The sequence below is a fragment of the Trichoplax adhaerens genome, genomic scaffold (genome assembly GCF_000150275.1).
Source record: "Trichoplax adhaerens TRIADscaffold_4 genomic scaffold, whole genome shotgun sequence".
NCBI classification, from domain to species: domain Eukaryota; kingdom Metazoa; phylum Placozoa; class Uniplacotomia; order Trichoplacea; family Trichoplacidae; genus Trichoplax; species Trichoplax adhaerens.
In genome coordinates, this window is record NW_002060946.1 from 6615855 (window position 1) to 6888752 (window position 272898).

The 272898-nt window shown below is 34.5% G+C and overlaps 28 protein-coding genes across 28 annotated transcripts in view; 15 read left to right on the forward strand and 13 right to left on the reverse strand.

Annotated features, from left to right (window-relative positions):
* Nucleotides 1-3562: 3562 nt before the first annotated feature.
* Nucleotides 3563-4459, forward strand: TRIADDRAFT_55949 (uncharacterized protein; the record flags this gene model as incomplete). Its single annotated transcript, XM_002111641.1, has 2 exons — nt 3563-3784; nt 4256-4459. The coding sequence occupies 2 exons, from the start codon at nt 3563-3565 to the stop codon at nt 4457-4459; spliced, it is 426 nt and encodes a 141-aa protein (XP_002111677.1).
* A 4240-nt stretch (nt 4460-8699) lies between these two features.
* On the forward strand, nt 8700-9211 carry TRIADDRAFT_63910 (uncharacterized protein; the record flags this gene model as incomplete). The annotated part of the gene is made up of 2 exons (XM_002111642.1): nt 8700-8921; nt 9038-9211. 2 exons carry the CDS (start codon nt 8700-8702, stop codon nt 9209-9211), a joined length of 396 nt encoding a protein of 131 aa, XP_002111678.1.
* A 6597-nt stretch (nt 9212-15808) lies between these two features.
* TRIADDRAFT_55951 (uncharacterized protein) lies at nt 15809-22308 on the reverse strand (the record flags this gene model as incomplete). The annotated part of the gene is made up of 8 exons (XM_002112139.1): nt 15809-15826; nt 16879-17050; nt 17519-17589; nt 17732-17786; nt 18420-18539; nt 19221-19367; nt 19502-19971; nt 22096-22308. 8 exons carry the CDS (start codon nt 22306-22308, stop codon nt 15809-15811), a joined length of 1266 nt encoding a protein of 421 aa, XP_002112175.1.
* An 18883-nt stretch (nt 22309-41191) lies between these two features.
* Nucleotides 41192-52214, forward strand: TRIADDRAFT_24043 (uncharacterized protein; the record flags this gene model as incomplete). The annotated part of the gene is made up of 6 exons (XM_002111643.1): nt 41192-41265; nt 48187-48284; nt 48464-49683; nt 50027-50173; nt 50530-50684; nt 51791-52214. Coding segments are annotated over 6 exons (2118 nt in total), but the record flags the coding sequence as incomplete, so codon positions are not given.
* A 1666-nt stretch (nt 52215-53880) lies between these two features.
* TRIADDRAFT_37648 (expressed hypothetical protein) lies at nt 53881-56858 on the reverse strand. The gene is made up of 3 exons (XM_002112140.1): nt 56703-56858; nt 55228-55500; nt 53881-54232 (listed from the first exon to the last, which is right to left on the reverse strand). Exons 1-3 carry the CDS (start codon nt 56802-56804, stop codon nt 54089-54091), a joined length of 519 nt encoding a protein of 172 aa, XP_002112176.1. The 5' UTR covers nt 56805-56858; the 3' UTR covers nt 53881-54088.
* A 1902-nt stretch (nt 56859-58760) lies between these two features.
* On the reverse strand, nt 58761-59665 carry TRIADDRAFT_63912 (uncharacterized protein; the record flags this gene model as incomplete). Its single annotated transcript, XM_002112141.1, has 2 exons — nt 58761-59250; nt 59593-59665. The coding sequence occupies 2 exons, from the start codon at nt 59663-59665 to the stop codon at nt 58922-58924; spliced, it is 402 nt and encodes a 133-aa protein (XP_002112177.1). The 3' UTR covers nt 58761-58921.
* Nucleotides 59666-60555: 890 nt separating this feature from the next.
* Nucleotides 60556-65066, forward strand: TRIADDRAFT_55955 (uncharacterized protein; the record flags this gene model as incomplete). The annotated part of the gene is made up of 10 exons (XM_002111644.1): nt 60556-60712; nt 62012-62185; nt 63133-63354; nt 63514-63620; nt 63720-63793; nt 63887-63936; nt 64073-64212; nt 64298-64489; nt 64704-64784; nt 64923-65066. 10 exons carry the CDS (start codon nt 60556-60558, stop codon nt 65064-65066), a joined length of 1341 nt encoding a protein of 446 aa, XP_002111680.1.
* A 606-nt stretch (nt 65067-65672) lies between these two features.
* On the reverse strand, nt 65673-66704 carry TRIADDRAFT_55956 (uncharacterized protein; the record flags this gene model as incomplete). The annotated part of the gene is made up of 1 exon (XM_002112142.1): nt 65673-66704. The coding sequence occupies one exon, from the start codon at nt 66702-66704 to the stop codon at nt 65673-65675; it is 1032 nt and encodes a 343-aa protein (XP_002112178.1).
* A 3450-nt stretch (nt 66705-70154) lies between these two features.
* Nucleotides 70155-72466, forward strand: TRIADDRAFT_55957 (uncharacterized protein; the record flags this gene model as incomplete). The annotated part of the gene is made up of 10 exons (XM_002111645.1): nt 70155-70242; nt 70329-70435; nt 70690-70836; nt 70934-71024; nt 71198-71251; nt 71432-71496; nt 71611-71815; nt 71896-72024; nt 72120-72202; nt 72308-72466. 10 exons carry the CDS (start codon nt 70155-70157, stop codon nt 72464-72466), a joined length of 1128 nt encoding a protein of 375 aa, XP_002111681.1.
* A 5499-nt stretch (nt 72467-77965) lies between these two features.
* TRIADDRAFT_24582 (uncharacterized protein) lies at nt 77966-83990 on the reverse strand (the record flags this gene model as incomplete). The annotated part of the gene is made up of 23 exons (XM_002112143.1): nt 77966-78061; nt 78162-78260; nt 78370-78423; nt 78512-78610; nt 78713-78786; nt 78871-78976; nt 79067-79288; nt 79410-79495; nt 79590-79700; nt 79768-79834; nt 79939-79976; nt 80069-80123; nt 80205-80342; nt 80427-80538; nt 80661-80735; nt 80825-80907; nt 81050-81139; nt 81206-81269; nt 81352-81450; nt 81542-81615; nt 81894-81963; nt 82242-82461; nt 83933-83990. The coding sequence occupies 23 exons, from the start codon at nt 83988-83990 to the stop codon at nt 77966-77968; spliced, it is 2190 nt and encodes a 729-aa protein (XP_002112179.1).
* A 7674-nt stretch (nt 83991-91664) lies between these two features.
* On the forward strand, nt 91665-94372 carry TRIADDRAFT_55959 (uncharacterized protein; the record flags this gene model as incomplete). Its single annotated transcript, XM_002111646.1, has 5 exons — nt 91665-91736; nt 92025-92150; nt 92548-92695; nt 92914-93170; nt 93437-94372. The coding sequence occupies 5 exons, from the start codon at nt 91665-91667 to the stop codon at nt 94370-94372; spliced, it is 1539 nt and encodes a 512-aa protein (XP_002111682.1).
* Nucleotides 94373-95472: 1100 nt separating this feature from the next.
* On the reverse strand, nt 95473-100370 carry TRIADDRAFT_24576 (uncharacterized protein; the record flags this gene model as incomplete). The annotated part of the gene is made up of 12 exons (XM_002112144.1): nt 95473-95629; nt 95735-95857; nt 95959-96056; nt 96197-96421; nt 96513-96647; nt 96743-96998; nt 97242-97315; nt 97435-97544; nt 97736-97825; nt 98265-98301; nt 98816-98989; nt 100146-100370. The coding sequence occupies 12 exons, from the start codon at nt 100368-100370 to the stop codon at nt 95473-95475; spliced, it is 1704 nt and encodes a 567-aa protein (XP_002112180.1).
* Nucleotides 100371-106674: 6304 nt separating this feature from the next.
* Nucleotides 106675-111154, forward strand: TRIADDRAFT_24350 (uncharacterized protein; the record flags this gene model as incomplete). Its single annotated transcript, XM_002111647.1, has 11 exons — nt 106675-106932; nt 107039-107104; nt 107256-107402; nt 107865-108143; nt 108887-108950; nt 109063-109152; nt 109400-109547; nt 109900-110026; nt 110212-110319; nt 110456-110552; nt 110757-111154. Coding segments are annotated over 11 exons (1782 nt in total), but the record flags the coding sequence as incomplete, so codon positions are not given.
* Nucleotides 111155-113450: 2296 nt separating this feature from the next.
* Nucleotides 113451-117392, reverse strand: TRIADDRAFT_23659 (uncharacterized protein; the record flags this gene model as incomplete). The annotated part of the gene is made up of 4 exons (XM_002112145.1): nt 113451-113655; nt 113732-113802; nt 115941-116224; nt 117152-117392. 4 exons carry the CDS (start codon nt 117390-117392, stop codon nt 113451-113453), a joined length of 801 nt encoding a protein of 266 aa, XP_002112181.1.
* Nucleotides 117393-121142: 3750 nt separating this feature from the next.
* TRIADDRAFT_23482 (uncharacterized protein) lies at nt 121143-122344 on the reverse strand (the record flags this gene model as incomplete). Its single annotated transcript, XM_002112146.1, has 5 exons — nt 121143-121209; nt 121371-121424; nt 121571-121791; nt 122045-122122; nt 122267-122344. Coding segments are annotated over 5 exons (498 nt in total), but the record flags the coding sequence as incomplete, so codon positions are not given.
* A 1807-nt stretch (nt 122345-124151) lies between these two features.
* Nucleotides 124152-130731, forward strand: TRIADDRAFT_55965 (uncharacterized protein; the record flags this gene model as incomplete). The annotated part of the gene is made up of 30 exons (XM_002111648.1): nt 124152-124205; nt 124344-124440; nt 124737-124831; nt 124978-125070; nt 125308-125380; nt 125711-125809; nt 125888-125938; nt 126147-126246; nt 126395-126449; nt 126552-126647; nt 126760-126865; nt 126959-127097; nt 127196-127343; nt 127457-127522; nt 127661-127750; nt 127881-127937; nt 128187-128277; nt 128333-128383; nt 128478-128557; nt 128624-128705; nt 128968-129050; nt 129140-129184; nt 129281-129352; nt 129439-129545; nt 129654-129750; nt 129984-130034; nt 130174-130232; nt 130310-130374; nt 130471-130508; nt 130672-130731. 30 exons carry the CDS (start codon nt 124152-124154, stop codon nt 130729-130731), a joined length of 2400 nt encoding a protein of 799 aa, XP_002111684.1.
* Nucleotides 130732-144451: 13720 nt separating this feature from the next.
* TRIADDRAFT_24667 (uncharacterized protein) lies at nt 144452-145111 on the forward strand (the record flags this gene model as incomplete). The annotated part of the gene is made up of 2 exons (XM_002111649.1): nt 144452-144694; nt 144959-145111. Coding segments are annotated over 2 exons (396 nt in total), but the record flags the coding sequence as incomplete, so codon positions are not given.
* A 3267-nt stretch (nt 145112-148378) lies between these two features.
* On the forward strand, nt 148379-150570 carry TRIADDRAFT_55967 (uncharacterized protein; the record flags this gene model as incomplete). Its single annotated transcript, XM_002111650.1, has 6 exons — nt 148379-148414; nt 148535-148629; nt 148898-148976; nt 149377-149448; nt 150223-150291; nt 150487-150570. 6 exons carry the CDS (start codon nt 148379-148381, stop codon nt 150568-150570), a joined length of 435 nt encoding a protein of 144 aa, XP_002111686.1.
* A 6710-nt stretch (nt 150571-157280) lies between these two features.
* Nucleotides 157281-180931, forward strand: TRIADDRAFT_55968 (uncharacterized protein; the record flags this gene model as incomplete). The annotated part of the gene is made up of 4 exons (XM_002111651.1): nt 157281-161490; nt 161722-180060; nt 180143-180399; nt 180605-180931. 4 exons carry the CDS (start codon nt 157281-157283, stop codon nt 180929-180931), a joined length of 23133 nt encoding a protein of 7710 aa, XP_002111687.1.
* A 19748-nt stretch (nt 180932-200679) lies between these two features.
* Nucleotides 200680-201377, reverse strand: TRIADDRAFT_55969 (uncharacterized protein; the record flags this gene model as incomplete). The annotated part of the gene is made up of 2 exons (XM_002112147.1): nt 200680-200954; nt 201251-201377. 2 exons carry the CDS (start codon nt 201375-201377, stop codon nt 200680-200682), a joined length of 402 nt encoding a protein of 133 aa, XP_002112183.1.
* Nucleotides 201378-206964: 5587 nt separating this feature from the next.
* TRIADDRAFT_55970 (uncharacterized protein) lies at nt 206965-208196 on the forward strand (the record flags this gene model as incomplete). Its single annotated transcript, XM_002111652.1, has 4 exons — nt 206965-207266; nt 207634-207731; nt 207847-207948; nt 208108-208196. 4 exons carry the CDS (start codon nt 206965-206967, stop codon nt 208194-208196), a joined length of 591 nt encoding a protein of 196 aa, XP_002111688.1.
* A 2653-nt stretch (nt 208197-210849) lies between these two features.
* On the reverse strand, nt 210850-224187 carry TRIADDRAFT_55971 (uncharacterized protein; the record flags this gene model as incomplete). Its single annotated transcript, XM_002112148.1, has 31 exons — nt 210850-211881; nt 212052-212169; nt 212353-212489; nt 212601-212768; nt 212879-213068; nt 213181-213394; nt 213525-214463; nt 214596-214922; nt 215075-215240; nt 215322-215420; nt 215644-215832; nt 215921-216204; nt 216299-216597; nt 216686-216884; nt 216985-217142; nt 217227-217451; nt 217594-217692; nt 217769-218013; nt 218191-218427; nt 218540-218752; nt 218903-219852; nt 219934-220085; nt 220182-220383; nt 220523-220736; nt 220820-220914; nt 221114-221291; nt 221471-221683; nt 221922-222094; nt 223600-223783; nt 224016-224020; nt 224148-224187. 31 exons carry the CDS (start codon nt 224185-224187, stop codon nt 210850-210852), a joined length of 7944 nt encoding a protein of 2647 aa, XP_002112184.1.
* Nucleotides 224188-231122: 6935 nt separating this feature from the next.
* TRIADDRAFT_35934 (uncharacterized protein) lies at nt 231123-233690 on the reverse strand (the record flags this gene model as incomplete). Its single annotated transcript, XM_002112149.1, has 6 exons — nt 231123-231215; nt 231300-231390; nt 231646-231722; nt 231967-232030; nt 232318-232385; nt 233568-233690. 6 exons carry the CDS (start codon nt 233688-233690, stop codon nt 231132-231134), a joined length of 507 nt encoding a protein of 168 aa, XP_002112185.1. The 3' UTR covers nt 231123-231131.
* A 790-nt stretch (nt 233691-234480) lies between these two features.
* On the forward strand, nt 234481-236657 carry TRIADDRAFT_24469 (uncharacterized protein; the record flags this gene model as incomplete). The annotated part of the gene is made up of 3 exons (XM_002111653.1): nt 234481-234728; nt 235337-235606; nt 235811-236657. The coding sequence occupies 3 exons, from the start codon at nt 234481-234483 to the stop codon at nt 236655-236657; spliced, it is 1365 nt and encodes a 454-aa protein (XP_002111689.1).
* Nucleotides 236658-237613: 956 nt separating this feature from the next.
* TRIADDRAFT_23402 (uncharacterized protein) lies at nt 237614-243835 on the reverse strand (the record flags this gene model as incomplete). The annotated part of the gene is made up of 18 exons (XM_002112150.1): nt 237614-237682; nt 237767-237839; nt 237924-237982; nt 238130-238195; nt 238323-238412; nt 238513-238538; nt 238640-238669; nt 238797-238836; nt 238914-239006; nt 239115-239203; nt 239300-239381; nt 239605-239701; nt 239826-239946; nt 240161-240268; nt 240557-240663; nt 240891-240994; nt 241333-241392; nt 243794-243835. 18 exons carry the CDS (start codon nt 243833-243835, stop codon nt 237614-237616), a joined length of 1356 nt encoding a protein of 451 aa, XP_002112186.1.
* A 1654-nt stretch (nt 243836-245489) lies between these two features.
* TRIADDRAFT_55975 (uncharacterized protein) lies at nt 245490-246530 on the forward strand (the record flags this gene model as incomplete). Its single annotated transcript, XM_002111654.1, has 1 exon — nt 245490-246530. The coding sequence occupies one exon, from the start codon at nt 245490-245492 to the stop codon at nt 246528-246530; it is 1041 nt and encodes a 346-aa protein (XP_002111690.1).
* A 9444-nt stretch (nt 246531-255974) lies between these two features.
* On the forward strand, nt 255975-261311 carry TRIADDRAFT_24219 (uncharacterized protein; the record flags this gene model as incomplete). Its single annotated transcript, XM_002111655.1, has 15 exons — nt 255975-256049; nt 257046-257120; nt 257319-257445; nt 257588-257613; nt 257752-257833; nt 259278-259325; nt 259581-259679; nt 259814-259894; nt 260164-260242; nt 260344-260437; nt 260516-260590; nt 260693-260790; nt 260908-260967; nt 261065-261125; nt 261237-261311. Coding segments are annotated over 15 exons (1155 nt in total), but the record flags the coding sequence as incomplete, so codon positions are not given.
* A 3026-nt stretch (nt 261312-264337) lies between these two features.
* The window catches only part of TRIADDRAFT_55977 (uncharacterized protein), a gene marked incomplete at both ends in the record, with an annotated part of 8724 nt that continues 163 nt past the window's right edge, over nt 264338-272898 (reverse strand). The window contains 25 exons of the mRNA XM_002112151.1: nt 264338-264438; nt 264951-265139; nt 265666-265861; nt 265949-266075; nt 266184-266263; nt 266359-266425; nt 266499-266889; nt 267018-267258; nt 267595-267665; nt 267800-267974; nt 268072-268207; nt 268282-268377; nt 268520-268647; nt 268756-268889; nt 268969-269057; nt 269176-269258; nt 269337-269390; nt 269571-269663; nt 269847-269951; nt 270264-270426; nt 270608-270681; nt 270794-270936; nt 271444-271462; nt 271645-271701; nt 272177-272305. Coding sequence (XP_002112187.1) covers nt 264338-264438; nt 264951-265139; nt 265666-265861; nt 265949-266075; nt 266184-266263; nt 266359-266425; nt 266499-266889; nt 267018-267258; nt 267595-267665; nt 267800-267974; nt 268072-268207; nt 268282-268377; nt 268520-268647; nt 268756-268889; nt 268969-269057; nt 269176-269258; nt 269337-269390; nt 269571-269663; nt 269847-269951; nt 270264-270426; nt 270608-270681; nt 270794-270936; nt 271444-271462; nt 271645-271701; nt 272177-272305 — 3141 coding nt within the window. The remainder of the gene's footprint in view (nt 264439-264950; nt 265140-265665; nt 265862-265948; nt 266076-266183; nt 266264-266358; nt 266426-266498; nt 266890-267017; nt 267259-267594; nt 267666-267799; nt 267975-268071; nt 268208-268281; nt 268378-268519; nt 268648-268755; nt 268890-268968; nt 269058-269175; nt 269259-269336; nt 269391-269570; nt 269664-269846; nt 269952-270263; nt 270427-270607; nt 270682-270793; nt 270937-271443; nt 271463-271644; nt 271702-272176; nt 272306-272898) is intronic.

Below are 272898 nucleotides of genomic sequence, written 5' to 3' on the forward strand. Positions count from 1 at the left end.
CATCCATTAATAAATTTAAACTTTAATATCCAATACGAACTTAACGCATAAACTATAACAGAATAAAACTGATATGTGTAAAAGAAATAAGCTCCAATCCATTGTCATCGGTACAATATGTTAATTAATATCTACCTGTGAATTCGATCTATTTAAAACGAAAATGAGTCCCATGTTATAGCGGTTTCATTATAATAGACTACAATTAGTCAGTAATAATTTTGAGCATTTTCTGATAGACACTTATCTTTATGCTGGAAAGATCTACATTTCAAAGTGCTATTTTTGCACTAAGATATATTGAGCATTAGTTTAAACTTAGTTAGTCATGAATTCTTCTCAGTTACAGTAATCTTCTAGTCAATATTACTATATTAAGGAGTGATAATTATACCTATAGGTAATATTATGATATGAGAACCATACTAAAACATAAAAATTACATCCAGATAATTAATATCTAAGAAGGTGCTCAAATATCGTTTAATATTTGCCTAAATGCAAAAGTATATTTTAAAAATCGTATCCAAACTACGTGGAACAATATCGTACAATGCAAGGTGACCCATAAATCATTCTTATAAATGGTAACGGCATACAAGCTCTCACTTAAATCAGACTTTATGATCAAATTGAATAATTACCTTTACATTTATTTATTTTATTCATTCTTTCCTACAATATTAGTTTTCTATTATTAACTTTACTCTTGGTGATAGTCTGTAGTCAGAGTAATACAACAATTTGCACATTCAAGATATCTGGCAGCGTAATTCTATCAGATAATATCTATAAGATAGTACTCGTGCAGCTATAGCCTTTGTAAAGAAATTTTAATTTGGAAATCATTACCAGTAGCTATGTTGAGAAATTCTCAATCTATAGCTAAAGCCTAAGGATTCTTTGGACAAGATTCACCAGCTAGATGCAAAGATGTTACGTAGTAAACCATGGGCACCAGAGTAACGTAAATGCTACTCTAGAGAAAGATCAAATACCGTAAGTTATATCACTTTTGCGCCCGCAATCCTCTAAATTTCAAATACATTATGACAGCATCTGGGATACATAGCAGTGTTGTAAATTTAATAATCTCGTTACAGCATAAAATTGCCACAATTTAAACTCTGTGACAAGGAAAAGTAAAGTAAAAGTCTATAAGTAACTACTGATTTAAATGTTCTTATACTAAACGTTAAATACACAGAGTTAAGTACCGTACAGATAAAAGTTCTGTTAGCATAGACACATCTACCACTTTCACAACTTAACTCCACTCAAAATTTCCCGTTTATATAGGAACCGTCAAATTTTTAAACAACAATATTATTTTTTTATTATACCTTACCATAAAAGACATCTCGAACTGAGATATTTATTACATAGCTTTTCTATCAGTTAGCCTCTTTAGCCTATTAATCATACCTAATCTAAGTATGTATGTTGTCTAGTTCAACTATCAGTAGATAGAACTTGAATTATCTTACTACTATTTATAAGCATAATAACAATCAATATAAAATATGTAATAAACTGTCATAAACATTATTCACGTTAAGGCATTACTTATCTTATCTAGCACTACAAGTATGGATATTTTCCATATTAGCTACAACTGTACTATTAAAATATCTTGACGGTAATGTAATACCATAACAAGAATGTAGGTTCTGCGTAAAGTACATATCAAGTTTAGTACGAGTACATTACGAATACTGGCACTTAAATAGTAGGATGTTCAATATTAAAAGTTAGTTATTTCTTAGTGCCCTCAGTCGAGCAGTTACAGATGTTAAGTTTATTCACCCTTCGAAGATTGCAAGTCCCGAGTCATCAGATAATAATTTAGGATCTACGTGTTCTCCGATGGTCATAGTTTTGATAACGTTCAGTGATATAAGGTAGTAAATAAAGTAAATTAGTATGAATTAATAGAGCAATTATCTCAGCTAATCTGATAGTCGGAGTACCTCATGAACTATCCCAGCTCCATCATTGTCAATATACACTGAACGGTAATAGTTAGAATTAATCTAACCATAACCGATCTAAAATTTAGATCGATAACAGTGTAATCAAGAGAGCATTAATGAAATGTTAATAGAACGGTAATGATACAACAGAAAGGATGGGATAGAAATTCTTCTGGATATGGTGCTCACCATTTCGATGTAATCCCATCAATTAATTCGAAGGATTTCATATCGCAAATGTATCTAAAGAAACGATGAAGGAGTTTCTTATTAATAAATAGAAGCTCTTCAGAGCATATAACTCATCGTTTTGATTCAATCTCGTCCTTTAATTTTGAAATTATTCTACCCTAATAAATGATGTAGGAATTTCTAGAAGATCACAATATCATGTCACTTCCAAAAGAACTTAAATGTCATAATTTAATAATGAAAACATTATAACATAACAAGTTTCCATATGGGCGTTAATTATATTATATTGTTATCGTATTTGTTAAGGGTCATGCAAATACCATAGAATAGAAGACTGGTATTGTTAATAGAATAAAGCTAATATATTAACAACGACTAGTCTTAAAATTACTGTAGTAAGTAAATATAATTGTCATATCTATTCATTGATGCTGGTCTGCATTCCATTCCACCTATTTTATGCTAGATATAACATGATTAATAATTATTATGATACACTAATGCAATTCGCCATATATCATATAGATAAAAGTACGCTAACAAAGTCTACGTACTGTATTATATCCGGATTTGCTAACAATAGCAAATAGATAACAGAGCAACAAGTTCTTTATTCCTGTATATAACATTAATTAGCCCAGAGATTCAAATGAAGATAAAATCAGTAAATTTATTAAACAGAAGAATGAGACGACAACTTAATAGTGTATATCTATTAGATCCGCTACAATCTCACAACACAATTCGTGCAATCTACGTAAATACTACATCATTCTTGCCTAACATCTACAGATATGCATTCAGAATGATGTTCTTAACAAAATTGAATCTACGATGCTGTCTATTGTCGTTTTTTAACTTTAATCATATAGTTTTATTCATAACAATCATTTAAAACCAATCTGTTTAATACTCCACAAGGGAATATCAGCATATTCATTATTTATCAAAATTATCCTAGACTCTTGGTTCTTTAAACAATCTACGGTTAGCAACTAAATAATTACTATTGATATCTTATTAATTCGAGGCCGTTTCAATTATTATAAACACCAAAGAGACCAAAGGATTCTGATTTAATGGATTAAATTTCTATTCAACGCTATTCTGTCGATGCTTTCAACTCAAGACCCGCCTCTTTTAAAAATGATTGTCTTCTCTAGTGCATACGAGTATATAAAACGTTCAAAAAGATCTTGAATCTCATTGCATTTGCACGCTGTATGGACACACATTGCAAGTGTACCTGAAACGGTGAGAAATGACTATTTCGGATTAATATCCTATTTTTCCCTTTCCATACTATATCTGATTAATGAATATGGATCAAATTTATCCAATTTTAACCTATTAACTTGTTTTAATTTAATTTTTAGAAACTGACAAGTGACGACATGAAGTTCACATTGATCTTACTCGCCTCATTCTTTCTTTTGGCGGTCTCTGTTCGTGCCGAAGAAGAACCTACAACTCTTGAAGAAATTGATGATGAAGTCAAAGATGAAGTTCCAACCGAAGAAGATGTCGATAAAGAAATCGCTAGCTTAGAGAAGGATGAATTTCCCCTACGTGAACTCGAAGACGATGATGAAATGTCTGAAGAAGACAAAGCTAGCGTAAGTTATTGAAACGCTATCCATACCATCTTTGACACTATACGATAACTTTAACTACATTTATGCTGTTTATCAAAGTATTGCCGATAGTCCTAACGCTGACTATGAATAATGTAAACTCAATCTTTAGCAATCATACAATACAGTATATTGCAACTAGGAATGCACCGTACGGTACCTTATACTTGATACCATTACTGTCAGTCCTGACTCTGATCATAAATAGTTCATTCTCAGTCTTTAGCCATCATTAATTACTTGCTGTGATAAATCCCACCAAGTTAAGGATTTTAATTTCCAGTTTTTTCCATTTTACGCTATACTCGTATAACACCTTCATATGATATTTTTAATGTCAATCCTTACTCTGATCATAAATAATATATTGTCAGTCTTTAGCCACATAAATTACTTGCAACTAGATATCCCTAAGTTTAGGATCTCCTTTTCTAATTTTCACCATTTTAATAGTGGGGAGGAAGTAGTCGTCGTCGTCGTCGTCGTTGGGCAGGCCGCCGTCGTCGTCGCTGGTCAAGACGCCGTCGTCGCCTTTCTATTATCCGTCGTAGTACGTTACGACAACTTCGTCGTCGATACGTCGTCCGCACCTCCATCGGTAGTGGAGTAGCTAGACGCCGTCGTCGCCGCTGGTGGGGAAAGAAAAACCAACATTAGGAACCTCTTTCTAAAGCTCAAAGAATAAGACAATTTGTCAGCGTGAATAGCTTTATGGTAGACACGATAGCAATTAGTCGATAAAGATAAAAGATGATACTATAAGCAATTAGACTGTATTTAGGATAGATAATTAATTTGTATTTACGATTCGAGCAAAGTAGGTGCTATTCTTTGTGCACAGAATTCTTCGAAGCTCAATAATAAAACTGTAACTGGCAATATTCACCTATTAGTAGCAACTTTATTGCGCTCAACATCTTAAGAGATGAAATAAGCTAAAAGCGTTTGTCTTGAAATTATCTTTCAATTAAATGCTACATGACTTTGTTTAGTAGTGTAGGAGCGTTTGCATAAATATTCATCTGGCGGCAACGTCCTTCGAGTATACCTAACAGCTATGCCGATAAATTGGACTAAAAATATCCGTCATGAGACCACTTTCAGCTTAGCATGATTCTACTCTTTAGTGCTATAAAATTTATATAACAGCAGCTACTCGATGCTCCTTGCAATCATAATTATATAATAGTAAATTGTGTGATAAACAGACTAGTTTACACTGGATATCATCTACTAATGTACATAGTGAGCATTGTTACTGCAAGTTACTATCCATCATAAACGTATATGGCCATTATCATTCGAATGAAAGCACAGCATCAATGACAGTAGGCTCTAAATAAAAGCCACAATAAACTAATCGTCAAATAGAATATCATTATCCACAAAGTATATGTTAATCAACAGCTAGATAATCATCTCATGGTTGCAAAACTTGAAATGCAAGAAGGTTTACTAATTTAGGAGTCAAAAACTGGTATTTAGTCCTAAAGACTATGCCCTTGCAATGAACAAGTTGATAATAACCTCTTCGTAAAATAATACTATATTAGTGATAGCAGTAACTTAAGAAAAAATTTATTTACATTTCTGATATCAAAATAGTTCGGCATAAAACGTCTCGATGTATACTAAATGTTAGGATGATTCTGAAGGTCGATATTAGAAAATTGATAGACTTTACGACCTAAACGGTAGTATGCTTGGGGATATAATCCATCATTTCATAACATGGCTTTAATGCTATGTTACAACAGGAGATTCGAAAGTAACTATGGTAACGAACAAATTTCCATTATGAAATGCACCGATAGCTCCATTGTTAAGATTAACTTTAAATTTAATCGAATGAAAAAATTTACAGCTTACGCCATATATCAGGGTAGAAAGTCTTCAGAATATACTGTACAATGTAATAGAAAATGTAGTCCTTAAAAACCTTAATTTGATTTTTTTCTACCTTTTCGAAGATCGATCTAAATTGTTATCCTATATTTTAAGTAGAGCTTACCTATTTTTACACATGTGTGAATGTATATGATAATTATTAGTGATCATTGAGCTTACATCTAATCATAAAACTTCTTCCTTTACTAGATTTTATTTCCTAGCGGTTAAGGATTTGTCGTGTTTTTGAGCTTTCGAATTCAGGCAAACCTTGCCACTTACAAATCTTTTTTTATACAAGATTTTATTGTTTGCAGTTTAAGTACGGTACTTGTCACCCTTTGAACCCTTCGAATCAAGTCTAACCTTACCACTCAGAGAGCTTCTTTCTAGACAAGATTTTATTGTTAGCGATTAAGGATTTATCATTCTTTTGAACTACAAATTATGTCAAACTCTACCACTTACAAACCTTCTTTCTACGTAATACTCTTACTGTTTGAGGTTAAGAATCTGTCATTTTTTTTTAACTTTCGAATTAAGTCAAACCTTTCCCCGACCTAGCGTTTTATTATTGCTGATTAAGTTTATTACGGTTTAATATGAGTTTCAAAGTACTTAGATGGGTAGTATAATTTTATTTTAGTAAACCTGACTGTTTTGTATCATTACGTTGTAATTTTTAGTGCTGTGCAACATGTCACCGATATCCTTTACTAGTGTCCTCTACAGAGAGCAGTAACCGTTAAGATTTACTATTCAGTCATTATATTTTAATTAGTGTACTACGACATATTTAGCTGATTCCAGCGATTACAAATCATTTATTAATAAATTCCAATTACTTATAATTCATAGATTAGAGTATATGGCATTGGAACATAATACGACGAAATGGCAATATCTTGTAGGTTGTATAATCGCTGAAAATATTTTTCTGATGCTACTGTCTATTCAATTCGAATATTGCTCATGAAATCAAGAGTGACAGCCAGGCAGTTTTATTCGATAATAGCAACGGCATGTCAATTCGATAGTAGCATATAATTCCACAAATCAAATTGTAAGTTCAGAGAAATTCATGCTCTGTAACATTTAAAGTTTTTCTATTCGCGAATGTTACTCTGCAACGTAACAATCCAAAATAGACGCGGGTCTTGGCAATAATCTAACTATTGCTACATAAAAATGCGTACGTAAACGACCCGCAACGAAAATTCCCTTTTATTTTACAATCCAACCGCATTGATACTCATCGAACTGACAACCTATAGTATTGGTATTGCCGTTTGTAATGACACGCCATATGACTATCTCATTAAAACACAGAACTTATATATACGAACGTAACAGTGAATAAAGCTTGAAACAAATTGACTAGATTAATTCAACTATTGAGTAAATACTAACTTATTACAGGTTTATAATATCACTACACCCATATTAAAACAAAGTTTCAAAATTATAATGCCTATGTTATCCTATGCGATAGGCTTATGGTTGACTTAATTAGCAGCTGTAATTTGTAAATGTTGAACAGCTCAAATATAATCATACGATTATTGCACCACACATTTTTTGGCTGAAGATAAAATCTTTAACCAAATAAAAATTTGAACTGATGATTCAATGAAAGTAAATAAGATTAAACATACAGTAACATTCAAGAGGGATAATAAGAGAATATTATAAAGTTAGCGAGAACATTTGATATTGCTATTTCTGTTGCAAGAAGCTCGAGAATTCACATGACATTAGCCAGTCGTCATTTCAGTGAAAGGATATCCTTATGTAGTTATTTTATTTTATTGCTTTAAGTACTGTGCCGAGAGATTGATAGTAATATGAAACAAGCTAGCTGACACTGTGACGAAAAATAGGCCGTTATACTGAATAAAATTTAGGATAACGAATTATAATAAGCCATAAAGAACTATAGTATTATGTGATAGCTTACATTCGATGGAGCAATTTTTAGATAATTTTATAAGAATTATTCGAAAATACAAGGTTTTAATATAATGATTGGTATTTATTATGGGTTTGATTCACAGTTTTTACCATTCAGACGCATCGAATGAAAGAGATCGCATTATACATACAGTACATGGTAAGGTTTTACACCTCTTTGCTAATTGCATAATTTTTAGCTTAAATCAATATTGGTTGGTGGAGGTTGAAAGTAAAAGCATAAACCCGCTCACAGCCCATATCCACGTCGGTGGTCTCATGAGATTACCTTACATTATAAACTAGCATGACTAAAGTTAACATAACAACAAGTTCTTTATTCTTTTACGTTTATAATTCCTGAGAAATTGTATAATTATCGAAAAGTAAGTAAATATATGTATTATGTTTATCCTTTTATTCCATTACGCTGAATACCAGACTGCACATCGAAAGTAAGCTACTTTCTACGTCAATCTACTATTCCTATACCTATATAAATACAAATAGATTAAATGCGAGTAAAAGTGATAATACTAGTACATGAATTGTATATATCAGGAGAAGACTTTCAAGCTGACTATTTTAAATTGACGTACGGGATATTAACATTTTAAAATTTATCAACACACTCTATCGATCATTTATTAAATTAATATTTCATTCATGGCTAAGCACCAGATAACATGATAATTAATAACAGCAATTCTATTCTTTACCATATCAACGATCCTACAATAACCTATTGTATCAAGTTATTGCTGTACAACTAATTGAAATCAATTCAAGTTTCCCAGTTAATGTACTTAACTCAAGACCCTCCTTCTTCAGCATTTATTATCTGCGCGAGTGCATATATATAGCCATAACGTTCCTGCATTACCATAGAACTCATTAAACGTGCTAGGTGTTTAAAGAAGCCATCTTGATACGGTACGGAAAATCATTGCAGTTAAAAATCGGATTTTTTGTTATCATAACTTAATCAGCCAGCACCCAAACATATTACAACAATTTTAACAAATTAATCCGTATTCGTTTAGTAATTAGAACTAACAACATGAAGTTCACGTTGATCTTACTTGCATCACTTCTCTTCTTGGCCATCGCTGGACATGCCGAGAAAGAAGAACCTACAATTATTGAAGAATTGAAAGATGAAGCTCCAGTAGAAGATGAGGAGGGCGAAGTAGCCGAAAAAGAAGATGAGATCGAATCTCTCGAGAACGAATTTCAAGTAAAAGAAGAGGACGAACAGCCTGAAGAAGCTAAAGCGGCTAATGTAAGTTATTGATAAATTCTTCATTTTGTCTTTAATCTTGTATCTTATAAAGACTATTCTGTTAACATCAAACGATAAATAATGCTAGTGATAAACTTTACTAAAATTAATTTAAGATTTCTTTCAATTTTTTACTTCAAATTCATCATTTTAACAGTCGAGACGCCGTCATCCCTGGCAAGATAACCGCTACTGGTTCGATTATCGCTCCCAGAACAGTTGGACCAGACGCCGTCGCCGCTTTCGCTATAACAGGCGTCGTTTCTCTGGAAAAAAAGCTAAAATTTTAAATAGCTTCTTCAAATAAAAGGATAAAACAACTTGTAGACTTTAATGGCTGAAGATAGACACAGTAGTGATTCATAGAAATTATAATATAAGTTTAGCAGCATGGAGAATAGCAGATCTTTTAAATCTTGAAGTAAATTGTTAGTATTCTTGATTATCTACTATTTTCACAATATAAGCAATAAAACTGAAATTTAAAACATCTGCTTGCATAAAAAATCAATGTAATCTATTTTTATTGCAAGTGATTGACTAAATAGTAATCATCAGACGGCCGTGCACTATAGAATTCTTTCATGAAATTAATATAAAATAGTTCGCATGTAAAACGGTTAGATATGCTTTACTCTTCAAAATCATAATCTATAAAAATATAAAATGCAATTAATCTACTTTATGAATAGAACTGATTACCTTTAAATTCGATTTTAACGCCAATAGAGCAATTCCCTTATGTGATACAACAATAAATAATACCGAAAATAGTTTTAAAGCATAACGTACAGTAGGTACATTGACACGTCCGTCCGCTAAAGATCTTAACTTTATCTTTACTCATGAAATTGTCCAAAACAACTGCGAAATGAGATAACGATACTTACCCATGTCAATTTTAGAGTTAGAGTGTGATACTGAACTAATTTTGCTACTCAAGTATTGTAGTAGTTCCAGCTAATTACAGTAGTAATTGAAGTGCGATAGCATCAAGAAGTAGAATAGTCTACTTTACTTATAAGGTAATTTCACGATTACTGATGATGAAACGGTGTACTTATACTATTCCAACTATGTGTGTATGAGGCTGCAGTAGTCGGCATATAAGGTGATGTTTTTGTGTAATTTCTTAATATATCTGTTAGATAATGTGAATTGTTATCGTGGAGACGAAGTCGATTATTCGGTTTATCTTCGCCACTTTCGATTGTTATTATGAGAGAGGAAAGTAGATTCTTCTCTGTCCATTAATAAACGGATACTTTTATGATTAAATACGGTGTTTGCCTGATCTTGTGTCACGTTAGAGATTTGCTCAATTTTAATAATTCAGATTTTGAGTTGGACGATTGCGAACCCAAAGGGTTGTAAAACCCAAGCACTACAAGTACCGTCTTTATAAGTGGGAAACGATAGCAGTAAAGTTTTACATAAGGTCAATAACGTATTTATACATTTAAAAAGTGAAAGTAAGCGATCACAAATTAAATATTATTACTGCGTAATAATTTACGTGTTGAGCAACTACTATGGTATTTTGTAACCATATTTTCATCATACAACAGAGATACATTGCAGATTATCATAATGTAAACCATGGCTATTCTGAAAGGTTGCAAGCTTCATGAAAAGAAACATCTGCATGCAATATCGAAAAAAGTTGTTACAGTTCGGTATATCGTGATGAGATAGAGCTACGGTTACCTCACGAGGTACTCCAACTATCAGATAGCTGATATGCTCGACCTACCGACTCACAACAACTTGGTAGTCTTCGGTCCAGTTACAGTAAGTAATACTCTCATTCTCTATTAACTAAACTGCCCATAACCGCGAGCTAAAAGTAATTCAATGCACATGAATCCTAGGTTATTGCATGGCGATGCAGGACTTATAATAATCTCCGAGAAGAAATTTAACTTACTAATCGTACATGCTCGACTACGAACTCTGAGGAAACAGCTGACTCCCGAATGTTTGACTACTATACTATTTAAATAAAAGTATTAACACGTAGTAGATTAACATAATGCAAACCATGGCTATTCTAAAAACTTTAAACTTCATGCAAATAAGTATCAGTATGCAATATCGAAAGAAGTAAATAATCATAATAAATAGCATTCTGATATTATAAGTCAGTAGATGAATAATAAAGTTACATGATATAATAAAATGTACATGAAAGTCTTAACTCGATTTTCCCAATCTGTCTAAAGACAGATCTAAATTTTTATCCTATATTAGAAGTAGAAATTACTGATTTCTATATACGCGTATACATACTTGATTTTCAGTTATTAGCTACGTTTAAGTTTGTGTATTTAGACAGAAACATTCCTTCTATACAAGATTTTATTGTTAGCATTGCAATATTCGTAATTTCTTCCGTTTTCGCATTAAATCAAAACGTTACCACTACCTAACGTTTTATTGCTGATAAGTCTTTATAGCATTGAACTGTAAAATATTTAGGTGGATAATATAATTTACTGTTTATTGGTCTTGATTACCATGTGAAATCATTAAGTTTCAATTTTCAATTTTTTCGTTTTGGGTAGGGTGCTATGCAGGTTGTTTTCCCGTACTAGTATACCCTACAGAAAGCAATAGCCGCTATGGTTTACCATCTAATCTTTATATTTTAATTATAAAAATTACGTAATAGGAGTAAGTAAGATTAAACATACATTAACAGCTAAGAGGGGCAAATATGAGAATATTACCAATTAGGGAATGCGTTTGCTATTGCTTTTGCCAGGAACTCGAGAATTCACATAACATTAACCAACTGTCATTTCAACGAACGAATATCGTTATGTAATCATTTCAGCTCTTTGCTGTAAGCACTGGGTGTAGAGAGATTAACAGTAATATGAAACAAGCTAGCCAACACTGTATCACAAAAAAAATAGTCTGTTATACTCGGTAAAGTTAGAACAACGAATTATAATAAGCCGTAGAGAACTATAGTATTATGTGATCCTTAACATTCGATATAGCAATTTTGGGATCGATTTTGTAAAAATTGCTCGAAAATACATGATTTTGATATAATATTTAGTATTTAGCACGCGTTTAATTCATATTTTTTACTACTCAGACATATCGAATAAAAGAGATCGTATTGTACACGCAGCACATTGTGAAGTTTTCACACATCATTGCTGATTGCATGATTTCTAGCTTAAATTAATAATGGTTCGTGGTGTTGAAAGTAAAATATAAACCCGCTCGTACCGTAAGAATCCCTAACCTTTACCACTATATCACTAATAAGGTTAAATATTTATTTCCATTTTAATAATGTAAAGATGAAACTCATTATAAACTGCAATATATATTTACCGAAAAATTAAAACAACGTTACCGTAACTGATATATGTACCCCACATCCACGTCGATGGTCTCATAGATCATCTTGCACGGTGGACTAATTTGACTAAACTTAACATAACAACAAGTTGTTTATTCTTTTACGCTACTGATTCCTGGGAAAACTGTATAATTAACAAATAGAAAGTAAACGTTAGTATTGTGTCTATCCGTTTATTCTATTTCGCTGAATATAGAATTCCGTATCGAAAGTAATTTAATATTTATATCGTTCTGACATTCCTGTACCTATAGAATAAAAACAGATTAAGTACAAGTAACAGCGATAAAACTACTACATAAACTGTATATATCATGATAAGATTTTCGAACTGACTATCTTTAATTGTCATACCGGAATACTAACATTTGAAAATTTGTTAACATCCTCTATCCAATAGTTTTTTATAATTGATATTTCACTCATGGCTGGCCATCGGATAATATAATAATTAAGTAACAGTGATTTAATTCTTTGCCACCTTCATTATTCTACAGTAATCTATTATATCAAGCTATTACTCTATAACTTATTCGAATTAATTTAAAGAAGAAGCTATCTTGATACGGTTAGGAAATCTTTTTCAGTTAAATATCGTATTTTTATTATCATAACTTTATCAGCTACAACAGAAAAATTACAAAAATTCTAACAAGTTAAACTGTTTTCGTTTAATAATTAGAAATCGACAATATGAAGCTTACGTTGGTCTTACTAGCCGCACTTCTCTTCTTGGCCGTCGCTATACGTGCCGAGGAAGAAGAAATCACAGCTATTGAACAAGCTAAAGATAAAGCCCAGTAGAACATGAAGAGGGCGAAGTAGCTGAAAAAGAAGAAGACGAGATCGAATCTCCCGAGAACGAATTACAAGAAAAAGATGCAGAAGAAGAAGAAGAAGAAGTACCTGAAGAAGCTAAAGCAGCCTTCGTAAGTTATCGATGAACTCTCTATTTTTTCTTCAATACTGTAAATTATAAAGAGTATTCTATTAACTCTAAATGACAAATAATTTTAATAATAAACTCTGGTAAAATTAGAACGAAGTAACTTTAAATTTCTATCTCAAAATTTCCTCGTTTTAATAGTGGAGACGCCGTCGTCGTTGCCGTTGCTACCGTCGCCGCTTCTACCGTTGTCGACGATTCGTTAAGAGTGCCGAAAACTAAGCAACTTCTTCTACAGAAAGGATAAGATAACTTGTAAACTTTAATAGCTGAAGATAGACACAATAGAGATTCCTAGAAATTATAATATAAAATTTAGCGTATAGAGAATAGAATTACTTTGAAACTTGAAGAAAATTGCCGTTATCTTTCATTGTCAGCTATGTTTACAATAACAGTAATAAAACTCCATCAAATCAATCTAAAATAGTCTACATGTAAATCCGCTAGATACGCTTTTCTCTTCTCAATCATAATCTATGGAAATGTAAATACAATCATTTATATGCAAATAGAATACTGTACAATATAACTGATTACCTTAGCTATGACCTCTTTTCAAGATTTCCTGTAATGAATAACCAAAGTCTCATACTATTACTACAAGTTTACAATCGAATAACCTAAAATCTGATTCAACGCGAGTAGCACAGCTCACATAAGGCATATGATGCAACAATAATAAAATCGAAAGTACCTTTAATGAATGCCAGTTTATATATGCATCCATCCCTCAAGGAATATTTCAGCTTTTTCCTTTGCACATAAAAGCTATCGAAACAACTTAGAGAAATAGGATAATGGTACACAGCCTTGTAATTTGGGGAAAATCTATTCATGCTCATACAAGCCTACAATATTCCTATACATTAGAGTAGATATATTACTTCAGTATCTTGAAAGATTGATTTTCTATCTGTCTGGGTCAATACAGATATCACATTCAATCTCATACCTTTCACATTTAGTATCCATACTTTCACCTTAAACCTTAGCTAGGGTTTATGCAAGGCAAAGTACAATATGCACAGTAACTGTCGAGGAGTTGAATTACTTACTTGTATTTGTTTTAAAAGCAATTCAGCTGAGTTGGTATACACTTTAACTACTCATCAGATGTATAAAAGAACATTCTGCGTGATCTAGAATTAAACTGCGTATTATTGATATACTACCAAAGTACATAACTTCTAACAATTAGGTAAAATGATTGTATTTGCTTCACCACAACAATTATAGAGGAGTTCAGTAGAGCTTGAATCTGATGCCGAACTAACTTTATTAATGATACTAAATTGCTATCCTTGGAAGAGGGAAACGTTATCAGTCTAGTTTTATATCGATATTTCACAATTAACATCGTGCAGAGTATCAATCGAGTGGTACTAATAATAGCATTAAAGTCAAAGATGAATATTGAGGAGAAATTTTATGATTTCTATGTAATTTATGCACTAAGGTTTTTACTCTTTTTATACATATAAAATGAAAGTAGGCGATAGAAAATTAAATATTAATATACTCCTACATAGCAGTATACTTGTTCGGATAACCGCTATAGCATTTTGTAATGATATTTCTATTATGCAATAGCGGCATATAGTGGATTGTCATAATGTCAGCCATGGCTATTCCGAAAGATTGTAAACTTCACCCAAATAATTATCAGTAAGCAATAGCAAAAGAAGTAAATAGTTACAATAGTAAATAGCAGTTCGATATTAAAAATCAACACATGAATAATAAAGTTATATGATTAAATATATAATATAGTTAAAACGCTTAACTTAAATTTTTTAACAGATTTTTTTGTTATTCGATAGGAATTTGTAATTTCTTCAGCTTTCGCATTAAACCAAAACCTTACCACCACTAAACATTTTTCGTTGATTAAACTTTACATGGCATCAAACTTTAAAATATTCTAGGCGGATAGTATAATTTACTTTTGATAATCCTAATTACTTTCTAAAAATTATCATATTTCAATTTTTAAGGGGCTATGCAGTTTGTTTTCCATACTAATGTAAGCTAAAGAGAGCAATAATTGAAATGATAATATATTGTTTTACGCATAATCACTGAGAATATTTTCTTGAATCGATGTCTATAAAATTAAATGTTACTTACTAATGAGATCAGTAGTGATAGCTTGACAGTTTTATTAGATAATTGCAACAGTATGTCAATTCGACAGTACCGTATAGTTCTATAAATCAAATAGTAGGTTACAGGGAAATTCTCATTTGTTAAATTTTTTGATCTTTTTAATCATAGATAAAAACTTGAAACAAGTTTATTAATTTAACTATTAATTAAATACTTACTTATTACTGGTTAATAATTAATTTGCACCATGCCCTAGTTACAACACAACTTCAAGCTTGTAAATGCTTATATTATCCTATATGATAGGTTTTACAGTTGCCTTAATTAGCAGCAGTAATTTATAAATGATAACAATTCAAATATATTATTATTACACCACCAATTTATTGAACTCATGATAAATTGCCTAACGTGATAAACTTGAATTGTTAAATTAAATAAAAGTAAATAAGATTAAACCTCCATTAATGTCTAAAAGGAAAAAATAAGAGAATATTATAAAGTTAGCGAATACGTTTGCTAATGCTATAACTAGGAGTTGGAGATTTCCTAAAGCATTATCCAAGCATAATTTCAGCGAAAGGAGATGTTTAATAGCAGTAACTCATTTAAATATTTACGTGATACCAATTAATTGTATTGTCTAAACTAGCTAGGCTAGCGCAAGAAATCTGGCAAAAGTATAGCAAGATAATTCGAACTACAAATAGTTCTACAGTCTACATGGTAATCAATTACTTCACACATCTGTTGGATAATTTTCAGTCAAACTTTTTTGTAATTTTTCTTTACGCTCCATTGATTCGTTGTGGCCTAAACATAAAGTAACAGCAGGATGTAAGTTTCTTAACATAGTATAGCGTTATCTACAAATGCCATACATTTAAAATTTTCTGAGCAAATTTCAGTTTAGGCAATAGAACATTACATCTTGTTATCAGATAAATTTCAACCATAATAAGGCAGCAGCATACATTATAATTACTATACAGCAACATAAAGTTATTCTGTCATTCCTAATAGTATATGATCGGGCTATTTCTTTTAGCTTCAATACATACAAAGTATAATAAAATGGTTTTTACAAGTGATGATAGCAATATATATATAAACGTACTAACCAATTTATTTGGGACTTTTTAAGTGAAGATAGTACAGTAGATAGAAATTATTCGCGAAATTTACAAATTTGCTAAGCAAATCGTATTCTTTTTATTTTTTAATTTATTGCATTATTGTCTTATATCAAAATTAATCACATCAATCTACCTTTCTCCGAGTAAGATTTTGAGCTTCTACGGCCATCCTTGGAATTGATACCATTATTTATATTTTCAAAAAAGAATAAGCCAATAAGGTAAAGTAGTAGTAAATAGTAATAAAATATTCCTAGCCATCGCTTTTAAACTGAGATTAGACTATTACAAGCAAGCATTACTCTTCTACAATATACGCAGATATACAACAACTCTAGTAATTCCTTGCAGAAATAACGAAAAAGATCTATAAAATTGTTGTCATACCTTTTGCTTGCATTTAAATTGTGGAATAACTTTGTGAAAGACCGTTACTGTAGATAGAGGATCACAAACTTTACGAAGCTGATTTCGAACTGTTCGAATTTGAAATCGCTTGGCCATCAGCGGAAAAAATTTCGAGCGCACTTCATTTAGTTTATCTAATAACAGAAATTCTCTAGAAAGTAAAGAAAGCCAATCCAATGTTAATCCAAATTCTAATCTTACTTTTTAGAATGTTCATTCATCGCTTAAATATAAAATATTAAAGACATTTAGCCATGATATCTTGTCTCTAAATTATAGTCAATAAAGATAAGTAGCATTTTATTATACTTATAGGATTGAATATGAAGAATATATGTATTTTGATCATTATTCCTTAACTCAATCGGAACTTGAGATGTTCAAAACCATTTACTAATACTTGGGCATATTTGTGAATCATCAGAAAATTTATGATATGAGATTTCTTTTGTCATTGTATAAATGTACTTATTATTTTATACTAAGTATGAAAAAATTGCTATTTATGTATTGTGTTTTTGTTAAGTAATATCAAAACTATTCATTTCTATTGCTGTGTGAACTGAGTAGGCTACGCGACTATGGTAAGAACAAATATAAAAATCTATTCTTTACTCACTCCTTTCCATCAGCAGTCTTAACTTCATAAGGTAAATAATTCTGCTCCTTATATTCTTTCAATTTTGCTTCCTGACAATTTTAGTAAAAGTTAAAGGAAATCCACAGAACGCGAGAATATTAAAACTTACAATATTAATTATTCAAGCTAGACTTATATTTAGTAGCATAGCATTACTCTATATGGATTAATGTATGAAAAAACTAAGCTAACCATTTCCACATAATCTATATCGCACTTGTTATATCTTTCTTCGTATTGTTGTTGCCTAAACAGATATTAATTTAATGCGATTAAAACAATAATCAATTTTTTGCATTTATTCTCAACATGATTATAATAGAATAATATAACCATGAAATTTTTTATCATCATCCAAACAGATCTCGTTTAAAATAATAATAACGCTCTGGAATTCAAACTTATCATGCAAAATATTACAGTATTCAATAGATTTTTGTCAAGTTTACAGTACAAACACAATGCTGAAATATACCAAGCATGTGATATAAATTTGGTACAAGCTTTTCCATAAAATGTACATGTAAATGCAGCATATCTTACTGACATAAAGAGCATTTCTTATACTCATAAGCAAGATTGCTTTATAATCTAATATGTATGATTTAAATTACGGTTACTTTTACTAGTATGAAGTTAGTGAAACAGATAATTTAAGTAACTAACAGAGCCCAGTTTACACTGATTAAGGACTATGAAAGCTATGTGGTTATATGTATGAAATGTCAAAGTACAATATGTTTAACTAATAAACTTTATATTAAGGTCTACCGTCAACACTACTCTTATTATGTTCTGTTCACCATCGAACAATCTGCACTGTTTATAAATTTAATATACAAAACGTTCATGCAAAAGCGAGAAAACATTGGAGACCTACCACCCATGAACGACCTGGAAATTAATATCTCTAAGCACTACGTTATTCAAATGGGGATGTTCGACCAATATCGCATCCATCGAAGTCTTCCATTCTTTTTTTAAGCTGTTACTGACAGATCTATTAACAGATAAGAGAAATAACATCATAATTCAAAACAGCAAATCAGCTCAGTTTTTTTCAATTTAATCTTATTAAGTTCTACTAGATAGGAAAATTGAGAGCAACAATAAATGCGATGATAGTAAGAAACTGAAACTAGTACCTTTAATCTTTCGCATAATATATAGAAAGTTAATTACAGTAGACAGCTCTAAATTTTCGTGAGTATATTTCAATCAGCCCGAATTTAATGAATATGTATGTTAGTAGAAATCTAAAATCTTATCCTATACCCTAAATCAGGATTTAAATTGATTTTGATCCTCTATCTGCTAAATTTCTATTGTATCTTTAACATCACATTTAAGAAACTTGCATTAACATATATCTCCTGCTAGATTATAAAATTTTCAAATCTAGAATTCACGTTACACTTGAAGGTGCGTAGCGTAGCGTAAGGAAAAAGTACACAACTAATTATTTTATTGCTTAAGCAATCAAATCAACCATATTGAATGCTTATTATAAGCAATAGCCTCATTTTATGCTTTAGCTATAACAAATATAAAGTTTCTAAATAAATTAATTTGCACTAATAGTTTCTAGCTACGGGATCACTTTCTTACGAAAAAACAGTTTAAAATACCATTTCGACACAGCTAATTTAGCTACAGTTATGACGTTAGCTGTTATACGTACGTAAATTGATCAGTAAATGCTTTATATTCATCTTGAACCAAGCTACTAGCCTTTTCAAGACTTTCCATATAACCTTTGTTGTGCTCCATGCTAAGAATAGAATCACTAGCGTAAATGTGGACCATCAATTGGCGGAATAATTCCTTTCTAAAAAATTAAATATTTCTTAGCATCATAATCTAAAAGAACTTTCCTACCATTAAGTAATCCAAATGCAAGAAGCGATCTAATTACATAGTGTGCATGATCAACGTAGGCAATTAACTTTGTATAGTCCATACCTACGATGTAAAATTCGCTCTAAATCATCTTCCAATTCTTTTAATAAACTTGGAATAACATCCTCTAAATAAGATTGACAGTGGAATTTAACCTTTTGATATTCTACGTAGCACTCATTATAAATCAATGCATAACGTAGAAATATCTTTTGATGCTTTTCAACTCTTGCATTATATTTTTTTTCCTTGGAATATCCTATTTCTGCATGTTGCTCGAATTCGCTTAAATCTTTCTGATATTCTTTTGCTAGCCTATCATATTCTTTCAGTTTTTCTCTTAAATTTTTTAACGGATTCTTAAAGCCACAATCAATTCTATCCATTTCTTCAGCATAAAAACTTCTCTGTACCACATTGATTTGATCAAGCCGATCAATAGCATTTAAAATTTCAGTATCCCGAATATTTTCCGCCTGAATGATATTATATTCGGACTTTTCTCGCGATACAAGAAGATGATTAAGCCAATTCTATCGAAGAAAATAAAATATTTTAGATATTAATCAAGCACATTCAAATATTGCTTGTTTCTGTGGTTGAAATTAGAGCAAATAAACCTTTTAATTCATATACCATTGAATCTGCTTCATACTGATTTTAACCAAATTAAACCCAGCGCAGTAGCATCGCAACTGGCAAATGTTATGTTGTCTTAATTGCTGTACTCCTATTTACTATCCTATCATAAAATCACTCGACAAAAATCGATCGTGATCTATTAGGGCCTTTTTATAGTATACAAGAACAGTGTATCGAGTGTAGCGGTATACATTATAGCAGTATTATCTTGCTGATAGGTATAAAATTGGCGTTGCAAATGTATGCAATCTTCTGAAACTACACCAGTTACGTTATGCTAAGGGTATAATAATACAACTCTTAAGCGAAGTATGATAGTTTATGAGTGCCAAAACTTTTATTATCCACGCTTATACTGCTCAAGTACACCATGTAGAAAAGTTTTCACCCGTCAGTAATCATACGTCAACAAATAAAACTAAATAGAACTCAGAAAGCTTGCAAAATTTATCAAAATAAATGGCACATCATCGACGTAAAAAGAGCTTTGGAAGACCTATTAAGTATAAATAACTCCGATTTCCATTCCAATTAGTAATAATGTTTATCGAAGGCAATAACCGCCCTATTCGGAAATTTTAAATCATGATATGCTACCTTGTAGGTTCCGTATTAGAAGAATGCCACATTCTGTGATGAAATATCGTCTAAATTATTTACTAATTTGAAAGTTTTACTAAACTAGTCAATTCTTCCACCATTTTTAGGAGTATCAATAATTCTTTTCGATTAAAATAAAGTATCTTAAAGTGTCATGTTAACCTTGCAAACAAGCTTTCAAGAATGATCAATATTAACTCCGATACTTCTGACAACATATCATCAATGTACGAATATTAGATATGCGATACTTCAATCTCTGAATACTTAAAACTTTTTCCTTTAGCACTACGTATGTATATTCCTACTAATGCTATACCGAGCTTAACTGAGCAATCATGTGCACCGTTATAATATAGCCATTTAGATGGTTGTAAAATGCCTCATGATATTTACTAGCACCATCAATGTAGCAGATACTAAGTCAAACTTTTGCTCTGGTTTGCCATCTTATCCTTTTACAGTAGGCGGCAAGTTATAGATTTAACCTATAACTTTTAAAATAGTTTAAAACCCTTCCGTAGCAATTTTAAGCACCGATTAATGGACTTATTCTTGACGATTTCGAGAAGAAAAAGAGTAGCGGATTGTCTTAACATATCAACTCGGAGAAGATTCCATAGCCACTATGTACAGTAGTAGACTATGCACGATAGAAAGGGATAATGCATAATATATCATAACTGATCGTTCGAATCCTACTCTAAAATAGAGTAAAGTAGAGCAAATAGAGTCCCGAAGTTTATGCTAATACTAAAATAATTTTGAACATCATTACTCCACTGATGGGTAGAGTAATATCGATATACTAATATAGTCATAACTTTCAACATCATGACTCCACTGATAAGTAGAATAACGCCGATAGCTTGTCAGCAATTCTATCCTATTTCTAGTAGGTTAGGAGCTGCCGTAATAAAGTTAAGTCTTTTACATTTATATCAATTTTAAAGCAAGGAAAATGTCTCTAAAAAATCCTTTTCCATTTCAATGCGTTTCAACAAAATGAACGAGTCAATATTAGACATGTAGGAGACATAACAGAGAAGGTATTAATTAGGAGAACGCGATAATGAAATTAGAGGAAACGGAATGACTTGTGAATACTACTCTCAACTATAAAGCAATTCGACGTAAGGAAGCTAAAGTTAGACATTTTTTCCACTTAGATCTCTAACCAGATGTTAAGGAGTTATGGGATACTATGAATGAAAGCAACGGAAGAAAGGGGAAAACAAAATGGCGTTCAACATATCTCAATATCAGACATAATCAGCCAAACCATTGCTATGGCCAATAAAAAATAGGATTGAAAATTGAATTTATAGCGGAATTAAGTAAATTGGAACTAATTCAAACCCATTTAATTACTCCGTTTATGACAGTCTTATAGAAAAATAATGATCCATGTTTACCTCAGAAAACTTGGTACGAACTTTAGTTTTAACTCTTTTCTCTTCGCTTTCAAGAAATTCTGCGTAGAACTTCATTAGTTTCTTTTCATTCTCAATCTTGATCTTTGCTTTTTCCAGGTAGAATTCTCTCATACTTTTATCTCGTGAAATATCTTGTTTAAAAAGTGCCCAGACTATCTGGTTCAAAGAGAGCGTGGTGGATTGTGTAGCCATGATAATACTCGCTACCAACTATATTTACAACGTCAAGAAATGCAACAGCACAAAAGCACAAAATTGATTTCTATTTGTAATAATACTAAATAGAATGAAGAAAAGCAATAGATTTTAATTTAATAATTTGAAAAAATGATTGATCAATTTTGTTAATTCTCTGCCGTTATATTTAGGACGAGTGATGACCAGCTCAAGCTAACGGCAAAAATAATCACCACGATAGAAAGGATGAAAGAAATTAACTTTTTAAACTCATTAATCCGCCCTACGGGTAAATGGGTCAAGCCCAGTTTAAAGAAGGATTGAACACAATAGCTATTCCCAAATCACATCATCAATAACAGTAACATGAGACGAAATGATCTGTTTAGGCAGTCCAGAGTGCAGCATATGACTGATGACGGTAAATAAAACTTCCATATGAAGAAATATGCCAATGTCAAGCAATCTACTAAAGTACAATAGCTATTGCAGTACTGTTATTCACTTAATCTAGCCATAGAATATTGCCTTAATATTATATTGACTTGATTCTTTTCATGGCCGACTATTGATTTTAAACAGCATGATATAGAACTATTAGCTACCCTCCATATACAGAGATGCTAATCACCCATCACCATTACGGACTTGTTTAAACAGCATGATATAGAACTGTTAGCTACCCTCTATATACAGAGATGCTAATCATCCATCATCATTACGGACTTATTGCGGTAGTAAGCTTGTGATCATTAAAATATCACGTAATGAAAATTGTCAATAGAACAGCATGGTGCAATCTAAATTAGTCTTGGCTAGAATCACGTGATGGAAATTAATATTTCCAAGTTCCGTCCTACATGATTTACTTTTTCCATATCCAGCTCATATAGATGTCGTCTAGCAATATGCTGCCGATGCAAAATGGGCTGCAGATTTTCAGTATCAATCTTGCTTTACAAATTAGACGACGGTCATCTAAGAAGGATAGCTGAGTGGGAACGATGATTGAGAAAAAATAAATTTCATCCACATGTGGATATTAATGAATTGTAAAGCAAGCTTTCATCAGCCTAAAAACTGAGTTAGCAGACAGAGGTACCATATATATTGCATCGTCCAATTACTCTAACCTAAGTGTTATTTTATTTCCTGCTGATATCTTCATGCTAGAAAGATATGAGTTATACTACAATGTCTTTCATACAGTATGATGGAAACTAATATTTTCAAAATTTCATCCTGCGCGAATTACTTTCTCGATATCCAACTCGTCTTGATGTAGTAGCAGTGTGCTACCGAAGTAAAAGGGATTCTAAATTTTGAATATCAATTTTGCTTTAGAAATTATGGCCGGCCATCTAAGAATAGCTCAGTCGAAAGGATAGTTAAGAAAAAATTCATCCACATGATGTAGATATTGATGAATTGTAAAATAAATTTTCATCAACTTAACAACGACAGAGTTAGCAGATCTTATACATTTACTCTTAAACTAATGGCGCTAACCTAACTGCTATTTGTTCTTTTTCCTGCTGACATCTGTAAGCTGGAAACATATGAGTCATACAGTATATTGTCTTTCATACAGTAGTATCTACCTTCTAGACAAATTATCAACTAAAAATAGCAATCAACGCCATTATCTGTATGATTAGAATCCTTGACGTAATTTGAAAGATTTAGCAACCAATATTTTCAAAGTTTCATCCTACATGAATTATTTTCTCGATGTCAAACTCTTGTTGCATTGCCATTACAGCAAAAGGAGTTTCAAATTTTTAGTATTTGAAAAATTCCATTCTGAATGATTTACTTTCTCGATATTTAAGTCATATTGATGTCGTAGCAATACACTACCGAAGTAAAACGAGTTCTAAATTTTCGGCATTAATCTTAGTTTAGAAATTAGAGACCGGCCATCTAAGGATAGCTTAGTCGTCGCGACGGTTTAGAAAAAATTTCATTCGCATATAGTGGATGTTGATGAATTGTAAAGCAAGCTTTCATCGGTCTAAAGACAGAATTAGCAGATATTGTATATTCATCGTCAAATTACTCTAAAACCTAAGTGCTGTTTTGTGCTATTTCCTCCCAATATCTACAAGCTAGAAAGATACGAGTCATACAGTATGATGGAAATACGTATGAAATATTTTCTCGATATGCAACTTATGTTAATGTCGTAGCAATATGCTACCGAAACTAAAGCGGCTTAAAATTTCAGTATCGACCTTACTTTAAAATTAGAGACCGAGCATCTCAGAAGGATAGCTTAGTCGTCGCGATAGTTGAAGAAAAAATTTTATCCGCATGATAAGAGTGTTGATGAATCGTAAAACATGCTTTCATCTGCCTAAAGACTTAGTAGCAGATATTGTATATTCATCCCCAAATTACATAAACATAAGCGCTGACTATTATACGCAGATTTCCTGCTGGCATCTAGTAGCTGGGAAGATACGTGTATGAGTCAATAGAATCCTTTATAGTTGAATGTCTACCCTCAAATCCGAGACTGGCTTAGTATAAGCATAATCTAATCCCAGACTTTAACTAACTATCTTGGTAGAATTGATAAATAAACTGAAATTGTTGATGATATCCAGCCAAACTAATGGAATCCTTTATGGTTGAATGTCTATCCTTAAATCCGAAACTGGCTTAGTATAAGCATAATTTAATCCCAGATTTTAACTAACTGTCTTGGTAGAATTAATTAATAAACTGAAAGTGTTGATGACATGCTGCCAGTCGAGAGGCGAAAGGTATCACGATCGATAACTGCAATCCCTATTTATAGCAATTACACGTTAATGACTTTATTATGGTAGCTATGAGTCATGACTTCCATTAATAAATTAGATACTCTATCATGCAATTAACTCCACCTACATCGCTAACATTAATGTACCCATCTTTCCTCTGGATTGGATTCTAGTCCATTAAAATAAAGTCATGAAGTGTTTAAACCACATAGGCCACAGATAGGGTGATTCACTGATTTCTATATTATCAATTATATTTCAATTTTGCACTAGAGCAGATTATCTACAATTATATACGCTAGTCAATTTGCTAACTTAACATCGCACTGATAATAGATAAAGTTTTTAGTAAAACGATGTACGAGGGAAGACAAGCAAGTTACCGTGGACTTTTTCATTACCAAAACTGAATTTCAGATGAAATATAGATAACATAAGAGATCTACAGCGATATTTTACAATTAGCAAAGGTAGAAAAGGATCGTAGCCATTTGGAGATGTAACTAACTCTATTAGAGTAATAAGTTCGCTCTTGGCTGATTTGGAATATCACATACTATAGCTACTTTTATAACTCAACTTCAATACTAAATTAATAACAATTGATGAAAAACTTTAATTATGTTTAAAGCAATTGTAGTTACTTATTGGTATAATAGCCTAGAGAACCACTCTACCCTTACATTTATACTGCAATTATAACTCTACTCTAGTACTAAATTAACAATTGATGACAAAATTTTATTCTACCGAAAGCAAAATGGAGCTATTTATCGGTGTTATAGCCAAGAGAACCACCCCACCCTTACATCGCATAGTACTTTTTATAGAGCAATTAGAGCTCTACTCCAACACTAATTAACATTTGATGAAAAACTTTAACTCTACCGAAGGTAAATTGTAGTAATTTATTGGTGTAATAGCCCTAAGAACCATTCTTACGTTCATGCTACAATTATTACTCAGCTCCAGTACTAAATTAACAATTGATGAAAAATTTTTATTCTACCTAAAGTAAATTGGAGTTATTTGATTGAAATGGATTTAGTCCATCAGCCTCCAGTTTATCGTAACGACATCATTTCTGCAACCATAATAATTCAAGTATGTTTGCAATTACTTTTATTCTTCAACTGGCCAACTGCTTCACAGTCAGTATGACTCATGATTTCGTCATTGTACCCTACTCTCCCCTAAGGCATATTTATAGCCTCAGAACTTGCATGAGACTAAATTATTGTACATGCGCGGCTAATTATGGATATGCGGTAAATCTTACAGTCTACACACCAAACTCAGAACGCTTAGCCATGATATTTTCTGTATTAAGCGAGATAATTATTATAAGCTAGATTACAGGCAACAGCCTCATTCGTTTACTAATTTAATACATCCAGCTCCTTCACTATAGTTTATCAAATGCTGTAGCAGGCTAAAATTTACCTACTAGGAGAAGCAAGCATATTACGTCATCTTATTTGCATTGATAACTTATTCTACATTCAATACCCGCCCAGTGGAATAAGCTCGCTGGCTAACATTACAATGCTTGCAAATTATTTACACAATTTATCGCTTACGAAAATTTTTTAAATATGTATGAAGATAACATGAGAAAGCTGATTTGACTACAGGATGAATTCAATATCGTCTGGCGTCAGCTGCAGTCGTGCATCGCACTAGCGCATAACCCAAAGACTCCAGAGCGACTTTGGGTATAACCACTATTTACCGCTAATAATATTGTACCGCTTCAGTTATTAGGACATATATTAGTATTTACCTATAATTATACAAGTCAATTTCTTATGAAGTATTTATATGTACATGTGGCACATGTGTGTATGTGATATGTTTAAACGTATCCTATTCTGCTATTCCTTAAGGGCTATAAAACTTTTGAATATTGCAATTTACTTTTTACTGCTAATGCTATTGTAGTGCTCCTATAAATAATAAATATATAAACAATTACCTATAACAATTTAATTAATAATAGAACATCAAACTCACTGAAAAAGACTATCTATCTCTGTTCTATAGGATGCTGCCGCAAAACTGTAGCAGAGTTAAACAAGAAAAGGTTACTTTTTTATTAAAGTTATCCCCTTACGACATTCATACGAAAATCGATAGATCGAGCAATATGATTTATCCAATAAGCTGGAAAATTAAGCTATATATAAATCTAGAGTAATATAAATTTTACGCCAAGTTCATAATGTCTTATTTGCTTGTTCGTATTGTCTCTATTAACAGGTGCAAACTAGAACAGTTTTACTTCCTTATGGCATTAATAGTCTCAATTTTTCAACATTATCAAACCTGTAGCTGCAAAGTAATTAAAAGCTATCAGTATAGAAATTACTTATCCCCAAACTAAGGGACTTACTCCTACAGTATTTTTAACTTACAGAAAAAAAATACAGTATACATCAGGGGTATAATTTTAATTTAGGTCTACTTTTATGCGTATTCCTTTACATTTAAGATTGCTAAACTTTCCAACTTCTTAGTATCAGTAGAGAATTAAGCTGGAGGCTTCAAATAGAAATAAATATTGATGTCGTGCGAGATCGTACATGTAAATATTGAATATTCAAAATTGTAGCTGAAAGATATCGAATGGACATCTTTACTCTTTTATTCCTTAATCATTATGTCAGCAGTTATGGCAATGTAACTTTCCCAAACCTAGATAATAGCAATCTATTTTACGACTATATCTCAGTCCAACATAGAATTACACTAGTTAAGTGTGCTAATGGTATTAGCCAACTTTGTATAATTTACGTTTATTGATTGCCTAAGCTTTACAACATATCTTTGTTATACGTCTTTGAACATTACGCGATTTTTAACGCTTTTCTAGTGGTACGTATATACGCGTATACGCAATCTAAGTTATAACGGCAATATCATATAAGACTTCATTAAGGTCCATCGTCATTTGAAAAAGCTTTTGGATCTGAACATAAACGACAAATATATTACTATTGGTAATTATTTTTACGCCAAGATAATGCTACAAATGGCGAATTAATATCTGGGTAATAATTATTAATACTATCATGGCGAACATATGGGCCGGATATGGCATCATTTATTCTTCAATAGTCTATTGCTTCCTGACTTGAAGTCTATTTTCATTTTCAATTACTTCTATAACTATTATAATGCGGTAAGAAACATAAAATAATATTTATAATCTTTAGCAGGCTATCATATTTTAGGACATACGGTACCTAATGTAACTGAAATCCGTGTTCTAGTCCACAAACAAATAGGCTTTAGGTCGGTATTAAATCTATCTCGCTCCATAAAAGGATTCAAATCAGCTTTTTTGATGGAGAAAAAACAGCAGTACTTACTAAACGGTAAGATCTACTACTGATATGGAAGCACATATACCTTTGACTTCAATCATACCTCTAAAAATTGTAGTTCTATGGAGGTAATTGATATAAACTCTTTTCTCAAGATATCATGATTTCAAATCTACTCTAAAATATTTGATTTCTACCCCATAAAAACATGAATTAAAGATAATATTACTTCAATCATAATTATTGATTGATGCTAATATAGGTACTTTACATCCGGGTTCAAGAAATGCTCTATCTTAATTAGAAAATGTTGTTAAAAGTAGTAGATGCACCTGATATTTGACTAACATCATTAATAGCACTATACCTGGTGACTATCTAATCTAATTCTATCCCAGTTCAGATGATATGTTGCACTTCCTACACACATGTAGGTCTTCAATTTAAGATTTGAAATCACCTAGTAAATGGCTGATTAAACCAAAAATTTAAATATTCTAATTCGAACGATACCGGTCAGTAATGATGAGACATGCTGGGACACCTCTTCATTCCATAAAAAGATAATGGCCAGCAACAATTAACTGTTACAGGAGTCTCCTATTCAAATAAAATTAAACTCTAGCATTTTGTCCTTCTATAACAGAATGATTTCGATGGCATGATAGTATGTAAATATTTATTGGTAACGCATATGCATAACATAAAAAATGAGTCTCATCGTCTTCTATTATTTATTCGTGAAAGTCCATCATCATTTTAATATACTCCCAACAAACAAACTAAATAAATACCAAGCACCTATTTGTATTCTAGAGTATAGCAATTAATTAGTAAATAGGTGATATAGGAAGCTCTTCTACCAAAATAAAGTAACATTGCACTGAGAGATCAATAGAATAAAAGTAAGGAAACTAACAAGAATACAAAGTGTCAAAAATGCAGTTAAAAGAAGTTCGTCATTCCCCTCATTGAATAAGATAGATGACAATGTGCAGTACTCGAGCCATTTGATAAATTTAGGTGCAATACTGTGTTGATATAAGGATTAAGATATTTAGAGATCATCCTACATCATGAGAATAACTACACTAGTAGAAATAAAAATCAACTGTAATAAAATAAGCATAATATATAGGCATCTCTAGCTGTAACAAACAGATGTTAGTCACCTTCAACAATGGCGGATACGGTTCAGTGGAGAATAAATATTATGTTCGTAATATGAGAAATACAAATAGAATAAGACAAATTATACGAGAAGAGCCACTATGCGTACAGTATATAAATAATTAATCAATCGATTGATTGACGGATTGATTAATAAAGGCAGCAAATTTTTCATTCCATAATTATTAAATTTATTGATTAATTCATTTAAGTTTAACAAAATCATGAATGAAATAGAAGAAAGCTCCAACATTCACTAGTTAATTTTATTATCTCTCACAGCTAGTTCAATAAGAGCTGAATTTGCCAGTAGTCAAAAATTTACGCTTTCATGATAATTGGAAGAGCTTACTATACCAAAATAATGTTTGTATTTCAATGTGATCAATACTGACGTTTTTTAAGATGCAATATATATTCCCCAAAACAGATTAAAACTTTTCGTAGGGCATGCTATCATGGAGAGATAACTCTAATATATTAGCAGCTAGAGGCTATTTGGTTACAACTAATTGCGGAAGATTGAATTGTGATATCAATCTTATTAAGTGCTTATCTATAAATAATAGTCTGTTTATATATTAAAACAATTTAATACACCATTAGATTTGAATAGTGTACTATATGTTCAATAAAATTAAAATATTATGGCTCCTGCAACATAATTTTACAGATATTTTTGTCCAATTATATTGCGTTGATATAAATGGCGATCAATCAAATTAAATCATCCACTCGAATATTAATTACAGAAACTAAGTGAGAATTATTTTAATTAAAGGATTCAGCTATTTTTGTAATCTATCAAGCTTGGATCGAACATTTCCGTACGATATTAAATATTAACTTCTACAGTTAAAATTTTACTGAAAAATAGTTTAGAACCAGCGATTCTCATATTAATGTCGGATGTAATTTATTAATTTTAGACCCTTATTCAAATTGATTTTATAAAGGTGTTTAACGCTCTTTACCTTATTCTTGCTCTTAGATAGTAACAATTCAATTCTTATTAATGAAAGGAATAATATAATAAACTCAGCACCTTATCAATTTTGGGAAATTTTTAATGTAAAAATTCATAAATATTCGAAAATATTCTTTAAATATCGCTACAGATGATTAGCTATAATATTTAAGATAACATTAGCAGACCATCCTAGCCTATTGATTAATGAAAGACTGCTATTGTCCGCTAATAGTCTAAACTTTGAAAGTTAAACTATTTCTTCCCACTAACCATCAAGTCTAAATAGTCATATGAGGAGCATTTGAAGTTATTAATTAATCTAAATAAAAAAATTATTACTTAAAATAATTGGCATCCAAACAGTTGTATGAAAAGTAATTAAAGTTATTAATTAATTTCAATAAAATAACCATTTTATTTCATCGTCTAGCTAGCATATTTAAGCTATGTTTCTTTCTTAGAACAGCACTAACTTATGTATACCTATTTATTATTAATTATTTCACTGGGGTAGGATATCACGTTGTCTATCACTATTCAATGCTATAATTTAGCAAGCAGTAGTTATGGTTTAAGGTATTTGTAACCTTGAAGCTCTGCAGAAATAATTTTCATACTTTAACATCACCTTTAGTACCTCTAGTCCCGGAAAATTCGCATATGGATATCGGATTTTTTCTACAGTAATAGCCATAATGTCAAATAAATGTTTACGAAAGTTGCTCTTTCTAGCTGTTTTGCTCATTAATACCGTCATAATTCTCGGGAGTTTTATTCATGCTTATCTAATACCATTAAATATGCATTAACATAGCCATTATAGCACATGTTTTAGCAAGCTGATATTTTTTAAGTCCTATAATCTATTACTGAAATTAATACATAGTTCTTGTAACTAAGAGAAGTTCTTCTCTATATTTTTATACCTACAACCAATCTAATAGCTGATTATTTAATCAGGCCTATTTTCTACCAATAAGACAAATTTTAAGCCTGCAAAACAGTGACTACGCGAAACCATTAACGTAAAAGAATTTATAATTTAATAACCTATTGACTATAATGCCGCACAAAATGATTCGGTTCGGAAATAATACAATATATTATTCCGGTTTAAAATATTAAACACCAAGATGGAGCTTATGTTTCATACAGCAAATGATCTAGTTTCAGTAAATTAATTATGATAACCTTACTGTACTTGTAAATGTACTCGTGATGAAGCAGAAGCTAGGTGTATTCTATAACATTAACAATTACTAAACAGTAAACCATGAAATTTTCAAAATCATCCTGAAGTCCCGTATCAATTTTCTGTATATTAACTATCTTTAGCTCTATTTTAATCTAGCCATTTGATAAACCGACCCAAAATGAAAATATATAGGTTTAACGACAATAAAATATACGATACAAACTATCTAGCAATAAATCAAAATCGCAAGCCTGACTGATTGCATTACAAGAATTCCCTTATTACTAAAGTCTACGCAAGCTCTATGTCTCTAGAAGATTGTATATGCTTAACGCTAGTAAGCTATAATAAGATTTTTAGCAAGAAATAAATTGAAATTTCGGTTTTTATTATTATAGCCCGAAAGTAAATATCATACGAAAGTACGTAAAAATATCGGTATCATAAACCTATTTTTGATATTTCTTAAGAAGCAGAATCAATTCAAGTATTTCATATCATTCTAATTTCATGGCTATAATCGATAGTACATTCCTAATGTAGTACTTTCGAAGAAATAACATCAATTTAAATATTTGTATGAATTCTAATTTTATGATCATAATTGATAGCACAATATTAAGTTCTATAGAACGTCTTCACAAACAATTTCATTAACTGTGATGTATACATTCAGTAATAATGGAATTTTAACTATAATGACAGCTACTATTAAATAAACAATATTTAAAGAACTCCAACCTAAATTTTCCAATAGTAGTTTTAGATTCATCATTAATTCGCCATTCGTAGATTTATCTACAGAAACCAGGAATAGATTGCCTTACTTAAAATTTATTAATGCTTCTACCTTTAAGTTTCTTTTATTTCAAAGATGATATGCTATTATTAATTAATCATTATTCTTATATACTTCGATGAGCTGACCGAAAAGTAGAATGAATGCAATATTCATAAGTATATCCATGTTTCAAAAAACATAAATCAACATACTTTCGCCATTTCTAAGAATTTAATTCCGATTTATAAAGAAATTAAAAATTCTGAATAAACGATTCAACAATAAATAGCCTTTAGATATGGTAAAACAAAGTAATTTTAACTCAAATTCGCATACAGTACTACTTAATAGAATCGAGATAGTAGATGATCATATCAATTTATTAATTAAACTATGCTGTGTCTATAGTTGAACTATTTACCCAAGAACTAACATAAAATGAAACTTTATAAGTAAATTGACTTCATTATTGCACAAACAAAGCTCAGTCTGGTCATTGCTAATAGGAATAAATGAATTGACTGAATTTATTTAACCTGGTCATCACTATTAGTAATATTGTATCTCAAAGTGTTGCATACCACCAGAACTATTAAGCATAAATATATTTGGTGAGAAAATTTCGTATCTATTATTAATTTGATAAACTATCTTAATCAATTCAATAGAGAAGTAAGCAATTGTTATGAAAGTAACCAACGGTGAATAGCTTGCTATCAAGTAAAACAATTATTGAAAATTTAGTAATTAAAATAGATGAAGCAATGCTTTCACATATCATTAAATCTGTTATACGTGAGTAATGACATTTTATTCAATGGACATATTGATCTAGGCCTTTTTTTCCTGTTCAAGCTTACTTATCTCCAATAGATTAACGTTGTTCAGTTATTTATCAAAGCCTGTTATTCCTCATTATCACCTATTGTATATTTTATTAATATAATAAATAGAAGAATAGAAGTTTACGATTTATTAAATACATTATCTTCTTCCATTGAATCGCCAACTATTCTATAGCATTGTTTTCTAAGCAACCGATTAAAGTAATGATTTAAAGTACGCAATAGACATGCTAAAATCATAAAAACGTTTCTCATTATTAATGGTGCAAAATAAACCAATAGTAAATAACATCACAACAACTCTGCACTGGATATAGTATCATAATCATACTATCTTCGGAAGAACTGTCACGTTTACTGTACAACTCTATATCAAGAATGCAAGGTGCCACCGACCATCAATAGAATGTCATTTTAAGCTATCTTGAATCTTGCTGATTACGATAAAATTAAATCCTGTATTGAAAATTGATTGATATTCTTCTGTGCAAACGAAAAGGGGTAATATAGTGCCATAACTACACTTGCGACACAAGAAAACCGACACAGTACTTATGATAAACTTAACTTTAATCCGTAGAACTATTTCCCTGGCCTACGGTATCGTAACTGAATTCCTTGCGAAGTATTAACTCGCTCAACACAATATACGATATAGAACTATCACACAACTTAGCCTTAACCTGAATCACTTTTTATTGATCACAGTGCTTCTGATATACTCTTTCAGTAGTTATAAACATATTTACTATACTATTAACATATTTCATTAACAAACATGTTATTACGATTGAATTATCAGATACGGACATTCAAGGTAATAAAACAATTTCATAAGTAAATCTACTTCGAGTATAAGCCCTGTCAAGCTCCTATGTTCTCGATACTTACTTGTAACATATTACTATATCATCATAATATCGTAATAAATTAGGTTGTTACTAACAATAACAATTCCTAAAGTAGTAATTCATACTTCTTAAAAGTTCAAAACAAAATGTTATCCTAAACTGCACATCCATATCTAAGTTATTTTGATGACTATGGCATGTAGCGTTACTAAAGATCGCGTAATAGTAAATTAAAATTGATAATGGATTGTAATGCAATGTCAAACTTTCCATATTACATTAAGAACTTACTAATAAGACACAGTGTGGAAAGTAAATAGGAAATTTTATTCTATACTAGTGCAAACTCCCGTCGCTTTGCTGACGGTTTACGATAATGTGCTCATTTAACAGATAGTATTACCATTTGTCGTAGACCTGTCAGATGGAAATATGCAGCACGCGATAATAACTTCTATAACCCAAGTAGCGCTCAAGATAGGGGGAAACTGAAGATTTTTTTGCTCTCTAAGACCGCTCAACTGGATAATAAGAGCCAATTCGGTAGATGATACATCTATCTTTCGATCATCTACAAGATTGCTCCGAATTTGCATTAAATTGGCTACAAAACGGAATGAAATAAGAGTTGTTAAAAGCGAGGGAATACTATGACATTACTGTTGCTATGGCCGATACGATGTCATTAATCATTGATCAATATTAGCAACGTCGTTTAAACTAATAGAGCTGATGAAGTCAGAAGCTATTTTCCAAATGTTACGGATACCCCTAGTAAAATACATGTAAGATATTTATTTACTATCATGATCAGTGACCATTTCTCAGCGATTATGTTTTATAGAACAGATCAACAGGATTTATATTATCCGCTTGACGTCATTCTAGCAGAATGGTTAAAGTAGAAAAAAGAAATAATTAGTCGTCATTGTATCAATTATCCACTGCCTTGAAGTTGCCGTGATCCTAACTAAGTCATGCCAATTTACAGTATTAAAGTACCCTATTATGATATCCATGATCGATATCAATACTAATATATACTATCATGCCATAATTGAACAAGACAAAGATGGCATTGCTTAATAAACATATTCCATATGCATCGTCAATAAAGTCTGGCTTAAATGTATTCATTGTCTTAACGACGAAATAAGAATGATGCGTTTAAAAATTTAGCGCTTAATTATAATTATATACTTTGATAGAAAACTAATTTCGTCGTGATTTAAGCTTTGTTAAGAGCAAAATAAGACTCTATTGACTGCGCTAAATACTACAAAAAATAAGCAAAACAGAACGGTTAATTTATATGGATGATCATAATAGCAGCAGAAGCAGGGGATTAAGCCAAAAAAAATAGAAAAGATGAAGAAACATCTTCGTCACTCCAGACTATCTGAATAGTAAGAAGGATTCCCACATTAAATAGCAGGATAATAAAATGCTTTTTAACTAATATTTATTATTAACTTTGCTTTGTTCTCACAGCATGAATATCATGCTTTATTTCTTATCTTATTGATTATTTACGGATAATCTAAGTGGGAGATGATGATACTAATTAAAGTGGATTGTAGTTACCTACTCGCTAATGTCAAAAACTCTTGTTCTATCGTTTCCACCAATTTGAGCGTAAGATGCATAGTAACAGCAATAATTTATTGAAAACTTATCACTCATCCGTTACATGGATGTTTTTATTTTAGTAACAACGAATAAGATAATAGATAGTATAGAGTAGCTGTATGTATTCTTTTCTGGCTCTTTATCCTCATTTTCTTTCATTTGACTTATTTTTATTGATCAGTTATCAATCACACTTTGTTATTATCATGACATCCTGCTTTATTTTATCGATTCAACGCTTGAATATAATTTAGGTGTAACTTATACTATTGTAATTAATTATAGATGCAATAAACAATAATAATTAGATTCAACAATGGGCAAGACTGCAAGTACACATTCCGTTTGCAAGATAAAATAATTAAGATAATCATGAAAGCCTAGCCCGATATTGGCCTATTATCGTTACTAGAAATCATGTCTACTATCTTCAATGAACAATAGAAGCAATAAACTAAATACATGTTTATGAATTAGATCCATCAACTATTATTCACCATGATGAATACCAGTGAACGTTTTTTGGGGTTATCAATAAAAATAACTGCATCAAAGTAAATAATAGCAATCGACATAGGCTTACATACATTTTTAAGCTTTAGCTCTTGCGTGAATATTAACGTTAATCATTACAGTTTATTATCAGCCAAGCCTGAAGAGATAAAGGGGAGGAGAAAAATAGAACTATCAATAATTTAACAGGTACAAACAATAAAACTGTTTTAAGTTGAAGAAGGATAGAAAGTTGTTCATCATATTGGATGATTGTTGGTAATTGATTTCATCATATCAGCCACCTTGAAGTCAGTATCACTACTAGCCGAGAAAAGAAATAACAAGAAAGAAAACAGAAAAATAGCAGGTACTCCAAAAGTAGCCCTATTCAATAACATAAGTAGTTTGCAATGGCGGAAGAGAAAGAGTAATAATTTTATTGCTATATCAAAGATTAAATAATATCGACTATACTGTAATTAAATCCATGAACGATAGAGATAGATTTTTGTTTTGTTTGAAGAAATCGAGATATCCATGTAATAGATATTGATTTTAATAACTTACTGCTATCATTTATAGTTAGATGAGAACAATGCTGCTAATAACTACGACTCATAACTTCCAAATTGAAATATTGTGACAGTGTTATATACTGTATTAGAGTAGAAATATCAATGTTAGGATAATTCTGTTAGCCTATCCTTATTTAGTTAACTTCTAATTTGGATATACTGTGTTTTAATATAGCACTGACTTTTTATGGCAGTGACACATATACACATACTGAAATTAATAGTTATAATAGGGAATGCAAATCATCTACTTACACTTCGAATTATTGTGATTGTAACTTACTTATGGTAGATTGCAAATTATCGTAGAAATGTTCCGTGATAGGACATATCGTAATCTGACTATTCTGTATTAGTCATCAGATGTCTATGTTCGTAAATACTGTTGTCTGCATTAAGGGCGCAGTAGCTATAATTAACATCTAATTCAGTAAATGATTCCAAAGTTAATCGTACTAACTATGACTGATGAACTATTGAGGAATAGTATATAAATGCAGTATATCGTGTAATAAAGTGGATTCTCCAACTTAGTGTTTAACGTAAAATACGAGGCGTTTAAGTCTTTGTGTAGTCTACTAGTAGAGCAAAAGTGTTTCTGATAGTGCAGATATCGTTCGTTGATACGTGGTTCAAGGAATTGACTTATTGATCGTACATTACGTTATCTTGTTGCAAAGCTGTTTTGTGACAAATATTAAAAAAGTAAACTATTTTTTGTCAATAACTTCGTCTCCATCCGAATCTTAAAGGGAAGGGGAAAAGAAACAAGAAGAATAACTTTAATATTTAATAATTCTAAGCTAGAATAAAGCACTATTCAACAAAAATCCAACGTATTATTAATGTCAGCAACTTTTACCGGCCTTATATTAATTAGAAATAAATAGAATAATAAATCTTTCTACCGTGTCATATTGGCTGAATCATCCTTGTAATTTAAACCCTTTTCCATATCTTTCTTTATTTAAGGCACACTAAAAACAACTACAAAAAGACCCAAGACTAAGACATTTCAATCTGGAGTAAGCTTAAATGACTCTACCTGTTATGTAGTATCTATCTCATCATGACTACTTACTAATAGCGTTGAAAACATATTATAATATCGCCAATATATTCCTACTTATTGAAAAATTGAATTGATAATATTTGATATATTGGTAACAAAATGAATTTCTTTCAAATTTAATGCTAAAGATTTTTAGGTAAATACTGTTAACAACCATTAGCTGCAATTCAGAAGTTTGTAATCATCATAATAAGCGACGGCACCTTGACTACAAGCAGCAACATAGTTATCAGTTCATATCTTGGAGATATCGAAATCAGGGCAGAATAAGCATTCAAGACAAATTTAAACATGGTAATTAGAAAGAGAATTAGTAAACTGTCTTAATGAAATCGCTACAACCACTAATTTGAAGTCCTAATATTGTTGTGACTCAGTTAATTCTTTATCTTTCTAACTATTGGTAAGATGTACGGTAATCTTTCAGATCGTTATAAGCCATTAATCAACTTACTAAAACTAATACTATTATTGAATTCATTAACTAGCAAAAGTAATCAATATCTTATGCCAGTACATACTGCAAACAATTTCAATAGTAGTCTTCCTATCTGCCAAAGGCGTAATAGAAATTAAAAGTGAACATTTACAAATAAAATTTCAATGACATTGACTATCCAATTTCGTCTAGTTTTAAGTATTTCCTAACCAATAGACTATTAATTACCCAATCATGACTCACAATTTTTATAGAATAATGCCATCATCATCCGTTGAGTGTATAGCATCTAACAATTAATCAAAACTTATTTAAAGCTGATCAAGATCATGGAATAATCGAAGTCCTGTAGTTAAAAAATGACACCCCATAGTAGCCTATCGCTTTCGATTACAGCCTAAAACTACTCAACACCAATTCATTGTCAAAACGATATTTTATTTTTATTTCATCCAAATCTGATTTCTATTGCGTTGTGTTACGGCATTATGTTGCCCAGATTATAGAGTTTAAGAAAGTATTGTTGCTGACAGTGTTTTAGTGTTATAGCATATAGTTGTAAGTATTTTAGAACGGTAGTTCTTAGGCGTTATAGTAGCAGTACTATATTCTTACTAGATCTTTCGGTAGATTAGGGTAGTAATCTGTAGAAGCTACTCAAAGTAAATGCTTTACATTAGACTAGTAAACTTGCCAGGAAGTAGTCAGCGACACGCTGCTACATCCAACTCATTTGGTGCTGATATTTAACCTAAATGATTCTTATAGCCTATCCGATAGCGACAGATCATCGAAGCTATCCGAATTTTTGACCTAAACACCTCTTTTAGTCAATGAATTCAAATACAATTTATACTCAAAATAAGTAAAGATGTTAATATTCCGTGACATTGTATATCAATTGATCATTCAATCAGAGTTGAACATAACTATTGAATTCTCGGTCATAAACATATCAAGTTGTCCTGTTTTTAAACTTGAAAAATTCAGCGATAGAATAATTAATCTTTCCATTGTGATTAACTGCAAAATTAAACCAGTATTAAGATTGATTTTGTATAATGTTAAAACTTATTTGATATATACGCTAGACACTATAATCAAGGTTCAAATTTGAAATTCACTCCTATCTTCTCGTAATTTCATCATATTTCTATCTATTGTGTACTTTAACTTTATCTAAGATATTAATTTTTTTGGCGTACTCTGAACTTATCTGATCTGTTTTGAAAAACTTTCGGGATAAAACATCATGCACAAACTTAGGCTACAGCAACTATTTATCTATTATAATCTTTCTCGCTATTTTTCTAATAATAATATATCAATTAGTCTAAATTGTACCATTTAATATCCCAATCAACCATCATAATCTTACAACAAGCCGCTTATTATACTTGTGAGGAAGTTGTTAGTCTTACTTACAGTATTTCTCCGTAGTTAGTTGGAGTGACTAAGTAGCTAGTAAGTTAGTTGATCACTCACATTAGAAGATAGTAGACAGTGAAATTACTCCTATGAGTGACATCAATATAAAGTTTCTAGATAAAAATTTTTATGAAAGAATATCGACCTAAAATCAGAGCAATTTCTAGCCTCAGCGAATTAAATAATTTTAGCTAGAATATTTATAGCTAACGAAGCGATAGACGTATAATTGCTGCATCACGTAGAATCTAAAAATCTCTAGTGACTATATTTATAACATGAGTTATCAGGACCAATGATCAGACCAACGATCGCAAATTGTAGTTGATATTTAAAAATACCTAGAAATCTTTTACATTTTTTAATTCTCATTTTAAAATACTTTGTTTAAAATTTAGATAAATGTAAACTTTTTTGCATTACTGTTACGGATTTACTAGCGTCTCTGTATCTAATTATATGATTTTTTGTATCGTATTCATATCGGTTGTATTGCAACCTTATCAGAGCTTAACGGCACTAGTTCTGTTTCGTACTAGATCAGTATAGGTACTGTATTGTACAGTATATATGGTGGTAAGAAATCAGAATAAAGGTAGATATTCACGTGGAAGCTTAGTTGCCGATCTCGCTTCAGTTGACTGAGAGCATACCAAAAATCAGACGCTATCGTTACGGCTAACAATTACCTTCCATAATAACAGTTACGTTTTATTTTGAAAGACAGGCATTTAAAATACATATCAAACTCGTTTATTTTACATAAGATTCCTACTGACGATAAATAATGTACCAATTATAAACTGAACATTTTAATGTTAAATTAAATAGAATCAGCATTACCAGAATAAAGCTCATTAAAGTTTTAAATTTTCATTCAATAATAAGTATTTACCAAGTTGGTTTAATATTTTTTCCGTTTTAATTAGGCTATATTTTATATTTACAGTCCAAAAAATCCTAAGTGGAATAAAATTTTAATAGATGCTGTAAACACGTCATATAAAATGGCAGCTGCTATACTCTTTTTTTGTATTAGAGTTGGAAATATATATGTTAAAAATTCAAATTCTAGCCTATTTCTATGGCCAAATGAAATGAATTCATGTATAACAAGTGGCAAACTTAAGAATAGAGATAATTTGCTTTCAAAAATGATCTAGTAATAAAATTGCTTATTCTGTAAAAGTATAGTGGATAATTACTTAAGATAGATTATGGATAATCTCGATTATCTCATTTATCAAGAAGTATACGAGAGAAATGAGTTATTAAAATCTTTGATATAGTTATTGGTTAACATTAAATTAGCTTGAACTAATAAATCTATTATTTTCCTCACTGTATTGTCTAGTATGGAATAATAAATCACATTATCCAGCTGTTGGTAGAAGAGAAATTTGGTCAAGAATATTGGAATGATGTAAAGTAAGTACAATACTTAGTAGTTAGCATGGGAGGCAACGTATTCCGAAAAACCGACTCAGTAAAGATAAAATTTTTCATGATCTACTGTATTGTTATAGATCATGAAATAGGTTGATTTTAATTTAAAATGAGTCCTATATCATAATTAATTTATCACTTATCCCGTAGTATGCAACCGATGTTGAATGATATTAAAATAGTAATCTGATACAAGACGGCTTGCTTCATGATAATCTCTTTCCCTATCACATCTTCTAAACCGATATTATCATATCCATATCGACACTAATGAATACTATCATTTTTTAAATTAAGTATGCTCCAAAACAAACAGTTAAGAATTAAGCATAGTAGCTGATTCAGCCATGTTCGTTCATTTGCCCTCTTTTAATCTCGATATCTTTCTTTGATTGAAAGTAATTACCCAATATCAATATTAATCCGATTATCAGATGCGATATTCATTGACCATGAATCGTTAATCCATTAAAATTATGAAATCGATAAAAATTAATCACTGAATAGTTAAAGTATAGAATTTATACGTTCAAATAGACTTGTTTCCTCTTTATTCAAGAAAGACGAAAGATATACAAGTAATAGTTATTCAATATGTTTAAAATTAAATACCACCATTAAAAGAATTTCAAATATGCTAATTATAATTACTGGATCAAATCAACAAAAACAACAAGTATATACAAAAAATATCCGTATCATCATTGAAATTCTTACTCATGAAATATTAGTTTCGCATCAGGAATAGATTGTTATAAATTTCAATAGACAAACTGTAAAAGAAATTAATTAAATATCTAATACAATCTAGTATTCTAATTAAATGCTCTCTATCTTTTAGAATATGATGATTGAGTTATTGCATATTACAACATACCCATTAAAAGTCAGTACATAAGTAGGCTAGTAACTATGCTATTTCGTTTTCTCTATTAATTATGATGTTAATCAACTATACTACCAGTAAAAATACGCAGTTTAATTTTTCAGCCATTTCGAATATTATCATGAATAATGTGGAGTATTCGGTGATGAATGATACTCTAAAATCATATGTATACGGTAAAGTAATATCTTTCAGTAAGTAATATTCTTCGTTATTAAAAATGAAACGACTCAATATCAAACCTTACAAATAGAGACGGCGAAAAAGTATAAAAATAACTTTCATACCTAAAAGTGGCCCATAAAAATTTTATTAGTAAAGTCCTTACAATTTAATATACATAAACTTTATAAGCATCGAAAGCGATTTGATATTGGAAGTACTTTCATTTTACTATATGTAGAAATCAGTTAAAAATAACTCCTGTTAAAATAAGTAGAATTAACAACAAGTTCTTTCTACCTTACACTAAATTTGATTACTATTAGTTAATAACGGTAATTTCCAGCAAGAATTTATTTCGTGGACTATAATAATATTCCTATTTAAAAATTATTATAAAAGTAATTCATGATATTGGAAATCAAATATTCTTGTTAATTAGATGAAAACCCCTGCACATGCTAACCTATTTTTTTATATCGATCAGTACTAGAAGTACAGCACATTAAAGTTTTCCTTGATTAACCGTTGGTAAAACAGATCAAATTGTGTAATCGATACAACTTTTCTGAAACTTTGTTTTGGAGTCAGATTTCCTACAGCTACACAAATCATGATTAATCAACAATTTCCTCTCTACTACTTGAAATAGCAATTATTGAAATTGCGCACGGAAAGATAAAGATAATTAATTAATTGATCATTCTCGACGATAACGATGTAATATCGTCAATATGGCAAAGTTTATATCTTAAAACTAGTTAACAGAATCTATTTTTACTTATTAATATTTAATGCAGGAGTCACAATGAAAACTTAGTTAGTTGCTGGGTAATATCATCCATTATCTGTTTCTTTTTCTAATAGGTGAAGTAGAGAAAATATTTAAGAGTCAGCAAACTATCTATAATTAAATATAGTATTCTTTGATAAGTTAACTCCAAATTCTAAATTTTGTTCTATACTGGCGTTGTACATAAATTTAATTTGAATAATGATACAATATTTCAACAACATTGTAGAAATTTCTACCATTAGAAGTTGAAACTAAAATTAGTATTCTACAATAAATATTATTAGTAAAAATCTTCACTTCAACACATGCGCCCGTATCATGTCAAACGATATAAGCTTTAGTACGGATAATTATATGCTTATTTTAAACCAGTCCTCTTACTAAAATATTTCTCTGTAATTTATTAGACATAAACGATTGATTCAATATACTGACTTTTTATACACAGTCCATCGTTGCTAAGAACAGTGTGCTGTTATGTTATTTTAAAATACTTTCTAGAAAGATATCCTATGTATTATATTGCAGCTCCGTTTTCGATACGTGAAATAGAAGGGTTATCATCTAGTTATAATTGAGATACCTAAATGCTCAATTGTATATACATCCATTTCGATTGTAGATGAGTATTAGTGCACAATTTTTACTGTTAAGATTCCAGTTGTATAAAAAATGTTGCTATTCCATTTAGAGAGATTCTTTATTCGAAATCATTACGAAATATTCATTTTAAAATAGGCCTTTAGCAAATAATTTTCAAAGATTCACTTTGGTTAGAATGATTAAACAATAGAGGTTGCAACTACTCTAACTTGTTTAATTAATACTCAACCCTAGCTACCACTAAGCTATCATGAAAATACTACGAAAAACCTCAATTTCAATCTATTAATACTGTATAAGCTAATATTGCCCTTCAATTGTAAAATCTGTGCATCTCGACTCATGAATAACTTAAAAATTCAATCAACGACAACTGTTTTCACAGATTCCCAATTGGACTAAAATAACTAACAAGAAGAAGCATTAACCCTATAGCTTTCATACTGTATTCAGTCTTACTGATTTATCAAACAATCTAGATCTGTTCATATTAGTTTGCCTTCAAATTATTGTAAGTACGACTATGCCGAATTTATACATTCCAGAGAAATTTATCACCTTAAAGGAGAAAAATTATCTCATATTTCCGATATATTGTCCTGATTGTAATTACATTATTAATATGCTGCGTTTAACCATATCGTATTTAAATTAATAGATAACAACCCTGTCGGAGTTACTAATTAATGTAGCACAAAAACATACCTCCCAGACAATAACTAGTAAACAAAAGTTGAGAAGGGGTCAAGGAAACTATCAATTGGATTTCAAATATAGATCTGGCTAACAGCTTGACTTAATATGACTACAACAATTCATTGCCAGATCTGCACCTTTAATTAAAAAAATGGAAATTATCGAATTAAAATAGGAAGAGATAAATAAGTAAAAATAATTTCTTGTTAAATTATGTCCATTCCCAATTAAATCTATTATCATAAGTCGGCCGAATATTATTTATCCCACTTTCGTTAATCATTCTAATTCCGCATTCAATAATTACTTTCGTAATGCTCAATACCAATATACTTTAAAAAAAATGACTGATTTCGGGAACTACCTCTTGAAATAACTTTCTGAATGAAATGAAAATATAACACGTACAGTAGAATCGAGCATAAATTTACCCTTTAACTTGAAAGGGTTATAGAAAGTTTATTTGATCAATCTGAATCACAACGACTTTATTCACGCGTATGCAGAAAAACACTCATTTATAAAATAATATTAAAGTAAATATTCATATTAAAAATAATTATAGACTATACCCTCTATAGGATCACATCTAACATGACTTACAGTTCAAAAGACTTTATATTGGATTTCGCATTCATTACTTACTGTAATGTAACTTAGTATTGTGATTGTAGACTGTTAGCCATGTGTAGTATAATGTACGGTAGATATTTATCCTAAGAGATATTTGGTAGCTGTAACTATAGACTGTAGTGGTAGAGACGCTATGCTAGAGTACAGATGACTATATACAGTAAGCTGTTGAGTTACTAATATGGCTATAGGTAAAAATAGAACTGTAAATCATATATTAGGATATGGTTAATTCATTGTACTTTGGCTGGTGTGAATAATGTCTACGTAAGTACTGTAGTCGTATCCATATTGGATTAATGATGGTCTGCAGTAGAATAGTCTTACTAAGAATAAGTTAACTATGTGTAAAATAAGGTAAAAGGTTGCCATGCGGATTGTAGCTGCGAATGCTACGGAAAGTATAAAAGCATGTAACTTTAGATTATTCTGTTAGTTCGTTGTAGAAGTCTTTAGAAGTAGTATTCGGCTAGAGTAGAGCTGTGTAGTTAATCTTTGTATAAGATTCAATAAAGCCCTTATTTTTCTAAAATTTGGAATTTCGTGATTGGTATATATCACACTTACATAATATTGCAAAATTCATCATTATAAATGTCTGTTTAATTTCAGCATCAACTTCTGATAAGATTGAATGATAGAACTAGGCTTATAATTGTGATAATAACAGACATTGCGTCAACAAATTAGCTGAAGCAGTCATAACAACAACGCTTGCCTGAATGAAAACTTTAAATTTAATTAAAATAGACCACTGACTGGATTACTTAATCTATAGATTGCTATAAAATATACCGTCGTAAGTGCTAGTTCTAATGTACTCTGTATATAGTTTATATAGTGCTTTAATAAAATTTAAAAATTAAAGCAGCTAACGTCATTAAAAGCAAGTTTGATCCTCAATTAGACTTATTCACTCTCTTCTCCGTTGTCAATTAATCTTTACTTACAACGCCAATTTCCATCAAAGTTTCATTAACTGCCTAGTAAACTAATTATAATATCGCGAAAAAATCAGATTCTACTATTGTAGATAAATGCAACTCTATAGAAACTAAATCTTTTACACTCGTAAAATTTAATTTTAAATTTTACGTAAATATTCTTTTCATTTAAGGTATGTATGCATATGCTATAAATAATAAGATATTTCACTTTGCATAGGGAATAACAATTGCATAGATTATAATCATTACATGAACCACTGCGCTCCATTTTTTTATATTTCTTATACATTGAATGACTATACTCGTATTCAGGCTTGAAATGGTTACATAGTGTTTACTTTCATTGAACGTAAATCTTATTCAATATGAAATATGACATCTTACACTTAAAATAGGATACTTAATCATCATAGCAACCAAATTGATAAGAAAAAGAGTTTGCAACTTGATGTAAAACATTTTTATTGTTGATCTTTAGCTAAAATCTGTTTCCAATAGGAGTCAAATAGATAGAACGTATCATTCAAACTGAACCCAAGGCATTTATAAATCTTTGAGCTATTTCACAATTTATCTCTTGCTATAGAGGTCTTTGAGATGCTGATTTTAATGGAGTTAGGCTTTGCTATCCGTAAAAGATTTTTTATGATAGGCGTTTCTATTCGATTTTCACATAAAACTGAAAATTATTGCCTATCTACGGTTCAATTTTAAATTATTAAGAGAGTTACCGTTTGAATCTATTTGCCTTTTGCAAAATATTCATTTTTATTTATTAAACAGAAAGCATAGTCTAGAAATAGCTTATTCATACGAATCTGGAAAATTCCATTTCAATCTAGTTATACTTTAATTAACTTACAGCGTAAAAACAAATCAATATAATAATATTTGAATTAACTGCCGAATACAGTATAATAACACCAATGATTTAATTATCTGGCGTAGAGAGATCGATATTCGCTGGAATGAAATGGCGATTATGTCCAACTAATGTAGAATTTACAAATTTCCTTCGATTTAAACTCTAATACAGTTTAAACTTACTATCAATATTACCATAATTTTAACTATATACTACGTAACAAAATATGGTAATAGCATGATGATAATCATTTATACTCGTATGCCATAGTATCGCTGAATGCATGAGACTCATAAAATGTCCGGTATATACGTTATTCAATTTTAGTTCATAGGTCCTTTCAATTACCTACGAATAGAATTTGTTAATTTAATAATTAAATTTTAAAAACTCTTCATGATAACAAATATTAGAAATGATCAGTTTCCAATGCAATAGCAGGAACATGGTTGCTATTCCTGCCGTTATATCTCTCTTGCCTTACAAGACAAGAGAAATACTGTAGATGGCAGCCAAATCGTCAGAACTATCATTTGCAATAACGTTATAAGAAATTATAACCCACATGCATGATCTTGTTAATTTTTAAAAGGGCAATTCATGCTATATCTTACTGCCTTCCAATTACTGTTAACAGTTTTCAAATTTACGCGATCATCTAGACCATACTTGAAAATAGCTAGCAGTTTTATAATAATTACTAATAAAAAGCCTGTACGATTAAATACTTTATTAATCGAAAGGAATAGCGAATTGATTAAAGTTCTTCATCTCGTATGATTTATCGTATTATTATAAATTAAAATAATGCAGCAAAGGGTACTTATAATTTCCATGATGCTCATAATTTTTTGTACTCTTGAAATATTTTGCATCTAGTGATTGGAACATACTTTAGATATAGAATTATTCGTCTCGAATTATGTGTAACTTATATTTAGTTAACGATATTACTAAAGAATCCTAAATTTACAATTGAAAGATCTGATTTAATAAGTTCTGGAAGACCTAATTAAATCATTGATTTCTTACGAATTTATATTTAACTATTCCTTATTTTCAATAGCTAGCCTAATTAAACATCAACCTATATTATATTACTACTATAGCATATGAACGGTATATAATATTAGATATTGCTATAACATAAGCCATTGCATCGCAGTACGATTTATTGAGTGCCATATTTTTTCAGGCTATAGAAATAAATAATTATAATTTCGGCACTAGAATAATTTTTAGGTTTTAGGTATAAGCATTATTCCAGTATTATCTACGTATATTGAATAGATCGATATTCATTTCATAAATTTAGGAATCGAGCTGGTGATATTCCCGAAACTTTTATTATGAAGCAAAACTACGACGACAAGATCACCTATGATTTGGTTAGAGCTATTATGGATAAAACAGGTAAAAGCTAATCCTTCTATGGACTGGATTGATTACAATTTATTGATTATCCTTTATGAAATATAATGATATTATTTCACTCTAGCAGTCTAGTGTAGATAGTGCATTCATTGATTCAACTTAAAATTTAGTATTCGATTTTAAACCTTTATTTTACGCGTGCACACATCATATATTAGGTATGAGCATCCATCAAGTTTTTCATGCATTTGGTAACTTTTGGGTTGAATGGACGGAACGCAGTAACTACATTATTATGATGCGAATTATTGGCCCTAATCTGTATGCCTTTCTTAACAATTTGAATGCTTTACATGTTCACTTAAGTATGACATTTTCCAACATGATACCACCGGAATTCTATTGCGAGCGAACTGATAATCCTAATATCTATCGCCTTCATTATCATTCCAATCGTAAACTACTACGTGGCGTGGCATCCGGCATTATTGAACGAGCTGCTGAAGTAATCTTTAATCTCAAATTGGAAATTGAATGTATTTATGATGGCATTGATGAAGACAGGGATACATATCGTAATTATGCTATCTTAGAAATTCGAGAGATTGGTTTAGTCGAAGCTAACAAATGCATTCCTTCTTCAATATCGAAAGAAAATCTTTCACTTTCCCCACAATTTCTAGATCGAAATGACGATAGTTCAGAAGAATTTATAACCGGTGAAATTTTTTGCGATACATTTCCTTTCCATATCATTTTCGATGATGAAATGACAATTCTGAGAACAGGTACTAGTTTATCACGTAAATTACGGCGACTGAGCAGCGTTATCAAGCCAAAAGTAACCGATCTATTCCAATGTTCTACTCCGCCCATTCGATTAAATAAATCGAACATAATGACATATATCAACAACAATTTTACCTTACAACTGAGATCGGATATTACTGATTATTACCTAAACTTGAAAGGCCAAATGATCCGATTAAAGCACGAACGCTTTCTTTTCATTTGCTCACCTGTTGTCGATCGTCTAGCTGATCTTGAAAAGCGAGGTCTATATATTAGCGATTTCCCAATTCATGATCATTCACGTGAATTAATGTTACTCAATGAGCAACGTGTGGCTGAATTTCATGTCCATAAAAGATTAGAAGAAACAACTGCAATGTTGGAAAAGACTTCGACAGCTTTAGCTAAAGAAAAAATTAAAACCGACAACTTGCTTCATTCTATGTTACCCCCTACGGTAGCTGAAAAATTACGAGAAGGTCACGAAGTTGAAGCTGGTGAATATGAATTTGTAACCGTTTTATTTAGTGATATCGTCGGTTTTACCAGTATCTGCAGTCGATGTAAACCAATTGATGTGGTAGAATTCTTGAACAATCTCTATACACGATTTGATCAATTGACCAGCCACTACAAAGTATATAAGGTAGGTTAAAATATCAACGCTATTAATCTTCTTCAACTAACCTGTAGCATGCCAACATCATTACTGAATGTATTGAACTAATAAGTAACAGTCCAAATTAATTGTAAACTGTTCTTTAATTGCCGCCATGATTGAAATGAATTGGTTATAATGAATTAATTAAATATAAAAAATATGAATAGAACAACTTTCAAGTATTTTAAACAAATTAATTAAACTTTCAAGTAGATTAAACTTATTAAAGCCAGTATAGTGTAGTGTTTGAATTTGAATCAGTTTGAAGTAGAATGGAGTAGAGCTGGAGCTAATCGATAATAGAAATAAATTTTTTAATTCTATGTAGGTAGAGACTATTGGCGATGCCTATATGGTTGTCAGTGGTGTTCCAGATGTAACTGATGCACACGCTCAAAATGCTATCGACATGGGTCTAGCCATGATTGAAAAATCTGTTTATGTTTGTTCACCGGCGGATGGTAAACAAATTCAGGTAGTTTTATAATTTCATCATGGTAATTTTATATCATTTTAAGTTTTAGTGCAATTCTTTTAAAATGAAAGAAAATTTATAAATCCGCCGCCGTAGCTTCCTTTGCAAGACGCTGATTTCTGGTTGTAAGCAGAATGCGCACAGTTAAAGAAAACCCATATTTTAGTCTGATCTAGACACAGCGTCTAATTAGGATAAATTATTCAGTCAATTGCATGTCAAGAGTATATAATCTCATTCTTGCATTGTATCCGATGAAGCTATTCCTGACAATTATCTAATGAATACCGTAAAGCTTGTTATAGCTAAGCTGAAGGGTTATCAAACGTAAATAATATTTAAATTTTCTGCAATAGATTCGAATTGGTATCCATTCAGGACCAGTTGTAGCTGGCGTTGTTGGTCATAAAATGCCACGATATTGTCTTTTTGGCGATACTGTTAATACTGCCAGTAGAATGGAAAGCCATGGTGTTCCTGGCACGGTTCACATTAGCAGTGCAACTTACGAGTAAGTGAGTTTCACTTATTGCAATGAAATATGCAATTACTAGATAGATCTGACAGAAGAGATTCTTGCCGTAAATGGTTGCTAGGATATAAATATCAAGTTCAATTTATCTTTAATCTTTTAATGTTAATTACTTATGATGAAATAAGTAATCATTGATAGAATCCAATAGAAGACATCCATAAATTATAAAATTTTGTTAAAACATATCAAGGCATTCTGATTTATTATCGTATTTATCTTGGAAAATTGATCGTGTCTATTATAAATTAAATTAAAATATCCTTGATATGTGAATCTTTCGCTTTCGTATTAAAATAATAATTGAATAGGATAATTAGAAGAGATGCGATCAATTTTTTAATATATATACGAAAATAAATCAGAATGCCTTGACACGTGAATTATAAGCCACTGATATAAAATATGATAAGCAATCGCCTTAATGTGTGAGTTTCTGGCCGTCGTAATAAAAATTATTAGATAGAATCAATGCACAGTAAGATATAAATGTAGTAAATTTACTAAGTAGATACCGTAGTAAATATATTAATACTCACACCAATGATATGAGAGTTTTAAACCAAGGTAAAAAAATACGATAGAATAGTCATTGATTAAGTGTTGTAGTCTATATCAAACACCAGAGATAGTTACGTTAAATCTACTAAATTATAAAATTTATTTAAATAGTAGTTATTTACTATAAGCTTTCAGCTATCCAAAAGACATAGTCGTTATAAAAGTATTAATGCAATAGATACAAACGGTAAATATACTCAAACAGAAATAATTCAGTGTACTTTAGATGTGAGAGTTGTAACGTGCGGTAATTAGATTTGATCAAGATATAAATCTATTCGATATACTCTTAATATATGAATTAGAAATTAATAATCTACCTAGCACATTCTTAACAAAGTAGTCATCCATGATCGATAACGATTTCTTCGTACAGGAGCTAATGGTATTGAATTGTTGTACATGTTACAACTACAGCACTCATAAGCAATAGTAAATAGCTGAAATTTTAAGCTAGTAAATGATTGATAATATAATTTTAATTCATAGTAACAACCTGCTGATTGCCTTATCTATCGTAATAGGCTTGTTAAGGAGTCCGATTATAAGATTCAATTACGTGGAGATATCACTATTAAGGGAAAAGGAATTATGAGAACCTATTTTGTTCTCAGCGGTAATCAGGTTGAAATAAAAGAAGTTGAAACCGTTGTTAATGATACCTCAAATAATCATCGTGGCCAAATTCGTTCCCAGCAATGGCTAATTGTCGAAGAAGACACCAATGATGATGATACACAACCATCACGTAAATTAAATCTTGAACGTATAGCATCGACGCAATGCGATGCTGGTGTTCAAGTCAATCTTGAAGATGAAAATGGTTTAACTATGAATTCCAAAGCGCTAGAGGCAAATCCTCCTAACAATCATGGTAGTAGAAATAATCGTCGTCGCACAATTACTGGAAAGAACAAAGCAAGATCATCAATGTGTTCGCTTCTGTGAAAATGCCTTATCAACATGTTTTATGTGGATTTCTCGATAAAGTTTTGGACATGACTTAATTATATTATAAATTGCAATTTGCTCGATCTTAATTAAAAAAATGAAATGCTAACAATTGTTAATTTATTTCTACTATAACTCGATTCAAATGATATTCTTTAAAGTTTCATGATATCGAAATACTGAATCTTAATCAACCCAATCCTTTACAATCAAGGATGTTAGCATTTATATTACGATTATATCATGATGTTAGAGTATGACCAAATGTTAGCATGTGATGAAGTTCTCATTTTTTCTTAATTATACATATAATTAATTACTAGAAGAATTTGTTATTATTACTATTATTATTATTTCATGCGGCTGACCATCACTTACACGTTGAAATTATTCTAAGATAGGTTCTATACCTGGAAAATGTTAATGAATATCATGAGAGATTTAGGATTACTGCATTATTATAATTATTTTGCTGAAACTAAATTAAGTATTATCTTCTTGTTATTTTAATTATACAATCTCATTTCTACTAATCTATAAGACTAGACCTTCTTTCATTGATTAGGTATCTGTACCTATGAGTGATTCATTTTACATATTATGCAATTACTTCTTACTATAATTATTATCAATCTTTGACTTATTCTAATTATATGTAAGTTTATATGCCATGATATCCAGAAATAATAGTGCAATATTTACAAAATTCTCTATAAAACTATATCATATCCATATACTATCACGCTTCGTTATGCTACGTATTTACTATATGCGTACATCCATAGTTATTTATTTAGCATATCGTATTAGTTTCGTTGAGTAAATCAATGACGTTATTTCTAAGGAGTATTTCAATGCGGATAATTAAACTAACTTTATGAAATTTTCACGAATGAATTTACATTTTATTACAGGCACTTGTCACAATATAAATTGAAATTAATAATGCATACTATTGATAACTATATCTGAAGACAGAGTAGATCGTATCGATCAGATAATAATATCTAACTTGGCATAACTGTTTAATTCAATTTTTCCATATCCTCATCGCAATGTTATCTTAATAAATGATTTATTAGTTATCTTCATAATAGAAAAATTTGTTCTAAATTTACAAATGGTCAGTTCGTATATTGCTAAGCATCTGATCCTTATCGCCACTTTGGTAATCGTTAATTACCCGCATTACACAAAATCTCGTTGTTATAAATACAAGGTGTCGACACTGTTTTACTGTAGATCTCAAATTAAAAAAAAAATAGAGCGATTTCGTAATTCTTATCCGATAAAGATTAATGCGTAAACGCGGTATGGCAACTTTTACCAACCATAATTCTCACTAAATACTGCATAAGAATCATTTCCCTGAACAGGTATACCTTCAGGTACAGTATTATACCATAGAGCGGAATGTCTTGTAAAACAGAATTCGTACCTATTTTCAACGAAATCTCTATGAAAGACATTATGTCGACTTGCAATTAAATGAAGAATGAGGACTTAAGGATCTCGTTTACATCCGTCTACTAAGCATGCAGGGCTGGACATCGTGCAACTCATGCTAAGCATAACTCTTATTATACAATCATAAAGCAGAAATAACTCATGAAGAGATTATGTATTTACTTTATTCTTATCCAATATAAGACATATAACAAGACGGCAATTTTCCTATTCGTTTTTAGTTACTAAATATAACTTCAATACAAATTAGCATGATTAAGTACTGGTAATTGAAACCAATTCCCAGTACTAAAGTATTTGTGTATAGAAATTTATGAGTTAAATTCCGTCTTTATAAGGTGCACGATTACAGCTTATTCAACTACTGCGGAACATAATTACAGTAATTTGCTGCTTATATTATATTATTGTGACCCTAATGTTAACCTGTCGAACTGGTATTCACCAAGACCTTGCCCGACACGTTTAAGCTGTGCAACATAATCAGCTATTTCCTTGATGGCTGTGACTTGTTCTTGTAGATAGTTTCCTTCCAAAAAGTCACATAACTAGATGGAGATAAAAAGTTCATGTCGATATCAGTAACGGTGCAGTATAAATAAAGCAAATAGATTGTACTAAAGACGACACTATTCGTAGCATTTGGCAAGAGTAGGTTACGAAGATAGTATGGGCTAAGAATTAGCCCACATAGCACTAGTACAAGTCAATAGGATTACTACATATAAGCTACTTTTGAGCGGATAAAATAAATTTACAGTTAACGGTAAGGGACATTAAGTAATATACAGTAGTAAATAGTAACATTTAAGCCTAAATTCAACGGAAAACAACAAGGCATCAATATTATTCAGTAATCGTAGTTTGTTCTAGTGACTTGTAGCTAAAATCTTGTGTTGTAGTCATTAACGGTATTAAATTACGCGTATAGATTAAATGAAACTGTTTAGTCCATACGCGATCGTACTAAAGGATCTAGCGTTATACATGTAGGTGTATCACTAAGAAAGATTTATTGACTGTATTCAGTATACTGTACTTTCTTACTGGACTGCACGACAATTGCACATTTCGTGTACAATATTTACATCAGCACACGAATGATATTGGTCTTCTTAGTCGACGTCAATGTTTACATGATCCTATATGATATTATACTTGTCTTTCACATACAGACTGAGCGCAACGACATTGCATTAGGAGAATGAATTAGAGAGTTCCATCCGTGCAAGGGTAATGATATACTGTATATCTACGTTGATATTCAATGTTGATTATTTACAGGTTCATACATTTCATGATGTCACTAGGTGAACCAACAGATTGGCCAAGTAAATAAATAACCACACAGCATAACGCATACAATCATAACGATATGCTCGTGCTATTGTAGAGTACAGTACTTGATTTTGTGACAATCAACCAATGTTACGAATGAGAACGTTAGTAATCAATTTTTACAAGTTTGATGGTCAGTACTAGAATTGACACAATATCTGTGATGATATCATCACTGTTATTACAATAGTATGAGGTCATTTACCTGTGAATCATTATGGCGCTCAGCAACACTATGTAAATCAAGTAAAGCCTGGTTGACGTATTTCTCTAAGGCGAGAGCAGCAGACATGGCATCCGAGCATGAACCCCATTCGTCACGTTCAGGTCTCTTGATATCTTGCAAGACTATACGTCCACCACGGGTATTTTGTAGTTCAAGCAATTTCTCGGCATGTTCTCTCTCCTCATACGAGGCTTTCTTGAAGTATTTGTGAAAGTTGGGCAGGCTCACATCGTCACGGTCGAAGTAGTACGCCTGAAAACATGTGAGTATACCGTAAAAGCCGTTAGCATAAAAATCTTTTTCCCAAATTGTTTACGCTCAGGATATAATAATTCTATTCTATACTAGAAGTGAATTATATATTATCTACAGTACTGTACTGTACTGTATAGAGAAGGCATCTCCAACGAGTGTGTCGATCATCAAAGAAAGGAAGAAAATTTATCGCAAGTCTGGATAGGAAAAAAGTGATTTTAGACTCTACATCCAGATTCTAAAGCCATCTAATACAGCTTGAATAGTAGTTATCGCTAACTTTATGTGGGATATTCATGTTGATGCAGTTTTCATATTGATATAGTAAAGTACTGTAAAGGATGGAAACAAGGCGTGGGGTATTTCATCATACCGGGCTAGTGTATTCGCTGAGTCACCTTCAAGACTGCTGTACTATAGTGTAAAGTAGTACACGGTGGCCGGTTGGCAGCACAGTAGGGAATAGTGTATTGGGACGAAGGGTGCCAGGCAGAAAACAGCGGTACCTCCTCTTGTACAAGCGTAGTATGCATCTAAGGCTGACTAAAATATGAATTCTACTGAGAGATTGGAGGATTTCATTTCGCTTCTGCTGCATAGAAAAGTTAAGTCAGTTCGCTTCAGCATTCAACATAGAGGACTGAATTAAAATTGAGTTTGTGTTGGGTTCGTTTTTTGGATACTGTACCTGTATAAAATGAGCGCATTCCATATATACTGTGCAATGCGCGAAATTTTAGTACTAAACCGGTATTTTCCGGGGTCCCATTAGTTTTTCTACACACTGTATTATGTTGGCAAGATTTTCAAGTCAGATATTCTCTTTTACTTACGGTTAGAATAATGTAGTACTTAATTACTGGGATCAACATGGATATACGACTGCTATTATAACTGGACTCGTTAGAACAGTGCCGGCATTGAAACAAAATATTTTTTTGGCCCTTGAATAGTAGGATGTCCAGCCTGGGTTTTCTTGATAACATGATTATACTAAATAAGCTTCTGATATTCAGTAGAGCATAACGAATAAACAGATGTAACATTGAACTACAGTGTAGGCAGTATCAATCTACATAGCAGCCAAGTAGGGCAGTGAAAAACGCATGGATAGTCTAACACGGCGCGCACTCCATCGACCGATCGGAAAAGACCTAAAGCAAATCAGTCTGTTTCTTCATTTAATTTGTGTTACCTACCATGGAGAGATAGACATAACTTGCGTATAATTCCAAGTTAATTTGCTTGTTTACACCAGCTTCACAATCTTCGTGATAATTTTGCCTTGCATTGGACGCCATTCTGTACTTTTAATAGCAATGGGAGTTCAGAGAAATGATGAAAAACCTTCAGTCAAAATGAATCGCAAAACGATTGATACTCTTTAATCGAACCGAATGCTTTCAAAAGAATGATTAGTACCGTAGAAGTCCATCCACTCATTTTATACGTTTGTTCAAGATGGAGTAAACAATACGCTGTATTAATGGTACAGTACCGTACAGTACAAAACTACGATAGTGTACAGTACAGTACAGTGCACTGTAGCCTCGCTATACTGTACCGTACACTTGCACGATACACTGTACTGTACTGTATTGGACTGGACTACTGTACAGTATACAGTACAGTCCAGTAATACTGTAATGGGGTAAACAACTGCCTGATCGACTGATGTCATCAAGTTGGTACGTCACGCGCATGTCAAAGCAGGTTCTGATTGGCTACTCTATTGACTGATGTCATGCAGGTTTACAACGCAAAAAGAGAATTTCTCGAAGTTTAGAAATCCTGTACAGTACAGTACATTACACTGTGCACTCCGTGGACAGTGCAAAGTACTGTACTCTACTAAAGTCAACCCGAAACCCGATTGAAACCTGGCATTCGCGTTAACAATTGCTGTGGCGATAGAGCGTTTGTACTGTACACTGTACAGTATAGCGATTGCACTCAATGAGACGGACGGACTTTTCTGACCAAATGAGTCCGCAAATATCGAAAAATGACGACTGTCCTTTTACAGAAGGAAAAGATCTTTCATGTCTGTGTTTTAAATCGCTGGCAATAATTTAAATAGCGCCTACGATCTTCTATACTGTAACTCTTTTCCAATCAACAGTATTATCAGACTCGGGATTCGCGTTAAGAATTGCTGTGACAATAGAGCGTTTGTATAGCGATTGCACTCAATGAGACGGACGGACTTTTCTGACCAAATGAGTCCGCAAATATCGAAAAATGACGACTGTCCTCTTACAGAAGGAAAAGATCTTTCATGTCTGTGTTCTAAATCGCTGGCAATAATTTAAATAGCGCCTACGATCTTCTATGCTATAACTCTTTTCCAATCAATAGTAATATCGGACTCCTACAATTTTTAGAGACTTTAATATTATTTTCGTACTGCTTCGTCATCGTATTGGAAAATCAATGAAAATTGGTTGTACTGTACAGTATAAGCTAAGTAGTCACTTTTTTTTTACCTACTGTACTGTAGTCATAGAGTACTGTAGACATCAATAACCGTAACAGATATATCGCAATGGCACATTGCTTACTACTTTGTTGCAATCTTGACTTAAATTCAATATACTGTATAACTGTAGGAGTCGGGATATTGCTCTTGATCCCAATTGGTAACAGACAAGATTCAATGGAATATTATTACTGTTCTTAATTTAGAAGATATCAGTCAATTCCGACCGTCTGCATACTAAGGTACTACCATAACGTAGTGTTGGCAAAATATTTTGGCAAGATGAGACCTAAAATATCTGTCCGTCCAAGAGCAATCAATCCAAGCCTTCATGTTCTATTCTTTTTAGATATTTTGAATACAAAATAGAACATATTTACTTAATATTATATCATATTTCATACTGTACAGTATGTACCATTATTGTAGAGTGTAGTAAATATGTTTACTGTCCATAGTTCGTGTTTCGCACTGTTGTTCTACAATCAGTTATTAAACTGTCAAAATGATCCATGGCTTCATTGAAGTGCACTGATTTACAGTAATACAGTAGTGCATGATTCAACGATTGCTAGCACTTTATTTTGAAATAGGCAAACTCCGTTTCAGCAATATATATTAAACGTTTTCAATTTTTTAATTTATTGACAATACCTTCATGTCATTCCTCAATTACATTTGATTCTCATTACATTTTTATCACAAATACATCACATGTCAACTTTCTTTAGTTTTTAACAGTTCTACTACAGTAGTCACAAATCTTCCAACGAAGAAAGTTCAGTTATATTATTATCCCCTGGTTCTACGTGCAGCGTACAAGTAGATTACTGTACAGAGAAAACCTGTGCAAAGTAGTGGGCTAGATATCCAAGGTACGTCATGCATGCTACATAACACAAAAGACTACATGAACCTAAAGCCTTGCTTGCCCCCATTTTAAGAAAATGATGCAACCTTCTCGATAAAATCAGCTAATTTGACGTCTTTTTCGGACAGACCACCACAATCGTGTGTACTCAGTGTAATTTGGACCTTGTTATAAACATTAAACCATTCTGGATGGTGATCCATTTTTTCAGCTTGTAAAGCTACTCTGCTCATAAATCCAAAAGCCTGATTGAAATTTTTAAACAAAAATTCTTTATAGATGGCATCTCTTCCTTCAACCTCTGTCCAACCAGTACTCTGGAGTGGCTTCAAGGAATCGATTCGTTCCTGACCTTCTAATTTCATACTTCTTGTCCTAATGGTCCGAAATGCTAAGGCTGAAGTCGAAATGGCAAACTTGTCAATCGAGTAAAACAAGAAAGACGCTAATGCTGATCAATATTGACTACTAATACTGACCTTAGTGTACACTACAGTAATAAGGTCCCTTAATTAATTGGGTATTTGGGGATATTGTACGGTACGGTATAGTAGTTTGTATCGTAAACTACCGTAAAAAGTATTGTAGTTACTGAAAACTGAGAATTTCCGTTGGGTGCGAAGTAGTAACTGCAATAAGCAGAAGGCATGTCGTTTTCAAGTTATGGAGCTAATCATTAGCGTACATTATCCTTATTGAGATGATATTATGTTATTAATAGACTATCATGAATACTTACTGAGTAGCTGATACTGTTGGATCTTGCAAAGCCAACTTCTACCGCGTATCCGTGTAACAAGAGAGATTGGCATAGCGTAGGACTGATGTTGAAATCACTTTTACCTCACTGGACTACCTCGAACTACAGTACTACAGTATACTAGAAGAAGGAGTTATTCAAGTACAGTACTGTACTATACATACAGTATAACAGACTGGACTCTACAGTGTACAGTATCTTGCATGCATGAGCTACAGTACTAAAAGAAAACCTGGACAGTACTGTAGACTGATCACTCCCTCCGACAGACGGACTTTTCTTACCAAAGGAGGCCGTCAATATCCAATAATGGTTACTTAGTATGGAGCTTCCGTGCCTGTTTGCTAAATCACTGGTACTAATTTTAATCACATCGACGATCTTATAAAACTGTTTCCAAGCAGAACTGAGTAGCAGATAATAACATTCAATGTAATATTACTTCATTTAGAAAAAATCAGTCCGTTTAAAATCGATCATCTCCATACTAAAGTACTGTACTGTTATAACCAGGTGTTTGGCACAATATTTTAACCACATTCGGCCAACAGTGTCTGTCCGTCCAAGGAGTGATGAGTCGAGATCTTCGGCTAATAGTCTAGGACTCGACGACTTACCGCATACTCAGTATGGGATTGGGACGGGACGATACCGGATTTGAACGCTTTTGACGACGTGTCCAATTTCCTCTCTCCTACTTAGTGTTCTATATCCAGCGTAGACATACAGTAAAAATCAACGACTACCAGAAGCAAGACAGTATCTGGATAGTAGATCGGTAGATTAATAGTCACGAGTCTCAATTTTGAGGTATAATACTGTATGTAGGACTAAGTCAACGTCTTCTTTTCATTCAACATTATTGTGCTACCATAGCAAGATTGAAACAATGTCTATTGAATCGACTTGATGAGCAAGAGATAATAATGATAGAATGAGATAATGCAGCATGAAATCCGCTTCTGTATTCCAACTTTAATTATATTTGTAGTTGCTTTAGTTCATATTTCTAATAGTAAAGTAATCCATGGGGTAATTCCTGTTGACGATTCTAAATTTCCCTATCCGAAAGATTTGACCTTTTTCTGCGGCAAGCTGGGTAAGGCATTTTTTTGTGGTACAGTAGCGAGCAGTCTTGTTAACAGGTGTAGCTTTGTATGCGATTTTTTTCCATCCATGAGTAACTTACGATGATGATATATAGCGTTCAAGAATGCTACTAATGATGATTCCTGTCAGTCGATCAGGCAACTAACTGTTGACAGAGTACAAATGCTCATCTTGCAATCTGATACGATAGTGATGCATAGCTAAAGTAATTTACTTTTGCATTTGTACAACGTCATCACTTGACTTTGTTTAAATCGTTCTGCCTCTCGCCTCTCTATACAGTAACTGTGCTACAGTTAGTACGATTAAACCGTAACGTTGGCAACTTATCGGATATGCTTACAGCTTTGAATACAGTTGCCCACCAATCATCCAGCAATGGATGGCGGAAACATAACCCCCCCCCAAAAAAAAATAGAAAATCCTCATAAATAGCTCCTATTTCATTGATTCTGACAAGACCGTATAGTGTGCATGTTCAGCTTCAATCAATGATAAATCATGACTAAACAGTACGTGTATAATGAATTCATTTTCAACGAATGATAGATAGATGAAGTGCATATCCTCAATCATCAAGTTTATTCAGTCAGTAGAGCAATTTCACTTCTACGCTTACACGATGGAATAGTTATGCCAACTCATATTCTGTAGCTAAGATCTTTGTTGGAGTTCGATGGGATACGCGAACAAACGAGTATGGTCACTAATTCACTATGATGCTATTTTTTAACGTACTCTACGCACTACCATGGACCTGTACGGTAGCTCTAAAAGTCCATGGTACTACAGATCCTACGCATACGACAGATTGATCGAAACTAGTCTTGAACATCAATAATATTTTAGACAATAAAATGCAGCAAAATTAAGGCATACGAGTATTTGGCATTGCACGAGCTCTCTCACTATGCATATGCCAACTAAATACCGCTGGTACTCCTTGGATACTATCGCCAAATGCTAACAATGACACTCGACTCTTTGATGCGCTGTACTTGCTTGATCATCACTAATACTGATTGTGTTGGATGTTTAGAATAACTAGCTTACTGCTATTCATACAACAGTAATGAAATAGATGCGAGCAGTAGATATAACAATTTCACATTGCGTAGTCATCATATTCATTTTAAAATACTGCCTACAATACATAAACGGATATACCAAATTGATTTTCTTATCACTTTATGTTTCCATACTGGAGATATCGTACTAGGATTGCAAATCCATAAATATTCTCTGTACTCCACCTTTTTCAAATCGTTTCTAATTTATTCTTTCTTAGGATCGATGATGACAATCCAATTAAATTTTACTCGCAAAGTAGTTTGTAGCCAATGCAAAATTTATTTACTTACTATTGATAATTGGAAAAAGTTGCAAGCCGGCATCCATTATAATGATAAATCGGAACAAGAGAAATCGTGTCAAAATATCTTGCGGACTGCTCATCTTTATGGTAAGAGGCCTATACAGTGCGCCGTAATTTCGTGCAATATCTAATAGATGATCCTAGATTATCGCAAATTATATGTTTAATCAATTTATGACTATATTTTATTTCGATATAGTATTTCAAAGTGTATATGCCAATATTTAAGAGTACAACTGGTTTATTGCTGAGATATTGGATTTCCAAAAGTGATTGTTTACCTTATTACTAGTAATACAGTGTATTTATCATCGCCATATAAAAGAATATTTTTCTCACAACTGGTATGAATTACGATACCAGTTGAACAATGTAGCAGTTAAAGTCATTTATAGGATAATCGACTGCACCGTTCGCCAAGTATACTTTATATGCATCCACTCCTTGATGATAGAAATAGGAAAAATATTTTCGTTATGACGGGCATCTTTGTGCAAAAGAAATTTATAACATTTAATTCGGCTTTATTCGATATCTCTTGCAGAATCTGGATGATATTTATAACTAATAACACATCTACTTCTCTTTACATACTATAAACCTTGCTTTGAGAACAATATTCGTATTTATTTGAAGCATAAACGTAAATGTATATTTAAATAGTGTCCAGTATATGATTGGACTCATAATTAGTAATAATTGTAGTTATAGGGTAATAAACTCAGATGGATTCACCCTCTATAGCTCTAGTTGCATAATCTATTCATATAACAGTACTTCTCTAGTATTATTCATAATATAGCAGTGTTATACGCATATACTCGTGTATTAATAATTGCTAGGATAACAGTTAAAAAAATAGGATGTACAGATTGTTGTTATATTCTTATGGACTACATAAGCGTAAATGGAAGATCACTGTTCTAATTTACAATGCAACTATCTCAAAACCCATGTTTTATGCCTTTGTTATATGAAATGGATGATTTATTAATTACGTCAGTGATTCATTGTAACTAGACGCTACTTTTTAGTGGATATTATAGAGAATTCCTTGTCTCAATCTGTCATTACCTCCGCTACTCTGAATGACGAACAGTATTCATGTTGGTATCTTGTCTATGCAAATCGTGCAACGTGCAATAGCATGTCCACGCCAGCGGAATCAATCACTCATCAAATAAATTATGTACTAACTCTTCAAAACGAAGCTATTGATAACAACACAATAACTCATTTCAGCGCTGAAGAAGAAGGTAATAACTTAAAATCCTTCACTTATAAAATAAGCAGAGTATCTTTAATTAAATTGAGATTTAATAATAATTTCATCAAACAGGGCTCATTTGCTACCTCCAGTATGGTAATACTATCTCTTTGAATGATTGATTAGTACCTTATATAATTGCTATTAGGTATTCTCCTATTTTATCAACGTTTTACGTTCGTGCACTTTTTCGTAATGTGTCTTATGGCAAATTCAGTCGTACAAGTTATTAGCAAGGCTGGACCGATGCATCAGGTATTATTTGGGTTATAAATGAGTTCAATATTGAACTATTTTTATTCAATTACTTTATTATATCCAAGTTAAATAATCAATTCGGATATGTTCTAATAGGCTATGGTACAGCTAGCATTTGCAGAAGTATTTCTATTTCTCAGCTTAATCCTTGCTACCTTTCACCTTCTGCAGTATGTATAACCGTGCTATAATAAATTACTCAAAGTTAAATACCAATTTTGAAAATTAAATAACATTCGTAAAAATCTGGACTTTTATTACAGATACTCTTCAAATGGCATGGGTATGCCAATAATGTTGTTCTTATCCAATTGTGAGTACAATTTATGCTATCTCGTTTACCTATCGAGTCGATTTCCTGTTAATTGTTTAAGCCTATTAAGAATATCACATGATACAGTCAGTACTGGTATCAATGGTCTAATAAACATTGGTTATTTAAACGACAGGTTTCGCTTTGGCATCGCGTTTCTATATGTTTCGAATGCTTTGTGGAACGTCGTTTGCGTTACTACGTGGAAATACATTCCTTAAACCAAGCCGTGAAAATTGGGCTTTAACTATTGCCATATCGTCGGTTTTTGCAGAGGTTATTTCTTTTGCAATAGCAGATCTGCTGATCATTGTATTATCGATAATTTTAATCGATCTTTTTAATTCGGACTATTTTGTAGGAGATAGTAATCTGGTATAAGTTGTTTTATGATGAACTTCATCGCTCCCTGATATGCTATTTTAGTCTTGGGACGCAGCCTTTAATCTTATTCAGACTTGTGGCTTTTGGTATTATCTGCTATAAATTGAGCGAAATGATATCAGAAGCGCGTGGAGCTCTGAAAAGGGAATTCTATGTTAGATTTTCTATGGTTAGTTTTCTTTCGTATTAAATCACCATTGATGTCTCCATAGTAATTATGACTATAATATATCTTTTAATTTTATTTATAATTTATCGCATGATATCTAATTTATAACAATCGTATTACTCGATAGTGCTTGTTTAATTCCTTCTACGCTGTTTTAAATTTTTTAGATCTAGTTTGCTTTAGCATTTCTTATTTGTTTTGGATTATTTTTCAGTGTTGCATATTGTGGCTTCTTGCACCTGTTGTATTCTCGTGCTTGGCAAGCTTCTTTTGCCGACAGTACTTTGGAATAGCCGTAAGTATCTGCTGTAGAATGCATGCCCATTTATGCAATTGCTTATGAGATTCCGATATATGACATAATTTAAGCTGTTTATACCCTTTAAACCCTTTTACTGACTAAGTTACGACTGTAACAACTTTATTTTTACAGCTGCTTGCTGATGGAACGTTACTGTTGCAATTTTGTGCTTCCTTTCTGATGTATCGATTGATTATGTCAAGAAGCCTATATTGGGAAGTTTCAGCACTATCAGCTAGTATACTACCAACTAGGATTGGTTCAATCCACAGATAGATTGTAAATTTTAATATCGAACATGTACATAACCATTGCAACGTCAAAGATTGCTTGAAGTTCAAAATTTTAGGTTCTAAAGAGCGTATTTGTATTGCCATGTCATTTCAATATACTTGGTTGGTAAATACCACAAATATCGCATCAAATTATTTACGCCATTTAAAGTGTACTACCATCAGATACTTTACGCCTCACTATATAGCTGATTTATTGAATAATGTTAATCGATATATCGTGTTTCTAAATATGTATATTACGAATAAACGTATATTCAACTATCTGTCAATTGCGGTACAATTATCGAATTGTACTACGTCTACTGGAAACTAATTGTCCGTTTGAATACATTTATTAATCTGAAGGGCTAAAATATTTTATCATCATTGATATTGTCAAAGAACGTTTCTATAATTCGCGAATGGAATTTAAATTCTATTTTTATCCTTTCAATTGATTGATTATATGATACTATAATTGGCTTTATTAGTACTAGCTTAACGTCCTGTCGCTTCGCTGACAGAAATACTACGGTCTTTTCAACTCTGAAATGGAATGATTGAAATTGTTTGATGAAATCAGTCAGTGGTGCTATATATTAGCTCTTTACGATGGACAACCTATGTTTGAATATAGTGTAATTGACGGCGATAAATCAGACACCATGATTATTTGAGATGGTGCATCAGATGAAGCTATCCAATTGACTTTACACTTATGATCAATCACCACAGGAGCAGGATATTCACATTCTTCATCTTCATTTTCATCGCTACCATCACTTAGTAAATCCCAAAGCATAAGTTTACCGTCATTGCCTGCGCTTACAAGGTAGTTTGTAGATTGCCACCTGGTAAAGTGAGATTGATTAGCACATAGCGAATGGCCACTTAAACATTGCGTGTGAACTAATTCATCTTCCTCATAATCAGTTTCAAATACATAAATGTTACTATCATTAGTTGCACATGCAATTCGATTAGAATTCCATGCGACGTCAAGATGATGAATAAATGGTGGATTGACCATCGTCGCATGATTTGATTCCGATGGACTTATATCGTTAATGTTGATCGTTTGCAAAACCGTAGGATTTTCTTCACTATCGATGTCGTAGTAATTCAATTTACAATCCATACCAGCCGAGATCAACTTGAAGGGCTGATTTGGTAAGAATTGAACGCACGAACAAATGCTATCATGGCAGCATTTATCCATATAAACAGCTCCATTTCGTAAATCGATAACGACAATAAATCCAGCATCGTCACAAGCAGCTAAATGAGATTCCGTGCAATTTACAGCGATTTGATTAATTTCCTCTTTATTGTAATCGAAAGAGCTGCATAAAGGATTCTGTTGACGTAAGTCATACTTGAAGATTCGTCGGTCATCATTGCAATATAAGACATGCTGGCTTCCATTGGCAAAAATAACGCTATTGCATCCATAATCTGATTGATCTTCTACCCAATTAGGAGGAGGCAAGGTTCGAATTGTTTGTTTGTTGGATAGCTCCAGCACATCGACGACTCCATGATCGATCCCACATGCAACAGTGCCACCTTGGCTGATATCAACGGACAAGATTGAATTATCAGCTTTTGCCGATGATGGATGATACCTTTCAACTTGCATACTGTCTTTTAAAAGTATTTGACAGGCTTAAGGATGATGTTGCATTTAATTTACTCGTATGCTTGGCTGTTTACAATACATTAATGTGGTGGGCCAACAAGCCGCAACTGGTGTGATGGCTGGGCCTGCAGATTCCTTGTTTGCTTTGAATTACTAAATACAGCAGCACTATTTTGATACCTCTTAATTACACTGCCGTATACTACGTTAGTTAGGAACAGATGTCCTGTTAGCGACACAGCGTAGCTTTGTCAAGACTTATCCTACTATACTATACTATGAGTATGTCAGTCTACTTATACTGTGTACAATATAGTATATATTCTAGTTGGTTTGCAGTAACTTGGCTCAATATTGCGACTATACTCCCTTTAACACGACAAATAGTTTTGCAGAAGCTGAGGAAAGACTTGAAACTGCAGTAAAAGTTCCTTTGACTTGATGAGTTGACAACACAGAGACAAAATCAATTGTAGTGATCATAATACTACGGTGTCCATCATCATCGATGGCGAGGTCTATCTAGAAAGTAGAAAGGAACAGATAGATTTGAACTCGTTGGAATTATTCGAGGCATAATACAGTCTTGCTAGCTAATCAGCGTGTAGATTAGCCATTTTATGATGGATGGCAGTAGGCTAAATTGTGTATGATGGATGCAGCATTGGTAGAAGCCGTACTGTGCCTAATTGTAGCAAGTATCATAATGCAGTCTCGTTAGCTAATCAGCATATGGGTTTTTATGATGGCAGTGGGCTAAATTATGCATGATGCATGCAGCATTGGTAGAAGCCGTACTATGCCTAATTGTAGCATGTATTAACCTGACAAATAGTTTTGCAAAAGCTGAGGAAAGACTTGAAACTGTAATAAAAGTTCCTTTGACTTTCTGACTTGACAACACAGAGACAAAATCAATTGTAGAGATCATAATACTGCGGTGTCCATCATCATCGATGGCGAGGTCTATCTAGAAAGTAGAAAGGAACAGATAGATTTGAACTCGTTGGAATTATTCGAGGCATAATACAGTCTTGTTAGCTAATCAGCATGTAGATTAGCCATTTTATGATGGATGGCAGCGGGCTAAATTATGCATGATGTATGCAGCATTGGTAGAAGCCGTACTGTGCCTAATTGTAGCATGTATTAACCTGACAAATAGTTTTGCAAAAGCTGAGGAAAGACTTGAAACTGTAATAAAAGTTCCTTTGACTTTCTGACTTGACAACACAGAGACAAAATCAATTGTAGAGATCATAATACTGCGGTGTCCATCATCATCGATGGCGAGGTCTATCTAGAAAGTAGAAAGGAACAGATAGATTTGAACTCGTTGGAATTATTCGAGGCATAATACAGTCTTGTTAGCTAATCAGCATGTAGATTAGCCATTTTATGATGGATGGCAGCGGGCTAAATTATGCATGATGCATGCAGCATTGGTAGAAGCCGTACTATGCCTAATTGTAGCATGTATTAACCTGACAAATAGTTTTGCAAAAGCTGAGGAAAGACTTGAAACTGTAATAAAAGTTCCTTTGACTTTCTGACTTGACAACACAGAGACAAAATCAATTGTAGTGATCATAATACTACGGTATCCATCATCATCGATGGCGAGATCTATCTAGAAAGTAGAAAGGAACAGATAGATTTGGACTCGTTGGAATTATTCGAGGCATAATACAGTCTTGTTAGCTAATCAGCATGTGGATTAGCCATTTTATGATGGATGGCAGCGGGCTAAATTATGCATGATGTATGCAGCATTGGTAGAAGCCGTACTGTGCCTAATTGTAGCATGTAGTAGTGACATTAGTTTTGCTTAGCAATACCAAGTTGTAAGAATGGGTCAATCGTTTGCCTAAGAAATCACTTTCTTTCGTCAGTGAATCAGAATGCTAAGTCAAAACCCTTCCATTCCCGGTCAAAGTCATGTCACGATCATGTGCCTACAGTAATGAGTACAGTAGCCGGTGAATGGCTTCTCGTTCCCCTCTGGCATTTTTAAATCACACATGCGCACACTTAAAGTTAGCGGCCTTACTCTTCGCTTTATTGGAGGTTAATGTTCCTTCAAGGAAGATGGCGACTGTTCCAAATAGTGCTGAATGGCGCTACCTTTGTCAGCAATTTATTGCTGTTACTGATGCTACACCAGAAATTGCCAAAAATATGCTAGAAGCTACTACTGGAAATCTTGAAGAAGCCATTAATCTTTACTTAGAATACTCACGTCGTGATACTACCAATGTCTCATCCAGTACTGCAGAAACGATTTCACCGCAACAGGAGCAGTTGAGTATCCTAGCCAATTTTTTGGATAGTCTATAATGAATCCTGATAGAGTAACGAAACACTGATTTTAGAATGTTCCCTTGTTCTATGTCACAACCATACAAATAAAACAACGGTCGATATTATAACTGCCCCTTGAAACATGTTAATAGATTATGGATTCAATATGCAGTGTAGTAAATTTGTAGAACTGCCAACATTGTTCATTTTGTCCATGATGGACATATCATTTATCAACTCGTCATATCAGAATAAGGAATGATGATTTTCATTATTCAGGGAATATGTACGTGATCCAATTCCTCAGACACAAGAAGTTTTAGTGCAAGGCAGCAATTTTGTTCAAAGTAAGTACCGTTGTCAATTTTTAAATGTAAAATATTGTAAGCTGAGGACAATCTCCTTTATATTCTTGACAAACGCATATGCAATACACGACCTCAATACTCTTCTGTTCGTAAATTACTATGCTCGCATAAAACGACATTAGAAAGTGACACATCGACAAACTAGCAATGGATTAAAGCATAGTACAGCAAATTTCTATATAGCGTATGGACTTAACTACAGTATTTATTTGATGAATGAATTGCCTATTGGCTGATCGACTAAAACTGATCAATGATGAACTTAATGGCTGTACTAAATACTTACTGTAACCTGTAATTGTCGTGGATTTAAAAGTTCAGTGATACTATCATGCTATTGTACTATTAAATTGATTCAATTTTAGTTGCTTATGTTTCCTGTCTTTCTTGGCTAGATTTAGGTTAGAAATTTAAAATACTGTATTTTGAAAGTTCTGTTAAACTCTTTTCTAACGCTATAAATACGAGATATACGAACGAAGGATATATCATTCATTGGCCTTGGTAGTCATCACTACGTCTAATTCTAGAACTCTAATTCGATCCCTTGATAAGTAACTACATGATCTAGAGCAATGTAAAAATACAGCAATTGTCCTTAATTACATTGCTCTATCAGTGATTCATTGGTAAAGTATAGAGAAGCTCCTGTCAATATCAATCTGTTACTAATGACTGCATCTTAGTGTCACATTTTCCTGCTCGATAGACGCACAATATTAATAAGCCATACTGCTCTACGTTGGCTCTGTACAAAAGTTGATATATGACGGCTTAATCTATGTGTACGTATATAGGAGCTTACAGGAAAAGAAAAATTTCGTCCACGTCCCCATTCGATAACTTTCGTGATTACCGAGAAGAAGCGCGTATGTAATCGATGAATAATCTGCCAATTGGCCACTTTCTTAACCAGATTAAATATTTGTACTCTCTTGCTACTTGCAATCTTCAGGGATTAGAGAATCTGGTGAAACTTCATCATATAGTAGTAAGAAGCGAAACTTGAATGATCTATTTAGGCCACCAATTGATCTAATTCATCATGGAGATTTTGAATCTGTGAGTATCACCAATATTATAGATACTATGATCGATTTCTTTACTTTTATTGATTACCTTTGATACTATAATTGAACTGCTGTTATACCATTGTACAAAATTACATACACACGTACGCATACTTGTGTATAAATTAAACAAATCTCGAAATATTCGTTTACATACACCAGATGCTATCGTCTTACAGCGCAATCACCGACGTGATCACGTTTTGGACATAGAGTAATATTGATTGCCGACACTTTTCTTGATAGGCTCGTCAAAGGTGTCGAACAGAACAGAAATGGCTACTAGTTAATTTACAGGATATGAAAGAATTTAGCTGTCAAGTATTGAATCGGGATGTCTGGAGTAACGATATCGTGCGGGATATTATTAAAGAAAGTTTCGTTTTTTGGCAGGTAACATATAGTACTAAAGTAATGAAAATTTCTTTCACGTCTGAGATCTAAATTAACTGAATAAGTTATAAAATATCGCTTTATCGATCATTCAAAGGTTTACCATGATAGTGAAGAAGGATATCGATATGCGCGGTTATACAATGTTTCCTCTTATCCTCACATTGCTATAATAGATCCCCGTACAGGTATTTCCCTTTTACACGTATACCTATTTATCAACCTGATTATATAAGTTATATCGTTTAGCAGCTTTGGTACTCTTGCTTCTTATTCTAAATGTGTCGATAGGCAACATCATCCTTGTAGAGGTTTCTATAAAATTTAAACGTAATTTATTTGTGTCAAATGAACGATATAGGAGGAAAATTACTATCATTATCGAAAACTGAAGCTTCTACTTTTTGTACTACAGGTTACTTATAGAGTTCTAGATACATTTTCTTAAATTGAAATACAATTATGTTAAGATGCCATCAATTTGAAAATGAATCTATAATACTACAATCGTATACCTTACGAAATATTATGATAAAATTCTGTCTTTTGAAACCTAAATCCAAAAGGTTTAAACGAGTATTTTATCAAACTATAGTAACTCGATTTTTATCAGAAAATCCTATGATCGAGTCACCATCAAAGAACAGGTCAAAGCGAAAGGTACAAATGATAATTTAAGTGTAGTATTATTTAACGCGCAGATAGTGGTACAGTTATTTTAACGTCTTTAGTGTCTTATCTATCAATTATGTAATTGAAACTTTCCTATTTCAGACAAATATAATAGATCATAGCGAGGAGTCACAATTAGAAGCTGCTATTGCAGCATCAATACAAGAATCTTGTGTAAATCATAAGACCAGTGAAAAGGTAGAAGAAACAGTTATTTTAGATAGTGATAGCGATGTCATTCTTTCCAAAAGCGATGATGACTTTAACGAAAGCGACAGTTGTGAGGAAGATATAGGTATAAAAAATGGTAAGATCAATGTGCATCTTTCTTAAAATTATCAGCTCTGATATCCATGATCATAACTATTTTCTACGTTGATGTTATAGAAATTCGTAAACCATCCATTGAAAGTGAGAAATCTATTAGTGAAGTAATGGTTATAAACTCTGTTGTAAGAGAAACTGATGAGGTTGATTTGACTAGAAGTAAAGATCAACTTTTACCGGAATATACGCGTAAGTAAATCGGTTTACTCACTACTTTATTAGAAATATACGCGTATAAGTTGGTTGTGTATGGCTAACTGAAAATCTACGTACGCATTTCTCAGATACAAATCCTATTAAATTTTTACTTCGTTTTCCTAATGGAGAAAGAAGATATGCATCCTTTCAAGCCAGTGCTACTGTTAAGGTAAACAAACAGAATGATGAAAATATTGGTAATGTTTAATAATTCATAGCGCTAGCTATGGCACGGCAGTCGTAAATTAACTATATCTTTGATAATATGCTACAGGAATTGTTAAAGTTCGTTTCAGATCAAGGATATGATATGCGAGAGTACGAACTAATTACAGCATTTCCCCGCCGAAATGTATCAAGCTTTCCGTTGAATTCATCTTTAGTTAATAACGGGCTACAAGGAAATGATACAATATTTGTACAGATGAAATAACAGTTGTTTGATATGGCTCATCTTGACTGTATTCATTCTGCTGTTGTGTTATTAGATGGAGAATATCTTATGGCTAGACATTATTTGCAAACTGTAGAAAAATACGTTATTCATTTACAGTAAGAATTTGTAATGATAATGAAAAGAGGATTATCGATTATTTGTTTATTGTATAAATTTTAGTATAAATTGCTATTCTGTGCACTATTTGTACATATTGTCATTTCAGCAGGAATTATTTGGCTGTATCTTAAAGTCTATTGAAAGTGTGTGACGCTCATTTAGCGTTGTCAATTAATGAAGGACTATCAATATGGATCGTAATAAGTATCTACGGTACTGTAAATTAGAACGCTACCGATAACCCACCCTTTCGCAATATGTTCTGTTGCCTTATCTCACATGATTATCGTTATTCGATGATTATTATTTTCTTACTATAGCAATTGCCATCATGTAGTCGATTTTTTAATGATTATTTATATCTCCAATAGATTCGTGATTTGCTACGTTCAATTTCTGATATTGTACAGAATTAATATTGGTACCCGTTCTATCCTACAGTAATACGTGATAATTATTATTGTTTAATATTCTATTTTCAGCACCTTTTCTATAAACTAATGCATTATAGGCGTATTTGAGTCAATTTTCCTATGTTCCTACGTAGCTTATTGATTAAACAGTGGATCATTTTACTATTCTACTGATGGTCTATCGATATAGTCATAGCGTAGTGGGTTAATCACTTCCTTTTTGTACTCACATACGTTGTACAGTAGTAGTACAATAATATAATGTGTAGATGGTTTATCGATATAGTTATAGCGTAGTGGGTTAATCACTTCCTTTTTGTACTCACATACGTTGTACAGTAGTAGTACAATAATATAATGTGTATTAAACTGTGTAAATGCTCATTGAATAAGAAGCGTTGTGTTTTATCGCGAGTTTCGGAACGGACTCGGCCAATTTGCCCCTGATCGCTCACCATCGGATGATTTACCGTGGACAATTTGAAATAGTAGAGTGGATATCGATCTTTACCAGGGATAGTTAGCAATGTTTTAAAAAGGATCGTTTGAGTTAGTAGTCCTTGTGAAAGGAAACTACAGTCATTACAGCAATCATGTTTATCTAATTACAGACTTGCGGTAAATATAAATCAACGCATTTTACTGCAAACACAATCATACTCAACGATCAGACCTTTTCTCTGGGATAAAGGCCAAAAATATCGAAAGACAGTTCCTTACTGTAGATCTTCTGTGCCTCTTTCCTTAGCCATTGCGACTAATTTAACCGCACTGATAATAATTCAATGTTCCATTTTAACAGACATCGAATTTATAGAAGTCATCATAAAAATACCTTTTAGCCTAAGTATATACGTAAGTTTTCTTCATGGACTACTCGATGCTATATTTAGTGTAGACTTTAGGTGTGTCGTACTATGGATTTCTAGTACAATATTTAGTTACTAATTTTTTAAAGGAAGTAAACGCCTAGGCAGAGTTGAGCATCAGAGATCTACAGTACAGTGCATGGATCCAGCATCTGCTTATGTTTACAGTAGAATGCAGAATACGGTACTTAAGAGTATAGCATTTTGACGACTTTCTAGTAAATGCTATAGAGGTATTTTTCACCTCCACTAGTATACTGTTGGCTGCTAAATATGGAGGCTGATTATTATTTCGCTAGTCCATGAACTTTTAGATTGCTTGGCAACAAGTCTAAAAGTCCATGGCTGGTCATTCGAACTTGCCGTACTGATTACAGCTGGGCTCCAAAGTAGCTACCAAGTACAGTAGACTCACTCCTCTCTTGTATAAAGACAGTCGATTTTGAATTGACTAATTTTCATCTAAATTAAGTAATATTACGTTGAATCTTATTATCTGCAGCTAAGCTAACTTCTGCTTGGAAATATTCATGTAAGATTGTAGATGTTACTTGGAAAACAGACATGGAAGATTCATACTAACGTAAGTAGCCATTTTTCGATCTTTACTGCTTCATTGGGGGTAAGAAAAGTCCATCTGTCTGTAGCTACTGCCACTTCCTACCGTCCATACTTCTGTACACAGTGTACAGTACTGTACAGTCCATACCATTTCCAGGTATGCCGCGTTGCATGCTGGTGACACAGTGTACAGTACACCGAACACTACAGTATCGCACACTGTACACTCTACGGTATGAGACTCTAGCTCCTCACGACTGTTGATTGCTGCTGGATCATTTTTTTCTGATATTGCTTCCGAGCGACGATTAATTATTTGGAAGCTTTTCCTCGGAGCTTTTTCATCGTTTGGCACCTTGTCTGCTGTGATAGCAAGTTTAGAACTGATCGACTCAACGTTTCTCTTTGCTAATAGAAATTAATATGTGGTACGAAGCACTTCCGCCTTTTCTAATTATTATTGGCTTGATGTCCGCATCGAGTTACGGCATGAAATTTGTTGACCGATTTGCCAATAACGGAAAGGTAAAAAAATTGAATAGTAAATGGACGAGAGCGAGATCGATTGATCAGGGAATCGATATTAGTACTCTTATAGTTGCTACATTGAAATATCTGCATGTCAAGATTGATCATGATGTGATGCTGAGTGAGTTAGAAAAAAATAGAAATAAAAGCAATCACCACGCCAGATTGTACTGTACAGTATGGTAGAAGTCGAACAGACTAAGTATGCAGAAAGGCCTTTCTCCAATCACCAGTTAACCATGGCGGTGAGTTGGTGGGGCTTACAGTTTGGTATTGATTGTGTATAAAATGAACAGTGCAACAGTTAATCTTCATCAAAGGCTAATTTGATCGCTAGTATCAACATTAGTTAGCGCTAAACCGCTTTAATTCTAAGCAGTATGCGGTAGAGTGTATAACTGATAGTAGTTTTTAGAATTTCAGTACCAGATTGTGCTGTTGTATTGATTTATAACTAGACTACAGTAATTACGAGTAGATGGCAATGGCCAACATTACTACAACTTGACTGCTTCTCTAGTAGTTTATATCATAGCGTAAATGCTTGTCAATGTTAAATTGGATCAATGTTGATCTAAAATTCTGGCTTTGGCCACCAAATTGACCGGATACTATACCGCCAGCGTAGACAGTACTGTACTGTACTACTGTGCAATATTCATACCAGACTTGCGAGCTTTTTTTATTTTAAAAGGGAAGCCGTATGATGGCTAACCGTTCTTTTATTGCCTTTGCATTTCCTCTTGAATACTACACTAACAAAAATGAAGCTACTAAAAGTCTAAAATAGAAAAGCAGCCTATTCATAACTTGTTAAGGAACATGAATTCAAGCTTTTAGTTATACCGTGTAGACTGTATGTCATGCTGCACGGCTAAAGTAGCTGCGTTACTATGTGACAAGTGTTTTGCAATCCATAACGTTAGTCTACTCGTAAGTTGCTAGAAATAGACGTTGTGGCATCATTATATTAGATTACCATACCTTTTGTCGTAAAAGATAGCTTAATGTTTATATATTTACAAGAAGTCAGACTTGGTGATATGTCCTAAAATAGACAGTGCAGTTAACCCGGGCTGAAAACTCGAAAGGCATAACATTACCTATCGATTGGGAATTTTAACGCTTATTTTACAGTAACCATTAAAATGAGGCAATTCTTTCCTTTGCAGCCGAAAAGATATAGATTGGACAAATACGAAAGGTATCTAATGGAACGCGATCGAAGAATCACTGGCAGTACAGCAGTTCAACAGGTACTATCTAAAATAAAGTTCCTACTTCTGCTTTTGTCGTAGCTACAGATTGATCAATTTTCAAGATGGTTGATGACCTATCTTTATTCTCCATTAGGATATATCTGGTCATCGCGCATAAATCTGATCAATATACCCATCAATACTGATAAAGGTGATTCGCCAAGTAATATCTACGTATCCAAAACGAAGATCTATCCGAGAAAAGAAATCTGCCGCAAAATTGACAATCAATCATTCATGATTTATCATTTACCGGCAAACAAAAAGATTTAGTCAAATTGGTACGCTTATTCTGCTGCTGTATTTTTCTGTCATTAGTTCTTTCGCCAATTTCATTTGTCCAGTTAAACAAATATATACTCATACAGTAATTAAACTGTCCTAACTACTGAGTTTTCTCTACTTGTAATTGTAAATACATTACATCAGGACAGTATACGTATGCTTCCAAATTTTTCCTAATTGAGCTGTTTGTCTCTAAATGTTTGGACTTTTGATGCGCTACAATAAAAATTGTATGAGTTTATTGGAAACGTAAAATAGCAATTACTGCTGTCAATAAATACTAATTAGTATTTTACTACTGCTTCAATTCATTTGTTTCTATGCTACTGCAATCATTTCTTCTGTTGATCAGAAACAATCAATCACCGTTTAGATTTACAAATTACAACTTGCTAGTCAGCAACTTACTCGCTCAGACAACATTTGAGCTTATTAATCGCTTACATCGAAGTTACTACGATACAACCATTCCTGCCTGCGATCTTAAACCTGTAATACTGCATATTGATAGGGAGTAGAAGTCAAGTTAAATCTACTAGGCATAGCTTTACTAGTCACGCTAAGCTACATTCGATCGAATTTACGAGTAGTATCAATAGAGGGATGCAGCAAGTTTTATAGGTACCTATAGGGCTTTTGCCCTCTTGTTTGCAATTAGTTCTACGTGTACGTATACGTATTATTCAAATTGTACAGTATTTCCCTGTAGGGGACTGAAGTATTGATCTTGATGATATCGCATAGCCTTCATTTAGTCAAACCCACGTAATAACAGTTATTCTATATCTTGACTATATGCCATATGCAGGAAATACACATACGTTTTCCGTCCATCTCACTACAAGTAGACTGTAACAAGAAAATTAACTTTAATAGTTTCATTTCATACAGAGGTGTTTTTCACTTTCAGCTACAGATACAAGACTAAGAAAAATAGCAAGAAATTCCACCTTCAATAACCCTTTCAACGATACTATATGTTACAGATCGTAGACAATCGCATCGCAAGAGAATTGCTTTCATGAACATAGTACTGACAATTTAAATTTACCAATGACTAAGAATTTAATGTCACTGATAAAAGCTAATCCACTTTCAGATGCATGTTGCTAATATAGGTACATGTACAGATATTTAAGTTCGTATTTTAGTGGTCGGTAGTCTATATAGATACTGCAGCTATCCAATATGAAATAGTTTACCAATCATGACAATATCTCTGAAAGATGTAATGAATTAAATCACTGACAATCTTCCGAGACTTACTGAAACTGCTAAAAAAAGCATCAATAACGGTAAGTTATCATCATCTAATGTGCCTATAATACATTAAAGAGATCAACATTCACAAATTGGCTACGTATAATATTCTCTTATACCTCACAGACAAAGAGTTAATAATATTTTAATACTGTAGCAATCCCAATACCAACTGTAAGATTAAATTAACAATAAACAACCTTAAGCTACGTAGTGATACTGATATGCGTCATCTTCGTCACGTTCCATGTAATCACGTTCAATAAGACTTTCTATTCTTTTCTTTAAATCCGACGGCTGAAATTCATATATTTGCATTTACCATAAATACCATGTATCGTATTAATAAAAACACATTGTGCCTAACATTTTTATCAACTCTATTATGCAATCTTACTTTAATGGGGAATTTCAACTGTTCATAAACCGCTGTGACCAACAAAGCATGACTGAGAGTTTTACGAGTTTTCATAATACGCACAATCGCAGCATCAATCTAAGATCACAAATTAGGTAATAGTTAGAATACTAGCTTCGATTAACCGTAAATTATTTCTTTAGAACCAATATTTAACGAGATCGACCAAAAAATGAGGGGCTACAACCTGATACTGCCTATCTTGAAATACACGCTCGGTCGTATTAATATTTTCTTCCAACTAGAAGAGGATTAAATTCGTACAAAAGATACCAATGAATAAAAATTTGATAAGAAAAAAATTGGCGATTATATAGGGTGTTACATACTGTTTCTTTCATCTGCACTTGATTAATTTTGATGTGAAATTGTTTATGCTTAAAATCTGACACATAAGCGAACACATCGTTATCTTCAACTTCTTTACCCTACGTTGCGGAAAAGAGCATACACACCAATAACTAAAAATACTCCTTATAAGATTTATACACACGGCTAAATATTTGAAAGTAGCTGTAATGTATTCATACCTTGGGCTTTTTGTGAAGGACTCTAACTTTTCCACAAGCTAAAGATTGTAAAGTACGTCGCATATCTGCGTCATCTAGCAATTTTATTAGTAGAAAACGATAATATTAATTATAAACGCACTTTTTAGTCATACTCGGTATATTATGATTTCAATTACCGATGCCTGTACGTTGTTTTAAGTCTAAGAAGGAGATTTCATCTTCTTTATTAAATTGTAGCAGTACCAGAGTTTGTAAAAGTGACACTACAATATCTTTCTTTCCCTAGTGAACATAAAATAACAGCTGGATATTGCAACTGCATGCATACTAGTATAGCATCAGTTATACATCAACAATTGTCGATATATTTACCAGAGGAAAATTAGCTGCGACAACGCAATGTCCTAACGTACTAATCCATTGCAATTTACGACCACTGTGCTTGGACAAATAAAATTGCTGAAAATGCTTTTGATAAGAAATCATGTACTCAGGCAGAATAACGTCCATTGGATGATACGTTGGCCAATTGCTTGTCATTAAAACATTGACTGTCATATCCAAGTTATGGCCAATTTTCTGATTATTTAAGTACTAATAGTCCAAGTAATCAATAGTATTATCAAAGAGATTAAGTAACATACAATTCATACTGCATGCATTCTTCCGATATCAGCACACGATAATTTATACGGCTAATTCCTCTGATAAGTACCTGCTTGTAATGTGGCATCAATTCTTTCGAATGTTCAATATCTTTAAACATCCCTTCTAGCTTACTAGTAAATCCAGCGCCACATTCTGTAAGTGAACAGTATCAATGAATAAGAGGTAGCGATTTAATTGATGTATCTCTTGCCATTATTACAATAATGAAATGAGCATAATTACAAACCCTGTTTTAACTTAAGCAGCATCGACATTTCCGCATCGACAGAAGCACTTCGGCCAACTAGTAATCTTTTGGCTAAATCTTTCTTATAAAATGCTTCGAAAACATCTTTACCTAATGCAATTTATTAATAAAGTGTTACATTACAGGAACAACAGGAGCCCGTATGTAACGTTCTAACCTTGAATAAACCTGAACATCACCATAATTTTATCAAGAATTTTATCTAATTCTTCATCCGTTGCTTCCTAAATTGTAAAAAATATTCTTGGGTTGGTAATCCTGTTATCAATAGATACAGTACGTACTTGATAATAGTAAGATAGTGCGTATAAATGTATTGTATACTGACCTTATTACCAGCTCGCAATTTCATATCAATATACTTTGCTAAATAAGTAAAGCGAATATAAATCATTTACTATTAGATTGTATAAAATTAAGTTAATGAACATTTTTAATGCATAAGACTATCATGATACCAATTAACTCCGCTGGTTTATTGGTTCTCCTATTTATGAAAGTCTCAAAGGAATCCTAATAACATGAAAAAAACTGGCTATAAATAAATTTTTAATTAAAACAATTTTATTATTCAAAATACTGCGAAGAACCAACCTTTTCAGTGTTAATAAACTTTGGATTATGGTCAAATGATAGTTCTATCACCGAATCTAATTTCGATTTAAAATCCAATAGTTCAGTAACCATAGTTTTATCACGCTCAGTATCCATTACCATTGAAGTTCCTCGTTCCTAATAAAAATTTAATGATCGATCATAAGTTGATACTTCATCAGTAATACCTACGAGTCTACTAGTAATTGAAATCAAAGATACCTGAATATATAAACTAAATCTTTTACATAGTTCATCTAATCCTCCATTTACTCTAGCTAGTAGGCTATACATCAATTTTAGCTTATCAAGCCGATTAGTATCAAGTAGTTCGCTTACACCTAATCAAGTTAGATAATATAATTTGAAGTAAGTAATTAGAATATTATTAACCATATACCATTCATCCTATGTCATTATTGTGATAAGACAATATGCTAGTAAAGCCTTATATACGTCTTACCCTTATTTATAATCATTTCTTTTCGATATTCAATTAATTGCTTTTCAACGGAAGTAAGCAACGGTTTTCTGTACGCATACATTAGTAGAGGAACAAAAATATGCAATTTTTTAGACAATTCTTCTTTACCCAATAATGAATCAGAGATCATACGTACTTTGTACTATGTTCCAAATAATGTAAACATCGTTCACTCTCTTCTTTTATTCGTTTATCAACGAAACTAAGATAATCGGGAATCTTATTGGTAGTAAAAAATTACAAAAACTATGTCACAGCATGAAATTTCGGACTGTACTTAGATGAAACAGTATTGACATTAGTAGCAAGTGTGATATGTATTGTACAAAGCAGCGAATAATCTGACTAGTGCTAAACCAACCTCTAGCGATTGGGAAAAATTTTGGCCTTCGGTAGCGTATAGCGACTCCGTAACTTGTAGAAATTTGTTTTCAAAATGATATTGATACATCTACAATATCGTAGTATATATTAAACACGATACGCCATCGTTCAATACAATATTATGTCTATATACCTGGAGTTCACTTAACATTCGTAAAAGACTTTTAATTAGGCTCTTGTTAATAGTCTCGCCATTCCTAATAACACAAAAATGAAATTAATTATGTACAGTTTTGCTACTACAGGAGAGCGAAGTTTTTATTTAGTAATTGGTTGTACCTTTCACGAGAAATTAAAGACAGGAGTCCGTCAATAGTTTTCTTTTCGACTGTTTGTTCGCTAACAATAAATTTTCGAAATAGCTCCAATCCCATATCCCTATGGGAAAATTTCATCATTAATGTAGTACAGGTTCTCTATTTGCATACAAGCACCTACAAATGGCTATCTGATAGCATTGATTACTTACCATAGCGATAATACTAAAGGATTTTGCATGACATAGGTACGATCCAAAGTGAGATAAATTCCACGAATCATAATCTAATTGGCATTCATTATAAATCATACAGATTAGTAAAAAAATGTGTATTCTATTCAACTTTTAAATATCATTCTTTGTCGTATCTTTAACACCTCCTTGTAAAAGATATGGAAATTACGCTAATGGCTATTAATGAAGCCATACTTTTAATAATACAAATTACATGAAAGCGACACTTATAAATCCATAATTTACCATTTGCTAATGGCTATCAATGAAGCCATACTTTTAATAATACAAATTAAATGAAAGTGACACCTATAAATCAATGATTTACCATTTGATTGCAATGATCTTTCCAAAGTGAGTTCAATTTTATCAAATATGCCATTTCATCCATAAAATCACTTATTATTGGGTTAAGAAATTGAACGTAGCGTCTATTTAAAATAGTCAGTCACCGAATGTCTAACGTAGTTATTTCATATTAGCATATTGCTAACCTAGGAATTGACACTTTAAAGTATAAATGGACTAAACTATAGGAGTTGTAGTAATACAGTCCATTACAACGATCAATAACATAGATTAAAATGACAGACTCATTAATATTCGTTACCAACACAAATCGATAAAATGCATTGCAGAATCGATATTTCTTGACACAGTAAAACTTTGAGGATACTCTATCAACTGATGAAGACTTGCTTTAGTGTATTCTTCACACTGAATTTTCAATTCGTTGTATAATCGAGGAGATAGCGAGTGTGTGCACATATGTCCAACTGCTTTATGCAAATCCTCACGATTGTACGAAATGGGACAACGATTGTGGATTGCGCGCACAGCTTCGCGTAATTGGTTCCACCATTCCTCTTTGCCGGCATCCGGTAATCGTACTTTGGCTACATACGTGTTTGGTATCGAGGTGGAAAATATGAAAAACATGTGTTACCGAATAGCCATAATTAATATAGACGCACAAAAAATGATGCATATATAGAGTATTACAACAACGTCTAATTTGTTCTTTGAACATGTTTAGAAAATGACATTGATTTCATTACTCCAGTACAGTACCGTCAATGCAAACTGATTGATTATAATTATTATTCAAGAGACAAGCCTCGACTACAAATTATTTGGATCCTTTTTCGACGTAGTAGATAAGAAGACCTTTGCAGTTGCATTTTGAAGATGTGATCATTTCAGATGTTTGACAACATGTTGAGTTGACTGTCGATTGATATCGCATTTACTGTATTGTAGCCATTGCAGTTGCATTTTGAAGATGTGATCATTTCGGATGTTTGACAATACGTTGAGTTTACCGTCAATTGATATCGTATCTACTGTATTGTAGCCTTTGCAGTTGCATTTTGAAGATGTGAACATTTCAGATGTTTGACAACATGTTGAGTTGACTGTCAATTGATATCGCATCTACTGTATTGCAGCCTTTGCAGTTGCATTTTGAAGATGTGATCATTTCAGATGTTGGACAACATGTTGAGTTGACTGTTAATTGATATCGCATAAACTGTATTGGCACTAGTTTAGCAATCAAGTGTCAATAGAAGTGAAAGGAGACGAAATACGTCCAATTTGTCTTGACCCATATTTACAATTGATAGACTATATGAGTTGAAGGTAAACAAGAAGAATATCTGGCTGATTGGGTCAAATACGGTCATTGGCTTTTAGCAATCAAGTAGAAATAGATGTTACAAGAGGCGAAATATGCGTACCAATGATTGGTCTTGACCTGCAATAGTGCTATCGACTACAGTAGAAGTGGACAGTTATAAAATCACTCGTTGTACAGTAGAATTTGTAGCTACTGATGAATCAAGGCAAGTTGGCATGGAGCGAAGTGATAGCAAGGCGATTGGTACAGTGCTTGACCTACAAGATATTATAACTTGAGCCATCTTATTGTCGTTTACTGTCAACTAAAGTCAATTTCTATTACATGAACCGATTAACGTTATCGTTAAGAACGAAAAATGTCTAGTGTAGTTGGTCGGATAGGGATTTCCATCCACTTTGCTTCTGTGGTGGGTTGGTGATGCTCGCTTGAAACGAATATGGCTCTCTTGCATACGGTATAACATGTCTTGTATGGTACCGTCGAGGATACACTGTATGAGAACAAGCTTGTGCTATGGACTTTGGGGGCTGATGGCATGGTTGAAAAATGATTCTATTCTACTACAAGCGTTGTATCGACTGGTCTATACGCTTGTCCTAGGTAGTTTGGCATTGAATGGTAGTACACCATGATTGTAATGATTGACTAGTCGATTATTGATGAATTCATACTGGTTGGTGATCATTGGTTGAAGAGGATTGAAGTAGGATTTAGATGATACATACGTTTGAAATTTTTGACCGATAATTTGGTCGATTTGACGGATGCTTGATTACTAGCCATGTTGAAGGCGATATTCACAGCAGATTTTACTATGTCAGTCTTTTCTTTCTTATTGAAGGAAGAAGTATCCAATGTGTTGTCAGTTGGCAATTTCCTTTTGGATATTGTCGGCTGAACTTGGCTGGGCAACAAGTGAATTGAATTATCACGAGTCCGATTTGCTTGGCACTGGCGATCTTGATAAGGAGACTGCATGCATTCCCTAGTAAAGAGAGAAATTTGAAAAAGGTGTCGATGGTGGATTTCTTCTTCTTCTCAAGCTTATTGGTAGAGAATACAACAAGTAGTTTAGTTGTTTTCTATCTTGAATTGGAAAGAATAGCTTAAGCTTCAGAAAAGCTACAAAGCGATGGCGAGAGAGAAGAGTTGTTGGCTGTTTGAACTCAGCAGTAGGGTACAGTACAGTACAGTACAGGAGTGAGTGATCGAGGAGCATTGACTACACTGCAGACTCTGTACTGTACTGTACAGTATAGTAGACACTCAAGCCAGCGATATGGTACTGTACACTGTAGGCGCCAGTGGCTTTTTCTCATACAGAATGGTGTATGTCAGTCCGCTCTGTACTGTCTGTAGTGCCGTGGATTGGACTGTGCGAGGGTGTACTGTACACTGTAGGCGCCAGTGGCTTTTTCTCATACAGAATGGTGTATATCAGTCCACTCTGTACTGTCTGTAGTGCCGTGGATTGGACTGTGCGAGGGTGTACTGTACACTGTAGACGCCAGTGGCTTTTTCTCATACAGAATGGTGTATGTCAGTCCACTCTGTACTGTCTGTAGTGCCGTGGATTGGACTGTGCGAGGGTGTACTGTACACTGTAGACGCCAGTGGCTTTTTCTCATACAGAATGGTGTATGTCAGTCCACTCTGTACTGTCTGTAGTGCCGTGGATTGGACTGTGCGAGGGTGTACTGTACACTGTAGACGCCAGTGGCTTTTTCTCATACAGAATGGTGTATGTCAGTCCACTCTGTGCTGTCTGTAGTACCGTGGATTGGACTGTGCCAGTGTGTCCCTTTTTTACTGTACTGTACTGTACTGTACTGTACTGTACATTGTAGACGCTAGTGGCTTTTTCTCATACAGAATGGTGCATGTCAGTCCACTCTGTACTGTCTGTAGTACCGTGGATTGGACTGTGCCAGTGTGTCCCGTACTGTACTGTACACTGTAGACGCCGGTGACTTTTTCTCATACAGAATGGTGCATGTCAGTCCACTCTGCAATGTCCGTAGTACCGTGGATTAGACTGTGCGAGTGTGTCCCTTTACTGTACTGTACACTGTAGACGCCAGTGGCTTTTTCTCATACAGAATGGTGTATGTCAGTCCACTCTGTGCTGTCTGTAGTGCCGTGGATTGGACTGTGCCAGTGTGTCCCTTTTTTACTGTACTGTACTGTACTGTACACTGTAGACGCTAGTGGCTTTTTCTCATACAGAATGGTGCATGTCAGTCCACTCTGTACTGTCTGTAGTACCGTGGATTGGACTGTGCCAGTGTGTCCCGTTTTACTGTACTGTACACTGTAGACGCCGGTGACTTTTTCTCATACAGAATGGTGCATGTCAGTCCACTCTGCAATGTCCGTAGTACCGTGGATTAGACTGTGCGAGTGTGTCCCTTTACTGTACTGTACACTGTAGACGCCAGTGGCTTTTTCTCATACAGAATGGTACATGTCAGTCCACTCTATACTATCTGTAGTACCGTGGATTGACTGTGCCAGTGTGTAACCATACCGTACCTTTTTACAGTGTACAGTGTACAGTACTAGACTGTACTGCGGTGTTGTACTGTACTGTAGCATACAGTAAAATGGCAGAAAATGGATTTTAGCGCGTAGACGTAGACGTACTTGATGGTGCAATGAAATGATGATTCATTGAAAGGAAACAATTCGCCATCACCAGCATATGGGATACAAGTGTGGATAATGCATTCCTCTTTCTACTTTGCTTATCTTAATACTAATGGTATTCAAAATGCATCAAATGATGACGACATACTGTATCGTTGTAGGTCAATGTGTAGTATATCAATGGATGAATGATGATGATGATAATTATTTATTTATTTTGGTGGATCACTTGTGGTTGGGCTGGCATCCAGTCGATAGACTACTTGTATAGTGAGCAGTCTACTACCATGCATACCTGCACAATAATAGACAGTATAGGCACAAATCACAATATCAGGATAGGATTTGTACTTATGCTGGAGGTAAGCTTGAATAGGATATTGTATTGTTCTTTGACTTCAGTCAATCTTGACCAATGTGCAGGTAAAAAAAGCCTCTTTGATTCCACTACTCCACACCGTGATGAGTTATGGCCGACGACATTACTAGAGAAAGCACAACGAAGTGAAGCCGACTCCACTTCGTTGTGCTTTCTCTTGCGTACTGTACTAGTACTAGTACAGTACTGACAGTCATAAACTACAGTACATACTGTAGTTTGGACCACATACTACAGTACATTGTACACTGACGTCACAGTACGTATTTTAAACTGCTTTCGACAGTACAGTACTGTACTGTACTCTGTAGTCCATGATCCACTTGACCAGGTACTGTATTTTGAAGTGCTTTCTACTTACTAATTACTATTATTGATAATATTAGTAACTAATTGTTAGGTATTTAGAAGAGCTTTCTAGTTACTGTACAGTGTACAATACAGCATATACAGCTGTACTGTGCTATTCTTAAATTAGTAGTGTACAGTAGAAATGAAAAGTGTCTGCCTACAGTACTACAAATCATGTATGCGTACCGCAAAGTCTTTGCAAGTACTAATGAATGTACACTGGGTTGTACACCACTTTGAAATGAACTTTGTTCTGAAGGCCTTGATGCTCTACTACAGTATTTTAACGGCGTTCTACTGTACACATGTACACCGTGAGTCCTTTCTTTCCAGATTTTATAAAATGAAATAACATGATGCAATTTCAATCCATTTGACTCCAGTTATTGGATTAGTACATAGCTTATGAGTCCAAGATTTCATATGTGTTCTTCTTCAAATTTGCTTACGTAAAGTACAGTATTGACAGCATAATACTGTACAGTACGCTGCAAAGAAACTGTACCTTCTACAATGTAAAGTACAGTACTGTACTGAACTTTGTACTCAAGGCCTGGTAGAGTGTTGAGTCCACTGAGTACTGTACGCTGCAAAGAAACTGCACCTTTCTTACAATGTAAAGTACAGTACTGTACTGGACTGTACACTGTACAGTGTTGAGTCCACTGAGTACTGTACGCTGCAACGAAACTGCACCTTTCTTACAATGTAAAGTACTGTACTCGACATTGGCATGAACTTTGTACTGTAGTTTGGTACAGTGTTGAGTCCACTGAGTACTGTACGCTGCAAAGAAACTGCACCTTTCTTACAATGTAAAGTACTGTACTCGACATTGGCATGAACTTTGTACTGTAGTCTGGTACAGTGTTGAGTCCACTGAGTACTGTACGCTGCAACGAAACTGCACCTTTCTTACAGTACAATGTAAAGTACAGTACAGTACTGTACTGAACTTTGTACTCAAGGCATGGTACAGTGTTGAGCCCACTGAGTACTGTACGCTGCAAAGAAACTGCACCTTTCTTACAATGTAAAGTACAGTACTGTACTGGACTGTACACTGTACAGTGTTGAGTCCACTGAGTACTGTACGCTGCAACGAAACTGCACCTTTCTTACAATGTAAAGTACTGTACTCGACATTGGCATGAACTTTGTACTGTAGTCTGGTACAGTGTTGAGTCCACTGAGTACTGTACGCTGCAACGAAACTGCACCTTTCTTACAATGTAAAGTACTGTACTCGACATTGGCATGAACTTTGTACTGTAGTCTGGTACAGTGTTGAGTCCACTGAGTACTGTACGCTGCAACGAAACTGCACCTTTCTTACAGTACAGTACAATGTAAAGTACAGTACAGTACTGTACTGAACTTTGTACTCAAGGCCTGGTACAGTGTTGAGCCCACTGAGTACTGTACGCTGCAAAGAAACTGCACCTTTCTTATAATGTAAAGTACTGTACTGGACTGAACTTTGTACTCAAGGCTTGGTACTGTAGTCTGGTACAGTATTGAGTCGACGCTGTACTGTGCGCTGTTGACTGCTTGAAAGCAGTCGAAAACAGCCTTTGCCAAGAAATGCTTACAGACAGTATAACACCAATGGAGTGAACAAGCACCCCATCCATTCAGTGATGGGCATTTTTAATTTGTAGTCGACTAGCAAATTGCTTCAGTTTTTTTTTTCTTCCTCCATCAGCGAAAGATCTTTAACGCCAAATTATTCAATTAGTTGAACTAGGAGAAATTCCAAGGTAGTTATTCCTTTCCAATCGCAACATTAAAGGCCAAAAGATGCGAGTAGTCATTCTACTGTTTGCCTTGTTCATGGCTTGCGATGGACTTATTAAGGTAAGAAGTTGTTGCACCACCAGTTGGCATGATGATATGGATAATGATGTTACTATCGTCGTCATAAATTGAGCAAACAAACAAGAAAAAAACAGAATACTCTAATTCTACCAAGACGAAATCCTGTCGTCTTCAATGATGCCAACGAGTACAAGTGCAAATAGGACCATCACGGTCAAGATAGAATGACGACGCAGTGAGAAGAACTTGATCTTTCAATTCTTCTTCCTCCGCGTCGTTTTTTTATTTTTTTTCCCCTCTTGTTTTTGGGGGGTTTTTTCCTCAACTCTTTTGACTTATTTGTCATTTCTACCATGATAGACTAGTGTTCCTAGTGGGTAAGTAAACCAGATTGTTTTTTCAACGGAGTTTCAATAGAATGGCATGAGACTACAAGTTCATGGAGGAAAGCATTCATGAAATAGGATTCTACTTGGATGGGGCTATAAATGGACGAGTGATCTCCTCTAAAAAAAAAATGAGGATAACACGAGTAATCTGCCATCGTTTTCTTTCTTCTTTTTTTTTTTTCTCCCCTTTCATCACTACTTCAACTGCGGTAGACAGTACTATCATTCTGCAGTCAAGGAAGTAGCCGACAGAGTAAAAACGCTAGACTGTAGACAGTGGTCGTGAAGGGTTTTTTCCCCCTTTCCTTTCATTATGCCGCCGTACTAATGACACAATTCTGCTAACGGCAGCGCAAAAGAGAAAATCAACTGGTCATGCCGCCAATCAATCACGATTGCATATGGAAGACCCTCCTGTCTCCTGGTCGATCTTATTGCCAATTTCAACCAACGACCAACATGGAAACCATGGCAAAAAAATCTTCTTTTTTTTCCCCCATCGCCATAGGCGCATAGTACTTGCCAACAACCATACGACTGCAATCCAATCCACGATGTAGCTACGTCGGTTAGTGTTGGTAGATTGAAAAATGCATTCAAGAACATTTCAAAGTGGAGAAAAGCATTGGATTGCGTGTTGTAATCAAGTGATGGCAAGGAAAATACATCACAATCTTTCGCCCCGTCTCCATTCCCCATTACCATCTTCAATCAATATCCTGAACAAATGTCGATCACGCAGCGTTTTAACTTACCGATAGAGAAGAGAAAGTAAATCAATGTGTTACTCTCTTTATCATTGACAAGATGGAAAGTACTATACAACCATGATAACAGTAGCGCAAAGTTGATTTTAATGCTGTAATCCAGCAACGCTTGCAAAAAAAAAGATTTTCCAATGGATCGTCGTCGACTTATTCAATCGTGAATTCAACCGACGACACTTTCATATAAACACCAATAGCGTAATGTGGTTTGGATAAGGGACTTCCTGGACACAATGCTGGAATAAAGATTGGAAATTAAATCAATTTAGGCCTAGGAAGTAATAAATGAAACCTCTGTCGTAGTTTTTCAAGCCCTCCTTTCCAGGAAAATTTCTCCTTCTTTCCCCCTTGAATGGATTATCTCTCCTTGTATTACCGATAAAGAATCGCCACTAACCATTTTGCAATCAATCATCATACCTAGTCTGCATGCTTGCTGTCCAACTTGATTGGACTGCATTCTATAATATAGAAAACTTGAATATACCAAAGGATGAAAGTTTACTAAACGAGTTGTTACTTTCTGCATGTCTTTCGTCATGGCATTTGTAAAATTCGGCCATCTTGGATGGGTCTGACTCAATTAGGGAGATTTTGCAACATTTTTATCTTCTTTTGCCAGATTTTCATGACATCCATTTCTTATCATAAATCCTGCACTGTACAATGTCCATGGAGCCATGAGCTTACACGTTAATTTCGTCCAAAAAGGAAAGCACTATTTATTTATTGATGTTACGTGCACTGTTGGAAAGATCAATAGGATTTTGCGATGCCAATCATGAAAGATTTAGTTCAAGGCTGATGCCCACTTGGGTTAAACTAATATGGTATATTTTACCAACTGTTTTGGTCGTTAGGAGCACTTTTAGCGTAAGCCAAAGGTTAAATAGTCCTTTTTCAGGAGATGAACCCAGGATAAAACAGTAAATGGAAATAAAGAAGCTTAACTAATTTTTTTATCCATGCCGAGTTTGACACATGTTAACATGAAAATTGTTTATAGGAAAAATATTGATTGATTCACTACTTTGAAACTGTAATATGTGGGTAAGCCCGGTAGATGATAGCAGTTCGTTCGGCATAAACCCTTCTATTTCTACTTTACCAAGATGTCCAAGCACTTTAAAAAGGCTCGGGGTTCTCCTGTTAATGTCCTTCATATTTTGACACGCAATGGCAATAAAACCTGATCAAGGATACCTTGTACTGAAGCGTTGCATTGTACGCCTAAAAAAATGACTCCAACTTGGCTAGTAGCCATTTCACTTTCATGACCCATGGACGCTTATTGAATACAAAAATTGGGAAAGGGATATTTAGATAGCCACAGAAACAACTTATTGAATATTGGAATAAAGTGCAATAGAGTACTAAATAGCATAAGCTTTCAGACTCATGGCTGTATACTATTTGCAAGACTTTGTAATTGTAATCATCGCTAAACTCGACAGGAGCGCAGTCTAAGCACACATTATCAATTAGTTAAGAAAATGATAGATGAGATTTAATTAACTAATCCTTGATGTAAGCCAAACTTTTTATTATAAAATGGACCTAGAATACATCATTAATTAATAAGGACGCCGATGTAGAAAGGGTACACGGCTATAAGCCCTAATCCCAACCAACGACTGTGGCTCACCATACAGTACACGCTTCGCCAATTTTCAAATCCTATTCCCGACTATTTACCAAGCCAATCAGACATCCAGTGGGCTAAGTCATCTTCGCTGTCGAATTATACTGTAGCGTAAATATTTCTATCCATTAAAGCTCAATTGATCAATAGGATACTAAATATCGCACTGTCAGTCATTTATTTATTACAAAATGACTCTTCGCTATCCATTTTCAATATCATCGACGTTGATAATAATCATAATCGGATATGCCTTACTCTTATTTCAAGTATAGAACTACAGTAAACGCCAATCTACTCTCAATATTCTTGAAACTAGACGGTAATAATTAATGAATTCTGTCCAGATGATACCTCGCTTACGCAATTAGCCTACAGGCTAGGGGACAAATCCACCGGGGGATTTTAAATACGCGTTTAATTTATTCTCCTACATACAATAGCTAGTTATTGTAACATTAAACCATGGCCCAATATATGCCAATAACTACAGCAATTATTTGGTCAATGGAACAAATCTCCTTCTGTATTGTTGAAGTTAGAGTTAACTTAGGAATAATAGTGAATGCAAGAAATACAAACAGATCCAGCAACGTAGCAATGTCATGAAAGAATAGTTTTCAATATCATTTTGAAGCTGTCTATGTTCTTCATTTTAATAGTGGACTGTCTCATTTGTCAAGAAGTTGTAGTTTACATATGATAGTTGTATCAGGTCTTACTTGCTATTAAAACTACGTGATATATCCAGTTTATTCCTCTGCACATACATTCAGTGTTACCAGTATTGATTTTCTTTTTTTTTCTTTATTTTGGTCTGTGTAGAAAGATCCATACGTCCTTCGCGTGACCTTTAATTGCAATAAGGTCCCCAAGTATTATGATCTTGTGTCCAAAGACTTTGTTGACGATAAAAGTGGTATTGCTCAATGCCCAAAGAATAAAACAGAGGTTTGTATTGGATAAATAAAGGTAACCTAAGAACCATAAACGACTAGTGTACAAACAGTGTGATTACGTATCAAATTTAAGCGAGTACTCTAGTAAGGCTGGTTAACCAGCCTTACTAGCCTACATCGAACGATATGCAAAAGTATAAATTGGCGTAAAGATACCACCATGTCTTTCTACATACAGTAAATCTCATGATAACGTTGAGTTTTAATCGACTACTTAGCTTTCAGTCGTTAACAACATCTGTAGTGTTGAACGCCTTTATGGAAGTAATTCAAACTTGATGACTTTGGCGTTATCCTTCAACTAAAATCAATTATTTAAACCTTTCCCTTATCTACTGTGCAGTAATGGATTGTATTGGTCTTAATTGACTTTCAATTTTATTCCTTAGATTCTAGACTATTGTCGCAAGGTTTATAAAGATTATGACATCGTCAATATCGTTCATGAGAATATGTATCAGCACTTTAATAACTGGTGCGATAATGAACGCAAAATGTGCTATTTCAGCGGTACAAGTAGGGTTTACCGATGTGTCGGTAAGTATTGATCGCCTTTTATCCATGACATCTGCCTGATAAATGATATTGTAGTACTACTTTTATAATTGTCTACAACATATCGTGTACAGTGAAAGATTAAAATTGTACTAAGCCTATCAATTGCTTCAAGATTAATTTCAAAGTACAAAGTAACAATTACTTTGATGTATAACCAAGAAGAGTTTGAACTACAAGCTTCCTTGTCTTATTTATAGTTGGGCTCTTTTTTGGTCATGCCGTCTCAGTTCCAGAAGATAAGCATTGCAAGTTTGATTTCGTCATGAATCATACAGGTCCTTGTAAGGATGAAGATATTTGGGTCAAAATCGCTCATGACAAGTGCCGTGCGACAGGAAAGAATAAAGTGATCCACGAATACTCTCCGCTAGAATATCAAACACCCACTTTAAGTAAATGTAGCGCTGATCAATACCAAGGCATCCAGTTTAGCTGCTGTAACGCGGACAAACCTGTAAGCATGTTGATAATTTACACTACATTTTTCAAGTCTGCCCTAATAAATAAATAAATGAATCAATAGTACATCAGAAATTTCAGCAACATATATATTTTATTTCCTATTTTTTCAACATCTCTCCAAAATAATCCAATAGGACTTAATTAGTGTGACATATCCGTTATGCTAATTCTAGTATCATTTGCAATATCATCTATGAACGATAATGAAATAATTTGGGGCAGTACATATATCATATAATAGTGTTGTTTTTATTACAGAAATCAAATCATTCCCATCACATCAATTTCTTCCCCAACGGTATATGTGATTCCAAAACTTTTAGTCACGTTAGAACTTCACTATTGAAACGAAGAAATGAAAAACTACAGCATACACTAATGCACTTAAAAAAGAAGGAGAAAGCATCGCTATCGCTTCGAAACACTACAGCAAAAAGTTTTCTATCTGAGACCCAAAAGCTTTTGTTGATTTTACATCGGCAACACTACGTATGCGCCTACAAGGTAATTAGTAATAAGAAGAGCAAAATTTTGGAAGCCTTGACCAAGATTCTCAACCAAAGTAACATCAATAAAGCCAAATTGATGAGAGCAGTTGAAAAAGTTATGCGAGTTTTCGGCCACGAACACCACTTTTTGATCAGGCAATTTTCCCATTTCAAGCATTTATCACCAAAGGAAGCACCGATACGACGCGCTCAAGATTTAAGGCGTTTACAGATTATACATCAAGCATTGGCAGATGTTACCAATATTCTACAGCAGTTCCCGGATCTCCAAAGTATGGTTCGTAACTTCAAGAAGACTCTTATTATACCAGCATTAATGTTTCCCCCAACTCACCATAATACTGATGGAAGTATACCAAACATGAAACCAGGAAATAATCAAAATCATAAAGTCCCTGATCATGTTGGAAATACAAATGGTATAGGAAACGCTGATCGCGAACCTGTTCCTGATACCGATAAAATTAGCGATAAAAAAGGCATTTCAACAACTGCTATCGTAATCATTGCTGGTGGCTGTGCTATTATCCTGGTTGCCACCGTCATTATCGCTGCAGTAATCATGAAATCAAACAAGGAACCGGAGAATCCTATGAAGGTTCCACTTACCAACGATTTTGATCCTAAAGACGAAGTAAAGATCAAATGTAACTCTAAATATCAATTTTATGACCCTAATATATAAATGTCGGAGTAAATGCTGTCTAGCAGTAATATCATAGCTGGCTAATTCTGGTAGTATCATTATTCATTTTATTACTATATTCGTATATTAATTGGTTAGCATAAAGCAGATATTTTACTGATCTAAATGTACACATCAAGCATTTCTATTATTACAGCAATTTTAATAGGTATGCTGTAACTATCACACTTGAATTCAAACTATCTTGGATTAAAGTATTGTTAGATTAAAATGCTATGGTCTATTGTCCATCCATGCCACACAGTATATCGAGAAATCGTCAATGGTATCACTACACTAGCACGGACAATGACTATCAATTATGGTATTTATTTCTTATTACTGTACTATAATTAATCATCGGTAATGCGCACATCTATGCGAGCACTGTATCGTATAAAACGCAAACATTATAGTAGCAGTTCATATTATTACTTGTATATTATAACTGAAAGTATAACATGTAGTCTAGAGTTACTAGACAGCTTTAGGATACGTTCCGACTATAATAGCGATCGTGAAATTGGCATCAAGTACATATAAACTGTAGTGATCCAAGGGAGCTAATTTCCAAGCTATTTTATGAGTACTAAATTACCATATACACTACACAGTAAAGGCAACAGTTGTTGAAAATACTGCAGTTTTAGAGTATTACTTTTTAACTCCCTGTATCTTGTACTGAATGTATATGCCTAAATAGAGTGCACAACTGCAGATGTAATCAAATAAAGACCTCGTAGCTGTTAGAGTAAAAGCAAAGAGTGAAATATTCATTGTGTCGTTGTAATAGCTTTTTATTCCTGTAGTGCTTGCTATGGATGACAACAGGGTAAACAGATCGAGAGCGAAAAATTATCCGCCGTGACTCTGAAGATGAATTGTTATCGTACGATGTTAATATGACCGCAAATTACAGCTTATTATGTAACAATACAAAATTAGTATTAATCGGATTTCTATTCTCTGTTGATAAGTACATAAGAAAGACCCTGATTTGCCGCTTTCTTCATACAAAACTTTTTAAAGTCACAGCAAGGCGAAGCAACCCACCATACAGTATAATAAGTCAGTGCAATTAGAATTTGCATACTAATTCATTAAAACGGCATCATCGGGGATACTCCTAAGTTTTTGCCTACTTTAATTTGAGTTTGAGCAGCAATCAAGAGTGATAAAGTATGTGATAGATCACTTTCTGCACGAGCAAGGTTTAATGCTTTCTCGAACAGCTCTATACCTCTATCGATGTTACCCCTGTAAATAGACATCAAAAATTCAAGTTCAATTCAATAATCATGATTGAGAAGAATCAGAGATTGGCATGATCATCAGCAAAAGTACGCGTCAATGTAACATTACCTTTGGACTTCCACAGTAGCTAAGGTTTCATAGGCAAAATCGCATTTGTTGTCAAGTTCTATTGCCTTCTCAATTAATTTTATGCCGGCTTCAATATCCTGCTTAAGCTGAACTTGCAATACGCTACAAGTGAATAGTACTTAAATTACTACGATGACAGAACCTATGCAGTTCTACAAGTTACAAACTCCAACACAATAGTAAAGCTACCAATAACTACTTACCCTTTATGAACATAATAGCTCGGGAAATTTGGACGTATAGATATTGCTTTATCAAACAGTTCATCTGCTTTTTGCAGCTGTTGCTGATCCTGTAAAATCTGTCAAGAATATTCCATTTTAACTATAGCAATGCATGAGGTCACTCCCAAGTCTGATCGTAACTAAATATTCATAGTCACATAATAAATAGTGTAAGAATAATTTTATAACTGCTATACATTTATCAAAAGTTACTCACTTGGGCATATAAACTAACTGCATCAGCAGAATTGGGATATTTTTCTAGAGCATCTTCGAATGTTTTTATTGATTTCTCAACAAGCGAAGGTGATTGTTGCGTTACAGCCGACTTATATCTCGCATAACCAAGGTGAACATATGCTTGAGAGAAATTTTCATTCAATTCATAGCTTTTCTGAAAATCTAACATAGCGTCTGATAGTCGCTCAAGAAGAAAGTAAGCCTATATTTAAGAACAGCAATATAGTCAAAACGTAGGTAAAGAAAATCTCTTCAAATCAACAATAATATTCGCATCTCCAATTAATACTGACTTGTCCTCTGTGATAGTAGATATCGCAGTTTTCTGGGTCTAGCTCTAATGCCGAGGAAAAGTCTGCAATGGCCTCATTAGTTTTTTCTTGTTGCAATTTATAACTCGCTCTTTTTATTAACGCATTAACCTTGACCTAACATTAGTTTAAAGAGTATTACTATTAGGAAAAATTTGTTAAGATATAACATTATCGACTCAGGATAATTTAAATTATTCTATACATCGTACCCTAGGACTACCATCGTCAAATTCCAGTACTTTGTCAAAATCTTCCAAGGCGCTATCACTATCAGTCATTAATAACCTTAACGTTCCACGCAATGCATAAGCTTCAGCCCGGTACGGAGAAAAATCTTTATCGATTTCTTTTGTGCAGTAGTCAATGATGTTTTCATAATTGCATTGAGATAGGTTGTATCGTGCAATTAAGAAATAATCATCCTCTTCAAAAGCTGTCGTAAAATTAAAAAGAATTATATCATTACTGATTTCATTATTTATTTATCTTAATCGTTGCTAACAAGAGATTGACCATCCAATATCATACCAGAAGTATCTACAGTTGGAGCATCAGATATACTTGCTAACTGTAATCCATCTGAAACAATTTAACAGTTGCGTAGTGATTATCAAATAACGTCATAATACTCTATTGTTAGCTAGCGTGTACGATACGGTTGCAAATATTCCTAAGTCGAGGTATACATAGAAAATAACGCAAATAGACTTTTTCTTACCATTTGCAAAAGATTCCAGATACGTTTGAATGAATGCTGTGGATGGAAGAAAGTATTGACGCTCCTAAAGATGACAGTTGAAATTATTATACTTACAAGTCAAGAGTTATCCACAAAACTTGTTATAGACAGACGATGATTTAAGAGTAGAATCGTAAAGCACCAAAGTAAAGACGTACTCACCGCAAATCTTTGCTTGGCTTCAATTTTACCGACAATCTTGAGGACCCTATCAGCTGACATGATTGTCGCTGCATTTTGAAAACTTTCTAATATGCATTGAGCAGTCAAATCTAATCGTATCCAGAAAATTGACGCGTGATTATACGAGATCGTATCATCAATTCCATTAGCGTAATACATCATACAGCAAAATTATACGAAAGTGCAGTAACAGCTATAAGCCATACATAAACTAGAGCACAATTAAATAATAAGAAAACTGGCAGTATTCATAAACGTTGATAAAGAGGTATACTAGAACCTTCTAAACATTTTCTGTACTCCTTTAGTTCCTCATAAGCTCTGCTTCTACGATTTATGGCTTTAACATAGTGCTTATTTAGTTCTAAAGCTAAAAGTAAAATAGTAAAATGAAGTTCATAATTATTCATGGGTCATTTTAATCTACGATACCATATTGACGAATTCAATCTACAATTATTTATTGTTATTCATAAAATTGATTACAACTAAAGCTGTTGGAAAGACAGCATAATCGTGTTTCTATTAAAGCAACTAAGTAAACAAACAAAAGTAATATCTTGTAATGAACAATAAGATCACATAGGGTAACTTCTCAATCACATACATTTTTAAATTAATCCTATTTCGAAAATTATTTCTTTTTAATATGATTACAGTAATGTTAATTGTCTTTTAGATTACTTTTTTTACTACCGATGCAATTAATAGGAAAGGGTTACTGTTACTGTAGTAGATTACATTTATTCCACCATTGTAATTTATTGAATAAAAAAGTCGATTGGATTATGATAATGGTAGATAATTACCGCTGTTGCAATCTTCGACGACCTTATCAAATTCTTTCTACAATAAACATATCAAAAGCAGAAATTTGCAGAGGTTAATAATAAATCCAAGGTAAACGATAGCACGTGTATTATTTAATAACTAAAAGAGGTTTCCTTGACCACTACATCATTTGTAGTATCCATTAATTATTACAGCCATTACTAAAGAGCAATGAAGGGATTTGTATTTTGTCTAACTGCACTCAAATCAGTGATCTGACAGTACTACTACTATACAGTATAGAATCTATTATCGTAGCCATTACAGGAAAGGAATGAAGAAATTGCGTTTTAGCTAACTGTATTAAATCAGTAGTTTCCTAGTATGGCCATTACAGAAAGAGCGTCATGAAAAAACTCTACTGTAGCCTAGCTGTACTGAATCAGTAGCTCGATGGCATTACAATATCGTCCATAATATCTATCAATCATTGTAGTCCTTACAGAAATATTATGAAGAAAAGGATTTTTTATGTAGCATTACTGTACACAATGAACAGCAATCTGTCATAGTGTATTGCAGTTATTACCAATTGCTCGTAGGCTGCCGCACGATTTTGATATAACACCGATCTGATATCAGATTCAGAAGAAGGACAAAGCTCAATGGCTTCCGTATAACATCGAATGGCTTGCTCATATTTGCCGCCTTTGAAAAATTTGTTGCCTTTGCCTTTGACAGCAGATGCTCTTTCTTTAGCTGACTGTACATAATAAAAAAAGAAACGATACATCAATTTTAAAGACGAAGCAGTAAACTTTAACATACTCATGAATTCATTTGTAAATAGTTCATCTTAATATAACTGGATGACTTTGATGCCATTTAATAATGTAATTATCATTATCATGACGACAACAGTAATAATAGTCAGAATAAGCCGTGAACTGATCAATTTAAAACAATTAACTCTTGAACTCCTTCAGCCATTCAATCCTTGCCATGGTTGTATAGTGTACAATCATTGCAAATTAGCATTAACAGCATAGGATTGATGTGAAACATCGTGCATTATCCCTTTCACCAGTGAAAAGACTTTTTCGTTATTCTTTAATGAAGGGAAATAGCCAAGGAAATGAATCCTACCATTTACTGCGTCCATCCCACTTACATTATTGGTGAGTCGAACTACTGCTAGTTGATTAATCGTTCATCAGGTACTGTCACTAGTCCTAAACTGAGTGCAATCTACGAAAAATTGGAGGTCAACTCGAATAATGCGATTAAGATATTGGCCTCCATCTACGTGTATCGAGGGATATTGACTGGTTTGATATGACATCATTCAATATGATGGTAGGGCACTTTTCGATGTATCAGCACCAAGGTGGATTTTACCCATTCAAAATGCTACAGATAATGGACTATGTATCAAGATGAAAATAAAAGAGTAGAATAAGATGATGCTGAGTAATATGATTCCAATATCGACCTCCATCGACGTGTATGTATGGTTATGGTAGGAATATTGAATGATTGATATGATATCAATCAATCAATCCGATCCTCGTTGTCCACGATATTCATACCCATGATCATCGTCTCATCAGCAGCACCAAGTAATGTGACTTTTGACCCATTGACAATACAACAGATCATTTGCCATGAATCAAGTTGACAATAAAACATCAGAATAAGATGATAGTGAATTGTATGATTGCAATATGGACCTCCATGGAAGCATAGCTATGACGATGGAAAAGACATTGATTGATAGAACATCAAGCAAGACGGTCGGTCGTCCATGACGTTAATAGGTCCATCTCAGCAACAAGTAATGTGATTTTTACTCATTGAAAATACAACAAATTATCAGGCATCAAATTGAGCGTAAAAGAGGAAAAATAAGATGATATTACCATATTTGCATCATCTGTTTGATCGGATTTTTCATCGCTAACAACTGGTTGAACATCCGCTTGTTGAGGCTGTCTCGCTGCAATGCTGCTTTGACCACGCCGATAGTAGTAATAAGCTGCACCAACACCAACACCCACACCTAATAGCAACGCTACTTGCCATTTGGATAAATTGGCAAGACTACCACCTTTATCATCGCCAAGACTCTCCTGATTCGATGCCATCAATTCTATCAACCTGCAACAGCAAGAAGGATTGAAGAAAACCAATCAACAAGTATACTGCAATTTTCCAACAAGCAAAGCGACAAGCGGCGGCGCTTCTGCAGCCCACAGAGTTTTGCCTTCCACTAGGAAAAAATGAAGCTTTTGTACCCACTGCAGGATCCGGTTGACCGGCAGAGAGGGTCAGTCACTTGGCAGTCGTCCGTTGAAAGGGCATCACGTCATGTCCGGTTGAAGTGGCCGACGTTACACCCGTTCTGATCTCCTGTTCTGGACAGTCTACAGTCTACAGTCTACAGTACACTGAGTGTACAGAGTACAGTAGTGGTGAAATCACCCTACGCTCAATGACACGCTCGTTGCTTTTGTACCCACTGCAGGATCCGGTTGACCGGCAGAGAGGGTCAGTCAGTTGGCAGTCGTCCGTTGAAAGTGCATCACGTCAGGTCGGTTGAAGTGGCCGACGTTACACCCGTTCTGATCTCCTGTTCTGGACAGTCTACAGTCTACAGTCTACAGTACACTGAGTGTACAGAGTACTGTACAGTAGTGGTGAAATCACCCTGCTGTACTGTACGCTCAATGACACACTCGTTGCTTTTGTACCCACTGCAGGATCCGGTTGACCGGCAGAGAGGGTCAGTCAGTTGGCAGTCGTCCGTTGAAAGTGCATCACGTCAGGTCGGTTGAAGTGGCCGACGTTACACCCGTTCTGATCTCCTGTTCTGGACAGTCTACAGTCTACAGTCTACAGTACACTGAGTGTACAGAGTACAGTAGTGGTGAAATCACCCTACGCTCAATGACACACTCGTTGCTTTTGTACCCACTGCAGGACCCGGTTGACCGGCAGAGAGGGTCAGTCAGTTGGCAGTCGTCCCGTTGAAAGTGCATCACGTCAGGTCGGTTGAAGTGGCCGACGCTACACCCGTTCTGATCTCCTGTTCTGGACAGTCTACAGTACTGTACACTGAGTGTACAGGGTAGAGTACTGTAGTGGTGAAATCATTCTACGCTCAATGACACACACTCGATAGTCCACGCTTGTGTGCCGTGGGTGGGGTTAGTGTCTGTCGGTCTTTGGAGTCTTCTTTATAGTAGGAGTACGCATGCATGGCCTAGCTACTGTTGTCATAAACTGGCACGTAGCAAAGACTACGAGCTAGGAATCAAATCATTTTTCACGCCATCTTGCAAATGCTTCCAATGGCTGTAGACTAGAGGTACAGTAGACTCGGTACTGCAAGAATCACTAGAAAGTGGGAATGCCCTGAGAAAACTCTTCAACCACACTGGAGTACTGTTGACGCATCTGTAGGCGTGACCCTAGTCGCACGTTGACCCTTTTGGACGATCGCAATGATGGAAAAGCGTTCTCAGTCGTCGCGTGGAGTGTCGTTCCTCCGATGGTGTCAACCCTTATCGCTAGCTCATGTATTGAGCACACCACAGTACTGTCCCCTAGATTGACGGTACGGTACCGTACCGTACCGTGGGTCATTTCACTCGACTCATTGCATCAGCTCTTCTCGATCATCTAGTTCCATTTGACACTATGGCGACCAATTTGATTAGGATAAATAAATAAATGGAGATTAGAATTCAATTCAAATTACATTGATCAGACAGGACATGAAAGACTCTTTTCGACTGTCAGGATTAGTTAAAAGATTAGGATTACTCACTCTGAGCGATAATCAATCAATCAATGCTGAATAATAACCATATTCAACCTCGACGAATCACTACTACAGGCCAGCATAGGCTCTAGGACGAGGAAGAAAGCAGAAATGGGCAAATGAATGCAAAAACAATGGCTGTCCGAAAGGGCAGTCAAGCTATTTTTCTATACATGGAGGCCCATTATGACTATTATGCTAAATTGTACAGTACAATTTGCATTCGACCCAAACATTGAGGGAAATGACTGAGTCTAATGTACAACATTGGACATGGATGTTGGCAATACCATCTTGCCTCCATTTTAAGGTGGGTTGAAAAAAAATCGGCCAATGATCAGCCTCTTGTCAAACTTGAAGCTTTTAAGAACGGTGTGCTAGGCGTAAAATAGTATGCATTGAAAGAGCCATCGAAAGTGGTTGATGTTCATAAGAGTGCTTCAGGCAATCAACATCAAATATGGCGACATGCAATACTGTACCAGAAAATGAGGAGAATCATCCTTTCATTCATTCTATCGCAGCTTAAAGGAACAGTAGATGGCATTCGTAAATTGACCATTGTCTTTATCGGGAAATATCACATCGAATGCCCTTTGAATGGCTTCAATGAACAGCAGATAGCATTCGTTAATTGAGGATTGTCTTTATTGGGGAATATCACATCGAATGCCCTTTAAATGCCTTCAATGAGCAGTAGATGGCATTCGTAAATTAATGATTGTCTTTATGGGGAATTATCACATCGAATGCCCCTTGAATGGCAGCTCTATTATACAGCTTACAGTATTTCTATACTACCCAAAATACCGAATACCGTATTTTATTCTAAATCCCACATTGAATCACCCGTTTACCGCATCCATTTCGCAATTATCCAGTTAGATGACACTGAATGCTCATTTAACAGCTAATCAACCTTCTCGTTATCTGCTCTTAGATATAAGTAAAGTAATAGTGAATGAATCTCAGACCGTATTCGTTGTCGTCTCTATCCATAAATATCCCATTCCATTAGCCTTTCCATAACTTATCCAATTATACACTCATTTACCTGTATACGAGTGTACGGTCTTGAAGGTAAAAAGGTTCCCAACGATTTCATCCATTCCAGATTCAATGCACGGTAGACGGCATTAATGCTGCAATTATCGAAAAATATTGCATTCATACTCAAAGAAAAATGCCTTGCCTATCACTAATTCGATACATTGAGTTAAAATTAAACCTGCATATATAAAGAGAATAATTCTCTTTTTATTCCATTCCTAGATTGCATGAATGAAACACCTTGTCGTAGATTCGATAGTGATTTAGATAAAGTTAAATTGACCTGAAAAATGAAGAGACTGATTTTCCATTCATTCCATATCCCGAAATTGAATGGATAGCAGACTCCATAAATTTGCCGTCGTTATTCAGAAATATCATCTAAAGTAGCCTTTCAATGACTAATCATTTGTACACGTATACGAGCATACGCGTACTACTCCCAGAATATATAATTTATCCCTATCTCAGAGTAAGCGAATCATAGATTGCATAAATTACCACAATTATGAGAAATATTATATTCGTAATGACTTATCAGTGCTATACAGAAATCACTCAAAAAGTCGCTTGTTGATTACAGATACGATAGTCATTTAAATTAACCTAGATATGCGAAGAAAATAATTATCCTTTCATTCTATAGTATAACCCTGATTGAATGGATAGTAGATTGAATAAAGTATCCTTGTTGCCGAGAAATATCACAATCTACATTTTGACTATTCTAGTCGATAGTAATGTAGCTGAAATTAACCAGGAACTACTAAATGGACAGGATGATTATCCTTTCATTCCCTATCTCAAATTAAATTAAATGAAATGAATGACAGACTGCATAAAGTATCATTATCGAAAATATCGCACTTAATATCTTGTCTATGCTGTTCGATAATCATTTTAATGAAATTAACCAGGAATTGCTGTACGGAGAGAATAATTATCCTTTTATTTCCTATCTCAAGCTGAATGAATTATAAACTACATAGAAATTCATTAGGATCAAGAACTAGCGCATTCAACATTTTGTCTATCCCATTTAATAGAGCTTTAGCAGAAATTAACCTGGAAACATTGCATGAAGAGAATAATCATTCTATATCTCAAATTAAATGAATAGTAAACTGTATAAAGTGTCATTCTTATCCAAAAATTGTCATGTTTCACACTTTATCTATCATAGATTCGATAGTGATTTAGCTTAAAATTAACCAAGATACATGAAGAGAATGACCATTCTTTCATTATGTGTTTTGGATTTTATAAATGGTAGGCAGTATCAATTGTAGTTCTTCTGGAGAAATATTATAGTCAACGCTTTATCTATCCTATTCGATAGCAATTTAGCGGAATGAACCAGCAAGTACTGTATTGAGAAATGATCATCCTTTCATTTTACGGTATATCCTGAGCAATAGACTGCATAAATCGGCGTTATAACCAAGAATTATCATAGTTGTTATGCATATGCCAACTTTATTAATCTACAGTAGATAAGAATGTAAACATAATTCAACCCACAGCTGTATGCAGAATCATGGACTACTAGATAGGGAAAAATTTTAAAGTCTATGGCAGAATACATATCTTATTCTATGCATTATGCATAAGCGCATTTTAATCTAGTAGCGGTTTAAATTATCCATAAATGCATTCCTAGATTTATCACAATTAGCTATATCATAACTAGTACACATAACTTACATATTTAGATTTCATTTACGTTATTTAATATAATCATCAATACTTTTTAATGCAAAATCAATTACATTGGTACCACGCTATTACGGGTTTTTACCGTATGCGCGAGTAAAACCCCTCCAAAAGTACTTCATTCGATATCTTAGATTGAGTAAAAATGACGGACTAAATACATTGTCGTCTATAGCCAGAAATGCCACATTTGATACTCTTTCAGTGACCCAATCAGTTATACCCATGCGAGTAAAATACCTTAATGGAAGGATTTCACTGCATATCTTAAATTGAGTGGGTTGTAGGCAGCATATACGAGTATATCATAATCACTGAGAAGGATCTCATTGAACATTATTTTAATGGCTAAGTAATTATACTGTATATACATACGTACATACTGTCAAAAATAAAATACTCTCGTCAATCATAACCTTGACAGCGATTTAGCTAAAATTAAGCAAACTAATAACGAAGAGGAAATTTACTACTGGAAGTAACCATATAAGAAAAATGAGTTACGAAGTCTGGACATCATGGTGATCGTGAATAGTAAAATGATTATTTACATTAGATTAAAAATAAATGATTACAGGCCCCAAATTTTGTATACAACTTAATATAGCTACTTTTTAAAACATTATTTTGTATAGTTAATTTATAATTGCAAGAACATATTACAAATCATCCTTGCTGATGCTTAGTATTTATTTATTAATTTATGAATTAACCAATAATTACAATCTAACCGCAGCAAACCCCGATAAAAAAAATACCCAAAGGTAGAGACAGGTACTGCCACTTTAGTCTAGTTATTATACGATTGGCTGCACTTAGTATATTGGTTAATTTTTATAAGGATATTTTACAACATTATCCAAGTTCAGTTCTGTAAGAAAACTACAGCTCAGAAAGAGTCAAAAATTAATAAATATTAGGAAATAATTGATTCAGCCATGGCAAGGATAGGATGTTATCTATTAATTGGTTGTCTATGTCTGCTATTAATTGATCTTAGCTATAGTCAAGCGGAAAAGAGATCGATTCGAGTCGGAACATTTCTTCCTATGACAGGCCCTTTGGCTGTCGGATTAATTGTGGTGCCTGCTTTAAATATGGCCTTAAAAGATATTAATGGTAATAATTCCATACTACCAGGATATATATTGGAATCAAAGTATCAAAATACTGAAGTTAGTATTAATCGGCTTTATTCACATATTTAGAAGATGATTTTAAATTTTTCATATATTATTAAGCTACATCTCCTGAGATACCTTGAGAAAAAATTAACCGCACAATATCTTTTTCATAAGATTGAATACAGTAACGCTATTTCATTATTGTCATCAAGGAATAAGCTTGCAAGGGAATTATTTCAAATATTTAATGGAAAGGACATACTATACTGTCTTGTAAAGTAACTCCATAACACAGTGCATTAAATAGCTCATGTCCACACAAAAATGAAAACCATCAATATTCTGTTATAGTTTACCGCCAAGTACGGTACTATATTTACGCTTACTTTTCAATCCGTTGTAACTGCAGCACTCACCTATTTAATATAATCGTGAAATATAGTGCGATCCGGGTATAGGAACCAAAATATTGTACGATTTTTTGTACGCTAAAAATAAAACCACCATTATCTTTGGACCTGGATGCTCACCGGTCGCACGGCCTGTTGCTGAAACTGCTAAATTGTACAACCTAGCTCAGGTTAGCAATGGTATTGGATGCTTTCAACTTTTAGTCATTCGAACTCATCGATAATCACTATAACATGAATATTAGAATTGGGTACCACTACATTAACTTCAAGATCTACGCGTAATTTAGCATAAAATCTTTCTTTTCTGTAATAAAAATTGATTTAGGTTTCCTACGCTGCTTCATCGCCCGCACTATCAGATCGCAATAAGTACTCATCATTTTATCGTCTGTATCCCAGTGAGTCATCCTTCAATGCACCAAGATTGGCCCTCGTTAAATATTTCGAATGGAAGACAGTAGCTACTATTCATCAAACCGCCGATGTTTTCTCCTTATCCATGAAAGAAATGATTGAATCTTTTCAATCCAATAATATTACTGTACTTGCTAGCGAACAAATATCTGATGATCAAGATCCAGCTGTTTCCATACAGTATATAAAGGCAAATTAAACAAAATTTGATAAGGTTGCAATAATTAATGCGTTAATTAATCGATATGTCATGCGTTATGTGATTTTTTTCAAAGAATAAAGACGCGCGAATAATCCTCCTTAGCTCTTATGAAGATCTAGCTCGAAAAATCGTTTGTTCAGTATGTCTTTTAGAGTAGTTTACCACGTAATAACCTTTTTCAAAGCCTTAGCTTAAAATTAGACGAACTAAATCTACCGCTAATTCGACCGGATTACATTTATAAGTACAACAATTTACCAGTATAAATAGACATGTTTCACTGGCTCTAGGCTACCAGAAATGGACTCATGACGTTAAAACATGTCTGGTTTTTCATGGGTTGGTATAGCGATAATTGGTGGAGCGTTGCAGATCCTAATGTCGAATGTAGCCCACAAGAAATGAGAGATGCTATGGGAAATATTACCGCATTTTCTGTTAGCTATCTAGCTAACATTAGTGATACTAGGATGACCAGCACAGGAATGGTAAGTTATGACATTTGATGAGTACTTTCATGTGTTTTAGAAATTAAAATTACATGTAGCAGGTCAATTATGACGTATTAATGCATCTTTAAAATAGTTAATAATAATAAATGATCCTTTTCAAGCAGAAATTACTAAATCTGATTGCTAGACTTTCGCACATGATCACAATTTATAAATTAAGATTATCAAGTGTATAAGTCTATACTACCAGATGAAAGTTTCCATCTTAAATTAATTAAAAGAATGTCGGACTTTTGATATAAGATTCTTGACAGTACATGTACAAATTTAAACCAGCTATATCAAAAGAGATGAAAGCCCAATTACTTAAATTAGGAAAATATCAGCTCATCATTTGATATTAAATGTATCAATATACATCCAATCACCTTTTATTCCAAACTTTAGTTTTCATCAATTATAACTGAATATTTTTTTCAGTCTGCTTCAACATTTCAAAGTATTTATGACAAGGAAGCGTACAAGTTATATAACCGTTCTGGTTGGAACACAGCTGGCTTTGCATGGGATGCTTTTTGGACGATTGCTTTCGCTTTAGATGGAGCAGAAAAACAGTTATCTAGACAGTCGCCTCCCGCTCATCTTTACCAATTTGATTATAATAACACACTAATAGGAGATACTATCCACGATAATCTCAAGGCAACCAATTTCTTAGGAGTTACGGTTAGTCTGTCTCGATTTGACTCATTTTTGGTTATCAAGTATCAGTTATAAAGCTTACTATCATTTTAATTTTAGCATATTATATTTTCAATGTAGTAGTGTACAAGGAAATTAGAGTAATTAGAGCAATTTCTACAAATCTGTATGTATCCATTACTTGTAACGTTATTTCTATGCTTTCGTCTACACACGCGATTATTTTCCAGAAGGAAAACTAAATACAGTTTGAGTAGTCTATATAAGATCTTTCTATACTCTTTATCCTATGATGTTGTTTCTATACTTTCCTTAACAGGCGAGTTTAGTTTTTCCTTTAAAAATCTGTGCAGTTAGAATCATCATGTAACGTTACCTCTGTACTTTCATCTACAGGCGAGGCTAGTTTTCAAAAAGAAAAAAATGAATGCAGTTAGAGTAATCTGCAGTATAAATCTCTACATATACTTTACCATACAATATTACTTGTATACTTTTGCCTATAGGCGAGTTGTAGTTTTTACAAAGAAACTAGTAAATTTAGAGTAATTTATAAATCTCTGTGTATCCTTTCCAACTCAACTAGTCTACACATCTTGTATATATTCTCTGCAATTATTTCGGAAAGAAATTAGTGCTATTAAAGTAATCCACGCATCTTATATATCCTCTACAGCTAATCCTAGGAAGAAAGTTTTGCAGTTAGATTAACTTATGCATCCTATATATCCTCCATCATCTAACCTTGCTTCTATACTGTCGTCTAGGGAAAAGTTCAATTTTCAGAAAAAGGTGAACGAATTATGACCAGTACCATTCAGCAATATCAAGGTACCAAATGATATACTGTACACATTTCGATTCAAATTTTATAAGAATGCTCCATTGCTGATGATATCGACACTTATGCTTTACAATATAATTATAATAACCATTCTATTAGATGGCCGATTTGTACTGATCGCTATGTACGAACCAACTGATAATCGCTTGCAAAGAATACCCGATAGTAGAATTACATGGCCGAATAACGGTATTGCAAATTGAATGATTGAACTAAACTTGCGCGGGTTGTAGATAGAAAACAGTTATAAACTACCTATCCTGTATAGTAGTTGGCTTTTAATTCATGAGTAGATGCGTATTTATTCTTGATAATAACCTTTTGGATAACTGCCTAACTCGGTGTATAGAATTTAGAAAATTAACGTACTAAATTGATGTTGTTGCTTTTAATTACTGTATAATTGGGTAATACAAAAATTGGCTATGCATCTCAGGTTCAAAACCTGTCGATTCTGTCTATATTCAAATCCAAGACAAGGAAGTTAGTCAGCCACTCTTCTTTTCAGTGGTACTAATTTTGATTGCATGTGTGGCAATGGCCATCTTTTTCCTAAATATCAACATTCGATATCGTCATGTAAGGTAAGCTGTATATTTCAACTATAATATTTCATTCGGTTATCAAGTTCAAGTTTAAGTTGAGTACAAGAAAAGGCTAAAAGAAATGTGTAATTAAAATTAAGGCTAAGAAAATATTATGGTTAAATTACTGCTATAATTGACCCGTCAAATACCTTAGACTTGAAGAAAGAATTTATATCATGGTGTTTTGTCTAATTTTTAAACTTTTACTTGTAGTCCGCATAGGGTAACTTTACTTTTCTCATATAACCAGAAATCTTTTCACTTCATCGTAACATTCCATGTCGTCTTCTATTTCCATGATTATCCTGGAAAATATTATTTATCATTTCAATGTCCTTGACCATTATAGATTCATTAAAATGTCCAGCCCCAACATGAATAATTTGATTATCCTCGGCTCCGTAACAACTTATATAGGTGTTTTAATATTTGGTATGGATTTTGTACCTTTGAAGGAGTATCAGTCCCTATGTAAAGTAAGTATTTATACTTTGTGTACTGCATATATCCATTTACAGTTATTTCTTCTTTAGTAGAGTTGATGCACATATTACTATGTATTGAAATGAATTAACACATATGTGGATGATCTCTCTTCTTTGTCACTCTATTGCAAGAGAATTGGACAAATGTTGATGAACGATTTTCATTTCTACCCTAGGCACGTATTTGGCTCATCAGTCTTGGCTTTTCATTTGCTTTCGGTGCTATGTTTTTCAAAACATGGCGAGTTCATAAAATATTTGCTAACTTGACAGCGAAGAAAGTAGTAAGTTTATCATCTTGTAATCGCTTATGGCTACAATACCGTAGCCAGTAATCATACCTTGTCTTCATTTACGTATATTTTACTCTTCGAAAATACCGCTCACAACTAACAAGGGCATCAATCTATTCCATAATAGGCCATTCGTGATAGCCAATTATTACTACGTGTTGGTGTCCTAATTGTTATAGATGTCACCGTTCTTCTTGTATGGGAACTGATCGATCCTCTACAAAGTGGTTATGAATTCCTACCACCTTATGTGAGTAGATTTCTCCAAACACGTAGTAAAACTTGCAATCATAGAAATCAACAATTCATTTTGCCATCTTACTATAAAACTAATAACATAGTCCAAATGAAATGAAATGATGATTATGAATAGAGCAACGTTAGTTACAGTATAATCAGTAGAGGAAAAAAAGAGACTGTAATCGTAGAACTGATTATCTACCCGAAGGGAATTGCAATCGATAATTTTTTTTATGAACAGCCTTTGCCAGGTAACTCTGACGTTCTTATACGCGAAAGGCTAAAAACCTGCAGATGCCAGCGAGAAGTAATCTGGATTGCGATTATCGTCAGTTATAAGGGTTTATTGCTACTGTTTGGGCTTTTTCTGGCATGGGAGACTAGAAAAGTTGCTATTAATGCTCTAAACGATTCCAAAAATATTGGCTTATGCGTTTACGCCGTCGCTGCTACCTGTGCAGTGATAACACCAATAGTCTTGACTACTGGCCATTTACCAAATGTACAATATGCATTCTTCGCTTTGGCTATTATTTTTTGCGCCACCATAAATTTACTGGTGGTTTTTCTGCCAAAGGTAAATTAGGATAAATTTACTTGAATAAATAGAGACATATTAAGATAATATACTTGGCTATATGCTACAAGTATATGAAAGGTATACCGGTATACTGTAGGTTATAAATTATTGTCAGTCGATATATCTTTGATAGTTTAGTCTTCAATGATAATGTTGACATTTTGTGCTCGCGTTGGATTGGTAATTTGAACGCTATTTCTTAATAATTCAGTCAAGTAAATAAATCATGGAACCCTTTAGATACGATGTACAGTATAGTAGTTGTTATTCTGATAGATGATTAGGATTAAAGAAGAGCACCAGTTAATATACTTCATTCGATAGAACTTCGCCGATTACATTAACATACGCGTGATAACAAGAAATTATGCGTATTTATTGTACATGGAGAAGCCAGCTCAGTTATAATTACAGCATAACTCGTTTAACTTTCTCAGATCTGGTCTTGAGATAAATTTAACATGCTGTTGTGAAATTGCGTATCATTTATGCTAGAAATTGATATGCAGTATATGTAATTTGATTTTCAATAACTTGAATTACTGTTACACATAAACTGGCAATTGAGGAAATGTTAAATAGTAGCGACGAATGGACAATTTACCTTAATCTAAAAAGCTGTTAGTCTGTTGCAAGCTAGCTATTCGTGTACTGATTGAATATCTCTACTTGGATGTTCAATCAGAAATAGCTAAAATCAAATTGATAACTTAACTTAATGGGAGAAGTTACTAGCGTATTGCAGGTTGGCTACTGATTTGATATCTTCTACTTAGATATTTAGTCAGAAATGATATAAGTGTTGCTTTGATGGTGAGAAAGTTACAACTGTCATTGATTATCTTAGATGGCATGATAGCCTATACGTTAAATACTTATTTGAATACATACAGTATCGTTGCAATGGCCCTTCCGTGATATATAAAGATTAAAATTATCTCCATGTTTGGTGCTTGCATAAAAGCGCATCATTTCGAGTAGATTATATTATGGGTACTTTCTCTATTTTTCGATTTGCGCGGTTGACTAATGGATTCATTGAGTATTTTGACCATTTTCTCTGCTAAACATGAAATAGCTACAAAGTTATTCACTTTCATTATTAATAGGTAACAAGGTTGTCTAAGAGTAAAAAACGTGGTGGTGCTAGTCTCAGAAATAGTATGAAACGATCGCTATCGACGCATAGCCAGAAGGATGGCGGCGTTTCCGTCTCGCAGGGTTCTAACGTTGTTGACGTTAACATCGAAAATGCGAAACTAAAAAAGTTATTTATCGAGGTATGTACTACATTCTATGTGCATAATTGATATAATCTTAGCAACTTTCTGTTTCCTAGAAAGCAGTAAAATAAAATAATCATTTACTTTATTAATCCGGCTACTCTCTTGGTAAGCGGAAATGATGGCAATGCTACTATCTTCACAAAATTAATGTAATTACAGAAAGAAAATCAAATTATGTTCATGCAACGAGAATTGCAGTTGTACCAGGAAGATGAACAAAAGAAGAGTCAAGATTGAAAATGTTGAGCAGACTGCTACTACTAGCAATACTTAAAAGTAATTAATTATTCACACTAACAGAGTTGAACTTCAATTTTATGCATCTCCTTAACCAACAATCATTACTACATCACTTGCAAAATGACTGCTTGCATGCATAGTGTAATTTGATATATTCCCATCAAGTGATGTTTTAGCTATGTTGCATTAGCTTAAACGTAGGCTAAACATGATTCGGTGCTATAGTAGATGAATGGCGTAGATTTAGCATTATTGTAAGTTACAGGGGGGCTACTGTGCATTATGGACGTAATATAACGCCAGATAAGTAGAAATTTTTGTTCGGTTACTCGCAATAATTGAATTCATTGATTACATCCACCACAGTAAAATTCTTTTTATTTTCTCTGCAATTATGGAAGTTTATCACAAATTTTTGACAATAAAGGAGTATTATTTCTTGATATTATATCTCGATCAACTAATACTCTATACATACAGTTGTTTCCAAATTAAAATGTATCACTAGTTGAACGAATTACAAGGATAATAATATAATTATGGTTGACCATCTATGCAAATTGTGAAGAATAAAAGCAACGAAATTTATCCATTGTCTAATTTTCATTGACTTTCCTAAATATATCAATACTTCCCATTTCTGAGCAGTATAAGGTGCTCTACAATGTTGCATAACGTTGCAACTATTTGTCAGATAACGCAATAGTTCTACCGAGACATGATCGTTCCTAGGGTAATACCAACCTAAGTCTAGTTTAGTTAACTTACCATCAAGATCAATTGTCAGGAGATAAAGAGCGCGATCTTGATGCAGACTGTATCGGAGATCGAGATGCCGATCTGCGTGGACTATAACGTGATCCTCCCTTTCTTGGACTGGGAGAACGCCTGGGAGAATAAGATCTTCGTGGGCTACGAGAACGAGAGTGTCTGCGTGGACTGCGTGAGCGAGAATTGCTATAACGCTGACGGGAGCGTGATCTGATTAACAAAATCGGTAAGATACTCGTTATTGCATGTCTACAATCATACTGAAGATAAACAGTGTACAATTTACCGGTGACGAGGAGACGCTGATCTTCTTCGTGGTGAGCGCGAGCGCGAGCGTGAGCGTGATCGTCGACGATCCTTAAATGATTAAACAACATATTTAGCAATGAATTCAATTTTACATCACACTATACTGAATACGCATGTTACCAGCCCAATCAAAAATGGTCATATCATAATCATAGCATAATTTATGCGATGTATACAACCAGTTTGAAGTATGGTACGATTAGATTGTCGGAAGTAATCCAGTATAACGATTGGTTTATACCAATACATGATACCGTGTAAACGTTTTATCTACAGAAAATGATGCCACTAGGACCAACTACAACGGCAAGCAAAGTGTTAACCAAAACAAGACAGATACAGCAGGTATGCAAGTCAGTAACTAGTCATGGTACGTGTTAAAGCTTATTAAGCGAGCCCACCAAAATAACCAAATTTCGTATCTAGTATTGGCCATCTATTTTAGTTTTACAAGATAACGAACGCATTAGCCACTCAACACCATACCAATCAACTAGCAACTAGAAGTGCTACTTAATGGAAGTGTGATATCAACTCGGAACCAAATGTCTCTTTGACTACATTGCTACGCTAATGAGCAATCCTGCGATGGCGAGATATGCAATAGGGGTCCCCAATACTGCTGAACGATAAGTAATACCACCACCAAGCATGCATTTTTTACGATATGATCGTGGAGGACATGTCGTTCATGGCCACCAACGTGGTTGTATGAGTTTGACTGTCAACTCTGTATTCTATACGATCACAAAAATACGTTAAGGTAATTTTTACATCTAGTAAAAACGGAAGTTGGAATTTTCTTACATAGTCTATTATAAAGCAGACCGTTTTAATAGCGCCAAAAATATAGCACGATATTGCAAAGGCAGCGTCTTAGTAATCTAAGTAGATGTACTGTGCAGTTCAAGAAATCGCTCACTGATGCATCATCTAGCCATGACACGATAATCAGTTCAAAAAAATTGGACTATGGCAGTTGCCCAACTTTCACAAATTGGCAAGATTTAAAAGAAGCTTGCTCAATCAACACTGCCATATCTTTGTTAAGCAATACATGTCATGACAATTTTATCACGCCAATAAATTCGTCACCACCAAATAACTGCAAACGTGAAAATCAGTCGATTAGTATCTTACATTATATACTCCAAAAGTCAGTTATATTTATATTTACAAACTGCTACACTAGGTACTGAAGTTTTACTAAAAAAAATAGGCTTATCCAGTTTGATCTTTCTCCCAATTGATTTTAAATGGATTTATCTTGGGTAAGAATCACCATATTGGCGGGTATTAATTGTCATTATTTTTGTACATCCAGTGTTAGTCAATTGGTTGCCATCTCAATGTGAAGGTATTTTTTTCTGGTCAATTACCAGCAATGTTTTCATGCACCAATTCAAGATCAGACATTCACCCAAATTTTGTTCAATGGCCATTCAATCAATTGTAGACTACTGCATCCAGTGGTTAATATCATCAGTCAGTCCATTTGGCCATCAAGGATGAAGTTATGGCGATGCGTTATTCAAGGAATTGATATAACATGATCGATATGTACTACTCTATTACAAGACTAGCTTTTGGCGACGATGTGCAATGTTAACCATGGCAACAATACCCAGGGCGATTGGTTTGGTCGCTATTTCAAGTTATCAATGTTGATGGAAAAGGAGAATTCTTTTCTGTAATCTTGTACAGGATTGTATGAGTATTGTATAACGGAGATACGACGACAACAACTTGAATAGCGAAGGAGAATAATCCTACCGTACAGATACTACTGTAGAATGGATAACAGAAATACGCACTGCATTTTGGAGTATAGTAATTGTTGGGGTCATCAACACTTTTTTTGAACATTGTGACTTCTATCGACTGTCTACAAACTAGCAAGAATGCCACTGGAGTAATGAACTACCAAAATGCTTCATCATTGCTCTAACAGTAGAAAATACTGCAAACTAAGTGTATCTCGCCAATCGAGTGACCCAAAATGAGGTTCAAAAGTATTCATCACAGTAACGCGCATAAAGTAGGCATTCATTGCCCAAATTAAAATGTCATGGTGATTGATTATATAGAACATGTCTACAAGAAGGATAATGAAAAGCATTGAAATGATGTATTTTTTGAGGGCACCATTACTATGGTTAAGTTAATGGTCCGTATCACCGTTCTACCTCTGTCAATCGAACTTTTCTGCCGCATAATTCGGTACCATCCAGGCGTTTTAAGGCATCTTTCATGTCGTCATACGTTGCGAAATCGACTACTCCTCGTCCTTCACCTAATTGTTTGTGAGCATCAGCAAAAGTTACGTCGCCAGCTTGACGCATGTAATCTTTAATATCGCGCCAGGTAGCTCGGCTTGATAAATTGTTGATGACTAAACGCCATTCAGTATTACGAGGACGGCCAAAACGAGGTCTAAAGAGCAAATAAGAAGGTGTTATCAAAGGATATGCTATCCATAGTCATTGAAGAAGGCAACTTATTGAGCTAGATTCTTCATTGCTAATTGTACAAGTAATTTGTATCCTTGATCAGTTGTAAGGCGATTAACACTAGCATTGTACGGGCCACTTTTCTTGCACTGTGCAAACTGTTTTCATCGCTTTCCTTTGATGAAATAGAAAGGCAAATTCAATACGAGCACTTGTGCTATGTCTTTTCACTATTTTGGACTGGTGAAAAATGCCTTTTTTTCATATTGACGTAGACTGTATTGGATTTTGCTTTAACCTAGCGCATTCCTGACTAATGATAAAGAGGTTTTGAAGGATTTGGATACTTTCTTACTGACTGTACTGTATTATAATCGATTGATTCCAACTAGGACTCTTTCTTGATCGAGACGGTTTTCCGACATGGATGTAGCACTTGGATACTGGATTTATCGTACTTTACATACAGAGGCAATGATGAAAATAACTATCGTCGTTCGGTGATGACTATCTGACTGGTAGGCAATCGTTGAATACGTGATAGTAGTGTAAAATACAATGATTATTACTAAAGTATGGATGGAAAAGGGGGGAAAATTGGATGGAATTTCTCCATAGAAATGCTTGGATGACCGAGCTTTGAACAACTCGAGCCTTTCCATGGTCGATGATTGAAAGTAGTAAGCAAGTGTTTGTGGCTAAACTCGTTTGAAATGGGTATGATTTGTAGTGGATTCTGTTGCTATCCTATTCTATCTATCCAGTTTGTTGAAGAATGTTGTAAGAGAGAGGGAGGGAGGAAAAAAAAACCCAAGACAAAGACTACAGGATGAAAGCGTTGCTACAACTATGGTAGTACCTTCCACCTCCATTGCCACCACTACTTCCACCGCCACCGCCGCCACCGGAGCGACGATTGCCGGAGCTACTTCCTCCACCTCCTCCACCTCCTCGGCGGTCATCATATCGAGTTCCTTTAGCAAATTCCACGATAACTCTTTCACCCATTAGATCACGATTATTGAGTTCATAAATAGCATCTTCAGCATCGCGAGGATCATCAAATTCGACGAAACCGAAACCATTTTTCAATGTTACTTCGCGTATTTTACCAAATCCTCGAAAGAAATGCTCAACATCGCGTTCACGAGCACGATAACTCAATCGACCAACATAGACACGAGTCATAATTGCTCCGTTTGGATTAATTTGCAGTCGATAAACCCAAAGGATGGCTTGGATAGCAGGATGATAGCCAAAATAAGTCGACTAGCAGCAAGAAAAAAGTTGGAAAATGGCAGACTAGCGTTGGCCAGTTGTGACGTCAACAACAAGCATTTGGCCGCTTAACTTGGGCTACCATGCTTTTCTATAGGTTGCTTGGTATTGTTTGGGTATGACTAGACGCGAAAAGCAAGAGCTGGCTGTTTCTGAACAACCCCTGCTCTCTACTCCCCCATACGCTACGTAGCGTTCATACAAAACAATACAGTGGACGACATGGATTGCTTCCATACTCAACAGTACAAGCCAATTTGTGCTGTCGAGGTCAAAGATCATGTGATCAACAATGACTCGACTGAACCGTACCGTGCCGTACCGTACCGGGACTGCCACAGGACAGTATTGTACAGTACAAATCGTTCAAGTACTGTACTACAGTCTGCAAGGATCTCTACTGTACAGTACTGTGTACTGTACTACGTAGACGATCCACGGTACCGTACCGTATCGGAACTAGCCTAAACGGAACCAATCGGTACCAATCGGTACGATAGGTGCAGCTATGCTTCAACAACTTTTCACCGGCTGGCGGGTTCAAAGAAAATTTGTGCCTACTTTAACTTTATTCATTAATTAATATGATAGTTTGAGCCAAGTATTCTTACTTTCCTTTTATGTTATAAACTTGCTAGTCTCTCCAGCAAGCAGGAAAAACATTGGATTATCCAACTACGGTGCAATTGTACTACAGTAACGATAGTTGCAGCTATGCTTCAACAACTTTTCAGAAACTGGCGCGTTCAAAGAAAACTTGTGCCTACTTTAACTTTACTTTATTCATTAATATGATAGTTTGAGCCAAGTATTCTTACTTTCCTTTTATGTTATAAACTTGCTAGTCTCTCCAGCAAGCAGGAAAAACATTGGATTATCCAACTACGGTGCAATTGTACTACAGTAACGATAGTTGCAGCTATGCTTCAACAACTTTTCATAAACTGGCGCGTTCAAAGAAAACTTGTGCCTACTTTAACTTTACTTTATTCATTAATATGATAGTTTGAGCCAAGTATTCTTACTTTCCTTTTATGTTATAAACTTGCTAGTCTCTCCAGCAAGCAGGAAAAACATTGACTTTGTCTTGGGAGTAGAGTCTTGACATGCACTACAGTGTAGTCGAGTAGCTTTACTGCACTGGATTATCCAACTGCGGTGCAATTCTACACATACTACTGTACTGTACAGTAACGATAGTTGCAGACTTGCAGCTATGCTTCAGCAACTTTTCATAAACTGGTACCGCGTTCAAAGAAAACTTATCACTCCTTCAACTTCATTAATCAATACGATAGTTTGAGCCAAGTATTCTTACTTCCCTTTTTTGTTATAAACTTACTAGTCTCTCCAGCAAGCAGTAAAAACATTGACTTTGTCTTGGGAGTAGAGTCTTGACATGCACTACAGTATAGTCGAGTAGCTTTAGTGCACTGGATTATCCAACTACGGTGCAATTCTACACATACTACAGTACTGTAACGATAGTTGCAGACTTGCAGCTATGCTTCAGCAACTTTTCATAAACTGGTGCCGCGTTCAAAGAAAACTTATCACTCCTTCAACTTCATTAATCAATACGATAGTTTGAGCCAAGTATTCTTACTTCCCTTTTTTGTTATAAACTTACTAGTCTCTCCAGCAAGCAGGAAAAACATCGACTTTGTCCTCGGAGTAGAGTCTTGACATGCACTACAGTACAGTATAGTCGACTGACTGAGTCGAGTAGCTTTAGTGCATTGGATTGTCCCAACTACGGTGCAATTGTGAACAGTAACGCCATGGGTGATCAATGAGCAATATCATGGTTCAGAGTTGCTGCTGGCCAGTACTGTATATGCAGTCAAAATGAAGCAAAATCCTGCATTGAATTCATTGACTTTGTCCATATTCTATTACCAATCAATCTATTCCATAGATTAATGAAGATCATGCAATCAGCACCTATGGAATGATCGCACAGTGACAGTAGATGCAGTCAAGATGAGCCAAAACCCCGTATGAAATTGATTTTGTCCATCTTCTAATACAATATACTCCATAGATTCAATATTTTAAGGTCATACAATGAGCACCAATGGAATAATCGCCCAATGCAGTCCAGTGCCTGCAAAGTATCACCAATGGACGGAGAACGGATAGCATAATTAGCAAGGACAGTAGATGCAATCAAGATGAGCCAAAATCCTGTATTGAATTGATTTTGTCCATATTCTAGTCCAATATACTCCATCTATTAAGGTCATACAATGAGCATCAATGGAATAATCGCACAGCGCAGTCCAATGCCTGCAAAATATCACCAATGGACGGAGAACGGATAGCATAATTAGCAGGGACAGTAGATGCAGTCAAGATGAGCCAAAACCCTGTATTGCATTGATTTTGTCCATATTCTAATACCATATACTCCATAGATAAAGCCCTAGCAATTAACATCAATGGAATAATCGCACAGTGCAGTCCAATGCCTGCAAAATATCACCAATGGACGGAGAACGGATAGCATAATTAGCAGGGACAGTAGTTGCAGTCAAGGTGAGCCAAAACCCCGTATGGAATTGATTTTGTCTATTTTCTAATACAATATACTCCATGGATTCAATATTTTAAGGTCATACAATGAGCACCAATGGAATAATCGCGCAATGCAGTCCAATGCCTGCAAAGTATCACCAATGGACTGAGAACGGATAGCATAATTAGCAGGGACAGTAGATACAGTCAAGATCAGCCAAAACCCTGTATTGCATTGATTTTGTCTATATTCTAGTACAATATACTCCATCTATTAAGGTCTGACAATGAGCATCAATGGAATAATCGCACAGCGCAGTCCAATGCCTGCAAAATATCACCAATGGACGGAGAACGGATAGCATAATTAGCAGGGACAGTAGTTGCAGTCAAGGTGAGCCAAAACCCCGTATGCAATTGATTTTGTCCATCTTCTAATACAATATACTCCATGGATTCAATATATTAAGGTTATACAATGAGCACCAATGGAATCATCGCGCAATGCAGTCCAATGCCTGCAAAGTATTATCAATGGACAGAGATTGGATAGCATAATTAGTAGGGACAGTAGTTGCCAAAACCCCGTATGCAATTGATTTTGTCCAGCCTCTAATACAATATACTCCATAGGTAAAGCCCTAACTATTAAGCACCCTTGGAATGATCGCACACTGCAGTCCATGGTAGAGCACAATTGAATAGATCATCAAGTGGATCCAAAGCTAAATGCTACAACGATCAAACGCGATGCGGAAAATAGCGGAGAGGATTGAAGATCAAAATTAGGCTTTATTGCAATCGGCTACAACAACAGGAGGGATTTCGATAGAAATCACACCATAGCTACAACATGCTTAATGTCATTACAACATATTACACGTCGTTTCTGTATTTCCATTCATCACGTCTATTCGTTGACACACGCTCAAGATGCTTTTTAGGCTGGTACATGTTGCATTGCTTTACAGCCATTTTAGGCGCTTGAATGTAATGTAAACCTACTGTATTGGCATTAAAATAATCGTACATCACCAGTTCTAAAGATGCACAATAATCAGCTTTAGATCAATGTACACTTCTACAATATTGCTACACTCTTATCCTTTGTATCGACAGAACAGATGAGAAATACATCATCGTTCAACGAAAAATTACGGATCGATAGAATTGCATTTCTTGAATACTATCTTTAATATCATCCAGGGCTCTAGAAAAGGCAATAAATACCCCAGCATTAGTTCAAGAAGAAATGACGCTTTTTTTCTCCTATTGCATCATAGAAGGGCAAGAATGCATTGTCAATGCATGCTGCAAAGATCAAGCTGAGATGCAACAAAAATATTATTCAAGGTTATAAATACTGCTTACCGATGATTGCATGGCTTGGCAGGTGCTTTGGCAAATTCTTTCGGATACCACCTCCTAATAGACGTACATACAAGTACCCAGTTTTTAGCCCAAAATACACAGATAGTTTGTCTGGATAATAGCATGCGCTACTGCGAGGCATTAACTAGCAACTGCATTGGATATCAATATATTTTATCGCGCAAGTTTGATCCAATTACCTGCACAGTTCTTTGATGGTCGAAACATCAACAATTCTGTAATGCAGGTGGTCGACAAATTGTGGCATATATTTCTCTAAAAATTTCTGATCCATATACACGGTATTCCCAGCTAAGGGACAGCGCTTTGGTAATGTATGTTGACGAACAAAATCTAACATGGTATTTTCCGCTTGTTGTAATGAGATCGTTGAAGATTTGACAGCATTGGTTAACCCAGACTAGGGAGAGGAAAAATGGCAATTTTTCATGGACAATTTTAAACATGCCATGAATAAAGTGACTATCAATATTGCCTTCAGAACAATTCTAGGCCACTATCAATGATGTGTACATGAAATACTCGAATAAAAGTGCCAACATCGATGATGCAAACTGGGCCAGTAGATCAGCAAATACAGTAGTTTAACATTACTTTCATCAAGGGTTTACTTTCACACGCTAGCAGCAGCAAGTAGTGTATTATTGGCTTACCTTTCCATGATGTTCAGTGCACCATTCATCCATATTATCCATAATACTATCAGGTTGATGGATAACCAATGTAGGAGCCTAACATAATGACGGAAAGTAAGCATCAACGAATGCAGAGTAGAGTACCTATAAATGCATTAGATACTGTATAAATAGGCACACAATATCTGTTCATAATCATGATTGGATCCCAAAATACTACAGTTTGGCCATAATCATTACCTCTGCAGCAATATTTAAGTTGCCATCGGTAATAATGCAGGCCATTTCTATGATATGGCATGAGTTGACGTCCAACCCTTAATTCATAAAAATAATGATGCAAATGCGTATAAATGTGGATGATAATATCATGATCACATTGAAAGGATATTTCAGCTGTTATGCATGATTGCATGATTAGTATTGATTTCGTGGTTGATTGAAGAAGAGACCTAAAGCAATTTTACAGTCGATGTATACTCGTATACCTGTATGCACATTGTTTTATTACTAATCATCCATCCATGACTAACAATATACGACTAGAGTTTGATTCACTTAATAAAAAAATGGTTTGATAGTGGATTGAAGAAGAGACCTAATGCAATTTTACAATCAATGTATGCTCATATAGCTGTATACACATTGCTTCATGATTAATTATCCATCCATGACTAACAATATACGACTAGAGTTTGATTAACTTCATAAAAATAATAGTGGTGCAAATACGTATATAGATAGACGTAGAGGATATGACGATCACATTGAAAGGATATTTCAACTGTTATGTATGATTGCCTTATTAGTATTGGTTGAATAGTTGATTGAAGAAGAGACCTAGAGCAATTTTATAGTCGATGTATACTCATATAGCTGTATGCACATTGCTTCATGATTAATTATCCATCCATGACTAACAATATACGACTAGAGTTTGATTAACTTCATAAAAATAATAGTGGTGCAAATGCGTATATAGATAGACGTAGAGGATATGACGATCGCCTTATTAGTATTGGTTGAATAGTTGATTGAAGAAGAGACCTAGAGCAATTTTATAGTCGATGTATACTCATATAGCTGTATGCACATTGCTTCATGATTAATTATCCATCCATGACTAACAATATACGACTAGAGCAGTGACAATATTGATGGTAAATTTTCAATTATCAATGGCTAACATCATTGGATCAGATCTACGTTGACAAGCACCGTCCTACTATCCTACCTGTCATCTATGGACATAAAAGGGGGAAAGAAATGGTAGTCAGAGACAAAATCTGCAACATCCTAAACTATTACCAATCAATCCAGTCGTCCATGCAGTAATTGCTTTTTTTACATAGCGTAAATGTACCTCGATCGTGGTAAAGCCTTACCTCTAAATCGACCCAAATTAAACGATCGGTCGTTTTTGCTAAAGCATTAGCGGTCTTGGCAGACATTTGTCTATAGTGTAAGAACGTTCCTTTCTGCAATACACTAAGGAAAGAGCGTGATAATGAACGGATCATTTAGCTGGATATGATGATGGAAAATCAATCTCAGCAGCAAACCAATGCCAGTAGAACTGTTAACTTTCCACTATAGCACTGCAATGCTGATGGTAGAATCCTTGGCGACTATCTCCATCAGCAATGTCCAGCAAAATTTGACCTTTCCTGTTCAACATGCAAACCCTATACTATACCGTCTACGCTGTGGACTATTCAATACACACGATAGAGTAGAGTATGCAACATCTAACATGGGAAATATCATAGATTTAATGCACTTTGTATAGGATAGTTGATCCATTTTCTTCCTACCCAATTTCCTTTAATTTATTCCATAAATGAGTACTATGGACTATCCACTCAGTAACCAGTACTCCTGGAGACATTAAACTAAGAGGAAATCGCAGCACTAGACTACTTGCACCAACTTTGCATACTACCACTGCATTGCAGCCATCGACCATCGAAGGGAGAAAGTGAATGTTGGCTACCAATAATGTCTAAATCGACGTTATGAAAGCAAGAAATTGTGGTAGTTAAAGAGAGTATGGGAAGCTATTGAATGTATATCTTGATTGGAATTGATTCTTGCATGCTTTGAACTGGAAATTAGCGACGCAATCATGTTTCAAGTGACACCACTCCAAAATAATTTTCCTTATATCAAGGGGCACAAGGTAGATGGCGAAGGGATGAATTTCTTCTCCAATTCATTCTAATCATCGATCTTGTCTAGGCCTTGATTGTTCAATGCAATGCTGTAATTTCTTGTCTCTATCTATCTCTTCTGTTATTGGTAATCATTCCGATATTAGGACTTTTATCAGATGTTTGCAGACGGCGACGATGATATCGTGATAACTTCTTTCACAATGTGGTCTACTCCTGGCCATTTTTATACCTTAATCAACGGTAATGTACTACTTTAGTGCTACATGTATTCTCCATGAAAAATAGGATAAATGTCGGTGGGGGAGAAAAAGAATTGCAAGCAGTACATTTCTCTATCTACAATACATACTTGATTGTCAATCACGATCGGTAATAGCTCATAAATAGCGCCCCTTGTTGATATTTTGATTCAAAATGAACACCCATGGCAATCCATCTTTTTGAATTGATGGTCATCCTTTGATTGACATCGATTTCAATGGATGACCACACTCGTTATTCATTTCTTGAATGTATGCTGGTATTTTTCATCTTAGGAGATTCTTTTTATGCATTCGATATTATTGGTAAAAATGGATGTAAGGAATTGCAACGACTCCATTCTCTTCCAGCGGATAGTGAAACTGCTAAGGTTAGCTGGTATAAATCTTGATGTAGTATGATCCTTGGGCATAATTGTATCTTCACTTGCTCCATTTTTCAATATTTTACCAATGGAAAATATGATGAACTGTTTTGAAAGCTGATGGTATCCATGTCTGTTCTCCATAATTGTAGATTCTACATTCCGCCAAGTTGGTTATTCCCTGTAAAAAATCACCAGTAGTTGGTGTATGCTATCATAATGAAGATCCACAACAAATTTATATTGTAAGTTTGGTAAATAGATCAGCATGGATCCATGTTACAAAAATACAGTATCAAGTTAGAAGTTTCTTCTATGCTCGAAATCGAGCCAAATTACATTGTTCATGAGTCGACATTTTTGGGATAATTCCAGATTTGTGAATTATTCAGACAGTATCTGTTACAAACTCTGGCTTCTCCAATATGACCTATAGTAGTAGTCTATTTCACCATTTTTATTTCAAAAAATGCTATAATTAGGTTCACCAAAATGGAGATACCGAATTATGGAAGTACACACTTGTGGGTCGCAACTATTGCTGGAAAAGTACAGGTATGCGAATGGAGATATTCGCCTCGGCGTTGTGTCATTATATATATATATGATGTATACGTATACCGTAAATCCATCTTAATGCAGTTTACTAGTGGCGGTTTCAACAACTACATGTACTTTCGCGATTACAAGATGTATACTGTAGTGACTTTCCATGATATTATGCAGGATGCAATTGCTTTCCTGTGTTATTGGAAATAATATCCTAACGAATGTATTAGCATCGAAATATCCAATCCATTATTCTTATTCTTAACTTGGCTGAAAGTCTCAGTAGAGTAAATTTATTATATACGTCGTATATTATAATTTTTATTTACCATGTAGGGACGTACACGCTATGCACCAGTACTAGAACTTCCGTCTCTTCCGTTATGATACACAGTCAATTAGACACAATTATTTGGTGCGAAAGAAGACGATCTGGTACAATTTTCAATAACTTTGAATACAAAATATTACTTAATGGTTGCTAACTGATCGCAATGATGACATTGATACAAGGTCAAATAGGTGACGAGGATTGCTGTATTTGTACCAGAAAGCTGGATCGATGTAAGTTTTAGTAATATCATGATTTATATCGTACTTGTATTAAACTTTCAACCCAATTCTTAACATACAAATCGCTCATGTTCCTTTATTGCTTGTTGTTACATCATTTTCGGTCCAAAAATACATCGTGGGTGTGCTTATATGATACAACTTTTAATTTGGATTTATATGTAATCGAATGCTTGTACTGATTTCCGCCAATCATTAGCTAATGATGCAGTTAAATTTGGTACTGCAAGTGTTATCCTTCATCACTGTCCCGATATTGGCATTTACCCACATAAAGATGGCATATATATAGTTGCCAAGTAAGGGAAACTATTGGCGTCAATTTATTGAGTACACATGAAAAAAAAGTAGCCGTGATTGATATTAATACCTAAATTATTATTTTCTCAACTTGCGTAATGTATTTGAGATCAAACATAACTTCAAGTTTCAATTTATCCTATGTAGGCAACCATGCGATTTAATTCTTTTCAGTAATGTAGATGCAACCAATACATTTTTGGTATGAAATTGTAATACTGTTGAGTGGTTTTGAAATGTCTTTTATCTTAATATTTTGTACGAGTGGTACTAATAACGCAATCAACTAATCATTAACTGGTAGTTACACTTATGGAATAAAGATACCTTTGATACATCGCATATTAAAGAATCGGACTATCGCGCAATTATTGATCATTATTCGTACGCCTGGATCAATGTTAGTATTAGAGTCCTGATAGGATTAGTAACTTTATGGCTATGCATTAATTAAATATTGAATTGCTTTTATATTCTTTCTTTAACGAAGTATAATTTCGCTTTCATGTCAGGACTCGACAGTTAGTAAAATTTTAGACGTGATGGTCGACCTTGATACACAGAGAATATATATTATTGATAGCGCATGTGGGGTATCCTTACTTACTTACGAGCAAGGTTTGCTCGGCTTTATAAATGCTATTATTCAATTCAACATTAGGTAAATTTTATGTTTAATATATTGCTATTGCCATGTGCAATTTCTTGCAGGTGACCTGGAAATTAGTTATTTATATAGCATCAATTTATCAGACGCTGATGTTAAGAAAGTAGTGAACGGAAAACATCGATTACAAGGCTTCATCTTAAATCTTTTTCTTGGTATTATATCACATAATGGCCAAATTAGGTTTGTGATATTAACTACTGTATATAAAGTTTCGGCAAGACTTATGGTGTAGACTAACAGATAGATTTTATATATCTGCATGGCAACTTATTATTTAGGATGTACGAAATTAACTCTGGAATACTGACATGGACATCAGATAGCTTTCCTTCCCCTCATGATACCATTTTTCAACTTTGGAAATATAATTCTCCTATATCCCATGTTGGTGTATATTTACTTGGCCTTGGAATTTTCATACTAGAGGTGACTTGCCCTATTCTGTCATATTGTACAGTATACTGTATTGTAGAATTTGCATTGTCAAGTGGAAAAGTCAACTACTGTTCGCATACTGATATACTTCAATATTGACCTAGAATGTCGACATTGCAAAGCAAGCACAGCAACTTGAAAGAGTGGTATCTGAAGGCGAAAATTTAGAGGTTCAAAATTATTTTCGCTTGAATCGTTATTTTTAAAAATAACACTTTGAAATTTAAGTTAATTTTATCCTCCGTTGACTTAACTAGTAAAACATCTTCATAAAGCAATGTTATGTCTTTATTTCTCCTATCACGCAGAATTTTCAATTAAATTTGGCCATCAAACACAGCATGTTATGGTCTCGTTATCAGCTTGCATATCGACAAGTAATCAACTTTATAAGCAAGGTATAGATTGTGTATATCAACCATTAAGATATCAGTTCTAATTTATGGCTCATTAAAGCAAGGCTGTTGTATTATTCATGCACGTAAATTGCATTTTATTGAATTGTTTTTGGCGATTTATTTTTCGTAGGCTACAAATGCAGCGAAAAGTTTTTCCTTAGCATTAGAGACTAAGATATCTAAAGAGGTAGAAAACTTTTATAATCTGTTTTAGTTACGCGTTATTCTTGTAATCAATGTATAGGTACAAAATTATTGCTATTGATTTATTCAATATTTTTACTTAGACCATACAAGAATGTTTACGATCTTCTCCTTACAGTCCAACGTTGATATTGGCTAGTCTTTTACAAGTACAAATCTCTAAATTTAAAAAACTAATTGGAAAAAAATCATTATTACAATACTTACTAATCCACTTCTTATATTTTATCAGTATCCTCCAACTGTTTATGACTTCACCTATAACTATATAGAAAATTACGTAGAATACTATCAGTCTGTCTTAGGTATTATTGATGTTACAAGTAAGAGTTGATATAGATTTACCTTATAACATTATTGAATTAATTTCTTATGCAGCCACAACTGCTGAACCTGTTAAGAAGCAACGAAATTTCTTGCTAGATATGGGTGAGCTTATACCATCATATTTATTTAGCTTTCTTATAGCTTTTAATCTAGAACAGTAATTTGATGGTGTAATTGATTCTTGTATGAAATGCAGTGCCAGTATTCGAAAATTATTTAAACATTGTTCGAGAACATCGGAAAATAATTAGTGGAGTAGAAGATGCGATACCTAAGGTACGAAGTGTGTTATCAATTTCTGTTGTCTAAATGTAATTCACGATTGAAATCATGCATTGACAGGAAGATGTTGAGATTGACCTCCCAAATATCGTTAAAGATATGTTGATTGAAATTTATACAGGGCCATCTACCTCTAATGAAGGTAGTTCACCGCAATAGATGAAATTTTCCTCCGCTTGACTCTACGTTTCTTAATATTATTGTTTCTACCCTAGTTGCTTTATATCAGGATATAGATGCAGTCTGTACATCTTCTGTAACAAGCTTTATTCAAGGATATCTTTTATATCTAGGAATGAAGATTGGCAACGGTATTTTTCATAAATAGTAAAATATACTAGCGAAATCGTTATAATCTAATTTGTCTAAGATAGAAGTCGTCAAATCCTCTTTTACAATTGCAGATGGTTCAAGTATAAAAATTATCGAGGAAAATGAAAACTGGAAATCATTGCTAGATTGTGACGTTATTCATGAAGAAGCCGAGGTAGTTGCATTTTATGGTATAAATTTGATGTTACCCATTACACTCTGTGGGTAATATTTAAATTATCCTTGTTTTATTTCAATTTTTAGCTGGAATTGTACAAAAAGTCTTCAATATTTCGAACGTTCTGTAGGGTATTATATCGCGAGTCAGCAACTGCATTGGTAATACAAATTGCATAACTAGTTATTCTCTAAAAAATTCTTAACTGATAATATACTGTTTGTTAGGTCCCTTTGCTAAAAATTTTGCATGAAAAGTTCAAGTCTATGGAAGATACATTTTCTTATAGTCAGCGTAAAGTTCGTGTCATAAAATGTTGTGTTTAAATGAGCAATGGTAACTTTTACCGACAGTTTCACTAACGTACAATAACCTAAACATACAGAATATATTTAGTGAGATACGTGCAGTCTTGCCGTCACTACACCCTTGTCGTATCGAGGAAACAACCTCTGAGATGATTTCAGCATATACAGAATTAACACTTTTAAGGTAAGTTGCTACAATTGTATGATTTTGGCATACGTTACGATACCATGCCTTATTAAAATAATGTCAATCTTTCATTCCTAATTTTACTGCGTTAACTGTGTGTGATAGTGAGGATGATTTCTGTGAAAATATGGCTCTTAGAACATTTATATTTTATTCGAAGTGGGAAGATGCTATCGCCTTTACGAGCTCTTATAATAATAATGTAAGATTGGATAGATGATGATAAAGTAGAAAATTTCCTTTTTATGTTATTTTTTATTATGGAAACACAATGATTGTCTATTGCAACACTCCATGTGATAATTTGATTGATTAAGAGTCAATTATATCGGTGTAAGCATAATGCTGGATACTGATACCACTCTTCTTGTTTACTGTTGATAATTTGAAAGATGTTCTAATTGCATATAATGTAATCTTATCTTTGTAATGTAGACGTTAATACAAAAGGAATTGTTCCATATACTGATAACCGAAATGTTAAAAGTAAGCTAATTATTACAGTATACGCGTTTGTAGATGCGCTTATAGCTAAGCTCTACATTAATATTATCACCAATACATCATGTGCAAGTTAGACCAGCACGAAAGAAGCTACTAGTATTTCTATTTTAATGAATTGTAGGCTGGCATCCTTAATGTTTATAGCAAATTATTGTGGAATGCGATTCCACAAGATATGAGGTTTGCTGTAGATAGTATGCTTGAAAACGTTATTCTGCAAAAAAAGGTTGAATACTAATCAGTGCTCTTGTTTGTAGCCTAATTGCATTACTTACGTTGCTAAATGATCATCTTTGTCCAAGAAGCTTAACCGTAAATCAAGGTATGTATAGTTGAAATGAATTTAAATTATCGTGTGGATTTTACCTTAGCTGATACGCTGACTGGGCTATATAATGATAATGATTGCAATTTGTAGGCAATGTGTATTACGTACAGAATAACAAGGATGTATCTGTAAGTAACAAGAACTTTGGATTTTCTCATTATTCTTAGCTCACTACTGTACAAAGTTTGAAGGATGAGTACTTATTGAAAGATAGCTACAGGAAGGATTCTAGAGTTGAACAAAGATTTTATTCATTTTTGTAAATGTACCGCTGTTGATGATTATTACTAGATCGGAGCGGTTAAGGATCAGTTTAAGAAGATGCTTTCTGCGGATTTAGAGCGGAAATGAGACCCGCTAAAATTAAATTGTGAATAAGGACACGATACCGTTGTATCCCCAAGTTTGCTACTTTATAAGATGTTACGATTATTAATATACTGTATGTATGTACGAACGTACCTGGTAGACATGGAGACAGATGTTTATTTTTTTATATTGATTTTTTATCTTTGATTTCATTATTAAAAGCTTTTAAGTGCAATTTAAGCATGTGCCTACAGTTCTTGAGAGCTTATTACAATTCAGTATGTGCTTATAGTTGACAGTTTAATAGATGGTATGATATGAATGATTGGTATATCTTCTGTAAGTGAAACAAGGATGACAAATTCATAACGGTTTGTCAAGGAATTTTGATGATGAATTACTAGTAAAGGATATCATTGGATAATGATACTGAATGGCACTCGTAGAAAGAACTGGTTATTATGTTGTTGTATACTTGTACATTTATAAAGTATGGTAGTGCATGCTTTTTAGAATGCTAAGCTCCATTACCCTTTGTAGTAGGTGCATGCAGAAAATAAGCGCCATTTTTTAGTAATTTATGGTAGTAACAATGATCTGTATAAATGGATTCTGTTGTCTGCATTGATATCAGTTAATACAAGTTATAGGGCTAGTTTCTATGGCTTCATCGATGAATGGACGCTAAGCTATGATGTAAAGTATTCTGAACGATTTGCTAGTCCAGCAAGAAAGATGTTGAAAATTATTTGAGTGATACAATCGTAGTAACTCTGTACACCTCTTTTGGATTGTATTTAGGAAAGCAATTTTACTTTCTGTTGGGGTATCACTCTATTAAACTAGTAGACACAGTAGCGTATTCTGTTTAATAAATTGTCAATCTTTAGATATTCCATTTACGAGTGAGTGGCGCTCCACAGCGGTCAGCTCCTCATCTCACAGCACAAAGTGCATACGAATGCAGTAGTTGCCTATTCTTCGGAGTCGGAAGAATAGGCAGTTGCTCCTAAAATATCCAAAACTACTGCAGTACTGTAAAAGAGAGAGAGAGAGAGTGGCGCTCTACAGCGATCAGCTCCTCATCTCAGTGCACAAAGTGGACACATACAAATGTAGAGCTCCCTATTCTTCGGAGTCGGAAGAATAGGCAGTTGCTCCTAAAATATCCAAAACTACTGCAGTACTGTAAAAGAGAGAGAGAGAGGAAATGCACATGAATGCAGAGTAGAGGAAGACCATGCTAAAACGTCCAAACTACGGCGGCAGTCGTGCAAGAGAGAGAGAGAGAGACGCTGCATAGCGCTCAATCCGTAGTGTACTTGCTCATCTCATTACACATGAGTGTAGAGTAGAGGAAGACCATGGCTAAAATGTCCAAACTACGGCGGCAGTAGTGCAAGAGAGAGAGAGAGACGCTGCTCATCTCAGTTCATCAAGTGGACATGAATCGAGAGTAGACCGTCCTAAATTCTGACAACTACTTAGCGCATTTGGTTACCTCATCGCTGGTGATACTTCAATTATGACACTAAATATCCAATAGCAAGAAAATCGTCATGGCTTCATGGACTCAATATATTGTAGTGCTCTAGTTAAAAGTATCAGCAGCGATGGCTTCGCCAAATAGTAGATGGAGTGGGGAATACTTTAGGAAGGTCGAATGGACAGGCTTTTAATACGACGATCGTATTGGAAGGATAATTTTGAATTTCCAATGGTCGTCTTTTCAATTTTATTGACATTGCTAAAGGGACTATTGCAATCATTGGCAATGGTGAAAATTTGCCCTTGCATTTAACGCTCATCAATACTGCTATACAGTATGCTTTTAGCGGAAGCCAACTCGCAATCAACAAGGATTTTAAACAGACTACTTTGATTTGTCCAACTTTATCCAGCGTGATTGGCCTAGCGTCGCAATAGGCAATATTGATCGCTAGCCATTTTGATACCATTTTACATCTGCATACAGTACTGTTCAATCAGCAACGCTACCTTCTAACAAGAAGCCTAAAATTGGTAGATTACTCTATTCCATCCCTACTCTCCATCATTGCGTGCTATTTTATGTTTTACACCAATATTCAGTGACCGGTTAACCGCTCAACACTGTTTTTATACTGTTCAATCAATATTGATGCCTTTTGAAACAACAACCCTGTCACTATTGGATAGGATTTTATGCCCATGTCGCCAAAGGTGAACCAATAATAAATCATTGAAAATATCCATCGCATCCATTTTTTCATCTTCCAAACCACCAGAGTGAAGTCCATGCGCTTATTTTATTGCCAATCCAATAGGACTTGTCATTTTTTTCACACTCTCTTCCACCAACATGGTGTACAATATTGCACTGGAATTTTATTTTTCTACGCTTTCCTATTTCTTCTTGACTGTCAGCTACGTCTCTCTTGACTCAATACAGCACAGTATTTTTCTTCTAGGATAGGATAACCACCAGCCTTCGTTGTACTTTTACCTATCGCTGTAAATCACACAGTGGTTACCAATAGTAATATGGATAGTGTTTTAATCAATCACCCATGATTTTACATACTGTAGTTGTTGTCCATTTTCATCCATTGGATCTTCCATGTTGACAAGATGGACTGTTTATTTGTACACCATTTTTTCAGTTTATTTATAGAAAAGTGGCAGTTGGAAACGAATACCAAAAACCAAGGTCTGTCTCCTGTATGCATTTTTCTATCCAAATAGATTGTGGTATGCCGATCGAGGTTGTCAAGTATGGAGTCCAAAGTAAATATTGGCACATCGATGCTTGCTGGAAGAGTATTTACGGTATTGATGTGTATCTTTCCATTGGATTTGTAGCCAACTTCTTGAACGAACCGTAAACTACTGTTAATGAATTTTTATAGTTAGTTTACCAACACCAACCGATGCATTCTAGCATAATGATGTATTGATAGACGGACGATTGATTGCATCAACTACAGCTGTATACTGTATGGCCATTTTCTACTGTTATTCTATTTTGGGCAGGTGGTTTTCTAAATTCCCCTTGGCGCTGTAGAGGAGAAACTAGAGCTACAGTAGAATCAACACATTTTCTGTAGTCCTTTCTAGACGGCTACGCGGAAAGTGTGTTCATGCTGCGCCTATACATGGGCCTTGTTGAGGAAGGTCATCAACGCCATTCTCGTCAAAACAATCCTGTTTATTCCACATTGGATACCATTCCAAATCATAGACACTGGGCTGGAAAAGGTGCCCGTAGTCTAATGATCAGAGTTTAGACCGTAGGCCATCATCGTTTGCAACAGTACTATCCCGTGAGCAAACGATGGAATGTCTTCAAAAATGACAGACATTGAAGAATTTTTTGAAGCCTAGACAACTGTTCTACTAGTTCGAGCCTATGATAGCAAGTAGCACAGCAGTATACATCTATTACGGTTACTGGTAAACATAATAACTCGGAAATTGCAAAATCAAGGATGGCTAAGGTGCTCTGTCAGCCAAATAACTCATGTCTGCTTTTTACAAAATGGCCGACCGCTTTTGTCATTGCTCGACGAAGGATGTCTTATTTCCAAGCATAGAGTGCACCCCTAAACTGCTATATCGGCCAGCTAATTTACAGTATCGAGTCATGACCATAGTATGCCATTAGAATTGTTAATAATATTATTTTGAATCACAAGCAAAAGAAAATTCTATCCGTGCTGCGGATGCCGTAGTAATCACCAATGACAGCTTTCGCCTTGATAGAATCCATTTCTTGCCGATCGCAGTTCAATACAGATCAAAATTACCCTTGACAATCACTTTCATCGATGGCTTTAACCTCTTTAGATACAGTAGAGTACTGTAGTAGACAGATTCGAATTTTTGCTTTACTTTCGAAATTAGGTACAACACATCGATTAAGGTGATTATAGACTCCAGATCGCAAATACTGTAGACTAACGGAGCGAGAACCAATAAACCATTTCCGTTGCTCTTGGCTGAATTTCACGCATTAATCATCTTTGTAAGGAAATTCAAATTTATTTTTTCCGATCTGATTTATTGCTCTTGTAACTGAATTCAATTTATGAATCGTCATGAGGAAATTTAAATTCATTTTTTCGATCTCAACGTTTGGACCTGATTCATTGCTCTCCTAACTGAATTGAATTTATATTAATAAATTGAATATATAAGGTCATAACGAAATTCAAATTCATTTTTCCAATCTCAACGTTTCGACCTGATTCATTACTCAGCTAACTGAATTGAATTTATATGAATAAATTGAATTGATGAGGTCATAACGAAATTCAAATTCATTTTTCCAGTCTCAACGTTTGGACCTGATCAATTGCTCTCCGAACTGAATTGAATTTATATGAATAAATTGAATATATAAGGTCATAACGAAATTCAAATTCATTTTTCCAGTCTCAACGTTTGGACTTGATCAATTGCTCTCCGAACTGAATTGAATTTACATGAATAAATTGAATTGATGAGGTCATAACGAAATTCAAATTCATTTTTCCAGTCTCAACGTTTCGACCTGATTCATTACTCAGCTAACTGAATTGAATTGATGAGGTCGTAAGGAAATTCAAATTCAATTTTCCAATCTCAACGTTTGGACCTGATCAATTGCTCTCCGAACTGAATTGAATTTATATGAATAAATTGAATTGATGAGGTCATAACGAAATTCAAATTCATTTTTCCAGTCTCAACGTTTGGACCTGATCAATTGCTCTCCGAACTGAATTGAATTTATATGAATAAATTGAATTGATGAGGTCGTAAGGAAATTCAAATTCATTTTTCCAATCTCAACATTTCGACCTGATCAATTACTCTGCTAACTGAATTCAATTTATCAATCTTTCCCATTTTAACGTTTCGACTCCATTAGTAACTGAACTGAATGCACAGTCTGTTTTGCTCCATGCATGAATTCTTAGAAGGAAATTCAAATTCATTTTTGCGATCTGGACATTTCGACCTGAATGCCTCCTCCACTAACTGCGTTAAGAAAATTGAAATCCCTTTTCAATCAGACTTGCGAGGCTTTTGATTGATCTGTATGGATCGTCAATAAAATTAAAAATTGATTTTCTTTTCGATCAGTATCTCTGCATTCAATAGATTGACTCGTCAGGAAATTAAAATGGATGTTTCGGTCACTTTTTTCTACCGATCTCAACACTCCTGATTGCTCTACTGTACTTCATTACTGAAACTATTGCTTAAGTAAATAACCAACTTTAAATTGATTTTTTCGTCCCCATTTTTGTTTTTGCTACCAATCTCAACGCTTCAATCTTGTTGCTCTACTTGCTGGGATTCAATATACATTATTTATTGACCCTCATAACCAAATTAAAATGGGAATTTTCCGCTATTATGTTGATTCTGCCCATCTCGACGTTTCCACCTGATTGCTCTAGTTACTGACTTGATTAACAACTACATATGGATAGTAAAATACACCTAGAGGAAAATAAATTCAAGTTTAATGGCTGTGATGACGCTTATTACTGTACATAAAGTGGGACTAACTTGATTCAACAAATTGGATGTTTAATCATCTCGCTTTGAAAGCTTAATGGTATCAAGAATTGAGATTATTATTATCCATTAGATGTTGAAAACATGGAACTGTGTCCAACCCTAACAGTAAAACAATCTGTATTGCAGAAGGAAACGATAATGATAAATTATTAGTAGAAATAGAGCTACTTTAAAGTAATGTGGAAAGAGCGCCTACGTTCATTTGTCAAGCCAAGATAACTTTGCAGAAAAAGGAGAGAAAATGTCGGCCTGTACCGTATATTAAGAACGGGAATAACTACTATGATTAGAATGGCTGTTGAGCATTGCATCGGCGTGAAAGGATTAAAAATGGGCTCTTCTTTCCGAGAAATCGTGGCAGTCATGAGCTAAAATATGCAGCCAATTCCCGTAATTCCACAAGAATGACCAAAGCCAACGGTCTCTCTCCACTGTTGTACAAATAACTGAGTGGCAATCCAGTACAAATTAGTCATGATCACCGGGTGGCAGGTATTCAGAAATACCCGTCAAGAATTCAACAACAACTTGATTATTCTACCGGATAGGTTCATGAATTTTGAATTAATCAACTTTCTTGTAAAGACTGAATGAATTTCAGTCAATGCACAAGAGTTGTTCGCTTGTTGTATCAACATGCACGCTAATACAGCAAGCGTTGATGATGAGCACGATTGGGTGCCAAGCCAAGTGTAGGAAAATATCCTGGGCAGGTTGAAATTTTGCAAAATGCCATGGCGCTCCATTTGTAAAGCATGGAAATTTTTATTCGACTGGATAGGCTAATTAATCTGCTTTCTTGTAATGGCTGAATGAATTTCAGTCAATATACAGGAGTTGTTCGCTTGTTGTATCAACATGCACGCTAATGCAGCAAGCGTGCATGGTGAGCACGATTGGGTGCCAAGCCAAGTGTAGGAAAATATCTTGGGCAGGTTGAAATTTTGCAAAATGCCATGGCGCTCCATTTGTAAAGCATGGAAATTTTTATTCGACTGGATAGGCTAATTAATCTGCTTTCTTGTAATGGCTGAATGAATTTCAGTCAATATACAGGAGTTGTTCGCTTGTTGTATCAACATGCACGCTAATACAGCAAGCGTGCATGGTGAGCACGATTGGGTGCCAAGCCAAGTGTAGGAAAATATCCTGGGCAGGTTCAAATTTTGCAAAATGCCATGGCGCTCCATTTGTAAAGCATGGAAATTTTTATTCGACTGGATAGGCTAATTAATCTGCTTTCTTGTAATGGCTGAATGAATTTCAGTCTATGCACAGGAGTTGTTCGCTTGTTGTATCAACATGCACGCTAATGCAGCAAGCGTGCATGATTGGGTGCCAAGCCAACTGTAGGAAAATATCCTGGGCAGGTTGAAATTTTGCAAACCGCCATGGCGCTCCATTTGCAAAGCATCGAGATTTTATTTAGCTGGATAGGCTAATTAATCTGCTTTCTTGCAATGGCTGAATGAATTTCACTCAATACCATATTGTTATGTCAACATGCATGCCAATACAGGAAGCCTGGATGATGAGCACGATTGGGTGGGTGGTCAAGGGAACGCGATAGGGATAATATTCTGGGTAGGTTCAAATTTTAAAAATGGCCATGGCGTTCCATTTTCAATACATGGAACTTTTATTCGACCGGATAGGTTAAGCAGCTTTCTTGTGCGAATGCATGCATTGAATGGATTTCAGTTGATGCATAGGAGTTGCTGACTAGTTGTATCAACATGCATGGCGATAAAAGACGCCTTGATGATGAGCATGATTGGGGTGTCAAAGGAACGCCATTGCGATAGGGTACATGAGGTAGATTGCAATTTTGCAAAACGCTTATGGCGTTGAATTCAATTGAAAAACATCAAGTTGATTATTCTACCAACCATGTTAGTTAGCTTTGTGGTCATGATGGAATGGATCTCAGTAAAGAGTTATCCATAGCTTATCATCCACCAATTGTTGGCTTATTGCATCAACATGCATGGCGATACAAGGCATCTTTTGAACATGATGGGAGCGTCAAAGGAACGCCATAGGATATACTAAAATTATGCTGATTGCCATGGTGTGTTGAATTTTACAAAGATGGAATGGATTATTCTACCCGATATGTTCATCTACTTTCCTGCCATTAGCAATTGCATGCATTTCAGTTGTGGGTTCATAGACAAGTTGTTTGCCTGTTGTATCAACATACATAGTAGAACAGAAGACGCCTTGATGATGAGCATGATGGGTGTGAAAAAAAACTAGGATAACATTGGTTCCTTTCGGTAGAAGGACATTTTACAGCACGTCCACATGGCCATTGGCGTTTCATTTCCACATGTAATATTGATTCTTCTATCCGATAACTTAAATCAACCTTGTTATCATACTTCAGTTAGTAGGCAGGAGTTGTTCCCTTGTCATAGCCACGTCCATTGCATGATCTGATCTCCTGATGATGAGCGCCATTGGGTGTGAAAAAGAAGGGCATAGGATAAATGCTAAAGAGTCAAGGGAGATCCAACCGATGACGACCGCCATTGGGTTTACTTTGACAAACATCAAGTGGATTATTCTACCGGACATGTAAATCAGCCTTGTCATAGGCAGATGGAATCGCTTTTAGTCTATCTACCACAGTTGTTGATTAGTGTAAATGAGGTGTATTAATAATCTATTGCCCCTTTAGCAATGTTGAAAGCCTTGATGATTGCAATAGTCGATTACGGTCCTGCAAAATGGATTATCCATGCCGCCATTTCGGCCTATCGCAAACGGCCCACCACATCCTGTACGCCTACTCCTGCAGCTCTCTACAAGACAAGAGTCGACACTTAAACGCCGATCAGGATTGCGTTTTGCTACTACTGCAAGGTGGAAATGAAGAATTGGCTTGATTTCTTGTCCAAGGATAAATAAACCAATCGGTCAATAAATAAACAATTTCTTCCCCATGCGATGAAATAGTTGATTAATTTCAATTGTAATTATTAAAGCTGTTCCGTTGCTGTTCGTCAACTCCAGTGCACTGGTGTCCGTCTCGATTGCAGTCTACGTCTTCTCAGCGGCGCATCGACAACTTGGCCATCGAATGTGTTGTCGACGATTTTGTCGTCTTTCCTAGTTGGAAATTAGCGTTGTCCTTTTGCCATCGCCATTGCAACTTAGTCAAAGTTATCTATCCACATTTTGCATCGATCCAGTTCTCATTTGATCTTTCATCCATCGCTATTCCATCATGCCAAAGTCGTTTTTAGTCAAGAATTCTGCTCACGGTAGCGCTAAAAGAATCAATCGTAAACAAGGCGAAAACGGTAAGTTGATTTTGCTTAGATGCGGTAGTGCTAGAAAAATGCAATGGTCCAACAAAAAAAAATAAAACTAACGACGGCGATGATGCAACAACAACTTGCCCATGTCTATCCTCTTCTACACCAATGCATTGGATAGTATAAGAAAATGAGCTATTTTTCAGCGGCATTGTTTGCTTACAGTTAATGAACCCTTTAGTTAACTGTATTGCTGCTTGACATGATGGCAGAAAAAATACCTTTGCCTTGCTTGATGCAGTGTCCTTCCTTGGCAAATACCGTAGTTTATATCTGGCTGTCATCATGGCCAATATTCGCTAGCCATCCTGATGGCTAGCAATGATGAGGATAAGATTCTTGTCTACTTTTGTCGCTGTCATTACTGATTAGTGCATTTCCAAAGCGTCTTGTCTAGCTGGATATAACGGATCCAAATCCGATTTCTTTTCAACCTTGTCATATCGATAAGGGCCGCCTTGATCTGGATTCGCAATGATACCAAGGTGATAGCGATCAACGGTGAATAATTTGACTTTGCCAAGAGATTTGGTGATGATTATAATTTTATTATAGCGATTCATACAAAGTCAATCGTCTCATTGCCATCATCAACCATTTGGAAGCTCTATCCCCATTTTATTTTTCTATCCTTCTACCATCAAGGTATCGCTAGCAACAGGTTTTTTTTTTGGGGGGGGGGGATCACCATTCCTTCGCGTTGAGCGGGTTTCCTCCCTCCTCGACGGGTAGCTACGCTTTTGCACTTTTTTTCCTCCCTCTCTTTTTCTTTGACCGTAATAGCCCGATAGAGAATCAATAACAACATCTATCCAAAGATGAACTGGTTTAAAAACCACTGCGATCCCTACAGTCAAAATAGGAATTGGTCTCGACCGAGTCGATGCAATACCTAATTTTCGGTTCCTTTGAAAAATACTGGCGGTAGTAGTTTTGCAAGGATTATTTTACTCGGAGGTTGCCAACATGGATGAAAATCAATACCTACGGCATGTTTTTTAGCCGATTAAATTGAATTCTCGGTAGTCTTGGTATTTCTATCAACAGTAACCTAAGAGACAAAATAGTCATTTTCTTCACTTGCTCAATCGCTATTTGACAAGAGATGAGATCACTTTCCATGACGTTCTGAATTCTTGGGAGAAATTACCGTTAACGCAGATCGTTATGATCATTATCCACTCTTCCATTTCCAGTCTACTGTATGTAGCGTTGTGATGGGATAGTGTAAACTCTTTGTTTAGTTTGCTTGCTAGCTGTTGTTATTTTTCAATTTCTCCTACTGGATCGTTAAGACACCAGCCCATTTTAGTTGGATCAACGCGTGTGATTAATTCATGAATTATTGAAAGGATGGAGGACAAATCAAGTACGAGTTAACCATCAGTGCATTTGCTATACAGAAAATTGTTGGCCAATGATGGCGTCGGTCGGGATGATTGCAGAGTATTCTTTCTTATCGTCATGACGCTATCCAGCCAATCTCATGGAGGACTATCTATCCTAATGAAATAAGATAGTTAACAGTCTTGATGTAGATACTGTTCTACTTGTGTCTCATCGTCAGGCCCGGACGTTATTTTAGTCAAGACAACAAGAAGGAGAAAAAAATGGCGATTGCCATTTCCTCAATGGATAGTAGTTCGGATACATTAGGAATGGAGAAAGGGATAGCTGTTGTTCATAAGATTCTATAGGATCATCATCAATTTCTATCATCCTACCAGTTTAAACTGACCAAATTGTCAACTTCAGGGTTATGATTAGTTTCTGTATCCTAAGCTTTAACTTACGTTGTCGTCGATTTTAAAAAATAATACGTTCCACAAGCATATTCTTCCAACTACGATCAAGCACACGTCAAAATTTCGAATTTTCCCTTACCTCCTACGTTAAATTTGACCTAAATTTCCAATCGAGGAAAGGTAGTTTTAACGCATGCATTTCATTGGCAGTTTCGGACTAACTACTTTCACCAAATGCTTCAAAAGCGTTGTCTCAAACTAAGTCGCTAAAATTGATCCATATCGATCGATCGAATACTTACCAAAAATTCGAATTTTTCCTTGATTCGTGTGCTTGCTTGGATCTTGTAAACGGATAGGAATCATCCTAACCTACGAAGAGGATGGCTTTAAGAGATGGATTCTTCGACACTTTCGGACTGAATATTTTCACCGGTGATTCCAAAGTATTGCTTTAAACTGAGCAGCGACTACTTTTCCCCCAAAATATCCAATTATCGTTAATGTCTACCTTGAACTAAAATTGACCGTCTTGCAGAGAGGATCAGTATTTCATAGTGGCGTTTTCAATTCTGTTTTATCGCATTCGACTCACTAGTACGCCGCTATTTCGGTTCTACTAGCCTTTCACGGTACTAGAAGATAGCCGCACTTAGCCTAGTTTATAAAGCATTTTTTTCCTTGTCATTTCCTGACTAAAATGAGTAAGAAAATTGGATTTTCCAATCAAGCAAGGGTATTGACAATACTGCACTACATAACTTCTACGAATTTCTCCACGGCGTGGTCTAGACTTGATCCGCAATATTGGGGGTATGCCATTGAAAATCCGAAATGTAAACGCTTTAAATTTTCTGCCTTAGGAAATCAATCACATCAGTAATGTAGATCAAAATGTTAGTATTAATATACTTGCTTGACATGTCAGCTAATTTGGATCAAAGAAGAAGAGTGTCTCCAGCTCTTTTACCATGTTATTGCCCGTTATGGACATGATTTATTCCATTGCCACCATACTCACAATAATAGCTAGTAGAGAGCCTACTCGCCTATCCATCCATGATGTTGGTGCTACAGAAGTTAAGGAGGCAGATTTTATCGCCATTGCCATACTCCTTCCATCTTCAGAAATAATAAAAGTATCCAATATAGAGCGTTCTCGCCTATCCACAAGGATATCTTTCCAACTATTTCGAAATAGCAAAACGTTTCTGATCGATATCCACATATTGCTTATAGATGAATAAAATCGTTGGAAAAGAGATTATCATGTTAAGAATACCTGCCTATACGCTAATAAGGTGTTAGAAGAGGAAAACATGGCAGATTCTGTGTCCATTGCATTGCTGTTATAAATACGTGTCAGCATAACACAAAGTATTAGCACGATGTGATTTAACCAAAGTAACTGCCAGCAGATTATTTTATTTCTCACTAAGCGATGCCATGGTAGAACTGGAATAGCTTTTACTGCTTGTGCTGCTTGGTCACTGTTCATAAACTAAATACTTTGCTTAACATATTGTAGCCGATGCCGAGCCGAAAAAGACTCCCAGTTCAGAGACTGTCAATTCGTCTAAAGGGGATCCTGTCCGGCGAGTAAAAGAAAGTAGAATAGATGAAAATGATCAACTATCCTCCGATAATAACAACACACCCAATACAAGCAAAAGCACTAGCAATAGTCCTGTCCACAATCCTACTGAAGTAAATCCCAGTAACTTGGTCCAGCCACAACCTTACCAGCAGCAAGGCTGGCCATTTTGTTTACCTCCTTCCCTTATCCGCCATGATTTATATCGTCCGCAGCTCAATTTCACAGTTCCTACTGGAATGGCGATCCATCCTACGATCACAACATTAAATCCGCAAATGATGCAATCCATACCCTGTAAGCCATGATCATGCAATCTGATTTTCTTTATTTTGATGCTTTACTGCCTTTAAAATATCGCTCTTGACAGTAGTTGCTCCAAGACCGATTACTCCATGGACTGTCCTCCCCAATAACCTCTATGGACTTCAGACGGGTAAGAATTGGCATCTATCATTTTCTCTAAATAAGCATTATAGGTTAAGACTTTTTTGCATCGCAATTATTCATATCAACCATCTTCAATCTGTTCGATGATAAAAGTACAGTTTTGATCTGCGATAATTTCGTAGAGAATGGATAACTTTCATCTTTCTTCCATTTCAGTCTATTAGATGATAATTATAATAGTACAGTTTTGATTTGTGAAAACAGCGATATTTAAGTAGAATGTGATTTAAATGAAAATCTTGCATAAGTCTTCAATTTCAATCTATTACATGATGATACTACAATTTCAATTTATACAAACTGCGATAGTTTAGTATGATTTCAATGGAAATCTTGCATAAGCCTTCAATCTATTACATGATGATACTACAATTTCAATTTATACAAACTGCGATAGTTTAGTATGATTTCAATGGAAATCTTGCGTAAGTCTTCAATTTCAATTTATAAAAACTGCGATAATAAATAGAGGGTGATTTAAATCAAAATCTTGAATAACCTCTTCAATTTCAATCGATTCGATGATAATACTACAATTTCAATTTATAAAAGCTGCGATAGTTTAGTATGATTTCAATGGAAATCTTGCGTAAGTCTTCAATTTCAATTTATAAAAACTGCGATAATAAATAGAGGGTGATTTAAATCAAAATCTTGAATAACCTCTTCAATTTCAATCGATTCGATGATAATACTACAATTTCAAGTTGTAAAAACTGCGATAGTGTAGTAGAGTATAGTCTAAATGGAAAGCTGAAATAACTCGGATTTACTTCAATCTCAGTCTGTTCGATGATAATTGCACTATGTTAATTTGTAAATACTGTGATAATTTCGTAGAGTGTGTTATAAATGCAAAATCTTGAATGATTCCTTTTTTTATGGTAAAATAAACTATTGTAGGTAACAATGGATCGGTTGCCCTTCATGGTGCCACAAGAAATGGAAATAACATCTCAATTTGCCATCAGAATGGTATCATTTCTACCGCAAATATTAATTCAACTACAAGTCAGCAACAAAGCAAAACCGTATCTAGTAATGATAAAATTTTAGCGGTTTCAAATCGTACTGTAGCAAATAAAGATGGCCAACTCCAGTGTCATATTTGCCACAAAAGCTATCAATCACCGGTGCAGCTAAAACGTCATCTGAGAAGACATGCAGAAGATAAAAAACACCTATGTCCTTTCTGTAAGAAAGGTTTTAGTGATCAATTCGATTTAAAGCGACATGTCCGTATTCATACCGGAATAAAGCCATTTAGGTGTAAACTTTGCAACCGAGCATTTGCTCAACGATGCTCATTAGAATTACACTGTCAAAAGTCTCATGGTACCGATGTAAGTATCCAAAGTGTGATAAAATCGCTGTCATTGCATTAACTTGAAGGGTCTTTTATCACAAGCTGCTATTTACCTTCAGTTTCTTGCTTGATACAATATCGATTGCATTCTACGTATTATCGATCTGTCTTTTACGTTAATATTGTCAGCTCTATTTACTGAGGAAATAGATCGAAATAGTTGACCAGACTTAATAAGTTACTAAATGAAGATTTTAAAATTTTTCCTGTACGGATTATTTTCTATGATTGTCTACCTTAGGCTCAATATAAATTCCGAGAAAGACGAGAAAAAGTTTATGTATGCGAAACTTGTGGTTTTACTGCTAAGGAAATTCAACCTTATCATGAACATCTTTTGTCTCACAAAGGAGATCCTAGCGTTATCTTTCAACCTAAATTTTTAAAGCAATAGAGCTCTATATTTCGATAATTGACCTACTGTAGTATTCCTTTATTACTATAACATTTTATCTCTGCCCTTACGATAGTCAAATGATTTGAACTATTCTAAGATCTTAGTCTATCTTTTGAAATAATAATTATATAAACTGTACGATAGCTTCTTCACTTCTGTTAATAATGGTTTTGCGCTGCTGTGATTATTACCTATCCTTTAACTTATTAGTCATGATCTTGGCTCTTACTGTGCTGTGCTGTGCTGTAGGTAATTATAACGATACCATTTCGAGCATATTCGGACATTGTTTGTATGCGTTAAGCGTTAGTCTTGATATCATATCTGTCTAACTCTTTTATCATATTATCGTGTCGTTTTTCCTTCTCTAAAGCTTGATTGGATCATGGATGTACGCCGATTATGGTCAAATAGTACTATGTCTTTGCGTAATAAAGTCTTAACCCAGCAAAGAGTTTTGTTATTGGAGGTGTCGTTTGACTGATGGCAGATACAGACTATTGGTAATCGTTACACCTTAGCATCTCCCCCAAAATTATCGATCAACAATGTTAAACCGGTTTGAAATTGGTGATTATCATTCTCTCTCCTAGCCAACTTTAGTCAAAAGTTATTACGCATTAAACTGTGTTTATGGTGTTGATTTAGCTGTCACTATCCATGCATTTATGGCGTGTATCTCGTCTAAAATTAGAGTTTCTTAGTCGTGGCATGGGGTACCTCGTTGCACCTTAGTATTTCCAAAAAACTATCGATCAACCATGCTAAACTGCTTTGAAATTGGTGATTATCTTCCTCTATCCTAGCCAACTTTAGTCAAAATATTGTTATGTGTTATACTGTGCTTGTGGTGTTGATTTAGCTGTAACTATCCATGCATTTATCGCGTCCTCATTGCACCTTGGCATTTGGTGATCATCATTCTCTATCCTAGCCAACTCTAGTTAAAGTATAATTATGTGTTCTACAGTGCTCATGGTGTTGATTTAGCTGTCACTATCCATTCATTTATTGCGTCTATCTCGTCTAAAATTTGGAATTTCTTAGTCGTGACATGGGGTACCTCGTTGCACCGTAGTATTTCCCCCCCCCCCCCCAAACTATCGATCAACCATGCTAAACTGCTTTGAAATTGATGATCATTGTTATGTTTAATTGATTCCCTATTAGGGATTATTACTGGTTCACCATTTTAGGGATAATTACTGTCGTGAGATTCTGTTTTAAAACATATTTACTGTTGTCGTGGTTTCATTTACTTACCTTGCAAATGTAGAGTATCGATGTATTATTCACTGTAATGGTATAAAAAGGAGATACGATCGAGAAAAAAGGGGAGACTTGGGCTTATGTTAAATTTGAATAAGTCATTAAGTTGCTTGTTGGCAATTTGTTATTTGTTGTTACTGATGGGGCACCTCGTTGCACCTTAGTATTTCCCCCCCCCCCAAAAAAAATTATCGATCAACTAAACTGCTTTAAAATTGGTCATCATCATTCTCTATCTTAGCCAACTGTAGTCAAAATATTGTTATGTGTTCTACTGTGCTCATGGTGTTGATTTAGCTGCCACTATTCATGCATTTATTGCTTCCATCTCGTCCAAAATTGGAGTTTCTTTAATGGTGGCATAGGGGTACCTCGATGAGCAGAGTAGCTTAGCTCGGTTTATTATTCAGACAGACGGACCGAGTGGCTTGGACTTCTCATCTAGTACTATTAGACAGCCATACAAGTGTTGGCAGTTTATTTTCTGTCGGTCTGTCTACTATTGATAATAGACTGATTTGAGTAGTACAATCTCTCGATGTTGTAAGTGGATGAGATCGATCACTGCGTCAACAAGTTGGAGGAGGAAAGGCAACTAAGTCAGCCATTCCTGATGTTGGTCAAAGTAGCCATAGCTTAAAGCATATCTGCCGAGGGTTTTTTTCACTGATTTCAGTAAAAAAAATCATCCAGTGTTATGGGCAAACGAGATAAACGAATTGTAAGTTGAAGCTTGAAAATTGAATAGAATAGAATAGGCAAGTTGATGAGTTGCATGCATGGATGAGGCAGAGCATTGGATTTTTTGATACACTTTTTGTGTCGTTAAGGTGGTCAAAATATCAGGAGCGATCTGATCGTCATCACTCTTGATAGCTTAAATTATAATATCAATGTAGAGTGGATTACAGAATAATAAAAAATCATGGTATAGATGCTATACAAGACAGGATGTCGTGAAGACCATGATTAGCATTGGATTTTTGCATACACTTTTTGTGTCGTTAAGGTGGTCAAAATATCAGGAACGATCTGATCGTGATCACTCTTGATAGCTTAAATTATAATATCAATGTAGAGTGGATTACAAAATAATAAAAAATCATGGTATAGATGCTATACAAGACAGGATGTCGTGAAGACCATGATTAGCATTGGATTTTTGCATACACTTTTTGTGTCGTTAAGGTGGTCAAAATATCAGGAACGATCTGATCGTCATCACTCTTGATAGCTTAAATTATAATATCAATGTAGAGTGGATTACAAAATAATAAAAAATCATGGTATAGATGCTATAAAAGACAGGATGTCCTGAAGAACATTATTAAATCGATAGATCTCGTATGTAATTCATAACATAGTACTAGTTAATAAAGTACGTAACCGTTATGGTAGAAGTCATGATGATATACCATTGCACTGTATATCTATTAATGCAAAGTTCAAACGTAGCACAGTCGATGACCATGTTAAGATACAGCACTGTAGCCTAACATGGCATTAGAAAGATAAATAGATGCTTCAAAGATAACGTACAGTATAGCCGATTACAAAGGAATAGGAATTTGTGGTATAGAACATAAAATAGACAGAATAACGTTATTAAGATCAAGGATTTTAATTCAAGTATACTACAGTTATGATATAACTAATGGTGATGCTAGTTGAAACGTAATGCTATCACCATGTTAAGATGCAGCACTGTAGCTTAATAGGGTAGTAGAAAGACGAAGAAAATGTGCTTACACAACGTAGAAAGGTGTATTCAACGTATAGCCATGAGTCGGATAGTACTGTATTTTGGTGCTCAATTACTTCAATAAAGCTATATGCACACCAAAAATATCAGCAAGGGTCGGATCGCCACAATTCTAGATAGCTTAAAGTATAATATCAACCTCTTGTGGATTAGGATTATAAATGGACAGGAAATTATGGTATAGAATACAATGTGATGATTAGACGTTCTTAGTCTATTTGAAAGCTGTAATCATGACCTTTAAATTATTCTTTGGGCGTATCGCTATGGTGATAATATGTGTTGTTGACTTGACGATTAATTATCCGACTAGAGTTTACTAACTTAGCTTGCATAGGGATAAGATTGGATGATATACATTTCAATAACTTTAAACATTATCGGTGCAGGCATGGGTCAATCCGATAGCTGCAGCTCGTTCCAGTGCAGCGCCTCCATCTGGACCTACTATCCGGGACTATTTGAACAGACCGAGGCCTACCTGGTAAGTAGGTTTGCGAAAAGTTTCAATATTAACTATTGAAACGTAAAAATAGTTAAGGGCTACGTAAATGCTAGCAATGCTGCCAAACTGTGCATTTGGACTGTTTGACTATGTTACTCTTTTAATCTGCATTTCCGTATCAATTCTTAATTCTCAATCCAATTTTAACGATGGTGTCAGTCAATTGCAAACTAAAATGAAGTTCTTCATTGATATTGACATGTATTAAATTATCATAATACTAAGGCGTAATTTATTGGCTTGTTAGGGACGAAGTAAAAGAGAAGCTGGGTAAGAGTAAGGAAGGTTCACATTCTCTAGCTGATTGGGAGAAACAACAGGAAGAGGTGCGGTATGAGATACTTATGATTACCCCCATTTATATCACCAGAATTTACTCGAATACCAACTTCCAATCATTTTTATAATTATTTATTCTATGCTAACCTGTATTTACCTGACTCAATTGATACTTTCTTTTCGCTAAACTATTCTGAATTAATTAATGATTGAGGTAGAATGATAAATTGCTTATAACTTCTCAGTTTAGTAACTTACACTATAAGACTTTATGAGACTACCTACAGTATAGCTTGACCATAATAATGAAGTCCATGCTTTGTGCGATGCTTCATATTTTGTATTACAATCAGTTAAGTATTTATGCAACTGGGTAGAAATTTTTTGTTATTACTGCATTTGTTTGTTCTGAAATAACGAAATGCGATGCTTTCTTGATGATGATAGAATTATAAGGAAGATCTCAGGAGACATCGAGAAGAAGTTTTAGGTAAAAGTAAGAAATCAAAGAAAAAGAAGGTATGTAATGCTATCGAATAGTCTTTGTGAAATAAGATCCGTTGCAAATTAACTTCCTTGTAAGAAGCTATGTGTAAGAAGTTATGTACTTACCTACAAGTACTAATTTTTAAAACTTAACGTTATAGAAACATTAAATGCTTCCTACTGCTATAACAGTATAGTGGCCATGAACAGTTAGCTTTCTTCATAATTATTATAGTAAATCGTTGGAGTCAATTATAAACATTTTTAGGTAAAGTTAGAGTACGTTCTAAAAAAACACCGAGATTGCGTAATACAATTTGTTCACGCGACATTATAGCGATATAAACTACTGATCACAACATGAACAGTCTGATTATAGGAATTGTACGGCGTATTTGTTGGCAAGTATTTGGAGTACATTATGTTCTGTAATATAGGAATGGAATGATTAATGAAGTTGTAGCCACATTGCATGGAATGTAATCTTAGAATGTAGCATGACAGAGTTGTGATCTATATCGACAGTTCGTCTATGTTGCTGCAGATAGCTTGCTCGATACCGTACAACAAGCACCTGTGTTAAATTTGAATGACCACATAGCATTTTCCTTTGCAGAGCTAATATTATTTTATTATAAATATTTGAATAGAAAAAGAAAAAGTCCAAATATAAGAGAAAAGAGGTTCCGAAATTCATATTAATGATACTGTGTCCATAAGTTAAAAAATAATAGTTGAAAATTTCTATTCTTATGCCTATGTAACATTTGAATCTTTCTTACATAAATTACCTATCACATTCATAAGGTATCATCATCTTCTCAAGATTCTGATTCTGATCCTGATTCATGTGATTCTTTTGGAAGGGATAAAAAGGTAATTTGAAGTGCTGTTCTACTGTCGATTGCGTACTCTCATGTTACATTCAATTTAGTAAATACCTTGGTCATGCATTACAATTATAGCTCAGAACGAAGAGAAAACGAGAAGAGAACACGTCATCATCAGATAGTAATGATTCTGATGGTAGTTATTTACGTTCTGTAAGCTACCATTTCTGAAATTTTAAAGTTTATCTGCCACTTATTTATATTTATGTACATGTTTATCAATTACTTTAAAGAAAAAGAAAAAGAAAAAGAAGAAAAAGACTAAAAAATATAAATAGCGTACGGAAGATGAGCTGCAGAATTGACGCGCATATTATTAATGAGACCAAATTTAGATATATCTTTCATCATTTAACTTGCTTTACTGTTGCAACAGTCAACAATATTTTAACATACTACAAACCTCATATAGATTATCTAATGTTGCTACACCGAAGATATAATTTTTATATTATGACTATTAGTTTATTACAGTGATCTAGTATGTTTCATATCTTCTTTTCTCTATTTACTGTACGAATATGTACTACTAAAGTAGTATAGTATCCCTTAGCCTGATATAAATTGTAACTTTAATAGGTATTAAATATATCGCCAAGTACTGAATTGCTGGGAACTATTTGAGGATTGTGAATATCTAAATTTCCCAGCTAGTAAAGCTATTTATTGTTGCGTACAAAATTACTGAGTTCCAGTTTATCAAGTATGATATTAGTCATTCTATTTACGACTATTTTTTCGATTATGCAGACTTTTTTTGTATTTAGTATCCCAGGAGCCATTTTATTTGCAAATATTGGCCGAATAAGTAATAGTTTTGAATTCTACAATTCATACATAGATAGCGAACTGATACATTTATGATATTGATTATACTGCTCTTTCCTAGACGAAACGTGAGATTTAATCCATTCACGACTTAGGTTTTTAGAATAGTTAAGGAAATTAATTACTCCAGTATAGGACACTATATTGCGAAGTAAACTAGACAATACGAAATTATCATGATGACGTTGTAAGGGTACAGTAGCCTCTTTTTTTTTATTATAATACCGAATTTTTCTAGGGCAATTAATTAGCAAGTAAACTAGAAAACGACCTATGCAGTAAATTTAGGCTGAAAATGTAAATCTAGCAAAGTATTTATCAAGATTAAATACAATAAAAAGACGTATTATTGTACATTTTAGCAAGTGCTTACTGCGGCAAATGGAGAAGTGAGGTCATTTATGACCCGATGATGGAAAGCTAGAGGGATCATTTTCAGTTCTATATTTTAATTTCGTGGTATTACAATCTATAATTGTTACCTATTTAAGTTATAGCGATCAGATTGATGCATATGCGATGTTGGAATCGAAAGATACACAAACAGGATTTTAACCTATTTAAGTTATAGGGAATAAATTCATGCATACGCGATATTGGAATCGAAGAGTATTACAAACAGGATTTTAACCTATTTAAGTTATAGCATATAAATTTATGCATACGCGATGTTAAAATCGAAGAATATTACAAACAGGATTTTAAACACATTTATTTTATTGATGAAGTATTTATATCGCGATTTGCTATGATGATCTTGAACATTTCCGCTTTTTAGGTTGCTATAAAATTGAGTCTCTAGCACGCTAGGTAACAAATCGTAATGAAATTATCTTTACTACTATGCGGATAATCAGGAATCATTTGAATACTCTGTTAAAAATAAATTACTATCAATGTTTAATTATATAAGCTCATTAGTCAGTGACACGGCAACTTTATCATGCAAAATTCACTTCGGAATTTTTAATAAATAAGGTTTATACATGGACTATTGGTACTAGAAGAAACCTACTATAATCTCTTTCGAGGCAGTTTGTATATTTAGATAACCTAAAGACCATACGCAGAAACGTTACAAAGAATTTTTGAATCAACCCCAAACTAATGATACTTACATTTAAGTTGCATGCAACTTTTTCTAGCTTACATGAAGGTTATGTAGGTTGATTATTATATAATATGCAAATTCGAAAGTACAAGGTCACTGGCTGCACAACTATCTTATCCTGTCTTGCATTGGTAATAATATAGACAAAGAGGTAAGAAATAAAGACGTCCAAGGCCTTCGCTTTCAAATACAGTTTAACACTGACCTAGCCAAGAAGGATGCAATATCTATGTTAGTATCATTATTTTAATTAATGGTCACTTTTCATATACGCAAACACGTATAGCAATAATTATATCGGATGTGAATAAGTATAGGAATTTTATGGATAGTGCTATATTTGATACAGTACTGTAGAGTTCTCGCATGCGTTCGTTTAATGCAAATGTAATAATGCGTCTCACATTAACTGCCTTAGTCAAATGAAATTTCTAAAAGGCTGTTTTTGCTAGGTTTTAGGAATAGTAGAGCAATAATTAATTACTGCAAGAATCTAGTCTAAAATCGAAAGTATTCCGAGCTCAAAGCGAATTGAAGTCTCTTCTCCCCGTGAGCTTATCTCTACAGTTCTTATATATACATTTAGTTCAATCCATTTATGACAACTTGATTCATCTACAATCAGACATGAGTCATCAAACAAAATACTTAGCTCAAATAGTACATCATTATTTTCTACAATCTAAATCATTCTACTTAGATGTCACTACTCTTCTATTAACATCTAGCCCCTTTCTCCGATCGGCATCTTAACGGCTACAGTGTTTCTAGCCACATAAATCTTGTACCATAATTAGTGCACTGGCTACTATTAGTCATCAACAATTTCTAATATAGTAGTTAGCAATCATCTCATATTAGCTTGACGATAATATCTATTCAAAGTAACCGAACTATATCAAATATAGCTATCCGTATAATCAAATATGGGTGCATCACTACAGTAAAATATCTAGAATGAACTTGAGTAATTGCAATCCTATTGTCCACTTGTTTAGAAGTGCGAGTATAATGCGATAACTGTTCCCGTGCAGAAAATGTGATAATATCGCTATACAGTCGAGAATCGAGGTTTGATAGTTTAATGGATAGGGGCCAAGGTTAATCGCTCCACAGTTATTAATTGACTGAGTACATAACTTGTCAATATATTGCAAATTTAAATCACATCCAAGTCGATCTCACAAAGGTAAAAAGGATATATCTCGAATATCGAGGATCTCAGTGATTAGCTAACACTGTAAATTGGTAGTCTTGTACTGTACGTGTTATATTGTCATATATACAGTACTGTCTACTGTTATATTGATATGCAATTAAGGATATACGCGAAAAGGATAATTATACAGTAAATTATTACTGGGCGTTACATTTCGGGCGATAAAACTCTCGCTTGTATTCTTTTATTAATATCGCTTAGCAAGGTATACAAGTAGAAATATACATACGTGTAGACTCTGTAGAGTAATCGAAACGATTGCAATTGTATTTGCAATGTATGCTTGTAGAAATCATATCCTATCTGCTTCCGTTAACGCATACAGACCTTCTAATATCCCTATACGGTCTATGGAACAAAGTTTGATGTGATCGTATCATCTAGTAGACTAGGAATGTGCGTTGTCAACAGATGGTAAATAGCACAGAAATAAAAGGAGAAGCTGGATACATCTCATTCTTAACTATTATACTGCGAAGAGTACTTTCGCTGTGCTCGTTATCGTCTTAGGTACTTCCATCAAGTCTCTTCCATGGTTTTATATTACATTATTACAGATCGCGATGATGTCGTACGCTAGGCTACGGCTTACTTCATATTGGCCTGCATTAGTACGTTTAATTCAATGATGAGAGATTTTATATCATGATATCAATCTACTCCGATAATGTTTTAATTCAGGATGTCGTTGTTTGAGCGGGCATACTGTATTTACTAGTACTAATTGTATTATTAGTAATTATTACTCCACGAGTAACGTTATCTAATTTTAGCTTTGTATAAGATAGAGCCAAGTCGCAGTTTTAATTTAGGATGTCGCAGTTTTAATTCAGGATGTCGTTGTTTGAGCAGGCATACTGTATTTAGTAGTACTAATTGTATTATTATGAATTATTACTCAACGAGTAACGTTATCCTATTTTAGCTTTGTATAAGGTAGAGCCAAGTCGCAGTTTTAATTTAGGATGTCGTTGTTTGAGCCGGCATACTGTATTTAGCAGTACTAATTGTATTATTATGAATTATTACTCAACGAGTAACGTTATCCTATTTTAACTTTGTATAAGATAGAGCCAAGTCGCAGTTTTAATTTACCCAAGTTTACTTTAAAAAGACTACTAGAAGTGACTGGAATAATACAATGCGGTAGTCCAAGGCATTGCAGTGGACTATGGTAGAGCCATTTTGTATTAACTGGCCACTTTAATAAACTGCCTTTTACTGTTGAACAATTAATCCGTGTCAACAATACATACTCCGACTACGTCATCTTATGCAATCACTTTAGTTGAAGAATATGTGGAATCATTTGGACGCAACCAATGTATTTAACAGTCCTAACCACACAATAGGGCAAAGAACAGCAAACAACAGTCATTTTTCGTTTCATCAGGCTGTTGTTTATTCTGCTATTGACTATTTTTATGTACTGTATGTTGATGGAGTGGCTAGAGAAGTATTTGCCGTGTAGACAACCATATTGATGAGTAATGCTGTTCTACTGGCGCATCATTACTGTCCATCAAGAAAGAGTAAAGTAGGATTAGAAGAGTATTGCTGACTAGGACTCCATGAGTAACGCGCCTACAAGAGAGGAATATACTGTAGCTTGTGTAGTGTGTCCCCCCAGTCGTTTTGATTTCATTGACGGTCAAAAGTTGCATTGAATTCAGAAAGTAGAAAGGTCCCACGTTAACCTCATGGCTGCATTTTCTTGTTGGAAGGGGCCCGGGGAGGGGAATGGTCAGACTTGACTGTGGACAGTAGGACGACACACAAGTCCAATCCTGTCAGTCTATGCCCTACAAATGGACTGGTAAATCATGATTGCATTTCAGCAACTTTGTCCAATCCAGTTTTTACTATTTGTCAGTCTGCTTGGCGATTTTTGTGATGCTTCTTCCTCCTCCATGTCGGCCCTACTGCTCTTGTAATACTCGCTGTTATGCAGCCATTTGTATAGAAGAGTATGGGCAAACATCAACACAAGACGGTGACAGAGGTAAAAGTCGACTGTCACAACTAGCAAGTGAAGCTTTCAATTGACTTCACCCTAGTCGCCTTCAGGCAGGCAGTGAAGAGAATGGAGTTCGTGGTAAAACTTGTTTGTAACGGAGTTGTTTTTTTCTCCTGATTGGTGCAAAAAGTTTGACGTCATGGTTGCGTAGCAACAGGTGTGCTTCACGTGAACCGTCAACCCGCCTCGTTCTCCTTTTGCCGTCATACTGTATCATCGCTAGCGCGTCTTATCCACTGTATGAGGAGAATGACAGCGTAGAATACATTCAAGTCAGACTGTATCATCTTGCACGTCTTTGACTGACTCATTATTTGCTAAAATCATTTTGACTTTGTAACGCTGAAAGAAAGGAAAAAAAAAATCCTCAATCAGCGAAAATTGGCTTATGTTAGCCACCAATTGATGCAAATTCAACCTTGAAATCGACTTAAAGTAGAAATTCACTAGTCTACTTTGCTACTTTTCAAATATTCAACTTGCTTTCATCTTGCAAGTGATATCGACGTCTAATCAAGCGCAGTATCGGAGTTTTGGTAAGTACTTACACGAGATGATCCGACGCTTGTTGAACATTTTTGCGGCTAGTTCATTAGTCAAAGAACGTAGCCAACAATTTTTTGTATAGGGTTCAATTCAATTTTATCCTAGTAGTTTAGCACTTTCAATGTAGATTGTCTATAGTTCATGTCCAATTTGTGTAGAAGAGAGAGAGCGATGGATGTAGACAATGTCACTCATAACATGATCCAAGTGATACGTCTTGATCCATATCTATAGTTATATTGATAACGATAACAACACATTGGTTCAATTCACTTTTTCAAACTCTTCAATTTCTTTTTCCTTTTGACTTAATCCATATTAATCGACTTGAAATAATAATGACATCTGTCGCTTATTGATACAATCTCGATTTCCTTCATTTTTTTCATCCTAGAATACCTTAGATGATCTTCTTGATCTATCGATACTGTAGATATACTGAAATAGCTATTATAACTGGCTATTTCTACATGATGATTGCTAAATAATTGTGATTAATGACCAGATTGAAACATGACTGTAGTTAATGTTGTTGGATAATGATATAGACGTACATATGGAAGTATTCTACAGAATATCTCATTATACGTGTATTACTATCTTATGAAATACATTGGATAAACCACTACGAATTTTCCATTAACAGTATGCTACATTGGTATAATCCAATCGTTAATGCACTTAGCGTAATCGTGAAAATACACTTTATACGAACCAACAATCGTGTAGCATTTCTCTAGCTACTAAACATAAAATTAGTATCTCACAGATTTCATTCGCACATATCTTAATTTACATATCATTACTAATCCCATTGATTTAGTTGTCCTGGTGGCGGATCGGGTAAATTATCATGCCTAGCGGGTACATTTAATGACCAACCTGGACAGACTAACGAGACTGCTTGTCAGGTACACATTTATTTAAACTGAAATCGATGTATCCCTGTTGTAACTTACAGTTGGAAGTCATTTCAATTCGATTTGTTGTACTGTAATAGATTGAAAGTTGTATCAAGCTGTAATTGTAAACAGTATTACTGTATAATTGTCGTGTTGTTGCAAATTTTAGACTTGTCCCACAGGCTTTGTTAGCTTGACACCTGGCCAGAGTAAATGTGAAGCTTGTCCCGCAGGATATTACTGCCTTAATGAGACAGCATCACCATCACCATGTGATATTGGAACTTTTTCTGTTGGCCAACAAACAGCTTGTACTCCATGTCCATTAGGACAGTATTGCCCAACAACAAATATGAATACTACTTATCCCTGCCCAAGTGGTTATTACGCAGATAGTATAAATTCATCTTTATGTACTCAATGCCCAGCTGGTAGTATGTGCTCGAACCCAGCGGCTTCACCTGTTAGTTGCCTAAGCGGTCAATATAGCAGCGCTGGATCAATAACTTGTGAGCTATGTCCAGATGGTTATAACTGTACATCGACCTCAGCAGTATCTCTATGCGACCCTGGATATTATTCAACTTTAGGCGAGGCAGGTTGTACTGCTTGTCCTCTTGGTAATTATTGTCCATCATCTGGAATGAATTTTACTATACCCTGCCCAAGTGGTTATTACGCAGATAGTACAAGTTCATCTTCATGTACTCAATGCCCAGCTGGTAGTGCGTGCTCGAACCCAGCGGCTTCACCTGTTAGTTGCCCAAGCGGTCAATATAGCAGTGACGGATCAATAACTTGTGAACTATGTCCAGCTGGTTATAACTGTACATTAACTTCAGTAATATCTCTATGCGACCCTGGATATTATTCAACTTTAGGCGAGGCAGGTTGTACAGCTTGTCCTCTTGGTAATTATTGTCCATCATCTGGAATGAATTTTACTATACCCTGCCCAAGCGGTTATTACGCAGATAGTACAAGTTCTACTTCATGTACTCAATGCCCAGCTGGTAGTGCGTGCTCGAACTCAGCGGCTTCACCTGTTGGTTGCCCAAGCGGTCAATATAGTAGTGACGGATCAGTAACTTGTGAACTATGTCCAGCTGGTTATAACTGTACATTAACTTCAGTAATATCTCTATGCGACCCTGGATATTATTCAACTTTAGGCGAGGCAGGTTGTACAGCTTGTCCTCTTGGTAATTATTGTCCATCATCTGGAATGAATTTTACTATACCATGCTCAAGTGGTTACTATGCGGATACAGTCGGTTCTAGTAACTGTACAGTCTGTCCAGCAGGAAGTAAATGTCCTGATCCTACTGTTGCTCCTGTACCATGTAATAGTGGATATTACAGCTTGGATAGCTTTGATGTTTGTGTATTATGTCCATCCGGTTATGAATGTACAACCACAAGTTCAGCGCCTGTTCAATGCTTACCTGGAACTTATGCAGTTAATGGATCTACTGCATGTGCGGGCTGTAGTGCTGGCTACTATTGCCCTGTCAGTGGTATTTCTGAACAATTACCATGTGCAAGTGGAACTTATGCAAACACCACCAATCTATTAAACTGTACCTCATGCCCTTCTGGCTACAAATGTCCAGATGTGGCATTAACACCTGTAGAATGTGGCGCTGGATTCTATAGTAGTAGCGGCTCAATAAGTTGTACATCTTGCCCAGAAGGGTATAAATGTGGTGATACTATAACTATTACACCGGTGCAATGCAGCTCTGGAGAATACGCTCCTGTTGGATCGTCTACCTGTCATACTTGTCCAGCGGGTTCATATTGTCCTGATCCACCACGTGCAGCTCCAATTGCCTGCCCTTCTGGCTGGTATCAAACATCAACTGGACAAACTGCTTGCAGTGAATGTAATGCTGGATCTCAATGTCCTAATGCAACGCAAGCTCCTGACCCTTGTGCAGCTGGTTATTTTTCTCCTATTGCCGGTGCAACTAATTGCCAAGAATGTCCAAAAGGCACCTACAATAAAAATACACAACAACTGTCCTGTAATGAATGTCCGGTGGGATCAAGATGTCCTTTCAAAGATTTAGATCCAATTGCATGTGGGACTGGTCAGTATTCTCCCAAAAATTCTGAAGTATGCTTAAGTTGTCCAGCTGGTGTTGCATGTAGTGCTTCATCGTCAACTCCAACACCGTGCAACCAGGGTCAATATTCCAATTCTACACATTGTGTCGATTGTCCAACAGGAAATTATTGTCCTTCTCCTAGTGGTAGCCCGGTTACATGCGCTGATGGTACATACGCAGATACAACTGGTAATGTCCAATGTACAGCTTGCCCAGCTGGGTATTCTTGCTTAGATGTATCAAGTGCACCAGTTCAGTGTACAGCTGGTTACTACAGCTTAACGGCTACTCGCGATTGTACTCAATGCCCAACTGGCCAATACAGCTCAGATGGAGCAAGTTCATGTCAATTTTGCCCTGCTGGAAAATACTGTATCAATGGTACAACATCAATTTCACCTACTGACTGCCCTACTGGTACTTATTCACCTGATGGTGTCGGCTACTGTTCTCCTTGCGCTTTAGGAACATATTCAAGTGGTACTGGAGCTCACTTTTGTTCGATATGCCCACTGGGTTTTCAATGTATCAACGTCGATCAAACACCATCCGCTTGCTACCCTGGAGAATGGAGCGCTGAGGGCGAATATCTATGTGCACCGTGTCCAGCAGGTCATCGATGCCCAACTTCTGATAAGCCTCCTATACCTTGTGCATCTGGAACATATTCTCCACTAAATGCCACTTCATGTACAGACTGCCCAGCTGGCCATTCATGCGTAACCCCTAGTAATCTACCTGAAGCTTGTACTTCTACTCAATATAGTGCAATTGGATCTGCGATTTGCAGTCCATGCCCAGCTGGCAAATATTGTAGCAATGTTGCTGCATTTGATTGTAACTCAGGCGAATATTCATTACTTGACGAAATGAATTGTACAATTTGCCCTTCAGGATACTCATGCGCTAGTAAAGATTTAGCCCCGGTACAGTGTAATTTAGGTCAAACGACTGGAGGATTACAAGGCCAAGTAACTTGTACCGATTGTACTACTGGCTACTATTGTGCAGATCCAACATTGGCGCAACAACCTTGCCCCTCCGGTTATTACAGCGCTGCCAAAGCACCTAACTGTACTGAATGCCCTGCAGGTTATTACTGTACTGATGCTACTGCTCCACCTCTTCCATGTCAACCTGGATCATACAGTATCTTTCCGAGAACATCGTGCACTCAGTGTCCTGCTGGTTATGCTTGCGCATCGACGTCTGATATCTCATTAGTTACTGAATGTCAACCGGGCACTTATGCTGACGGCAATGATACTTTTTGTACACATTGCCCTGCAGGAAAATATTGTCCAAATACTGCACAAGCTCTAGAAATTGATTGTACTGCTGGATCTTATAGTACAGGAAGCCAACAATACTGTACAGAATGTCCAGGTGGCTGGCAATGTCCAAATGTTTTTGGAACTGCCAATGCGAAATGTCTTCCCGGTTATTATGCCCCTGGAAATGCAACTGCTTGCACACAATGTCCTGCTACTTATGCCTGCCCTTACACAGAAACTAATATGACTTTAACTTGCCAACCAGGTACATATTCAGCAGTGGGACAACAGAGTTGTTCAGTTTGCCCTCCAGGTTATCAGTGTCCAAATACTGATGGAACAAGTATTACTATATGTGCTGCCGGTACCTATAGTGTTGGAAATCAAGCTGCCTGTACTCCTTGCCCGGCTGGTTTTGCTTGTCCAAACTTTTTTGATAACTTTGTTATACAATGTCCTGTAGGTACTTACTCAGTTGGTAATCAACCATCGTGTTTACCTTGTCCACCAGGCTCTTCATGTCAAAATACTAGCACAGCTCCAGTTGCATGTGCTGCCGGAACTTACTCACTAGATTACGATACAGGATGTTATCCTTGTCCAGCTGGCTCATCCTGTAATGATCCAACACAAAGACCTGTATTATGTCCTGCGCTAAAATATAGTAATCATTCTGCTACACAATGCATAGATTGCGATCTTGGTTACTTGTGCCTTGAAGGAAGTAATAATCCTAGACCTACTAACAACATTTGTCCACTTGGTTATTATTGCGAAATTAATGTTGCGGGTATACAAGTTAAAGTTCCTTGCCCTGCTAATACCTACGGTAATCATTCAGGTCAAACATTAGTCGGCCAATGTGTCACATGTCCTGCTGGCTATTTCTGTCCAGCTGCTACCCCTGGTGTTCCTACGTATCACCTCATTTGTCCTCGCGGTTACTACTGTCCCGCCGGTAGCGGTAAGCAGTTGTGTCCTGATGGAACTTATGGCGATAGTCTTGGACTTCAAGCTTCTAGCGAATGTAAAGACTGTCCTGCTGGTAGATACTGTAAAGCTGGATCACGCTACCCTGGACTCCCATGTCCAAAAGGAAGTTATTGTCCAGCCAAAACAGGCGCAACTCCTAATCAATGCAATAGTGGTACATATACAGAACAAGAAGGAAGTACATGTAAGTCAATTATTAATCATCTCTATTATTTTTTCGTAATAATGATGACAACAATGATAATATTGCTATAATTACTATATTAATTGATAAATTTATGTATAATATACTTGTCGTACAGTGTTTCGTATAAGAGTTAATAATGTAAACAAAAATTTATTATTAACTGTTAGTAGCTATAATATAAAATTACATAGTTGATCGATTAATACGAATACTTATTACTTTTTTTAGCGATTGCCGAATGTAAAACATGTCCAACTGGTCACTACTGTACTCAAGGTACAGATTCACCAACCCCCTGCAAGGCGGGATCATTTAATGCTTGGGTAGGTCAGGGAGCAGAATCGGATTGTCAGTCTTGTCTGGCTGGACAAGCTTGTCCAATTGCTGGTTTAGTTCGCCCTACATTAGGCTGTTATCCTGGCTACTATTGTCCAGCTGGATCTATCTTACCCAATGATACGCGTTACGCATGTCCAGCTGGTACTTACTCTAATTATAACAATTTAACAGCATGGCAACAATGTCTACCGTGCCCTGCCGGTCAAGCCTGCCCTAAAGGTACAGGTGGTCGACAGAAACCTCCTGAGCCATGTGCACCTGGCCATTACTGCCAACAAGGAACACAATTTGCATCGCAGTTTGCATGCCCTGCTGGTACATATGCCAACTTAACAAATTTGAAAGCTGCTGCCGATTGCTACGTATGCCCAAGTGGTTGGTATTGTTCACCTGGTTCAGCAACGCCCACCGCGTTATGCTATCCTGGTCATTACTGTCCAGCCGGTACAAAATTAGCTGTTGATAATCCATGTCCAGCTGGTACATATTCTGAAAGTTATGGCAATTCTCGTATTGAAGCTTGCAAACGATGCTTGCCTGGACACTATTGTCCTGCTGGATCCAGTACAACGACACCTTGCCCTCAAGGAAGATATTCTAAAAAGTATAGCAATGGAAAATTAGAAGACTGTGATGTTTGTATAGCAGGTTATTCATGTGGAGGTACAGGAAATGTTGATCCTAAAGAGTGTGGCAAAGGTAACTATTCAGACAGTGGAGCATGGATTTGCTCACCTTGCAAATCAGGCCATTACTGTAACTCCAATCATACTTCTCAAAGTGATATGCTTACTAAATTGATTTGTGGTGCGGGAATGTGGTGCAAAGAAGGACGATCAACAGCACCAAATTTAGTTGATGACGCTTGTCCATCTGGGTATTACTGTGTTACTGGAGATAAAGCTGGTGACCCGTTGCCATGTCCTAATGGAACTTACAATCCTGTAACAGGTAGAAAAGCTCTTAGCGATTGCGTTACCTGTCCTCCTGGCAAGTATTGTTCACCTCCTGGTCTATCTCAACCAGCTGGTGATTGTTCTCGTGGCCATTACTGCCCAGCTGCTAGTTGGGTACCAACGCAAATACCATGCCCAAGAGGATTTTACTTAAATTTAACTGGCGCTGCTAATATTGATGCATGCACTGTTTGTTTATCTGGAGGCTACTGTGATAAACCAGGTCTAGAATTACCTGTGATATGTCCGAAAGGGCACTTCTGTGAAACAGGTGTTACTGCTCCCCAACCATGTTATATTGGTACCTATGGACCTGTAGAAGGTATTAAACGTAGTCAAGATTGCTCACCTTGTTCGGGAGGTTATTACTGTGAAGGATTTGGATTATCAAAACCAACAGATATTTGTGACGCTGGTTTCTACTGCAGAGAAAAAGCATACACTTCAGCACCTCCAGATGGACCAACTGGTGGTTTATGTCCAGCAGGTGGTTATTGTCCAGCTGGAACACCAGTGCCGCAAAATTGTCCAGTTGGTACTTACAGTAATTCTAGTGGTTCAAAAGATCCTCGCGATTGTTTCGATTGTGATCCTGGCTATTATTGTGCCGGCGATAATAATCCTCATCCAACAGGTCCTTGTGAAGCTGGTTTCTATTGCACAGGTAAAGCTGCTAAACCAACACAACATGATACGCCAGCTGGTCATTATACTAAGGCTGCAGCTACACATCCTGAACCATGTGCATCTGGCTCATTCCAGCATTCAAACAATTCTGAGCACTGTATTATATGTCCGATGAGGCATTACTGTAATGGCACTGGCCTGACAGTAATGAAAATATGCGATCCTGGCCACTATTGTCCGTACAATAGTTCACTTCCCACACCTTGCCCGAATGGAACTTACGCTACTAGTACTGGTAACGCTTTCGTCACAGAATGCGATCTATGTGATGCTGGAAAGTATTGTGGATCATGGGGATTGGCATTACCTTCAGGTGCTTGTGCTGCTGGGTTTTATTGCTTATTAGGTTCAGCAACTCCAATTCCGGGCAATAGTGGAACTGATACAGAAGTTGGAGGAGTATGTCCAGCTGGTCACTTCTGTCCTGAAGGCACAAAGACTAAATTTGAAAATCCTTGCGGTAATGGAACCTATAATAATGTCACTCAACGAACATCTATAGATGATTGTTTAGCTTGTCCACCTGGTAAAGCTTGTACAGCTCCTGGACTTGCATATCCAAATGAAGACTGTGCTCCAGGTTATTACTGTATAGCAAGAGCAAATACTACTAAACCGATCGATGGAGTAACAGGATCATTTTGTACTGAAGGCCATTATTGCCCTGGAGGTTCATCTGCACCTTTACGTTGTCTGGATGGAACTTACAATAATGTAACACATCAATCTACATGCTTTACATGTCCTGCTGGATACTTCTGCGATGGTTCTATCTTGCCACAAGTCTGTCCTAGAGGAAGGTACTGTCCCGCGGGTACAGGAGCTAATTCTCCATTGTGTCCTCCTGGTACGTACAATTCGGAGTACGGACTAAAATCTGTAGATGAATGTTTACCATGTCAAGCTGGTTGGTATTGTGCTGGTTATGGTATTATCGACTTTTTTATTGCCAATCAAAGTATAGGATTGTGCGATGCTGGCTTTTATTGTGTCAGTGGTGTTAACGTTAGTAAACCGGTATCTGGAGCACATACCGGTATTGGAGGTGTATGTCCTCCAGGATATTACTGTCCAGCAGGAACTAGTGTACCTAAAGGTTGTCCTCCTGGAACCTATTCTGCTAATTCTCAATTAGAGCATGCCGATAATTGTACACAGTGTGAGTATGGAAAGTATTGTTCAGGTTACAACTCGACAGAACCTGTCGGTCCTTGCGATCCTGGCTTTTACTGTTTGAGAGGATCCACAACGCCAAATCCGCCAACTGTTACAGAAATTGGTGGTCCTTGCCCGGTTGGTCGTTATTGTGAATCTGGGACATCATATCCTAAACCTTGTAATGCTGGATCTTATAATAACATCAGTGGACAGGCTATTTGTTTTGCATGTCCCAGTAGCTTCTACTGTCCGGAAAATTCAACAACATATTCTAGCAATATCTGTCCTATTGGCCATTACTGTCCAACTGGTACAAAATATGCAACCGAATATCCATGTCCTCGAGGCTACTTTAGAAATGTTACAGCCGGTCATTCAGTTAGTGATTGTTACGCTTGTCCTGGTGGCTGGTATTGTAACGGTGAGGGACTTATTAGTGCTACCGGTAAATGTGACGCTGGATACTTTTGTAGTCTAGCCGCTTGGTCGCCAAAGCCAACAGATTTCAATGTTAGTGAAAGTTGCAATGGATGCTTATGCCCAACAAATGTTACTGGTGGATTATGTCCTGCTGGTTACTACTGTCCATTTGGTTCACCCGAGCCGATACCTTGCCCTGGGGGTTACTTCTGTTTAGATAACGGTCTTACCAATTACACTGGCTTATGTAGTGCAGGATATTACTGCAGCAGTGCCGCAAAGATACCCAATCCAACAGATGGTACAACTGGAGATAGATGCCCGGCAGGTCATTACTGTCTATCGGGAACTAGCGTACCTAAACCTTGCCCTGCTGGCACCTTTTCAAATTCATTGGGAAATACAGCATTATCTGATTGTCAATCGTGTACTAAAGGATATTATTGCAATACAACTGCTCTTACTACACCTAGTGGGCAATGCCGTGCAGGTTATTACTGTCCTGCAGGACAATCTATCGATAATCCATTCCCATGCCCACCAGGTAATTATTGCCTCGCAGGTTCATTTGAAGGTAGCGCTTGTCCACCTGGGCAGTATCAAAATTTACCTGGCCAGTCTGCCTGTAAACCATGCGTAGCAGGCTATTATTGTGATCCTCAATATCCGTTAGATGATTATTCTCCTTACAAATGTCCTGCTGGTTTTTACTGTCCACAAAGTACTCCTTATGGAAATCGTTACAGTTGTCCGAATGGTACATATTCTGCTTCCCAGCAATTAACGCAACCGGAAGATTGTACTCCATGTGATCCTGGTAAATATTGCAACGGAATTGGACGAACCAGTCCCAATGCTAACTGCAATGCTGGCTTTTACTGTAGCGGAGGGGCATTCACTCCGTCACCTAACGATGGTACTACTGGATATTCATGTCCAATAGGTCATTATTGTCCTACCGGTGCCACCATACCATTGAAATGTTCAGCTGGTACATTCTCCAATGTTACTGGCCTGAAGAATGCTTTAGAATGCTTCAATTGTACAGCAGGAAAGTATTGCGGAGAAGACGGTCTCACTAAACCATCAGGAGACTGTTATGGTGGATTCTTTTGTACTAGTGGCGCTTCGACACCATCGCCAACTGATGGAATAACTGGGAATAAATGCAGTGCTGGACATTATTGTCCTAATGGTACAGCCGTCGAGAAAGCATGTTTACCAGGAACTTACACAACTCAAACACAAGCATATGAATGTTTAGCATGCCCAAGCGGTAAATATTGTGTTGATGGTTTAGTACCTGCTGATTGTCCGGAGGGATTCTTTTGCCCTAGTAACACCGGTTATAATTGGAAGAGCTGTCCTACAGGAACATTTAGCAATCAACGTGGATTACTTAACGATTCTCAATGTGAAAGTTGTACCGCCGGTAATTACTGCGACAAGCTCAATGCCACCGCACCAAGTGGTAGCTGTGATTCTGGCTACTTTTGTAAATCTGGTTCCGACACCAAAACTCCAGATGGCGTAACAAATAAGGGAAATGCAGGTATATGCCCACCTGGCTCATATTGTCTAGCTTCCACTAGCCAGCCTCAGCCCTGTCCGATGGGTACATACTCGAATAAAAGTGTCTTAACTCATGTTGATAACTGTACACTGTGTTCATATGGTAAATACTGTGGTGAAACTGGATTGACTAAACCTAGCGGTGATTGTTGGGGAGGATTCTACTGTCTGCTAGGAGCTAAGTATCCTAATAATCCTAATGAAGATAGCACTGGTGGCCCATGCCCAATTGGACGTTACTGCTTTAATGGTACATCACGTCCTCTTGGATGTGCGGCTGGCACGTACAATAATTTAACCGGGCAGTCAGACTGTACTACTTGTCCGGCTGGCTATTATTGCTTAGAAAATTCTACTACGTATGAAAATACTCCATGTCCAGAAGGTTATTATTGCTTAGAGGGCACGAAAGAACCGTACCAATATGGTTGTCCTAAAGGTTATTATAATAGCTATAAGATGAAGACTGATGCTTCAGGATGTACTCCATGTGATCCTGGTAAGGTATGTCCAACAGAGGGCTTGACAGCTCCAACCCAAAATTGTAGCGCTGGGTGGTTCTGCATACGAGGGGCCTGGTCTACTACTCCTGCCGATCTTGGATCTTCTAATAGTACTGGATGTTTCTGCTCTAATTCAACAACTGGCGGTCAATGCGAAATAGGGTATTACTGCCCAGCTGGATCTAATCAAATGATACCATGTAGTTCAGGCTATTACTGCGACAAGGTAGGTCTAACACAACCGACGGGAAAATGTAAAGAAGGCTACTTCTGTATACAAGGTGCTACCGTTGCAGATCCTACAGATAAGATCACTGGAGATGTTTGTCCACTTGGCCACTATTGTCCAGATGGAACACTAGTACCTGTTAAATGTGGACCTGGTACTTTCTCTAACACAACAGGCAATACTAATTCATCTGGTTGTCAGTTATGTCCAGCAGGAAAATATTGCCCAGGCAGTGGAAACGCGGAACCTTTTGGTGATTGTAGTGGCGGCTATTACTGCCCAGCTGGCCAATCTACTGCCACTCCCTCAGATTATCAATGCCAACCAGGAGGCTATTGTACAGCTGGATCAGCTAATCAAATTCCTTGCTCTCCAGGAACCTATCAAAATGAAATGGCCCAAATATCTTGTAAATCTTGCCCGACAGGTTACTACTGTGATGGATTTGTTCTAAATGCGACTCATTGTACGCACGGTGTCCAATTTCCAACGATATGTCCTACCGGTAGTTTCTGCCCTGTTGGAACTAGATTTGGTGATGAATTTAAATGTCCTAAAGGTACATATAATAATCTAACAGGTCTACAGCTACAAAGCGAATGTCAACCATGTCAACCTGGTAAATACTGTGGTACAGCAGGATTATCAACATGGACCGGTGATTGTAATGCTGGTTATTATTGCTTACAAAATGCTTCAACTCCAGAGCCTACCGATGGGATCACGGGATCTAAATGCCCTGTTGGTAACTATTGTCCTAAAGGTGCTACATCACCGAAAGGATGCCCATCAGGAACTTATAATCCAACGGAAGGATTAGCCGATGTGACACAATGTAAATCTTGCGATCCGGGAAGTTATTGTGGTAGTTCTGGACAATCTGTGACATCAGGCAACTGTACTGCAGGATTTTACTGCCTTGGCAATGCTACCGTTGGTAATCCAATAGATGGCATTACTGGTGGTATATGTTGGCGTGGACATTACTGCCCGCCTGGTAGTTCTTCTCCAGTCCCATGTAACCATGGTTATTATTCTAACGTAACACAGAGTAAAGAATGCAATATCTGTCCTGCAGGTTACCTATGTACAACTGGTACCGATCCTGAAATTTGCCCCACCGGATTCTACTGCCCTGAAGGTACCGGTATAAATCCACGACCGTGTCCACCTGGAACGTTCAACCCTAATAAAGGTATTAAAGATGTATCTGAGTGTACTAGTTGTTCCGGTGGTTACTACTGTTCAAGTTTCAATGGTAGTTTCGAGACTGGAAAGTGTTCAGCAGGTTATTTCTGTGCTAATGGATCTAATACAAATCAACCAAATGAATTTACTCTTGGTAAAGGAGGTATATGTCCAGCTGGTTATTATTGTGAATTAGGTACGCAAGATCCAAATCCATGCCCTAGTGGTACATTTTCTAATAAAACCGGATTAACAGCATTAAACCAATGTGATTCATGTTATGGAGGCTATTATTGTAATATACCAGGCCTAACTAGTCCTTCTGGTAAATGTAGTCCAGGTTATTACTGTGTATCTAATGCGAATGAAAGTGCTCCCTCGTCTATTTCTTCAACCGGTGGCCCATGTCCAGCTGGTTATCACTGTCCTGAAGGTTCAACGCTACCGTTATCTTGCAACGGTGGAACGTATAGTCCAACGATAGCTCAAAGCAGTTGTCAGAACTGCCTAGCCGGTTATTACTGTCCAGTAAATGCCACTGCTAAAATCGTATGTCCTTTGGGACACTACTGTCCAGCTTTTTCAATTGAAGCTCAGCCGTGTCCTGTTGGATATTATTCGCCTGTTCAATACGCTAACAGCAGCCAAGATTGTGTACCATGCGGACCTGGTCAGTATTGTAATGATACTGGGCTAGCTGCACCGACAGGTTTATGTGCTCCTGGCTATTATTGCTCTGGAGGATCTCCAACCAATAAGCCTGCGCCTGCAAACAATATCACTCACGAAGGCTCATGCATGTGTCCTGCTCAGGTTGTAGGTGGACGTTGCGTTGCTGGTAATTACTGTCCTCAAGGTAGTGATCGACCGTTGCCTTGCGATCCTGGATTTTATTGCGCGTACGATGGTCTTTCAAGTGTTAGTGGATCTTGTACTGCTGGTTATTACTGTAATGGAAGTACAATCGAAGATCGTCCCGTTAACAAAGTATACGGAAGTCATTGCCCATCTGGTCATTATTGCCCTCAACAAAGTTCCTCGCCAACACCTTGTAACCCAGGCTATTACTCACCTAACACGCATAATCAAAATGCAAGTAATTGCTTACTGTGTACAGCTGGTTACTACTGTTCAGGTTATGGACAATCTCAAACTACAGACCAATGTGATGTTGGCTACTATTGTCCAGAAGGTGAATCTGTTAGTCAACCTCCTGGCAAACATTGTTTACCAGGTCATAAATGCCCAAAAGGAAGTGCTAACCAGACACCATGTCCTTCCGGTTCATATCAAGCCTTCGCCGGTCAAGGTAACTGCACTGTTTGTCCTGATGGATATTATTGCGATGCTACAGTTGCTGTGCTTGAAAAGCAGAGCGGTCCTTCCAGTTTAACGCATGGAGTTGTCACGCCAGCTATTTGCCCTGTTGGTTATTATTGTCCGGAGGGAACAAAGTCTAGTTATGAAAATGCTTGTCCAGCTGGCACTTACAGTAATAAAACAAGTATTAAAACTAAGCACGAATGCCTGTCGTGTACTCCTGGATACTATTGTGCTGGTACAGCCAATACAGAACCAGACGGTAAATGCTATGCCGGTTATTATTGTGCCATGAATGCAACTTCACCGTCACCAACAGAAGGACTCACTGGTGATATTTGCCCACAAGGTTCATACTGTCCGTTAGGATCTTCTTGGCCTACACCATGTCCTAGTGGTACCTATGGTGCTAGTCTAGGTTTAACCCAAGTTACCCAATGTACAGATTGTCCACCAGGAATGGCCTGTCAAACGCCAGGACTCATACAACCATCTAGTTCTTGTCAATCAGGATACTACTGTATACTAAAAGCAATTTTACCAAACCCACTTGGCGAATCCTACGGTAGTATTTGCCCACCTGGAGCTTATTGTCCAATAAATAGCAGTGCGCCAACATTATGTCCACCGGGTACATATCAACCACTACAGATGCAACCTGCCTTGTCTAATTGCTTAAGTTGCGATCCAGGTTACTACTGCCAAGGATATGGAAATATTAACATGACAGATAAGTGTAGTGAAGGGCACTATTGTGATGGCAATGCATCAGTTGCTGCACCACCGGATAAAGTATGTCCGATTGGTACGTTCTGCAAGTTAGGATCTCCAATTTTCCAACATTGTCCAAACGGAACCTATATGAACTATACTGGAGCTTCATCATGTATCACTTGCCCGGCTGGATCCTATTGCGTCAGCCGAGATCGACCTGATCCATGTCCACTCGGATATTATTGCCCAACTGGAACAGGAGCAGATTTTAAGCCTTGTCCTCCAGGTACATTTGGTGCCAAGACTGGTTTGACTGCTGTATCTGAATGTGCCCAATGCCCTGCGGGAAAATACTGCTTACACGCTGGCGCCACCAATTACACGGGTGATTGTGCAGCTGGCTACTATTGCACATCAGGTGTCAATATGTTCGTTCCAAGTGGTGCTCATACTGGTATAGCTGGTGAATGTCCGGTAGGTCATTTTTGCCCGATAGGCTCTGCAAAGCCGTTGGGTTGCAGTGCTGGTACATATAACAGTTTGAAGAATCAAGCGCAGTGCCTCACATGTCCGTCTGGTTATTATTGTCCTGAAAATTCGACAAGTCATACAGATTATCCGTGCCCCGCTGGAAGATATTGTCCAGCAGGTACGACAGACCCAAATCAATATTTATGTCCTAGAGGTTCATACAATCCATATGCAGGCAAGAATAGCATTAGTGATTGCTTAATGTGCCCTCCCGGTAAATACTGTGAACAAGATGGTCTATCACAACCAACTGGAAATTGTAGTGCTGGCTATTATTGTAATGGATGGTCGTACCAATCTACGCCAATTCAATATTCTAACGCAACAGATATTTCACAATGTTCTTGTCCAACCACAAATTACACCGGAGGAAGATGTTGGCCTGGTACGTATTGCCCTGAAGGTAGTGGATATCCTAAAGCTTGTGATCCAGGTTTTTACTGTTTTAGTGCTGGATTAGGTACACCAACTGGCCCTTGTGATGCTGGTTATCATTGTAGTGGTGGTAGTACAATATCGAATCCTGTTGTGTGCCCGAAAGGATTCTATTGTGAGCAAGGTACGGGTGCCCCTATAGCTTGTCCAGCGGGATATTTCAGTAATACCACTGGAAATACTGCAGCAGCGGATTGTGAATTGTGTCTACCAGGACAATATTGCAGCGGCGTCAGTGCAGTTTTACCGTCAGGAAATTGTAGCGCGGGATATTACTGCCCTGGTGGTCAAAATACATCTAAACCAGTTGACTATGTATGCGGTGAAGGCTACTATTGTCCGGAAGGATCAAGCACACAATTAGCATGTTTACCAGGTTCTTACCAAGATGAAGTTGGGCAAGGAACTTGTAAGTCCTGTCCTGCTGGTTACTTTTGCGATGCTGATGAAGTACAAGCACAATGCTCGGGATCTAGTCACGGCGTTAAAGTTCCTACTATTTGCCCACTCGGCTATTATTGCTTGCCAGGTACATCTAGAAATATCTCTAATCCATGTCCTGCTGGAACTTTTGGAGCAATTACTGGGGCTAAATCAACTGGTGATTGCCATTCCTGCCCAGCCGGTAAATTCTGTAATGGTGATGCTCTAACTACTCCATCGGGTGACTGTGATGCAGGCTATTACTGTGCAAGCGGAGCAAATAGTTCGAAACCAATTATTGCATCAGGACTGCCGGAATACAATGATACAACAACATTAGCTACAGTATATTATAATGATCTCTGTCCAATAGGCTATTATTGTCCAGCAGGTACTATCATTCCTATACCATGTCCAGCTGGTACATTCTCTGCTGTGAAACGTCTCAAGGCTAAAGAAGAGTGTTCGCCATGTCCAGCTGGACAATACTGCAAAGCGCCAGGTTTGATTGACGTTACTACTGCTCCTAATTGTAATGCAGGATATATCTGTTCTGGTAATTCTGTAACTGGTACACCTACTTCAAATAATGGAGGATACGAATGTCCTCGTGGTTATTATTGTCCGTCTGGTGCGGTACGACCTCAAAGTTGTCCACCGGGTACATATCAAAGCAGCCCAGGAAACGATACATGTATCCCATGTCCTGCTTCTTATCAGTGCGATCAAGAAAATGTAACTGATCCTATAAAATGTATTAAAGGTCACTACTGCCCAGCAGGTGTTGCAACACCAATAGCATGTCCTAATGGAACGTTCCGTAATCAAGATGGTGCAGCTAGTGTTAGTGATTGCCAACCGTGTTCTACGGGAAAATTCTGTTCTGGAACCGGAAATATCGTTGAAAGTGGGGATTGCGACGCTGGCTTTTACTGTGTGGAAGGAGCTAGTTCGCCTGTGCCTGAAAGTGATGTAAAGAATAATGGCCCATGTCCAGCTGGTAAATATTGCTCAGTAGGAACGACTTCGCCTACACCTTGTCCTCCTGGCCGATATAGAAATACAACTGGTGCAGCAGATGTGGATGATTGCTATGGTTGTGAACCAGGATATTATTGTGCTACCCCTGGATTGACCACTCCAACAGGTCAATGCGATGCTGGGTACTACTGTCCTCCGTTATATAATGCTACTATTCCTACTCCACCTGATAGGGTATGTCCAATTGGTTCCTTCTGTGTTAAAGGATCAGCCTTACCTACAACTTGTGCAGGTGGATCCTATCAGCCCGTAGCCGGAAAAGGCTACTGTGATCTATGTAAAGAAGGTTACTATTGCGCCTCTGGTCTAGGCTCTGAAGCGGCTTGCCCTCCTCATAATTATTGTCCAGCTGGTTCACAATATCCAACTCTATGTCCAAATGGTACATATACAGATTCTACTACAACATTATTAACATCAGTGTCTGGATGTAAACCATGTCCAACTGGTAAATTCTGTAGAATCGGTAGAATTACAGCATCCTGTAGTGCTGGCTATTATTGCTTAAGTGGTAGCCCAGTACCTGCACCGGAAGATTATAACACAACTGATTCAAACTTTTGCACAAGTGATATTAAGGCAGGCCCATGTTCAGCGGGCCAGTACTGCGAAGAGGGTACAATAGTTGAAAAGCCATGTCCAGAGAATACTATCAGAACGATACCTGGTGGTTCAACCGTAGCTGATTGTTTAGCTTGTCCAATCGGTAAGAAATGTTATGCGGGTAATCCAATACCTGATGATTGTCCTACTGGCAATTATTGTCCTGGTGGTGCCCCAGTAAAATGTCCTTATGGTACATATCGAAATACAGTTGGAGGAGCATCAGCAGCTGACTGTTTCCCGTGTCCTGCCGGTGCTCATTGTAATGATACCGGTATCAGCGATTATAACAAAGTTCCCTGCCCACCTGGCTTCTACTGTCCCAATGGCACATACCTTGTCAGTTGTGGTGCAGGCTTCATGAGACCAAATTCTGGAGCTGCTAGAAAAGAAGATTGTGTGGTATGCTTAGAAGGTTACTATTGCCCTGATAATAGAACAAATGTATATGGTATTCCTTGTGATGCAGGATTTAATTGCCCTCTCGGTTCTGTTGGTCCAACTCCATGTGAGCCTGGAACTTATTGTCCTGGTCAATCTAATGCAGCCATTGTTTGTCCAGCTGGTTACTACTGCCCTGCTGGATCTGCAGATTATAAAACAAGGCCATGCAATTTCCGTTATTTCTGCCCTGAAGGCAGCGCAGCTCCTCTAACTTGTGATTTAGGATACCAAGCATTAAACACTTCTGGATTAAGAATTGATAATGACACTACTTGTGAAATTTGCCCAGCTGGTTATTACAATAATGCTCCAGGAGCACAAGATTGTCTGCTATGTCCTGGTGGCTATTATTGTCCTCAAGGTTCTACCAATGGATATAGGAATCCATGTGTTGCCGGTACATATTGTCCTGCTGGATCAAGTGCGGCTACACTGTGTCCAATTGGTACATATGGTAACTTCACTAAGGCTAGCAACGATACGGATTGTTTCCCATGCCAACAGAATACATTCAACAATCTACTAGGACAAACGGCATGTAGACCATGCGGCCGAAGTGCTACTGCTTTAAACACTGGTTCTATCACGTGTTCATGTATTGGTAGTTTCAGAAGTTTCCAACCAACAACCGGATTGTGTGTATGTGAAGATGGTTATGTCTTCTATGATGCTAATGGTAACAAACAATCTAATGTAGACAGTGACAAATCTTGCCAGGAAGATGTAGTTCAAGAATGTACTGCGAATCAAGTTCGTTTAGCTAGTACTAAACAATGTGTTCCTAGCACAGGATATGATTGTGGTCCTAGTTGTCCTAACAGTAATGGTACATTGGACGCTGAATTAGGTGTTTGCCAGTGTAATAGTTATACAGAACCATCAGAAATTTGTTCGCAAGCATGTGAAGCACAAAGTCCTACCACCCAAATTGTCACTACAAATGGTCAGACGCAAATTCTTGTTAAGAACAAACAAACTAATAACGTTGAACAGACCGTGTCAGTTCCTAATCTATTTGGTCTAAATCAGAATCTTAATGAAGCAGCTCAGGTTCATTTTGTTGATGTTAGTGCACAAAGTATGAGTGGCTTAATTGTTACACAAAATAATCAGGTACCAGATATTGTCGGTTCACAACCTAGTGCTAAACGTCGTCGATTGTTAGCTACATCCTCAGCGCCAGGAATAAGTAATCCAATCATGTGTATTAAAACTAACGAAGTTATCTTGTTCAAGATAGCTTTAAATCAAGCCAATAGATCACTAAGTCATTATCCTCAGTATCAGAAAGAGCACGTTTTCAACACCAATACTAAATTTGATTATGGCCCATTCACTGACTTGGAATACTACGTTTTAAATACCAACATTACAATTAGAAATTTTGCTTATATGTTTACTCAAAAAGGTGTTTATGTCTTCGTCGATGCACAATCGTCATCATCGCAATTAATTGTAAGAACTATTGCCACTGGTGAAAATTGTGGCTCAACCGGCTCAACGGTTGTACCATCATCTCCAACTCAAATAAATAGGCAAGGTATTGGCGAAAAGAAGGCATTAAATGTTGCACCAAATTGGCCTTTAATATTTGGTCTATTAGGTTTAATAGGTGCTTTAGTGTTACTACTAGTTATTGTTGTTATTGCTTGGAAACCGAAAGAAGCTGGATTTTATTCTCGTAAGACACTTCGACCACGTTATAAGAATTTAGGAGCACCTATTCCACCAAACAATCCAGGTACTCAAATCATGCCACGCCAAGAAGCTGTAACTAAAGAAGAATTCTTGTTAGGCCCGCGAGCTTTAGGAGAAGGGCTAGAGAATCAATTAGAAGAGGTTGCAGGGGGTGAAGCTGTTGTACCTAAAGCAATTGCCGCTAATGAATTCGAGTTAGAGAATTTCAGTGTTCGTACTTTATTTGACAAATTGGAAGATCAAAATGTCCATTGTGCATCACAGTTACATCGTCATCAAGCTGATTTACGCGATTTCTACGAGAGGATGAATCAACAGAATGAAGCATTAAAGGGTATGGTATCTAATCTTGATGTTAGTGTATTACAAAAGGCTGCAAATGCATCAACATCAGAGGATAATGCTGAAGGTGGTGCCGACGAATCTGCTAAGGTTAAGGGACCAACATTCAATATAGAAAATAAGCATTATACTCTAACTGGTGGTATAAATGCACGTGAACAGGACTTAATTTCAACATTACAAAAGCTATTAGACCATATCACAAATCCTCAGATTATACAAACAAACGCCGTTGTCCAACGATCAACGAGCCAGGATGCAGCGCAAGCTAATAACGTCATTTGGAAAATGCATGATCATACCGATTTAATTAGGCGTCAAGCCGCTGAAAAGATACAATTAGAAAAAGATTTGCAAGCTGAAGAGCAGGAAGCTATTAAAGCATTAGTAATAGAACAAGAAACAAAGCGGTCAGATACGATTAAACGTCTTAATGAGAAATTAGCTGCCCAAATATCACCGGATATGTCTGATGAAGAAGTACAACAGTTACTTGCTGCCCATGAGAAAGAGGTAGAATCAATTACAGCGCAACTTGATGCAGAAAAGGATCGACAAAAGAATGATTTAAGAGAGCGATTAGCTAAAAGGCGTAAAGATAAACAACGCGCATTAGCAGATGCTCATCGAGCACAAGCACGTAAAGCTGGACTGGACACTATTATCGAAGAAGAGTCAGAAGGTGACATTGAAGATGATATTAAAGCAAAAGAAGCTCAATACGATATGATTTTACAAGAAGAAAATCTGGAAGCTGCTAAAGAACTAAGTGAAAATTCTAATCAAACGATGGAAAATCTTGGTAAAACTATGAATAACAAGTTGGCGAAGAACTTGGAGTCCTTATCTCAAGGTGGTATTATAACACCAGAGGAAACTGAGGCATTGTTATGTGAGATGGAGACTCAGCAAAAGAATATCAATGATGGTATCCAACATAGGCGCAATTTACAACGCGATGGTATGAAGAGACGATTAGAGGATCGTCGTAAGCGAAGATTAAATAAACTAGCAGACAAACATGCTGAAGAAGTCGAAGAAGCTAAACACAACGGTGATAATATTGATAAATTGTTAGAAAGACAACGGCAAGAAGCTAATGCCCTGGAAGCACGATTAAAAGCTGAAGAAGCTGAAGAAGAACTTGAGATGAATAAAAAACTAAATGAAGAAGCTATCAATTCACTCAAACAAGCTAATAAAGATATATTGGAACGTGTTGCTCGCTCTAAAGGGCTTGATGAAGAAATGCGAGATCGCTTAGTTGATGAATACCGTGATTACACGAAAGCATTAGAAGATGAACAATCAGCTCAGCGTAGTGCGAAACAAGCAGACATTAAAGAGCGGCTTGTCAATAGGCGAATGAAAAGATTAGAAGCCGCGCAAAAGAATCTACAGGAGGAAAAAGTGAAAGATGTAGAGAAAGAACGTGATAAATTACTTGAAGAGGTAACTCCGACGTCAGGAAACAATGATGGGCAAATCTTAATTCCTGAAGTTGCTGTCGTAGCTCAATCCTCCGAAGAGACTGCCTTGAAACAAGAGCAAGAACGAGTTCTCGAAGATTTACGAATGCGACAAAAAGATGATCTTGAAAGTTTCACACAACGTATTGAGCGCGATTCAAAGGAAGATGAAAGTAAACTTGCACAAAAATTAGAAAATAGTAAGCAAAAGAAAGTACGCGAAATGAAGAACAAACAAGCTGCTGAACTTGCCGCTCGCGGTAATAGTATGTCGACTGATGAAACAGCAGCATTAATGGCATCACATCAACGTGAGTTAGCTGAATTAGAGAATAAACTTGATCAGGATAAGCACCGTCAAAAACTAGCATTAAAAGAGAAATTACGTAAAAGGAAAAAGAATAAGCAACAAGAATTTGTTGATAAACAGGAACAAGAATTGGAAAAAGAGACGCTTGAACAAGAGAAAGAACTTTCTGAAGTTCGCAAAAAGAACGTTAAGGAGGCTGAAAAACAGGCCATGATCGCTGGTATACAACAAAACGGCGTCGAAGCTGGTGATTTAATCGTACGTAGAGTATTAGAACAACGTCACGCTGATGAAATGAAAGCCTTAGAGAAACAGTTTGAAGCCGAACGTAAAAAGAGCGTCGACGATGCGTTAACGGTATTATTAAAGAAACAGGCAGCAGAACGTGAAGCAATGTTAGCAAAACATCAGAGCGAATTGGAAGATCTTGAAAACTCTGATTTAGCACCAGATGAATTAGAACAGCAGAAATCGAACTTATTAAATAAACAGCAATTAGAGTTGAGCAAATTGGAGCAAAAGCATGAAGATCAACGTAAACGATTAGAACGTAGTACATTAACTGATTTAGAAGTCAAGTTTGCCAATGAAAAACTGAAATTGAAAGAACAACAGTATAAGGAATATGCTGACGCATTAAGTCAGTTAACACCAGAACAAGATGCTGCTGTTAAAGTTGAAAAGGCCAAAGTAGCTGCACAAGATTTAGATAATTTGCGGAAAAAACTGGAAGTACAACGTCAAGAACAAGAAGAAAAATTGAAGCAAGAACGTAATGCGTTTGAGACTCAGGCAGAAGATGATCTTGCTAAAGCAATTAAAGACTTCGATAAACAATTAGAGAAAGAAATGGACTTACAGAAACAAAAGTTAAAGCAAGATATTGAAGAATTGGACGCTCGGAAAACTAAAGCAATAGAGGAAAAGAAAGAACAAGCTAAACAAGAATTGGAAGCGAAGCAGAAATCTGGTAGTAGTAAGGAAGAATTGCAGCGCTTAACTGATCAACATGAAAAAGATTTACTAGCGTTACAAAACAAATTGGATGCTGACCGTATGCGCATGGAAAGTAGTTTGCAAGAGAAGTTACGTAAGCGCAAAGAAGCTGCTCGCAAAAAGAAGGTTCAAGACGTTGAAGCCGCATTAGATGAAAGTAAGAGAGAGCACGAAGAAGAATTGCATAAACAAGAAGAAGAAATTAAGAAGGCGGAAGTAGAAGCGTTGTCAGAGGTATTACACAAAGCTGCTAAGGAGAATGAATCATTGCAACAAACAATTCCAGGACAGACGACGTCTCAAGCACAGTTATCATCAGTCATATCAGGCCAGCAAGCATTGTCTACAGCTATGCCCGCATCATTCCAAATGGCAGCCCCACTGTTAGATAACGAGTTGAGTAATCTTTTAGTAGGGTCACCACTATACGCTAAATTAGATGAAATACGCAGCCTTATACGTGAAGGTCCAAAATCAGATAACGAGGCAAATAATGACAGTGGCTACATTGATCCTAAAGATGCTACGTGGATTAATGATACAGCTTTGATCCCTCTAGACATTCAGAAATTAAACTCTCGCCTGTTTATTGTCTACAAATTTGGACAATTTATTTCCGATTTGCTTTCAATAGAATGCCAGCATCCAACAGTCACCCTGTTAATTGCTGAAAAGATTCCACCCAATAATCACTTACATCATAATGCTTATCGTAATTCTTTCTATTATGATTCACATAATCGCTTCTTATACATCAGAGTTGAGCGATTAGAGAATGTTGGAGAATTTGTACTCGTTTTAACCCACATTTTATCCCATATTAAGTGTGGTGATATGATCAATGACAATAATCCAGGATTTGCTGCTAAATTTTATGCTGGTTTGTCAGTTTTGTGTGATGACCTCTTCTTCTCGCGCTACAAGACTTCAACAGCTGTAACTAGTCAAGATCGAAAAGGACTACATTTACTGCAAGTTTTATTTGGTAGTGCTTCGAACCATGCTGACAAAGTCAATGTTGTCGATAATCTGTTAGATATGAAATTGAAACGAGGCAATGATGAAGCTGCGTTTTCTAAAGAACAATTGCGATCGCGATTATCACAATATTCAGATTTCACAGTTAGTTCTAAATTACATGAATACCTTGGCTCTATACATGATCGACTAAGTTTAGCCCGTGAACATGGTAAGTATTCTAATGTTGACTAAATAGCTATTGATGTAATGTTACAAATTGTTTGTTAAAAGTATTGCATTGTTTTGGCTAGGTATCGAGGACTATGTCGATAAAAAACTGATGGAAATCAAAGCTATTGATAATTCTGATACTACATATCATTCTCATGCTGTGACTGCAACACCGGCTACTGGTAAAAACATGATTAGACAATTGACTCGAACACAATCCAAATTGTCTTCAAATGGACATATCGGACGAAATGCTGCTTATGAAATCTCTGGAGCTAAGACCCCACAAGTGGCACCTGCAGCTACTGATGCAGAATCATATCAGCGATTTATGCAGGTAACTAACCTATTCTTAAATTACTAAGTATTAATATTGTAGTCGCGGTATACCATGTTTAGAATTATCATTTTAAACGGTATTTTCTCATCAGATCAATATACCATTTTCTTAAGTAAAGGCACCAGTACTGATTTGATCTGTTTATGAGACTTTTAATTAAAGTTACTCAAGCGTGTGCTACTATATCTATTATCCAAATTAGATACAAATCAGCGATTTGGAAGAACGTATTGACAACGTATCGCAAGAGTTTAGTGATATAGCACGAGAAGTTATTGATACTTCTTCATTAATGACGTCATTGGAGGAAGAACGAAATGCTCAAATTGATTACTTGAAGACCATACCAGAGTCAAGCTCAGCTTATAAGAAAAAATCGAGAGAATTGAAGGATACCACTGCTAAATTGGTCGATGCAAAATTGCGTTTACAAGCTGCATCGATTAAAAAGGAGCAACATCAAACTAAACTTGAAGAACTACAACAGCAATTAATGGAGAAAAATCAACAACTATCTAAGAAATCGTAAATATTAGTTGACTTTGTAGTTATTTCTTATTATAATATTTTAATTATTTGATTAAAGATGAATTAGCTTAGGACTATTGAACGATAGCTACTCATATGTAGCGATTTATTTCAACTAAATAGATCTAAAATTAGAAAGTCAACAGATAAATAGTTAAGCAAATACGTTTATTAAAAATTTTCTATTACAAAGTACATTTATGATAGCACACCATGGACAACATGTACTATTTAGTGCATGGATTAAGATAGCCAACCATTAGGCATCTTGAGCGTATTTGCAATTTTTTAATGCTAGTTTTATTGAGTAGCTTTATTTATAACCATTTTTTCAACATTAATGCTGTTTGATACTACCAGTCTTGTATTCAACATTATTTTTGCAATATTAACTGGTGGTAATATTGCATTTACCAATAATCATTTGCAATTTTTTTAACCAACTGTTTTAGATATCGTTTTTTTAAGTGTACTAAAGTAGAATTAAGGTACCTTGTTTAGATCAAATGTTTGTCGTATATTAAAAGATTAGATACAATTTTTATAATTATTATGGTATTGCATTTAAACTAGAAAAACATAATCTAGACGAAAAATGTCACTTACATTTGATGTATTATAGCATTAGTTGGCGTTTATCCAACTTTATTTTGTAATCCGACTTGGATAAGGTATATTACCATAATAGAAATGATGTTATTTTCCTTTTAGGATAATTTTTGTATTTTGTACGCAACATTCGTTTTTAATCATATCAATTAGCGTAGTATAAGATAAAAAATGACACAAGTCTTGCTGAACTGGTGATGAAAATATCAATGATTCCGTTCGCAAATGCAATTGGAGAGTTTCTTTGCCCGGTCTATTTGTTATTACATTCTAGATCATTTTTCATGGGCATTCAATCAATATCGAGTAAACAACACTTATGAAATGAATTGGTCTTGCAATTGCAGCTAATATCATTGATTTTAAAGATTTCAATCATTTTTCATATACATTAGATACAAATTATTTTTAACGGCATTCATTAATATCCAATAAAAAATTCTTACTTAATACTTAATGTATCGAATTGGTTGACACTTCTTCTTGAATCATCAATTACAGTTTACTATTTCTTCCAAATTGGTAATAGAATTATAGCATGATGAATTAACTATTTATTGATATCCAAATAGTTCTCAATAATCTTGAGATAGTATTAGGGCGAAAATATTGTAATCGATTTATGTTGATCATCAACTTAAATATTGGATATGTAAGAAGTACCACCTAAGATGTTTGCAATAACTGAACACTGAGTTAGCTAGGTGACGAATTTCCAACACAAATACATTATAATTCTTTGATTTTACTGCAAAATAAATGCGGTTTTAAATTTAGATTTCTATTATATTGGCACTACCATATCAGAATTTAATAAATAAATTCCATTCTACTTTCCCGAACGAAACTCCAGTAGAGCTCTAGGGTATATAGCGAGTAAAGTTTGAGTTTAATTTCTTATATCCCATTACTATTTAAGTATTGCAATATCAGAGTTCATTAGATTGATTATATACTACTTTCCTGACTAAACTTCGATCTCTACATTCAACTCATAGTGTATTGCTGTGCTAAGCTTCAAGAGAGCTCTATGTGATATAGGATAAATAAAGTTGGCGTCTAGATTCTCATCTTCTGTCACTTCATAGGTACTGCTATGTCAAAATTAGCTTAATTCCACGCTGCTTTTCTGAACTAATCTCCAACTCCTATATCATATGTAGTGAGCTCAGTTCGAGAATAGTTCTCTTATATTCTATTAAACTAATTATTATATCGCTATTTCCATATCAAAATTTGTGGTATTAATTCTGCACTACTTTCTAGAGTTAAACTCCAATCTCTATATGATATGTTATACAGTGAGCAAATTTTAAATTAACCTTCCCTATTCCATTAATATACCGACATTGCCATATCAAACTCCAATTTCTATGTGGCATTTAGTAGAATACGTATTGTTTGAGCTAGTGCATATTACATTATTATATATAGAGGCACTACCATATCAGACTGTATCAGATTAATTTTACTTTACTTTCCGTATCTAAACTCTGATAGGGTTCTATATGATATGCTCGTCTAGTTAGTGAAACTGAAATTAGTTTCTTGTATTCTATTATTAGACAGGTCTTTACTATATGGCTTTACTGGATTAATTCTATGCTATTTCCCTTAAATTAAACTTCAATTTCTATAAGATACATAGTGGGCACAATTCATGATAGTTCTTTCATATTCTATTGAATACATTAGTATTATCATATCAGAGTTTTACTAGATTAATTTTACGCTATTTCTCTGAACTAAACTTTAATCTCTAATCTGCATAGTTTCGGGTTAGTCTTGCACATTTTATTAAGGTAGCATATAAGCATTGCTATATCAGAATTGATCAAGTTAATTCGACTTACTTTCCTAACCTAGACTCTAATCTCTATACAGTATACAGTATATCGTTATAATTTAAAGCTAGCTTTTCATTTCTCCGTTAATATACATGAAGGTATTACCATTTCCGAATGAATTCGATTAATACGTCGCTATTTTCCAGAACTAAAACCTCAACTTTTACACAATATCCAGCATTATAGGCATCATTTGAAATTTATCTCCCATATTCTATTATTTTATTGCCTATTAGAGTAAAAATTTTATAATTTATTAAGTTAAATCTAGCTGTATGTTTTACTTCAGCTTAAAACTTTCAGTACAAGAAAGATCGATTTTAGCATACTCTTGCAAAATAGGTTAGATAAGGCTATAAGTTGCAGTGCTATAAAGGTTGAAGATGATTTTATACCTATTTTATACCTGCATCGATACAGCTTATAAACTTACCTAACCCACTTCAAAATATTTGTATATCGTACTTAAAGCTAAAAGTTTAAGTTGGCAAAACCTAGAAACAATACGTCAGTATTTCGTCATTTAATATTTATTTCTTTTCCCACGAGCTCAACTGAATTATTGATATGATCGTAATTTACAAAAAGGTTAGCGCCAATCAGCCAATATAATATTTTACTAAATTTTGGATAGACTGCATAATATGCAGCATCTATCAAGAGATTCACCATGAAATCGAGGGTTCCCATGAGATAATGACACATAATTTTCGTTGTCATGATACCAATTCCCAGATCAATGTGTCTAGACTAGTTATTATTTTTATTTTTCATCATGTTGACTAGGAGGCTACCTACCTATCTACCGATAGAATACTCGATTAAGATCCATTATTACAACATTTTAATCGGTGATTCATGTAGATTTGAGTATGTGAGACGACTATTTAATAAGTCTACTTACCGATTTGGGTGTGTAACAAGACGATTATATAATAAGTCTAGCTACGGATTTGAGTGTGTAAGACGATGGTTTTTTAAGTCTACAGTACTTATAGACTTGAGTTCGTAAAGTGACGATTTAATAAGTCTACCTGCCGATTCGAGTGTGCAAGACGATGATTTAATATGTCCACTTACAGATTTGAGTGTGTAAGGAGATAGATAGTTTAATAACTCTATTTGCAAATCGGAATGTAAAAGACGACGGTTTAATAAGTAGTCTAGCCTGATCCTAATCCTAAGTAACTGCTTACTACTTGCAGATTTGAGTGGGATAAGACTGTGGTTTAGCATTTCTACTTGCAGATTTGAGTGTGTAAGACGATGGTAAATAAATCTACTTATAGATTTTAGTGTATAATTAAACGATGGTTTAATAAATTTGCTTAAATATTAGACTCAGATTTGAGTACAAAACGATGATTTAATAAATTTATTTACAGATTTAAGCGTACAAGACGATGGTTCAATAATCTACTTATAAATTAGACTCAGATTTGACTACATAAGACGATGGTTTAATAAATTCGCTTACAGATTAGACTCAGGTTTGAGTGTGTAAGACAATGAATGGTTTAATAAATCTACTTACAGATTCAACTTCGCTTTGAGTGTATATGACGACGATTTAATAAGTCTACTTTACTATCTAGTCTGCCTAAACCCAAGAACTACTAGATACATCAGAAAGGTATATCTATAGAGGTAGCCCATGCCTAACCCTAATCTTAAATCTAGTTACAGATTTGTGTAGATAACAGGATAGCTTAATTAGGCTACCTACAAATTTGAGTGTGTAAGACGATGGCTTAATTAATCTACTTCTTGATTTGAGTGTAAAGTAATTAGTTAGATCGGATTATTTTTAAAAACTCTTATGGATTAATTGTCAATGAAAAATGGATGGAATGGACCAATTTTATATCGATCTTGTCGAGCTTTTATTATAATATTTATAGCTAAAGATTGGTCGACATCTTTCTTTGATTTCTTAATAAATACATGCATTAAAAAAAAATTCCCGCTTACATCATAGCAGGAAATCATTTAACGAAGAATTTTACGGCCGTATACATGATGGGAAATAGTTTAAAATGTTTCAAGAAATAGGTTACATTACAGCATCCATATTAGTGTTCTATTCGAATTGGGCTCAGGTTAGAATTTTAGGACAATTTAAAAGTTTGGGCGGGCTTTCGGTTGCAAAGTGTCCTCGAGCTAGTCACTACTGCAGACTAAATGAAGGGATTAATTCCCCCTAAAAGGAGAATCAAAATCGTTGAATTGGAGATCCTATGTGTAGTATGTTCGTGATTAGATACCCGTTGTCTATAACATCGCATTTTTGAGACGAGAATTTGGTCTCATTCTATCCTTAAAGAATTAATCTGTTTCATGTAACTTCTATCTGATTCTCCTAAACTACTGCACTCCATCGCCTGTGGTGATCTACAAATTCAAAAAGCTAACACTTTGCTACAACACAAGGTCAAATGAAAAAATTGGATAATGTTATTTATTCATTTATTTTTATTTTTTTATTGTTTCTTATACATAGAAAAAATGACAGCAAAGGATTCCTTTGTTATCCTTTCCTGTTTATGGCCGTAATATGAAACACCTGTACCATAGACATTATTGCCATAGGTGCTATTATTTTGCTAGCTGCTATTGATCAATTTTTTATTTCCATTTTGACTATTTTGAAAACAGTTTGAGTGAAGAGAATCCAATCAAGTTGGCTCCATTAACGCTGACGTAATCTTCCATTTTTAATACATTTTTCATCACAGATGCTAAAGGGGAGGAATAATGTTTTTCCTCACCATCCTGTCATGGATCCATTCGATATTAAAAGGCTAAAGTCGATATTATTCTATTGGAATCACTTTTAGTAGCTTTTGTAGACTTTCTCATTTCAAACAATTTTTTTTAAATTAGAAAATGATAAAATGTTTTTTTTGCTCGATATTTCAATTGACTCTAAAATCTAATAGATGAGTATCGAGCAATTCTGGTATTTTTTATTTGTTTGTTTTACCGCCATTTAGAGTGTACAACAAAATACGCGCCCAGACACATCAAGAAAGATTTCAAAATAGAATCATTGTATTTAAACATGATAATGTATTGACAAACAGATGCTATGGACGATTCAATAACTTTTAGCGTATTACTCGAACTTTTATTTACTAAAACTGTTGGTATACATTAATCATGGGCAAAATCAACTTATTGTGTCATGAATACTCATGGTTGATTTGAAACAGGTGCTTTACCGCCGACAGCTTGTCCGTAGTTGAATAGGATCGATTTTCCTTTAGACGCTATTATAAGGTAAAAAGTAAAGAATAAAATTAAGCCACGCTTGAATATCTTGCAAAGGGTTAACAAAGATGACACTGTATTAACACTGTTAGAGTAGTTAAGATACAGTATATTATTTCACCCTTGTTGATATCAAAGCCTACAGGCCAATTTTGTAATATTGGAAAAAAATTTCTTTCCATCTTTTGCTAGTAAAGTGATTAAAAATGAGTTAATGGTTATATGCGTATTCGAAATGAAAAGCCAATGATAACTAGATAGAGTTATTTTATATTTTCAGCATATTAGTAGAACATAAGTTTCACATCAAAATTTTCTTTCTGTCTTTGGTTAGTAAAGTAGTAAAAACTTTGTTAGTTCCTCTATTACAATGGAAAGGCCAACGATAAACAGACTAAATTTTTTTTAGTTTAATCCATCAGTAAATGAACAATTTCATCCAAAATGTCTTTCTACGTTCTACCTCTTGCTATAGTAAAGAGGTCATTTTACCAAGTGCTAAAGGTAAAAGGCTAACGATGAATGGTTGGAAATCCCTCTTACTCTAGCATTAGAAAATAGAATTGTTCAAAAAATGACTCAGACTGCCGTATTTTCTTATCCAATATGATTAATAATGAAGTACTATGCGGTAACGGCAACCATTTGTAAATCATGGATGCAATATTGAAACTGCCGTAAAAAATAATTACCTATGTCTTGTGGACCAATATAAAGTAATAACCTTCATTTATTTTTATGAATTACAGTATAGTAGTATGAAAAGTGGACCAATATAAAGTAATAACCATCATTATTTTATGAATTACAGTATAGTAGTATGAAAAGTGGACCAATATAAAGTAATAACTTTCATTTTTTTATGAATTACAGTATAGTAGTATGAAAAGTGGACCAATATAAAGTAATAACCTTCATTTTTTTATGAATTACAGTATAGTAGTATGAAAAGCGGACCAATATAAAGTAATAACCATCATTTTTTTATGAATTACAGTACAGTAGTATGAAAATAAATCCCATGTAAAAAGATTGCTATGTGTTGTATGTTATGTTATGATATATACAGCACTATGCCCTCCGGTAGTAAGGGGACGAAAATTGCTTCCTGTCGTTATAGCAGCAGGGTAGATCAGAAGCGAAAGGTAACTAGGGCACTATAAGATCATTTCAACCGATTCGTTGAAAAAGAATTCATTAGCAAAAATAATTAAACAGCCTAGGTATACTCTAAACTACAATCAGTGATAAATAAAAAATTCTTCTTTATAACTGTATATCCAAGCCGAAAGTAAATGGAATCAAAATTGTTCCAACTGAAAATATCTCCTTCCGTCAATTAGTTCCGAGAATGAATCTGTTCTTGTAAATCTCCTTTAAAGTTAATAGTAATGTGATTTCCAGGATAATCCATTGTTACCATGGATTTACTTATTAATTAAGATTAGACATTTCTACTCGGAATGATATCTTTGACCATTAATAAGTCTCTATTATCGTATCAAGCTATTTTATTAATATCAGTCTCTTTAAAACAGGAATAATATTCCTTTCAATCCAATGAAAAAACTTTTCGCGCCACGGCATTTCTCAAATTGCTCGACCATTGTGACTAATAATAACCACTAGAAAACTATATATTTTTGGGGTATTTTCCTTAATTCACGGCATAAAGTGATGACCAATCTATCATAACTTATTCCTTCTTATTTTGTAATACAACTAGGCCATGCAGCGTTTACAATTATCCTGTCTGCCGTTGAACTAAAAAAGAAATTCAATTTCTCGCTGCCTTGGACGATTTTGAACATGGATTCACGTCCATACTTTTATTTTTTACCGCGTGATACATCTCGACTAAATCCTTCAAACTAACTCAACCAATTCTCCCTCTTTCATCGCTTTAGCGGTTAAGAGTATAAATTTCAGTTGTATTGAAAGTGCAAGTCATTAAGCACCGACATGTTGTCATTGTATTTGCATTTCTTTGTTACTAGCACGCTGCCATTAATTTACCGCTTCATTTCGACATAATAGAATGTTGTCAATGGTGGAATCGCGCCAGACGGTAGCGAGTAATTATTTGGATTTAGCAGGTGACAATCAATAAGTTTATTATTCAACTGTCAATTCATAACTTAGTCAACAAGTAAGATCTTTATTTTACATAAAGCGTTTAGCGTTTATTGAAGAGCATGTTTTGTATGTCTTGTGTTAATCGGTAATAGAAAAAGGGGAAAATAATAACTCTATACTTTTCCACTTTTTTATTCTAGTTCCATGTCGTGACCAGATTGACTGTAATCCGTTCTAGTCAACTATTGTCTTGACGGCAATCTTCTGTTCTAGGCCACTCTTTCGATCCTGCTCTATTTTATTTTCCACCTTGATATATTCTATTTCGTATTCTAATTATTTGTAAGCTATTACGATCACTCTACTGCTCTTAGTTATAATTAGAATCCTACTCTATTTACTTTCTATCAATGTTCTATATTTGTATTGAAATGACTATCAAATTGGATTAACATGTTAGCATTAGCAACGTATAGAAATCATAAACGACTCTTTCCGTAATCATCAAGTAAAAGCATCGCACTCTTCTCTTTATTCCTATTTTCCTTAAGCATAAAAATGATAGGCGATTCTTGCCGTAATCATCAAGTAAAAATATCGCACTCTTCTCTTTATTTCTATTTTCCTTAAGCATAAAAATGATAGGCGATTCTTGCCGTAATCATCAAGTAAAAACATCGCACTATTCTCTTTATTCCTCTTTTTCTTGGTTGTTATTTTCTTTCTGATTGCATTGATTTGATACGACAATCTACGATGAAGATCATAAAGCAACAAGGGATCAGCTAAAGAAAGATTCCCTTCCAAATTATACAATAAAAGTACATGATAGACCAGCTGATGTTAACATGTCAATCAATAGATTGCTTTTATTCGCTTTGACTATTTTTGAAGCACAATGCATTATCCACAAGTGCTTTAAGCCAAAAGAAGAATAGGATATTTTTTTTCTAGGAGAGTTTATGATGGACTTTTTAATACACTTGGGTTGTAAATTAATCCTAATGGAGTTAACCTATAAATCAAATTGTTTATTCTTGATTATTATAATACAGTTGTTGATTAGAGTTCCATTGCAGACTGAGAGATTGTCTTTCAGGTCATTGTTAGTAATGGCGTTAGGGCAGAGAAGAAGGGAAAAAAAAATCTGATTTGGTATTGAATGTATCCATTTTTAAATTGGCGCTCTACTTAGAACCAATACAACCATAAGATAATTAGGATCAGTTGTAACCTCTTCTAATTGATCGCACCTCCTTTTACACTAACGACACTACGTCCATTATTATATAGTAGAAAACTGCGAAGTTAGAGTATCCAATTGAATCCTTGAATATAATCGATTCAATATAATGCGAATAGTTGTAGTGTGTACAACTGGAATATGTTTCAATTAATTCCTAGCATTAACAATTTGCATCCTCCTGTTATATGCGCCTAAATACTTTAATAAGAGTATTGAATAGTGTTAAAGCGTAGTCTATAAGAAGAACTATGAATGGCGATATTAAACATCCTATCATCTCTAGGACTATCCTTGATTGATCTTGAAGGAAATAATTCACCGTTTATTTATAGGATGTACATAAACCGCAAATTTGTCTTCTTGGGGGTGTGAGGGATTTCTGCGCCATTTTGCCAATTCAGAAAATAAGATATGAATACTTTGGTCATTCAATACGGTATCCGATCATAATGATCTAAACATGTGTAGGGATGCACTTAATATTTCAGTATGTTAATCACTCTATTTGATAGAGTTGAGTTTGTAAAGAAATGTCTTATTGCGTTGAGAATATAAGAAAAATGCTGATTACCTATATTAGATATTGTTGATTATTAAGTTAACATGATGTATAGTACTAGAATCGTAAAGATGCTCTACACCTTGCTATGGTGGGCATTTATGGAAGAGTAATGATATTTACGCGATAATTCCATGCAGTAGAATAGATGAATTTTCTTTTTGAGGAGAAGTGTTTATGGCATGGTTTCGTTCTGATTGTAGGCGGGCTTGTGTTGCCGTTAATAGATTGAAGTAAATGTATTGACTGTTTGCAATTTTAGTGTACTTGGGTGCTTGTGTCTTTCTTCACTTCTAGCTCAGGATGCGTTTCTTTAGATTCTTGTCGCTGTCCTAATTCATTATGGTTCTACTATTGTAAAAACTAATAATGCAAAGTAGCCTTTTAGATTCGACCTCGATCTCGACTGTTATTTTACGAGAATTCGATTATTACATTAGATGGGACAATTTAAGATATTTTTATTGCAACATGATGGACCATTTGAACAGCAACAGGCTTGTAGAGTGGATGACACTCGATTGATTATTCGCTGCCATCCAATCTTTGCGAATACTGTAATCGTTTTCTTGCCTCGCTGAAATAAAATTTATACCTGAAAATTAAGGCAAGTACCGTCAATATTCTTTAGTTTCTATAGTGTACTGTAGTTGATTCTATGCTTTCTTTGGGTATGCTACTGCAAGTTATGCCAAGATAGCTTGCTTGTTTCCTGAATACACAACAGTTTCGCGCATCCTGTAAATGTAAGTGAATCTATATAAAGCACAGATTACTAGAAGCTTTCTAGTAGAAGGTCTTCTCCTAGCTGTTCTTGATATCCATGTACACTATTCAATCAGTGCATCTTGGATTTGCATTGATTGCGAGCAAACAAGTAGTATAAGAATCTTCAGGTATCATCGTCTTGTATCGTAGGTATTACTGGCGACATGAAAGTATTTATAGCGCTTACATGCTGAAAATTGATATTGCTACTGTGTCATAGAATCAATGAATAAAATTTGAAATTGACTGGCTGTACTACCTTTCAAATAGAATCGACTGTATTCGATAGATCATTATTTTGCTTATAACCTTGGATTAAATCATGTCGCCCTGTGCTATACAGTACTTGCATAGGCAAATATCGGTCATGGAGTGGGATAATACGAGATACTATATATGATGGTCAAAATCATATTCAACTTTTGCAAATTTATTCTATTTATTCATTTATTTCTGTTATGTACTGTAATCAATATTAAGATGTATTAGAGTTAAGTAAAATATCATTCTAAGCCGTCGAAGAGGGCGAATTGATCGACTGAAGATTAATTCGTAAAATAACTGCGGCAAAATAATATTCAAGATATGAGCTATCATGGCTTATTCTCATCCCACGTGCACGTCATACCGCGTCAAGTATAGTCTATGGATTAGGGTTAGGGTTAAATTGATTTGATTCCGATTGATTCCAACACAATAGGGTTGAGCAGATTGGAATTTTAGCTCCATCAATATCGCTGAAACAGTTTTTAGTGTCATGGATATTATAATCCGACATCTATACTGGTGGATTAGGGCTTGGCCAGATGGAGAATTTCTCATTTACCAATCTACTGTACTTCTCGTTTAGGTGTTTGCCTTACAGTACAGTACTGTAAGGCAAAAGTACTGTACACTGTAGAATCTACAGTACGTACTGTACTATGTAGTACTGTACACTGTAAAAGTAGGCTACGGTACTGGAAGCGGAAAGACACATGGGTCAAACAACTGATGCATTTATTATGGCGCCGATAGGTGCTGTATTTTAGTTGAGATTGAAGCTTTTCCTTTATGCTACTTCTTTCTTGTAGCCAGTACTTGTATTCTCATGTTCAAATAGAAATCTACATACTGCATGACTTTCATTTACAATTTATCGTGTCGCAATTCCCTAGAAATTTGAAGTAGAAAATTGGACACCAATGAATGTCGACGCGTCTGTCCGTCACGAGCCGATCCAGTGCCAAGGCATACTGATATGCCGTACAAGTATCCAGCGAAAACACTATGCTGTATATCGCATCTCCAGTACTGTTGACGATATCATAGTGCACCAATCGACCAACGACTGAATCTCCAATGGCCTGCTAATTGTTGTTGTGACTGTTAGCAACTGTCACGTACTAGGGGGGTACTCTACTCTGATACCTGCTGAGATTTTGCGGCAATGATCAAGGCATCGCAAATTGATGACAATAAATTCATGGACTGATTTTTAATTACCGTCTAACTAGCAGGAGGCTTTGCCAAAAGGATCAATGAAGACTGTGCGTAGATGATCTACTCTGATAATTCAATTTACAGACGTTGATTCTTTCATCACATTGTTCGACAGAGACAGGAATTTGATGATTCCAAAGATAGGGGGTGGATGGAAGGAAAAGCAAAAAGATGACCAAAGATGCCGAAAGGAGAGAATTGATTTCATGCATATTTTGAGCTTTATTTACTCTGAGTCAACTCATTCGGTATCAATATGCACGTTGACGCTATAAGACGCTAAGAAATTGACTAAATGGCGTCGACAATCATGATGCATAGTTGCATACAATGATACTATAGTAGTAATCACAAGCAAATAAAATTAAATATCTATATCAAGGTTGTCGTCTTGAGGCAAGATACAAGAGAAACTTGTTGTTCTATTTGACTTCTTGCCAAGCTAGGACAGACAATGATACAATAGTTTTATTATCACCTTTTAGGACAGCTCATACCATTCGATTAGGATAGATCAATGTAATGACAACCATGTCAAATATGCATTCATGGAAAGCTAGAACGCAACAATGTCCAACTAGCCTGGACTATTAAATCGAATTTAATTTAATAGGGCAAATGATAAGAAATGGAATTGTCAAGAATTTGAATTTCAAACGCATAAAGAAATTTTCCACGTGGCCCCCTGTCGTACTGTTAATGATTAGAATCCATGCTAAACTGTCATTGGAGTATATGCTGCTGTAGATACACATTATTGCAATGGTTTATCTGCTATTGAATTGAATATTTCTAGTAACTATGACGTAATGATTGCATTATTTTACCATCGAGAGGATAAAGTTAATTATTGAAATTATACTAATATAATTTAGGTGATTCATAAGCAATCCTAGCATCGGTCAATTACAACATTTTTCAATTTACACGTCATTAACGATGATAAATCGTGCCATTTTTATATATAGCCCGGCCGATGGCTCACACGACGATAATTTCTTTTAAGATGAATCGTGGAAAATTACAAACGCATCAAGAAAAATTAAAAGGTTATAGTTCGTTGTATAATGATGAGCAACATCGGTTTTAATATTTTTCCCTCTCTTCATTGATGGTCTGAACAACGTTTCTAGTAGTTCAAAAGTACTATTATAATTAATTAATAAACGTGTGTCACGAAAAAGTTTCAGGAAATTAGAATGATGATAATAGAGAGTAAAGATTATTCTATATAGCCGCAAAACATACTCCTATTAGTCAAACAAAGCATGTAAAAAGTATTCATAATATTAGCATCTCATCAACTATTTCGATTATATTATTATTTGTCAGTTTAAAATGGGTGATATTAATAAATAATAATTAGTATAGTGGCCGTTTCAATTTGATAACGCAGTTACTATATGGACCATTCTAATGCCAAATCTTTGCTAAAATCATCCTTAAATAAGACCGTCGAATGGATTGAAATCATGCTAATCTCATAGAGTAATGCAATCAACTGATCGAACTTAGAAAAATAGCGCTCTAATAATTAAGTAACATGGGTGTGAGATCAGAACTGTATAAAGGTTACGTATATTTATATTAATCACTGAGTAAATTTTGTAGGAACAATTGCGCAGAACGTGCTTACCGGTTTACTGTAAACAATTGACAAGAATCCATGCGAAGCAGAGAAACAGAAAAATTTTAAACTACACTCATCATGATTTTCAGCTAGTATATTATCACAAACAACTGCTTAAATAAGATATGCTTTTTAATTCTTGTTCCATCATCACTTGTCAAGTTAGCCCTCTATGATATACTGTATTTTTCTATTCTACTTAAAATGAAATTAATCGTTGGAAAGATATCAAACTACAGATTAACTAATCCAAAAAAAAGAAAGGATCATTCTTTAAACTTTCGTTCTTTGGCGTGATAATAATATCAATTTTAATCCCACCCACTTCAGCACCTCCTTAAATCTCATTAAAAATGTCATAATATCGTGCGTGTTTAAATAATCTAAGCTAAAAATGTACATACACGTAGATTGCGTTGGCAGCACAGTATGTATTTAAATTACGATGATGTAATAAAAATTATGGTATGATATTTTTATGTCTACAATTTTGACGATCGCATGACCTTAACCAGTGGCAATTTCAATTTTAAGACGATTAATTTATAGGTAGCGTTAAGTATAACAACTGAATGTATACGTAGGATTTGTACATAAACTCTGTATTGATAACTCGGCATATTTGTTTAAATTAATTAATTATTGGTCGTAATTCCGTAAACGGCTTCTCGGAGATTTCCTTAAGGGCTTCATCACGAATAAAAATTACATTTGAACAATGGAGACAAGAGAATATGTTTTAGTTGATGAGAACGTTCCGGCTTAATAGAAACTTTGACCCGAACAATGTCCAATAAAAGACAATAAAAATAATACAAAATGTGCGTATACTATAGGCTGCAATATAACTAAACTGTTATCAACAAGTTTATCGTTTCAAATTTTTTTTTCGCAACCGTGATTTATTTCCATGGCTAAAAATATCTGTTTACAGCATTTATTGACTATATTTCGTATTGATTTGATAATAAATAAAGTAACAGATGCTACGTTGAATATCAGGGTTAAAAGATTTAGTTATATTACAGATTAAAAAAATCTTTCTTAACATAATATTTTCGATAAGACGGTCATGAAATATAGTTACGTAAGTTTATCAATAAATGAATAAAAAAAAAATTAAACAAAGAAAGATTTATATTGCTGCAGTAGCTGAATAGATAATCACAAGATGGGATGATCTATAATTCATCATATGGGTGATTCTCCTCCCACGGGGACATAAGAAAAACTTGACAAGCAAACCACTAGATGGAAAATATGCATAAATCTAGCTTAAAAACAACAAACTGTGGAGATTGATAACAATATTAACAAACATCAAATAAAGTACCGTACTTAGTAGAATATACTTTTTACTTTCCACCATATTAAATTGTATACCCAACGATATAAACATCTTGTATTAATATTAATGATGACCTAATGCCTTGAAATTTTTTCTTAATGAATGGTAAAGTCTAGATTTAACATTGCATGATTATATGTTAAATAGTGATTAGCTAACGTGTTATTGTTGACATAAAAACGTAGTGAAGTATGTCTAATATTTCTAGTAGAATAAAATCGGCAACTTTAATTCTTACAGAGTAAATTCAGAAAGATTATTATTTCAAAGTATCTGCTAATAAATGTATCTTATCCTTTTTTTAATTTTCTAATAGATAGCAACTGATATTAATAAAAATTAATAATGATTAACAGTAGGGCATAACAATAGTGTATGCCCTGATTTAGATAACAATCATCTCTTCTGAGAATATGATTGCTAGATAGTAAAATATTGTAATTCATTAACATAAAGCGATTACTACCAGTTTAATAGTTAGCTACTGTCACAAATTAGACTATAGACTACCTGTTCATGTCAATATAATCAAAAATTAGGGAGGGATGGGAGGGGGGAATTGCAGTATAATATCTAACAAAAAAAAATTATAATTATTCGTCTACATACGTTTGAATAGATTATTTTCTTTAAAAGCCTTTGATAATACATGATACTATAGGCTATGGTCAGCTATGTAAATAATTCAATAATGAGAGGAGGAGACCACACGTTAGTTAGACTGGAAATTATATTACATGCGGCGGTAAAGTTCCGTACGGTAAACTAAATAAAATTACGGCTATGGATTGATGACTGGCTTTATATTGGCATTCCAGCAATCATCGTTTATCCTCGACTTTGACCTTTGGCCGGAACACTGCAGCATTCAATCTGTATCTAATTAACGAAATAGTACTAGAAGGACCTACCATCGTTGATAATTATAATACATTAGCATGCTAATAAGATATCGCAATAAATTTAAAATTGAACTATGGCACGTTTAGCGTTACTGCAAATAATGATCTGTAAATAATAAACCGGCCGGTACCTACTGCTTTGAGCCAATATTACATGTTTGTAATAAATTATTTTGAATCTATTTTTTAGATTGATCTTCAAAAGGCTAATATGCGTTAACGTATCATCCTTATTTAACGTATGAAAATTACATACGTACAGTAGTATTGGGTATATACTACATTTTATGTCCTATCTAATAACTATAATATATCAACGGCTATAACGCTAATTAATTACTGTATTAGTTTTTAGGTAATTTAAATTTAGCCCTACCAAATTGAATGGAGCAATAAATTGAATTGAATTGAAAGAATCGCTATAAACCCACACTCTTATAATTTTGAAACATTAGAAACTATGATAGGTCTCGCAATCTGGCAATAATATAAAAATATTTAATGTCCATACGTACGTATCTATCAATATTATGAGATAAATTGTCTGAAGCCTATTATCGATAACTTCATTCATTGAAAATTTTAGCATACCAACATTTGGGATAATTTTTTATTTCATATGTTGGGAAGGAGAAATTTAATTCAATTAGCATAACGAGAGCAAAAGACAATATTGTAAAATCTGACGTTATTTTGACCTCGACCTTCACATCTCGCAAATATTTTCAGTAGATTCCATTTCTATTTATATTTACTTGTATGGGTAAGTGCGTAACTGCCTATTCCATATGATTATATAGAGTAAGCTAATAAAGACAAAATCGAGGGTGTTGAGTATAAAGTAACGCCTTTCCGGAAGCCACCAAGGACGATAATTATGATTATAGAATAGCGATTAATTCTTACCAGATATGGATGATATTAGGGCAAATAGTGTTATTTATTTAAGGTTTATACTCTTTTACAAGCCATTTTAGTTTGCCAATTAATTAATTGTCGATTTATCAGTGATGAAATTTTTATTATTATTTTCTTGTCACTGTCAATACATGGTGCATATGTGCAGGATAATATTCTTCAAGGATATCACCGGTATTTTAGCGAATATTATCACTCCCTTGCAGTTTATTTGATGTTATTCATTTTAGTTTGCTATCTTAATTAGTTTGAGATATGGTTAGTGGTTTCCTTTACTTTGACTATGGGCGTTATTTATGGATATTACTTGGGTCACTTCATGAATAAATGAGGATTAGCGCAGATAATAATTTACTGATCTTGACCCCGATGGGTTTCTTAAGTGATATAAATTCGTAAATACTCAGTTTGACGGTATACATTCGATACGTAGTCCGGCATATTCTAGTATTCAGTTGAATATTTTTTCCGGATATTATTACTGTTCAGACTATAAATTAAAGAGAGACAGAACCAGACCATGAAGACCTCTAAGTACAGTACCTTTAACTGACAAAGTGCGTAGTGTCCAGTACTGTGTAGTCCTTTCTACAGACTTGCAGACGGTTATGCACACGATGAGTGTCGTACTCTACAGTAATCTATAATTAACACTTTCAAACTACGTTAACCACTTACACAATAGCCTTCTAATTTATTATTGATTCCGTCAGAGTATGGAAAGATTAATCATAAACGCCAGATGACAGCTAACTTTTATTATTCTATCCACTACAAGTACAGTAATTACTGTTGAAGCCGACTGTAATATTGTATATTATATATTACTTACTTGTACTTTGCGCACCGAACAGGAGTTTAAAAAATTACACTTACAATCGTTCAGATACATTATTCTTTCAAACTGGCAGAGTTCATACACAAGAGATCTCTTTTATTCAACTAAAAAGGCAGATGTATTATTGTACAGTATTTAGGATTCACTTATTATTCACTACTAACAGCCATCAAGATACAAATAAAAGCGATAGATAGCTAATTCTTTTAATGTTAGGATACAGTTTGTAAACCATACTGATTACAAGTTGAAAAAATTCCCAAGTATTGCTTTCTTTTACAATAATTAGTTATTAAATTATTGATTCAACATATCGAACGAAGAACATTTGGTTGAGTTGAAATTCAACCCATCCAATGCTTCAAACATTCACGTAAAGGGGTGAAATAACACGTTAATACCAAAAAACATTTAATTTTATAGCATGAATCCAACATTAAATTATGCGATCCATTTCAAACATTGGGTTAACTAAACCATCTTAACCATACAATCAATTTACCGCGATCCATGTTCATGTTTTATACAATAGATGTGCCCTATAGTCATACTAATATTTTCTTGTCATAATAATAATTATTCAATTTTTATATAAGATATATATATACGTAACAATATATATATACGATATATATAATCTATATACATACAGTATACATATAATAATAAGTCGAAATATTTCAATTCAATGACCCTACTTTTACATTGCCCTTTGGGATGGTTTTGTTAGAGCGTCCATGTGTCACGAGTACAGCATTGGACCCACTGATGGCACCATCTTTCAAGAGATACAATTAAATAGATAGATATGTAAGAAGATTTCTCCAGTCCACTATTTCATTACCATCGATTGCAATAGAAACAATCCAGTAGAATGAAACGTGGCATGAATGGAAACAAAGATTGAATAACGCCAACATAGGATGATATACAGTAGGAGATATTAGGGCTAAATTTGTATATGTCATCATCATAATATGCAATAGAATTAATCAAAATCATTGACATGAAATATGCAGCCATTGCCATTGCTAGCAGCAATAGTCGATTGATACAGTATATATATATTCGTATACGAATATAGATACATTGATCTATATGTGTTCTATACGAGTATATATGTATAAGTACTTATTAGTGTACTCCATCAGGAGTTTTTTCAACATCGCCAGATGACGACGACAATGATAACACTACCAAAACACCTCAGTAATATGCAATATGACAATAACTACAGTACTACATTACCAAGCAGAATAATCGACAATGGTCTACTAAAGTCCTCCCTACTTAAGTGTAGTCAACTTTTTTTTTCTAATTCTAAATATTACTAAAACAACCATGACCTACAGTCTAGAGTATTCTATTACCGCGCGGTGAGACAGCAGTAGTATTATGATTATCATCAATAACAATAATAGTAACGATAATTCAATATCATTATCATAACAATTGTTGGTTATAGTAAATGGTAATAATAAATATCACACAAAAAGTCATTGATTAAGGCAAACAACAGCGCAAGAAAACTGTCACGGTATAAAAAAGAAAATTGAGACAATTAATTTGAAAGAAAAAAAATTCCTTTTGCTATGACGTCCTGTCTAGTGTCCACAAGCACTATTTACTAAGAGTACATTGAACAGGAGTTGCCAGGAGTACCGACTTAATGAGTCCACATTGTCCAATTCAAACTACGCCAGTATGGTATCATGGACCATACAAGGCACATGGACAATGCACTCACCCATGAATAGCAGTTGGTGGACGATATAACGTAATGCACTTTGTGCTCTTTACTATGACAAATTCAAAAAAAAATTTTTCAATAACATTATTTTGCAATGTTGAAGAGAGTAATACTGTACGTCGTTGTGGATGTTGGTACTATCTTTACAATGGGATAAGAAAATGGCAAAACTTTTCAAATGTTTCTTGCATGTCTACTTTTCTTTCTTGTGATGCTATGCAGAATATTATCATTGTACAGTAGTCGATGTAGGCAAATTGCCATCATTTCAATTCATTCATGAATACTATCTTGATCGTTGTAAATTGAAAATAATTTTCCTTTGCATGTGTTGTAGACACTTTGAAATTTTTTTTTCTCTCTTTCGGTCGATGATATAGAATTATTATCGATGTTTTTTTTCTTTCTACAGTAGATCTTTAGTCTCTCTGTCTCTCTGTAGTGTGACAATTTAGTTTGAATTTGATGTTGCTTCTCTAGCCATTGTTGTTGGTAGTATTACTTTATTACACAGAACAATCAATTAATTCTCTCTTCCTTTTACGAGGTAATAATTTTCTGGCATCATGATCACTCTTTGGAGATAGATCTTCACGTTGTTTTTTATCGCATGGCCATGCGACTACTAGGCCAGATGAGTTGGTAACTTGCTGACATAATATGATAGCAGCTTGGATAGACAAAACACGTTCGTGATTTTTTACACCATCAAATGTGTCCCAATAAACACTATGTTCCCAAATATGCTTGGTAAAGCAGACTCTACTCTTATACACTTTATCTAGAATAAGCAGAATAAAAAAAAGCACCAAAATTGAAATTGAATTATTTCAAAATCAAATTGAACTACAGCCAAACAGGATACTATGCTCTCCATTTTTGGGTGATAATTAAGCTTCCAAAAATATTAAAAAAATTTTCTTAATCAAACAAAGAAAACGGTATGCGGTTACAAACACTCGCACATGAATCGTTGAAAAAATTTTCCTTTCCACTAATAGAACTAACACAATATTTTAAACTCTAAATAAGGTAGTCCAAAGCAAGTGTAAAAAGGACTGTTTTTAGCCAACTTACCACAGATACAGCAGATAATTTCGCTACCATCGTAAGATTTATATCGAGTTAAAACTTCCATTACATCGTTCAATTCGAGATCGCGTTTAATTTTTAAATTAGTAGGTGTGGGTGTGACAGAAGCCATACTAGCTCTCTATAGTTTATGACAGATGACCAGCAAGTCAGTAGACAATATACACAGTGTGAGTCTGTATGACCAGAGTACAGTGTTTGGATGAAACAATGCGTTCCAAAGTCTTCAATTTTTTTTTTTCTCTCTCTCCTTCCAGTACCGTATTTTAACAATTACGGCAATGTCGTATGTCCAATTTTTTCTTCTCTAATCCACTACTTTTGGATCCTGACAAATAACCAATGCAAATCTGTCTAAATTCAATTCGACCACGTTAAGCAGAAAATTTCAAGCTATCTACAATGCTTGACCCCAATAATTCAGCTGAACTTTTCCTACGCCGTACAACCAACCAGTGACCGAGAACAATGTTTTCAATTTGTCTGCCACCCTGTCTTCTACACACGCTTAAAACTGTGAATGAAAAGAATGTCCAGTGTTTTTATTGACAATGATGTTATGCAGAGAAAAATTTTTTTTTTTAACTACCAAAAATTCTATAAATGTTTTCTCATGTGATTGGTTGCCTTTATCAACACCGATTGATCGATGCTACTGTATATCAGGCCAATCAATGGTTGGTAACGTCATAAATGGCGGGAAATCAGTATGATAAAAAAAAAAAAAAAAAGATAGTTATGCAAAAAACTCGATTCTGCGTACTTTGGGCTTGATGACGACATGATTCGATTCAATTAATATGGAGCGACGTGGCTGTGGCCTACGTCAGACCGTATGTTGAAGTGGGTTTCCATGTTTGATGGGTCAGACTGTCACCTGACCATCTACAAACTACAGCGCTACGCTCAAGGTACACTCAAATTAGGCCATAGTCCATCCATCGACCTTCATCAATTCATTGAATGACAGTGCACTCATCACCTGTGCTTGGTGTTAGGTAATAGCATGGCCAAGCCATTCAACTGCAGACTTCATCATGCAAATTGGAAATGGATGACACATAAGCTAAAATTAGTTTCCACTTCCAATCAATGCAGGGACAGGGATTACTGAATACTCAAGATAATATTTTATTCCCTCCCCACCAAAAGGAGGAGAGTAAGGAAGCAAGTTTTTCTTGAGTAGCCCACCACACCGCTGTACTGTACGCCGATACGGTCATACGGTAATGAGTACAGTACATGGGTTATCGCTGTTGAATGAATTTAGCGCAAGCGGTTTAATTTAGTAATTCATATAGAAATCCTATTTCATCTTCAACGAACTTTCTACTATGTTCACAAGTTCATGCCATATTTTGATCTTTAGTCTGTAGTCTTTAAAAGGTACATTACTGAAAATGAGTGTGTTACGTGATTATACATAGTTTACTATTTTCATGAAACGGATGTTTTACGAAAGGAAAAAAAAAAATAAATAAATAAATAACGTAATACAGTAAAGTGAAATTTTTCGAATTTACAAATTACTGTACGTACAGTACAGTACAATACGGCGCATAATTGAGATATGACGTAACCAATCTTGTTCAAGACCATACTGTACTGTATTATTATTTATTATTATTATTAGTTATTATAGTACTGTAGATACAATAATGCCTACAGTACAGTACTGTAAATGTTGCATGGTACACTGTACAGTATAGTACTGTACAGTACCAGCTGTAGCGCACGATACTGTACCAAGTGCTAGAATCGAAATCCCATAACGGGACCTACAGTACAGTATCATGTCTACGCTACTGTACACTGTACAGTACTGGATGCGGCACCTTTCAATGAATGAATTTGTTATAAACTGGATCTGTAAATCACTCAAAGACTCGGGTAGACTCCATCATTTTTTCCAATGATTTCATTTCTTGGCTGGTAAGTGGTTATTTTAACGCCTAGAACACAACCGAACAATGATGCAAATGTTGATAGCGGTACATTGTAAGCTGCAGGCTTATTCGCCTTCTGTTACATGATTATTAATCGATTCAATCGAACCAATACGCCAACACTGAGCGCATCGCTGAGACATAGAAGAGAAGAAGAAAAAAAAATGGGCCTGCAGTTCCTTTTATACCTTGGCTTAGATATGCGCTTCAACTTTGTGCTGATTCACTTTTTGCATGGCGTACGTACGTATTGTCATAACATCATGTGAAGTCATCGAGCGTCAACCGCTATCGTTGTACTGTATAGTAGGTCGTGTAGTAGTATCATTCTCCATCAGGTGTCATGGCCGCTTACCAATCGCCAAATCTCTGATAGAGATTTGACGATCAAAAGCGCTAAAATGGCTTTGCACTAAAGCTCCAATAGATGGAATAATTGCAAAATGGCAATAAACAAATCAAGGCTTTACTACCTTGATTGATTCTATTACCAATCGTCAAATCTCTATCAGAGATTTGACGATCAAAAGCGCTAAAATGGCTTTGCACTAAAGCTCCAATAGATGGAGTAATTGCAAAATGGCAACAAACAAATCAAGGCTTTACTGCCTTGATTGATTCTATTACCAGTACAACTTGAAAGCTTGGTAGAGCGCTCTCCACAGTGAGTCAATGATACTGACTGACTGTAGAATAATGTCAGCAAGTAAGGCTCGGGTAGACCTTTGAACCTTTGAACGATACAAGTTGAAATTGATCCATGGGCAATCATGGATAAAATATCAAAGGCTAACATTCAGTACGTCTACAATAATTAATCCATTGACTGTAGTCAAATCATGATGGCCTAACTTGCTTCTATATCGTTAACAAGCAAGTGCAATGGCAACCGGTAATGACCAGCAGAACTTGATAGGCATGATGTCCTACCTATGATATCACAGGCTAAAACTTCATGAAGAAAACTGAAATACTTGGATCAACATAAATATCCTACTTCTATAATCGTCTTAAGCGATTTTGGACTCTGGATTCATGGGATCCACATACCCTAGGTGTACAGTACAGTCTACGGCAACCACTTCTATCCTTGGTTGATCGACACCAGTTGGATATCAACTAGTTTCAATAACATGATGACGAATACTAAAAGTGATTCAACGGACTGACAATGTAAAATAGTCCAGGCATTCTAATATGTAGTGCACTTATGGAATGGCTATTTGAACAAATTAAATAATGATATTGTCCTTATAATTTGGGTCGTCTATAGGATCGACGTTGCAAACGATTGTTTTGATAATAAATCAAATCTATATTGCTCGAAAGACAGTAAAAGTCAGTTTTGCTACACGCCATTGCCTACCTTGCCCTAACATGATGGTGCGAAAGCAACTTTACCCTTCCAACACTTAGTACTATCCTTAAGAAGAAATTTGTAAGTAATATTCTTACCGTACGTACAGTATATGGATATGCATTTCAATAGAGCCATTGACTTAATTTGGCTATTAATTAGTTGTTGCAGTGATTATTTATTTACGCCTTCTAGACGTAGTGTGTTAATGAACACCGTACACCACTTTCCTTGAGTATGAAGAATGAGGCAACCAAATTGACCGATAGTATTGCAATAGCTATTCGTGTTTATTTACCTGCCATGACTACAGTATATAGTACAACAGTCTCTATTTTCATGCAATCATGCATTATTTCAATATCGCAAATCAACCTTAGTCAAATGCCTTACTGGTTGTATTGCTACTCATAAACGAGTAGAAAGACGTTCTTGAAAATCTATTCATGCTATACTACACCTGTAGACGTATGTATCAAGTTATTAATCCATCTATCATTGCAGTATCGACATTTTTTGCAACACTTATTCCCACTGTAATGAGCTAAAATAGATGAAATAATATAGGATTGATACGATATTATATTAACTCCATCTGCGGTAGATATAAATGATACAGTCACGTATTATATAATTATAGAGCCAAATCAATCTTATTTCCCTTTGCCTACTCTTATGTAAGGAAATTCAACTGGTGTGAATGATGAGTTGGCAATGTATATGAAGAAATCTCGAATAACTATGTCCACACATATATGATCATTATTCATTAGACAGTACAATCAAAACAGCATGTCAAGCCATTTATATTTGTGTGTATGATGAATTGGTTATCAACTCATCTTATATGATGGAATCCCCGTTTTAGCAGCATCGTCAAGTAAACCTTAATAAACATACTGCAATTAGGGATTGTAAATATCCTCTTTGGTATTAGAATTACCCAAGTATGAAAACTCAGGTGCAATCGCTAACTACAATACAGGTTTTGAAAGACAGTGTTTTTACTGCTCCAAATCCTCTAGTGTTAACTGTACAACGAGTCTACGTACCGTACTACATGGTTAAGATATCAAATAGATTATATATATACACTACCCGATTTTCTCTCAACTTATCCATCTGATTGATTAGTGCTAACCTTGACCTGATTGAAGGATATTAACTTCGGAACATCAGTTGCAATGCACGCATTACAAATAATTGTCATATGGATTTACTAAATCATACGTTACGCGGCATGATTGTGTACTTATGCTGATTCTATAATTCGCCATATGCTATCATCACATGAAAGTATAGCATATTCTGTCGCATCAATTCTCGAGATAATTTTGCATTTGGATAACCAAATAGCTTCTAGAGGCTACTTTCTCGAGAGTAGAATACTCTATAAATTAATAATCATATTAATTCGTTTATGTATTTGTGGAACATAATTCTTGGTCAATTCCTCCATTGCATAATTTAGATATTTGAGTTGAAAGGTAAGTACTGTGCAATCCGTATTTACTATTACGAATAATTTAGCTACAAGGTAGTGAAGGAAAGGCGAATTTATTAATCCTTTCTGAATATTTCTATGATAAAATTATAATTCTCTTACCGTAGTTCGACATAATAGAGTGTGTTTGATCTCTATAACGGTCTTTATTTCTCGTATTACTGTATTAAATTAAGAGATTAATAAAAGTTGTTTTAGTTTCCGTAGCTTGATAAATTTTAACTATTATAGCTCGAGGATATCTTTAAACCAGGTATAAATCGTACCATTTCTTCTTTATAGTCAATAAAATAGCTAAGTTATCTCATACTTATTACAAACATTGGATCAGATTATCTCTTATGTACTCTTACATCCGTAAATTTTTAACCTAAGATATTGGTCTTTATAGATTGTAGCAATATTACGTCCTGGTACTAGATTAATTCTTATTAGTTATAAGATTACAATACTTTTAAACAATAATTATCTAGAACATAAAATACCTGAATTAGCGTTCGTATCGTATCAGCATGTGTCAATGCAAATGAACTCCTTGATGCCTATTCAAAGCATTGCCTATAACACTTTTAGCAGTAGCAAAATATAGTATCTGCAGGTCTTCATTCATTGCCCATATCCTTACTAATATAAGCCTATGCACATGGAAGACACACATCATATTTCTTGTCGGATTAATTATCAGAAATTATAATCATTTTCTCCTAGTTAGCTATCGTAGTATGCTTTTGCTACTAATTAGTCAATTAGTTGGTTGGTGTTAATGTGGTCACGATTGCCTGTGATAAATATTAATTGTAAGATTTATGTATGTATAATGCTGATTAGCTTTAACTTATCTTCTAGGTTGATATATAGAGATTTCCTTGGATTTTAGCTACAAGTATATAAGATGCCTACAATACTTGATACAGATGTTAATGAAAATGAAGATCTTGAAGGAAAACAAACTGGTGTTCATGTAGGCAAAAAGCGGCAGATGAAGTCGGCCAAGGTAGAGGAGATAAAAAGCGAGAAAAGAGAATGGCTTAGTGCAGCATGGAAAGGTGTCAAACCTTGGTCCGCCTTCGTAACATGTAATAAATTTTCTAAACCGCAAAGTATTTCTGATGTTGGAAAGCGTCTAGTAACCAATATTCGATTCTACTGGTGGAATTATATCTTCATAACCCTCTTTTTAATGATTTTTTGTATGTAAGTGCGAGAATTAAAGCAAAAGTATAGAGATAGTTCTTTTATGTTGATCAAAAGTGTCATTATCGTATCTACTATGTGAGCCGTAGAGGTAAAAGAAAGAGCTTTGCGCCAAGCTAACATGTTCATTTTACTAATTAGACTCCAAATAATCTATTCTTATGTCTATAACTGTAATCTATATTAATTTTTAATTAACTAAAATAATCTTAGCTACGCATCTTATTGGCAGTATTGTTGATATCGTACCCAGTACGTAAATCATCCACATCATGATGGTTTCTTTTATAAGTTCATTGAATCTCTAATACTGTGCCCAGTTACTTCATACTAGCTAATGCACGTCTGAAATTGATATCTTGTCCAGAATTACCTCACCTATGCTGCTTTTGGCATTGTGTGCAACAGCAGCCGGCTGTTACTGGATTAATACTCGCTGCAAAGGAGAAAAAACCAAATTTTGCGGTACTTATAGAATGGATTGCATATTTCCTTCACTTGAATTATCTAATACCGTTTGCTTGTCGTCATTTCCTAACATTACTAATAACTAAGACTGTAAAATTTTCTTTTGTTGTAGGCCATGAATTTGATAAAACTGAACAGTACGGACTCGTTTGTTTAATCACTTTACCATTATATATCTTTGCATCTGCTGGTTCAACTATTTTTTGGCTCACGGGTATATTATTCTTTTTATGTCCATTTGTGGAATTAAAATTTTTATTTACCAAATTACTGTATCGTAAAAGGCAAATTATTTTACTGTTAATACCACCATCGACGATAACTCGATAGCCAAATCAATCGTAATTTGATATATTTATTTGTATATCCCTAGGTCTTGTAGCTTTCATAGTTTTCTTTCACGCTACATTTACCCTATCGGAGGATGAGATTCTTCCACCACCAGGCACAGAAATGGTATAATTATACCGCCGCCGAAAATTTTTTACCGAATGATTAATTATAAATAACGTGTTAAATAATCGTAAGAATTATTAGAAATAATATTACGTATATAATATGTAAAATATATATATTAAATAATGCGATTGTTCATTGCTAGATAATCATATGCCTGTATATTATCGCTTCGATTTATTAATATAATACAAGCTGTATAATATATTGCTTTATGACATTCAACTACTATAATTAGATCAATAACCGATGGTAAATTAAGCGTGTAAGTTAGGTAAATTACTTGTTACATATTGCGGGTATATCAAACTTGACTGGTGATACGTTGGCTCCTTGTTACCTTGTATTGTTAAGGAATATGAGAATAATTAACGCAACCAATCGTGAAAAATATGAAGTTACATTCGAAAAATTAATAGTGTATTTATAAATATATCAATACCATCACTGACAGATAACAAAATATTACACCGAATATGTTGTAAAAAGTGCAACTACTACATTCAATATTTACTTCTACAGAAAGGAAGTGTACTTTTTTAATACCTGTAATTCTTAAAAGTTGTTTCGTTATAAAGTAAACACTAAACGTCCGGGTATTAAAAACCAGTACAAAATATTACGGTAATCGGTTCCTTCAGTGGTTATTGATGCAATTTTAGCTGTCACTAACCTCTAAAAATTTCATTTATCACGATCTAGCGGTAGTGAATTTTTGTGAAATAAAATAAGAGTACCTATTGATGTAAGAATTTAAAATTATTGTTTATGATATATTTGAAGGTACTGACAGCATAACATGTAGTAAAAACCAAAAGTCTCGATCTTACAATGTTTCATGGCAACAGACTGATGAGTGCAGGCCTCATCGATATAATGCTCAAACTTTTTACTACATTCTTTTATGATCCAGAAGCGTAATATCGAAAGTTTAACATGATACCGAAAAGACTGCGATTCGCCATTCACATAAGATCAGATCATATAATAGCAGCTTTATCTTTACCTAGTTACATAATTATTTATGATAAAATATGTAGCTATCGATGTCACGAAAAATTTAGTAATTTAATACATATTCTGCGGTCTTTCCTGGCAATCTTCTTGCTAAATTATAGTTACATCAAATAATGATAAAACTTTTCCATTACCGATACAACATGACGTTGATATTTTTATATGTATTCTTTCTCCCCAAATACGATTTTCTGTACTCCATTATTAGATATTCAAGGATAAAAAATTAGTCATCTATAGTATATTATTACTTCGATATCCTAAACCATTGCACAATTAGCAATTTTATTTCTCAACATTAAATTTAGACTTTCACGACACGATAGGTTGATTAAAAAAAGCAACTGACTGGTGGTATAGTTCTAACGACTACCGTCTAGTCTACAGTCAAATCTGTGAACTTTCAGCCTCTATTTCATATGGTTTAATTGAATACTTCCAGTAACTGGTAACGATTTTAAACCGCATTATATCAAAAACTCACATCGTACATTTTGATATTGTCCAAGGTCTGTAAATTTGCTATTAACTACTCATAACGTCTTTCAGATGTGTACAGTTCCTAGTTGCACTATCATGTACTTAGTTGGACAGTAGGTTTACAATAACAACAATAAATGAAACTCCTTTATCATTGCCTGAGATATTTGGAAATTAAAAAATACCAAGTATTAAATCTTACTCCTTGTACTTAAGCAAATGTAATAAATTTGTTCAGAAGGAAAAAACTTGAAGTATTAATTCTATTTATAATTATAGCGTTATATAATCAGTTGCTCAGGCCGATTGATTCTAGCCAGTATTTTAAAAATATATATTCATATTTCTAGCGACAGATAGTGTTCAATGTTTGCATGGTTATTCCTCTTTAGATATGATACATACGCATAAATACAAACCCTGAAGACTATTCTCTTCGAAGTTTAGGTGGTTATTTTTATACTTATTAAATCCGTCAAAAAGTCGATCAAAAATACATCGTAGCAAGGCGTAACCTTTATTATCATTTAATGTGCATTGATAAGTGTATTATAATGTAGATATAGTCTACACAAATAGATGTATGCTGTAAATATAGTATATCGTATACGTGCATACTGTGTAATGTACAGTACATATAAGCGTGTCTACTAATAAGTTGTATACTCGCAAATAGGTTTATTTTTTACATATATAGTACAGTCTATATTGTTATATAGCGTTGATAAATAAAAAAATTAAATCAGTCGGCGTTATTTAGTCGGTAATGTATAATATTTTCCTCGAAATAGTAATTTATATACCGAAAATGTCCCCGATAAAATATTTTAAGGCAGTTACAGTAACAGTTTTGATTTTCTTGATATAAAAACACATCGCTTCTCTTTGAGGAGTAATTCTTGTTCTAATTTAATAGGACTAGTTATTGAGCTTACCGCAGATAAAAAAATAACTTTAATTTAGTCTTATTATAGAATAATAAATGAAAATAATTTGTGTATTAAGAGATCTCTATTCATTTACTGAATTTCGTTAGTTCTATAGATATTCAATGTCAAATAGCAACTTGTTAAATTGCATATTTATAAGTCCTAGGCATAAATACTACCACATCTAGGGCCATTTTAATGATGAAAGGAATAAATAACTCGACAGGATAAAATTACACATTTGTCTCATAAACGATATGCCTCGTAGTAGGCGTAACATTTGCTTGATAGTTGGTATCAATAGAATTACTACCACTATCATTGTCGCCATCATAGGCAGTAGCGTTGTTGGCTGTATCTATGCTTTTCTTTTGGTGTTTAATCAATTTCTTGAAAAGATTATACTTAGACGATTTGCTTGCTTCATGAGATGTTGAATGAATGAACGTTGATGCAACACATAGTTTTGTATTGCATCCAGCTGGTAGTTGAATCATAAATGTTCCTAATTGGACGTTTTTATTTCTCATTTGCTGAACGCATAATGGCGCCTTCATTGCTTCACCTTCTACGCTACCACTGCGTTCATTTTCATATAGAAGATGGAATATCTGATATGGTCTACTTTTCATATCTTCTACAGCTTCTTGCCTTTGGAGCACAACTCGGTATTGTTTCACTTTCCAAATCAGTAAGGCTATACCAAAGGCTAAAAATAACGAAGTAAAGAACGCTGCTAGAAAAATAAGCATATTAAAGCTTGAATATGGCTGATCAAAATGGATTGTAGCGAAAGATTGTTCATGATGTCTAGTTGGAAAAATGGTTACGTAAAAATCACTTTCTTGGACTTTAGAAGTTCCAGTTTTGGGTATGATTATTGTAGTTTTGAAGGAAACTCCTTTCAGTTTAACGATTTCCCTTTTAAATATTATATAATTTTGATGTCTTTCCTTTGAAATGTCAATCTCAGTCATAGCTGATTTACTTATATTCACTAAATTAATGTATCTACCATTTATTCCGTGGTCAATAAGCACTACCTCTGACTTCTTCGCAATGTAGATATCGGCTGTTGCATTATAGATGGAGACAGTAATACGTATATCCACGTTGGAATAGATAGATGAGATATGAAAATTAGTGGATAAATTTACTGCTGATAATGGTTCTTTTTCAATTAAGCCTCTCTGTATTTCAAGTTCTTTATAACATTGGCGACCACCTATCCCTTCGCCCTTGTAACCAGCTTGACATTTCGAACACTAGTTCCGTATAAAAATTGTATAAATGAAATAAAAAATGAGATAAGACTTAAAGAAAAAACAGTAGTCTGTTTATATATATATATTATTTGTCTTAATCATCAGTTTAGGCAGGAATATCAATTAATGTGAAATGAGATAAATCTGTGAACTGTTACAATTTGATTAACCTGTCGGTATCGACAATCTGAAGTGGTATGATCGCACGGTGATATTGTTTTATCTGCACAAGAACAATTTAATCCATCGAATTTGTTGCATGCTAATCCATGTCCATTACATTCACATCTGAAGGAAGAACAAAGTCGTGAAATAAGAACATATGAAATGTACAGTATAACGAAGGAAATATATTTCATCAATTTATACAATATCCTTAGATTATCTATTCCACTATTATAAATTTTAAATACTAATCACTTTTGTAGATAAATAATTAATACTTGGCCAAAGGTGTATAAAATTCTATACCTTTGACAAGGTGAACTTTCGTGTAAGCGAAAGAATCCAGTCTTGCATTGATCACACTTCTTTCCCTCCATATTACCACTACAATTCAAACAGATAGCATCCTGCTGATTCGGGCCTATACTTTGCTTCTTTAATATCTAAAGAAATAAATGTAAGCTTATAACTTCATTCTTTGGTGACATTAGAATACTATAAAAGCTAAAGATATTTATCAGATAACAATATAACATGATTTAAATGTGACTGACCTCTTTCAGGCTTGGAAATACACCATCAGATCGCAAACTTTTGTATTGGTCATCCGATACACATATATTGCTATGGTAGTTACAAAATTTTAAACAGGACGTACATATTGAATCATTGTTATGCATGGATTTTACAAATAATGGCTTGCATTCATGGCAATATTTTCCCTGAAATTTGTGAAGAATTAGATATTTATCAAAACACATTTCAATACCATACACATAATATATCACACTAATTAAACAATAAATAGCAGAATTTCGAAGTATTTTCTTACCTGAGAATTGTTGTGACACTTTAAGCATATATCAGTATGAGTAGTATTCGGACAAGTAGAATGACTATTACAGTTACATTTCTTTTCGCAATATTCTCCGACATAACCAGTATAGCAACTACAGTTATTAGGCTGAGTGCAATATCCATGATGATTGCAGCGATCTTTGCAAATAGGCATGCATTTTTCTCTATTTGGATGATAGTAAATAATATAATTAGAGCATATGTTTACATTTAATTAACATTTTCAATTTATCTTTAAGCATCTACTTGATTTATTACGTTGGTTCACCAACTCACCCTCGCAATTCATATCCGGCGACACAACTACAAATAAAAGAAGTAGGAGTATCTATGCAATTTTCAACATCAACACAGTCATGATTGCCATTTTCACACTCATTCTCCATAGGGCAAGAAAGGACATTCCAAGATGTAAAGCTTTTACTTAGTGCAGAGCTTGGGAAAATATCATTTAAGCACTGCTTCTGCATGGATGATTCCATGCAAATTCCTACCAAATTAAGAATTATGACAATATTACCACGAATAACAAATTAATAATTTGTATCTTAGAATGTATTATAAATATATATATTCGTTTCATTTACGCAAGATGCAATAGATTTAAGAATAATCGTAACCTTGCCCCGAGTAATTTCCTAAGGTATATTTTGCACACCAGGAGCAGTTCAATTGGCTATTGCAACTTCTACAATTCTTAAAGTTCCTACATGGACGAGGGCAATGATTAGGGCTGCTCAACAATTGGCCACAAGTTCCTCCAGCACAGATCAATGGAAGGGCACTCGGAGGTAGACATTTTGACTTGGAAATACTCCAAACACAGTGACCAGATACTTCATCGGCTAACTGTCCAGTACATTCATAACAACTTTTACGATTTTGGCAAATCGATGGGCAAGAATCATTAATGACACTATTTGTGGTTATGTGTTGTGCAGGTTCGCATGCATACGACGTACTAGTACTAAAAACTGTCTTATGGAATAGTGAATAATCTTTAACTGATTTCCAAGAGCAACTACATGAATGGCATGATGGTGAATTGCACCTTCTTTCTTTACAGCTACTAGCAGTAGTCATTTTTGTAAGAGAACTGGTTTCACAAGGACCTTTTGTTCTTGTAATCAAATTAGCAATTTCTCTCGGATCTGTGTTGACAGATCGACACATTTTGATTCCGCAACCGGTAAACCAAGCACAATTATCACTGGATAAACATTCAATGCAATTACTATATCTTTGACAAAAATCAATCAGTCTTGGACTAGATTTAATGCAGTCGGGGCCATTATCTGACTCAGAAAAACAACCAGCTTTAGTAGGACACCAACTACATCGTACACTACACCAAGGACAAAGTTGTTGATTAATAGAAGTGTCACCGGTACATTCCTGGTAGTTATCAATCAGTTGGCATGTATCATTCGTTAAAGTTAAAGAATATGCTCTACTAAATGGTTGCCCATTGAATCCACCAAGTAATAAAACGCTCCCAGAACGAACTATTGCATGTACATTGATAAATGGAATAGGCCGCTCGCTAAATACGCAGTTTTCTATGCAAGTTATACAAAATCAAAAAAAGATTAATTAATTAGTAATCGTTTATTTTATAGCGTAATCATTGATAGCTTTTACAAACATACTTTCGAGAAATTTATTGAAAAATAACAACTTTTTAGACTTACTTGAAGGATGAATGGCTCGCCAAATTCCGAATCTTAAATTAAAGGCTGCGACGTTATTCGAATAACTCGATGTCGCATATATAGAGGGATTTTGATCATTTGAAAAGCTTCCACCAAATACATACATGTTATGTTCGTAAAGAACTGCAGAATGAAATAATCGGCTAGCTCCATTAGCACCAAAAAGTACCGAAAATTTCAAGTTGTTAACATTCAGTTTCAAGATTCGGGAAGACATAGATTCATTTCCTATCCAGTATCCGAAACCTCCGTAGACGTAGATACTTTCACTTGTTGGATAATATATCGCGCTATGACCGTATATACCTATTTAACATTAGCATTATCTAATTACGACCTTATACTTAACAATGTCTATTTTACTATTACCTACTGTCTCTAACTAATCTGTAAGATGTTAGCATGACTACATATTGTTAGGGCTGGAAAAAAATTGAAGATAGGTTAATTTATTGTACCTGCTGGAGGTGTTCCAAAGGTTGAGGCAAGACTGGATTTTCTGGTGTCAATAGAGTAAATCTCTTCCTCAGTTACATAGCCCTGACTGTCCGAATATCCACCAATAATATAAACCTTGCCTTTTGCTATCGTAGCAGTATGTCCAGCACGCCGACGAAGCATGTTCTAATTATAATATGTGTAGTATAATGATGTTTAATGTTTATCCATTTTACCAGCTATCACATAAATACCTGTATTACTCACCGAGCTTTGCACCCAAACATGATTGACGATATCATAGTGCCAGATTTGATTACTAATTATTCCATCATCGGTTATACCGCCGAAAATTATCATTTCATCCTAGACGAAAATTAAAGCAATTTGCAGCTATCCGTTTTGATCACTATTTTTGTTATATTATTCTATTCTATTCAAGGATTGGATTATTTACCTTATAAACTACAGCGCTGTGGAAATATCTACCAACAGGGTAAGTACTTTTCAATGAAGCAACAATTTTCAGGGTTTTCATATCCGTAGATAGTTGATAGTGTTGAACTATATTTGAAATTCCCTTTCCTACCTGGTAGCCACCAAATGTTATAATCGCAGAATTTTGATGATAAACTACCGAATGACCCAAAAGGCTTGAAAAGTCTGCATCATTCGACGGTGTTGATATTAAAGTATTCCAAAGTAACTGTTTCGATTTTAACCTTGACATACAATCAACTCCATAAAAGCCCCTGAGACAATCGCATTTACCTGTAATCTAAATTCCATTTATGTAAAAAATATTCAGCCTTTTATATGCCTATTTATCGAAGTCTTAATGGTTGATAATTAAAATTTAGATTTACCTTATTGCATTTTCCTCCTTGACCTTGTTCATTACATTGATTTGGGCACCGTAACTGATCACATAGTAGTCCTAAATAACCGTCCAAACACTTACAGATACCTCCTTCACAACGTCTATTGCCTAAACAGTCACTATTACGGCGACAATGATTGTGCTTAATAAATGCTTTAAACATTGCATCCGAAGTTGATCGGAGATTTGTAACCACTACCGTCAAAACCCCAGTGGTAGATGTTATAGGTTTTGGAGTTTCTTGACCACAGAATGAAGCCAATAAGTTACCTAAAAATAACCAGAGAAAGGAATATAAATACAACACTCTCTGTATGAATAATAACGCAATTACATTGATTATTGTATGTGTATGTTGTATAACCTGATGCCTGATCGATTCTACTCGTATTTGCAAATGGATAGCCATCGTAAATATGAACAAACTGAATTGAACACAAGGTATTAAATGTATCCACAAATTCTATATAGATATGTTCATTTGTACCACGTTGAGATTGACTAGTATAGAGGCTATTCTCCATAGACGTTGCAATTGTCCATATACAAGTATTATGTCGATTTCTTTTTTGTAAACTTGACGGCAATATACCAATAGCGGTAGTAGAATTGGATACAATTAAAGTTCGACCATCGCATTCGCGATAACATATACCACCATTTCTATTAATAGTTAATAAGGATAAGCAATTACTAAAATTACAAACAGAATATAATTTTAAATGAAATTGACAATCTTTTTTCCACATACTTTGGGTCACCAAAATATCCCAGGGCACATACTTCACAATGTTTTCCTGTAGTACTGTTATCACAATGGCAATGACCAGTAACTATATTACATGTCTGACTATGACCATGGCATTGGCAAGGAACGCAACTTCCACCATTTTCAGGGTTACCATAAAATCCAATGCGACAATGTTCGCACTTGGGCCCAGCTGTATTTGCTATAGATTGCATAGGAATTTGTATGTATAGTTTGTATCAGTAATAAATTGATAATAAATCAAGTAAAAGCAACACTCGTTGTAAGATACATTCTGATACCTTCACATTGATCACAGATTCCAACACCTTTATTACATGTACTGCGTTTATTACAACCACAATCGATATTGCAAGTAGGTCCTGTCCAACCTTTCTTACATTGACATTTGAATGGTGGCTTTTGGGGACATTCTCCGTTAATACATTCTTCATAGCAACTATAGAATTGAAAAACCCGTCATTCATGACAGACTAGTTCGCTACTCCAAATTTAAGTTACTACTTGCGAATAGAGTACTAACGTTTCGTGACATTGGAAACCATCGCCAATGAAACCTCGATTACATTTGCATTCATAACCGTTTGAGGTATCGGAGCAGGTAGCATTTTGATGGCATTTATGTAGGTTTAGTTGACATTCATTAATAATTGGACAAGATTGGTAGTGCCACGTAATATTTGTTCCTGTGGGCATAATAGCATTACAGGACTGTTGGAAAGATGAGTTTGCATCACCTTTTAAGCATCTAGAAGTAAATTGATCCAATATACAAACACGTACCGTTATTGTAACATTTACAAATAAGAAAAAAGGAATTATCAACAAGATCCTACATATTATTTCAACACTGATTCATATTTAAACGGAGAGCATAATTAAAGCCTTACTTTCCATTATAGGGGTTAGCACTAGTTGCACACCAACCACATGTACGGTCTGTGATGCAATTACGACATAGAGTATGTTGAGAGCAATTTCTGCAGGTACTGTAAAAATATTAGTTAAAATTAGCGTCGATGTAATAATAAATCATAAAGTAGCATAAGTTTTTTATTAACTCACGATGCAGCTCCAATTTGCCAGTCTGAACATTCGCCAAATCGAAAGGTACTCGCACGGGTATGTCGATCATAGCATCGATTTAAGTTATAGCACCAACCACAACTTTGATCAGACAGACATGAGCTACAACTTTTTCTTTTCGCACATGATGGCTTACATAACTCATTAGAATCAACATACTTGACCCCTGTGTGAATTTTCACACCAACACATTTTGAAGTTGTCGGTAACCATACACAATTAGCCTGCAACAATGATATAGATATTTTTTAATGTCAATTCTGAATAACCCTTTACGTTTAATAATAAATAGCATCATTTAAGTTGTTGGTTCATGGTAAATGTAGCTGTATCATAATTGTGTTATTATTTATATATTCGTAAATACAAGATCTGAGTTAAAATCCTATTTATCCACTTACCGAGGTGCAACTACCACATGTAAAGTGATCCTGACATGTCATACATAGATTTTTACTGTAGATCAAATAAGCACTATCACTATGATGTGGTCGACAAGAAGTATTTCCTTCTCGAAGTAAGCATGAGGATTTAATTGGACACCATGCACAACTACTATCGGAAATACAAGTCATACAGTCTGAGTAAATTAAACAATTGCCGAATCGATATGGTTCTAGAACTCTTTGCGTTATAACCTAGAAAAAAATGATCGATAACATGTATATATGTTTATTAGTATTTCATGTACATCTTTGATCATTGTTCATTGTATAGACTATTAGCAATGCAAAATATGTCTGTGATAACCTTCGCTTTCTGGGATTTAATTCCTGCATTCCATTCTAATCGCAATCGAGCCTCACTCACTTCAGGATCTTCGTTCCAAGGGGTACATTTAATTTGTAAAGCATACTTTTGATTGGGTTCCCCATTAGTAGACAAAACGTTTGGTTCTGAGCCATGAGGGATAGTAACAGATTCATAATATTGATCTTTGTAACCTACTCGACCTACAGTTTTCTAGAGTTTTAATAAATAAAGTTTCAATTAGTCTAGATTTACTCTCACACGTTATTAACGGTTTTGTTCATCGATTATCGAAAATTTAAAATATATGTGGCATTATTTATTGACAGCAGCTTTGAAATTATGACGATTATCAATAATTACCAAATTTGTTGGATCAGAAGTAGTTCCAAATTTTAAATCACAAGATTGGTAAGAGCTTCCAAGACGAAACTGAAATTGGCTATCTTGTGAAGGAATTTGATACGGATAGAACTGTCCACGAAGTTGGATGGCTGGATTATTCTTTATATTCGAATTAATCGCCCATGTTGTAAGAGCTGTTGGTGTAAAGAATAAATCATCTACGATTGTAAAATTGTAATAGGGTAGCAAATTGCTTGTATAACGTCGGTAATGTCGAGTTATTGTTAATCCAACTTCTATGTCTTGGGTGATGCACTGATCAGCATCTTTTACGTAAGATGATATATTACTGGCTAACCCAGCAAATTTTGGACATGAAATACTATTTTCATTGCAAGTTTTACTAGAACTACACCAATAGCATAAATTGCCACTAAAAGTATTACAAGTTTGGCAAGATTGAAAAAGTTTGCAAGGATTGGAACAAGTTGGAAGGCGCCAAGTAGATTTGCAGATTTTAAGCCTTTTATAACGACTAATTTCGCTTCTGCTAAGGCAAAGTGACGACAATGAACTACTGGCTAAACTTGTTGAATTAAGCTCGTTACATTGTACACAGTTGAGATCGTCTAAACATGAATAATCTTCATGCGATAGGCAATGTGAATAGATATGCGAACCATCGTTTAAGGTAATGGAGTATTTATCTGATTTTTTATTGATTCTTGTAGATATCGTCGGTGGTATTTTGTAAGCTACAACTTGATTAGTGATAGTACCAGAGAAGCCACCAATAATTAGCATCAATTTATCATCTATACCCAGTGCTACATGAGATGATCGACCACTTAAAGTGATTGACTTGGTAAATAGTGAAGTTTTTACCCATTGATGGCAATCAAGATGGAAGATGTACAATTTGTCATTAATACATTTTTGATCAGTATTGGAAAATTTGGGGCTACCACCTGATGGAGAGAAATACGAAAATTTATTTTTAAGACTTTCGAAATTTATTAATAGCGTACATACTTGGATTTAAAACTAACCATAAATAAGTAAATAGTTATGCACTAGCGTTGTCGTATGATAAGCCATTGGAGGGGACGCAGTCAATGGAGCTACATCTTTATCTTCGATCTTGGTCCACAGTCCGGATTGAAAGTGTAAAGCATAAATAGTATTTTGCATAGATCCAACACTAAAGTTGTAATAAATTAACGGGTAGAATTATTAAACAACAAGTATGTTAATTAAAACATTGATTTTAATCCGATAAGTTGCTCAAAAATTTTACCTTTTATAGTTTAATTTCCATCCGCCAAAGATAATTAAAGATTTCATAGGTTTGTAATAAACTGTGGTGTGACCAATAAGACGTTTTGCACCATATGGATCTCCCAGTGTGTAAAACAAAAACCATTTGGCTTTGTCTAAACCATGAGATAAATCTAGCATGTAAGCATTGGGATTTGCGATATTACCATCTACTCGCCGTCCTGTAAAACATTGATGCCGATGCTTAGCGAAATGGAAACATTGCACAATATCCTCGGTATAAATACTATTATGTAGATTATGTGCTGGAATTAAAATTTGCTTATAGCAACACCACGGCAATAATATTGTAAATCATACCTCCAATAATAACCAATTTATTTTCTACTAAAGTAGCAGTATGAGAGGCCATAGGTTCTGGTGCTTCTGAATTTTTGATTGTCAATAAACTCCAGTGCTCAGAAGTGGTATTAAATAGCCACAACTCATTCGTTAATTCGCCATTCGATAGTTCACCGCCAAACATCAGTAGGTGATCATTAAAGTTAGCAATGGTATGAAACCTTCGCCCGGCCTAATAGAATAAAAGTCAAAGATAAAGGCAGCTGTAGTGATAATAATTTATGGTAGAGATTTTAAAAAGAAATTATTACTTACAGGTCGAGGACTTTCAAGTGTTACAGTTGTCCATGCATTAGTTAAGAGAGAGTATTTACATAAACTATCAATAGTTCCATTGGCAAGAGAAAAACCTAACAGTTACAGTTATGATTTAGATGAGTAGGAAACTTGATGACATACAACTAGTAAATAATCAACAACACTGATATATAATAAAATTTTATATTAAAGATCAATATAAATGCGCATAAAAGGGAGTTCATAAATGATAAGCATCGCAGTTGATAACTATTCTGATTTTTTAATTCTAATCAGTAATTCTGTTTATACCTCCAAAAACCCAAACCGTTTGGCTTTTTCGGACGTAAATTCCCGCATGACCAGCTCTAGGGTTTTCTAAATCCAACGTAGCACCAATCCAGCTATCTTCAGAGTTATCTGCTGTGTCAAGTCTTAAGCTACAATTTCTTCCAATAACTCCAGCATCACAAATACACCGCTGTTCCTTCTATAATATACCGCAAGGTCAAGTTGACAGAAATATTAGAAATAACTATTTTTTAACATTCATATTTCAAATCTTTCAAAGCAATCTTCTAAATTTCTACTAATATTGTTGTACTGGTATAAATGATTTATAATTTAAGGAAAGAGTATGAATAATAAAGATAACTAATGGTTAATTACCGCATCACAGTATCCGTAATTTTGATTTTTTAGACAATCATTAGGGCACGATCTGATATCGCATGCACGACCAAGCCAGCCATTTTGGCATTGACATATACCACTAATGCAGTTGCCTCTGTTGGAGCAGTTGTTTGGACAAGGCGTAATCGTGTACTTTGATGAAAATCCTAAACCTTGCATTGAACTTTGGCTAACTAGAACGATTAACATCTGCGAAATATAGCAAAATATACGTAGTGTTCATTAAGATACATTTCAATTTATCCTACTTTCGCTTCAATAATTAAAATGTTCTTTCTAAACTGTATTGCAATTAGTAAATAGGCGTTTATTTGATCGATTATATTAATTGCTTGTACGATAGAAGCGTTATAACGGATTGGATATTGCATATGACGTAAATTTTCTATGGTATGAATGTCTACCTGTTATACTGTATAATACATACCTGACCAGAATAAGCATAATAGTCGGTAACTATCGAATAATCATGGCCACTCAATGATGCAATCATAGGAGACTCAAGGCTGCTACTGCCATCGTAAATATAGACAAATTGGTCTAAACATTTCGTCTCGAAATAAGTAATGGATAATTTGATGCTACTAGTAATCTCGTTGGCTAAGATACGTAGCGAATTTTCAATGATAAGGATAATTCCACATATTTGCCAATGGGAAATGATGCAGATGAAATATAAATATAAAATAGATCATGAGGATAGAATTAATGAGAAGGAGTTTACTTAGCAAGACTCAATAGTAGTACCTTTAAGAATATTATTATAAATGGTATGAAATAAGATCAACATCATATTAGTCCTTACAGTCTAGTTCTATTTTTACATCATTGATTATATACTAATATGTAATTGGTTCCGATCAAGAATTACTCGATAAATAAATTAGTATTTGCCTGTTTTACGAAAGTTATATCATATACTTATACATAATATAGATGATAAGTGTTTTAAATCTTCCTACATTGAGAAGAATATAAGTATCGAACCTGTTTTATAGAAGTTATACGGTATAGTTATACATAATATAGCTGAAATTAAAAGTGTTTTAAATCTTCGTTCATGTCAAGGATACTCGTGTAGAACCTGTTTTATAGCATTATACTGTATAGCTATTTACACCTAAAAATGTTTTAAATTTTCCTACGTGCAACTAATAGAGTGGATGCTCAGCGAGAACCTACTTTTAGACAGTTATATCGTATAATTTATACACGAAATAGTTGAAATGTAGTTTTAAATCTTCCTACATAAGAATGATGGAATAAAATATTGGTATAGAACCTATTTTATACAAGTTATTCGGTATAATTAGCCTTAATATAGCTGAAAGCTGTTTTAAGTCTTCCTTCATGAGAATGAAAGTTATACCGTACAGTTATACATCATATAACTGAAGTTAACAGTGTTTTAAAATATTCCTACGAGAGCAGGATTTTCGTATAGAACCTATTATATTGTATAGTTATACATATACATAATACAGCTAAAAAATGTTTTAAATCTTCTTACGTGTAAATAATAGAGTAGAAGCTCGTAGAGAACCTATTTTATGACAATTATCTCGTATAATTATATAAGATATAGTTGAAATGTAGTTTTAATCTTTCTATATAAGAATGATGGAATAAAATTATTGGTATAGAAACTGTCTTATACAAGTCATATTCTATAGTTCGACATAATATAGCTAAAAAATGTTTTAAATATTCCTACATGGGAATGATAGAGTAGAAGATCGTAAGGAACCTATTTTATGACAGTTATATCGTATAACTCTATATATGATGTAGTTGAAATGTAGTTTAAATCTTCCTACATAAGTATGATGGGATAGAATACTGGTAAAGAGTCCATTTTACGGAATTCATATCGTATAGCGATACATAGTATAACTTAAAAGTATTTTAAATTTTCCTATACAAGGGAAATGGAATATAAAATACCCATATCAGAGACTACTACATAAATGGAAAAAGAACTCCCTTTGTTCCAGTAGCTCCTTTTACTAGAAGAGGATTAAAGTTTTGCTATCTTCTTATTCATATCGTTCTTAATCTGTACGAGTAGGATAAAAGTTGAAGGAGATTATAACACTATTTTTTACCTTTTATGAGCCATTCGCACGTAATACCGTTGGGATTATCATTAAATCCTTCAGCCTGGATAGCGCCAGTCGTGGTATTAGTGATTAAAGTTCTTTTAGAACAATTTCCAACAACAACCGGAAGATCTAGACTGAGTAATATCGTCAAAATAAAGTAGAATAATCTTTTACAGTAGGGCACACGCTGATAGATAGATCGCCAAGGATAGCAAGCCATGATTAATAACGACTTGAACAATCGATGACGATGCCGTCCGTAAAAAAAGAGAGGAATTAAAATTAGCTTGAACGATTTTTAGAGTAAACGTTAACAGGACCACAGGACTTTTACGACATAGGCAATAGAAATAGATTACGGATGGTTAATAGTTGTAAAAGTAATCAAAGTGGATCGCTTCTTTATCGCGTTAACCAACCTTGCCTGTAAGTAGACAAAAAATTAGAGTCAAAAATAATGCCAATAAGTAGGAGAAGGATATTGAGACTTTAGTTATCAATGATGTAAACCATGGATTCCTATCATGATCAGTAATTTTAGGAATTCATACTGTAACTACGACCCATCATTGAAATTAAATCCATTGCCATGTTGTAGTTGTTGACTATTGACTTTATAAGACATTGCAAATAGCAATCTTCAATCACTCTTCTTTGCGTAATTGGATAGAAATGGCATTGGCTATCTCTGATAGGAGATGGTTGCCGACCGATCAAGATTGAATAACATGCATGCATGCTCAAATAGAATAGCATCACGAATCCATAACTACTCGTATATTATAATCCGCTGTAAATCAAATAACCGACATGGATCAATCGATTGATTATTATAATCGGATCGTCATGATCAAAAAAAATTGGGGAATTTATTGACAATTGGCGGCATCATCTAAAGGATCAACAAGAAGACGGATATTATGCTATACGTATATTCTACTGTATATCCCACTCGTCTCATAATTTAATTTAAATTACGAATAGTATAAAATTCGCTTGATTGATAGATACAGAGTTTAACGGGGAAATGAACTGTCTTGTGTGAATGAAAGGCGATAGAAAAGGAGTCTATTAGTATGGAGACGATGATGAGAAAATTAAATTTTTTTTCCTGATAAATGAGTTAGTAAAGTCCAAGCATCTTTTCTACTGTACGCGTATGTTGGCGAACCATATCAGTTTAGGGACTACTAAAAGAGAAAAAATGTTTTCTCCTCATTTTAGTCGTTCCTGGCCATATTGATCAAAGGAACATCGCCCATCTACTTTATTTATACTGTAAATATACAGCCTTAAAAATTAGTCTAGTGACTGAAAGTAGGGGAGAAGGCTATCGAAAAGAAGAGGTCTTTTTGCGGGTCAAAGTGAGTAACAAATTTCCTCCAATGCATTAGGCAAGGATTCAAGGACTACTAAATCTTAAGCAAGATTGAATAGTCCATGAATCGATAGGCCTTCTCGACGCATGATGGCTAATAATATCGCAATGCAATTTCATCATGTCTACGTATAACATTCAAAGTTAGTCTAGTGACTGAAAGTAGGGAAAAGGCTATCGAAAAGAACAGGTCTCTTAGTGGATCAAAGTAGATGAAAAAATTCACTCTACAGTAAATGAATCCATCAATCCATAGACATGACTGCTAAATCTTAGTAGACCATGCCATAGGTCTTCTCGACGCTCGATGGCTAATAATATCACAGTTCAATTTTATTGTAAGGACTCCTTTCTTAGCTTACATAAGGGCTTGCTATGAAGGATCTATTTCATTTCTAAGCATAGCGTTCAAAATTCGTCTATTGACTAAATGTAGGGAAATTAATATCGAAGTAACATACTTCTTCGTAGGTAAAGTGAGGGAAAATTTACGCTAATGAATCTTGATCATGGTGCGAATCAATAATCAATATTATGATCATAGCATGGCGATTGGCATTGAACGATTATTCTATCCTGCATGGCTTGAAAAATCAATCAAATGCCAGACGCCTGTCTGATGATGGGCATTAAGTGAAGCTAATTCAATTAAATTAACAAATTGGGTTGTCCCATATGGGTCGAAATAAATGACGTTGATTGCCAGTTAGCCATTAGGAAAATGGATTAATCCGAAGTGTTAATCAAAATAAAAACAACAACAAACGATGGATTACTGTCGAATCAAGCCATCAATGCATCCTATAATGCTAGATTGGCTTGAATGATAATCGTCATTCCTTAGCCATGATTAGAAAATAATAACCGCTAGACAATTTATACATCAACGGAATGGAGTTGTGAACATTCGATGACTATCAGACGATAGCCATCGATAGGTTGATTACCACTCGATCATGCCTGTCATAGTTGTCTATTCAATGCAATCATAAACTGTATCGGAATACTGTAGAAATTTTAAAGGTTGCTTCTGTAAAGATGGAATAGATGACAAGGAAAATGTCAACTCGCTACTGCCAAAATAGGTTGGAGCGTCTTGATCATTCTGGATATTCGATGACTACTATAGCATATTGACATGGCTCCTCGATCATGTAATCCAAAGCGCTCGTAAAGTAGAATCAATGGAATATTCCATGATTAGCGGGATAAAACGTTTCTCGATGCGGATATTTCATTAGGATGAAAACGAGCTAGCTATTAGCAAAAGAGGTTGGAGCGCCGTTGCAATTCTGGGCATTCGATGATGACTACACGATATCGAGAACAACCGACTTTAGATTTCGAATATTCAATTCATATCGGGATCGTTCTTCTACGGTTATGTTTCGTCATAATGAAAATGAGCTAGCAATTAGGGAAAAAAGGCTAGAGCACTCTTCGAATTCTGAATATTCGATGACTCTTGTACGTCTCTATTTCGTCATGATGAAAAGGAGTTAAAGCATTCTTCGAATGCTGGGTATTCGATGACATGATATAGCAATGTCAAGAACGACTGCTCTTGCTGGGCCATGCAATCCACATTCCTCGTCTATATGGATTTGGAAGGCTCAATTTATGTCGGGATAAAGTGAATGTTCTTCTACGCGTGTAGATGGGATAAGGGTGAATTTGAGAGAATCGAGAACCTATTGTAGGTTCTCCTCCATTCGGCTTATCCCATAGCATCGATTTCATCATGATGAAAAAGGAGGTTAAAGTGCCATTATATGGTATCAACAACGAAGGACCGATGCTTAATTATGTCATCGAAAGTATTTTCATATATAGTAGAAATGATTCCTTGAATCATTGAATGAGCATGCAAAGTAGTTGTCTGCGAAGGAATTCATTAAAAGATTCCATGAGAGAGAGTGATAGGATAAATTGAACGTTTTTTCTACCTAGGTAGTTGATTAAAGCTGATAATGATGATGAAAAATCAGCAAGAATAACTGAAATAACGAAAAATAGGTTTGATTGTTGGAGGAGAGCATTTTTACAATTCTCGAAAGTGAATGGCTGCTATAGCTAGCGTATACGATAGGGATAACGTTGGATGATTCAAAATTGCTTTTCAATCATATGCAATCTAAAGCAACACAATATAGTATAAAATTGAATCATTACTTTTGCTGATTGAATGTTCAATCAATGAAATGTTCTTACAAGTAGAAAACGATTCTAAATTTTACAAAGGAAAAAAAAATTGTTACCAAAACATGTTTGTTTGGATACTTATAAGAGTGTCTTTATAATAACAAATTGTGTCTATCGCGATGCGTCAAAATAGTGAGAAAGTTGGATTAGTCATTTTTATATCATGACTACAGGATATCAATGACGCTCGACTACCCTGGTCGATCATGTTGTCCAAAAGAGCACTCATTCCATTCTTTAAATTAATAGGGATAGTGTTGGGATAGGGTTAAAATGAGATTGTCTTCTAAGATGGAATTAAATAATGACGATAATGGCAATCAATTAGCTGTTGTCAAGAAGTTATTGGATGCTGTTGGTCTATCCTATCACCAGCGATAGCATCACATTCAATTTGATCACGATAGATACTATGGCAATACATTGAAATTGGATTTTCTTACAGGATCGAATTGAATCATGTTAATCACCCTCTATCTCAAGTCCTAGACCCTGATCCTTGTCAAGTCTAAAATCAACGTTCGACTGCTGCTTGATCATGCAGTCCAAAGCTTCCCCATCCATTACATCAACCAATACGCTTGTAGATAATCCAACTACGACAGTATACTAATCTATAGCAATGTAATAGTCTTGAAAGTTGTCAAGAATCATGGACAGAACATCGCGGCGATAATTATTCATCTATCTGACATCCAAGAGTGAAAAAATGGTCTAGATTTGATCCATGTCAAATGGAAAACCAACGCTAGACTGCTGCCCGATTATGCAGTCCAAAATAGTGGATTCAATCGACCATCATGTAGAAGAGCTGTGCTATTCATAAAAGTACATTTGTATTTGGATAGGACTAGTGTAAAGAATAAGTTACAGGTCAGGATGGCGATTATTATAATCAATCTATTGCTAGACCTAGGGTGAGAAAACCGCTTGGACCTGATCCATGTCAAGTCCAAAATCAACGCTAGACTACTGCTTGATCATGCAGTCCAAGGTAGGCCAATGAATCGATCAACGATTCTAAAGTAGTTGGAGGTTATCCAACAACTGTACATTGGTATTAGGATAGGATAGGGATAATGGCGATCATTATAATTCATTTATTGCCAGTCCTACGGTGAGAAAACCGCTTAAACTTGATCCATGTCAAGTCTAAAATGAACGCTAGACTGCTGACTAAGGATGCAGCCCAAAGTAGGCCCCATTAATTGATCCACTACTACGAGTATTATAAGAATTTAGATATCATCCAAGAAGAACAGGTAAGGATGATAATGAATCTATTTCAAGTTGTACGCTACGAAAACCGCTTGAATCCATATCCATATCCAATGGAAAATCTACACTAGACTACTGCCTAATCATGCAAGGGAAAACAGCCTATTCATGCTATCCACTATTACCACTTAAAATCATTCTACTACGGTGACTATTTTGACATTACGCAAGAAATATTGATAGTTGAATTATAGCGATGATGATGATGAATGTATCTCAAGTCCTACGATGGAAAAAGAAACCCGCATCGACTTGATCCATGATCAGAGTCTAATCGTGCTTGTAAGATTGAAATCAAGAGAGCAATTTTACCTTGTCAATCGGTGCTTTTTACCCCTTGAAAGAGTTGTTTCTTTTCCCGATAGACAGGATGATGATGGATCCAATCTTCCTAAAACACTATCGAATCCTTCAACACGATTGTAATTTGGTCCTATTATCGACCACCGGCATTGTTTATGGGGAGGAGGGGGAAAGAAGAAATTCAACTTTGCAATCCAATCAATTGGATCAGGAAAGTAGAAAAAAATAAAAAAAAACTACAAGGGAAAACTATAGTAAAATCAACATCAAGCAATCTTCATTTCAATCCCATCCAAGGATCTATAACTAATTTGTCTTTTCCATCGAGACAATGTTGACAATCTTATCGGAGAAAAACTTGTTTTGCCTTAGATAACAGTAATAGACTGTTAGGGTATGATTTAGAGATAGTAATCGACTTCCTGCGTATGAGTCATTGACTGAGAGGTGGTAATCCTGTCAGAGAATAGCCGTTGCTAGACTTTTTGCCTCCCGACGACAGCCTTACCCCTATTACTCATACGTTGGTAAGTAATGCATAGAAACAAAGCTATAGGAAAAGGAAAGGTAGTCAAAAGAGAAACTATTGTTTGAACAGAATAATTAGATAGGTTGAAAGAATGGTCTACAGATCAAGAATTGTTAGCCTAGCAATACAGTACTGTCGGCATGGATATTCTTATGCATTTTAGTCATCGCGTTAAGACTACTAATCCACTCTTGCTATACTCGATCGACGGCTGATTCTGGCCTACAGATCAAGAATGATTGGCCTAGCAATACAGTACTGTCGGCATGGATATTCTTATGCATTTTAGTCATCGCGTTAAGACTACTAATCCACTCTTGCTATACTCGATCGATGGCTGATTCTGGCCTACAGATCAAGAATTGTTAGCCTAGCAATATAGTACTGTCGGCATGGATATTCTTATGCATTTTAGTCATCGCGTTAAGACTACTAATCCACTCTTGCTATACTCGATCGACGGCTGATTCTGGCCTACAGATCAAGAATTGTTAGCCTAGCAATATAGTACTGTCGGCATGGATATTCTTATGCATTTTAGTCATCGCGTTAAGACTACTAATCCACTCTTGCTATACTCGATCGACAGATCAAGAATGATTGGCCTAGCAATACAGTACTGTCGCTATGGATATTCCTATGTATTTTAGTCAAATCGTTAAGACTACTAATCCACTCTAGCTATACAGTACTCTATCGTCGATGGGTAGATTCAGTCAGGATGTTGGGACTACAAATCAACTGTTAGATCAGCTGTTATTGTTGTGCTAGAGTATTCTACTATACAAGCTGATATTGTATGATGGACCTCTTGCCCCAATTGGAAAATAGATCATTCAAGCAAGAGTCTACCGGTATAATCGTCGAGAAAAAGGATCATCCATCGCATTGGATCAACGTGTTGATTTCCATCTGCTGATATTATTGAACACGCGTAATTTTGAAACATTACTTTGGATTTCAGCCAGCAATATCGGCAAACTCTTACTTGATCATATAGAATGAATTGTACTCATTAGAAATGGATACGTTCCAGGTATACGTACATATGGATAATGACAGTCATCAATTATATCTACTAGCGAAACCCGTGGAAATGCCACACAATAAAGTAGTATTTGAGGTTAATAATAATTAGAATAGTGTACTAACAGCGTAACACACGTACAATCGCAATAATATGATTTGATTGATGATGATGAAACATAATTCTAACCCCATTCCAAATCAGTAAAAGTTTAAATGAGTATATCAATTATACAGTACTACCAGTATTTATGTACTGTTTCAGTATGCAATAGTCGAAATCAGCATAACTTACGCGTCTAAACAAGTACATCAACTATTTTAGCACAGTATAGTTTCAATCTGTATGAATAACTCTAACCCGATCGAAATCTACATAACTTATGAACAAGAATACATTACGATATATAATTCGAACTCAATTGAAATCAGCATCACTAAGTCACGCGTATGAACAAGTAGATCAACTATTTTAACTTAATATTGTTTCAGTCTGAATTAACAATTGGAACTCAGTCTAAATCTACATAACTTATGAACAAATCCATTAACTATTTCAATATTGTTTCAGCCTGTGACTTTGACCAACCGTTGCATGACCATTAATAATTTTAATTCAATACTCGTACAGCTCAGTATATGGAATAATGAACTAGCAGAAGAGCAAATGATCCATTTTTGGACTACAGTAAATACAATTGAATGGGATATAAACATGATCCCTGTTCATCAATTTCGCTAATGAGATAGTCTGCAGCAATGGACTCATTTATTCGATAGTTACAAGCAGTCAAGCCATCAATTTTATTTGAACGGTAGTTATTCTGATGATGTCTTCTCTTTATGAACAATTATTCCTTTTTCTACCAAGTCCGGAATTTCAACAGCTAACCACGGCCCCAACTGGATCAAAACAAAATAGTAATGTTAAAGCGTACTGGCAAAACCAAACACTTGCTTCGATACTACAATCCTTGAAAAACTTACGCCTAGGGCCATTGCGTGAGCAATGCCAAATTTGGGTACATTTCTTGCCCACAAGGGTTTAAAATGATCCGTTAAACAGATTTTTCCTCCTCTACACAAATTATATATTGGCAAAGATTACAACATGAACTACGCAGGCCATGGTATTGAATTATTCATGTGCTGTACAGTTCAAAGTAGTCGTACGGCGTATCCTATATGCTTATTTTTTTCAATGATTTAGTTTTCATTCTTCCATTTAAACGATAACACTACCATCAAGTATCATTTTTGAATCACCGCTTAACATTTTAACACGCTATCGTAGATCATGGAAGTTTTATAGCATTAGGCTTTCATCAATTACCTGTACATCTTTGCTGTTTTTCCATCCAACTCTGGCAGTGCTATCTCTGGCGCTGTTCCCGGGTATGTAACAGGAATCTAAAAAGAAGAAAAACATCATTATTGTGCTCAGAAGGATAGTAGCGTTCATTCTCCTGCAATCAGCAAGGCATTCAAAATTTCTGTACGTTATCTACTGTATACAGGATTAGAATTAATATGTCAATAACTTTTATGCAGTGTCATTGATTGATTGTTGATGCCAAGGTCGACATATCAACGAAGGGTATCTGTCAAAACGCTAACTCCATTATCGGATACATGAAACACTAATGTAACTTACATCAAACTCAACGTCGAATTCATATTTTAGCAGGTTATGTACATACCAACATTTGCCAAACCATCTATATTCATTTCAAATAATTAAGCAATAGTTAGAGATTCATGCACATGATGGATTGATTTTAGAACACTATTGACAAGTCTTGTTTCGAGCTTTATAAATTGATATTGCGCTAAAGTCCAAGTACGTCTAGTGGGGGTAATACCACTGCAATTTGCAGTAGTATTATACTTGGTATAGTTGCATCCAAGTTGAATAAAGACAAGTATTCTTTGACAATGAATCATTGGAATTGCAAAATCTGATTGGCAAGAAAACAGTGCTGACTAGAGAATAAGCAGTCCATACCTTGTGCCTTCTTTATTGGATTCCAGGCGAAACCAATCGTTATCTTGTTTTTTGTTATTTTCGACATACTATCAATAGTGAAGATCAATTCGTTGGAGTAATAAGCAAAAGGATCATTTCATTACTAAAGTACGACAAAGTAATTTGGTATCATCGTTGTAGGTCAAGAAATCCGCCATCAGTGCACTCAATAGCTCTACTGGCGTTAGCCCGATCTACAGTATATTCATAATAGGATAGATTTGATCTCCCTGATGGTAATGTTGATTTGATACCTAGTGTTTTTATAATCATCCCACGTCTCTACTACTCTATAATAAACAAATGTAGCAAGTTGCTTTCTATTCATATGTAATACGAGATTGGATCTACCTAGGTAATAACGACGTTTATTTGTTACCTCTACAGTTTAAGGATGAAATGCTCGATCAGTAGAATGTATGAAACTGTTGTACATTCATAATAGCAATGGTGATTTTATCTACCCAATAACAACATGGATTGATTTTGTTGGAAAATAAGCGATTGACTGAATATCATTCGACTTTATATAATGGATGTGCTCATCTATTGCGATACGATTGTGTTGAATTCTTTTGAGCATTTCTATTAATCCGTATTATTGTCATTGGGACTTGTAGGTTTGATGATGACACAATCAGTATGGCTACCCGTTTGCAATGTACATGGATTGTAAAGTCTAAGCTAAAGACGACGTCGGCATTGAAATGTTGTCCAATTCTTTGTGTTCCATCTCCTCGATTCTTTTCACTATCCATCCTAATGTCTATGTTGAACAACTCGGCACGTTAAAACACCATTTTCATTGGGGATGGATGGCACTATCAATATTTCGATGCCATGTCCATCGATTGTACATCATCCATGATAGCGATGAAAAGAGAAAGCGAATGTTGCATCCACATTCAACGAAAGACACAAGAGTGATTCAGTATTGGAATTCGTCCTCATCGCATTTTTTTCCATTCTACGCCACAGACGTGGATCTTTATTTTTTGGCACTAGGATAGCACTATCATAGCATTAACATGTTCATTTTGAATTGAAAGTTGGCGTATTGCCTGGATTGTCTCTCTTTTTAATCATGCTATTGGCAGTGATTTCTCTTGTTAACACCAGTCTAGCGTTCAACACTGGTTTATACAAGTGATGATGACGGACAAGCATAGTACTGGAATAAAAGTGGGAGACTAGGTGATTTCTACCGTAGCCTTTCCATTTGTACATACCTTGATTAAACTGACTAATTCCTCCTTTAATCGTCCAACCCATTGGTCCTTATCCCTAGGGCCAGCACGCGTTTTTAACAAGGGTATTGCTGCCAAAGTGCGCTTGGTGGCTTCGTCGACCATTTTGACTTGGTATACGAAAGAGAAGAGAGAGAGAGAGAAGTCAAGGATCTGTCTCGACTGTCTGTCTGTCTGCCTGAGGATGGACGGACTGACTCACTCACTGGTCAGTCACTTTCACCACTGTCACCCTACAGTACGTGGTTGACTTTAGAAGTGACTCACTCAATGACGGACCACGAACTACTTCGTGGGGTGACAATCCGTACCGTGCCGTACCCGACGAGCAAGGTTTGATTTTGCTTGGATACTACAGAATGTCAATGACGGACTGTATCTTCTCCTCTCTACCTTGTCTCTCTACTTTTACAGTAATATCAATGTGTAGCAAAGAACAGGACTGTCCAACTACAACTCTACAGTACATAGCAATACACCGTCAAGAAATGAAATCCCCATGACGAAAGCATGGAGGTCAAATTGTCTCCCTCTATCGACCAACCCAGCCACTTGTTACAGCTGAGTAGAGTATTACTGAAGCAGTCCCTCCCCCGACTGGCCTTGAGTCAAATTCCATGATTCTAAGGTACTGTATGAGGAACGGACTCTGAGCGACGACAGTATGATACACGATCACGCATGCGTAGTATCGGCGTGACAGCAGCTGCCCAGCCGAGCATGCGTCGAAAGTACAAGTCAATAACGCTCTACGCTAGGGGCGTATCCTTGGAAGCTTGCAGCGGTCTCCTTCTCGATCGTGAGATCAACTTGTTCCTCCATCATTCATTAATATCATTCATGATTGTCGCTCAATAATCCTATTGCAATCTTCTACAAATCGTCTGTAGTAGCCATGAAGAAAATTCGAGTTGCTGTCATTGGTGCTGGAGCTGCAGGCTTAGCTGCACTCAGGCAACTATCCAAATATGATGTCTTTCAACCAGTAGCGTATGAAATCGAGCGACAAGTTGGAGGGACGTGGATCTATAAGGATTTAGCCGACGATTTCGATCCAACCAACATTAATTTATTGGCTGGTCAATCTACCACATCATCACCACCACCACCCCATTGCCATTCCAGCATGTATCAAGGATTATAGTAAGTTGTGATTAGTATAGACAAATAGGATCCCATCCTTGAGAAAGGAGACTATCCTATCCGTTGATTCATTCTAAGCATACAGTACTGTCTAGCAGAGAAAGTGTCATCATGACGCTGTAATATCTACATTTGTAGTCTCCTGCTATGACAAGACGTCAACAAGCAACGATACTCTGCTCCAGGGAGAAACAAAATGACATCCTATCGGCAATACCTATCGGCAATAGCTTGCCGATAGGTATCAATGAATAATTCAAAGTTATTACATCCACTTCATTCAAAATTATAGTAGCATGGATAGGATAATTATCATCCATGGATTGAAGGAGGATGATCAACAATATACAATACAGTACTGTAGAGTCATGCAAAGCCAAAGTAGTATACGCCACTCTTCAACTTGAAATTGGAAATTGAAAAACATCCTGACGTTCAAGTTGTCTTTTACTGCCTTCTCTCCACTAAATGACACGCTCTTCATTCTTGTACTAAAAGTCTATCATTCATGAACTGAAACGTTACTCGTACGATAATTGATTAAGCCAATGACATGCGTTGATGATCAAAATTATCCGACTAACCAGGCTTTCATTCTACTCTTATAGTACAAATATTCCAAAAGAAATCATGGCGTTTCCTGACTTGCCTTTTCCTCAACAACTACCATCTTATCCTCACCACACTGATGTACTAGCTTACTTACGCAATTATGCTCATCAATTTAAGTTATTGCAATATATCCAATTTGGAACAATGGTCAATAGTTTATCCCGCCAACAAATTGAAGATAAAAGCTCTTGGACGTTAACCTATACTGATTTAGACTCCAAAGAGACAACAACAACACAATTCGATGCTGTCATCGTGTGCAATGGGTACGTATATTAGACAATAAACGATACGAGTAATGATTATAATTATAATCAAACTACAGTCCTGTGTATCAACACAAATCCAATAGTCATGGTTCTATCCTTCAATATATTCAGCCCCATACTGTACAGCTACTAACAATCTTGCACATGTCATGATAACAATCCATTGAATCCTTGCCTTCTTTCTCCAATGGATCAATTTAGGCATTATTGTAAAACAAGCTATCCTGACATCCCTGATCTGGATCAATTTCCAGGAGCCGTTACTCACAGTCATTACTATCGAGAACCATCCATCTACAAGGACAAAGTCGTAGTCCTCATGGGTCCTGGCCCATCTGGTACAGATATCGCAATAGAACTGATCGATACAGCTAAAGAAATTTATTTATCTTGTCATAAGCAACCGGCTGCTAATCTACCCAGTAAAATTGTCGTCAAAAATACAATCACCAAATTACATTCCAATGGATTTGTCCAATTTGAAAAGGATCCACAATTGGTCAAAGCTGATTGTGTCATCTTTTGCACAGGTTATGGCTATGAATTTCCTTTTTTAACTCCTAGTTGTAATGTGACATTAGAAAATCAACAGCGTAGAATTCGCCCCTTATTTATGCATATATTTCATATTGATCATCCTACGTTATCATTTGTTGGTATCTGCGCTAAGATAGTCCCATTTGGACAGTTTTATCTGCAAGCATCTGTTGTTACATCGGTCTTGCTTAACCAAACTCCTTTGCCATCCATCGATGAGATGGAACGTGATGAGGAAAATGACTACCAAGACCGACTTGCTACCGGGCTTCAACCTAGGCATGCCCATTTCTTGGGTGTCAGACAGTGGGCTTACAATGATCGATTAGCTACTTTCATTAATGTCAAAAATCCAATGTCCAAAGCTATTGAAAAAACGTATAAATATGCTATGGGCTGGCGTCAAAATAATATTCTAGAATATCGTCACCAGAACTATCGAATAATTGATGAAGATACATTTGAACATGTTAATGCATGCAAGAATAGCAATCAAACGTCTACCAACTAGTTGAATTGTATTGACTATCAGGGATGGCTTGAAAGGATGAATAGATCGATCATTGCACTTGCTTGCCTAATTGAGTAAGGCAGCATTTTATCTTACTCTTCCAATGTATACCATATCAAGACTTTTAAATTGTTGCTATTTTAAACCAATTTATGGGAATAACAACCGCCATCGAAAATGATACGCCTGATTGAATATCTACCTGTATTGGCCTATTTTAAAACGATCAATTAAACTTCCAATAGCACATTCAACATACTGCATTTCACCTAAATATTTATTTATCATTCAATTCAAACTTCAATATATGCGTACATATGATTTCCTTTACGCTAACTACTCGTTTAAGGATAACATTTTGCTACAGTTATAAAGTTAGCATGTATCATTAATGCTGCAATGCCAAGTATATTAGCATATTCAATAGAACAAGAGTCATATTTAGAGCAAATTCCTTAAATCTTACAAAATATAAAAGGAATTCAGCATTTCTTTACAATTACTGTTGGTTCATATGTAAACATGACATTTTTCTGTTAGTCAAACTTTCTATGCTCATTTTTATCTTTGTAAAATAATATAGATACAGCATACTTGCTGAAAGATTAATACAGTTATTCAGTGAGTTGTACTTGAATAAAACGCAACTTGTATTCCTATTTCGTTTAATAAAGTCGTCTTTAATGCGAATATTCAATTGCAACTCGACCGATAAGTGTTACTATAGGAACGGTAAGACTTTTTAAGGTGGTGTCATCACTGCATTATTTCGGGTAATGAATGGCATAGTATAAATATACAATCCTTTCACTTAGACATAGGATACCATAAGTTACTGTAATCTTCTCATGGCTCAAGTTGATCTTGTTATAACTTGATAAGAGTGATAAATCTTAATAGAATAATACTTAAAAATATAATACCATTGGAAATGTCAATTTTGCAGTAATGTTTCATCATGAAATCTTTTCCGGTACATGTTTATGTGCAACGTATAGAAATCCTATACTTGATAACGCACTGATCTGTAATGATACGGTAAGAATTAAATGAATACATTGCCAGTTCAGTTTACTTTGTAAGATACAATTGATATGGTCATGACTTACTAAGAAAATGACGTCAAACCAACGGTGATAAAAGCTAAATTGTAAGTCACCCAAAACTTTCGTAATAATAAGCCTGTGATGTTAAAATACAAGAGACAAAATCTGTGTTATAGACTACGCAATTTTATCTTTGCTACTATTTATTTTAATAGGTCACCTGTATTTCGCAGGTACATTCATTCTCATTAATACCACAGACGAAACAAAATACATTCCCTAAAATTGCATCAATGATGGATGCAGAAGCAATACGTTATCAATTTTATGACTACTACATTTATACAATTATAAAATGTTAGATTTAGAGCAAACAGTTCAATCCTACGACATAATTTGTCAAAAAGACCTTTGTTACAATCTTACCATTATTTCAGCAAGACAGAGAACAATTGCGTTGGATGATTTACTACTTGATATTGCATTAAAGAACTGTTCAACGTAGATAAAGAAGAATCAAAAATGATTTAAAGGACGCTCTCTATTTTACTATTGATATCTTGATAGTAAATATTAAGTAGATAAAGCTAATAACTAACCCAATCCACTGATAGCATACCTTAGTTAATGTTATCAAAAGTCCTCGAATAGATGTAACAATCATGATACCAACCAGAAAAAACGAAACATGCTGTGACCAAAATTTCACCTATATTGATGCAGACAGAAAATAGATTCTTTATTTCTTTGCCACAATGCATTTAATCAATCTAAAAAATTATCAGTCTCGTCCACATCTCCTTGCTTACATCGACGTCAAATCCTAAATAGTTGACTGTGTTGCGTGTTATATATATATATAAAAAGAGCATGTATTATCTTATTTAGTACTAGAATAGATATTCCAAATGATTACTTGAGTATAGACTAACGTACCTAAAATTTCAAAACCTCGAGTTACAGGATCTATAGACATAGCAAGAAGCTGTATTAGAACTCTCTATTATAACTTAAATTAATAATTTTCGCAATTTAGTTCATGGCATAGGCTATATAAACAATATCTAGGGGTTTATCATTTCTTCGACATTACCTGTCTTTCCAACTCTATCAAAAACGATGTTGATTGTGCACTACAAACATATAAAGCAGTTTTCGATTAAAGCCTACAGATTTTTTCCGTAAAAAAGGTATTCTTAAAATCACTTACAATAAAAATTTTCCAAATACAATAAAGAGAAAAGAAATAGCCCATCAGGTTAAAATATCGTCCTTTTAGCGTTCGGGAATAAGCTATGCGCGCCTGTTTACAATGATATTGATATACGCAGCATTTTAAGGCTAGATGTAATTTCTCAATCAGTATACTATATCAAAGATTATAATAAAGAAGACTGTCAATTAGCCAAACCTTGGTAGCGTGCATATCAACGCTTTCAAGGAATAGTTGACGTGAAAGCTCCTCTAGTGCATCCACCTCATTTTTAAGATGGCTAATATCTGTTATTAAAATAAGACGTAAGATAAGTCCGATATATTGGCTTTTGCCACTGTTCAATATTGAAACAGTAATATATTGAAGTAAAATGACATTACTTTCACTACCAGCGCTGCCTCCACTGATCATATTCCAAACAAACTGCATTCGACTTTTCTTTTGCTCTTGAGTGGCAGCGGTCTTACGACTACACCGTTTAAATACAGAGTGCATTTTAACAAGTTATGAAATTACTTTTTATGTAAACAATATCAGAGGAAACAGAAACTTGATTTCAAATATCTTGACAAGCTGAACTCCTGTCAAATCTTTTTACCTTTCATGTTCTGCAAGAGCAATACTGAAAATAAAAGTAGATTGACAGCTTTAATTTACACGAATGAGAAACACCTAATGCACCAACGCCAAATTTAATATACCGTTTCTTTTTAGTGAGGATCATATCTATAGTCTGCGTGATTCGTTTTTCCAACGAGTAAATATCGCCATCTGAAATATTCCTATATCACAAGTTACAAAGCCAGGAGGAAAGTTAATAAACTGAGGTATCTTACTTCCTTATATTTCATTTAAAGTCTTGACAAAGTATGGAGCTTAATTATTGTCTGTGACTAGCATTGTTACCTGGTAAAAACAGCCATATAAGTATAGGGACAGTTAACGGCACCAAACCCAGAGAGAATACCAATTATTGTAACTCCAATTACACCAACCCTACTAACAAGTTGCTCAATAGAGAGAATACCTAAAGATATTTTATATAAGAATAAAATTTAGATTGTACGATAATTCTACTACTTGATGTGCACTATTGGATTCACTTTAAATAGATGAGATTAATTTACTATGTCAAATTAGTAGCCATGCCCAGTTGCTAATTGTAATTACAGCGATTTACGGGTAGATATTTTTTTACCAGAGCAGTTACTAAATAGTATACAAAATTGACTTTGACCTACCGTGCTTTCGGCTTAGTATTGGAAAGGGATCTCCAAGTTTCCAAAAGAAATATATAAACACGAACCATGACACGAGAGCAGTGATAAACCGATTACGGTGAAACGGCCCTAGTGAAATAAATTAAAGAAAGGTATGTAAATAAGTGTTGTGCAAAGGGTAGGCGTATTCATTATACTGGTTGATACAGTCAGTTAGGACATGAATTACTGACTTGATATTACTATGTAAAAGAAGTTGAATACCAACAACTGATCGTAAAAGAAAGCTTCCATTTAGTCTTACGTTCTTCTTTTAATCATTTAAATTAAGTCTATCAGCAACTGTACGAAAGCATTTACAAACAAGATAATACAGTATATCAGAATCTATTAATAATTTTAATGTAGTGACATTACCGATTCGCGTATTTCCAACAGCATAATAAGCAATATAAAAGGGCAATATAAGTACAGCCATGCATAACATAGAATAGAGTCCAAGCTTCCAATGAAAAAATCGCGAGCTATAATTTGATAACATTAAATGTACTCGTTCAAATTATGTAGTACGTTACATATTCATATGCCACTACAAATTCAGGTATTTGTCAATCGTAAGCTGTTACAGATATGGCAACTATCAATTATAGCATTCTTTCATTAAAAACAGCTATTCTTTGGTATGGTAATGATGACAAAATGGTTAAAGACCACGCAATTATTAGCACTTTAAAAATAACTTAAGGCTTACCCAGGATCAAGAAAGCCCATAATTTCGAATATAATTAGCTCGAACATTGTACAAGATAGAGCAAAGGTAACCGAGAATATAAATTGAACCATAACGTGACGAACCTAAGAAAAAACATTTTTAAATCTTGCGTTACAGTCCGAAACGTGTGAACAGACCTATCATTGGTTGTAGTATTTGAACACAGCAAAGTATATAAGATATTGTAAAAATTAATTTTATTTATTACAGCCTTTGTCAATAGGATATGTTTGCTATATAGGCTGATCATAATGAATGGTAATTATATTTTAGTAATACTATTATTAATGTTTGCTTTTATAAACGACTTTGTTAATTGGATAGATTGGTCATCGTTTAATTAATAGTGATGAAAGGTAATGATGTTCTGCCATGGCCTCAATATTGATTCATGCAATATACGCTGAAATTCCAATCTCACCTCATAGTCTTTAAAGAGTCGTCGCATAAAGAATAACCAGCCAAATCCAAAGAAAAGAATCTAGAAGAAATAAGTTATTGGTTTAGCTACCATTTTTTTATTTAATTGATTTTTGGTTAACTGTTGTTAATACTGTATACAGTAAGTATATCTAGCGCATTTCATTGATACAATTACTCGCACTACGTATATCTAGTACATGGCATTGATATGAATACTCATCATATTCAAACAAATACCCATTCCAAATTAATCATCGTAGTCTATCGAATGATAAAAGGACGATTAAAACAACCTTCTGATATTGACATTAAGCAATTTTGTGTTAATTGTTATCATTGCTCTGTCTACAATATGGATATTGACATTTGTCCATAATTCAGACCCGCAACCGATTAGTTGTAGTACATCGGGATCTAGTATGACGATAAAAAAGTCTTATTTTTGATATTTAGATGTTTATTCATAATGCCGGTTGCGAATAGATTATTGTGTACATATTAGAGATTTCGACGTGCGATCATAATGAAAGTTGCGAATAGATTTGACATCTTAATATTTGCCAGAATACTGATGATATTTCGATATTGGTTTATAATGCTGGTTGCGAATAGATTAGTCATGGTGCTGTATGTCAGTATGGTGAATGATAGTTCAGGTCTACTTATTCGAGATTTATTAGATGTGCGATTATAATGGCAGTTGCCAATAGATTGATCATCGTACCAGAATACTGAATGGCTGTTAAGGTCTACTTTCTGGATATTTAGATATTCGTTTATCATGCCGGTTACGAATAAATTAGTCGTGGTACGACAAGTCAAAATGCTGAATGACTGTTAAGGTCTACTTTCTGGATATTTAGATATTCGTTTATCATGCCGGTGATGAATAAATTAGTTATGGTACGACACGTCATAATGCTGAATGGCAATCAAGATCTACATTTTTGGCATTTCGATATTCGTTTTGTAACACCGGTTGCGAACAGATTAGTCATACTCGATATCAAAATACTGAATGACAATTACTTGCTGTATTTGAGATTTCAATGTTCGTTTATAACGGCGGTTGCGAATAGATTAGTCATCATAATGTACGTATAGTAGAATCCTGGATGAAGAATAAGGTCTACAATTTTTGATATTTCGATATTTGCTAATAACGCAAATTAAGAATAAATTAGTTGTAACATATCATAATACAGAGTGACAAGTAATGCATTCGATTGGATATTTACTTTTCTCTATTTTGCGTTAACTGTTGCTGTTATAAAGTAGATGATCACGCTTGTCAAAACAATCCGAGTTTGGCAGGATTCGTGTTCATGTGCAGTGGTATGGCAGGGATATTCGGTAACAGAATGAAGACCTTGGGCTTACTGCTCATATTTGGATATATCTACAGCACTCCTAATAGAGTGGTAGGATATCTCATTTTTACCTTGGCTGCAGTTATTGTCGAGTATTGCGTTGTGTAGTCAATAGCCTACGTAAAAGTAGAAACCGTCCAAGGTCTCATTTCGGTCTATTTCAGTGCATACTTTTACTCTCTTTTGAATGATGAAATCTGTTTATGAAATAGATTCAAGATCGATAGCAAGTATGGCATTATTCCATCTAGAATGGATTTGTTTCCATGCTCAACTTATACTCTATCGCTCTCATCGATGATGGAAGTCAGATAACTCGAATTAATATTTCTATCGATATTGGAATTGGGTAGCTATCATTCATTACCCAGTCTGCACTATTTATAAAGATAAACATAAACTACATGATTCCGTCTACGATGGACTATTTACAAGCGAATCAGACGATTGGCAAGATGATGAGAAGCGCATTTGAGTTGATTCATATTATGCTGACTGTTGATATTGGACGAGCAGAGATGATGGGTTAGAGTAGTGTAGCACTGAGTAGTTTATTATGCGGGATCGATGGATGCGTTGGAATCGAGTCTATCCTATGATTGAAAGATGATGAAAGCACTTGAGATTTTAATTTGCAGACCAATGTCAATCTCTTGACTACAATGCATGATGACACTCATCAAGGAGAACAACGTTGTCATTTTACCCATGTTTTGGTTTACCACGACGACAAAAGATGACAATTGTGATGGAAGACTAGAGAAGAATATCAAATTAATTCAATCCTTGCAGGAGATCACTGTACTTTGATATTCTACAGGACTTGCAAGAGATCCATTCTATGGTATCAATGATATGCAATGGGTGTAAACAGTAAAGAAGGATATCGTCCAATGGATGGATGATGGAATCCATCATGCTAGGCAGCTATACGATGGATTGCAATGAGAGGGCTATCAGCATCTACCCTTTAAGCTGGGTGTTATTGCAATTGTTACCGATGATTACTCTCGTTCTTATTCTAACCAAGTAGGACTAAGTAGAAATACAAGTTGAAACGAATAGAACAGGTTAAATGAACAATCTTACTTGGGATATAAACATGATGACGGAATCGGTGATGAAAGACATGTTGAGTTGGGACGAGGGCTCCTTTAGCCAGCAATCTTCAATAGGAAATTTTCTCTTTTCTTAACAGATCGATGCCTTACTTCTCAATACAGCAAGCCACCTTGAAGTTGAGCATAAGACTACTCGTAGAAAGTGGAAAAAATTAAAGCAACTCGACTTGGTGTTGCCAATGGATTCTCCATCAACATGCTAAACCGACCAGTTAGTGGATGGCCTCCAACAAAGGACCCAAGTGGACCGTGGTGGACCGTGGTGGACCGTATCGACGGTATCGTACCGTCGTGACCGTATCCAGCTAGGGTAGAGCAGTGGACAGAGTGCGCATGCGGTCAAGATGTCAACTTGTGACGTAATGGTTGTGTTTGCAACCATCTCCAGTACTACTATTTGTGTGGACCGATTGGTTTGTGGTCATTTCAACCAGACCGTATGCTTGTAATGGTACACTATACTGTCAAAAAGTTCGAGACGGTCAATCGTCCATAAACTACTAATAACGAGAACCAGCCAGGCTAATTAGGCCCATTAAGTTAATTTTGCTGGTTATTTTGGCATTTCTGCTCACTGCTTCTAGTTTTCTGTCTTTTAGTCGTTTCCTGACTGGACTGCACTGTCGATTGAGATGAGTATAGATGGGCTACTTGGTTCTCCTAGTAGTCCATCCATAATATGCATTCTGTTAGGAGTAACTGTACTGTCCATGAAGATGAGATTGCACACAATCATCAACTACTTGCTTCTCCTTGTAGTCGACGGTATAGCGTAATGTGTATTCTACCCGTCATTTTCTATTGCAGAGGGGGTAAGCAATAATTTAAACAACTTTTGCTCTTCTCCTATGGTCTAATGGACATGAACGACGTTGAGTCCAGACATCATGTGCCTGCTGCTGCTGGCCATTTTTACTACTATCCTGGACTTGTGCAGCGAACTGGCTCCTGCAACAAGTTGATTCTGCTGTCTGTACGCCCAGTCGTCCGTGCCACGCTACAGTGTACAGTATGTTCTTACACTGAAAAGTACTGCACGTGACAGTATACAGTACTGTACTGTATTGTACCGTACAGTGTACTGTACAGTGTAGAGTACAGGACAGAACAGCCCTAGTGTACTGTACACTGTAAAAGTGGCGAAAACTGCAATAGCATCTGCTGGCCTTTGCAGTGATTGCTAGCAATAATCTAGGACTTTCTTCCACTCAATCTCAAAATGATTCCAAAGCTAGTCCGACATTCCTAATGGAGATGGTCCATGGATGGAGGATAGCTACCGTTCAATAAAAAAAAGATTGACCAAATGACTCAGGAATGGATTGATTCCTTTGGATTATTTGCAAAGGAAAGACAGTAAGACGATCATCATCAGGGAAAAACCTTCATCTTGTTGCTCCATCTGCTTAAAGTCAATATTTTTCATGCTAAAGTCCCTTGCAAAGGCAAGAAGAAAAAGCCTACTATACATTGAGCATATCTCAACAGGAAAGAGAAAATACCATCAATCTTATTTCATAAACAATAGCTTTCACTACAAATCATGATCGTTGTATAAACTGCTCAACGATAGCCTCAACGATTGAATAAAATTCCATCATATAAGGAACCTTACCATTAGAACAGGAAAGAAAAAAATACCGTAGAAAGATTAACCATCAGCAATGGATTGGTGCGATACTTGTTGTCAATTCATTCTACCACAGGATCAAATTCAAAGTTTAGGCCGTTATTATCATCGAAATTGTTTCTATTGTGCTCAATGTCGACGCCAACTTCAAGCAGGAAAACATCTACAATTAAAGCAACAATTATTTTGCAATCGTTGCTCTAGTTCTATCTTATTGCAGCAATATCATACCAGCAATGATCAAGACGAACAAGAGATAGACGACGACAACAACCGTGGTGTTGTTCATTGCAATAACATCATCAATAACAATCATTCTTACAATTGGCAGGATACATCAGAAAGAGAGAAAAATAATGCTTATCAAAAGCCGTCCTTAACCCAACAAAACCATAGTCAAATCGATTCCATCAAACAAAGAGTAGAAGAGTATAACATTTATTATGCTCAAAGTCATCATTTACATTTAACCATTCAAAAACAAAATGATAACATGATTGTCCATGGACTTTTAAAATTCTATTGGCATATCCAATTCCCAACACGTATACTAGATCAACATACCACCCATCTTATTACTGATTTAATCGATGTCAATACATCAATTGACAACAACAACAATCTTGACTATCCTTCTTTCTTACCTCCAATCCATTCATTACAACATATTCATATCTCATCGAATTTATCAACCGTCAATGTTATCGCTTTACTATTAGGCAAAAATAAAATTATTCATCATCATCAACATTATGGCCTTTTCCTAACTTATCATCATGGCTATACACGACAATTAAAAGAGGATGAATATCCACTCTTGGTACGCTTACAAGTTGGCCCTAGTGATGAAGTATGTAAAATTGTGCTGAAAGAAATGGCTCATGACGATCAACACAACAAATCGATATCGCAAGAAGCGGCTCAATTTATGTGCTTTTCATCCACAGAATTAGAAATTATCTTGAAACAATACCAAATTGAAGAACAGCGTGAGTCGGAGAAAATTCGTACCAAATATTCCAAGGAAAAAACCTTGATTGAAAACCAATTACAATCGATGCAATGCAGCCTATAATATATAAAAAAATAGTACTGAAAAGTAAAATAACCTGGTCATCTTGATCGTGTTGTACTATCAATATTGGCTATAATACGCTTCCTTAATTTGGTACTGAGGTTTTATTATTTAGAAAAAAGAGACTGCAGTTACATAAATGGATTATCTATTACACTATATTGTCGAAAAATGATTCAAGAAGAAAAAATCTTGATTGAAAAATAGCTCTTTTCATACAATTCACTCTACAAGAAATAGAGACTATAATAAAATAACAAATTATCATTATATTATTATTATATTGTCAATAGTGACCCTACTACGCTTCCACTATTCGATATAGAATTTTGATACTTGTGAAAAAAAGGACCGTAGTAAAGTAAAATAAAACTATCAGATCTTTCTTCGATATTATGATGTCCATATCATTCCTGGATACGTTATGCTTGACATCGTATTCCATTTCTCACTATTAAATGTCCTCTCTTATTGCTATGCAATAGTTTTCCTATTATACAAAAGATAAATCTTGAACTGTACTTATTGGACATTGACTATAAAAGTTATAAAAAACGCCATTATAGAATGCTTAACTTATACCGATAATTTCATCATCTTCTAGCGACATAGTATCTTATTCTTGTGCAATACCATGTTACGAAAAATGCTTGTTTTCTTCTTGCAATAACTATTACTAAATATTAATAGTTAAACTGTGTCTATCTAGTGACTATCAATTAATTAATAAAAAAATATCTGCGGTTTTTTTTAATGTGAACATACTGTATTCATTTTGCTTTCAAAGTAGGTAACCGCTGTTTTAGGATACAAATTGGATAACCACAGCGATAATTGATTATATCTTAGGTTATTTTATTCATTTTATCTCATCAGTTAAAAAAGTGTTTGGTGAGAATGAATTAGAATCGTGTAAACATTTCCATAGACGGAATATTTTATCAATTATAAGATTTCAATGGCTCACAACCGGATAACTTCATAATACCTAATTTATATCCTTCTATGGATTTCTTTCTTATAAACAAAGTTAATTTATTGCTTGTAAATACGTACAGTGGCGTATGATATATTGATATTGCACGATAATCGGCCGGTGATTTCAAGTCAATCATTGAATTACTGGAACAAATTTGATGCTCTTCATATCAAGATTTTAATGTACAGTGCTTAAATATTTTGTATATTTGCAAACGTTCGTAGCTCAGTATTAGAGAACTCAAAGTAATCGACTAACTTTTAGTCTTGCATGCATTGTCTCAGGTTTATAAAACTCATTTTCATGTTATAAAATGGTTTCGAATAAACTTTTTGAGCACTTTAGCCAATGGTACAATTTCTACGGTACTCACCTACCTCCGGTTTTTGGTAACTAAAAATAATACATTAAATAAAACCCTTGTTAGCGATGATCGGAAACCTTGACTGGTGAAGCCTAACTAACTGTACAGTACTCATACATATCGTAGTGGCAATATGGACTATCAACAGTCAATAACGCTGTAATTTTTCTGTATAGTTATAATCAACTAAATCCACCAGAAGGACCAACTTAAAATCTTACAGACTTTGAAATATGGATATGACCATACTGAAAGTCTATTAGTCAACGATATACCGAACTTGAAATGATTTAGCAACTCCATAGTTTAAATCGTACCACTGTAGTCAAATTATCCTCAGTCCATGACCACTATTTCGTTATTATCATGACCAATAATTAATTAATAGGGATACTACTATATTATTGATGTCATATTATTTTCGAGTTTGATCCCCTTTCAATTAATTTTACTATTAGGAATGCCCTTAGAAGGAAAGAAAACTAGTAAATGTTACAGATATGTTATAAAAACTAGTCGTTCAAACTAATTTATTGCTCATTGATTACCACCGATATTAAGTCTTTTTATTATAGAGACAGTACAGATATTAGTTGAATTGTTGAATACTACACGTTTTCAATCATCAATTCAAAATAGATAAATTGGAAACATTTTGTTGATAAACATTAGCAATGAAATTCCAGTTTGGTGGACGGGCTTCAATTCTCAATCTTGCTATGATATTTGAAGAATCGAACAACTACAGTTTAATAGCTTAAATTATTTCTTCATTTTTTCGTTAAAATACTGACGTATAATACTGTACCATAAGTAAGCGTCCCTAATGCGCATACTAACAATAAGTTCAAGTAGATGATATCCTTATCAATATCTAGATCTACGAAATAGTGATATTGTACTTGACTAAATTATAATGAATAGACGATTTGACGATTCAATCGTCTCAGCAAAGATTTTATCTCTGCACGACCAATATAACAAGATTGAGGTAAAGCCGTAACATGAATATCTGCATAATATCGAGCCATTAATGTTATTACTATTTTATTTTTGAATTCTATTAATTATGACAACTAGAGAAAAATTGATTTTCAGTCAATAGAATTTTTCCTCAATAATTTCACAACATAATATTATTTTTTTAAATATTATTTAAGGGCAATATAGTTCTATTTTTATGATTTTTTATATGTATCCTAGATTATTTGGCAAGATCTGATTATTAAAATATGGAAAATATTGCCGATTACCTCTTCATATCTTATCTTTTATCCTACCGTGTCTACAATATTATCCATTGTTAATTCATCAATTGATTACACTACTATAATTAATATTAGTTGTGCTGTTTTCATAATGGATAAAATTGATTCATTGCATTTACTCGTAATAAAACAATAATAATAACGTGCCAATCTCTGTATCTGGTAGTTTGCAGTTAATTTGTTTAAATTATACAATAATATTAGGATTTGGAAAACAATCCTCATCTTTCTTTACTGTCAAGAGTAAGTCTTCCTTGTGTTGGCTTATTTTTTACTACACTAATGATTGTCTGTATGCTACATGTTAAAAACAAGAATAAAATAATCAAATGTAATGCAGTTAAAAATAATTGTTTATGTTCTGAAATACCATTTCGTAATAAGGTTAGTAAATGGACCCAGCTTGCAGTAAATTGTTACATAGAACTCAGATATACAAGGGTTAATAAGAATAAAGATAATTGGAATAATTCTGAAGGATAAGGACTAGCTTGGAAAAGTAGGGTTATTTCTTACCGAAATTATGTATTGATTGTTATCCTTGTACCGTTCATGAACATAGCCTAGATGAGACTACTTAAATTACCCTTTATTATTATTGGTAGTTAGACATCTAAGATTCCTAAACTAGACGATTAATATTACGATGTAAGTGATTACAGTGTAGATTAAAAATTCAATTGCGTCAACGTCAAGATCTACAAAAGATTTGTATGATCATAGCAGCCTTAATAAGTATGCATAAAATCCTGCTAAAACACTTTCCGGATAATGTTACATCATGTTAAAATCGATTTATAATATAATGTAGAATTTGACTATGAATTTGTAACCTAATATACAAGCATAGCAATTAGGATGGCAATATTTCACCTGACTAGCTAGAATGATTGGAATAAATGAGAATATAAATCCATTAAAATTTTACAAGGGGTCAAAAGCAAATTATTTAAACGGCGATTGCATATATTTTCACTAAGTATCGGTATCCTAACCAAATAATGCTAAAAATCTAAACTTAGATTGTTGTAAATATTTGAAGGAAAGTTTCAAGGCTACTTAAAATGTTTTGTCGTTAAACGTAATTTTTTTCTGTAGTCCATATTAATCTTTTAAATTATAGGACGAGCAAGCCTAATTATTCAGAGTAGAGAAATTATCAAAGCATAAAAAATTAACTACAGCGAATGAATTACGGAAAAATAACCCTAAAGAAGCCAAAATCGTTAGGTTCATATCTTGAATAGTATGGAGATTTCATTTTCTACATTGTCTTAAAAATTGTTTTATTTTATGTCACTACGACTTTCCTTCAGTCATTTGTTTTTTCACGATCCTAATAGGGAAGATTTTAATGGGCTTTTGAGTGAAGTGCATATCTATCGTTACGTACATATCTCTATAGAATTAATAATAAATATATTCTTCAAGTGCTGATAAAAATTTCAGGATTTCTTAGAAATAATAAATTAATCTTATACAATTAAGTCAATTCTTAGCTTCGTGCATAATATGTTAAGTATTATTACAATAGCATGTACCTTATTAATGTTTAATTTACTAATAATGACTTTATGATTTCTAAGGATAAAGTTGAACTTATCCATTAAAGTATTATAAAAATTTTATGCTTCTAATAACAAGTCATTAAAGGACAATCGAATTAAAGGTTTCGAGAATTAGTCACGCCAATTTTCTATAACCTTATAGATGATACTCTTATATGATGATGATGCTGACTAAAATTATGAGAACTCGTACGGAATAAACACTTTAAATGCTTACTTAACGTTATAATATCTATTTTGAAAGGTATGAGTAAATTTTAATATTTTACCGACAGTGAATATCATACTGAAAGTTTAGAATATAAATTATTGAGAATTTGAGATATTCGATCATTCGGACTGTGAGCGAAACTTTAAGTGTATCAGCCATGTTATCTTTATCAATATTTCGTTACTTTTATTAATACTGCTAGTAAATTCAGTGCTAGTTCAAATTTAAAATCAATTAATTGCGCCTTATCAGTCTTAAGTCATTTCATTGTTTGCAAGGCAGGAAAAAATAATGCAGATGTATAACAAGTATAAAAGTTTTACTGATATTCAGAAGCTGATTATTTATATTTATGATATCACGAATAAGATCTGAGTCTTCGCTTCATCTCCACTAAAGTTACATAAGATATGATAATATCATATGTAACCCGTAAATATAGGTCATTAAATAATATTCTCTATATAAATTGCTCAGAAAATATCATTTGATATATACTGTATAACTATACAATTTTAAAAAATTAGTTTGCAAATAATTCATAAATAAATTTAATAACATTCTAATTAGAACGTATTATCTCTTATGTATATGAACGTGACCGTATGCGAAATCGGTCATTTTGCAAACTGCCCTGTATATGGGTAGACACGCGTATATACTTGTATGTACATCTAATGGAATAATGTTCTAGAAATAACAGCTTAGACAATATCATCTTTAGAAACATAAACTATTAAATTCATGAAAATAACTCGCAACTAGAATTGAAAATTATCTATATACTGATATGCGTCCGCAAAGATAAGTCAAAAGATGCTACATTCTACAAATAAATAATTAAGAATCAAAGGTCATTTTACCAATAAACACTTTATGATACATAAAATTATTTCTCAACCATATAGATCAAGTGACAACGTACTCATATTGTTTAATGAATAAAAATCTTCGATTATGTCATCACTCAACCTTATATAATATTATAAGCATTTTATCGCAATGGTAGAGACTACATCATTACTAGGACCACAAATAAGTTATACATATCCGTGTGCATATAAGTGGTAGATGATCTACATAAATAAATAGGATAGAATATGTCATTACTCTACTTGTGTAAAGCATATTGTTCATCAAGCTGTTAATTGATGACATATATGCATACCTTATACGGTCAATGACCTATGGCAATTAAATTGCATAGACCCATCACTTTAACTTTGTATAGCTTATCATAATTATTCATCAAGCAGTTTATTTAAGATTTATAAAGCTCTGATACTTGAAACCATAAATGAGTTGTAAATATCCGTATACAGGTATATACGCGCATAAACATACGAGTATATCTTTACGGTAAATGATCGATATCTTAACCAATAAATTACGTAGAACATTCTATTGTTTGAATTGTATAATTCATGTCATCTATCAAGCTTTCAATTGAAAATACATATGTATGCAGTATACGATAAAGGACCTATGACGATTAAATTGCATAGAATATTCCATCGTTTTTGATTCTACAATGCCTATCGTTCATCAAGTAGTTTATTGACAATTGATAAAATTGCATCATACCCTGGACCCTAAAGTATACTTTCTATCTACTCGTACACCAGAATATTATAATATAGAAGTCTATTCTAAAATAGACTGCGTAGAATGTATCATCGTTTTGTACACCTATAAAATTTGTGCTTCAAGTTATGATGCCATACCATCACTTAACAGCAAAATATTATGGCTATTTAATTGTTACAAGGATGAAAGCACATAATCAAACTATTAATTAGGAAGAGAAAACCTTATTGATGGCTCAATAGATCTATTTTACCGGTCTCTACGCTTATCATCCTTACCATGAAATAACTGGTTAAGATTTCATTAATTCTCCATCAAGGTGATTTGGGATAGATAGACTGATCGACGTTGTTATGGCAACCAAATCAATAATGGTCTTCTTCTTCTCGATGGTTACGTAATAATTTTATGACGTCAAGTAAAGCCAAACTGTATCGATCATTCGATCGATTCTATCCTCCATTTGCTGAAGGATTATAGTTTTCATGCAGGAATGATCATCACTATAAGGTATCTATGTCGTAGCTAGCGGATCAATTCTAACAAAGATGGAATTGTCCTATTTTATCAATAATTGTAGTCCTGATAATCAGCCATGATAGGCCAATTGCATGCGATAGAATTGTTTGTTTAATTAGAGGAATCAAGTCAAATTTTTTCCTCCTCATTTTACTTTTCAGTATAGGATAGGTTGAGGGACGACATCAACCGATATAAAGGAATAATCGACTAAACAATTTTTTCCAGATATTGATCTATAAGGAAAAACAATCAATTATGACGTCGTTAACTTGGATATGGAAATAAGTTGATAACGTCGATGAACGACGATCAATCATCTAGAAAACTATTGTTCTATAATGGGAAAGAACTGAAATAATGTTGAATGGTTTTATCTAGCCAAGAAATCATTGTAGAAAGAATAAACAACTTTAAAGAAGAAAGGGCAAACAAAGACAAGTATGAAAATAGGTCACATGCATTCTTTTTTATCAAAAAGATGGTATTTATCAAAGTGGGCTGTATAGTCATCATCCTCATCAAGTAGTAGACCGACTTAGTAATCTATTTTAAGTTAATTATGATCATCCTGTTATTATCTGAATCGATGATAATTAAGTATTTCATCAGAGGTACAAAGATATGAATAAAAGATGATAGTTGCATTATGCAGTAGAATGTTATTTTCCCCTTGATTCGATTGGCTACAATCGCTTCCCGTCATAGAATAATTAACAATCTAGCATGTTGATGACTTTGCTACGATATCGCCACTCGTTCTTCTATACTAATTTGCTGTTGATAATGACAGAAAAGTTGCCGATCATAGCCCTTATTATTACCGTTGAAAAGACATTTACTTACGATAACTTAAGCTATACTTATCATCATATAATTTAATATGAGTTGGTGTCTTGTTTAGTTCAGTCTATACATTTGTTTTTTTCGATTACCCCTCATTTTAGAAATTGAATAAGTTAGTCTACTGTAGCAGGAATAGAAAACATTGAAAAGTAATACGGAAAAAGCTGAAAGCATCTTCAACAACATCCATTAGATACGTTGATTACTATTATTGAATTGACACGAACAAGTAACCATCGTTTTCGTCATCCAAATCATTTTCCATTGATATATTTGAAGAGAACGGGAAAAGAAATATCGTTAATTCAAGCCAAGCCCGTATTTTCCTGATTTGTTGGGGTAAGAAAATAATTTTTAAATTTGACTAGACTAAAGATAACTGTTTTGTACGGTTTAAGACAGGAAAACTTTTCATCATTGTCATGCCACGATAGCAAGTCGTCGCTTAAAAAATAACGATAATTTTCCGTATCAAATAATTGATCGTCAGTCTTGCACTATAGATAAAAACATTCATAATTTGGATTACTTACTTTCTACTTATGTTTTCAATAAGATGCCATAAGTAGTTCAGTCCGCCATTCATCATACTAATTTACAATTCATTTCTACTCCTCTTTGTAAATCAATATAGATATTGGCCGAGTGGAAAGTATATAAATTGAAAGGCTAATCTTCGCATGTCATTTAAACGTGTGATTGGCTATTTGGAAAAAACTAACCTAGCAATAGAGTAGGAATAAATACTTCAAAGGGCCAAAAGTATAGCCGATTACTCATCAGCTAGATAGAATTTACATCGATCAAGTATTAATAAAATTATTCATCATGAAAAGTATTATAATCTCTTCATACTTGCCTATGATGGCTTGTATCTTATTAAGTTTGATGACAGCAACAGAAAGTAAACGATTCGTTGGCGTTTATAGTCAATATACGGTGAGACTATTTCTAGTCTAGGCAGTAATCTCTTTTAGCATAGAAGTGAGTCTTCTTTTATCGAAAGATCAAGTCGCAAAAAGTAGACTTATCAATATTAATGTAGTATCCAATCGTTAAAAGTAATTAGCAGCCTTTATAGCTATGGAATCCATAGTGAAGATGTCATATCCATGCAGGGGTATATCTTACATCATATACTATAACAATATTCGAAGATAGTCCATCAACTTCTCATTTGATATTTTCTTTACCATGTTTCAACTTATGAAGTTTAAAATTTTTTCGATCCTTTTAACGTCGATGTGGTTCAGGATATACCGTAGTTAATAATAATTATTAGTAATTGATCGCTGCAATTAAACATCTCTAATACTAGTTAGCGATTACCTATAGTGAATTTTCTTCTGACTTAGAGAATCATTTTCTAGCTAAATTGGGGGACTTTTTCTTCAGTATTATCATTCATAATACCATTTATAATTTTTCCACATAATTAATGATGTAATAAGAAAATTACATGGATAAAATTAAATCTATTCTTATCACTGGTTCTTGATGGTTACATTTTACCTGAAAACATGCATCAAATAAGTAAATTAGGAGAGATTAGCATGTCCTATGATAAGAGGATAATTATTATGGAGTTCCTATTTTACTGCATTTGGAACCGGTTATGGTGATAATAATTCATTGATTTCTACAGTTGATAGAATTATTCCTTTACTATTAACAATTCATAAATCACTAGAGTATTAGCAAAATTGGCGAAATAAAATTTCACCGACGACTATTCGATAGGTTAGCTAGTTCCCGTTGAATTTTAATAGTTCTTGAATTTTTACTTGAAATGGAAGGCAATAATTCGTTCCAAGTCTACCGATTAAGTATATATTTCGAAAAAACTAAAAATTGATACTAGTATCTATAAATGATATACCAGTATACCACATCTAAATGAATGTTATAAAATATCCTCTAAATAATTAACCTTCTTTAATTACTGTGTATAGTATCATAGTAGCCAATACTGTCGCTGAATTTTCAATATCCATATCTTAATTAAACTATTCAATATTACAATGAGTGAAATAATTTTGTTTCTAAAATATTCAAATTATGCACTTGTTAATAATCAAAATTACTAAATACTTTTGCTATAGGATTGGGGATTTCTCACTAGATTCACATTTCTTGCGGAACATGGTTGGATCCGCTACCAGTTAATCTACCCCCAGGTAAGGAAGAGATAAAGGAAATTATTTCAGTCTCTTTTACCCTAATGTCGCAATTGATCTATCTAAATTCCACCTTACACCATTAGAGAATTTGGATTCTGTATTGTTGTTCTAGCTGTTCTAGTACATTTCTATTCTACGCCTTACGAATACTTTATCACGAAATGTCAATATAATCATCAGGAAAAGATTTTACCTTGACCATTTTGCAAATTATTTAGTTATACAAATTTAAAGATATTACATCAAAAGTAAATTATGTAATAAAAGTTATAATGTTGCTATCAACAAGGATTTAATTTAATAACTTTTACAACAATTAGATTATTTCTACATCATAAATCAAATGACGCTAAGATTAAAATTCTAATACTTTATTTTCTCAACCATCTTGACGGTTGTGGCCTCAACTAATTTACTGCTGTAGTTGTTTGTTCATATTAAAGATAATCAAGAAAAATTTTAAATGAAGATAGTAGCAATCTGCAATCCCTGTTACTCTTAGCAACTTTGATAAAATTCTGAACGGCTGTTGATTAAGATGATGAATAAAAAGATCTCAACCCGTATAATATGCAATCTACACTATACTGATAACCGTAATCAGGGCAGAAGTCGCAATCGATACCGGTAGTTTGCGATGGTAGGTTACAATAAAGCCCATTGCCGTGCCTATCTTTATGCAGCAATCAGAATAAGACGATCGATCACTTTATTAAATATGTCAATTGCAGAAGCAGAACAAATAATTCTCTAATTGCTTTAACAACTCATTTTTCACTTTACAAGCTTATCATATATTCGTTGAACTGAATGTTGCTAAGTGCTTCAGTTAGAATGGAAATCTTCTTGTTATGAGATAAATTTGTTAATGTTGGCTTGGATATCAGAATATAATTAATGACTAGCTGAAATTTTCAATTGGATCAATTTCTATCACTATTACAATCTGAATAAGGCTATTGTTGATGACCTTTACAATGTCCTTCTTGTTAGGAATACTGTTGCGAGAATTTACTGTTTTATTACGATGAACCCCATCAATGGCCGGCTGCTTACAAGACTAATTTGGTATAGAGTAATTACAATTTTATAACTTGTCATTAAATATCGTTCAATATCTAAATTGACACTTAAACAACAATGTAGCCAATACTATTAGAAATAATACTAGACATAGGTGGATCTCTTTTTAGCTACATTTTGTAATTCATTGACTTTACTTACCTTGAGATAATACGTTGTGATTTGTATTGCGTTAAATAATAGAATTGCTCTCAAAAGGAAGCCCTTCTTGATAAGAATTCAGGTCAAATTGTACCTTTAAATCCTTTATTTTTGGGCTCTGGGTGTATACGTGATACAATCAATGGCGTTAAAGTCTTCAAATGTACATGTAAGTAGACTATTATCGTTTCCATATCCTATTACTTTACTTTGTCAAGGAGCCAATATCCACTGTTTTATAGTTCCTAATATCCGTTCAAATGATTGATTGAATATCTAGTTGCACGAAGATTTAGAGCTGCTCGAGCAAGATGGTGGTACATTGCTATCAGTAATTGTAATCGAAATCCGAAGGTGATTATTAGAGTCTATATATGGAACAGATTATTGACCTACATTAGATGAATGGATTGAGGTTAAATCATGCGTCTATTTCCGTCCGTTCTAATTTATGGTCGAATTATATTGATCTTAGAACCCATTGTATATGGAATATAATATCAACATGACCAACGGATATCTAGATTGGAACAAAGAATTCTCAGCTGATGAATTTGGTAAGATTGATACAGGGATTGATTAAGATGACAACGGTTAGCTATAATTTTAAATCGAAAAGAGTATTTCTATTTCATCTATTATGAAATATTAAAGGTGAAAATGAAGTTGATGGCAATACTTTAACGTTACCTACTAGAATAGATCAAGATAAGAATAGATTAAAAAGCAGTTCCTATCTTTCACCTAGTATAAAGTCCCACAATCGAAATTAACTCGACAATAGCAATTGAACGCTATATCTAGTAGAAAAGATCAAGATAAAATGATGTTGACAATAATATCTACATTTCATATGATGTATGCCTAGTGATGAAAAGGATTTGATAATAGTATTAGATATTTCATCTACGTATCTGTAAAATTATGCTCCTACCAAGACAAGAATGAAAGGTGAAAATAATATCCATATTTTATCTAGTACCAAGTTGTGTGACAAATTAAGTTGAAAATAGCACCTCAGCATTTAGGTACCGTAAAGTATTATGATATGAATGGAGTAACTAATAGTATTTCAATTTCATCCACTATAAAATATTATTATTTATTCGAAGCAGAGTGAATAATAGTATTAAACGTTTGACTTACTAGAAAAGGCCGTGACAAAAACGTAGGTGTTTTTAAAACTGGTTCTTTGATCCGCTAAAAAGTATCGCAATCAACAATTTTATCTATCAAAAAAATCACAATAAAATTTAGTCGAGAATAATAACTGATCGAGTGCAAAGTTTGATGATAAATAACTATTTAATTGAGCTGACAATAGCTTTATACGTTATCGGTCTGGCAACTCTACAATAAAGTTGATATAGATACTGATAATATATTTTATCGGGTGTAAATTTCATGATAATAAAACTCACCTTACAATAGTAATGGGTATTTCATCGAACAGAATATATCATGATCGATATGAATTGATAGTAACCTTTCTATTTACTTAAATAGAAAGATTATTCGACAACAATGAAAGACTATTCAAGGTCGTTAAATAATCACTTTAAAATCAGATAGATCTAGCCAGATTGACATCGATTATTTTCATTTATTTCTTAGCGATTTAATCATTTCATGAGATCGTAAACGGGTTGATTAAGAGGAATTGAGAATAAAATAAGTGATTGTGAACCCCAAGATTGGTCGAAATAAATTTATTCAATCAGAATACACTATTATTACAAAAATGTGTCTATAGATATGAATGGCAATTGTTTACGCATAGAACTCTTTCTTATGCCTATTATTACAGTACCTTAGAACATTCATTACTTAAAAATTGTGTCTCTTTGCTCGTTATACTTTAAATTTAGTCATTGATGAATAGATCTAAAGAGTTTTACTCTTCGATTATTGTAATCCTTTTACAACGATTTTTGCTACTGTTTAAAAAATATTGGATATTATTTTCTATTATAACGATCTTCTAACTTTAATGGTTAACAGGAATTCTTGAAACAGATGTCGCCTTCTTCATATGCTTTTTAGTCTTGAGTATTGCTTCCATTGTTGTTGCAGGTTTGTGATAATTAGCAAGTTTTTAGTAGCTGATCTAGAATTAATTTAGTTAATTTAATCCTTACGGTAATATTCATGGAAAGAAAGAGAGATGGATAGATAGCAGTATTTATTTTTAGGCGGTCTGTTATGGAAATACAGATATTAGTTAAACAAATGGCTAAGATAGATTTATAAGCGAAATCTTACTATTTTGGCTTTACATCACCACTGTTGATTCATTAATTAAAGCTTTCTATTTTTGCTATTTCAAAACTATAGTTATTTTAAAAAATCGCCAGCTATTCCATTCTACTTATAAATACTTCATGGCTGCCTTATTTTTACAGAGTAAGTCATGATAATATATTTTCCTTCGATATTTTGTATCTTATTTTTATAATGATTACTATTAGATTAATTGTCGTTAAAATCTTAACTATACGAGTATATTAAGAGATTGTCCTCATCCATTATTTTATTAGCCTTTGGAGTTATGTTTTCGGTGATTCATTATGGTGTATACGCACAAAATGGCATAGGAGTAGAATTTCTTAGACTATTTGGTAAGAAATTCGTTTTCTTTATTTCTATCTTTTGTATTAATGGGCTCCTTTTCGACTGTTTACTTTTAAAACTATTATCAAAATTTTACTATACTGACTGCACAATTTACTCTTTAAACTTAGTTTTAACAACTCTGACATAAATTGCTGCATCTTGCAACAGTGTTCTTTAATCTTTAATACGTAAAAATGTAGAGAAAGGATTAGATTTAGTATTTGAATCTATGTCAATCATAACTTAAATGCATGAAATATCTTATTTTCTTTAGGTCGGCTCCTATTAGCTGCAAGTGATTTAGTATTCTTACTCATGGTTATTCTCTTGGCTAAAGGTTATACAGTCGTCAGGTATATTTTAAAAAAATAGTATGTTTATTAACTCCTATACTATACAGTATAATATTTGTTTTAACATTGTCTAATCCTTTTGCCTTTTCTCGTATGAACAGAGGTAGAATAAGCCCAGGTGGATTGGTTAAAATCGCTGTCTTGATGACATTATATGTTATTGCCTATATTGCATTATATATCTATGAAGCAAGAGTAAGTGATAAATGATGAAATTAATTCTTGTTCTTATGAGATTATAATAATGTTGTGACTTACTTTTGATATCATCAGTTTTTTGATCCTGGTGAAGTATTGTATTTATACGAAAGTCCAGCTGGTATTGGATTAATTGCTTTGCGCATAATTGTAAGTGATAATTGAAAATTTCCTAACGATAAGAGGAAGAAAATTAAGTAAAGTTATAGCTTTTATCTAATTTCTCATCTTCATTTTATGATTTCATCATAGGCTTGGTTTTGGTTTCTTTACGCCAATTTTATTACACTTAAAGATTACGCAGATAAACGTGTTTTCTATTCTTGGTTTATCGTCTTATATACTATATGGTGAGATGGTTTTTAATTTCAAAGCTTTCCTTCATATTGAATCCGTCACAGATGTCGTGGAAGAGCATGAAGATAGGAAATAATAATTGATAATTTTTGTAATTGATTTATTATTAGGTTTCTAGTGATACCCGTCTTAGTATTATGCGCTCATTTTTGGATTTCTAAATGGGCAAGGTAAGAATAGGTGGTCTGTCTTGATGTCATTATCTTAATTAGTTTATCATTAATCTACATAGTTTGATTAACAATCTATTTATGATTATAATTTTAGGGCTAGAGTGGTTAATGGAATCGAGTTTGCCATTACATTTTATGCTTATGGCTTATTCTTGGTAAGTACGGAACTAAATCATTCTATTTAGGATTACAAATGAACGTATTTGATGCTATGGTATTTAATTATAGTGTTGTAATTGTTACTATATATTGTTGGAATTAATTAGATTTTGACTTGGCCAACTCGTGCTAACTCCACATTTCCATTCCATATCAGGACAACTCAGGTGAATAAACTTTAATGTGCACATGGGTTAACAGTAAATTAGTATTCTATCACATACTAGATCAGTAAATAGACACTGGCTATAGTGATATTTGGCTAAGGAAAATCCCTAAATTTGTCCTTTACTATGTGTTGTTGAATAAATTTTATTTTCAACTTATTTAACTGTCGATAAGTTATAAAAGCGCATAAATATAAGACATCATTATTACATAATATGTATAAGTCTGATTTCTCTGCTTTCTTCCTTCAGCATTCGATTAGTGCTATGGGAAGAAATTTGCGTTATCAGCTTATTCAGTTATTAAGACAAAGTCTAACAGTGAATTCTATGTCTGCCTTATTATAGCTTATGAGTACTATTTGTAAGCACTTACTCGTATATTAGCAACTTATATAGAACCTACAGTACATAATTTTACTGATAGAGCTCGAAATAAATCATTTTGGCCTATGTAGAATCCTGTTCATTTACAGTGAATTACCATATCCTTTGCAATATCTCCCAATATGATGGTAATTGGTTATGATTCTTACAACACTGTTTATTATCGACTTATTTTAGATTGGAGCATTAAGTGAAGATGAGAGGTCGGATAATTTCGGTGGCCGTGCTTATGCAGTTGATGGCGATCAAGGAAAACCTTGCAACCGTGATTTAACTGATATGTTTGCAGCCAAGCCAACTGCTGGGAGTGTCATCAAAGGCAATATACCCAGTTAGAACTTAAGATATGTAACATGGAAACACAGGTTGATTCATTGCAAAAAATATTCTTGTTTTATGCCAACAAGAGTAGCAGCGGATCAATTTTGGAGAAGTTTTTGCGGGTCATACGAATATAAATAAGACAACAATGTAGCTATAGTTATAATATGGATTAGAGCTGAATGTATTTATGAAAAAATAGTTTTACCATACCTATTTCATCTATATCATCATAGTACAAGCTCGATGGATATATAACTATTCAAGTGTATTAAATCTATTTGATCCCACGATAAGAAAATTATGTCATCAATCTTATCCATAATAATTTGTCACGTTGTAAACTGATAAAAAGTACTGAGAAGACAGTTTTAATTGCATTTTTTTGTCATGTCTTCTACTTTGTTATGATATTACAGTTCATTTAGTGATAATTAGTAACGCAAGCTATTGAACAGTTTTGTTTCACTGGTAGTACAGCTAGCTTATAGCATACATTTTAGAATATAGTTATAGCAATTTTAAGCTAGAAAATGCAAGCCAATACATCTGTTTATACCGAGAACTTGATTATATATTGACTTTATCTAGATAGCAATAAGGAAAGCGTTTTAACTCATGAAGGAGTCAATTAGTACTTAATGATCCTTCTTGAATTTTTAGGTATTTAAAAATTTTAATGAATTTAATGTATAAATTTTGGTATTTTGTGCATACTCGTTACGTTAAGTAGATTCGCCAAGGTATCAATGCCATTAAATGCCATTAGTTTAATGCTATTGCTATGCTAACTATACATGGAGGTCTTTATGCAATAATGATTGCTAGAAATGGGCGTTAGAATGATTGTTATCATGTATTAAATTAAATCGGAGTTGGCTATAATCTATTTTTGTTGCTGAAAATGATGATGAACTTTTAGAACGGTATACATGTCACCTTTCCTGTGATATATTATAATTATAAGGAGTGTAGATGGAATTATATTTATTCTGTAAAGCAATTTTTATGACGAACGGTCGTAGCTTTTATTTCATAAATATCTCCTGATGTAATTATGACTTCTCAAATACATTTCATAATGGCTTGGTATTATGTAATAGTTAGATGTGGTCAAGTCTCTCCCAACTTGAATCTGTCACCTCACAATATTCACTTAGATAGCTCTATAGCTATTTTCTTCAATGAAATGGCAATGGTACAAAAATGTGACAGTGATAATCATCAAAAGATTATCTGTTGCTTTTAATTATTGTAATATGACTAATTGAATATTTTGTTTTTGTTAATATCATAATGCTATTTCTGTGGGAACACAATAAAAAGTATATTCCTATCATAATTTATTCTTAGTCTTCAATTTTCAGAGTAAGTTAGAGAGAAAATAGCATATGAAAACTGATTGCTTCATTATAACTTAATGCAAGGATTGATCCAATTTAATCTAAATCATTAAACAATTATATTTATTTATAAATGACTTTACCTACTTATTTAGAGAAAGTAAAGTACAGTTTTATGAGACTCTTCAAATCTGGAATATCTAATTCTATATTCAACAGTCGGTAATACATAAAATCCTTGGAAATAAAATTTTATTTGTTTATTCTAGAGCAACTTGGAATCAACGTAATCATTGCTAGTAATTGTATGATGATAGTTATAAGTAAAAATTTGAAATGTTACATGACTGACATGAGATAATCTTTTAATATATTTTAGGCACGATAGACTTCATTCTCGATGCTTTATCTTCCTTGTTATCGATGTTAATGTCAAATACAGACTGGCATAGTTATATTAGTACCCACTACTTACAACGATTGGATCTATACAATCTTATACAATTTGAAGGTGTTGTAAAAGTATACCTTGTAATATAGAATAAAACAAGAACAAAGGGAAAAGAAAAGACAGCATTATTTCCAAACCTTGCATTGATAACATAATTTAATATCAGATTGATATAATAAATGGCTGACAGTATTGAAATAGAACGGTAACATACAGATTTGAGAAAGTTCTTTGATCTACATAAGCATAAGCTTTATTGCAAATACAATAAACTTAAATAGCTATTTGACAACACAACCTATCTATATTTGTTGTCTTGGTTAACCAATAAAGTCACCGAGCATAAGTATTCATATACAGTAGTAATGTTTTTAAACATCAGTCATATAATTATCATTAATCAGCAGGTATAAGCAATGGGACTGGCATAATATTATCACAGAAGTATAAAATATTATTAACAAGTTTTGGTAAAATTTAAATTTATCATATAGCCCTATAGGACTAATTCCTTACTTTACAGTATATTACAATAGACTTTAATTGCTCCTACATTTAAACCAAAGGTCACGGCCTAATGACCACGAATGGAGTAACTGATACTTTCTTAACATAACTAAGTGTCGTCGTATCTCTCTTCCTATATATTACATTCGTACTATGCATAGTTATCTAACTCCATAAAAAATGTAGTCCATGCTAATTTCAATTCCAATTGCAACAATTTAAGGATATACGTAGTATCGAACTATACGACAAATAGTAAAATTGTTGATAGTACATAAACTCTTTTTATCTATCAGCAATGCAAGCTGTAATGCACGGCATTCTTACTTGTACATCCTCATGCGCATTGCGAAATTATACATTATGATTTATATAACAACAGGACGGATTTTCAAAAAATTGTCTTAAATTAATATTTTGTAAAAAATTTCTATCATAACTTATGGGGTTGTCATTGTTGATTGATATGCAAATTTAACTTCCAGGTACATAGGTAGCGATGAATCCTTAAGGTTGAGACTCTAGTTGTAATCGAAAGATATAAAAATATGGTCAACTATTTCGGTGCTAAATATAGGGAAATATTTATTTAAGTGCTAAAAGCAACCATTATGTCGCAGATGAAACGTAATATCTTTATCTTACCATTCCTGTCCGATTCGTCAGGAGCATCCGCGTCTTCGCGTACTTTTTTCATAACTTGTACATACATTTCATATAACTGTGAATTTGATCGCCTAGTTACGGTTGGAGGTTTGACAGCGTAATCGATTTCTTGTGTTTCTTCCGGAAAAATTTTACTAATAATTAGCATTAACGTTTCCGAATGGGTAGCTGTAAGAGAATAAAAAGTAATATTATATGATTTGATTTGTTAAATGTCGTCAGTGTTGTAACATTAAATGCTTTCATATCTTGCAAATAGCACAGTTAGTGTATTGGCAATGGATATGAATTAGAATTCACTTAAACTGTATATATTGAGCTTTGATTTACACCATATTAAATACCTTTGTTTAGCAATCGCGCTACTAGCGCAACGATTACAGAACAATAATGATAATACAGATAACATAAATTAATCTCAGGATAAAGAATTCTACATTGTTAATAGTGAATGCAGTCAATTAGACGATTATACATTACAGGATCTAAGAAATCCAATTACTGTTTGTAGCTTTCAACGGATACAATTGAATTACAAAACGACAGAAATACGGTATATAAAAAAGAACTTAAAGTGGCGGATCGCTCATCAATTGGGGCTATATTTCATTGTTGAATTCAATTTATTAACAAATTTTGAATTTAAAATTCGGACGCAAGATATAAACATAGAGACAATAATACTAATACTTACCATCCATTGGACCTTCCATGATCATAACCCATGTATTACAAATATTTTGCTTCGTCCTTTCATCGTCTTCATCTGAACTTTTAGATAATGCAGATAGCATTGGTATGATCGTGTCGGTGACAATTTCGATCACTTCATTAACATCTTCTTCTGTTACAGCCTCCTTAAACATACGTACCACAGCTTCATTTACATTCTGTAACATTCATAAAAAATTGATATGGTTAATTTTAAAATTTTTTTAATACATTAAAGGAGCATGGAAAGACAACGTTATAATAACCAGTAATGCCTGACGCCTATAATGTCCTATAAGGTGCTGGTCAACTGACTCCAAAGTATGATTTTCCGCACGGAATTTATCGTTAAGAACGTAAGCATAATTGAAGTGGGGTAGAGCAAAGGCATATCTAATTTTTAGTCCAATAAAAACATGAGTTCTTCCTACCTATATATCATTGCCTGATTAATAATTACTACATTAGGTTATAATCCCAATAACTGTAGAGCATACGTACTTTGTTTGTACAAGCAAGTCCATTCCGGTCAATACATGGACATTGACTTTAAGAAAATTGTGATATTTGTCTTTCCAATCCTAATTAAAATAAGAAAAGTAAAGTATCTTATATGAATCTCGAAAGCCATACATACAATTCGATATTAATGTAAATTTCAAACTATGTCGCATACTTGGTAATTACAATATATATCATTCGCACATATTTTCTCCCATTTTACTTCAGCTAACTTTTGAAGACTAAAGTGTATAACAAAAATCATTGTTAGACTTGAAAGAGATAATTTTAGGTAATAGATTTAAAGTATCAAACCTAGCATTATCGCCGCAACCGTCATTGCAAGCGCTTTCAATGATAGCCCACTCAAGCATAGGACTTGACACTTTACATACAATCAGATATATACCAAAATCGATCAACCGAATATCTTCTTTACTGTTGTCCTCTTTGCGCACTATTTCTTTAAATTGTCTTATTTTCTCCGTACACCATCGGCGGAAGGAGGCTTCTAAGGCTAAATACGTAAGAACCATTCTGTTAGTAAAAGTAGGTATTACACATTTGTTAACTCTAGGTTGACAAGTAATTAATTTTATACTTCGTTCTTCCCAATCTTTTAAAGCTTTATAAAATTTTGTATTGTGATCTCTGACAACTTCATGTAGCGCCGGGGATAATGAATCAACAATTTTGTCCTTCGAATCTAGAATGAAGTCAGGCAATAACGGAAGCAAGTGATATTGATGTCATTAATAGTGTGTTTAGAAAATAATGATATAATTTGGCTAGTGCTATGTTGTACTATGCGATTGAATGAGGAAAAGTGCATACCTGTTTCGAAATCCCAGCATTGGACGATATCGTCACTTATATAAATTAAACAGTATGCGCTAGTATGTGATCGCCCGCCGCCTCTTGATTCACGTTTAACTTCTTCCCAAGTGACTTCGTATACTTGAACATCATTAATTTTGAGCCATTTATTGTAGGATCTCCAATAAATAAAGGCCCAATAATGTCCACTATCGACTTGACCCGCATGCACAAGTACGGCATGCAAATGATACTTTACCTGTAGAAGGTATTTTGAAATTGCACAGCCATAAGTGAATTTTCGAAACTAAAAATGTTACACGACGCTCCTTTATGCAGACTATCATGCTATAGTATAAATAGCCAGTTACACATTACGGTCTTTACGATTTAGTAGTATCAGTTCAGCATACAGTTTAGTATTAGGTTTTATACATAATCTTAATCATTTAAACTTGCACGATAGAATGATTTTAAAAATAAATTGAGTAAACCGAAATATTAATAGAACAGGATATTTATATACTCGTAAGTTTATAATATAACAATATGAAATAGCTGTAGATTAAGCTTATGCCTCATGCAATCTACAAACCTTGCGCATATCGTCGTCTTGGAACATCTGCTCTATAGCTTCTTCAACAGATGCAATTTTTTCTCGTAGCGCTATACCAATTTATTGCATTTTCGTAATTTGATAAAAATAAAAAATATTAGGTCGCAAGTATGGCTGCAGGTTATCAGGGAGTCTAAAATTATACACTTCTAAGACATAATAATACATATCTAAATTTGTTTACCATCGACTTCTTTAGTTATTTCTGATGACCATCGCTTTATGCATTTTTCTAATGTTATCAGTTCTTCATGATCAATTTCATGATTTAGGGCAAACAAGGACATCGGATTTTTATCATCAATAACGAAATCCTTGTCACTATAACTTGCGGTATCTACATCCATGTCAATATTGTTCTAATGCAACGGTATGAAAAATAATGAAGTTATAAATGCTGTAAACAACGGACCTATGCATCATTATTATAGAAAGGTTTCTACTATTTTACCATACCTTAGTGTTTTCACTATCACACGCCTCTTGATCTGATGAGGCTGGGCGTTGTCTAACATCCAAAGCAAAATTTAATGTATACTGCAAAATATCTTTGATAGGCAGGCGCTTAGAATCGTTACCGAATGAAGTATATCTAAATGAAAATTAGCAAATGCAACAATAAGTGATAAAAGACTTTTTTCATTTCTTATATTGGAAGTATTTTACTTTTCAAGTTTTCGTTTCAGTTCTTTCAATTCCTTTTTTAATTTATAAACGACTTTTTGTCTTTGCGTTGTAACGTCTTTGTTAGACTCTAGAAATCTATCCAAATATCCAAATTATTGTATGCAATCTCTAATTTGAAGTTAAAATTACATGCATAATCGTATACGTCATTCTATTACGAATTTGTATCTAATACAGTCGAACTGTTTATGCAAAAAAAAATATAGTGATATGATACCTGTCCATATATAAAGTTTGTTCAAATTCCAGTAAGGAATGAATCTTTTCGGCTCTGCCAAGGGTAGAGTGAAATTCAAAACGAGATAATTCCAGCATAAATATTGGAGGTAAACTAAGAAACCAATCCTATGGTAGAGATTGAATATTACAGATCATTAGGTCAACAGTTCTTGATAATTAAGAACAAAGATATGAGATATAGATTTATGAGGTATTTTATGAAATCAGAAATACCGTTTGATTAGTAGAGGACATTGAACCAATCATGTTCTGACGGGTATTAACTTCCAAACATTCATAAAGTCTTGTACAGCCCTGAATTTTTAAAGGATAGCCACCGAATGTATCTTCATGCGTAACGCCCTTGCCTAAGAGAATTATGGGTGTTTTACGGTTAAAGCAGTCAGTGTTACATTACGTTATGTAAAATAAAGAACAGCTAGATACCTTCGATTTCACTTTCGTATCGGACTTTGCCAAAGAAGAATTCGGTAATTGGATTTGTTAGTATTGATGGGCTATCATCGTTCAGCAGACTAGTAAAGGCATTTTAAGGTGTACTTTAATTTCGTTAATAGAAAATGAATGAACATTTTATAATTGCAATCGATAATGCGAGTAAAATGATTAGATAGTGTTCAAGTAAATACTCACCCAATTTTTTTCCTATATTTAATGCAAATTTCAAACGCATCTTCTAGCCACTCCAATAATTTGTGTGTAAATTCATTGACATCCTACAGTAATATTAAACATTTGTGACTAAAGCGAGCATAGAACAAAAAATTCGGTAGTAGGGAATCCTGCGTACTAACCTGTTGTCCGCCTGAGTTTCCAGAAGTTTCCGACCTAAAAGTCTCGCTTACTTGCTACAATTTAAGTACATAGCAAACGGTGTGAATTGACACATTATTAATTATATAGGTTATAGCTAATTATAGACTAAGTACTACTTAAAAAAAAATTAAGTGCTATAAATTTATGAATAACAAATAGGAACTATGGACGATCAGTTCTTACTAACTAATTAGATCAAAAACATGTCGTACCTTAAAATATTCATGCGGCTCGATGTACTTGCGTTCACTTCCAGCTAATAGCGCAAAAAGCGGTTGTAACTGTGCTATAAAGATGATACTACCCTAAATATTTAAAGAATTAATATTATCATACAAATTATGCGCTAACTCTTTCATTATGCAATAAAATCACAAGAGTAGTAACAATCGTTAGTTACAATATAGGTAATGTTTACAAAGTATAGCTGATATTCAATGTAACAACATAAGGCAGTATCTTAATGTACGCACAATGATCAATCATACCCTCGATTTTAGTGGATTACTATCTGCATAGCCACTCAATAGCATTTCCTCTGATATTCTGTAGTCCAGGACTAGCTGGCGGACTACAGGTAAATGAAACAGCGACTACAAAATATACAAGAGGACGCATCAGTCTTATATATACACGTATAATTATTATGGCGATTACATGAAACAATTTTAACAATAGTAACTACAAGACAGTGTTTAAATATATTCCTGAAGTTATAAGCTGTTACACATTGAAGTATTTGGATAACAGCATATTACTTCAGAATAAAATATTATTATTGCATCTCCTTTATTCTGTGGTAAGCATTTAACAATCTTTCTACAGAGATCATAGAGTGCAAAATAATAACATACCGTATGTAGATGAAATATAACAGGACAACTGCGATCGAGATCTAGATTTACCTGTATAACAGCGTTGAACCAACAGCTGTTTCCTACGTTTTTTAATCCGACAGGAGCATCGCCACGTTTTAATTCGTAAGGATTAGGCATTCGTGAGAAGGAATCATTTCTCTTTCTCTTGGTACCATTGGAATTATTATCAAAATAGCTAGCTTCGATTACCCTAAACAGCAGTATGTCAAAAGCATATTACGTACTTTTCATATAAAAATATCGAGCAAGAAACATAAATTTAGTGCCAAAGTTGTAATCATTACTTTAGTATTAACAAACAAATATTTAATGTTGAAGAAGTTTTGATTCTTTCTATGTTAGGAATTAGTATATTATGATAAATAGATAACCTGCTGATATTTTGTTCTTCGATAGTACTAAGATACTGATCTGAAGAGGCCGCAGTTAAGTACTTATCAGAAGGCTACAAATAGCGGGATCAAATCAACTCATATTACGAATTGGTTATGATAAAAGAAAGCAGATATTTGTTAATTATTACAGGAATGGAAAGGTAATGTTTTCAATTAATTAACCTGCGTTACCGGCATGTCCGTATCGGGGTACGGTACATTTGTTTCCTGTAAACTTATTTCTACCGCACGAGCGATATCATCATCCATTTTGTCGCTAGTTAAATCGATTGTGATTTTATCAGCTTGTTTAAGAGTGTCCTTATCTGCAATCGAAAGACAATTACGATAGCTATTAAAAATTTTTGGTCAAAATGCACTTTATCCTTGCCGTGCACGCTAATTACTACTATCCGAATGAGCATTAAATTATCAATATCAAAGACAGTAAACATCTGCAATACACTACTACTGTATGTTCATAATATCATTTAAATTCGATTCTTTGTGGTAAAAGATACAAAATTATCCTTCAAATAAGTCTTACTGTGCTCTTTTTAAGTACCGTTACATCGATCTGTTTTTTTACAATATCATTCCATATGTCGTAATAGTGGAATCAATTTTAGCATGCTATCTACCTTCTCATTATAACTAATCATGCACTATATGCAATGGTGCTGATTGATCAGTAGTGACGTTACCGTCGTTAGAAAAATGCAGCATAAACAATATAATATATTCCAATACACAGTGATATATTTTGCAAATCTTATGTACTACAAATGTTAACCTTCAGTAAGCAAAATATTTTATCTAAAAACAAATATTACCTGTCGGCTGAGTCGCACTCTGTGTAAGTGATCAATCGAGCATAAAATAAATGATAATTAGTTTTCAATTCCGCTCAAGAACATTACAACAATCTCTTCCAATCAATCAAATAGTAACGGTTATTTAGTCTTTAATTACATGTATGAGTAATTATGTTTAATCAAGTTTTAACAACATGTACCAACGTAAAGTTTATTTACCTCCTGATTATTAGTATTGAACATTTCTAAGGCTTTTTCTAGATTACCGTTACATGCCTATGGGAATGAATGGGAATCATGCAGAGATTGATATGATGCTAAATATGAAACATTAGTATGTTATTGGTTTACTTAACATCGTTTTAATCAATAAATTCATCTATCTTGGTAATATACATTGGTTTTAAGAAAATCTAGTTGAAGGTTAATTTTGAAATGAGTGAGTATACGCCGCAATTGTAGGCTCCTATACCTACAGTATACAGTAGTTATTTGTATACGCAAGACAATAGCGTCACTACATCAAGTTTACGAACGATAGATCTTTTAATGAAAAACTATGAAGTATTGCATTAAAGTAGGGCCAAACTCTTCTTAAATTTAAACTATGATGCAGTAGCATCAATAAGATTGATTGATAATTGCTATCTAGATGATACTTATCTGCAATCTTTAAAAGATTGTTTTTATAATGTAGTAGGAAGAATGGTGAGGTAGCTTCCATCATGAAAAGCGTTACGTTGAGACTAACCTTCAGTACTTTTCGAATTTCTTCTAATGGTTTACCGGTTAACTCATATAACTGATTGATTTGATGTTGCCATGATGCGTCGTTGTCGTCTTCCGGGCTATTAGTAGATTGTTGTATATGCTCTTCTTCCTGTAAAAGTCATTTTTTCAACAATCAGGCTTAAAAACAAATTGGAAGATATTATTGGTAGTCTATGGTGACTACCATCTCTGTTCAAAGTTGCATAATCTCTTGCATCATATCATCAACTATATTATGCTCTATTTTGATATAGGATAAGATTGGTCTATGAGATCAAGGTAGAAGCTGTATGCCAGTAAAAAGTTGGCCCAAGTCAGGGCCTAGTGGTGATAAAGCTGTCCATCAGTATCATCGATAAGTAGCATACTGCTGTCGATCGAGGTAGTCCAATACACTAATCGTATAAAGGTATTTGTATGGAGATGGATATATCATATGACAGTGAACGAGTTCAGTTCTGCAGTCTACATGTTATTTTCGCCTGAAAAAAAATGTGAGGAGTACGAAAGCTGATTGAACTACAGTTAATATCATGGTCATAAGAAAGGTGAAGATAGTGTAATCCTACAAAGCAGCAATCCTATTTTATTGGACTACCAATAGTGGATTGCAACCAACGATCGACTAAGATATTCGCGTACTAGCGGTGTAGTACTCAGTCGTAGTCATTACTATAATACAAGACCTGCTAACATGCTTTC

Bases quoted from the DNA above. Each gene is read 5' to 3' on its own strand.
- TRIADDRAFT_37648 (XM_002112140.1), bottom strand. From the start codon at position 56,804: ATGGCGTCCAATGCAAGGCAAAATTATCACGAAGATTGTGAAGCTGGT. The intron at 55,501-56,702 runs GTAGGTAACACA...ACATGTTTTCAG, and splicing joins GTTATGTCTATCTCTCCATG to GCGTACTACTTCGACCGTGA. The intron at 54,233-55,227 runs GTAAATGACCTC...ATCTCCATCTAG, and splicing joins AGCGCCATAATGATTCACAG to TTATGTGACTTTTTGGAAGG.